Raw genomic sequence first — 288,358 nt, 5'->3', positions numbered from 1 at the left:
TATTTATGACTCCCAATTCGGAATAAATGACTCTGAAAGTGTTTTAACTGATTCCGAACAGATTTTTACTTCAATAGATGACTTGGAGAATTGTTTTCTTAATTAACATTGGCTCCGAAAATCGTATATCTTGTAATCAGTTCCTCCGAATTAATTTTTTTCCAATCGTACCTGACTCCAAGTGACGTATACATGATTCCGAAAGTCATTTACTCCAAAAACCGGACTTCAAAAATGATTAGCTCTTTAGAAAATTTCTCCGAAAATATTCAAATTAATTCTAAATGACGTTGAACAGAGTTTTTAATTCAGTCGATGTCTTCGAACACAATTCTCCTAATAGACCGTAATTCCGAAAATCTTTTCTCTTTAGTAACTGACTCCGAAAGAATTTTTTATAATTGCATCTGACTCCGAATGACGCATCAATCAGAATATATGATTCCAAAAGTCATTTGCTTCATAAGCCGAACTCCGAAAATCATTACCTTTTTAGAAAATGACTCCGAAAATAATTTTCTTTATTCCCAATGACTCCGAAAATCTTTTTATCTCTGAGCAGTGATTCCGAAATTAATTTTCTCAAAATATTATGACTCCGAAAGATTGCTAATTAATTTTAAATGACTCCGAATATTTTTTTACATTAGTAGATGACGGGGACTTTAGATTTCTTCATAAACAGTGACTCCGAAAATCATTTTTTCTGCAGTAACTGACTCCGAAAGTGGTTTGATCCATAAACCGGGCTCTCAAAATTATTGACTCCTTAGAAAAACACTCCGAAAAATATTATTTTCTTCTCCGAAATTTTAGAAAATTACTCCGAAAATTAATTTCTTTATTTCCAATGCCTCCAAAAGCCTTTTTCTCAAGAGATAATGACTCCGAAAATATCCTCTTTACTTCCAAATGACTTCGAATAGTTTTTTACTTCAGTAGATGACTGAGAATATAGTGTTCTTCATTTCGGTTACTCCGAAAATATTTTTTCTGTTGTAAATGGCTCCGAAAGTCTTTTTCACTGTGAACAGTGACTCCGAAAGTAATTTTCTCAGTAGATAATGACTCCGAAAGTATTCAAATTAATTCTAAATGACTCCGAACAGATTTTTTTATTTCAGAAGATGACTTCGAATAAAATTTTCCGAATAAACATTGACTCCGAAAGATTTTTTTCCAATTGTATATGACTCCGAATGACGTATAAACGACAATAAAAGATTTCGAATGTAGCTTGATTCAAAAATCGGATTCTGAAAAGCATTTCCTCTTTAGAAAATTACTCCGAAAATAATTTTCTTTATTCCCAATGGCTTCGAAAAACTTTTTCACTGTGAACAGTGACTCTAAAATTATTTTTCTCAAGATATAATGACTCCGAAAATTTGCTAATTTATTTTAAATGACTCCAAATATTTTTTACTTGGGTAAATGACATGGAATATAGAAAATATAAAAAATATTTTTTTTCTGCTTTAAATGACTCCGAAAGACGTCAAATCTAAATTAAATTATTCCTAAAGTCATTCATCCCTCAAAAAAGAACTCCGAAATTTACTGACGCTTTAGTAAGAGACTCCGAAAATATCTTCCTTTATATCAAATAACTCCAAAAATTTTCCCCACAAAAAATTAACTCCGAAGTTATATTTTTCTGTTCGAAGTGACTCCGAAAATAACTTTCCTCGTGAAAAATTAACTCCTAAATTATTTTTCTCCATACGAAGTGAATCCGAATGTGTTTTTTTCTATTGTTAGTGGCTCCGAAAATAATTTTTCTCCTGAAAATTTAATATTGAAATTATTTTTCTCTGCACGAAGGACTCCGAATGTATTTTCCCCATAGTCAATGACTCCGAAAATAATTTTCTTTATACCAAAGGTCTCTAGAAATATATTTCCCCATAAAAAATAATTCCGAAATTATTTTTCTCTGTACGAAGTGACTCTAAAAATAATTTGTTTTACACCAAATCACCGTAAAATAATTTTACTCACGAAAAATTAACTCCAATATTATTTTTCCCTGCGCGAAGTGGCTCCGAAAGTGTTTTTCTCTATAGTACAGTACTTTCAGCATTTTTGAAAATATTTTTATCAGCTGTAAAAGATTACCAAAGATTCTGTACCCCAAATATAACTCCAAAGAGTATTTTTAAGAAATTGTACTCCGAAAATTATACCCCATAAAATGAAGGGCTTTGAAAAGGTTTTCATACGTCTCAAATATTCCCAAAACATTTAAAACTACTTTGCTAAAGATCCCCCCTAAAATGGCAACTCTGTCAAATTTCCGCATTTTATTCAATTTTTCATTAAAAAAAGTTAATAAATAAATTTTGCTAAATTCGACCTATTTTTTATTTTCCGACCAATTTTTCTAATCACCAATATTTTTTCCAAAGTATGGCAACCCTGTCAATTTTGTGTGCCTAATTTCCTATGGGTATTCTCCCTCTGTGTGTGTGTGAGTGCGTGTGGCGTCATCATCACGGTTTAGCATTCTCGTTTTGAACACATCCTGATGTCACACAGACACTCGGCACACACACACTCCCTAAACCATTCATAGAATGAAGCTTGACAACAAAAACACAAATCTAGATATTATTCTCGTCCTTCTATCTACCACATTTCATACACATTTTTCTATAACAGGATTAAACCTCTGATGGGTTTTGTGAATCAATGACATCGATAACTCAACCCTCTTTCCAGCCAACGTAGATTTTCTCTCTCATTTTCTCTTTGCCATTTGCTCTTAAGCTCATTTCTGGTACAACTCTTGGGTTAAACCCCAGTTAGGATTGTGTGGGGGGAGGAGGGTAATCTATTTTTCAAAACTTAGTTTGCTGGAGATGTGACAGAGAGAAAAGAAGAACAATTTTTCTTAACTTCCCTTGCATTTCTTTTAGACCTTATCTTCCATCTCTTTCTGCCCTTAAGGCCAGTTTCAATGCCTGTTTTTTTTTTTTTTTTTTCAATATTGTTTTTCCATTTTCCAAACTATGACATCAGCTTGCTGTTGTGTTTGGCTTCCTTCCTACTCTTTCTCCTCCTCCTACTCTTTGGGAATAGTTTTCCCACAACAACGTCATTTCTCAAAACTCAATTTAAGTCTATTTTATGTCTTCCCTTCCCGTGGGGGGTTGGAGGGAGGTGGTGTTTCACCCACTCCCTTTTCCATGGATTCTTGGCTCATTTGGCCCCCATCTCCCCCGACGCCATGGCTGGTAACCCGACTTTATTCAAAGTCAATATTTAATTGACTGACAATTTTCGACTATTCGTCATCCAATTGCCTCTCCTGTGGCTTTCCATTTACTTGACATTGCTGCTTTGTTTTATTTTTGTTGTTGTTTGTAGGTATCCTGTCAATATGACAATATGTGTTGTTTTTGTTGTAGTTGTTATCTTGTCTGTCTGTCCATCCTATTGCGATTGTCCTTTTGTGCTTCAATTCGTATTTCAATTCGTGCTTACCGTTACAAATTCAATGAGAGTAGGTTTGGTAATATATGGGGGAGAGAGAAATAGAGATAGAGAGAGAATGTAAGTTGTGCTCTTATCTCAGGTGTGTTAGTTGAAAGCTTACGGTGATTGTTGTTTTTGCTGTTGTTGTGGTTTATTTAATTGCTATCGATTAGTTTAGGAAATTACCATTCACATGACATGGAGTCCAATGACAACTGTAGTTACAACAATAGCAGCAACAACTACAACACCTTGGGCTCCGTTATGTGACTGTGTGAGCGAAGGGGGTGTCATTTGGGAGAAATAAAACCCAGGTTAAGATGACCTTCTCAAATCGGCTCTCTCTCTCACATTAGGTGTGCATTTGAAAGGGGAAAAAGAGAAAATTAATTTAAATCAGAAAAAAATGGAGAAATTAGTGTGAAACAGAAAATTATTTCGTGAGTAATTCGAAATATATTTTTTTAATGAAATAATTAATTACGGAAAGATTTTTTCGAAGAGGAAATTGTTTTGAAACTCGATTTAAAATTATAACGAAAATTAGTTTTTCCATAGAAAATTACCCAGAAAGTCGTATGATAATTCAAGAATAATTCGAAATATAATTTTTTCAATGAAATAATTGACTTCGAAAAGAATTTTTCGAGCAGGAAACTATTTCGAAACTCGATTTAAAATGATAACGAAAATCATTTTTCCCATAGAAAATTACTCCGCAAGTCGTATGGTAGTAAAAAATCTACTCCGAATGAAAATTTTCCATTAGTAAATGACTCGGAATTCGAAATATTTCATTCGAAATATTTCATTCATAAATATTTCATTCAAATATTGGTACTCGAAGAAAATTGATTTCGAAAATAATCTTTTCAAAAGTAACGGACTACGAATGTAATTTTTAGCGACTCCGGAAAAAATGTTATTCATAAAAATTCAGAGTAAAATTTTCTCATAGGAAATTACTCCGAATTTCGATTATTTTCGATGTCAAAGATTCTGAGAGCAATTTACTTCGTAGAAAATTACTCCGAATATCAGGCACTCCAAGAATTCAATAGAAAATGACTCCGAATTTGATTTTTTGTGACTCCGAATGGTGTTTAACTCCTACAAATCTATGCAAATGAAGTGTACTTTTCAGAAATTTACCACGAAAACTAATTTTTCAATAGAAAAAGGCTCCGAATTTGATTTTTAGTGACTGCAAATTTTACTCCGAAATTATATAGTCTAAAAAATTTCATAGTTATGTACTCCGAATATCAAGTTCTCCAAGAAAATTTACTCCGAAAATTAATTTTTCAATAGTAAATGATTCCGAATTTCGCAGTTTACTCCGAAAGTGGGTTTTTCAATGGTAAATTACTCCGAAGCTAATTTTTAGTGACTACGAATGGTGTAAAATTTATAAAATCTTACTCCGAAACTCCAAATATCAAGTGCTTTAAGAAAATTGACTCCGAAAATGAATTTTTCAATTGAAAAATACTCCGAATTTGATTTTTTGTGTCTCCGAAATGAAGATCACATTTCAGAAATTTACTCCGAAGTAATTTTTTCATGAAAAAATGACACCGAATTTCCTTTTTTTGTGACTCCGATTGGTGTAAACTTTATCAAAAATTACTCCGAAAGTTGTGTAACCTAAGGAATTTCATAATTATGTACTCCGAATATCAAGCACTTCAAAAAAATTGACTCCGAAAATTAATGTTTCAATTCTAAATGGCTCCGAATTTTGCAGTTTTCTCCGAAAGTGGGATTTCCGATGGTGAATGACTCCGAAGATAATTTTTTGTGACTCAGAATGGTGTGAAATTCCTAAAAAATTACTCCGAAAATTATATAGTCCAAGGAATTTTATAATTATGTACTCCGAATATCAAGTGTCTCAAGAAAATTGACTCCGAAAATTAATTTTTCAATAGAAAATGACTCCGAATTTGATTTTTTGTGACTCCGAATGGAGTTTAACTCCTAAAAATCTATGCGAATGTAGTGCACTTCTGAGAAAGTTACTCCGAAGTAATTTTTCCATGAGAAAATGACTCCGAATTTCCTTTTTTTGTGACTCCGAAAGTTGTAAAATTCATAAAAATTTACTCCGAAAATTATATAGTCCCACGAAATTTCAAAATTTTGTGCTCCGAATATCAAGTACTTTAAAAAAATTGTCTCCGAAAATTAATTTTTCAATAGTTAATGATTCCGAATTTCCCAGTTTACTCCGAAAGTGGGTTTTTCAATGGTAAATTACTCCGAAGCTAATTTTTAGTGACTACGAATGGTGTAAAATTTATAAAATCTTACTCCGAAACTCCAAATATCAAGTGCTTTAAGAAAATTGACTCCGAAAATGAATTTTTCAATTGAAAAATGCTCCGAATTTGATTTTTTGTGTCTCCGAAATGAAGATCACATTTCAGAAATTTACTCCGAAGTAATTTTTTCATGAAAAAATGACACCGAATTTCCTTTTTTGTGACTCCGATTGGTGTAAACTTTATCAAAAATTACTCCGAAAGTTGTGTAACCTAAGGAATTTCATAATTATGTACTCCGAATATCAAGTACTCCAAGAAAATGAAGTCCGAAAATTAATTTTTCAATAGTAAATGATTCCGAATTTCGCAGTTTACTCCGAAAGCGGGGTTTCCAAGGGTGAGTGACTCCGAAGCTATTTTTGTATGACTCCGAATGTTCTAAAATTCATAGCACATTACTCCGAAAATTATATAGTCCAAGGAATTTCATAATTATTTACTCCGAATTTCAAGTGTTTCAAGAAAATTGACTTCGAAAATTAATTTTTCAATAGAAAAAGACTCCGAAACTAATTTTTCGGGATTCCGAATTGCATTTAATTCTTAAATCATGCACTCTTAGGAAATTGAAAAATATTTACTCCGAATATCATGTACTCCAAGAAAGCTGTATCCGAAAGTAGTTTTTTCAAGAGAAAATTACTCCGAAACTAATTTTTGTTACTCCGAATTTCATTTTAAATTATGTAATCTAAGGAAATTGAAAAATATTTACTCCGAATATTAAGTACTCCAAGAAAATTGACTCCAAAAGTAGCTTTTCCAAGAGAAAATTACTCTGAAACTAATTTTTCGAGATTCCGAATTGCATTTAATTCTTAAAAATATGCTCCGAACATCATGTACTCTAAGAAAATTGAAAAATATTTACTCCGAATATCAAGTACTCTAAGAAAATTGACTTCGAATGTAGTTTTTTCAAGAGAAAATTACTCCGAAACTAATTTTTGTTACTGCGAATTTCATTTTAAATTATGTAATCTAAGGAAATTAAATACTATTTACTCCGAATATCAAGTACTCTAAGAAAATTGACTCCGAAAGTAGTTTTTCGTTCAGAAAATTCCTCCGAAACTAAATTTTCGGGACTCCGAATTGTATTTAATTCTTAAAAATATACTCCGAACATCATGTTCTCTAAGGAAATTCAAAAATATATACTCCGAATATCATATACTCCGAGAAAATCGACTCCGAAAATTATTTTCCAAATACTAATTACTCCGAATGTCAGTTTTTGGTACGTCGCATGATTCAAAATTCATAAAAATGTACTGCGAACATCCTGTACTCCTGTAAGAGAATTCAAGAAATATATACTCCGAAAATCATACGCTTCAAACAAATCGACTCCGAAACTTATTTTCCAAAACAAAATGACTCCGAAACTTAGTCTTCGTGACTCCGAAAATAATTTTCCATCGTGAATCATTCCGAATCTTATTTTTATGTCTAAGTTGACTCCGAATACGTTTTTTTCATTTGGAAATTTACTCCGAATTTTATATATATATTAAAACTAATTACTCCGAATGTCTTGGAATGACTCCAAAAGCTACAATAAGCTTAAAAAATGACTCCGAATGTTTTATATTCCGTAGAAATTTACTCCGAATATAGATTTTCGAGTAGTGAATTACTCCGAAATTCATTTAATGCCATAGAAATTAACTCCGAAACTTATTTTTCATGTGGTAGATGACTCCGAATGTTATTTATTTCATAAATAATGACTCCGAAAATAATTTAATTCAGTAAATCTACTCCGAATGTAAATTTTCTCGTTGAAAATTACTCCGAACATTTTTACAGTTCATATAAATTGTTTCCGAAGCCAATTTTTATGTATAAGATGACTCCGAAAAAATATTTTTGTTTGGTAAATTACTCCGAATTTAATAAATATTCTAATTTATGACTCCGAATGTTTTTGAATGTCTCCGAGTGAGCGTTTTTTACTCCGAATTGTTTTTATTCCGTATAAATTTACTCCGAATATAAATTTTCGCTCAGTGAATTACTCCGAAATGCATTTAATCCCATAGAAATTTACTCCGAAAGTTATTTTTCATGTGGAAGATGACTCCGAATGTCACTTATTTCAAAATTTATGAGTTCGAATGATTTTGAAAGACCCCGAATGTAAATTTTGCCTCCGAAAAATGTGAAAAATATTCCGAAAATAATTTAACCCCATATAAATTGATTCTGAATCTCATTTTTTTTTGTACTAGATAACTTTGAATGCCATTTTTTCGTTAAGTAAATTACTCCGAATGCCATGAATTGCTAATTTTATGACTCCGAACACTTTGAAAATCATTCAAATCGCAATTAAAAAATTTCAAATCTCTTACTGGTGCTAATATATATAAAGAAAAATTACTCCGAATGGTATATTTTCGATAAAATTTCATTCCGAAAGAATCCGAAAATTTTTTTTTACGAAAAATTACTTTAATTTGTATTTTTCGCACTGAAAATGACTCCGAAAAGCATTCTCTTAACAATAAACTACTCCGAAAGTGGATTTCTTTATAGAAAATTACTCCGAAAGTGGAATTCTCCCTTGAAAATTACTCCGAAAGTTAGGTTTTGTACAGAAAGTGACTTTGAAACTCATTTTTTATGTTTTAGTTTATTCCGAATTTTATTTTATTTGTAAAATAATTACTCCGAATGATGTATATTCGGTAAAATCTTATTCCGAAAAACTCCGAAAATCATTTTTTATACCACAGATGACTACAATTTGTATTTTTCGCATTGAAAGTGACTCCGAAAAGCAATCACTGAATAACAACCTACTCCGAAAGTGGGTTTCTTCCTTGGAAATTACTCCGAAGGGGGGTTTCTTTGTAGAAAATTACTCCGAAAGTTGTTTTTTTTGTATAAAAAGTGACTTTGAAACTTGTTCTATTTGTGTTTAGGTCACTCCGAATTATATTTTATTCATATAAAAATTACTCCGAATAATATATTTTCGATAAGAAGTGATTCTGAAAGACTCCGAAAATCCTTTTTTATACCACAAATGACTACAATTTCTATTTTTCGCACTGAAAAAGGCTCCGAAAAGCATTCACTGAACAATAAACTACTCCGAAAGTGGGTTTCTTTATAGAAAATTACTCCGAAAGTGGAATTCTCCCTTGAAAATTACTCCGAAAGTTGTTTTTTGTAAAGAAAGTGACTCTGATATTTTTAAAAAAAATTACTCTGAATGATATATTTTCGATAAAAAGTGATTCCGAAAAACTCCGAAAATCCTTTTTTATACCACAAATGTCTACAATTTGTATTTTTCGTACAGAAAATGATTCCGAAAAATAATCTCTGAAAAACAACCTACTCCGAAAGTGGATTTCCTCCTTAAAAATTACTCCGAAAGTGGGCTTCTTTGAAGAAAATTACTCCGAAAGTTAGGTTTTGTATAGAAAGTGGCTTTGAAACTCATTTTTGTGTTTTAATTTACTCCGAATTTTATTTTATTAAAAAAAAAATACTCCGAATAATATATTTTCGATAAAAAGTGATTCTGAAAGACTCCGAAAATCCTTTTTTATACCACAAATGTCTACAATTTGCATTTTCCGCACTGAAAATGACTCCGAAAGTAGGTTTTTTTTTTTATAGAAAATTACTCCGAAATTGAGTTTTTTTATGGAAAATTACTCCGAAAGTGTTTTTTTTTTTGTATCTGCCTTCTAACCTTGTTTTATGTGTATTTAGATCACTCCGAATTATATTTTCCTCATTAAAAATTACTCCGAAAGCCGTTTGCTCTATAGAAAATTATTCCGAAAATAGATTTATTCCTGGAAAATTACTCCGAAATTGAGTTTCTTTATAGAAAATTACTCCGAAAGTTGTTTTTTGTATAGAACCTGACTTCTAAACTGGTTTTATATGTATTTAGGTCACTCCGAACTATATATTCTTTATTAAAAATTACTCCGAAAATCGTTTGCTTTATAGAAAATTACTCCGAAAATAGATTTCTTCCTGGAAAATTACTTCGAAAGTTGTTTTTTGTATAAAACCTGACTTCTAAACTGGTTTTATGTGTATTTACGTCACTCCGAACTATATTTTCTTTATTAAAAAATACTTTGAAAATGCATTTCTTCCTAAAAAATTACTCCGAAAAATGTTTTCTGTATAGAAGCAGATTCCAAAACTCATATTTTATGTTTTCAATTACTCCGAATTCTATTTTTTATAGAAAAATTACTCCGAATGACATTTATTCGTTGAAAACTTATTCCGAAAGACTCCGAAAATCGTGTGTTGTGCGAAAATCGGCCAGGATTTTCATTTTTTCCTATAGAAAACGACTCCGAATTACATTTTCTTAAAAAAAAGTTACTCCGAAAATGGTGTGTTTTTTTTTAAAAAATTACTCCGAAACTGGTTTCCTGTCTAGAATCTGTCTTCGAAACTCATTTTTTGCCCTTTAAGATCCCTTCAATCATCAACTTTGAGTGATGTTAAGCATTTCTAGTTCACTTTTGGGCCTGTTTTGAAGCTGCCATCACCCCTTCTTGTTTCTGAGACAAAAAAACAACATCCATTAACAGCCAGAGAGAGCCTCCAAACGGAAGTTGATAAATTTAGAATGAAATTTTATGAAAAAATAAATATTTACATTTAACTTCCGCACACCAACTTTAGGGGTGGGGTGAGGGGAGTTTAGAGTTTTCCCCTCCACAAAACCTAGACACTTGCCTAGCCGTCAAGTAATCATGGCTTCAAAGGCAATGCTGAACATAAAACAATTTCTCTGAATCATCAACACATTTAATTTCAAATTAATTTAGGGATGGCCGTAAAGAGGGAGGGGGGGGGGGGTGGGCAATCGCAACAGGGAACCCTGGCAACATGTGTTACAAAAGACGCAGGATTGAGTCGTTGCTGTTGGTTCACACACATATTGTTGTTGTAATTTTTTTTGTTTATTGAGGGGAAGTTCTGTTAGACGATCCATTAGTTTCCTCGCCAAGAAAATAATTCTGACGCGTGCTACTTGTTGTAATTTTCTTAAAAGCGTGTTGTGTTTACATTCAGATACTTGAGGAAAATTTCGAAAATACAGATCATTTCTACTATGCGCGCTCTGTGGAGGAAACCCAAATGCCAACGAACATGGCTCGGAGCTCTATAAACCCGAAGCTAATTATTATTGTTTACTTCATTATCACCTTCCTTACATTTTTGCTTTTTCATTTGTCTACAAGTTTTGTTTTCGTCTAATGGCGAACAAATTTTAAGGCCGTGGTGGGGGAGGGAGAGGAAAAGTGCTCTACTTGGCCGCCTCTTCTATGCCTGTCTTTATGCGATTTTAATTTTGTCTGCCTTAAAACAAGAGCATATCGAAAAGAATCTCTTCCTCTTCGGAGGCTATAAATTTTTTAAAAATAAACTTGGAATAAGACATTGGCGTACGTGTTTCTATGGCACATAAAATTGTGTGTTTGTCGGTGTGTATGTGTGTTTTCTAATGCCTAAGCAATGTTTACAAAGTAAGATACGTTCGGATTGCAGGTCAAAAATTATTCAGAATCTATTTTTATGCACAGAAAAGAGTATTAGAAATCGTGATCCAAGCATTCGGAGGCATTTTTCATAGTAAAAATGTCTTTCGGAGTCATTGCCAATGAGGTAAGTAGCATTCGGAGTCATATTTTATTAACAAAAATAGTTTTCGGAGTCATTTTTGATTTTCGGAGTAATTTTCCATACGAAAAAACAAGTTTCGGAGTCATTGACTACAAGAAAATCCATTTTCGGATTAATTTACTCCACGAAAAATTACTTTCGGAGTCATTTACTACAGGAAAAATATTTTTCGGAGTCATTTACAAAACAAAAAATTAGTTTCGGAGTCATCTTCTGCAAGAAAAATTACTTTCGAAACCACTTTCGGAGTCATTTGTTTGAAGAAATATTTCGTTCGGACTTATTTTCTGCAAGAAAAATTACTTTCGGAGTCATTGACTACAGGAAAAATAGCTTTCGGAGTAATTTACTGCAAGAAAACATAAATTCGGAGTAATTTACAGCACGGAAAATTTCGTTCGGAGTCATTTACTGTACGAAAAGTCATTTTCGGAGCATGTTTTCATACGAAAAATTATTTTCGGAGTATTTTTTCATACGAAAGATCATTTTCGGAGTAATTCAGTCGACGAAAAACTAATTCCGGAGCAATTTATTTTACAAAAAATACTTTCGAAGTAAATTTCTTAAAAGAAAAATCATTTTCGGAGTCAGTGACAACAAGAAAAGTTACTTTCGGAGCGCTGTAATATTTTCGGAGTAATTTTCTTTACGAAAAATTAATTTCGGAGTCATTTTCTATAGGAAATATTATTTTCGGAGTTATTATCTGCACGAAAAATCACTTTCGGAGTCATTTACTAAATAAAAACTTACTTTCGGAGTCATCTTCTGCAAGAAAAATTACTTTCGGAGTCTTTTCATGCTCTAAAAATAACTTTCGGAGTCATTTCCGGTACGAAAAACAACTTTCGGAGTCATTGACTACAGGAAAAATGACTTTCGGAGTATTTTACTGCAAGAAAACATAAATTCGGAGTAATTTACAGCACAGAAAATTTCATTCGGGGTCATTTGCTGTATAAAAATTCATTTTCGGAGTGATATACCACAAGCAAAATTATTTTCGGAGTATTTTTCTTTATGAAAAATAAATTTCGGAGTGATATACTACAAGAAAATCTTCTTTCGGAGTTATTTACTACGCGAAAAGCTAGTTTCGGAGTCATTTACTAAAGGAAAAATGACTTTCGGAGTCATGTACTACATAAAATAATAGTTTCGGAGTAATTTCCTGAAGGAAAAATTACTTTCGGAGTCATTTGCTGAAAGAAAAATAACTTTCGGTGTGATATAGTATAAGAAAAATTATTTTCGGAGCAATTTGCTCCGCCAAAAATTACTTTCGGAGTGACTGTTAAGACGAAAAATATCTTATGGAGTCATTTAACTACACGAAAAAATATTTTTTGGAAACTTTTATAACTTTCGGAGTCATTTCCAGAACGAAAACTAAGTTTCGAAGTCATTCGGAGTAATATGTCACAAGAAAATTTACTTTCGGGGTAATTTTCCATACGAAAAATAAGTTTCGGAGTCATTTACTACAAGAAAATCCAATTTCGTAGTAATTTACTCCACGAAAAATTACTTTCGGAGTCATTTACAACTCAAAAAATTACTTTCGGAGTCAAGAAAATCCACTTTCGGAGTAATTGACTACAAGAAAATTTACTTTCGGAGTAATTTACTCCACGAAAATTCACTTTCGGAGTAATTTACTCCACTTTCACTTTCGGAGTAATTTACTCCACGAAAATTTACGTTCGGAGTAATTGACTACAAGAAAATTTACTTTCGGAGTAATTTACTTCACGAAAATTTACTTTAGGAGTTACTTCCTGCACGAAAAATAACAATCGGAGAAAGTTCCGATGCAACTTACATTCGGAGTCATGTTTTATTAACAAAAATAATTTTCGGAGTCATTTTTGATTTTAGGAGTAATATGTCACAAGAAAAATTACTTTCGGAGTAATTTTCCATACGAAAAATAAGTTTCGGAGTCGTTGACTACAAGAAAATCCAATTTCGGAGTAATTTACTTTACGAAAATTTACTTTCGGAGTCATTGACAACAAGAAAATCAGTTTTCGGAGTAATTTACTCCGCCAAAAATTACGAAAATTCACTTTCGGAGTAATTCACTTCAAAAAATTTACTTTCGGAGTAAGTTCCGACTTGAATTTTACACAATTGATGCATTCGGAGTAGTTGACTATTGGTTAAATATCTTTCGGAGTCATATTTTATTAACAAAAAAAAATAGCTTTCGGAGTCATATGCAGTCAATATTAAAATTTGGAGTCATTATCTCAAGGAGTAAATTTTTTCGGAGTCTTCCGGAGTAAATTTTTTTAGCAATTAATTCCAGCAAAGGATAATTCAAATTCGTAATCATTTTCTAATTGAGTGTCCGAATATCGGAATCGGAAAATATGAGTTTCGAAGGCACTTTTACGATATCTCAGAGAGTAATTTTTCCGGAGTCATAATGGGGTAAATTTTATTCGCAGTCTTTCGGAGTAATTTTATTTTGCAATTAATTCCAGCAAAAGACCTTCGGAGTCCTTTGCCTCCTGGCACTTGGATTTTCGGAGTAATTCGTAGTATTTTTTCTGAGTTAATGATATTTGAAGTTCTTTTCCTCCAGGCACTTCCAATTTCGGAGTAATTGTTCTAAATTAAAAAAAAATTCTCTCATTTTTATGATCTCAACATTTGAAATCTTAAGTTTATGGCATACACATTGTTATTTTTGCTGGTTGGTGGTTTCATACTTCCGCATACCACGCTTTACGCCATGATCTTTTCTCTGATCTCTGTCGGTGGGACTGGTATGTGCTTTAAGCATCAATTTTTTTCTTTTTCTCTAAAGCGTTTAATTTCATTTCATTTTTCTAAATTTAGAAAAAAAAAACACATGCACACACACAGTTTTGGATTGTGTTTTGTTGACGGGATAGGGGTGGGAGGAGGAGTAGTTGAATGAGGAATACCAATTTCTAACTTGAAATGATGGGGCATTGGATGTGGCACAGCTTTGATTTGGGGCAGCTGTTTAGGAGACGTCATTTAATATTACCTGGTGGAGGCCTCATAAATTCTCTCTCTGTCTCTCTTCTATTCATTTTTTGGTAGTGTGTCGAATCATCCGTCTGTGGAAATCACTCTAGCTTCCGAACGAAATGAAGAAAGTTGATAAAAATTTATTTAAATTGAAAATGGGCCATGTAGGTCCACATATTGGTATAGCCCCCATATAACTGTACCTTCCGATATTCGGTATTTTGATGATTTTAGCGACATTATTAACCGGAATTGTTTCAAATTTGGTATTTGAAGATCGTTATGGATGCTACAGCCTATAACAGAAAATTGTCTGTGCACGTCCACGTCTTCGTATAGCCCCCATATAACGTTACCCCCCGATATTCGGTATTTTGATGATTTTAGCGACATTATTTACCGGAATTCTTTCAAATTTGGTATTTGAAGTTCGTAATGGACACTACAGCCTATGACAGAAAATTGTCTATGCCAGTCCACGTCTTAGTATAGCCCCCATATAACGGTACCTCCCGATTTTCGGTATTTTGATGATTTTAGCGACATTATTCAGCGATTTTTTTAAAGTTTCGCATTTGAATATTGTAATGCCTTATGCCAAAAGTTACTTATGTTACTTATGCAGGTCCATGTCGTGGTATAGACCCTAATATAACAGCTACATTCGGTATTTTTAAGATTTTAACAGAATTTTTAATGGATTTTTTTGTTTTTGAGAATTGCTAAATTCTTTCCAAATGGTAGAGGGTGTTCAAAGTTCGACCCGGCCGAAGTTACAGCTTTTTTTACTTGTTTTAATTTTTTTTTCGGGGAAAAATATATATTTTTTAAAAAATTCACGTTTTTTGGAAAATCCATTTTTAGAAAATATTTTTTACAAATCCAAGTTTTTGAACCAAATTTTTTTTTTAAATTTCATTAGATTTTTTTGTTTGAAATTTTTTTAATTCGCAAGGACGTGGGGTTTGTTTAAATTTTTATTTCCATTTTTTTTTTAAATATTTTATATTTTGTTGTTGCAAAATGGTCAGGCTTATCCCTTTATTGTTGTTTTTTATAAAAACAACGTTTGTTTATTAGTGGAGAACGATGGTAATGTTTACCAGGGGGTAAGGCAGGGAATACCTAGGTTTCGGAAAGAGCCACCAATCCTAGGTATTCCCTGCCTTACCCCCTGGTAAACATTACCATCGTTCTCCACTAATAAACAAACGTTGTTTTTATAAAAACAACAATAAAGGGATAAGCCTGACCATTTTGCAACAACTACTACGGTATCCCGAACAAACAAGCCACACTGTTCTATTTTATATTTTTTAAATAACACAGTTGTGATTTTTTTGATTCTTTTTTTTAATTCCATAGATATTTTTTGTTTTCAAATATTTTTTTTGTTTTGGTATCAAAATATTTTTAAATTTCATTGGCGTGGATTTTTCTTTTAAATATTTTTTTTTTCAGATTTCTTTCCAATTTTAAAAAAATATTTTGTTTTAAATAATATTTTTTTTTAAATGCCATAGTTTTGATTTTTCTAGTTCTTTCTTTTTTTCTTATTTCATTGATGCGGATTTTTTAAATATATATATATATTTTTGGTTTTAGAATAAAAATATTTTTTTTTCAAAATTTCATTGGCGTGATTTTTTAAACTTTTTTTCAAATTTTTAAAAAATATTTTGTTAAAAAAAAAACTTTTTTTAATATCACAGGTTTGGTTTTTTTTTTTAATTATTTTTTTCTAATTCCATATATGTGGGTTTTTTAAATATTTTTTTTCCAAATTTCACAGATGTGAATTTTTTTTTGGTTTTTCCAAATTCCACAGACCTTTTTTTATTTTTAATTTTTTTTAAATATATATTTTTATTTCCATAGACTTGCATATTTGTTTCTTATTTGTATTTTAAATATTTTTTTCTAATTTTTCATTTTTTTTTTATTTTTTATAATTTTTTTTTAATTTAAATATTTTTAATTTTTATAAAATTGTTTTTTTTTTTAATTTAAATATTTTTAAATTCCCAATTTTCTAATTTTTCCCCAACTCTTTCTAAATATTTTTCTAATTTTTTTCATTTTTAATTTTTTTTATTTTTTAAAAAAATATTTTTTTTGTTAATTTAAATATTTTAAAAAATATTCCCAATTTTCTAATTTTTTCCCAACGGATTATTTAAATATATATATTTTTTTGGTTTTTGAATCAAAATATATTTTTTTTTAAATTTCATCGGCGTAATTTTTTTTTGAATCAATTTTTTAAATTTTTTTCTTTTTTTGTTGTAAAAAATGTTTTTTTTTTTTTAAATACCACAGGTTTGATTTTTTTAAAATATTTTTTTCTAATTCCATAGATGTGGATTTTTTTAAATATTTTTCCCAAATTTCATAGATGTGATTTTTTTTATTAAAAATAGTTTTTCAAAACTGCTCTGACATTTTTTATTTTAATTTTTTTTAAATATATATTTTTATTTCCATAGGCATTAATATTTTTTCCTTTTTTTGTATTTTAAATTTGTTTTTCTAATTTTTCATTTTTTTTTATAAAAATGTTTTTTTTTTTGTTGTTGTTGTATATTGTTGACCTGTTATATTTATTTTACTTATTTTGTTAATTGCTTGGCTTGAGGTCATTTTTTTAAATATAAATACTTTAAAAAAATCTAAATTTTTTTTATTTTTTTAATAAAAATGTTTTTTTTTATTTAAATATTTAAAAAAAATCCCAATATTCTAATTCTTTCCCAACTCTTTCACCTGACTCACGGTTACCCAAACATTAATGCGGATTTTTTAAATATATATATATTTTTTTTTGGTTTTTGAATCAAAATATTTTTTTTTAAATTTCATCGGCGTAATTTTTTTTGAAACAATTTTTTAAACTTTTCTTTCAACATTTTAAAAAATACTTTGTTGTAAAAAAGGTTTTTTTTTTAAATACCACGGGTTGGATTTTTTTTAAATATATTTTTTTCTAATTATAATCATAGTTGTGATTTTTTTAAATATTTTTTCCAAATTTCACAGATTTTATTTTTTTTTTAAAAAGGGTTTACCAAATTCCAAAGTCCCTTTTTTATTTTTATTTTAATAGAAGTGGATTTTTTTAAATTAATATTTTTATATCCATAGACATGCATATTTTTTCCTTTTTTGTATTTTAAATATTTTTCTAATTTTTCATTTTTCTTTTTTTATTTTTTATAAGTTTTTTTTGTAATTTAAATATTTTTAAAAATTTCCCAATATTTAAATTTCACAGATGTGATTTTTTTGGCTTTTCCAAATTCCTCTGAAATTTTTTAATTTTTTTTAAATATATATTTTTATTTCCATAGACATGCATATTTTTTCCAAAGACCCTTTTTTATTTTTATTTTAATAGAAGTGGAGTTTTTTAAATTAATATTTTTATATCCATAGACATGCATATTTTTTCCTTTTTTGTATTTTAAATATTTTTCTAATTTTTTCATTTTTCTTTTTTTATTTTTTATAATTTTTTTTTTGAAATTTAAATATTTTTAAAAATTTCCCAATATTTAAATTTCACAGATGTAATTTTTTTGGCTTTTCCAAATTCCTCTGAAATTTTTTAATTTTTAATTTTTTTTAAATATATATTTTTATTTCCATAGACAGGCATATTTTTTTCCTTTTTTGTATTTTAAATATTTTTTTTAATTTTTTCATTTGCAATTTTTTTATTTTTTATAAAAAGGTTTTTTTTGATTTAAATATATCTTAAATATATATTTTTAAATTATTTTCTTATTTTTTCATTTTCATTTTATTTTTTTTATAAAAATATATATTTTTTTTAATTTAAATATTTTTTTAAAAAATTCCCAATTTTCTAATTCTTTTCCAACTCTTTCACCTGACTCCCTGTTACAACAACATTCATTTACTCTTTTTTTGGCAAACTTCTCTTCCACACATAACTGATTTGTGTTTCTCTCTCCCTCCACTGAAATAAAAGAGTATGCCCGTGCCAACAACTTCTCTGGCTCTTCGATTGATAAATAACCAAAAAAACGAAGTTCACTTACCTTTTTGGTCGTCGTTCAAAGGATTTTTGTGAACTTCGTGAACAAAGTGACGATTATAAAACGAAAGCATAGAAACACAACAACAACAACTACATTCCATAAAAATTACACCCGTGTGTGTGCGTGTGTGCATTCCAAAAAACAACAGATCCCAGATCCATGGCGCAAATCTATGAAGAAATAGTTGGGTGATTTTGGACATCTCTCCCCTCCCCCTCCAATTCTTCCCCATGTTTGCACGCCTGTCGGCGTGTTGGTGTTTGAGTGTTCATGTGCGTGTGTGTGTGTGTATTGTTTAGTGTTTGATATCACGTAAATCCACACGTACTAACACCCAATATCTGCTACATATTTACGTTTGTGCCTATTTTATTTACGAAATAGTTGTGTTTCGAAGATGTTGTTGTTGTTGCTCTTTTAATTTTTGATAAAAATAGAATCTGAACTCAATCTCAAGTCCATAGAATGGGTAAAACCAACTAAAATGCAAGAGACCGACCAAGAAGAACGAACGAACGAACGACCAAACAATCGACTGAGCAATCGAGCAAGAACGAACCGTGTGTGGAACTGTGTTTTTGTGTTGGCCATTTGAAAGCGAACATGAGGATCGTCTTCTAATGGATGATAAAATTTCATTTCAAAATCGCATTTTAAGGTGATGGGGAGAGGGTGGGGGGTTCAGCTCTCCCTTATAAAGAGAATTTTGTAAGCAGGATTTTGGGCGTAGTTTTCAAGTGAATTGCTTGAAATTTGGTAATTGGGGGTTTCAGAGGGTACACTATCTATGGGTAAGATTTGGTCCATATGGCTTTAGGTTTTGGCATAGGTCCCTTTGGAACATTTGCCTAATTTTGTGAATTCCGGGAGTATTTTTCAAGCGAATTGCTTGAAATTTGGTATTTAGGGATTTTAGATGGCACAGTTTCTTTTGGCAAAAAATAATTCCTTTCGGTCCAAATTTTGACCAGGGTCCCTTTGGAAAAATTTTATAATATTGCGAATTTCGGGGGTATTTTTGAAGGGAATTGGGTGAAAATTGGTATTCGAAGGTTTTAGGGGGTGAACCATCTCCCAGCAAAACAAGGTCCCCTCTGGGTCCATGTTTTGACACAGGTTCCTTTGGAGGTACTTCGCGATTTTGAGGATTTTTGTTGTATTTTTCATGCTAATTGTTTTAAATTTTGTATTTAGGGTTTTTAGGGGGTGAACTATCTCCCGACGAAAAATGGTCTCTATGGCTGCAGGTTTTGTCGTAGGTCCCTTCGGAAAAATTGTCAAAATTTGAGAATTTCTTGAGTATTTATTAAATGAATGCATTGAACTTTGGTATTCTGTGGTTTTAGAGGATGAACCATCTCCGGAAAAAGAAAGGGCCCTCTGGGTCCATGTTTTGACCCAGATCCCTTTGGAGGTACTACACGATTTTTAAGATTTCTGGTGTATTTTTCAAGCGAATTGTTTTAAATCCAGTATTTAGGGGTTTTAGAGGTTGAACTATCTCCCGACGAAAAAAGGCCTTTATGGGTACAGGTTTTGTTGTAGGTCCCTTTGGAAAAATTGTATAATACTGGGAATTTCAGGGGTATTTTTGAAGGAAATTGTATGAAAATGGATTTTAGGAGGTTTTAGAGGACGAAACATTTCCCAACAAAACAAGGTCCCCTCTGGGTCCATGTTTTGACATAGGTTCCTTTGGAGGTACTACACGATTTTGTGTATTTCTGGTGTATTCTCCAAATGAATCTGTTAAAATAGGGTACTGAGGGTTTTTAGAGGCTATAGTACCTTCTGGCAAAAAAAGTCCATGTGGGTCCATGCTTTGTCGGAGGTCCCTTTGGAATAATTGTTAAATTTTGAGAATTTCTGCCGTATTTATTAATCGATTAAACTAAAATTTGGTATTTGGTGGTTTTAAACAATTCAACATCTTCTTCCAAAAAATGGTCCCTCTGGGTCCATGTTTTGACATAGGTCCCTTCTGGATAAATTGCAAAATGTTGAGGATTTATGCCATATTTATCAAGCGAATGTATTGAAATGTGGTATTTGGGGTTCAAGGAGGGTGGACTATCTTCCAGCACAAAAATTCCCCCCCTGGGTCAATGTTTAGACATAGGTCCCTTTGGAGGTTCTGCACAATTTTGCGAGTTTCAGCCATATTTTCCTAGCGAATTGTTTGAAGTTAGGTATTTACAGGTTTTAGAGTATGTAGTACCTTCCGGCAAAATAAGGTCCCTATGGGTCCATATTTTGGCAAAGGCCCCTTTGGAAAAATTACTCTTTATTGAGAATTTCATACTTTTTTTTCAAAATAACTACTTGAAATCAACTGTGCGGAGGTTTCTAAGGGTAAAATGCATTCTGCCAAAAAATTGTCCCTCTGGGTCCAGGTTTTGACATGGGTCCCTTTGTGGAAAACACTCAATTTCGAGATTTTTTAGGATCTTCGGCCATAATTTTTAAGCGAATTGACTATACATTTGTATTTAAGTTTCTCAGGGAATACAAAACACCTCTTTAAAAATTTGTCACAATCGGTCCACATTTCGCCATGGGTCCCTTTGGAAAATGTTCTCAATTTCATGAATTTTTCGAAATTTTGGCTTCAGTTTCCCAGCGAATTGGCTGAAATTATTTACTTAGGGTTCTTAGTGAAGAAATATTAGTTCCACCAAAAATGGTCGAGATCCGTTCACATTTCGACTCGGGTCCCTTTGTAAAAATCAGCCGATTTTCAAAATTTTGGGGATTTTCAGAATTTTTCTTAGCATTTTCCGGTGAATTGCTCCGGTTTGGTACCGGGGATCACGTTTTCCTACAACATCTATCTGCGAAAAGTGTTTGCAATAGGTCCATATTTTGGTATAGGCCCCTTCGAGGGGTATCGCCCGATTTTGGAAATTTCGATAATATTTTCCTACAGAATCGGCTGTAATTCAATGCCTTGGATCACGGTATGGTAAAACATCTCCCTACGAGAAATGTTTGCTATGGGTCCATATTTTGGTATAGGCCCCTTCGAGAAGTACCACTAGATTTTGAGAATTTTGTGGATTTCGATTATATTTTCCTACCGAATCGGCTGGAATTTGATACCGTGGATCACGGTTTGGTAAAACACCTCCCTGCGAGAAAGGTTTGCTATAGGTCCATATTTTGATATAGGCCCCTTCGAGGGGTATCGCCCGATTTTTGGGAATTTTGAGAATTTCGATTATACTTTCCTACCGAATCGGCTGGAATTCTATACCGTGGATCACGGTTTTGTAAAAATATCTCCCTGCGAGAAGTTTTTGCAATAGGTCTATATTTTGATATAGGCCCCTTCGAGAAGTACCACTCGATTTTGAGAATTTTGTGGATTTCGATTATATTTTCCCACCAAATCGGCTGCAAGTCGATACCGTGGATCATATTTTCCTAGAACATCTATCTGTGAAAAGTGTTTGCAATAGGTCCATATTTTGGTATAGGCCCCTTGGAGGGGTATCGCCCGATTTTGGGAATTTTGAGAATTTCGATTATATTTTCCTATCGAATCGGTTGGAATTCGATACCGAATTGCATGGTTTGGTAAAAACATCTCCCTGCGAGAAGTGTTTGCTATAGGTCCATATTTTGGTATAGGCCCCTTCGAGAGGTACCACCCGATTTTGGGAAATTTGAGAATTTCGATTATATTTTCCTACCGAATCGGCTGGAATTCGATACCGTGGATCACGGTTTGGTAAAAACATCTCCCTGCGAGAAGTGTTTGCTATAGGTCCATATTTTTATATAGGCCCCTTCGGGAGGTACAACCCGATTTTGGTAATTTTGAGAATTTCGATTATATTTTCCTACCGAATCGCCGGAAATTCTATGCCTTGAATCAGGGTCTGGTAAAAACATCTCCCTGCGAGAAGTGTTTGCTATAGCTCCGCATTCTGATATACATAGGTCCCTTTGAGAGGTACCACTAGATTTTGGGAATTTTGTGAATTTCGATTATATTTTCCTACCGAATCGGGTGGAGTTCGATTCCTTGGATCATGGTTTGGTAAAAAACTTTTCTCTGCGAGAAATATTTGCTATGAGTCCATATTTTGGTATAGACCCCTTCGAGAGATATCGCCCGATTTTGAGAATTTGGCAGATATTGAGCACATTTTCTCAACGAATTGTCTGTTACTCGGAACGATTCTCGAGACGTAAAAATTTGTTTTGCAAAAAAAAAAATGCCATCAATTTTGGAAAATTTGCGAATTTTATCTCCATTTCTGATACTAAAGATGCTACAACTTGACATTTGTTGCCCAACGAGGGTAGAAAATCGAGTTCTGCAAAAATATTAGCCCAAGGAACACATTTTGGTGAGGAGCCCCTTGAAGATACACCGAAATGCCATCATAGCTCCAAGTTCAGATGAAGGCCCCACTGGAGGATACAAAGAAATTTTGGAAATTTTGCAAATTTTTTCTCCATTTCTGATACTAAAGATGCTACAACTTGACATTTGTTGCCCAACGAGGGTAGAAAATCGAGTTCTGCAAAAATATTAGCCCAAGGAACACATTTTGTGAGAGGCCCCTTGAAGGTATGCCGAAATTTTTGACAATTTTGCCGATTTTATCTTCATTTTCTTAACAAAATGGCTGTTGTTTGGTATTTAGGGTCCCTTGAGGGTCGAATGTAGCTCCCTTTATGTGTGCAGGACAATTTTTAAAATTTAGAAAATTTTGGATTTTTTTTTTTCAATTTTCCAACTGCACTTCCCCGCATTAGTTTAAGATTTTTTAGATTTTTCTCTGGCCAATACAAAACCTATCGACAGTAAATCCGGGAACATTGCTCCAGAATGTGTAATGGCGCCCAACGGAGATTTTTTTTAAAGATTTTTTAATTGAAATGGCGCCCAACATGAAAAGTTGTATTTTTTAACTGAAATCCGCATGACTTAAGGATGTTCTAGAGGGGGAGATGGTGGGGGTTTGCCGAGGAGAGAAAGAAAAATAAAATCCGGACTCATAATTCAAAATCTTGGTGCCGAAAAAATATCTACCCCGAGTCGAGGTATTTCCTTTTATATCCCTGTATAGTGAAAGGGAGGTTTAAAAGGGTGTGGAGAGGTTGGGGTAGGAAGGTAACCAACAAAAATAAAATATATTCGATACCAAAAAAATTTTTTTCTTCTTAATTCTCTATAACGAGGCTAAGATGAGCAATCAGATCAGCCAGCCAGCCAATTCAGCCTGCCTGCCAACAGACCAGAGATCGCTTTTTTTTGTTCTTGTAGTATTTTTATTTTTTCGTATTTGTTTTTCCCATTTCTTGTTGTTATTGTTGTTGCTTTATTTGTGGCTGTGGCCCCAAACAGACAGCCAGCCTCATAGCCAACTTGAAATGGTTTTCTTAAATCAGTATTCATTCCGTCTTCAATACAGTTGGACTCGAGTCAAAAAAAGCAACGCAGCTGCTCTCTCTGGCGTTCGAGTGCGACGAGGAAAACCAAAACCAAAACGAAAACAACAGCAACAAAATAGAGCAAACATTTTGTAAACACAACAGGCAAGCAAGAAAAGAAAAAATACTAAACAAAAAAAATATTGAAAATTTAAAAAAAAAATCAAAATCACCTACTCGTGAACGACGACGATTGAGAGCCTTGAGAGCTTAGTTCCGTATTGTTGTTGTTTTTTTTTTTTTTGAATTTTTTTTGAATTGAAAAAATAATTTGTTTTGAAATTGAATATATCTGCGAAGAAAATGAATTTTCTATTACGCCAAGTATTGAAATGTGAAAATTTTGTGTGTGTGTGTGTGTGTGTTTTCCCCCAAAAGACCAGCATCAAATGATTGGTGCTCCGACTGAGTTTTTCTCCTACCATAAACAATAACAACATACGAACAACAACAACAACAATGAGTATGGCAAGATCGACTGAGTATTGGTTGGTTGATTGGTTGGCTGCCTTGATTTCAAACTCTCCCAAGAAGATGAGCAAACGAATTTGCTTTTTAACCGATTTAAAAATAGCCCAAGTCTGCTTGGCACAAGCATGGCTATCTATTGGGGTGTGTGTGTGTGAGTGTGTGTGAGGCACCTTTTTTTGTATGCTAGTGGCCGACAAGCAAGTCAATGAGCCACAATGCCATTGGATTGTCCACAACTCAGCCGTCTTCAATGATCATTTCCCCCCTACCAAAGAGAAGTTTAAATTTAATGGTTTATAAATCACATAACATGATCCCGTATGTGTGTATGTGTGTTTGACCATCAACAACAACAAAAACATTTTATAAGACAACCCACCGCCAATAGTGGTGACCAACAAACCAATAACAAACTAGGGGCTACTCAAAGAGTAGTTGTACATCATTATATGTAAGAGCGAGAGCGAGAGAGAGAGAGAGCAACAATCATGAGTTTCACAAAAATCTATGGTTAAATGATTTGCATTTCTTTGGCCCATGCTTTGTCAACACACCAAGCAGCCCTCACAGAGACACACACACACATATCACCACTCATCGTTTGTGGGTGGTGGGGAAAGGCGAGACATTAGAACACAACTCATCTCATGTGTTACGTCGATATTAGCCGACAACGAAGTTAAGCCAGCCAGCCAGCCACACGAACAGCAACAGGCATTTCGTTTTGTTTATAACACAACATACCCCCACCCAACAGCCACCCACTCCCACACAGCCAGGCACACACACTCACATGGGACAAACAAACAACAAACCCCAGGTTAGGTGAAATGCACACACAGTTGCTCATGTGTTATGCTCTGCCACAAGGCGCACTCATGCCATTGGCTCTCTCTCTCTCTCTCTTTCCCAGTGTGTGTTTTTCTTATTTCTCTGTTATGATCTGTGCATTGGGGAGCTCATATCAATGCATTGTTGTGGTAGAGGATGCTCCCACAGAGAAATAAATGGCTGGGTGTGTGTGAATAAATCAACGAACCCCGCTAGGTAGATAAATGCGAATGAATAAAACAATTTAATTTTAGTCCAAGGTTTGGGCATTCGGCTGCACGAAATGAAATGTGAATTTTCATTGTTGTTGTTTAAATACAATGCTCGGCACAAAAACGAAGACAAATCCCCCCAAAAAATCTCTCTCTTAATTTTGATTTCTTCAATGACTGATTGGCTGGCTGCCTGAGTCATTTTGAAATTGGCGGCTATGGTTGGATGTGTAAGCAGCTCTTCATCTTCCTAACTGTGGGATATGGATTTTATTTTTCTTCAAGAATTTTCTTGAGATTTTCCAACACCAATTTGTGGCCAGCTTTTCTTTTGGGTTCAGTGTATTGGTGCGCCATGATTTTTGCTAGCTATTTTTAAAACGTAGATTATTTTTCGGAAAGGAAAATAAAAAATTAAAAGAAAATCCAATTGGAAGAAAGAGAGAGTGAGAGGGAGAGAGAGGTTGGGTGAAAGACAGAGGAGAGAGATGAGAATAGTAAATTTGCTTGAAATTAAAGAAAAATTGGATTTCTTTGAAAAAGAAAATTAAATTGAAAAACATTTTCTTAAAGGAAAAAAAATTAAAAAATAAAATCCAATTGGAAAAAGAGAATACAAGAGAGAAAGAGAGTTTGTTTTAATAAAAGAGATCAACAAATTTGCCTTGTAATGCGGAAAAATTGCAATTCTTAGAAGGAAAATGAAACAATAGTGAGGTTATGTTGGAAAAAAATTCGAATAAAGGAAAAGAAAATAAAATTGTAACTAAGCGAGGATGAGAGAGAAAAGTGTAATGAAAGAATTCACGAAATTTGGAAAGAAATAATCGAAGTGTTTTAGAGGAAAACTAAAAAAATGTGAGGTTAGCTTTGAAAAAATAATTCATGAAAATCCAATTTGAAAAAAAAATTTTTTAAGGAAATGAAAATCGTTTATTTAGGCTGGTTATCCAAAATATGCAAAAAAAAAACACAGAAAATCAGAACAAATTTACGAAGTAACCGGTTTTTATTTGTACCCGGTACCCGGTTCTATTTAGAAAAATTCATGGTTTTAACAAATTTAATGATCTGAATACTCAATAGAACCCAAAGTTATAACAATCTCTAGTTTTTGTTAAAAAATTTACAGCATTTTTTTGAGAGTAACCGGTTTGTGGAAACGGTTATTTTTAATTTTTTGGCTGTTTAATAGTGAACTACACCTTTTTCTATTCAAAATGATTGAAAATTTTAGGTTTTTGACACAAATAACTTGGATTTAAGCTGCGAATAACCGGTTTTTGGTAGTGGGTACTCGTTATTTTTTGTTATATTAATGGGTTTAATTTCATGCTGGACATATTTCGACACAAAAAGAGTAAAAATCAGCAATTTTTGATACCAAATAACCGGTTTTTACTTGTGGGTAACCGGTTCTATTTACGAAAATTCATTGTTTTCACATATTTAATGATCTGTAAATTTTTTGGTAGTTTAATTTTTCAACTACATCTTTTCGTCTTTAGATTAAATTTTTGGCATAACATTTTTGTATTTCTTCTGTGAATAACCAGTTTTTGGAAACGGTTACTCGTTGTCCTTTTTATATTTTTTTCATATTTTTATATTGTCTAGCACCTTTTCCCACCAAAAAGCAATGAAAATTGTCTTTTTTGCTAGAAGTAGTTGGATTTTTGAAACCGGTTACTCGTAATTTTTGCCATTTTAATTGACTAAATTTCATTCTAGATGGTTTTCCGTTTTAGAAATATTGAAAATTACAAGTTTTTAGTACAAAAATATTGCTTTTCTTCAGCAAATAACCGGTTCTTGGAAACGGTTACTCGTCGTTTTTTTTTCATTTTTTCATAATTTTTTATTACATAACATCTTCTTCGATCCACAAAATAAATAAAAAGTATAAATTTTTGATACGAATTGAATTTCTCCCATGGGTAATCGGTTTTTTTGAAACCGGTTACTCATAATTTTTAATATTTTAATTCGTTTAATATCATGCTGGACCTTTTCCAATTCAAAATTATTGAAAAATTTAAGATTTAGCTGGAAGAAATTGGATTTAGGTTACGAGTAACCGATTTTTAGAAACGGTTACTTGTCGTTTTTTTTTCATTTTTGCGTTTTTTATGTTATGTAAAGACCTATTTAGGCCCAAAAGTATGAACATTATGAGTACTTGTTGCCGAGTAATCGGTATTCGTTTATGGGTAACCGGTTATTTTTTTACCAAATTTTGTTAACTAAGCGATTTTTGTTTATTTTAGAAATATTGAAAATAGTTTTTGGTACAAATACATTGCGTTTCTTCAGCAAATAACCGGTTCTTGGAAACGGTTATTCGTCGTTTTTTTTTTTCATTTTTTCATACGCTTATATTATATAACATCTTCTTCGATCCCAAAAATAAATTAAAAGTATACATTTTTGATACGAATTGAATTTCTGCCATGGGTAATCGGTTTTTGGAAACCGGTTACTCATAAGTTTTAATATTCTAATTGGTTTAATATCATGCTGGACCTTTTCCAATTAAAAAATATTGAAAAATCAAAGTTTTAACATAAATAAATAGGTTTTAGGTTACGGGTAACCGGTTTTTTGAAACGGTTACTCGTCGTTTTTTGTAATTTTTACATATTTTATGTTATATTTTTAATTTTAATTGATTAAATTTCATTCTAGATTGTTTTCCGTTTTAGAAATATTGAAAATTACAAGTTTTTGGTACATAACCGGTTCTTGGAATCGGTTACTCGTCGTTTTTTTCATTTTTTCATAATTTTATATTGTATATCATCTTCTTTGATTCAAAAAATAAATGAAAAGTATAAATTTTTGATACGAATTAAATTTCTGCCATGGGTAATCGGTTTTTTTTGAAACCGATTACTCATAATGTTTAATATTTTAATTCGTTTAATATCATGCTGGACCTTTTCCAATTCAAAAATATTGAAAAATCCAAGATTTAGCTGGAAGAAATTGGATTTAGGTTACGAGTAACCGGTTTTTAAGAAACGGTTACTTGACGTATTTTTTCCTTTTTGCATTTTTTATGTTATAATTTTAATTTTAATTGATTAAATTTCATTCTAGATTGTTTTGCGTTTTAGAAATATTGAAAATTACAAGTTTTTTGTACATAACCGGTTCTTGGTTAACGGTTACTCGTCGTTTTTTTCATTTTTTCATAATTTTATTTTATATAACATCTTCTTCGATCTAAAAAATACATTTTTGATATGAATTGAATTTCTGCCATGGGTAATCGGTTTTTTTGAAACCGGATACTCGTAATTTTTAATATTTCAATTCGTTTAATATCATGCTGGACCTTTTCCAATTCAAAAATATTGAAAAATCAAAGTTTTGGCATGAAGAAATAGGATTTAGGTTACGAGTAACCGGTTATTAGAAACGGTTACTCGTTGTTTTTTTCATTTTCACATATTATATGTTATCTAGCGCCTAATTAAGGTCCAAAAGTGTGAAAATCATGAGTATTTGTAGACGAGTAATCGGTACTCGTTTATGGGTAACCGGTTATTTTTTGCCAAATTTTGTTAACAAAGCAATTTTTGTTCATTTTAACATTGGAAATTTTATAAATTATCCCAAATTTTTACCCTTGACCTAACAATGTGTTGGCAACCCTTTTTCCGATTTCATGAAAAAGCAGGGTATTGATGGATTTTTCTGGCCAAAAAAAAAATATATATTTTGTTTAATTAAACCAAATTTGTAGGAGCATTGATGACGTCAACTCTCACACAACTCTCGTTGGCCCAAGTTCTGCTTTGCTGCGACCGAACCATTCATATCAAACTAAAGCCCGTTCCATTAGTCAATAAACCTCTCGTATGGTTGTTATCTCTGTTGTTAAGTACCCTATTCTCAAGCATGCCAGAAATAACAAAAACAACAACGACAACAACAACAACAACAACAGCACAATTCCGCATTACTAATATTGTGGTGGTGGATATTACTTGGTAAGCTTTTCTTTGTGATGACGACTGTGTTGGGGGGCTGGGTATGAGAGGGGTAGATAGATAACCACCCCTACTCAAATAAAACTCAACCTCTCTTTTTCCATTCTCTGATAACCAACCACCATCCCCCGGGTCTCCACGCGCGAAGTATTAAGCCCCAAAGTAAACTTCTACTGGCCACAAATAGGGAGCGTGGCGAAGCAACGATTTCACAACCAGCCTCAAGTATTGGCCTGAAGTGCTTCAAGGTTTATTTGACTGCGCCACCGAGCCAGCCATTGTCGCATTGGTTTTACGTAAAACAAAATCAGGTGAATTTCCTACCAGTCATTGCAGTGTTGTTGTGTTATCTTCATTCGCTGATAAGCAAAGCTTTATTTTTTGTTGGTATCTCAGCCAGTGCTGTCTGTTTGGGGTTTACTGTGATTTTTCAAAAAAATCCATCCCCCCTCTCGGCCATTCCATCCGTATCTTTGGCAAATTATGACGGAGTTTTACAAAAACCAAATGTTTTTGTTGTTTTTTTTTATCGTATGGAGAAGAATTGATAATAAATGGTGATTAAAACCAAATCTGAAATGAAAACCAAAAAAAAAAAAAACTTTGGAATAAACCTAGATTTTCGGTACCAAAATTTTAAAAACACTTAAGGCTTGTCCAAAAATTCCGCAGTTTTCATCAATTATTAATTTTTGGGAAATTTTCAACAATTTTGAACCGAGTAACCGGTTTCGAATAACCATAACCGATTACAAATAACCACATTTGGGTAATCAATTGTATTAAATCTTGCTAATATTTCAATATTTTACAACAATTATTAATTTTTGGGGAATTTTTAGCTATTTTGAACCGAGTAACCGGTTTCGAATAACCATAACCGGTTACAAATAACCGGTTTTTATATGAAAACTTTCAATGGATAACGGTGCTTTACTCAAAACAATTTAAAAAAATATTTTTCTAACATTTTTACGCCACAATTACACGAGTAACCACATTTGAGTAATCATTTCAAACAATTTAATTGCCTTAGAACTTGCTAATATTGCAATATTTTGCATCTTCTTCCAATTTTTAAGGGATTTTCAACTATTTTGAACCGAGTAGCCGGTTTCAAAAAACCGTAACCGGTTACAAATAACCATAACCGGTTGCAAATAACCGGTTTTTATGAGCGAACTTTAAATGGTTTATGTGGCTTTTCACAAAACAAGGTCAAAAATTATTTTTCTAACATTTTTACGGCATTTTTGAACGAGTAACCACATTGGAGTAATCATTTCAAACAATTTAATCGCCTTAGAACTTGCTAATATTTCTATATTTTACATCAATTATTAATTTTTGGGGAATTTTCAACTATTTTGAACCGAGTAACCGGTTTCGAATAACCATAACCGGTTACAAATAACCGGTTTTTAAGAGCGAACCGTAAATGGTTTATGTGGCTTTACACAAAACAAGGCCCCAAATTATTTTTCTAACATTTTTAAGGCATTTTTCAACGAGTAACCACATTTGAGTAATCATTTCAAACAATTTAATTACCTTAGAACTAGCTAATATTTCAACATTTTACAACAATTACCAATTTTTGAGGAATTTTTCACTATTTTGAACCGAGTAACCGGTTTTGAATAACCATAACCGGTTACAAATAACCGGTTTTTATGAGCGAACTTTTAATGGTTTATGTGGCTTTACACAAAACAAGGCCCAAAATTATTTTTCTAACATTTTTACGCCATAATTGAACGAGTAACCACATTTGAGTAATCATTTCAAACAATTTAATTGCCTTAGAACTTGCTAATATTTCTATATTTTACATCAATTATTAATTTTTGGGGAATTTTCAACTATTTTGAACCGAGTAACCGGTTTCGAATAACCGCAACCGTTTTCTAATAACCGGTTTTTACATGAAAACTTTCAATAGATAATGGTGCTATACTCAAAACCATTTTTAAAAATATTTTTTTAACATTTTGACGGTATTTTTGAACGAGTAACCACATTCGGGTAATCATTTATAATAATTTAATTACCTTAGAACTTGCTAATATTTCAATATTTTACAACAATTATCAATTTTTGAGGAATTTCCAACTATTTTGAACCGAGTAACCGGTTTGGAATAACCGTAATCGGTTGAAAATAACCGGTTTTCATGAGCGAAATTGAAATGGTTTATGTGCCATTACACAAAACAAGGTAAAACATTATTTTTCTAACACTTTTACGCCACAAATAAACGAGTAACCGGTTTCGAATAACCATAACCGTTTACAAATAACCAGTTTTTACATGAAAACTTTCAACGGATGATGGGGCTATACTTAAAACCATTTTTAAAAATATTTTTCTAGCATTTCTAGACAATTTTTAAACGAGTAACCACATTAAAGTAACCTATTATTACAATTTAATCGCAAATTTTTATGACCGATTAACATGGAGTAGCTTTCTCCACATCCAAACATGCATATGGGAACATGTTTGTACAAAATTCTCAACTTTTCGGAACGAGTAACCGGTTTCAAGTAACCGATATTCAACAATTAGGAATAAAAAAACATTATAAATTTTATTGCTAATAGATATCAAGCGATTAAAAATTATATTTGCATAGTTTATAGATATATTGAAAAATTGCCGTCTTTAATCGAGTACCCGGTTTATGAGTAACATGAGTAACTATTTTGAACTATCCAAATCAAACACATATTACGACCAATCTAGTAAAACTATGTTTATCTTAAGTTTTGAAGAATTACCGTCTTTAGTCGAGTACCCGGTTCATAAGCAACCGGTTACCAACTTTTTTGAGCTACCCAAATCCAACAATATTTAAATTCTGTTTATTTTTGACGATGTTAGTACGGTACCCGAAATTTATTTTTTCTTTAATCGAGTACTCGTTGCGCGAGTAATCGGTTACCAACTACTCACATTAACACGAATCTAATAATACAACATTTGCCTTTAATTAAGAAAAACAAAAACTGCCTTTAAACCGAGTGCCTGGTGTTTTTAGTCGAGTATCCGGTTCTAGAGTAACCGGTTACCGGCTACCAACTATTTTGAACTATCCAAATCAATCACATATTAAGACCAATTTAGTAATACTATGTTTATCTTAATTTTTGAAGAATTACCGTCTTTAGTCGAGTACCCGGTTCATTAGCAACCGGTTACCAACTACTCACATTAACACGAATCTAATAATACAACATTTGCCTTTAATTAAGAAAAACAAAAACTGCTATTAAACCGAATGCCTGGTGTTTTTAATCGAGTATCCGGTTCTAGAGTAACCGGTTGTCGTCTATTCTAAACTACCCAAATCAAGCAATACTCGAAACAAACAATTATTTAAAAACTATTAAAAAAACTCGAAATTTGTGTTTTTATTTAACCGAGTACCCGTTACGGGGTAACCGGTTACCAGTTACCTACAACTTTACTAATCTAGTTATCGTTCCTAGTTTAGTTTTTCGAAATTTCCAGTTTTTCTAATCCGTTACCCGGTTCGTGATGAGTAACCGGTTGTTATTTTGGTAATCGGTTTTTCTTTTTCGAAATCCTAATTGTAATCTATTGGAAACGAGTTCCATCTTTATTCACTAATTTTCACTAGTCTAGGAATTGTTCCATTGTTTGTTTTTCGAAATTTCCAGTTTTTCCTATCGAGTACCCGGTTCATGAGTAACCGGGTTTTATTTTGGTAATCGGTTTTTTTCTCGATATCCTAATTGTATTCTATAGGAAACGAATTCCATCTTTATCTTATCTTATGATTTTATCATTTATTTCTCATTCCCTCTCTCTCGCTCTTTATTATATTCCAATTGAAAGATATGTCTCTCTCTCTCTTTCCTTTTCCGGGTTAGTGTAGTTATACAAATGTGGCAATCCTCTAAAGTATCAATATTAATAACTGCCATTCGATTGGTAAACAACTGACTAAAAACTACTTCCCACTCACACCCACGACCTCCTCACATACACACACATATATAATAACCATTAAGCCTTAGTTTCGGTTTTGGTTGTGGCTGCGGTCTGGCCTGGGGGAAAAACCATCCCTTGGCCAAAAATATAACGGCAATTGATTGCTTTTTGCTGGTGTTTGTACGTTTCCATCAATACAGTTAATTAATCTCTTAATTTCTTACTTCTGCTCTCTCTCTTTGAAACTTGGCTCTCTGTTACTCTTTAATATTACGGTAAATAAAAAAACCAAGGGAATGCAATTCGGAGTTGTGTTTTAAAACTCATTGAGAGCTGGGTTTATTTTTGTCACAGCCAACAATATTGCGCTCTTCTAATTTTTCTCTTTATATGGGGGGTTTCTCTCTCTCCCTCTCATGTAAAGCTTAGCTGTGCATTCTCTGTGTGTGTGTGTTTTTTTTTTCTTCTTCAAGGGATACTAAATTTAAACTTTGCTTTATTGCTTGGTGGGGTATTTATTTTCTTCTTGTATGAGTCAGGTTGATGACTTCAAACGGCTGGTGTGTTTGGACTGACTAACAAACTAGGCTACAACCCCATATTTTGTTGTTGTTGCTCTTGGTGTGTGTTGCTGCCTATGGCTTCAGTTGTATTTGTTGTAAGGCATTATTTTCGGTTTGTTTTTTTTTTTTTCTTTTCTTTTCTCAGTCGGCAAAGTCGTGGATTACAAAAGACTCTCAGTTGGGGTTTTTTCTCCCTTGCAAGAATATCGCGGGCGACTGCAGTTCGTTAGATAGCTTCTAAAGTACGTGTCTTTAGTGGTGTAGCCATAGCCCTGTGTAACGCTCTATAATTCCCCCTGGGCGTAAGTTGGTCTTATCTTTATTGTGGCTTTCGTTTATTTTTCTTTTTTTTTTTTGTTCTGGTCTTTATTTCTAAATCTATCTTTAACATAGTTTTCAGAATTCTATTTTCTTTTCGATTTCTACCTTATCTATATTTGCAATGCTTCTTCTTCTTCCACTTTTTTGTCCCGACTTCACTCAGCACTTGTCTACGAGAATTTACGTTAAACGTAAGTTAAACTTTGCTTTTGTGTGTGCGTGTGTGTGTGTGTGAGGGGGTATTCAATTATTCGCTGCTTTCAGTTTATCATCGGGGCCCATTATTTTTTTTTCCAGGTCTGAAGTCTTCTAATCTTTAGTTAAAGATTAGATATCAAAACTGTGACTGCGTTTGGTATTTTATGGCCCAAGTGCCTATTGCGTGTTGGAATGGGGTGGTTGAATTAAAGAAATAGGTGTTAGTTTTTTTTAAGGGCAGTAGCCAGGGAAAATGATTCGAAAAAAATTATAAAAATTTAGAAATTATTTTTTTTTTCAGGGCAGTAGCCAGGAAAAATGTTTCGAAAAAAATTATAAAAATTTAAATTTTTTTTAAAAGGAATTTTTTGAAATTTTAGGTTTTTTTGAAAAATTACGGATTTCATTCGAGTACCCGGTTCATCAAAAACCGGTTTCCAACTACTCCAACATCAATATCAATCTATTAATACTAGTTCTAGCTTTAATTTTTGAAACATTTCCATTTTTAATCGAATACCCGGTTCAAGAGTAACCGGTTATAGACTATTTTTTTAGCAACCCTAATTATACTGTAATTGTTTTACCTTTAAAATTTGAAAATTTTCCGTTTTTAAACGATCGGGTACCCGGTTCAAAAGTAACCGGTTACCTAGTATTTTTTAAGCTACCCGAATTAAACAATACTCACAGCAACCAGTCAATTCAGCTATTATTTTTGCCTCAATTTGTTAAAATTTGTAGTGTTTTAATCGAGTACCCAGTACATGAGTAACCGGTTACCAACTACTTCAACTACAGATATTTACAAAAATCTAATAATACCAGTTCTAGCTTTAATTTTTCAAAAAATTTCCCTTTTCAAACGATCGGGTACCCGGTTCAAAAGTAACCGGTTACAGGAGTATATTTTGAACTACCCAAATCAAACAATATTCGGAACAGCCACTCAAATCAGCTATTATTTCTGCCACAATTTGTTAGAATTTTATGTTTATACTTAATTTTTTTTTCGAATATTTTCCATTTTAAACGATCGAGTACCCGGTTAAAAAATAACCGGTTACCGAGTATATTTTAAAATACCGAAATTAAACAATACTCGAAGAAAACACTCATATCTGGTATTATTCCAGTTTGAAGTTGTTGTAATTCTCAATGGTTTAGTCGAGTATACAGTACATGAGTAACCGGTTACCAACTACTGCAACTGCAGACGTTAACATCAATCAGATAAAACAAGTTCTACAAGTGCAAGGGAGTTCTTGATTTAATTTTAGGACAATTTCCGTTTCTAAACGATCGAGTAACCGGTTCTAATGTAACCGGTTACCGAGTATATATTTCAAAATTCCCAAATCAATATTCATATTCTACTTATTTTCAAATATTTCAATATTTTTTCGAAAATTTTCCATTTTTATTCTATCGAGTACCCGGATAAAAAATAACTGGTTACCGAATATATTTTTAAAATACCGAAATTAAACAATACTCGAAGCAACCAGTCAAATTAGGTATTATTTCTGCCTCAAGTAATTGTAATTTTCAATTGTTTAATCGAGTGGCCAGTGAATGAGTAACCGGTTACCAATTACTCGAAGCATAGATATTAACATCAATCTAATAACACTTGTTCTTGCTTTAATTTTGGAAAATTCCCGTTTTTAATCGATCGAGAATTCGGTTCGAATGTAACCGGTTACCGAGTATATTTTTAAATTCCCAAATCAATATTCGTAATCTACTTACTTTCAAAGATTTCAATATTTTTTTCGAAAATTTTCCGTTTTTATTCGATTTAGTACCGGGTTCAAGTGTAACCGGTTATCTAGTTAATTTTTAAAAATACCAAAACTAAACAATTCTCGAAGCAACAACTCAAATTGGGTATTATTCCGGTCTGAAGTTGTTGTAATTTTCAATGGTTTAATCGAGTACCCATTACATGAGTAACCGGTTACCAACTACTGCAACTGCAAACGTTAACATCAATCAAATAAAACTAGTTCTAGAACTACTAGTTCAGTTCTAGATTTAATTTTAGGACAACTTCCGTTTCTAATCGATCGAATAACCGGTTCAAAGGTAACCGGTTACCGAGTATATTTTAAAATACTGAAATTAAACAATACTCAAAGAAACCACTCAAATTCGGTATCACTCCAGTCTGAAGTTGTTGTAATTTTCAATGGTTTAATCGAGTACCCAGTACATGAGTAACCGGTTACCCACTGCACCAACTTCAGATATTTACATCAAATGAATAATAATGTTTATACTTATTTTTTTCGAAAAATTTCCATTTTTAATCGTTCGAGTACCCGATTAAAAATAACCGGTTACCGAGTATGTTTAAAAAAAACCCAAAGCAAACACTCAAATTATGTATTATTTCAGCCTTAAGTTGTGGTAAGTTTTAATGGTTTAATCGAGTATCCAGTGCATCGAGTAACCGGTTCAAAAGTAACCGTTTACCGAGTATATTTTAAAAATTCTCAAATCAAAATTCATATTCTACTTATTTTTAAAGATTTCAATATTTTTTTTGAACATTTTCCATTTTTATTCGATCGAGCACCCGGTTAAAAAATAACCGGTTACCGATTATATTTTAAAATACGAAATTAAACATTACTCGAAGTAACAACTCAAATTAGTTAATATTCCGGTCTGAAGTTGTTATGATTTTCATTGTTTTAATCGAGTACCCATTACGTGAGCAACCGTAACCCATTACTTCAGCAACTACAGACGTTAACATCAATCAAATTAAACTAGTTCTAGAACTACTAGTTCAGTTCTAGATTTAATTTTAGGCCATTTTCCGTTTCTAAACGATCGAGTAACCGGTTCAAAACTATCCGCTTACGAAGTACATTTTAAAAATTCTCAATTCAATATTCATATTCTACTTATTTTCAATGATTTCAATATTTTTTTTGGAAATTTTCCATTTTTATACGGTTTGGTACCCGGTTCAAGAGTAACCGGTTATCGAGTATATTTTAAAATACCGAAATTAAACAATACTCGAAGCAACAACACAAATTGGGTATTGCTCCAGTCTGAAGTTGTTATAATTTTCAATGGTTTAATCGAGTAACCAGTGCATGAGTAATCGGTTACCAACTACTCCAATCATAGACATTAACATCAATCCAATAATACTATTTTCGCCTTTAATTTTTGAAAATTTTCCATTTTTATTAGAACGAGTACCCGGTTCAAAAGTATCCGGTTACCGAGTAAATTTTAAAATTTCTCAAATCAATATTCATATTCTACATATTTTCAAAGATACCAATTTTTTTTTTAAATTTTTCATTTTTATTCGATTGAGTACCCGGTCCAAAAATAACCGGTTACTGAGTATATTTTAAAATACCGAAATTAAACAATACTCGAAGCAACAACACAAATTGGTTATTATTCCAGTCTGAAATCATTATAATTTTCAAGGGTTTAATCGAGTAACCAGTAGGTAAGTAACCGGTACCCACTACTCCAACTGCAGACATTAACATCAATCGAATAATAACATATTTCCTTAAATTTTTTTGAATTTTTCCGTTTTTAGTCGTTCGGGTAACCGGTTCAAAAGTAACCGGTTACCGACTATATTTTAAACCAAATATATCCAACAATATTCATAATTTAATTATTTTCAAAAATTCCACTGTTTCAAAATTTCGCAAAAAAATTGTTTTTTTTTTTTGTATTTTTTTCTGTATTTTTTTTTTTTTTCTGTAACCGATTACCCGGTTTAATTTTCTTTTTACTTTTGGTGAGGTTAATATCTGAGTAATCGCCTGACAACTTCCTCGGCCTTAACGTAGTTATCTCTCCATACTGGGATATGTCAACATTTTTTGGCCAGTTCAAAAGGCCAATATCTAAGAACGGGCGGGCCATTGCCGTTATTTGAGATAACTGTTGATAAAAACGATTTTGCAAAAGCCCAATTAGTCATGTCATGTCTGTGTCTGCTTGTGTCTGTTGTTATTATCATTATCTTCCATTCAAGTCCAAAGAGAGTACTTTTGAACCGGGTACTAGACTTCCTCTTTGGCACTCTCTCCCCCCCCCTCTCCCTCTCTTTACCATTTCCATTTCCACCTCACCTGTCAGCCAGCCTGTCATCCATTCATTTTCATTGCTTATCAATCCCCGATTCCTAGCTATCATCATTCTAATCATATTTTGTTGCTGGTTTTGTTTACCTTTTACCATATTTACAACAACAACAATAACAAGCCAAACTATTTAGGGCTCCAAGAAAAAAAGAAAAAAGAAAAACAAACAGATATCGCCGTGTGACTGATTTAAACCAGAGCCAGAATAAAGCCAAAGAGAACGACCACCACCAACCAGCAACACCAACAACTCTATGGCAAGAGCAACACAAGAGGCCAGAGTTATGAAAAAAATGAAACAAAACCCCCCTCAAAACAACAACAACACCAACAAAAGCAAAGCGCGTTTTTTATCTAACCCCCACATAGATCCATAGGTAGTACACACACACGCACAGCCAGCCTGGCCAGCCATTCAATTACATGTGTTCTCCAACACCCCAACTTCTCAATGAGCCTGGACTGTCTCCCCCTTTTGTGTGTGTGCCTGCTCTTTTGTTTACATTCCTGGCCGCATTGTTTTTGTTGTTATTGTTATTTCTTTTTTATGGCACGTTCATAGGCTAAGGTGTAACACAAGCCATATGTTTTGTTTTGTTACTGGTTAAAGAGTATCACCGTTGATTGAGCTCTCTTTCTCTGTGTTGTTCTCTCTGTGTGTGTGTCACATACTCCCCCACTGCCATTCACTCACATACATTACTGCATTAAATTGGAGCACACAGCCGTTAAGAGCAAAGAGAGGGAAATGAAAGAACGAGTTAAGTTTCAAGTGCCGAGCACAACTTATTCGTGTTTACTGTTGTTGTTGGTGTTATTGCCACCTCTAAGACTGGGTGTGTGTGTGTGTGTGTAAAACACAGCCCCTTTTTGAACAAAAAAACACACAATGCTCAACCTCCCAACAAGAGCATGGGGTAAATGGGAGTTTAGTTCAATTTAGGCTTTGATGCGATCAGCTTGGATTTTTTTTTCGACGCTTCAAAGAAAAATTAAAAAAAATAGAAAAAATTAAAAATAATAAAAAAAATTAAATAATAGAAAAAAATTAAAAAAAAAAATAAAAAATTGTGAAAAAAATTTAAAAATTCGTGTTTCGTGTTTTTTTTTCTCCCCCTCGCCACAGCTTCAAAACGTCGTCGCCGTCGCCGCATCCCAGCCGAATGAAAATGGAAAAAACTCCCCGTTACACACAGCGGGAGCGTAACATGGTCTTGGGCTATGCCGCCCAGTACAAGGACATCATCGAAAACAAACGCACCGATGCCGAATCGAATCGCAAAAAGGACGAGGTATGGCGTCAAATCGCCAAGGAATTCAATGCTCGCGTCTATCATCAGCGTTCGTCGAAGCAATTGCGTCAGCTGTATAAAAACATGAAACTGCTGCTGAAAAAGGATCTGTGCGGCGAGGGTAAGGGTAATCGCACCTTTATGGATCTGCTCAACACCATATCGCAGCAGGAGTCGGTGGCCCAATACATATCGGAGCAAATGTCACCGAATGGCTATAGCAATGGTGGGGGCAGCAGTGGCCGACAAAAGTATGAGGATGATTTTGATGATTCAAAGGTAAGTGTTTTTTAATTTCGTTTTTTTTTTTTTGGTGAAAGAGAAAAGAAGAGCGAAAATGATAACAGGCCGGCCAGGGGATAGGGAACAGGGGTGTAGGCAGGGTGGGGGGGGGGCTACGGAATGGGTACTTTTTTGCCAGTTTTTTTTTTTATTTTTAAATTTTTTTACTTGGAAAAAATACTTTTTTGGTAACTCGCCCAAAATGGTTTCGAAATTCAGTTTTGGGGGGTTTAATTTGGTAAAGGGGGTTTAAAATGATTTGCGAAAAAATGATTTTTGAATATTTTACCAAAAAAAAAAAAAAAACATTTTTTTAAAATAAAACAACACATTGTGAAATTTTTCAAAAAGCCAGGGTTGGGAATTTTTATATTTTTTTTTTTGAGAAAATTAAAAAAAAAATTAAAGTATTTTGGAAAAAAAAGCGTAACTATGGTTAAATAAAAGTGTATGTGTAATCAATTCTCTTCTTCTTTTTTGGAAGTAAGATAACAACAAACTGGCTTTAAAATGGCCAACCCCTGCCCCCCTCAAAGCGTCAGCAAGCGTCAAGTGGATTTTTTTTTGATAACAGAAAAAAATGAGGTACTCATTCAACACTTCTTCACACAATTGCCTTTGGGGGAGGTCAATACAGGGTGATTTTAAGAAAAAACTGCAATAAAGTCCAACGCCATAATTTTTAATTTTTTTTTAAATTTTATTGAATGAAATCAAAAAAATTTCGGAAATAGCACCAATATTAAGAATATGTTTCGATTTGTTCGATTTGGTGGCCACCGTCACCTTTGGCACGAATTATGACCTTCAAACAGCCAATGCAGCCGTCACACGCTGCCCGAATGTTGCTGTGTAGTATTCCCGGTCCATTCCCGGTGAAGCGTTCTTGAAATTTTTGGAATTTCAATGGCTTTACTCTGAGCTCATTTTTCAATATTTGCCGAATGAATTTTTTAACTTTTTTTTACAAATTTCCAACCCTGGATTTTTTTTAGATATTAAAATACAATTTAACTTCAAAAAATCCTTACTACATCTTATTTTACGATTATTTTCCATTTTTTCGTTGGGTTTTTTATTTTTTACTATACAAACTTTCCAACCCTGGATAAATTTAAAGTTCCAATTTCTGCAAATTTTCGTATATTTCCATATTTATAGGTTTCTGTCTTAATTTTCCCATTTAACATTGTGAGTTTTGTTTTTAAAAAATTCAAAATTCCCAACCCTGGATTTTGTTGTCAGAGATTAAAAAGCTATTTAACTTAAAAATCTCTACCTTTTTTGTATTTTGCGATTTTTTTCACATTTTTCCCAATTTATTTGCTTTGCAAATGTTTCTTCTTATACAACATTTCCAACCCTGGAACTAAAAATTCCCATTCCTGTATATTTTTTGTATATTTGCCATATTTATAAGTTTCTACTCTGGTTGATTCCTTCATAAAATTGTATTATTTTTCATGAGAATTCACAGATCCCAACCCTGGATTTTTTGAGATTAGTTCCCAATCCTGGTTTTTTTTTTAGAAAAAATACCAGCTATTTTTAATTTAATGTTTTTTTAATTTATTTTTTTATTTTCTTTGAAATTTTTTTTTCTCGAAATTTCCAGCCCTGGATTTTTCCGGCACTCCAAAAAAATCCTGTATATTTTCACAAATTTTCCATATATTTATAGGTTTATAACAGTTTTCATTTATTCATTAAAAGTTAGTACTTTTTATAGAAAGTCGAAACTCCCAACCCTGGAGTTTTTTGTTAGTGATTAAATAGCAATTTAACCTCCAAAAAATTCCATAACTGCAAATTTTCGTTAATTTGCCATGTTTATAAGTTTCCAATCTGGTGATTTCTTAATTTAATATTATTAGTTTTTATACGAACTCACAATTTCCAACCCTGCATTTTTTGAGATTAACATTAGCATTTAATAAGTTCCTACAATTTTTGATTTTTTTTTTAAATATCTTTCCTTTTTATTTTCTTTGAAATTTTTTTTTAATTTCCAACCCTGGAAATTTTTTGGCATTCAAAAGTTCCATTCTGTAAGCGTTTAAAAATCAATACAGTTTTCAATTTTAGTTTTTTTCGATTTTATTTTCTTCAAAAATTTTTTTGTTATACCAAAATTCCAACCCTGGAAATGTTTGGATATTTCAAATTTTCAACCCTTATATTTTTTGATTTTACGATTTTTTTTTAATTTTTTCGATTTTATTTTCTTTGAAATTTTTTTTTGTTATACGAAATTTCCAACCCTGGAAATTTTTGCGTATTTCAAATTTCCAACCCTGGAAAATTATGTCCATATTTATAGTTTCTAAATTTTTTCATTTGCCTATTAGCCATTATGATTCTTTATTAAATTCCAAATTCCCAGCCCTGGAATTTTGCTCTCAAAGAAAACATCACATTAAGCTCTTCTCTCTTTCTCTCTGTAAATTACCGTGGCATATGGGCTTTTCTTCATTAAATATTATTAGTTTTTATGAGAATTAACAATTCCCAACCCTGGATTTTTTTGAGATTAACATTTAAAAATCCCCACTAGTTTGAATTTTACAATTTTTGTTAATTTTTTCGATTTTATGTTCTTCGAAAATGTTTCGTTATACCAAGTTTCCAACCCTGGAAATATTTGAGTATTTCAAATTTTCAACACTAAAATTTTTAGTATTACCATTTTTTTAATTTTTTTCGATATTATTTTGTTCGAAAATTTTGAGCATTTCAAATTTCCAACCCTGGTAAATTTTGTCCATATTTATACTTTCTAAACTTTTTAATTTGCCCATTAGCCATTATGATTTTTCATAGAAATTCCGAATTCCCAGCCCTGGAATTTTGCTATGAAAGAAAACATCACATTAAGCTCTTCGCTCTTTCTCTCTGTAAATTACCGTTGCATATGGGCTTTTCTTCATTAAATATTATTTGTTTTCATGAGAATTCATAATTTCCAGCCCTGGATTTTTTGAGATTAACATTTAAAAATCCCTTCTAGTTTGAATTTTACGATTTTTTAATTTTTTTCGATTTTATTTTCTTTCAAAATTTGTTATACCTAAATTCCAACCCTGGAAATATTTGAGTATGTCAAATTATCAACCCTAAAATTTTTAGTATTACCATTTTTTTACATTTTTTTCGATTTTAAATTGTTTGAAAGTTTTTGAGCATTTCAAATTTCCAACCCTGGAAATTTTTGCGAATTTCAAATTTCCAACCCTGGAAAATTTTGTCCATATTTAGAAGTTTCTAAACTTTTTAATTTGCCCATTAGCCATTATGATTTTTTATAGAAATTCCAAATTCCCAGCCCTGGAGTTTTGCTCTCAAAGAAAACATCACATTAAGCTCTTCGCTGTTTCTCTCTGAAAATTACCGTTGTTTATAGATATTTTGATTTTATAACACCCAAAAAAGCTCTCTCTCTCTTCTCCCATGTTCTCTCTCTCTCCAAAAAGGGGTGAGAATTTGGGGGAGCTCAATTTGAAAATAAAAATCCCTCTTGGGCTCTTCATCATTTTTCTCTTTTTCTCTCTCTCTCTCTCTCTCTCTCTCTCTCTCCTTTATCCTTCTCCATTACAAATCGATACTCATGCCTCTCAGTTTTTACCATTTCAGCATCCGGCTCTCAATTACGATGGCATGGATCACGATGTCATTGTAATTAAATCGGAAGATATCAGCGACAATGAGCACTCGAACAATGGCGAGGCCATGGACGAGGATGACGATGATGATTGCATTAGTCCCAAGGATATTCCCGAGGTGTGTCTGGAGGAGGAGGATGAGGAGTTGTTTGCCACCGATTTGAGGCAACAACAACAACAGCAGCAGCAACAACAACAACAGCAGCAGTCACAAAATCAACAAAACTCAAAACAGCAACAACAACAAATGTCACAGAATTCAAATTCCCCCCAGACAAATGGTGGCACCCCCTTGGCCCAGCAGCCGGAGATTACCATACAAAATATTGGCGGCATAAGGGTGGGCAGTATAGGCAGCATGGCCAATATGAAGGCCTTGGCCAATTCCCTGAATAACAATAACAACAACAACAATAATAGCAGTAGTGGGAACAACAACAACAACAGCACAACAAATGCCTCGCTCAGCATAACCCCGCACACAACAAATGGTGGCACAAATAATGCCGCCCAAACCTTGAATCTACGCCAAGCCGAACAACAGCTGCTGCTGAGTGGCCTGGGTTTGAATCCCGTCAATTCCATGGAAACCAACTCCCCACGCCTGCCCAATCTCACACGAGGAGGCATTGCCTCTGGAACGGCGACCAATGGCCCTGCCTCAACGGCAACAAATCACCTGCAAGCCCCCAACCTGCATAACCACCTTACGCACCATTCCTCCACGCAACAGCTGTTGCTGAACATCAATGGCCTGGCGGCGGCGGCAGCTGCAGCCGGGGGTTCACCCTTTACCCCACCTGGCAAGAATTATGGCCATCAGCAGCATCAGTCACATCATCACCAGCCCCGACAAACCTCCACCCCCACCAGTGGCAGTCAGAAAAATGCCCAAAACGATTACTTTATGCTGGGCATAGAGGAGCGGAAGCTAAAGATAGAGCTGCTCAATGCCCAGATAGACTACTGGAAGAAACTGACCAAGAAGTTGGATGAGAACCCAGGGCACTCGCCAAATCCAGCCTGTATGTGTCATTTTCCCGGCAAAGCCAATGGCGTACAGACTCCCTCATCCACCAGCTAGGAGGAGGTGGAGGAGGAGGAGGTGATGGAGGAGCAGGAGCAACAGGATTTGAATGAGCCAGAGGAGGAGGGTGGGCAAGCAGATGAACCCCACCATGGGGTAACACCCAATCTCTTGAGGCCTTTAAATTATGATGGAATACAAGTCATGGATCCCCCCAGGGCCTTGGGAACCTTGAGGGAAAATCTTCCCAACAACAGCAGTAGCAGCCGCAGCTCTAGCCAAAAGTTCAAAAGAAATAACAAAAATTTAGAAATTGTAGATGTAAGTCAGACCATACAATGGCATGAAATCATTGAGGATGAGGAGGACGAGGAGGACGAGGAGGATGAAGAGGGCAAAAATGAGACTCAGAATGGTTCTTCTCCACCAGGTCAAGGGGATTTGGTGCAGCAACAAGAGGAGGATGACGATTTTGAACAAGAGGTACGCAAAATATTACAAAGCAAACGGCGACGAAAAAGATCAAAAAGGAATTGAAAAATTTTAGGGTTTTTTTTTGAAAAAGACTGAAAGTGAATTAAACGCAAAAGGGAAAACAAAAATTAGGGAAACCAAAGAAATGGGAAATTTGAGAGCATGGAAGATAAGTACGAATAAGTAAGTATAAGTAAGAATAAGGAAAAAAATAAAAAAAATATTTTTTTTATTTTCTAAAAAAAACAAAAAAATTAAAAAAAACTTCATTTTTTTGTAACTTCCAAAAACAATATTTTTCTTGCATTTTTTTTTTTTATTTTGTCAAAACAAACAAAAAATTTGGAAAAAAAAAGAAAAAATAATTTTTTTTTATTTAAAAAAAAAATCAAAAAACCTTAAAAAACCAAAAAAAATAAGAAAGATAACCAACTAAATGGGAAATTTGAGAACATCAAGCAAAAATTTCTTGAATTCAGATACAAAAATTTGGAAAAAAATAAAAAATAAATTCATTAAAATAAGACAAAATATTTTTTGATGTTGAAAAAATTTAACAAAATATTTTTTTTTTTAAATTAAAAAGAAAATGTGAACTTAATTTTCTTTTTAATTTAAAAAAATATATTTTTTTAAATTTTTTCAACATAAAAAAATATTCTATCTTATTTTTTCAACCAATTAATTTAATTAATTATTATTATTTTTTTGAAAAATAAAAATAATTTTCAAAAAAAAAATCAACTTAACCAAAGAAATTTTCAAATTTGAGCAGAGAGAAAAAGTAGGAGGAATTCAGATACCAAATTAAGAATAACATTGACAAATAATATTTTTATTAAAATTTCTATTTTTTTTAATTCCAAAAAAAATCCCTTAATTTCCAAAAAAAGTCTTATAATTTCCAAAAACAATTTTTTAAATTTTTTTAAAATTATATTGTCTTTTTTTTTGTTTTTTTAAACCAATTATTTTTTTTAATTATTTTTTTTTTTTTGAAAAATAATAATTTTCAAAAGTAAATAAAAAATCAACTTAACCAAAGAAAATTTCAATTTTGAACATAGAGAAAAAGTAGCAGGAATTCAGATACCAAATTAAGAAAAACATTGACAAATAATATTTTTATTTAAATTTCAAAAAAAAATAATTTCAAAAAAAATCTTTTAATTTTCAAAAAAAAAAATGTTTTTTAAAATTTCAAAAAAAAAAAAAATTTCTTGTTATTCTCTAAATTTTCAACCAATTTTTTTTCCAATTTTTTTTTACCAATTTTTTTCCCAAAATAAAATATAAATTATTTTATAAGTTATTTTAATTTCCAAAAATGATTCTTATTATTTTTTTTTTTGGAAATGGAAAACTAAAAAAATAAAAAGTTTTTTTTATAATTTAAAAACAGGTAAAAAAATTAAATTTCCCATTTTTTTTTAATTTCTCATTATTTTTTTCCATGTTTTCAAAATTCCCATCACTTTAATCTTATTTTGTTTTTTTTTTATAGAACAATTCCAATAATTAAAAAAATTGGATATTTTTTTTGAAAAAAAAAAATTTTTTGAAGAAAATAATTTTTTTTTGAGAATTAAAAAGTCGGAAAACATAATTTTTTAAATAATTTTTTTTTTTTTGAAAAATAAAAGAATTTGTTTGAATTTATTTTGGGAATAAAATAATTTGTAAAAAGTTTAGTTTTTCCGAAAACAAATTTTGGCTATCAAATTGTTTTCCAAAAAAAAAATGAAAATAGAAATTATATTATAAGTTATTTTAATTTTATTTTACAATGTAAAAACAGGTAAAAAAATTAAATTTCCCAATTTATTTAACTTTCTTATTATTTTTATGTTCTCAAATTTCCCGTTTCCTTAATCTTATTTTGTTTTTACAGAACTATTCCAATAATTATTTAATTTTTTTGAAATTGGATATTTTTTGGAAAAAAAATTTGGATGAAAATTATTTTTATGTTTTTTGAAAATTAAAAAAGTCGGAAAACATATTGTTTTTTTTTTTGAAAAATAAAAAAAAATTTAATTTTTTTGGGAATAAAATAATTTGTAAGAAGTTTATTTCCATTTTTTTAGAAAAATAAAAAAAAACAAATTAATTCTTTTTGGAAAAAAATTGTCAATTTTTTTGGAAAAAATGTTGATTTTTTTTGGAAAAAAAATTTAAAAAATTACTTTTTTTGAAAAGTAAATAAATTCCCAATTATTTTACTTTTCTAATTTTCAAAAAAAAAAAATAGAAATAATTCTATAAAAAAAAACAATGGTTTTTTTGAAAAATAAAAGAATTTTTTGAATATATTTTGGGAATAAAATAATTTGTAAGAAGTTTATTTCCATTTTTTTAGAAAAATAAAAAACAAGTTTATTCTTTTTCGAAAAAATTTTAAATTTTTTTTTTTTGGAAAAAATGTTGATTTTTTTTGGAAAAAAAAATTAAAAAAAACTTTTTTTTGAAAAATAAATAAATTCCCAATTATTATTCTTTTTAATTTTTAAATAAATAAATAAAATATGACCAATGGAATGACAAATTTGAGAACCTGAAGGAAAAGTACAGGATGAGATAAAAACTGCAAATAATTTTTAAATTTTTTTTCTAAATTTTATTGAATGAAAACAACAAATGTCGGAAATAGCATCAAATTTTAGAATAAGTTTAGATTTGTTCGAATTGGTGGTCACCTTTGGCATGAAATATGGCCTTCAAAAGGCCAATGAAATCATCACACACTTGTGGTTTTCCAGCCAAATATAAAGAAATCACACAATTACACGCTTGAATTCCATCACGAAAAGCTGTTTTTCTGGAAAAATCTCAGCAAAATGCTTTTAAGTTCGCTTGTAAACAATATAAAGAGCTGTCACTGGAATAATTTTTATTTTTTTATAATTTTTTCGGACAAGTGGCTTAGAAATGACAGCAGTCTGAAGTTGGTTGCAGTTTTTTCATCCCACCCCGTTTTTTTCATTTTTTTATTTTTTGTTCCAAAATCTTGTTATCTTTTATTTGCCCCAAAATGTTGTTTATTTTTCCAAAAAAAATATTTTTTCAAAAAAAAAAAAAAACATTTATTTTTCTGAAAACAAATATCAAACAACATCACCCTCAAGCCCTCATCTTCCCCTCAAAATTTTGCCATCAATAAAAAATTTCAAAATTTAAAAATAAAATTCAAAACACCCATCCCAACTCATTACTTGCCTGCAGCATTGTAAACAAATGTATATATCTATGAAAACACATGTTTTTAGCTAAAATTATACCAAAACCAAACCAAAAACACCCAAACAAGTAAATATAATTTAAAAATTTATTACTTTAAAATAATTACAAATCAATTGAGACATAAAAAGTCTGTTATAAAAATAAGAATTTTATTATGTTTTAAAATAATTTTTATAAGAAATGAAAAAAAAATGTTGATGTAAAAAAATTTAAAGAAATTGAGTGTATCATTTTTTTTGCAAAAAAAATATTTTTTTTTATATAAAAATATTTTTTTATATATATAAAAATATTTTTTTATATATAAAAATATTTTTTTTCTGTAAGTTTTTCTATCTTCTACTATCTTATTTTATTAAGCCTAAATCTAAATGTATGTTGTACAAAAGAAAACAAATATGTATGTGGTTCCTAATCTAGTCCTTTATATTATATACAATATATACTATATATATAAAAAATATATATATATACATTAAAAAAACAATTAGTTATAAATTTATGCATGCCTTTGATGGCATGTGTAGCTGAATGTATACTTCGATGTATTATTTACTAACCAAAACTAACAAAAAAAAGAGAAACAACTACTTAAAACAGAAACCAAAAAAATAGTTAAAATTAAAAAAAAACAAATTTTATTAAATTTTAATTTAATATTAAAAAATTAATTTAAAAATGAAAACAGAACCAAATAAATACCAAAAATAAATTTTGTAAAACCTAAGCCCATTGTTCATTTGTGTAAGGCCGCCCTTGCCGCCACCCCCTCCCTTTTTGAATTCAATGCCAATTTTGTAACACCTGCTTGCCATATTAGTTTTAATTAAATAATTTAATTTTAAGTTATTTTCCTAATTTAATTTAAGCCATATTTTTTGTTTATTTAGTTTTAATTATTTATTATTTGATTGTTATTTTTTTCTATTTTTCGTTTTTCTGTATTCACATTTTATTATTTAGTTATTAGCATTATAATTAAAAAATTATCTTTTTTTTTGGCTAAAATTAACTTGTCCCCATGTGACCTACTACTAACTTCTAAATCCCCTTAAGTATTTCAATGTACTTAATTTTATTTCATCTCTAATTTTAATTTACCATTATATTAGGTTTTAGAAAAAATATTTACAAACACACACACAAATCCTAAATGTATTTTTTCTGTCTAGTCTTTGTATATACAGAGTATTTTAATAAAAAAGTAAAAAAAATTTTATTAAAAAAAAATATTTTGAAAAAAATGTGTTTTATTTGTCTGTAAGGGAGGTGAGATAAATATAATTCTCAAATTTTCCCCCAAAACTATTATAGCTACAGGTTTCTTTGACACCATGACCTTAGGTGAAATTTTCTGGAGAACATTTCTTCCATTGAGGCCAACAAGCTACAATATAGTGATCCTGCAGTTTTGGTCTTAATTCCAATGTAACCCTGCAAACAACAAGGAAATAAGTATGTTTATATATTTAAAACTTAAAATTAATTTTTCCTTCATATACATTGTAGTTGCGGATTTCATTTCTTTAGTGACCTATACTGAAATTTTATGGAGAATCATTCTTCCTTTGGGACCAACAAGTTACAATAATGTGATCCTGAAGTTTTGGACTTAATTCCGATATAACCTTTAAATAACAAGACAATAAATATTTTTAAGGTATTAAAAATTTAAAATAATTTTTTCATTACAAAATCTTTTTTGTACAGATTTCATTTGTTCAGTGACCTATAGTGAAATTTCATGGAGAACATTTCTTCCATTGGAAAAAACAACCTACAATATAGTGATCCTGCATTTTTGGACTTAATTCCGTTGTAACCCTAAAGCAACAAGATCATAATGATTTTTTCTGTATTTTGATAATATAAAATTGGTTTTTTCTTTATATAATCTTTTGTTTGCAGGTTGCATTTGTTCAGTGACCTATAGTGAAATTTTCTGGAGAACATTTCTTCCATTGGGACCAACAAGCTACAATGAAGTGGTCCAGTAGTTTTGGACTTAATTTCGATGTAACCCTTAAACAACAAAGAAATAAGTAATTAAATTAAAAATAAAATAATTAAAATTAATTTTTCCTTGATATACATTATAGTTGCGGATTTCATTTGTTCAGTGACCTATAGCGAAATTTAATGGAGAACCATTATTTCTTTGGGACCAACATGCTACAATGTAGTGATCTTGCCGTTTTAGACTTAATTCACATGTAACCCATAAACAGCAAGACAATGAGTATTTTTTCTGTATTTTGATAATTTAAAATTGATTTTTTCTTTACATAATCTTCTATTTGCGGATTTCATTTGTTCAGTGACCTATAGTGAAATTTAATTGAGAGTCATTCTTCCTTTGGAACAAACAACCTACAACAAAGTGATCCTGCAGTTTTGGACTTAATTCAGATGTAACCCCTAAACAACAAGACAATGAGTATTTTTCCTATATTTTGATAATTTTAAATTGATTTTTTCTTTACATAATCTTCTATTTGCAGATTTCATATGTTCAGTGACCCATAGTGAAATTTTATGGAGAATATTTCTTCCTTCAGAACCAAAAGCCTACAATCAAGTTATTCGGATGATTTGGACCTTTTTCAGTAATAACCTCAAAACATGGAAATAAAAATATATATCAAAATTTAAAAGTAATATTTGCTATGTATTTATTATAGCTACCGATTTTGTTTGTTCGGTGACCTTTAGTAAAATTTTCTGGAGAACATTTCTTCTATTGGGACCAACAAGCTACATGAAATGATTCTGAGGTTTGGACTTAATTCACATATAATCAATAAATTACAAGACAATGAGTATTTTTTCTGTATTTTGATAATTTAAAATAGATTTTTTCTATATATAATCTTCTATTTGTAGATTTCATTTGTTCAGTGACCCACACTGAAATTTAATGGAGAATTATTCTTCCTTTGGAACCAAAAGTCTACAATCAAGTTATCCAGATGATTTGGACGTTCCTTGGTTATAACCTCAAAACATGGGAATAAAAATATTTATCAAAATTTAAAAGTAATATTTGCTTTGTATTTATTATAGCTACCGATTTTATTTGTTTGGTGATTTATACTGAAATTTTGTGGAGAACATTTCTTCCATTGGGACCAATAACCTACAATGTTGTGATCCTGCAGTTTTGGACTTGATCCCTGCAAACAACAAGAAAATAAGTATTTTTATATATTTAAAATTTAAAATTAATTTTTTCTTCATATACATTATAGTTGCGGATTTCATTTCTTTAGTGACCTATACTGAAATTTTATGGAGAATATTTCTTCCTTTGGAACCAAAAGTCTACAATCAAGTTATCCGGATGATTTGGACGTTCTTCGGTTATAAACTCAAAACATGGGATTAAAAATATTTATCAAAATTTAAAAATAATATTTGCTATGTATTTATTATAGCTTCCGATTTTATTTGTTTGGTGATTTATACTGAAATTTCATGGAGAACATTTCTTACATTGGGACCAAGAACCTACAACTAAGTGATTCTGCAGTTTTGGACTTAATTCCGATGTAACCCCTAAACAACAAGACCATAAGTATTTTTTCTGTATCTTGATAATTTAAAATTGATTTTTTCATTACAAAATTTTTTGTTTGCAGATTTCGTTTGTTCAGTAACCCACACTGAAATTTAATGGAGAATTATTCTTCCTTTGGAACCAAAAGTCTACAATCAATTTATCCGGATGATTTGGACGTTCTTCGGTTATAACCGATTTTATTTGTTTGGTGATTTATACTGAAATTTCATGGAGAACATTTTTTGCATTGGGACCAACAAGCTACAATGTAGTGATCCTGCAGTTTTAGACTTATTTCACATGCATCCTATAAACAACCAGACCATAAATATCTTCTGTATTTTGATAATTTAAAATTGATTTTTTCTTTATATAATCTTCTATTTGCAGATTTAATTTGTTCAGTGACCCACACTGAAATTTAATGGAGAGTTATTCTTCCTTTGGAACCAAAAGTCTATAATCAAGTTATCCGTATGATTTGGACGTTCTTCGGTTATAACCTCAAAACATGGGAATAAGAATATTTATCAAAATTTAAAAGTAATATTTGCTATGTATTTATTATAGCTACCGTTTTTGTTTGTTCGGTGACCTATAGTGAAATTTTCTGGAGAACATTTCTTTCATTGGGACCAACAAGCTACAATGTAGTGATCCCGCTGTTTTGGACTTATTTCAGATGTAACCCTTAAACAACAAGACCATAAGTCTTTTTTCTGAATTTTCATAATTTAAAATAGATTTTTTCTTTATATAATCGTTTGTTTGCATATTTCATTTGTTCAGAGACCCATAGTGAAATTTTATGAAGAATCATTCTTCCTTTGGAACCAAAAGCCTACAATCAAGTTATCTGGATGATTTGGACGTTCTTCGGTTATAACCTCAAAACATGGGAATAAAAATATTTATCAAAATTTAAAAGTAATATTTGCTATGTATTTATTATAGCTACCGATTTTGTTTGTTCGGTGACCTATAGTGAAATTTTCTGGAGAACATTTCTTCCATTGGGACCAACAACCTACAATAAAGTGATCCTGCAGTTTTAGACTTATTTCACATGCATCCTATAAACAACCAGACCATAAATATCTTCTGTATTTTGATAATCTAAAATTAAGTTTTTCTTTATATAATCTTTTGTTTTCAGATTTCATTTGTTCAGTGACCCATAGTGAAATTTTATGGAGAATCATTCTTCTTTTGGAACCAGCAACCTACAATCAAGTCATTCGGATGATTTGGACGTTATTCGTTTATAACCTCAAAAAATGAGAATACAAATATTTATCAAAATTTAAAAGTAATATTTGCTATGTTTTTATTCTAGCTAGCAATGTTTTTTGTTCGGTGACCCATAGTGAAATTTTATGAAGAATATTTCTTCCATTGGGACCAACAAGTTACAATGTAGTGATCCCGCAGTTTTGAACTTAATTCCTATGTAACCCTGCAAACAAGGAAATAAGTATTTTTCATATTTGTTGAAAATTTAAATTTGATGAAAACATTATATAATATTTGGTTTGGAAATTTCATTTGATCAGTAAACCATACTGAAATTTAATGGAGAATTATTCTTCCTTTGAAACCAAAAGTCTACAATCAAGTTATCCGGGTGATTTGGACCTTATTCGGTTATAACCTCAAAAAATGGGAATAAAAATATTTATCAAAATTTAAAAGTAATATTTGATTGGCATTTATTAAAGCTATCGATTTTATTTGTTCGGCGATCCATAGTGAAATTTCATGAAGAACATTTCTTCCATTGGGACCAACAAGCTACAATGTAGTGATCCTGCAGTTTTGGACTTGATCCCAATATAACCCTTAAACAGCATGAAAAAAGTATTCTTTAAGATGAAATAAAATCATTCATTATATAATCTTTTATTTGCAGATTTCATTTTATTCAGTGACCTTGTAGTGAAATTTTCTGGAGAACATTTCTTCCATTGGAACCAACAATCTACAATGAAGTTATCTGGTTGATTTCAACGTTATTCGTTTATAACCTCAAAACATTACAAAATATGTATTTTTAAAATTTTTTTCTGTATTTTGATAATTTAAAATTGATTTTTTCTTTATATAATCTTCTATTTGCAGATTTCACATGTTCAGTGACCCCTTGTGAAATTTAATGGAGAATTATTCTTCCTTCAGAACCAAAAGTCTAAAATCATGTTATCCGGATGATTCGGACCTTACTCGGATATAAACTCAAAACATAAAAATATTTATCAAAATTGAAAAGTAATATTTACTACGTATTTATTATAGCTACCGATTTTGTTTGTTTGGTGACCTATAGTGAAATTTTATGTAGAATTATTCTTCCTTTGGAACAAACAACCTATAACAAAGTGATCCTGCAGTTTTGGACTTGATCCAGATGTAACCCCTAAACAACAAGATAATAAGTATTTTTTTTATTTGATAATTTAAAATTGATTTTTTCTTTATATACTCTTCTAATTGCAGATTTTATTTGTTCAGTGACCCATAGTGAAATTTTATGGAGAATCATTCTTCAATTGGGACCAACAACTTACAATGAAGCTAGTCGGATGATTTGAACATTATTCTCTTATAACCTCAAACATGGAAATAAAAATATTTATCAAAATTTAAAAGTAATATTTGCTATGTATTTATTATAGCTACCGATTTTGTTTGTTCGGTGACCTATAGTGAAATTTTCTGGAGAACATTTCTTCTATTGGGACCAACAACCTACAATGTAGTGATCCTGCAGTTTTGGACTTAATTCCGGTGTAACTCTTAAACAACATGGATATGAGTATTTTTCATATATGTTGAAAATTAAAATTTGATGAAAACATTATATAATCTTTTGTTTGCAGATTTCATTTGTTCAGTGACCTATAGTAAAATTTGATGAAGAATCATTCTTCCTTTGGAACCAACAATCTACAATGAAGTTATCTGGATGATTTGAACGTTATTCGTTTATAGCCTCAAAACATTACAAAATATGTATTTTTAAAAATGTTAAAAGTTATATTTGCTTTGTATTTACTATAGCTATAGCTTTTATTTGTTCGGTGATCTCTGATGAAATTTTATGGAGAATCATTCTTCCTTTGGAACAAAAAAAAAATTTTCAATAATGGTAATATTTGCTTTATATTTCCTATAGTTCCCGATTTTATACGGTGATATATACTGAAATTAATATAGCGCATTTTATCTTTGAGAAGATATCCGTTTGAATTCGACATTATTCGGATATAACATTTACAAAGCACAAAAAAATATTTTTTATATATTTAAAATTTAAAAGTGCTATTTTCTTAATATATGATATACATAAGGACCTACTTTGTTTAGTAACCTATAATGAAATTTTATGCAGAATGTTTCTTTCATTGGTACGAAAAACCTACAATAAATATATCAGGATGAAATCGGCCTTATTCGAATATAACCTCTTTAAAGGAGAAAATAAAAATGTTTCACAAATTAAATTGGAAATTTCTTTGTATATATTATATATTATAGTTGCAGATTTCGATTGTTCAACGACTTATGTTGAAATTTAGTGGAGAACATATTTTCCATTGGGACCCACATCCTACAACCAAGTGATTCTGGTGTTTTCGACCCAATTCGGATGTAACCTTTCCTACTGTGAAATTTGATGGAGAAGCAAGATTTCGGCCAAATTCGGATATAAATGAAAAAATTAGTATTTGTCATATATTTAAAATATAAAACTAATATTTGCTTCGTATACCTTGTATCTACTTATTGTTTTTGTTCAGTGAATCATAGTAAAATTTGCTAGGAAACATTTTATTCCATTGAGACCAATGACCTACAAGAATTTTTTTATCATTGAAGCTGTTAATTTTTTTGTATTCATTTTTTTATTAATTTTGTTTTGTATTAAGTAAACCATAATATTTTTAAATATTAGTTTTCTTTGAATTTATGGTTCCCATTTCCCGTTTTATTATGACAAAAAAACGCTTAATTGATATCACTGTCCATAAATGTCCGTTAAAAATAACATCACCCATCACAAAGTTAGTTGGCAACGCCATTCAAACACTTGGCTTTAAGTAGTACCAAGTCGAATTGGTGATCCCTATTTTTCAAGTTATGTGTTCAAAACTGCATTTAAAAAAAAAATAAAAAATTTAGTACCAAAATTTGGACTTTATTAATTTTCAGAAAAAGTAAGGATACTTTTTGCTCCTAAATGTTAATCAAAAAAAAAAAAAACTTCGGCTTTAGAACATCTTCTTTATTGAGACGTACTTTTTAGTGCCCTTCAAGGAAGAACAAGTATTTAAATGGAAAATTGCTACTGGAAAAGGTCTTGGTACAATTTCTCTAGGAAAATATGAAGTACTAACAACCTTAGGTCTGTTCCAGAACCTGCAAGAATCTACTAAATAAATAAATAAAAAAATTGGAAGTGGATAATAATATAGCAGAAAATACTTTCTTTAGTGCCTAAATTTGGATTTTATTGACTTTCAGAAAAAGTAAATGTTAGTTTTCTCAAAAAAAAAAAAAAGAAAAAACTTCGGTTTTAGAACTTCATCTCTGTTGAGACGTACTTTTTAGTGCCTTTTAAGAAAGAGCAAGTATTTTAGTCAAAATTTTCTAACGAAAATAGGAGGTACTAAAAACCTTTGGTCTGTTCCAGAACCTGCAAGAATCTACTAAATTTGCTATTTTCTCCGGTAAACTGAACTGCAAGGATGTAAAAATTTTTACTGCGATAACTGATTTTCCCTTGATGGTGTCGAGAAAAATTGCAATAATAGTAGATTCTTGCAGGATCTGGAATAGAGCTTTTGTTATGTTAGTAAAAACTTTTACATTATTGCATTTCTGGAACAGACCACTTGTCTCTAGATTCCTCAAAACTACATATCTGTAAACAAATTGTGCCTCTAATAACAATTAAAATAATAAAATGAACTTCTTAGTACCTTATCAAAATATGTTCTGTTCCAAAACTGCTAAAACTTTGTAGTATGATAACCGATTTTCCCATTATTATATCGAAAAAAATTGCAAAATTAGTAGCATTAAAGCAAAAAAACTATTATGATTGTCAATTCTATTGATTATGTGCCAAAAAAATATATTTTTATGGCATATTCCTTAAGAAAGTTTCGTTTTAGTACCTATTCCGCCATTTAAGGGCTCTCTAGACTCGAAAACGATCGATAAGGCAACACCAAATATATCGATTATTCGATGTTGCATTAACCACAATTGACTCAAAAGTGAGTCGATAGTCGACCTATGTATTCCTATTTTCGTGTCGTCGTCGTGAGTGATTAGAGAAAAGTTTCTTACAATAAAATTTGCAAATAATAAGAATTTACAAAAAGTCCTTGCAGAAAATTATTAAATTTATCGAGCCTTTTGTGCAAATATTGCTCTGGCCAACAATTGGCAATTGTTTTCCAATTGGGAAAAATATTTCGTGTGTCCGCGAGAGAGAAAAAAAAACGCAAAAGGGCCATAAAGATTTCAAGAAAGGAGGAAACAAAGTGAGAAAGAAATGTATTGTGAAGTTCAGATTGTCCTGTAAAAGCCGGAAAAAACAAGAAAAGTGTGTGCGTGATTTGTGTTTCGATTTTCTTTAAGAAATTTATTCGTTTTGGAATTATTTAAATCGTCTTGAAAAAGCGGTGGCGGCAGCGGTTCTAAATCTGTGACATCTAAAGGTGAGTTATGTTTGTGGGCTGCTGCGCAGTTACTGCGATGTCGGCAAAGACTTTAATTTGTGCTAAGGGTGTTAAGGGATACAAACAAGCCAAGAAAAAAAAAACCGGACTGGACTCCAAGGCGGCTTTTTGTGTGTGGGGAAATATGTTTGTTTGCCAATCCTTGGTGTGACGAGCCCCCTTTTGCCCCATACAGCAAGCCGATTTTCAAGGGAGTTGGGGGCCCTCCCTCTCTTTGGCTGGAATTTAAACAGCTTCAATGTGTTTGTTGTTGGCTCGTGAGTTCCCAAAGCCCACCAAATTTTTATCAAATCGTGTGGGTTTAAAGTTTCATTTTTGCTCCCATACATTTTGCTTTTGGCCCCCACCACCATCGACGGCGTATGGTCGTATGGTGTAAACAAATCAATGTGGGTGTTTTACATACAACAACAACAACAGCAATAAATGCTAGTTTAAATATTTTAAAAATTACCAAATTGCAGCTTTTTTTAGGCCTTGCTCTACCTTTTCTTTCATTCATTCATTCATCTGTCGTCTTCTTTGTTTGCTTAGACGGGAAGGGACCCGCACCCCCTCTCTGTTTTCATTCTCACACTATATTTATTGTCCATACGCTTAACATAAATATCCAATAAAGTTTTCTTATTCATTCATTTATTGTTTGCCTTTGTTGTTGTTGCCTCGATTTGTATTGGGCTATTATTGTCTACAATTTCCACATTTTTTTTCCTCCTGTGTGTCTCCTTTTCTTTTCCGGGTGGGTGTGTTTGTGCGGCCGTTTCCAGGCCTCATTGTCAGCCCTTTTTTGCCAGTCGTTCTGTCCTTGTGTTTGGATTTCCTTGTATTTCCTGCGCCTGCCTGTGTTTTGGGAATTTCGTTTTTGTTTCCTCTTTTTTTTTTTTGCTTCATTTTGATTTTCATTCCTAAACAAAAAAAAAAAAAAAAAAAAAAAACAAGTTTGCCCAAAACCGCTAAAATGTTCTTGCTTCTTGTTCTGGAGAAATATTTTTATACCCTCCACCTTGGAAAGGAGGGTATGTTAAATTTGTCATTCCGTTTGTAACCCCTCTAAATATTCATCATAGACCCCATTAAGTTTATATATTCATGATCAGTATAAAATTCTAAATCGATTTAATGAGGTCCACGATACCTATAAAGTCTATATCGGGTAAGTGGATCGGGTCTTGAACACGGACTTTCTGTCGTCCCGGGTTCAACGCCCAAGAAAAAGAAATATTTTTCCGGGATCAGGGTAAAAATAACTATCTCTGGACAAAATTTCGAAAAAATCGAGGTGTTTTTACTAAATTAGAGACGGGGCAAGTCTGTCTGTCGAAATCACGTTACAGCTCACATTATTTGCCGTTGAGCTTTAAAATTTGGCACAATAGTTTGAATTATGTCTAGGATGGTTGACATTGAAAATGAGATATATCGGTCCGAGTTTTTGGATAGCATCCATACAAGGGTACCTCTCTATTTTCGGTATTTTGATAGTTTTAGTCACATATTTCCACCAATTTGTCTAAAAATTAATATTTGTAGTTTGTTATGGGTTCTAGCTCCAGTTGCGGAACATTGTACATATAGCTCCACATTTTCGTATAGCCCCCATATAAGGGTACCTCTCGATATTCGGTATTTTGATGATTTTAGGGACATCGTTCACCCGAATCGTTTCAAAATTTATATTTGAAGTTTGTAATGGGTTCTAGCTCCATTGGCGGAACATTGTACATATAGGTTCACGTTTTCGTATACCTTCCGTATGAGGGTACTTCCCGATATTCAGTATTTTGATGATTTTAGAGACATCTTCCACCCGAATTATTTCAAAATTTGTATTCGAAGTATGTAATGGGTTCTACAGTCTATGCCTAAAAATTTTTTATGCCTGTTCACGTCTTCGTATAGCCCTCATATACCGGTATATCCCTTTATTCGATATTTTGATGATTTTAGCGATATGATTTGCCGGAATTGTTTCAAATTTCGTATTTGAAGATCTTAATGGCTACTACAGCCTATGAAAAAAAAAAAAAAAAAAAAAATAACCAATGCATGCCCCTTCGCATATCTTCGTATAGCCCCCCTATAAAGATTATCATTTAAACGGTATTTTTCGGAATTTTTTTGAATATACCCTTCCTTCCTTCCAAATGTTAGGTTCGGGGGCCTTTTCAAACTTAGCTAGTAATAAAGGACTTGAGTCAAGTTTATGGCCCCTCAAGGATCAGCCTAAAATTTTCACCCTACTCTGCTCGTGGGGCCATTGGGTCTACTTTTCAGAAATAGTTGGGGCCTCTATTTTGATTTCATTTAAAACAAATGAATATAATATCGCGTACACATTTGCAGGACTCCTAAGAAATTAGAAGTTAGTATCATAAAATCGGCCCCGCCCGACTTTTAGACTGTCTTTACTGGTTTTGAATATAAAAATTATATTTTACACTTTTTTGAGGTTACAACTGATTAAGGCCGATTTCGACAGGATAACTTCGTCATCGGTATGTGGTCCCAATGGAAGAAAGATTCTCCATCAAATTTCACTATTGGTCACCGAACAAACGAAATCTGTAGCTATAATGCATACAAAGAAAAAATTAATTTTAAATTTTGAATATGTGAACAAATACTTATTTACGTGTTGTTAAAAGGTTACATCCGAATTAGGTCGAAAACACCGGAATCCCCTCAATGTAGATTATTGGCCCCAATGGAAGAAAGATTCTCCATCAAATTTCACTGTAGGTCACTGAACAAACCAAACCTGTATGTATTATATATTGGTGATTAGCAGAAAATTCTAACCGTACGTCTTTCTATCCATTGGTCCCCATTGTCCGTCTGCTGAAATCAAGATACAGCCCATATTTTTTAACTTAGAGCTTTGAAATTTGCCATGATGGTTGCCATTATTTCTAGGATGATTGGTATTGGAAATGAGACGAATCTACAAAAGTTTTCCCCTAGCCATCATATAATGGTACTTTCCGATATTCGGAATTTGGGGTATTTTAACCACATTTTCCAATGTATTTGTTTAAAATTCGGTATTTGGGCTTCATAATGACCACTTTTCCCTCAGGCAGAAAAATATCTATATAGGTCCAGGTTTTCCTATAACTTCCATGTAACATTACTTCTTGATATTCAGTTTTTTGATAATTTAACATGTTTTTTTTACGGAGTGGTTTTAACTTTTGTATCTGGTCTGTTTAGTGGATTCCAATGTATCATATAATAAGTGATCTGTTAATGTATTCTTCAAGTCCCCCTAGAAAGGTACCTCCCGATATTCGATATTTTAATGAAGTAGCCATATTTTTTGAAATTTAGTATTCGGTTTTCCTAATGCCTTCTCTTTCCTCTGGCAGTAAAGTTTCTTTTTAAATCCATGTTTTCCTATAGAGCCCCCCCCATGAAACGGTACTTCTTGATACTCAGTATTTTGATGATTTAAGATAATTTTGGTTTTTTTTCGGAGTTGGCTTAAATTTCGTATTTAGAGTCTTTAATGGCCTATCAGGCAATAAGTGGTCCGTTAATGTATTCACATAGTCCCCATAGAAAGGTACCTCCCGATATTCCTTTATTTTAATGACTGTAGCCATATTTCTCAACGGAATTGTTTGAAATTTGGTATTTAGACTTCCTAGTGGCCTCTATTTCCTCTGGCAGTAAAGTTTCTATTTAAATCTACGTTTTCCTATAGAGGCCCCATGAAACGGTATTTCTTGATATTCAGTATTTTGACGATTTAAGATAATTTTGTTTATTTTTTTACGGAGTTGGCTTAAATTTCGTATTTAGAGTCTTTAATGGATTTCAACGTATCAGGCAATAAGTGGTCCGTTAATGTATTCTTATAGTCCCCATAGAAAGGTACCTCCCGATATTCGGTATTTAAATGACTGTAGCCATATTTTCCAAAGGAATTTTTTGAAATTTGGTATTTGGACTTCCTAATGGCCCCTAGCAGAAACGTTTTTGGTTTCTTTAGTGAATTCTAACCATTCAGGCAATAAGTGGTCGGTATAGGTTAAAAGGTACCTCCCGATATTTGGTATTTTAACGACTGTAGCAATATTTTTCATTGGAATTTTTTGAAATTGGGTATTCGGACTTCCTAATGGCCTCTATTTTCTCTGGCAGAAACGTATTTAGAGTCTTTAGTGAATTCTAACCATTCAGGCAATAAGTGGTCCATTAATGTATTCTTATAGCCCCCATAGACAGGTACCTCCCGATATTCGATATTTTAATGAATGTAGCCATATTTCTCAACGGAATTGTTTGAAATTTGGTATTCGGACTTCCTAATGGCCTCCAGCAGAAACGTATTTGGTGTCTTTAGTGAATTCTAACCATTCGGGCAATAAGTGGTCGGTATAGGTTAAAAGGTACCTCCCGATATTCGGTATTTTAATGACTGTAGACATATTTTCCAACGGAATTGTTTGACATTTAATATTCGGGTTTCCTAATGGCCTCTATTTTCTCTAGCAGAAACGTATTTAGAGTCCTTAGTGACTTCTAACCATTCAGGCAATAAGTGGTCCGTATAGGTTAATGTATTCCTATAGTCCCCATAGAAAGGTACCTCCCGATATTCGGTATTTTAATGACTGTAGGCATATTTTCCACCGGAAATTGTTTGACATTTGATATTCGGGTTTTCTAATGGCTTCTTTTTCCTCTGGCAGAAACTTTCACCACTTTCCTATAGGGCCTCCATGTAACGAAACTTCCCAATATTCAGTTTTTTGAAAATTTTAACCACATATTCTGCTGGAATTGTTTGGAATGTAATTATTGGGCCTCCTAATGGCAGCTATTTTCTTCTTGCAGAACATTTTCTTTGTATGTCCACTTTTTCTTTTATAGCCTCCATAGATTGATACCTCCCGATATTCGAGATTTTTTATGATTTTAACAACATTTTTCCACGGTACTGAAAGTTAGGTCCTGCTGAATGTAGCATTTTTTAATTTTACCTATTTTTAGGACAGTTTTTGGGGATTGATTAGGCATTTCAAGCGAAGAGTTAATTTTTTTTAATTTATTTCCTTTAAGAAGGGGGGATAGTACGTTTTCTTAGAGAATGGTACCTTTTCTCCCAGAAGCAAAAATTTCTAGTATCGTTTGCTATCCTATTTAGCTATTTTCTCGGGAAAATCAGGTTTCTATTTTGAAAAGCTTCTTGCTATGGGTCTTGAAAAATACACTTTCTCAGCTTAAAATTGGCTTTTTAATGCCGTTCTTAGAAAGAGCTGCCTTTTTGGAATTTTTTCTAGAGGGCGATTATCTGTTCCAAATAAAAAGAGGGTCTTTGAGTATCCTTTCTTTATGAAAAAGTTTTTTTTTTGTAACTTTTGCCACAAAATAATTGCCGAATAGTACCTTTTCTCTAAGAAAAAACTGTCTTTAGTGCCCAATTCCGAGTAAATTATGTTTTGTAGATTTCCTCCAGGGAAAGAGTTTTTTGTTTTTTTATTTTTAACAAATTTTCCCAATGCCATGCTTACCTACCGATCGATATGATATCACTTATCACTTACTTATTCTATCTTCTTGTGCTATTATTACAGTGTAATATCATCTCATCATCATCCACATCATCTTGTCACTAAGAGAATACTAACCTCTGTCATAGAGCCCATGGACCGCATATTCTGCTCACGCTTTAACCAATAACCCAGATATTAGCACTGATTTCATTATTAACAACATCAACAGCATCATCACAGACTTTCGGCTATAAGACAAAAGGCCTTAAAATGGGGCCGCCTTGAGTCAATTGGAGCAGAATTTTAAGAATTCCAAATAAGAAACCTATTTCGTTGGAGTCCACGAGAAGAGTAAAAACCAAAACTCCTTCCCCTCCCCTTCAAGTGCCATTGCAACGAAGCATATTTATTTACATTTTGGACAGTACTTGTCCAGATTTTTAACGAAGACGAAGGAGGAACCTTTTGAGAAGAAGCAAGAAAAAATAATGAAATGGAACACTGCCCTTAGGCATTTGAGCTGAACAGACCCTTGCCACATAGATAGCATCATTGTTCCACATACATGGCACTTGTCTGGAATGTTGCAAGTTGCCAGAGACTCTAATGTAAAGGTGCAAACTCAACTACCCAGAAAAGGATTAAAAAGAAAACGGAAACGAGGAGCGGGAAAAAATAAATCATTAGCATAAACAAAAGTCAAACTCAATTAAAGCCAAAGCGTGCCAACGAAAGAAGGCAACTTTAAAAACCCAGAAACGAATAACCTTAAATACTGCCATATTTATAAACAAAACAAAACAACAGCAGCAGCAGGAGAAAACCATTTCTCTGCTGATTTCGAAGAAATTTCAAGGAAGCGCTTCATCGTCCATTAATCACCTGCCGAAATCATCTGCATCGGCGAGCGTCATCATAACGAGAAGGAGCACAGCGTCTTGGACTGGTCATTTTTTTTACATACATTACATACGTGTGTCATATTTTACGCCTGCCTTTAAGCTAAGCAACAGAAGAGCATTCATACACAACCCATCACCCCCCCCCCCCCCCAACCCCAATAAATTGTCGCTTTTTTTGCTCCGTAATTTATTAATAAAAAAACATTCAAAATTCTACCCAATATCTTACCCTTGCCTCCCAAAATGGCAGATTTAATGCGCCTGGGCAACGTGGATGTTGTCATCCAAAAGGACAAACTTGGCTCACCGATTGGCGGCTCAGATGATGGTAATTTAGCGGCCTTTGGTGCTGGCATTAATAATTTTGGTGGAGGCAGTGGCGGCGGCGGCGGAGGTGGTGTCGGCTTTGACATGGGTGATTTACAACAGGAATTGGATCAGGATGAGTTCGATGGCATGAATTTGACAAATGGTAAGTTTGGAAATTTAATTAAATTTTTTTAAATTATTTAATTGATTTTTTTTTGCTTTTGAAGAGGGAAAGATATTGCAATGTTTTAAAAGAATATTTTTAAGGACCTATGGAATTATATAAGGATATAAAAGTCGGAAGCAAAGTCTGAATTTTTTTTTATAAAAATTTTTCCAAAGGACTTCATGGCCACATTCTCCACTCAAGATCACAAAACATGAATATTTTCATATTTCAAGGACCTATGGAATATTTCTAAGGATATTATTTTTTTGAAGTCGAAAACAAAAAATATTTTTCCAAAGGACTTTAAATCCACATTTTCCACTCAAGAACACAAAACATGAATATTTTCGAAGGAATCCCTTTTTAGAAGAGCTTTTTAACACAAACCTTGGAATATTTAAGAAACAATTTCAAAAGAACCAGAGGTGTAAATAACTTGGATTTTTAAGAATTTTTTTCCAAGGACCTGAGACCACAAAATCCAGAATTTTAAAGAACATTTTTGCAAGGACGTTTAGATCGTAAATGCTGAATTTTAAAGGACCTATGGAATATTTCTAAGGATATTATTTTTTTGTTGAAGACGAAAACAAAAGCCTGGATTTTCTTTATAAATATTTTTTCCAAAGGACTTCAAAACCACATTTTCCACTCAAGAACACAAAACATGAATATTTTCAAAGGATCTAAAAAATCAAAAAAAAAAAAATGAACTGGATCTTTAAAAGCCTTTTTCGAAGAGCTTTTTAACCCAAACCTTGGAATATTTAAGAAACAAATTCAAAAGAACCAGAGGTCTAAATAACTTGGATTTTTAAGAATTCTTTTTTTTTCCAAGGACCTCAAACCACAAAACTCAGAATTTTAAAGAACATTTTTGCAAGGACGTTTAGATCGTAAATGCTGAATTTTAAAGGACCTATGGAATATTTCTAAGGATATTTTTTTTTTTTTTTTTTGGAAGACGAAAACACATGCCTGGATTTTCTTTATAAATATTTTTTCCAAAGGACTTCAAAACCACACTCTCCATTTAAGAACACAAAACATGAATATTTTCGAAGGATCTAAAAAACCCCCCAAAATAATGAACTGGATCTTTAAAACCCTTTTTTACCCAAAACTTGGAATATTTAAGAAACAAATTCAAAAGAACCAGAGGTGTAAATAACTTGGATTTTTAAGAATTTTTTTTTTTTTTTTTTTTCGAAGGACCTGAGACCACAAAACTCTGAATTTTAAAGAATATATTTGCAAGGACGTTTAGATCGTATATGCTGAATTTTAAAGGACCTATGGAATATTTCTAAGGATATTATTTTTTTTGAAGACGAAAACAAAAGCCTGGATTTTCTTTATAAATATTTTTTCCAAAGGACTTCAAGACCACACTCTCCATTTAAGAACACAAAACATTAATATTTTCGCAGGATCTAAAAAACCCCAAAAAAATGAACTGGATCTTTAAAAGCCTTTTTCGAAGAGCTTTTTAACCCAAACCTTGGAATATTTAAGAAACAAATTCAAAAGAACTAGAGGTCTAAATAACTTGGATTTTTAAGAATTGTTTTTTTTTCCAAGGACCTGAGACCACAAAACTCAGAATTTTAAAGAACATTTTTGCAAGGACCTTTATATCGTAAATGCTGAATTTTAAAGGACCTATGGAATATTTATATAGGATATTTTTTTTTTGAAGTCGAAAACAAAGCCTGGATTTTTTATAAATATTTTTTCCAAAGGACTTCAAGGCCACACTCTCCATTTAAGAACACAAAACATGAATATTTTCGCAGGATCTAAAAAACCCAAAAAAAAAAAAAAAAAAATGAACTGGATCTTTAAAATCCTTTTTCGAAGAGCTTTTTTTATCCAAACCTTGGAATATTTAAGTAACAAAATTCAAAAGAACCAGAGGTCTAAATAACTTGGATTTTTAAGAATTGTTTTTTTTTTTCAAGGACCTGAGACCACAAAACTCAGAATTTTAAAGAACATTTTTGCAAGGACGTTTAAATCGTAAATGCTGAATTTTAAACGTATAAAAAGAAAGACCGACGATATTTTTTTAAGAATATTATTTTCGAGGACATTTCGAACACAAAACCTGGTTTTTAACCCAAGGACCTGAAACCACAAAACCGAGAATTTTAAAAAAACATTTTTGCAAGGACGTTTGGTTTGTAAATGCTGAATTTTAAACGTATAGAAAGAAAGACCGATGATATTTTTTAAGAATATTATTTTCGAGGACATTAGGAACACAAAACCTATATTTTAACCCAAGCACCTGAAACCACAAAATTCCGAATTTTAAAGAGCATTTTTGCAAGGACGTTTGGATTGTAAATGATAAATTTTAAACGTATAAAAAGAAAGACCGACGATATTTTTTTAAGAATATTATTTTTGAGGACATTTCGTACACAAAGACCTGGTTCTTCACAAATATTTTCTGAAAGTATTCAATCAAGATCACACAAGGCGGATTTTTAAGAAGGATTTTCAAGAATCTCAAGAACACAAAATGTGCATTTTTTAAGAGTGATTTTTAAAGGATTGAAAGACAAAAAATCGGGCTTTTTAAAGCATTTTTTCGAAGAGATTTTTAACCACGAATATTTTCTAAAAGGCTTCAATCAAGATCACACAAGGCGGATTTTTAAGAATCTCAAGAACACAAAATGTGAAATTTTTTAAGACTGATTTTTAAAGGATTGAAAGGACAAAAAAATCTGGCTTTTAAGGCATTTTTTCTAAGAGATTTTTTAACCTAAGCCTTGATTTTTTAAGGAGACGAATTCAAAACAATTTTGAAAAATCTCAAACAAGTTCGTAGAAGTGGGGCATTTTTTAAACAGATCTATCAAAGATTTTAAGAACATAAAATGTGAATGTTTTCAGAAATGATTTTTAAAGGATTGAAAGGACAAAAAAAATCTGGCTTTAAGGTATTTTTCTGAAGAGATTTTTTACCTAAACCTTGATTTTTTTTAAAGAGCCGAATTAAAAAAAAAATCTGAAAGACCTCAATGAAGATCGCAAAAGGTGGTCTTCTTTAAAGGATTGAAAGAACAAATAAACTGAATTTTGTGGCAATTTTTCGAAGAGATTTTTAACCTAAACCTTGAGTTTTTAAAGAGCTGAATTCAAGAGATCCAACATCCAAAAAATACGAGCATTTCTGATAGACCTCAATCAAGATAACAGAAGTTGGGCATTTTTTAAACAGATTTATCAAAGATTTCAAGAACACAAAACCTGAATGTTTCCAGAAATGATTTTTAGGGGATTGAGAGAACAAAAAAATCTGGCTTTGAATACCCTTTTTTGAATAGATTTTTGAATTTTTAAAAAGACGAATTCGAGAAACCTATATCCAAAAACCTTGGACTTTTTATAGATTTTTATACCCTCCACCTTGGAAAGGAGGGTATATTAACTTTGTCATTCCGTTTGTAACATCCTTTAATATTCGTCGTAGACCCCATAAAGTATATATATTCATAATCAGCATAAAATTCTAAATCGATTTAACGATGTTCGTCTGTTGAAATCACGATACAGCTCACATTATTTGACGTAGAGCGCCAAAATTTAGCAGAGCAATTGGTATTGTGTCTAGGATGGTTGGTATTGAAAATGAGATATATCGGTCCACGTTCGGTATTTTGATGATTTATGCCACATTTTTTCACGGATTTGTCTGAAAATTGGTATTTGTAGGTCATAACGGGCCCTGTACGTGTGGCAAAACATTGCATGTATAGGTCCACGTTTTGGTATAGGCCCCATATAAAGGTACCTCCCAATATTCGGTATTTTAATTATTTTTGCCACATTTTTTCACGGATTTGTCTAAAAATTGGTATTTGTTGGTCATAATGGTTTCCAGCTCCGGTGGCGAAACATTGCATGTATGGGTCCATGATTTGGTATAGCCCCCATAAACGGTATCTCCCGATATTCGGTATTTTTTCTAATGTTTCCTTTACCCTAAGGTGGGAGGTATTAAAAGTTTGGCCCGGCCGAACTTAATGTTCTTTTACTTGTTTTTTTATCAATGGGCCTCAAAACCACAAAACGTAGACTTTAAAAATCTTCTTGAGGTTCTATGGAGCACTAAAGTTGGATTTTTTCTGACATATTTTCGGGGAAACCTATGAACTTTTTAGAAGAATATCTTTTTCTTTTTCGAGTATTGAAGGAACAAAAAAATCTGGCTTTGAAGACCCTTTTTTGAATAGATTTTTGAATTTTTAAAGAGCCGAATTCGAGAAACCTTTATCCAAAAACATTGGACTTTTTATAGATTTTTTTTTATCAATGGACCTCAAAACCACGAATCGTAGACTTTAAAAATCTTCTTGAGGTTCTATGGACAACAAAGGCTGGATTTTTTTTGACATATTTTCTGGGGGACCTATGAACTTTTTAGAAGAATATCTTTTTTTTCGAGATTGAAGGAACAAAAAAATCTTTTTGTTGAAGAGATTTTTGAATTTTTAAAGAAGCCGAATTCAAAAGACCCAATGTCCAAAAAACGTGGACTTTTTTAAGATTTTTTTCAATAGAACTCCAAACCACAAATCGTAGACTTTAAAGATCTTCTTGAGGTTCTATGGACAACAAAAGCTGGATTTTTTTTTAATATTTTCAGGGAGACCTATGAACTTTTTAGAAGAATATCTTTTTCGAAGTCATTTCGAACGTAAAACTTGGGCTCTTTTTGAGCACATTTTGCTGAGGAGATTTCGAACACAAAACTTGAATTTTTAAAGAACAATTCGCCAGCAACTTAAAGATCACAAAACCAGATATTTTGGTGCCTAATGGGCCGCAAAAGCTAATTTTTGTAAACATATCTTCTAAAGAACCCACGATTTTTTTTAAGAATATTATTTTTAAGGACATTTCTGGCACAAAATCTGGATTTGTTAAAAATCCAAAAACGCTTCTTTTGAGAAATTTTACAAAAGAGGACCTTTAGAAAGGAAAAATTTACCACGATCTTTTTAGGAATATTAATTTCAAGGACATTTCTGGCACAAAACCTGGATTTGTTAAAAAGAAATTACCTCTGCCCAGGAAAACGCTTCTTTTGAGAAATTTTACAAAAGAAAGCTGATTTTGAGGAATTTTAGAGAATTTAAAGAATTTCGAGGACCTTTAGAAAGAAAAAATTTACCATGATTTTTACCACGATTTTTTAGGAATATTATTTTCAAGGACATTTCTGACACAAAACCTGGATTTGTTATAAAAAATTTCCTCTGCCAAGGAAAATGCTTCTTTTGAGAAATTTTACAAAAGAAAACTGATTTCTGAAAATGTTTAGAGAATTTAAAGGATTTCGAGCACCTTTAGAAAGGAAAAAATTCATTTGGGGATTGATTTAAAAGTGAAAATTAGCTTTTCGAGACCTCTGTGAAGGAAAAATCAAATTTGAAGAAGAAAACTTCTGCTTTTGAGCAGCGTTTTCACAAAGCAAAGGGATTTTTGAGGGTATGTTTTAATGGGATCAATTGAAATTTCGAATGAGACTGAAAAAGTTTTTTTAAGTAATATTTTCAAATGGGAGGAAACCTTTGAGGTCCTCTAAGAAGGGAGGTGCTCTTGAGGATATTCACAAAGGAAAAGGCGCTTCTTAGATCCCTTACAAAAAATATAACATTGAAAATTGAAGGCCACACTTTTCCAAGAGAATTGTTTGAAATTTGGTATACAGAGTTTTTAGTGGAAACGAACTTATTAGGCGGAAAGTAGTCTATATAGGTCAATGATTTTCTATAGATTCCATTAAAAGGTACCTCCTGATATTCGATATTTTCCCGATTGTAGCCAAATTTTCCAACGGAATTGTCTCAAATATAATATTTGGTTTTCCTACTGACCAATATTTCCTCTGGCAGAAAAGTTTCTACAGAGGTCAACATTTGCCTATTGCCCCCATAGAAAAATACCTCCCGATATTTGGTATTTTGTTTATTGCGGCCACATTTTCCAAGGGAATTGTTTGAAATTTGATATTTGAGTTTCCTTATGGCCACTATTTCCTGTGGCAGAAAAGTTTTTATATAAGTCCCCCCGTCTTCCTATAGTCCCCATATATCGGTACCTCCCGATATTCGGTATTTTGATGATTTGAAGCGACATTTTTCATCGGAATTGTTTCAAATTTGGTATTTGAAGTCCGTAATGGATACTAAAGCCTATGACAGAAAATTGTCTGTGCAGGTCCATGTCTTCGTATAGCCCCCATACAACGGTACCTCCCTATATTCCGTATTTTGATGATTTTAGCGACATTTTTTCAGCGGAATTGTTTCAAAATTGGTATTGGAAGTTCGAAATGGATACTACAGCCTATGACAGAAATTTGTTTGTGCAGGTCCATGTCTTCGTATAGCCCCCATATAACGGCACGTCCCGATATTCGGTATTTTGTTGATTTTAACAACATTTTTTCAGCGGAATTGTTTCAAATTTGGTATTTGAAGTTCGTAATGGATCCTAGAGCCTATGACAGAAAATTGCTTGTGCAGGTCCACGTCTTCGTATAACCCCCATATTATGGTACCTCCCTATATTTGGTATTTTGATGATTTTAGCAACATTTTTTTAGCGGAAATGTTTCCAATTTGGTATTTGAAGTTCGTAATGGATACTCCAGCCTATGACAGAAAATTGTCTGTGCAGGTCTACGTCTTCGTATAGCCCCCATAAAACGATACCTCCCGATATTTGGTATTTTGATGATTTTAGCAACATTTTTTCACCGGAATTGTTTCAAATTTGGTGTATGAAGTTCGTAATGGATACTAAAGCCTATGACAGAAAATTGTCTGTGCATGTCTACGTCTTCGTATAACCTCCCATGTAGTGGTACCTCCCTATATTCGGTATTTTGATGATTTTAGCGACATTACTCACCGGAATTGTTTGGAATTTTGTATTTTAAGTTCGTAATGGGAACTACAGCCTATGACAGAAAATTGTCTGTGCAGGTCCTCGTCTTTGTATAGCCCCCATATAGCGATACCTACCTATATTCAGTATTTTGATGATTTTAGCGACATTACTCACCGGAATTGCTTCAAATTTGGTATTTGAAGTTCGTAATGGATACTACAGCCTAAGACAGAAAATTGTCTGTGCAGATCCACGTCTTCGTATAGCCCCCCTATATAATGGTATCTCCCTATATTCGGTATTTTGATGATTTTAGCAACAATTTTTCACCGGAATTGTTTCAAATTTGGTAATTGAAGTTCGTAATGGATATTACAGGCTATGACAAAAAATTGTCTGTGCAGGTCCACGTCTTCGTATAACCTCCCATGTAATGGTACCTCCCTATATTCGGTATTTTGATGATTTTAGCAACATTACTCACCGGAATTGTTTCAAATTTGGTATTTGAAGTTCGTAATGGATACTACAGCCTATGACAGAAAATTGTCTGTGTAGTTCCTCGTCTTCGTATAGCCCTCCCTGTAATGGTACCTCCCTATATTCGATATTTTGATGATTTTAGCAACATTTTTTTAGCGGAATTGTTTCAAATTTGGTATTTGAAGTTCGTAATGGATCCTAGAGCCTATGACAGAAAATTATTCATGCAGAATTTTTAGCGGATTTTATTCTTTTTTTCTTTGAAAATTTCCAAATTCGTTCCAAAGTTCCGAATTTACTGCTTTTTTGTACTTGTATTTACCTCATTTTAAAGGAAAATTCAAAGTTCGTTTTTGTTTTTTTTTTTTTACTTCTAAGGTCATTATCCCACATGATGCCTGGATGTCCTTCAATCTGGATAATACTTCCATATATCAGTCATTGCTCTCAGAGATTAGTTTTTTTAAGGGGAAACCAAAACAACGACATTTAACTATGGAAATAAGCCACTAACCTTAGCTTTGGGATTATGACGATTACAATGGAGCCAAGGAAGACGGATGTAGGAAACGGAAAATATAACAGTTTCAACTATTTTCTGTTTTTTTTTTTTTTCCAAAGCATTTGGGAATAATACCTCACATGCGAATGCCATGAAAGATGGAAAACAATGGAATCTTGAGGGTAGACTAGCTTCCATGGAGGATTTAAATAATTATTATCACCTCAAAGGTTCTGTTGGGGTATGGCAAGGTGGAGAGAGGAGTGGAAAGAAGCTGAAAAGTGTTGAAACTGTGTTGACAAAAGAAGTTCTGCAAGACTTGCGAATAGTTGCCGGCAATTAAATTTCACTCAAAATTCAATGCAAGACCAACAAGAGCAACCCCCTAGCTTTCCCATCTCGTTAGTGGTGGTGGTGATGTGTTGTTGGCTTGGCCTGATGATGGAAACTATTTTTGTGAGCAGAACGACAGACAAACAGACGTTAGGCTGTCTGCGTTTTTGCATAATGTTCCAGTTTTTTAAAAAGGCCCAGGAATGAGACCATTCCGTCGCTTGGCTGTTTGTTGACGTTGTGTATTTTTATGCAAATAATGCCACATGAAAGAGAAATGTTGCCATCCCCCGCATTTTCCCCCTTCCCTGGCTCTGGGGAGCGGCAGGAGGACAACGAGCAGGGAGTTATGTTAGGTAAATTATTATGCATATGAGTGAGTGCATGTGTGCCTTCTTTGGATGAATCACTCGGAAATACGCCGTTTTTGCTGCCTCAATTTGTTGTATGCTAAAATACAACAACAAGCAATAGGCCTCAAGAAGACGAAGAAGGAAGGCAAAAAAAAACGAAGAACGCAAATCCCCGCAAAAGCACTTAACACACAAACCAAAGACCAGGCCGACAGACAGACATGGAGTAGTCGTTGTCTATCAGGCCAGTCCAACTGGCGATTGGTGGAATTATACCCAAGACAATGGCAGGGGGGGGACAAATGTTTATGGTGGTGGAGGCACAATCAAAACAAAGGCAACACAAACGTTCCGTAGACCTTCATTAGGAAGACATAACCAACCAACCAGCTAGCCAGCCATCCAGCTAGAGAGTCTATTTTGGAAAAGAAAACCCAAAATGCAAAATGAACACACGGTAGCCAAAAACTAATAGGATTTTGCAGGGGACAGACAGGTTTTATGGCGACTTAATAGCCGATTTGTAGCCTAAGTTAAAAGCTCTGCTATCTTATCGGTCATTAAGTTTTTAACACAGCAATCTTATCCCCTTCATCACTTCCAAGTGGATGAGTATTTTTCAAAAAAAAAAAAAAAAAAAAAAACAAAAAAAAAAAAATGAAAGATAAGCTACCGGCAAACTTATGATGACGGACATTCATTAGTGCCCTGCTGGTCCTGTGATTCATTTCGAAAATAGTTTGGAATTTTTATACCCCTCCACAGTATGGAGGGTATATTAAGTCATCGAAGTAATAATTTTAGACCGAACACAGTTTATATTTTTTTGATCACCCTAAAATTCTGAAGACGATTTAGCCCTGCCCCTACGTCTTTTCATCCGTCCGTTGTAATCACGCTAGAGTTAGAGCGCATAAAGATAGGAAGCTTAAATTTTGCACAGATCAATCTTTTGTCTGCAGACGGGTCAAGTTCGAAGATGGACTATATCGGTCCATCATATCGTATAGCCCCCATATAACGGTACCTCCCTATATTCCGAATTTTGATGATTGTAGCTACATTTTTAAATAGAATTGTTTCAAATTTCGTATTTGAAGTTCCTAATGGATACTACAGCCTGTGACAAAAAATTGCGTATGCAAACCTACGTCTTCGTATAGCCCCCATACAACGGTACCCCCCGATATTCGGTATTTTGACGATTTTAGCGGCATTATTCACCGGCATTGTTTCAAATTTCGTATTTGAAGTTCCTAATGGGTACTACAACCGGTGGCAGAAAATTGTCTACGCAGGTCCGGGTTTTCGTATAGCCCCCATACAACGGTACCCCACCGATATTCAGTATTTTGATGATTTTAGGGACATTATTCACCGGAATTGTTTCAAATTTCGTATTTTGAAGTTCCTAATGGGTACTACAGCCTGTGACAAAGAATTGCGTATGCAAGCCCACGTCTTCGTATAGCCTCCATACAACGGTACCCCACCGATATTCGGTATTTTGATGGTTTTAGGGACAATATTCATCGGAATTGTTTCAAATTTCATATTAAGTGTTCGTAATAGGTACTACGGCCTGTGACAAAAAATTGCATATGCAAGTCCACGTTTTCGTATAGCCGCCATACAAAGGTTCCCCCCGATATTCGGTATTTTGATGATATTAGGGTCTTTATTCATCGGAATTGTTTCATATTTCATAGTTAGAGTTCGTAATGGATATTACGGCCTGTGACAAAAAATTGCGTATGGAAGCCCAAGTCTTTGTATAGGCCCCATATAACGATACCACCCGATATTCGGTATTTTGAAGATTTTAACTATATTATTCACCGGAATTGTTTCAAATTTCGTATTCGAAGTTCCTAATGGGTACTACAGTCTATGACAGAAAATTGTCTATTCAGGTGCATGTTCTCGTATAGGCCCCATATATCGGTACCTCCCGATATTCGGTATTTTGACGATTTTAGGGACTTTATTCACCGAAGTTGTTTCATATTTTGTATTTGGATAATACAGCCTGTGATAGAAAATTGTTTAACAGGTTCACGATATCATCGTATAGCCCTCATATATCGGTACCTCCCCAGATTCCGAATTTTGTTGATTTTAGCGACATTATTAAGTGGATTTTTTTTTGGCATTTTTAAGATTTCAAAAGATTTTTTAACGGATTTTATTTTTTGGAAACTTCTAAATTCATTTCAAATGATGGATGACATTCGAAGTTCGACAAGCGCGCACTTCTGGTACCTCCTCCACAAAGGGGTCAAAATATGGAATAATCAAAATGTTCATAAAATGCGAAATAACTATCCGATCCTCTTTAAATTTCACATATACCAATATTTCTTCCAACGCAAGATCTGATGTGAAGATGGTAGATATCGGCCCACTCCTTCAAGTACCTCCCCCACAAAGGTGTCCAAATTTTGAATAACCAAAACGCTCAAAAAATGCAAGAAAAGCATACGATTCTTTCTAAAATTCGCACATCCCAATATTTCTACCAACACAAGATCTGGTATGAAGATGGAATATATCGGACCACTTCTTCCGGTACCTCCCCCACAAAAGAGTCAAAATTTGGAATAACCAAAATGCTCATAAAATGCGAAATAAGTATCCGATCCTCTTAAAATTTTACAAATTCCTATATTTGTAGATATTGGCCCACTCCCTCTGGTACCTCCCCCACAAAGAGAGTCAGAATTTGGAATAACCAAAACGCTTATAAAATGCCAAATAAGTATCCGACTGATTTCAAATTCCACACATCTCAATATTTCTATCAATACATGATCTGGTGTGAAGATGGTAGATATCGGTCCACTCCTTCAGGTACCTCCCCCACAAAAAAATCAAAATTTTGAATAATCAAAATGCTCATAAAATGCGAAATATGCATCCGATCATCTTTAAATTTTACACATCCCATTATTTTTACCAACACAAGATCTAGTGCGAAGATGGAATATATCGGCCCACTCCTTCTGGTACCTCCCCCACAAAGGGTTTATAATTTTGAATAACCTAAATGCTCATAAAATGCGAAAAAAGTATCAGATTCTCTTCAATTCTCGGGCATCTCAATATTTCTATCAACATAAGATCTGATGTAAAGTTGGTAGATATCGGTCCACTCCTTCTGGTACCTCCCCCACAAAGGTGTCAAAATTTGGAATAACCAAAATGCTCATAAAATGCGAAATAAGCTTCCGATCCTCTTCAAATTCCACACATCCCAATATTTCTACCAACACAAGATCTTGTATGAACTTGATAGATACCGGTCCACTCCTTCTGGTACCTCCCCCACAAAGGGGTTAAAATTTTGAATAACCTAAATGCTCATAAAATGTGAAAAAAACTTTCCATTATCTTAAAATTCCGCACATCTCAATATTTCTATTAACACAAGATCTGGTGTAAAGTTGGTAGATATCGGACCACTCCTTCAAGTACCTCCCCCATAAAGGCGTCAAAATTGTGAATAATCAATATGCTTATAAAATGGGAAATAACAATCCGATCCTCTTTAAATTGCTCACATCCCAATATTTCTACCCACACAAGATCTGTTGTAAATATGAAATATATCGGACCACTCCTTCTGGTACCTCCCTCACAAAGAGGCTCAAAATTTAGAAAAACCAAAATGCTCATAAAAAACGAAATAAGTATCCGACTGCCTTTAAATTCCACACATCCCAATATTTGTACCAACACAAGATCTGGTGTGAAGATGGTAGATATCGGCCCACTCCTTCTGATACCTCCCCCACAAAGGGGTTAAAATTTTGAATAACTCATGATGCTCATGAAAAGCGAAATAAGCTTTCGATTCTCTTCAAATTTTGCGCATCTCAATATTTATATCTACACAAGATCTGGTGTGAAGATGGTAGATATCGCGACACTCCTTCTACACATAAAATGCAAAGATAAACATCTGATTCTCTTCAAACTTCACACATCGCAAAATTTCCTCCAACGCAAGATCTGCTGTTAAGATGATAGATATCGGTCCATCCCCCCCACAAAGAGTCATAATTTCCAATATTTATATCTGATCAAAAAAAGTACTATTTTTGTTGTTGTATTTGAATATGCAAATAATACCCAAGTACTTCATTGATTTTTTTTTCGTGCCAATAGGTCAACAAAGGCAAACAATGAAGATACACTCTCTCCATCTCCCTGCCACCCAATGCTGATGATTTCTGAGTTCAGAGGAACCCAAAGAACTCCCCACATCTCCCGCTGAATGATATCTGAATGTTGTCAGTCAAACAGAGATCTCCAGTCCTGAATACATTTTTAATACAAAAATTAAAAAAAAAAAAAACAGAACTACAACAACAACGCCATCAAATGGTGATAATAACAATAAAAAATAATAACAATGAGCGGACTGTGACCAAATGTGAACACAAAAGAATGAAAGAAAAGAAGAAGATGGAAAAAAAAAATAAAAGAAAGAAAATATCAACACTGATTGTATTTAAACTGCAAAAAGGAGGATGGCGAAGGAGAGGATCCGACAGAAGTCAGAAGACTTCTAGACAAAGTGTAAAATGGATAGTGTATGGCAAGTTTGTGCCGTAACAGTTGGGGTGTGGTAGGGGTGGACAAACCGAGAGGTAGATGCACCCATAAAATGAGTGTGGCCACATAATGATTGGTGTCGCAGCAAGTGAGTCAGTCGAACATCGGCACACTGCTTGAAGTGTCAAAATATTTTTCCGGATGAGCAATAGCTCTTTGGATTTGAAAGAAAACTATTTTTTTCTATAAATTTTTAAAAATATTTTTAAAGAAACAATAACCGATAACTTCGATACATGGCTAAGCCACAAACCAATACACCACAAGTTACTATTTTGAAGAAATCTATTTCGAATTTTTCTTCTACTTCTTGGCCATGATGATGATGATGACCAATAGGAAATAGGTGCTAAAAATAAAAAAAAAAAATAGAATTAAACAACAATTTCATTATTCAACTTTTTGACCACTTTGTGAGGGAGGTACCAGAAGGAGCGGACCGAAATCTACCATCTTCATACCAGATCTTGTGTTGGTAGAAATATTTTGATGTGTGAAATTTAAAGAGGATCGGATACTTATTTCGCATTTCATGAGCATTTTTTCTATTCCAAATTTTGACCCCTTTGTGGGGGAGGTACCAGAAGGAGTGGACCGATATCTACCATCTTCACACCAGATCTTGTGTTGGTGCAAATATTGGGATATGTGGAATTTAAAGGCAGTCGGATACTTATTTCGTTTTTTTTTTATGAGCATTTTGGTTATTACAAATTTTGTCTCCTTTGTGGGGGAGGTACCAGAAGGAGTGGGAAGATATATACTATCTTCACACCAGAATCTGTGTTGGAAGGAATATTGGGATGTGTGAGATTTGAAGAGGATCCGATAGTTATTTCGAATTTTATGAACGTTTTGGCTATTTAAAATTTTGATCGATATATGGGGAAGGTACCAGAAGGAGTGGTCCGATGTATTCCATCTTCATTTCAGATCTTGTGTTGATAAAAATATTGAAATGAGCCGAGTTTGAAAGGAATCGGATGCTCATTTCCCATTTTGTGAGCTTCATATTTATTGAAAATTTTAACCTCCTTGAGGGGGAGGTACCAGAAGGAGTGGTCTGTTCTATCCGTTCTTCATACCAGATTTTGTGTTGTGGAGGTACCACTGGGAGTGGATCGATATTGCCCATCTCCGAACCTGATCTAAGTTTGATAATAATATTATGACGTACCAAGTTTGGACTAAGTCGGATACTCCCCTCGAGAGTTATTGTGCGCAGCAGCCAGCCAGATACGTGGAGGGACACCTCTAGATCGACTCAAAATGTCCTGAAATGAATTTTGTCCAAATCATATATACCCTCTGTATGTCATATAACTGAGGGTATAATGGAAAGGACATAAGTTAGTTATTAAAAGGGTCTAGAGACTTGAGAAGTTCTGTATCCCGCAATATCCCTGCCTAAACACCTGCTAATCTAAAGGTTTTCCTCCGTATCTTTGTACCCCTCTCGCTCTACTTCTGGAAAATCTTTCCGAAAGTGACTGGGAGATAGTGAGAACCTCCATTCCTCCTTAAATGGCGCCATGGCTTCTCCAAGCCTGAAAATCGTACAACCTTGCTCTCTCTCTGTACTTCATGAAAATATTTCCGGATGAGCCTGGGAGGAAGTGATATCCTTTACTTTATGAAAATCTTTCCGAATGTGTCTGGGGGATAGTGAGAACCTCGACTTCTCCTTAAATGGCGTCATGACTTCTCCAAACCTGATAATCGTACAACGCCTCTCTCTGTACTTCATGAAAATATTTCCTGATGTACTGGGAGGGGCTGGGAACCTCAGTTCCTTACTTAAAAGGCACCCTGGCTTTTGCAAACCTGACCACAATTCCAATTCCCATTCATGTCATACCTGAGATAGGTCTATACTGGACAGAAGGATCCCATGGGGTATTCTCATCTCCCAACTACACCACTCAATAACATTGAAGATAGCAGGTATTCACTTCCTTGCGATTTCCAAACAAACATAGCAAACCCCTCTTCCTCCGAGGTCGGTCTCAATTCCGCCTTCCTTATCTTATCAAAAAACTCCTTTCTCCTCCCACGCCCTTCAGGAGGGTATTAAATCCCGGCAATCGGTATATCTCAGCAAGGCCAAGTAATAGACATAACAAAACCCTCTTCCGAGGTCGGTTTCAATTCCGCCTTCCTTATCTCTTCAAAAATTCCTTCTCCCAGGCCCTTCAGGTGGGTATTCACTCCCGGCATTCGATCGGTTTCAGCGAGGCCAAGTGATGGAATACACGATTTCCAAAAAGAAAGCAAAACCTTCTTCCGGGATCGGTCTCAATCCCGCATTCCTAATCTTTTCAAAAATTCCTTCTCCCAGGCCTTTCAGGAGGGTATACACTCCAGGCAATGGGTCTATCTTAGTAAGGGCAAGTGATGGAAAATGCGATTTCCAAAAAGAAAGAAAACCACTCTTCTGGGGTCGGTTTCAGTTCCACCTTCACTATCTCTTTAAAATCTCCTTTTCCTCCCAGGCCGTTCGTTCGTTCTCCAAAGCCACTTAAATTTCTGACATCTTCACAAAGCAAAACCCTCTTCCGGGGATGGCCTCAATCCCTCCTTCCTTATCTTTTCAAAAACTTCTTTTTTCCACTCAGGCCCTTAGTATTAACTCCCGGCATTCTGTCTATCTTAGCAAAGCTAAGCGGTGGGACACACGATTTCCAAAAAACATAGCAAAACCCTCTTCCTCAGAGGTCGGTCTCAATCCCACCTTCCTTATTTTTCAAAAAACTCCTTTCTCCTCTCAGGCCCTTCGTTCGTTCTCCAAAACCACCAAAAATTTCTGCCATTTCACCCATGTTTCCCCCACCCCAGAATATTACCAAGGGGATTTCCTCATCCAATCACCCGCAAATTCGTACGACCAGCCAATGCATCGACATCGGCTGACTAACCAAAGAAACCATTTAATGGCCTGACAATGGCCAAAATGTTTCCTTTTTGACCAAAGTTGTGTGGCGACAATTGTTGGCCAAACAATGGACTTAAAGTTTCAGTTATTGTTTTATGGCTTAAAAGTTGTTGTTATTTTTTTTTTCGTTTGTAAACTTTTACCAAATAAAGCACGTGCTGTGCTGGGTCAAGAAAACATTTGAGGGGAATACAGTAGCCACCACCTAACCTATCCAGGGAAGGGCATAGTTTTTTCTATTAAAAAAAATTTTGTAAACACACCATCGATTGGCCATTGTAATAATGGCCCATATTATTATGTTGTCCATGGCTAAGACCAGCCACAGCAACAACAAAGAAAAAAAATCGGCCAACAAGTCATCCGCAAAGTATGACGCGTTTTTTTTTTTTTTCTCTTATTTTCCCTTCTCGTCTTCACTTTTGCCTACCTTTAAGTGCCACCATTTTTGGCCATTGCTTCCTTCTTATGATCATAACGATTGATTATGGAGCGTTCGAAAAACATGACCATTGTAACGTTTTATTATTATATGCGAGGTGTTGTTGTTGTTGTTCTTCTTCTTGTTTTTGGGAATTCTCTTCTTTGAGGTTTGTTATGAATTTTAATGGTGTTTTTATGAGGTTCGGTTTTAATAGCCACAACAATAAATATGTGTGTGTTGGCCATTAAAAATTTGTCTTATTGAAAAATCATCATGTTGTAAGGTACATAAAAATAATATATTTTTGTTGGATTATGACAATTTGACAGTTTTACAACAACAAAAAATACAAAAGAAAAATCTCGTCACGAATCTTTGAGGAGATATCTTGATTTTGATACCAAACAAAAATGTTCTTTAAAAAAATTTACGTGAAAAATTTCCCTGCCGCATTTCCTGGTTCTGAAAGCAGAAGAACTCCTCTTTAAGATGATATACACTTTGTGAATGTAGCTCTTTCAATGCCAGAGATATCAACAAAAAATCAAAGAATCTCGTCGATCTCTCGTCACGAATCTTTGAGGAGATATCTTTATTTTGATACCAAAAAATTGCCGAATTTCCTGGTTCTGAAAGCAGAAGAACTCCCCTTTAAGATGATATACACTCCGTGAATGTAGCTCTTTTAATGCCAGAGATATCGACAAAAAATCAAAGTATCTCGTCGATCTCTCGCCACGAATATTTGAGGAGATATTTTGATTACGATTAAAAAAATGTTCTTTAAAAAATGTTACGAGAAATTTTCCCTCCCGAATTTCCTGGTTCTGAAAGCAGAAGATCTGCCCTTTAAAATGATATACACTTTGTGAATGTAGCTCTTTTAATGCCAGAGGTATCGACAAAAATTCACAGGACCTAAATGTTCAATTTTTGGCATAGTTTTTGGGTGACACTCTTCTGGGGGTCATAACTTTGAAAGTTGCCTCTCGATCTTGAAAAAGTAACTTAAATTGGAAAGAAAAACCTCTCAGCTTTAAATTATTATCGAATTTTGGATATAACTCATCGAATACCGGAGATTTTGTCATCTTTTCACTTCACTCAAATTTCAAAAAATTCGAATATTTTTTGGGTAACTTTTTCAAATGGTCATAATTTTGGAAATTTGCCCTGCGATCTTGACAAAATCCTTTGATTCATTAAGACAAACGTCTCAGCTTTAAATTGATATGTAAATACGAAGTTGTAGCTCTACAAATACCAGAGATATCGGGAATTTGAGCTAATCTCAGAAAATCAGAATTTTTGACACATTTTGCGTAAGAGCTTCTTGGGGTCCGTAACTTTGGGAAACGGGTAAATTTTCTAAGATCTATTACTTGAATTCGAAAGTAGAACGAATAGCCTTCTCAATTGTGCAGATTACGTTGCTGTAGCTCAATAAATACCGGAAATATTGCCAAAAATTGGCATTGCAGAAGTTCTACATTTGTTTTGGGTATCATCTTCTAAGGGTCATAACTTGGGGATTTATCTTTTGATTTTTATAAAGTGTATTGATTTAGAAAGACGAACGCCTTAGCTTTAATTGGATACAAAACACGGAGATGTAATGCCAGAGATATCGACAAAACTTCCCAGGATCTAAATTTTCAATTTTTTTGACATAGTTTTTGGGTGACAATTTTCTTTGGATCATAACTTTGAAAGTTGTCTCTCGATCTTGAAAAAATTGCTTAAATTGGAAAGAAAAACCTCTCAGCTTTAAATTAGTATCGAATTTTGGATATAACTCATCAAATACCAGAGATTTTGCCATCTTTTCACTTTACTGAAATTTCAAAAAATTTTCATATTTTTCGGGTAACATATTCAAATGGTCATAATTTTGGAAATTTGCTTTGCGATCTTGCCAAAATCCTTTGATTCATTGAGGCAAACGTCTCAGTTTTAAATTGATGTATGAAGACGAAGTTGTAGCTCTACAAATACCAGAGATATCGGAAATCTAAGCTAATCTCATAAAACGCAAATTGTTCACATATTTTTGCGTAATCCCTTTTCGAGGTCCTTAACTTTGGGAACATGTAAATTTTCCAGGATCTCTTACTTGAATTCGAAAGTAGAACGAATAGCCTTCTCACTGATGCAAATTACGTTGCTGTAGCTCAACAAATACCGGAAATATGGCAAAAAATTCGTATTGCGGAAGTTTGAAAACTTTTACATGTGTTTCGGGTAACATCTTCTATGGGTCATAACTTGGGGATTTATTTTTTGATTTTCATAAAGTTTCTTGATTTAGAAAGACAAACGCCTTAGCTTTAATTGTATATAAAACACGGAGATGTAATGCCAGAGATATCGACAAAAATTCACAGTAGCTAAATTTTCAATGTTTGGCATAGTTTTTGGGTGACAATTTTCTTTGGATCATAACTTTGAAAGTTGCCTCTCCATCTTGATAAAATTGCGTAAATTGGAAAGAAGAACCTCTCAGCTTAAAATTAACATCGAATTTTGGACATAGCTCATCAAATACCGGAGATTTTGTCATCTTTTCACTTCACTCAAATTTCAAAAAATTCAAATGGTCATAATTTTGGAAATTTGCCCTGCGATCTTGACAAAATCCTTTGACTCATTAAGACAAACGTCTCAGCTTTAAATTGATATATGAACACGAAGTTGTAGCTCTACAAATACCAGAGATATCGGGAATTTGAGCTAATCTCACAAAATGAAAATTTCTCCAATTTTTTGCGCAATCGCTTTTCGAGGTCCTTAAATTTGGGAACATGTAAATTTTCCAGGATCTCTTACTTGAATTGGAAAATAGAACGTATAACCTTCTCAATTATGCAGATTACGTTGCTGTAGCTCAATAAATACCAGAAATATGGCCAAAAATTCGCATTGCGGAAGTTTGAAAAATTCTACATTTGTATTGGGTAACATCTTCTAAGGGTCATAACTTGGGGATTTCATAAAGTTTCTTGATTTAGAAAGACGAACGCCTTAGCTTTAATTGGATAAAAAAGCATGGAGATGTAACTCAGGAAGTGCCAGAGATATCGTGAAATAAACATGTTTCATAAGAACCAAATTTTGTGAGTATATTTTGCGTAGTCTCGTTTTAGGGCCCCTAACTTTAGGAGTAGACGAATTTTCCTGAATCATTTACTCGTTTTCGAAGGAAGAACCTCAAACCTGCTCAATGATGCAGATTATGTTGATGTAGCTCCACAAATACTGGAGATATAGCCAAACGTTTATATTACTCAAATTCCAAAAAATTTACAACTTTTTCTGTGACACTCTCTGATGGGCTATAATTTTGAGAATTGTATTTCGATCCAGACAATATGACCCCTTATGGAAAGACAAATATCTAAGCTTGAAATTGATACATATTAAGTGGCTCTAACTCTACAAATACCATAGATATCGGGAAACTTAAGAAGAGTCCAAAAAGTTAAAATTACTACCTATTACTTGTGTAAGCCTTTCTTAGGATCCAAAACTTTTGTAGTTGGGAATTTTTCTGAATGCAACACTTGATATTGAAAGAAGAACCTGTCACCTTTTAAGATATGTAAATTACTTTGATATAGCCCATAAAATACAAGAGTTATCGCCTAAATTTCACATTACGCAAATTTGACAAATTTTACATATTTTTTGGGTAACATTTTCTAAGGGTCGTAACTTTGGAATTTATCTTTTGATTTTCACAAATGCTTATGATTTGGAAAGTTGAACACCTAAGCTTTAAGTTGGTGCACATCACGGGGATATAACTTAGCAAATACCCGAGATATGGAGAAAATAAATATGTTTCTTAGAAACCAAATTTGTGGGCATATTTTGCGAGGTCACTTTCAATGGCCCTTAACTCTAGGACTATACGATTTTTACTCAATTATTTACTGGATTTTTAAAGAAGAACCTCTAGCCTTCTTATTGATGTAAATTAGTTTAATATAACTCTACAAACACCGGAGATATCGCCAAAAGTTCACTTTACCCAAATTTCAATAATTTAATAAATATCTTAGGCAACATTTTCTTGGGGTCATATTTTTGGATATTTCTTTTCGAGTTTTGTAAAATGACATTATTTGAAAAGATAAACGTCTAAGCTTTAAATCGATGTATATTTTGTAGATGTAACTCTGCAAATAACAGAGATATCGGAAAGCTAATCACATTACTTCAAAACCTAAATTGTGACCAGGTTTTACGTATTCACTTCCAGGAGTCCGTAACTTTAGGATATGGCGAAAATTGTTTAAAAATATTATTTGATTGCGAAGGAAGAACCTCTAGCCTTCTCATTCATGTAGATTACTTCGATGTAGCTCAAAAAATTCCAGAAATAATTTTCGGATATAACAGATCCAATACCAGAGATATGGGAAAATTACAAAAGTAAAATTATTTACTTTCCAGAAGCCACAACTTTTGAAACAGTTGCTCAATTTTAGTGAACCAAGTATATTCTGGAAGATTTTCTAAAATTCGAAAATAATTTTCGGATATAGCTGATCCAATACCAGAGATATGGGAAAATTGCCCTATTTACATTTTTTTAAATATGTCGTTATATTTTCGTATTTACCTTCCAGAAGCCATAACTTTTGAAACAGTTGCTCAGTTTTATTGAACCGGGTATATTTTGGAAGATGGACTGGAGTTCTAAAATTCGAAAATAATTTTTGGATTTAACTGATCCAATACCAGAGATATGGGAAAATTTTCAAAAGCAACATTTTTATAAATATGTCGTCATATTTTTGCATTTACTTTCCAGCAGCCATAACTGTTGAAACAATTGATCAATTTTATTGAAACAAGTTTATTCTGAAAGTTATGCAAGAGCTCTAAAATTCGAAAATAATTTTCGGATATAACTGATCCAATACTAGAGATATCGGAAAATTACCCAAGCAACATTTTTTTATAAATGTGTCGTTATATTTTCGTATTTACTTTTCAGAAGTCATAACTTTTGAAACAGCTGCTCAATTTTATTGAATCAATTATATTCTGGAAGATGGACAGGAGTTCTAAAATTCGAAAATTATTTTTGGATTTAACTGATCCAATACCAGAGATATGGGAAAATTACCTAAGCAACTTTTTTTTTATAAATATGTCGTCATATTTTTGTATTTACTTTCCAGAAGCCATAACTGTTAAAACAGTTGTTCAATATTATTGAAACAAGTATATTCTGGAAGATGAGTAGGACTTCTAAAATTCGAAAATAATTTTCGGATATAACTGATTTAATACCAGAGATATCGGAAAATTACCCAGCAACATTTTTTTAAAAATGTCGTCATATTTTCGCATTTACTTTCCAGAAGCCATAACTTTTGAAACAGTTGTTCAATTTTATTGAACCAAATATATTTTGGAAGATGGGCAGGAGTTCTAAAATTCGAAAATAATTTTTGTATATAGCTGATCCATTACCAGAGATATGGGAAATTTTCAAAAGTAACATTTTTTTATAAATGTGTCGTTATATTTTCGTATTTACTTTCCAGAAGCCATAACTTTTGAAACAGTTACTCAATTTTATTGAAACAAGTTAATTCTGAAAGTTGGGCAGGTGTCCGAAAATTCGAAAATAATTTTTGGATATAACTGATCCAATACCAGAGATATGGGAAAATTACCTAAACAACTTTTTTTTATAAATGTGTCGTCATATTTTTTATTTACTTTCATGAAGCCTTAACCTTTGAAACAGTTGCTCAATTTTATTGAACCAAGTATATTCTGGAAGATGGGCAGGAGTTCTAAAATTCGAAAATAATTTTTGGATTTAACTGATCCAATACCAGAGATATGGGAAAATTACCTAAGCAACTTTTTTTTATAAATATGTTTGTATTTATTTGTATTTGTATTTACTTTCCAGAAGCCATAACTGTTGAAACAGTTGCGCAATATTATTGAAACAAGTATATTCTGAAAGATGGGTAGGACTTCTAAAATTCGAAAATATTTTTTGGATGTAACTGATCCAATACCAGAGATATGGGAAAATTACACAACCTACATTTTTTTTTATAAATATGTCGTTATATTTTCGCATTTATTTTCCAGAAGCCATAACTTTTGAAACATTTGCTCAATTTTATTGAAACAAGTTTATTCTGAAAGATGGGTAGAAGTTTTAAAATTCGAAAATTATTTTTGGATTTAACTTATCCAATACCAGAGATATGGGAATATTTCAAAAGTAACAGTTTTTTAAATATGTCATCATATTTTCGTATTGAAGCCATAACTTTTGAAACAGTTGCTCAATTTAATTGAACCAAATATATTCTGGAAGATGGGCAGGAGTTCTAAAATTCGAAAATAATTTTCGGATGTAACTGATCTAACACCAGAGATATGGGAAAATTGCCCAAGTAACATTTTTTTTTTTAATATGTCGTTATATTTTCGTATTTAATTTCCAGAAGCCATAAAATTTGAAACATTTGCTCAATTTTATTGAAACGAGTTTATTCTGGAAGATGGGTAGGACTTCTAAAATTCGAAAATAATTTTTGGATTTAACTGATCCAATACCAGAGATATGGGAAAACTTCACAAGTAACATTTGTTTTAATTTGTCGTTATATTTTCGTATTTACATTCCAGAAGCTATAACTTTTGAAACATTTGCTCAATTTTATTGAACCAAGTATATTTTGGAAGATGGACAGGAGTTCTAAAATTCGAAAATAATTTTTGGATATAACTAATCCAATACCAGAGATATCGGAAAATTACCCAATCTACATTTTTTATAAATATGTCGTTATATTTTCGTATTTACCTTCTAGAAGCCATAACTTTTGAAACAGTTGTTCAATTTTATTGAACCAAGTATATTCTGGAAGATGTACAAGGGTTCTAAAATTCGAAAATATTTTTTGGATTTAACTGATCCAATAACAGAGATATGGGAAAATTACCCAAGCAACATTTTTTGTTTAATTTGTCGTTATATTTTTGTATTTACTTTCCAGAAGCCATAACTTTTGAAACAGTTGCTCAATTTTAATGAAACGAGTTTATTCTGAAATTTCGGCAGGAGTTCTAAAATTCGAAAATAATTTTTGGATTTAACGGAACAAACATCCGAGATATGGAAAAAAAGCAGAAGTTTATTTTTCTTTAGTTTTTTTCGCAGTCGAGTTTTTGGTGGCCCTATCATGAAAAGTGTAGGGTAAATGTTTTAAGGAATAAACTTGGGTGTGAAGGAAGACCTTAAAATTTACCCTCCTACCAGAGATATAAGAAAAAATTCCCCCATTTTTTAGTCGTCATATATTTTGGGCTAGGTCAGTTCCCCCATTTGCGCAATCTTCAAACAATAACCCAATAACTCTGATAACCACCACATGCCAATACGGAACCAGAAAAAAAAAATAAACAATTTCCGAAACCCTGACTAAACTCCTCTCCCCCCCGTACGGAATAACCTCAGAGAAATTCCTTTGGCTGTTATCTTTGATTGAAATATGAGCAAAGAAAATAAAAAATAAATGTTTTTCTTTTTCGATCATAAAACAATAGCAGCAGGCAACGCGATGTGTTTGCTCACATGAAAGTGATGATAATACAAAGCACCAACAACAACACCATAAGAAATAAACAAATTCCAGTAGCGAAATTACGCCTAGGCAGGCAGGCAGCCCGTCCAGCTATGAAGTGGTGGCCAATCAACCCGCAGCGCAGCGCAGAAAATGATGGTCGCTGGGTCACAGCCGTTATTTTTGTTCGCTTTGCTTTTTCCTCTATTTGTGCAAGCATAGCTGATAATGTCAACAATGAACGGCGCGACACACAGCGAAACCATCAAAAGGAAGATTAAAAAGGCTACTGGAAGCAAGGAAAAGCCTGGTTGGCTAGCCGGCCGGCCATATGTTTACAGCTGGAGAGATATGAAGGGAACGAAGGCGATAAAATTCAAACAAACAAGAAAAACTGTAGAGGCATGCGACCATGACACTTTCATGGGCTGGATAAGAAAGAGCATTGGGTCACTAGAGTCATATAAATATATTGATCCAGACAGAGACTTATGGGAGAGGGTGAGAAATTATATGGCAAAGGGATAGTTATTACTTTCACTGGGAAATTTAAATGAAAATTATAACTAAATAAGACTATGCCGAACTCCAAGGTCGGGACTTCTTCCTCCATTCTCAAACAATTTTTTCTGAAAAAAAAAATCCGAAAAATTCCACACGTTATGGCCTTTGGAAAGTAGTACGAAAATGATACCAAAAAATCGATAAATTTCGTTCTCATGTATTTTTCCGATATCTCTTGTATATGCTAAGAGAGGAAAGCATTACTTTTGCCTATAGCCTTTTGGATATTACTCTTCCGAACGGAATTTATTTAAGGAGGATATCTCAATTGGATCAAAAGTTATAGGCCTTAGAATATCCCTACGGAAAACAAAGGAAAAATTACAAAATTTGAGTACTTGTATATTTTTGCCCATAACTCGGGTATTTGATAAGCCACAACTAAATATGTCAAACATGATTTACACAAGAGCAGTTACTCTTTCGAAGACAGTTTAATTGACTAAAACATACCAAGTATTTTAAAAGTTATGACCTCTAGAAGAGTATAACAAAATATATTCGTAACATTGGGAAATTTATGCACCACAACCTTTTTTCCGTTATCTCTGGTATTTGATAAGCTATTACTAAATACTTAATAACAATTTCGAACTATGCAGTCCTCTTCTAAATTCGATTTACTTTATCAAAATATTTCTAATAGTTCAAAAGTTATGGCCCCTAGAAATGAGTGCTAAAATTCTCCCAAATATTGGAGCATTTTGGGTATTTTTGTATTTTTCCGATTTCTCAAACATTTGACAAAAGAAAATAATATTATCTGCCTCAGCTCCTTTTCGGACGTTTCTCGTCCAAATACATTTTACTCTAAGAGAATATCTCAATTGGATCAAAAGTTATAGGCCTTAGAATATCCGTACGGAAAACAAAGGAAAAATAACATATTTGATTACTTGTATATTTTTACCCATAACTCGGGTATTTGATAAGCTACAACTAAATATGTCAAACATGATTTAAACAAGAGCAGTTACTCTTTCGAATTCTGTTTAATTTACTAAAATATTCCGAGTATTTTAAAAGTTATGGCGCCTAGAAGATTATTACAAAATATATTCGTAACATTGGCAAATTTGTGCACCATATCCTTTTTTCCGATATCTCTGGTATTTGATAAGCTACTACTGCATACTTCATGCCAATTCAAGTCTATAAAGTATTCTTCTAAATTCGATTTACTTTACCAAAATATCCCTATTAGTTCAGAAGTTATGGCCCCTAGAAATGAGTGCGAAAAAATTCCGCAATATTGGAAAATTTTGCGTACTTTTGTACTTTTCCGATATCTCAAAAAATTGATAAGATACAACAATATTATATGCATCAGTTCTTGTTTGGAAGCTACCCTTCCCAATGCATTATATTTTAAGGGGATATCTCAATTGGATCAAAAGTTAGAGGCCTTAGAATGTCCCTACGGAAAACAGACGAAAAATGACAAAACTTGAGTACTTGTATATTTTTACCCATAACTCGGGTATGTGATAAGCTACAACTAAATATGTCAAAGACGGTTTAAACACCAGTTTGTACTCCTTCAAAGACAGTTCAATTGACGAAAATATTCCAAGTATTTTAAGATTTATGGCCTTTAGAAAAATATTACAAAAATATTAGTAACATTGGGAAATTTGTGCACCATAACCTTTTTTCCGATATCTCTGGTATTTAATAGGTTACTACTACATACTTCATACTAATTCAAGTCTAGATAGTCTTCTTCTATATTCAATTTACTTTACCAAAATATTACTAATAGTTCAAAAGTTATGGCCCATAGAAATGTGTGCGAAAATTCTCCCAAATATTGGAGCATTTTGCGTACTTTTGTATTTTTCCGATATCTCAAAAATTTGATAAGATACAACAATATTATCTGCCTCAGTTCTTGGTTGAATGTTTCTCGTCCAAACACATTTTACTCTAAGAGAATATCTGAATTGGATCCAAAGTTATACGTCTTAGAATATCCCTACCGAATATAAACGAAAAATTACAAAATTTAAGTACTTGTATATTTTTGCCCATAACTCGGGTATTTGATAAGCTACAAATAAATATATTAAAGACGATTTAAACACGAGCAGGTACTCCTTCGAATTTAGTTTAATTGACTAAAATATTCCGAGTATTTTAAAAGTTATGGCCCCTAGAAGAGCATTACAAAAAATATTCGTAACATTGGAAAATTTGTGCACCATAAGCTTTTATCAGATATATGTGGTATTTGATAGGCTACTACAACATACTTCATACCAATTCAAGTCTAGGGAGCCTTCTTCTAAATTCGATTTAATTTACCAAAATATTCCTAATAGTTCAGAAGTTATGGCCCCTAGAAATGAGTGCGAAAAATGTCCGCATTATTGGCAAAAATTGCGTACTTTTGTATATTTCCGATATCTCAAAAATTTGATAAGATAAAGCAATGTTATCTACATCAGTTCTTATTTGGATGTTTCTCTTCCAGACGCATTTTACTCTAAGAGGATATCTCAATTTGAAAAGAAACGAAAAGAAGGCAAAATTTGAGTAGTTGTATACTTTTGCCCATATCTTTGTTAGTTGATGAGCTACGTCCAAATACTTTATATCCACATATGGCTTAAATCATCAGCTTATAAAATAAAAGAAGTTTGGTAAAATTTAACCGCTTAGTTTAGGAGTTATGGGCTTTCAAATAGTATAACTTAACACATAGCCATTAATGGAAATTTTCAGTTATTGTGAACTATTTACAATATCTCTAGTATTTTATGAGCTACATTTAGATATTGTATATCAATGTAAAGATTAGCTCTTCCGCTTCCGCCTCGAAATGAGTTTGGTTGAATTCTAGCGTTTAGTTTATGAGTTATGGGCTTTGGAATGTGATTACGCAAAATAAAACCAAAACTGATTAATTTTAGTAATTTTGGATTATGCACGATATCTCTGGTATTTGATGAGCTACAACCAAATATTTTATATGTATATAAAGATTTAGTCTTCCGCTAAGATCGTAACATAATTCTGGAGAAATAAAACCATTTAGTTTAGGAGTTATGGGCTTTGGAAAGTGATTACGCAAAATGAAACCAAAATGGGTGAATTTGAGTAGTTGTGAACTATTTGCGATATCTCTGCTATTTGATGAGTTACAATCAAATATTTTATATTAATAGAAAGATTTGGTCTCCCTCTTACTTCAAATATGAATATGGTAAAAATATACTATTTAGTTTAGGAGTTATGGGCTTTGAAAAGTAATAACGCAAAATAAGACCAAAATGGTTAAATTTGAGTCATGGTAGACTATTTACGATATCTCTTTTATTTGATGAGCTACATTCAAATATTTTAAATCAATAAAAAGATTAAGTCACCCGCTTACTTCAAATATGAGTATGGTAAAAATATACCATTTAGTTTAGGAGTTATGGGCTCTGAAATGTGATTACGCAAAATTAAACCAAAATGGGTAAATTTGAGTAGTTGTGAACTATTTGCGATATCTCTGGTATTTGATGAGCTACATCCAAATATTTTATATTAATAGAAAGATTAGGTCTTCCGCTAACACAGTAAAAAATTTCTGGACAAATAAATTCATTTAGTTTAGGAGTTATAGGCTCTGGAAAGTGATTACGCAAAATAAGGTCAAAAATTATGAATTTGGGTAATTGTACACTATTTGCGATATCTTTGGGGTTTGATGAGCTACATCCAAATATTTTATATTTAAATAAATATTAGATCTCCGGCTTACTTAGTAAAATTGGTATGGTAAAAATATACCCTTTAGTTTGGGAGTTATGGGCTCTGGAAAGTATTTACGCAAAATAAGACAAAAAATGATGAATTTAAGTATTTGTGAAATATTCGCGATATCTTTGGTATTTGATGAGCTACATCCAAATATTTTATATTAAAATAAAGATTAGGTCTCCCGCTAACACAGTAAAAATAAAATAGTTGTGAACTATTTGCGATATCTTTGGTATTTGATGAGTTACAGCCAAATATTTTAAATCAATATAAAGATTAGGCCTTCCGCTAACACAGTAAAATAATTCTGGGTAAATAAAATCATTAAGTTTAGGAGTTATGGGCTTTGGAAAGTTATAACGCAAAATAATACCACAAATAATGAATTTGGGTAATTGTGAACAATTGGCGATATCTCTGACATTTGACCGGCTATATCTAAATATTTGAAATATATTTCAAGTTAAGACATTCAGCTAACAAAATATAGTCCCATTTGTGGGATTTTATCGCCTGCATCGAAAGTTATGGTCCCTAGAAAATCATTACCCAAAAAAAGTTCCCAAGTAAAATAATTGGGTGATTGTCTTATTTTGGTCATATCTTGGCTATTTTACTAGCTACAAGATAATATTTTGCATTTATTTAAAGATCAGATGCTTAGCTTACAAAATATAAACTTTTTGTGTAAAGGTATATGGGTTAGTTCCCAAGTTGTGGACCTTGGAAAATGATAAACCAATAAAGGGATATATTTGAAAAAAATGTGCATGTGTCAATTTTGGGCCATATCTCTGGTGTTTGACAAGTTATATTTCACCATTTTACATCATTGACAGACCATCACCAGTTTACACAATGATGAAAATTTGGTTCAAATATCTCGATTAGATTAGAAGTTATGGCCTCTTGAAAGTGATTGCCCACTTTCCCAGGGTTGGAAAGTTTAAATGGACAAACTTAATGAAAGTTAGGTTTTTTTAAAAAACAAAATAATTCTTCACTTATTCGGCCGAGTTCTTCTCTCAAATCACTGTCAGAAAAATTACTTCCACGTTTTCCCATCCCTGGCTGTTTTCTCCATTAACAACATTAACATTTCAATTTTCTCTCGACAATAATTGACCATGTCATGATTAATTGATTGTTGTTGCTTTTCTATAGGAACTTTGTAATGATGGAATTTTTATCCCAAACCCCTCCTCTCCGCAGCCCCACACCTTCTGTCAAGGCATCAACGTTCCAAGTGACACAATGATATGACACAGATGTCAATTAAGTTTCATTAGTTGCCACCTGATTACTAATTTTATTAACATCACCTTGCCTCTCTCCTCTTCTCTCCTCTCTCTCTCTACTCTTCTCAAACTGTACACGACTGAATTGTCAGCCATTATCAAATGTCAGCATCATCAAAATGTTGTTGTCGAATCATCTTTATTACCGCTAAGTCAAACGGACAGTGTTGCGAAATGGGAGAAAGTGTGGAAAAGGAGAGACTTTTTTGAGAGAAATGCAGCAAATTTTCTCAGTTTTAAATCACTGTGCCTTTTTGAAATGTAAGAGAGAGATTGGGAGGGGGAGTGGTATTCCGTGGAATTTTTTTTTTGCAATTTTGAAACACTGTTGTTCCTATTGTTGTAATGCAAAAACAAATTATGCATTCTGTAGACATGATGACTACAAAAAACAAAAGCTCTCGCTCTGTTGTGTGGATGTTTCATTTCCTCTTGGCAACCTGGTTGGGCGCCATTCCGCCAAAGCATCACATTTGAGACTGCGAGCCAACGTGACGACGACTTCCAGCTAAAACGATCGAAATAGACAAGGTCAAGTCTGCTAAAAATAGAAGATAAGTCTTCTGAGAATAAAAGACAGGTCTTCCGGGACAAGTCTCATAGTAGACTTGTCTTCAAGCCACAGAAGATTTATCTTCTAGCCATAGAACACTTGTCTTCTAGCCATAGAAGACTGGTCTTCTAGCCATAGAAGATTTGTCTTCTAGCCATAGAAGACTTGTCTTCTAGCCATAGAAGACTTGTTTTCTAACCATAGAAGACTTGTCTTCTAGCCATAGAAGACTTGTTTTCTAACCATAGAAGACTTGTCTTCTAGCCATAGAAGACTTGTCTTCCAACCATCGAAGAATTGCCTTCCAACCATAGAAGACTTGTCTTCTAGCCATAGAAGACTTGTCTTCTAGCCATAGAAGACTTGTCTTCTAGCCATAGATGACTTGTCTTCTAGCCATAGAAGACTTGTCTTCTAGCCATAGAAGACTTGTCTTCTAGCCATAGAAGACTTGTCTTCTAGCCATAGAAGACTTGTCTTCTAACCATAGAAGACTTGTTTTCCAACCATAGAAGACTTGTTTTCCAACCATAGAAGACTTGTCTTGCATCCATAGAAGACTTGTCTTCTAGCCATCGAAGACTAGTCTTCTAGCCATAGAAGACTTGTCTATCCATAGAAAACTTGTGTTCTTGTCTTGGCTTGTCTTATCCCTAGACGATTTGGTTCCGATCCCTAGAAGGTAGACTTGTCTTCTAGCCATAGAAGACTTGTCTTCTAGCCATAGAAGACTTGTCTTCAAGCCATAGAAGACTGGTCTTCTAGCCATAGAAGACCTGTCTTCTGGCCATAGATGACTTGTCTTCTAGTCATAGATGACTTGTCTTCTAGTCATAGATGACTTGTCTTCCAGCCACGGAAGACTTGTCTTCTAGTCATAGAAGATTTGTCTTCTAATCATAGAAGACATGTTTTCTCTGTAGACGATTTTGTTCCGAACCCTAGAAGGTAGATTTTTCTTATATTTATAGATGTCTTGTCTTTTATCTATGGAAGAATTCTCACGTATCTGCGGAAGACTTTTCCTCTCTTGTCCATAAAAGACTTATCTTTGATCAATTGAAGTCTGTTCTCTAATCCTTTAAAATTCTCGTTGGATGGTTTCATTATTAAATTCCATGTCAGCCATTAGATCTTTCTCTGGCTAGTAGTCATATCTCCTTTTTCTTTTTCCTTTTCCTCTTCTATTCCCCTCGCCTACTTCATTTTCCCCCTCTCCCTTGATCCTTTCTTCGTATGGTTTGTTTATTTTTAAATGGATTTATTTCGAGAGAACTAGAGCTCAGAGTTCATGTTTATTTTCATTAGCTCATATTTTAGTGTTTTGATGGGGTGACCTTTCTCTCGCGCTCTTTCTCGCTCTCTCTCTCCTACACACAATTATACGCCTTTGCATTACCAATTGATAATATCTCTGAGTTTTATGGTTAATTATGTGGGTTCCCTTGTACTTTCTCTGGCACGCACTCACTCACTCTCTTTCTCTCTCCCTACCAATCCAGTGTTTTGTTGCTCTACCACTCCGTGTGTTTTGTTATGAATACTCCACCTTAATGGTGGGGGCCCACATTTAACGGCCCGCCAACTGAGAATTGGAGAATTTTATTTTTTTTTCTGTTTATTGTTATGAAAAGTGAGTTTGGTTTTCGGTTCGTGTGCTCGTGCTACGATTATGACTCGTATGACGATGTTGATGATATGTTGACTACTACTGGGAGCTGGGTGGGTGTGTGTGTGTGCATGTGTTGTGTCGTGTTGTTGTTTTTGTTTGTAGTTTGCCTGCCCGGTCTCATTATGTACGGGAGAGAGTCATGTTGTGTTTTTGTTTTTTTTTTTTCTTTTATTTTCTTCATTATTTATTTTTTGTGAGATTATGCGAAGCATAACAAGAGAGTGTAACAACTTCCCCTTGTGTGTGTTGTGTGTGGCAATGAGAGGCCCGTTCTTTGTCGCTCTGTGAGTGACTGTGTGCTGTTGTTGTTGTTATTATTAGTTTTTGTGCTGTGTGATGATGATGTTATTTGTTGCATTTTAAACAATTTCTATTTTATTAATAATTTTGTTGTGATTGCGCGCACACATAAGAGCGGGCGCGAAGCATTACGTCGTGCGTTTGGGTTATTTGAAGAACATAATTTTTTTCGTTTTCTTTTTGGACAAAAAGGAATAAAACAAAAAAAATAATAATTGTACGTGAGTGTTGGGAGCTGAGTGCGTATGTCTTCGACTTGAAGTGTCATCCATCCGTCCGTGAGGTGTTGTTGTTTGAAAGGCCTGTCACATTTGTCATTTGTTTTGTTTTATTTGTTTTTGAGTGCTTCCTTTTGTGGATTGGATTGTGAAAATGAAAGGCCCTCGGCCGCCGCCTCTCTGTCATCAGCAAAATTCTATGGAATTCATAATTAAATTAAAAAATCATTAACCAAAAAAAAAATGAAGAAATGACAAAAAATGAAAATATTCTTTAAAAAAGAAAAGAAAACAACAACAAGAAATGTGTGCCTAAAAATAGTTAGAAAACAAAAATAAAAACAAAAAAAGTTTTGAAATCATAATTTTTACCAAAGAAAAACATGTGGCGGTTTTAATTGAAACTCGGCGAACTAGAAACAACAACAACAATACTGTGAAGGGGGGAGGAGAGCATAGAAGAGAGATTCATAATTCGGGCCCCCACAAAATAACCGTTAAAAAAATACCAATTGGAATTTCCTGTCTTCCGTAAATCCAAACCAAAGAAACAACAACAAAAATATTCAAAATTTGTTGCTTTTCCGTTACAACAACAAGAGGAACATGTCATTACATAGCTATAAGTCTTCATTATCCACGGAATCACGCTCCTCATCGCTATCATCGGCCAGATCATTGTTTATGGATGGCAACACAACGACCTCCTCCAGTCTTAGCGGCGGCAGCAGCAGCAGCAGCAGTGATACCAACAACGCCTCCACAATTGACCACCAATTGCTGCGCTATCATCACAACTACCATGGTGGCGGTGTGGTCAGTGTGGATCGCCAAAGTAAACGTGTTCTGGGCAACATCATCAACAGACAACTGCCTCCCACTCCAACTCCACCAGCTCATCCAGATGTGGATGCCGAAGATGATGAAGTTGTTGACAATCATTTGCTGGTCGATTTGGATAATGTGGATGACATTATCAATTATGTGATTAAAATGCAATACATTTGTTGTGAGTAAAAACAAAAACAACAAAAAATTACAAACATTTTATTACAACTTTCATCATTGTCGTTTTTGTTGTTGTTATTGTCTGTTTCCAATTCAATTCAATTAAAACATTTCCTGTTGCATGTTTGGCTAAATTTTCTTTTCACCACCAGGCCAGAGCCGCCGATCATCCAAGCTCTAGCATTCATTCATCATCTCCACTAGCAACAACAATTAAATTTTTCAAAACACAACAACAACAAATGTTAATTAACTTGGGATAATGTTTTTTTGCTGGTCTCAAAAAAAAAAGAAGACAAGTGAATTGAAATTTCATTTGAATTAAAAAAAAACAACAACAACAAACTAAATAACAACAACAACAATGATAAATTTTCAATGGACAATATTTTTTTTGTTTCTATCAGAAACTTAAAAAAAAAAAACAAATATATCCTGGAAAAAAATAGAATTTTTTTGAAAAAAAAAATTAAATTTTTTTTGAAAAAAAAAATTTTTTTTTGGATAATTTTTTTAAATTGAAAATTCAATAAAAAAGCAACAACCAAAAATTTAATTTATCCATGAAAAATATATTTTTTTGTTCAAAAAAATCATAGGAAATATTTTTTTATTGGAAAAATTTTAAAAATAAATAAAAAAAATTCCATTTTAAAAACCTATTTTTAAAAATTTTTCCAATAAAAAATATTTCCTATGATTTTTTTAAACAAATTAAATTTTTATCCATGGAAAAAAGACAAGTGAATTGAAATTTCATTTGAATTAAAAACAACTACATACTAAATAACAACAACAACAAACAATGATAAATTTTCAATGGAAATATTTTTTTTTGTTTCTATCAAAAACTTAAAAAACAAATATATCCTGGGAAAAATAGAATCGTTTTGAAAAAAAATATTAAAATTTTTTAAAATAAAAAATAAATTTTTTTTGGAAAAAAAAATTTTTTTTGATATTTTTTAACTGAAAATTCAAAAAAAAAAAAAAAAAAAAAAAAAAAAAAAACAACAACAAAAAATTAATTTATCCATGAAAAATACTTTTTTGTTTGTTAAAAAAAAAATCATAGGAAATATTTTTTTATTGTGAAAATTTTTAAAAATATATATCATTGGAAAAAAGACATGTGAAATGAAATTTCATTTGAATTAAAAACAACTACAAACTAAATAACAACAACAATAAACAATGATAAATTTTCCATGGAAAATATTTGTTTTTGTTTCTATCAGAAACTTTAACAACAAATATATCCTGCAAAAAATAGAATTTTTTTTTAAAAAAAATTTTTGAAATAAAAAATATAAAATTTTTTTGAAATAAAAAATATATATTTTTTTGATATATTTTTTTTAATAGAAAATTCAAAAAAAAAAAAAAACAATAACCAAAAATTTAATTTACCAATGAAAAATATTTTTTTTTTGTTTAAAAAAATGCATAGGAAATATTTTTTTATTGGGAAAATTTTTAAAAATATATATCCATGGAAAAAAGACAAGTGAATTAAAATTTCATTTGAATTAAAAACAACTACAAACTAAATAACAACAACAACAAACAATGATACATTTTCAATGGAAAATATTTTTTTTGTTTCTATCAGAAACTTAAAAAACAAATATACTCTGGGAAAAAATAGGATTTTTTTTTGAAAAAAAAAAAAAAATTTTTTTTTTGAAATAAAAAATATATATTTTTTTTAAAAAAAATATATTAGAATTTTTTTTGATATTTTTTTTTTTTTTTTTTTTTTTTTTTTAATTGAATATTCAATAAAAAACAATAACAAAAAAATTTAATTATCCATAAAAAATATTTTTTCTGTTTAAAAAAATTCATAGGAAATATTTTTTTATTGGAAAAATTTTTAAAAATATATATCCATGGAAAAAACACAAGTGGATTGAAATTTCATTTGAATTAAAAACAACTACAAACTAAATAACAAAAACAACAAACTATGGAAAATATTTTTTTTGTTTCTATCAGAAACTTAAATACAAATATATCCTGGAAAAAAATAGATTTTTTGGATAATTTGGATAATTTTCTTCTTTTTTTCATTGAAAATTCAATAAAAAACAACAACCAAAAATTTAATTTATCCATGAAAAAATATATTTTTTTTTGTTTTAAAAAAATCATATGATAATCTTTTAATCTTTAATCTTGTAATCTTTTTTAAAAAATATATATATTCATGAAAAAAATCAATTTTATTTTGAATAAATATATATATTTTTTTTAAAAATATATTAAAAAAAAAAAATATTTGTATTTTTGCAATTATTTTTTTTAATGAAAATTCTATTGATTATAAAAAAACAACAACAAAAAATGATAATTTATCAGTGAAACATATTTTTTGTTTAAAAAAATTCATAGGAAACATTTTTTTGTTGGGAAATTTTTTATAAGAAAAAATGTTTTTTTTTGATATTTTTTTAATTGAAAATTCGAGTGATTATAAAAAACTACAGAAAATGATAATTTGTCATTAATTTTCAATATATATCCACGGAAAAAATTCAAATTTTTTAGAAAAAAAATATGAAAAAATTTTGTTTGATAATATTTTCCTTATCTTTTTTTTTTTAATTGAAAATTCAAATTTTTATAAAAAAACAACAAAAAACATGTAAAAAAGCTGTAACTTTACACTCCACCATTTGGAAGGATTTTGGCAAATTTCAAAAAAGTAAAATCCGTTAAAAATTCTGTTAAAATATTAAAAATACCGAATGTAGCCGTTATATTAGGGTCTATACGACGACGTGGACATGCATAGGCAACTTTTGTCATAAACCATTGCAATATTCAAATGCGAAACTTGAATAAAAAAGTTCGGTGAATAATGTAGCTAAAATCATCAAAATACCTAATATCAGGAGGTACCGTTATATGGGGGCTATACCAAAACTTCGACCTACATGACCCATTTTCTATACCAAAAGTCCTGCAGACATAATATACATTTGAGTAAAATTTTATCACTCTACTTCATATCGTTTGGAATCTAGAGTGGTTTCTACGGACGGACGGACATCGCTAAATCGACATAGAATTTTATGCCGATCAAGAATACATATACTTTGTGGGGTCTAAAATGTATATTTCGAGGAATGACAAACTTCATATACCCTCCATGCTATGGTGGAGGGTATAAAAATTAAAATTTATGCATGAAAAAAATATTTTTTTTTTATTTAAAAATGTCATAAGAAATATTTTTTTTCTTGGAAAAAATTTTAATAAAAAATATATGGAAAAATCAATTTTTTGTTGAAAAAAAAAATTTTTTGGAATAATTTTTTTTCACTATTTGAATATTCAATTGCTTTTGAAAAACAAAAACAAAAATGATATGTTATGTATAAAAAATATATTTTTTTTGTTTAAACATTTTTTCTCGGGAAAATTTTATAAAAAATAAATATTTCTTCATATTTTTATATTAAATTGACAGAAGAAATTCTCATCATATTTTCCTTTAGAAAATTAGATATAGATATTTTTTTGATAATTCTCTTTACCCTTCTTTCTCTTCAAAAGTAATCCTCTCTCTGGAGAAAAATATTCTTTCAACTCTTAACGGCATCTTATAATACTCCCACAAAAATTGGAATGGAATATTAAAAGAGAAAAACATTCCCAATAAAATTTTGACATTTCACAATCTGGTTAAATCGACTCAAAAAGCCAAAAATTGCAACGGTTTCATTTTCAAATTTTAACTGGAATTTCTTGTGCAAAAAACCGATGATGTCTCAAATGAATCATTTTCAACGTTTTCTCGCCTCAAAATAAAAATAGACAATAACTTCATTTGAATTTATTTGAATAAATTTTTGGTTTATTGTTTGGCTTCTTTAAAACGTGAATATATTCCTAAAATGGGTTCACAATTTATGCGAATTTTGTTTGGTTTGGTTTCGATTTTGGCAAATTCCGGTTTTGGTCTAATTTATGACGTTTATTTTTTTTGCAAATCACAAAAATGCTTGTCGATTTAATCAGCAAAATTAAGTTATTTTTTGGAGGAGGGGGGGGGGGGGGGGGTGTCAGGCTAATAATTTTAGTATTAGAGAATGATATTATCGTTTGCTTAGATAAAAATATATTGTATTGTAGTCAAAATAACTGAAAGCCGCTTAAATTATGAAGGAAGTAATATCGATAACAACTTTTGTGTAGAGCAAAACTGTCGATAACAACTTCTTAGCTCAAAGAAGTTATCGATAACAATATTTTTTGGAGAGAAAAATTGTCGATAACAACTTTCCGAAAAGAAAAGTTATCGATAACAACTTTCCGAAAAGAAAAGTTATCGATAACAACTTTCCGCAGAGAGAAAATTATCGATAACAAGTTTTTTGCACTGAAAAGTTGCCGATAACTACTTTTCTGCACAGAAAATTTGTCGATAACAAATTTTTGACATAGAAAAGTTGTCGATAACAAGTTTTCTGCATAGAAAAGTTGTCGATAACAAGTTTTCTGCATAGAAAAGTTGTCGATAACAAGTTTTCTGCATAGAAAAGTTGTCGATAACATGTTTTCTGCATAGAAAAGTTGTCGATAACAAGTTTTCTGCATAGAAAAGTTGTCGATAACAACTTTTCCGCATAGAAAAGTTGTCGATAACAAGTTTTCTCCATAGAAAAGTTGTCGATAACAAGTTTTTTCCATAGAAAAGTTGTAGATAACAAGTTTTCTCCATAGAAAAGTTGTCGATAACACGTTTTCTCCATAGAAAAGTTGTCGATAACACGTTTTCTCCATAGAAAAGTTGTCGATAACACGTTTTCTCCATAGAAAAGTTGTCGATAACAAGTTTCCTCCATAGAAAAGTTGTCGATAACAACTTTTCTCCATAGAAAAGTTGTCGATAACAAGTTTTCTCCAGAGAAAAGTTGTCGATAACAAGTTTTCTCCAGAGAAAAGTTGTCGATAACAATTTTTCTCCATAGAAAAGTTGTCGATATCAAGTTTTCTCCATAGAAAAGTTGTCGATATCAAGTTTTCTCCATAGAAAAGTTGTCGATATCAAGTTTTCTCCATAGAAAAGTTGTCGATAACAACTTTTCCGCATAGAAAAGTTGTCGATAACAACTTTTCTCCATAGAAAAGTTGTCGATAACAACTTTTCCGCATAGAATAGTTGTCGATAACAACTTTTCAGCATAGAATAGTTGTCGATAACAACTTTTCGGCATAGAATAGTTGTCGATAACAACTTTTCGGCATAGAATAGTTGTCGATAACAACTTTTCGGCATAGAATAGTTGTCGATAACAACTTTTCCGCATAGAATAGTTGTCGATAACAACTTTTCCGCATAGAATAGTTGTCGATAACAACTTTTCCGCATAGAATAGTTGTCGATAACAACTTTTCCGCATAGAATAGTTGTCGATAACAAATTTTCGGCATAGAAAAGTTGTCGATAACAAATTTTCTGTATAGAAAAGTTGTCGATAACAAATTTTCGGCATAGAAAAGTTGTCGATAACAAATTTTCGGCATAGAAAAGTTGTCGATAACATTTTTTTTACAGAAAATATTTCGATAACACCCTTTCTATGCAGAAAAACTCGAACATATTGAGGGTTCTCTATGGTAAAGTGTTCGAAAACCAGCTTTCCATTGTTCTCTTCGTAGTTCGTTTTTTCATTCCCTCCCCCCCTTAGGCCAATTACTGGGCCCAATTTGTTATGCGTTTCCTCTCCGTCTGCTTTTTTTTGACATCTTTTTTGTAGATAGTTTACTTTTTTGAAATAAGAATAACGTAAAACACCTGCTTCCACTTTTGTTTTGTTTAGGTTAGCATAAATTATGGCCCGGTGGTGTTTTTGTTTTTTTTTTGCTCAACTAACTTGGCCATAAGTGTGAGTAAGTGGTGAAGCCACATTTTGCGGCAATAGCCGGTGGTTGGTTGGTTGGTGCCAAAATTTCTCATTTCATATGGCCGTTTTCGGACCACACGAAAAACAAAAGGGAGACCGCGATAGGTGGACAGACAACCCAGTTGTTGTTGTTGAGGGGGAAGAGTCTAGGCCAGACGTTATTCTTGCTAACCAACTTTGGCTACGCCATAAGTTTTATTGGCGTCTTTATTCATTGTTTTGGCCATTTTTGGATTAATTTTGGCAATTCTTTCTGGAATGGCCAAAATATTGACCACCTGTATCGCCACATGAATCATGGTCAGCAAAACCCCAACAAATTCTCTGGAATTTCACAAAATATTGCAATATCTTTTCAACTTCATTTCTACTATTTTCTTCACATTATTTATTTATTTATTTAATATTTATTTCATTCCTAATCCAAACTTTAATTTATAGTTTTTAATTCATTGTCATTTACCACGATAATAATTGCTTCCCTTCTCTCCCTTGTGCTGTTGTTATTATCTTGGATCTATCATCAACGTCGTCTTCGTCGTCGTCATCGTCATCGTCATTATCGACATTTGGAAACATTTTCACAAAAATTTCGTCACCACTTCGACTGGTGCCTTGTGCGTTTTCCTTCGCTCCGTTGGCTGTGTGTGAAAATTTCAATTTGGTTTCCCGGAATCGCTTGGCTACTGGTAGGCGAACGACCTGCCATTATAGCGCCACCAGAAAGTGAATGGTACCATGGACGTTTGGATCGCTATTCTGCTGAATCACGTTTACGTGGAAGCAAAGAGCAGGGCAGCTATTTGGGTAAGTGAGATGAGTTTCTTGAGAAACCAAAAAAAAAAAAAAAAAAAAAAATGAATGAAACTCACAACAAAACAGTTGAGAAGTTGTTGATGACAAGTTTTCCTCACAAAAACTGTCGGACAGAAGTCTTCTGCAAAGAAAAACTGTCAACAATAACTTTTGACCAACAGAAATATATCGTTAATAATTTTCTTCCATAGACAAGTTACCGATATCAATTTTTCTCTGCAGAAAAGTTATCGATAATTACTTTTCGACACAGAAACAACTTTTCTGCATAGGAAAGTTGTCGATAACAGCTTTTCCGTATAGAAAAGTTTTAGATAACAACTTATCCGTGTAGAATATTTGTCGATAACAACTTTTCGGCATAGAAAAGTTGTCGATAACTACTTTTCCGTATAGAAAACTTGTCGATAACTACTTTTCCGTATAGAAAACTTGTCGATAACAACTTATCCGTATTGAAAATTTGTCGATAACAACTTTTCCATATGGAAAACTTGTCGATAACAACTTTTCCACATAGAAAAGTTGTCGATAACAAGTTTTCGGTATAGAAATGTTTACGATAACAAGCTTTCGGTATGGAAAAGTTGTCGATAACAAGTTTTCCGTATAGAAAAGCTGTCGATAACAAGTTTTCCGTATAAAAAAGCTGTCGATAACAACTTTTCCATATAGAAAAATTGTCGATAACAACTTTTCCGTGTAGAAAAGTCGTCGATAACAACTTTTCCGAATAGAAAAGTCGTCGATAACAACTTTTCGGCATAGAAAAGTTGTCGATAACAACTTTTCGGCATAGAAAAGTTGTCGATAACAACTTTTCGGCATAGAAAAGTTGTCGATAACAACTTTTCGGCATAGAAAAGTTGTCGATAACAACTTTTCCGTCGATAACAACTTTTCAATATAGAAAAGTTGTCGATAACAACTTTTCAATATAGAAAATTTGTCGATAACAACTTTTCAATATAGAAAATTTGTCGATAATATGTCTTTCGTACGGAAAAGCTGTCGATAACAACTTTTCCGTATAGAAAAGTTGTCGATAACAACTTTTCGGCATAGAAAATTGTCGATAACAACTTTTCGGCATAGAAAAGTTGTCAATAAAAACTTTTCGGCATAGAAAAGTTGTCGATAACATCTTTTCGGCATAGAAAAGTTGTCGATAACATCTTTTCGGCATAGAAAAGTTGTCGATAACATCTTTTCGGCATAGAAAAGTTGTCGATAACAACTTTTCGGCATAGAAAAGTTGTCGATAACAACTTTTCGGCATAGAAAAGTTGTCGATAACAACTTTTCGGCATAGAAAAGTTGTCGATAACAACTTTTCGGCATAGAAAAGTTGTCGATAACAACTTTTCCATATAGAAAATTTGTCGATAACAACTTTTCCGTATAGAAAATTTGTCGATAACAACTTTTCCGTATAGAAAATTTGTCGATAACAACTTTTCCGTATAGAAAATTTGTCGATAACAACTTTTCCGTATAGAAAATTTGTCGATAACAACTTTTCCGTATCGAAAAGTTGTCGATAACAAGTTTTCCGTATCGAAAAGTTGTCGATAACAGCTTTTCCCTATCGAAAAGCTGTCGATAACAACTTTTCCGTATAGAACAGTTGTCGATAACAACTTTTCCGTATAGAACAGTTGTCGATAACAACTTTTCCGTATAGAAAAGTTGTCGATAACAACTTTTCCGTATAGAAAAGTTGTCGATAACAACTTTTCCGTATAGAAAAGTTGTCGATAACAACTTTTCCGTATAGAAAAGTTGTCGATAACAACTTTTCCGTATAGAAAAGTTGTCGATAACAACTTTTCCGTATAGAAAAGTTGTCGATAACAACTTTTCCGTATAGAAAAGTTGTCGATAACAACTTTTCCGTATAGAAAAGTTGTCGATAACAACTTTTCCGTATAGAAAATTTGTCGATATTTATTCTTTTGAATGAAAAGCTATCGATTATAGATTTTCTCTTCACAAACATTTTCGATAACAATTTTTTTTCTCCATAAAAAGCTTACGATAAGAAATTCGATAACTTTAAATTCTTCTTTTCTTTTGCCATAGTTCGTGAAAGTGATCGCAAGCCTGGCTCCTATGTTCTCAGCTATTTGGGCCGTACTGGCATCAATCATTTTCGGTAAGTCCCTCGTGTCATTTTCTAAATTTCATATTTATCGATTTTTATTATCGTTTTTCCTTTTTTCAATTTTTTAATTTTCCAGCATCACAGCCGTTTGTGGTGACTTCTACATTGGAGGACGTCAATTCAATTCACTTAGCGATTTAGTCGGTTACTATACCTCATGTAGTGATTTGCTGAAACGTGAACGTCTGCTTATCCCAGTACCGCCACCCGAACCGGTCAACGACAAGAAACGTGTGGTGGCCATTCTACCCTATACCAAAATGCCCGACACGGATGAGTTGAGTTTCCAGAAGGGCGACATCTTCTTTGTGCACAATGACATGGGTGATGGCTGGTTGTGGGTCACCGCGCATCGTACCGGGGAGCAGGGTATGATTTTCCGAGAGCTAGTGGAGGATTTAGATCCGGCCATAGATCCCAATACAGTATTTCCATGGTTTCATCCAAATTGCACCAAGAATGAAGCTGTTGATATGTTAGTCAAGGGTAAGTGGGGATGAGTGGGGGAAATGGAAGGAAGAACTAATTTGTGAATGATTTTTCTTCCAGCTGGTCCTGGTAGTTTCCTGGTGCGTCCCAGCGACAATTCCCCGGGCGACTATTCTCTGTTCTTCCATATCAACAATCAGATACAACGTTTTCGCATTGAAAAGAAGGGCGTCCGTTATCTGATGGGCGGCCGGACCTTCGAATGTCTGGATGCAGTGATCAATCGCTATCGCAAGGAACAAATTGTGGAGGGCCACTGCCTTAGCCACCCGGTGGTGAATGGCAGCCAACCCGAGTATAGTCAACAGTATGTGGTGGAAAAGGCGGCCGAGAAGATCTATGCCACCCTGCGCGAGTGCCGAGATCAAATTGGCCTCAAGAAAATCAAGGGCATCAAACACCACGGCCATCTGAACAAGAAGTCCGACAAGACAGCCAAATGGAAACAGCTGTATTTCGCCCTGATCAGCGAGTGTTCCGAAACGCATTTGTGCTTCTATGACAATCCCAAAAAGACTAAACCCAAGGGTCTTATCGATCTGTCCTGTGCTTATCTCTACCAGTGCCACGATTCGTTGTGGGAGCGTCCCTATTGCTTCCAAATTGTCGAGAGGGCCCTGCCCTGTTTGGCCACTGTCACCTACTTGTGTGCCCCTAGTCAAGAGAGCTACACAGAATGGATAAATGCGCTGAAGGCCCAGTGTGCCTCACAGCTGAGCAAGGCCCAGAAGAAGGTGCCACGTCTAAGGGAGTTGCGCTGCCTCAATTTACACATACTCGAAGCCCATAGACTGCCATTTAAACTAGTGCCACATCCGTATTGTAGTATTTCCCTGAATCAGGTGAAAGTGGGCAAGACAAAGGTCAAGATTGCCCCGGACCCAGTTTGGGAGGAGGAGTTTGTCTTGGAGTGAGTAGAATCGAAAATTTCCATGACAGCCTCATTTTAAAAATATATTCTTCTTTCTTCCCCCCTCCCGTCCCTAGTGATGTCCCACCAGATGTAGTCTCGCTAACCATCACCCTGGTCTCTCGCGGCAAGCGAGGCAAGGACAGCGAAGTAGCTGAACTCACCATCGACCTGGCCAGCCTCAAAAACGGCCAGGAAACCGAGGAGTGGTATCAACTAACCGGCATGACGCCCATGGGCGAATGGGGCTCTCTGCGGCTGCGCATGCGTTATCTGGATGATCTCATTATGCCCTGTGAAGAATACAGTCCCCTGCAGCAGCTGCTGCTGGAGCCCGAATTATATTCCGTCAAGGCCCTGGCCGAACTATGTCACAATGATCGTGTCCCCCTGGCCACCGCCTTGTTGCGCGTCTTCCGCCATGAGAAGCGAGAAACGGAACTCATACGGGTGCTCTGCCAAGCGGAAATTGCCCGTGAAAATGAGACCACGACCCTCTTTAGGGGTGCCAGTTTGGCCACCACCCTCATGGATCTATATATGCGCACAGAATGTACGGGATTCCTACAGTCGGCCGTCTCCGAGACCATACAACGCATCTTGGACAGCAAACAATCGGCCGAATTGAATCCCACCAAAATGGATGTCAACGACGACGCCTGCTCCAATGCTGAGTTCCTTTTGCAAATTCTGGATTTGGTAACCCATTCCATATTCACCTCGCCCGAGGCGTGTCCACGCTCCGTGAGATACATTTGCAATTGTCTGCAAAAGGCCGTCGTGGCGAAATGGCCAACGGAACGTTTGGTTAGGACTCGGGTCGTTTCGGGTTTTATATTTTTACGTTTGCTATGCCCATCCTTGCTGAATCCACGTCAATTTGGTTTGGTTAGTGAGACTCCGCCGACGGCAGCCACACGTTCGCTGGTGATGGTGGCTAAGTGTTTGCAGAATTTGGCGAATTTGATTGAATTTGGCGGGAAGGTAAGGACAGGCGAATTTTTTTGATACTAAACACATCTATGGAAGTTTCTACATGGAGAAATTGTCGATAAACAATTTACGATAACATATTTTCCGTTTTTTCCATATTGAAAAGTGGTCGATAACAACTTTTCCGTATGGAATTGTTGTCGATAACAACTTTTCCATATGGAAATGTTGTCGATAACAACTTTTCCTTATGGAATTGTTATCGATAGCATGTTTTCCGTATGTAAGTTTTGTCGATAACAACTTTTCCGTGTCGATAACAACTTTTTCTGTGTGGGAAAGTTGTCGATAACAACTTTTCCGTGTAGAAAAGTTGTCGATAACAACTTTTCCGTGTAGAAAAGTTGTCGATAACAATTTTTCCGTGTAGAGAAATTGTCGATAACAACTTTTCCGTGTAGAAATGTTGTCGATGACAACTTTTCCGTATGGAAAAGTTGTCGATAACAACTTTTCCGTATGGAAAAGTTGTCGATAACAACTTTTCCGTATGGAAAAGTTGTCTATAACAACTTTTCCGTGTAGAAATGTTGTCGATAACAACTTTTCCGTGTAGAAATGTTGTCGATAACAACTTTTCCGTATAGAAAAGTTGTCGATAACAACTTTTCCGTATAGAAAAGTTGTCGATAACAACTTTTCCGTATAGAAAAGTTGTCGATAACAACTTTTCCGTATAGAAAAGTTGTCGATAACAACTTTTCCGTATAGAAAAGTTGTCGATAACAACTTCTCCGTGTAGAAAAGTTGTCGATAACAACTTCTCCGTGTAGAAAAGTTGTCGATAACAACTTCTCCGTGTAGAAAAGTTGTCGATAACAACTTTTCCGTATAAAAAAGTTGTCGATAACAACTTTTCCGTGTAGAAAAGTTGTCGATAACAACTATTCCGTTTAGAAAAGTTGTCGATAACAACTATTCCGTTTAGAAAAGTTGTCGATAACAACTATTCCGTTTAGAAAAGTTGTCGATAACAACTTTTCCGTATGGAAATGTTGTCGATAACAACTTTTCCGTATGGAAATGTTGTCGATAACAACTTTTCCGTATCGAAAAGTTGTCGATAACAACTTTTCCGTATCGAAAAGTTGTCGATAATAACTTTTCCCTATCGAAAAGTTGTCGATAACAACTTTTCCCTATCGAAAAGTTGTCGATAACAACTTTTCCGTATCGAAAAGTTGTCGATAACAACTTTTCCGTATAGAAAATTTGTCGATAACAACTTTTTCGTATGGAAATGTTGTCGATAACAACTTTGCCGTATGGAAAAGTTTGTCGATAACTAATTTTCCGTATGGAAATATTGTCGATAACTAATTTTCCGTATAGAAAAGTTGTCGATATCAACTTTTCCGTATGGAATTGTTGTCGATATCAACTTTTCCGTGGAGAGAAGTTGTCGATAACAACTTTTCCGTGGAAAAAAGTTGTCGATAACTGCTTTTCCGTGGAGAAAAGTTGTCGATAACATCTTTTCCGTGGAGAAAGGTTGTCGATAACACCTTTGCCGTGGATAAAAGTTGTCGATAACATCTCTTCCGTGGAGAAAAATTGTCGATAACATATTTTCCGTGGAGAAAAGTTGTCGATAACAACTTTTCCGTGGAGAAAAGTTATCGATAACATCTTTTCCGTGTAGAAAAGTTGTCGATAACAACTTTTCCGTGTAGAAAAGATGTCGATAACAACTTTTCCGTGTAGAAAAGTTGTCGATAACAGCTTTTCAGTATCGAAAAGTTGTCGATAACAACTTTTCCGTATCGAAATATTGTCAATAACAACTTTTCCGTATCGAAAAGTTGTCGATAACTATTTTTCTGTCTAGGAATGTTGTCGATTACAAATCTCTTTTTTGTTTATTTTAATTATTGGTCGTTAATTTATTCCCTTTTCGCATTTCTAGGAACAATACATGGAGGTTGTCAATCCCTTTATACTCAAAAACAAAGAACGCATGATTGTGTTTCTCGATCAATTATCAATGGTGACAGATCCTAATCCACCGCCTGGCAGAAATTCAGAACAAAGCTCTAATCAATCGCCACAGGATACGGGTAAGAAAATATGTTTATTTTTTTGATTTCAGTTTTAAATTTTATTTCAATTCCAGGTCGTGAACTGGCCACCCTGCATCACATATGTGTTTCATATTTACCGGAATTGCAAGAATTATCGAATATACTTTCAATTAAGAAACTAGTTACCGTTACCGATATGCTAACGAAACATAAAATCAAATATCGTGAAATGATTAGCTAAGAAGTGAACAACATGAAAATCGATAACAATATCTTCGAACAACTCAACAACTCGAAAACGTAAAGACACTAAGCAAAGAAGAAGATGGTATGACAGTTAAGGAGACATCACAACAAGAAAATATTGAAAAAAGTATAGAAGAAAGACATTTTACCCCCCCCACTTTGATATTGAAGACATTAAAATGATGAGGTTGATAAATGATGGATGGATGGCTGGATGAATGGAGGGATGGTTGAGATGTGCAAGTAATCCTAAGCTGACTCTTTCTTATTTTCCTCGCTGTATTATCCTCTCTCACGCTCGAACCCTTTCTATATATCCTATCTGATTTTCCTTAAACAAGCAAAGCCAAGCAAACAAAATGGAAGAACATGGGAAAATAAAACGTAACAAAATCTCATTTCATTCAAAACACACATTACCAAATAATAAACTCTCTTTTTTATACAAATATAAACAGTAAATGAACAAACAAACAAATCATATTTATAATATCAGCAAATACTTCTAATATTAATAATAAAAAAAGACAACAGAAAACTAAATTGAAAAAAAAAAGAATAAAACTCAAAACAACCGCAAATACTTCTTTATAACGTACCACATTTATACATAGAGACGGAAACGGAAATGGAAACGGTCGCCAAAACAAATCTTAACACCAATTTACAACGATTTTTTATAGCAAAAAAGAAAAATCGTAAAATAATCGAGATTTTTATACTTTCCCCCGCCCCGAAATCCAGACCGACGATCAATTTATATACAAAAATTATAGAAAAACAAAACAAATTATTTAAAAAATGCTTATTTTTTAATTTTTCCATCTCCATCTATATATAGTATATGCAATAAATGCTAGAGGAACAACTGGAATGGGAACAATTTATTGAGAAATGGCATTAGCAAACAAAAATTGTTATCGATCAGTTCCTTACATACCACGGATAAATTTTCAATTTTTCTTGATGGAAAAGTTGTTATAGACTACTTTTCTATCGATAAAAGTAGTTATCGAAATCTTTTTTCTTTAGAAATGTTGTTATCGACAACTTTTTTCTTTAGTAATGTTGTTATCGACAACTTTTCTATGCCGAAAAGCTGTTATCGACAACTTTTCTATCGAGGAAAGTTGTTATCGACAACTTTTCTATCGAGGAAAGTTGTTATCGACAACATTTCCATACGGAAAAGTTGTTATCGACAACATTTCCATACGGAAAAGTTGTTATCGACAACATTTCCATACGGAAAAGTTGTTATCGACAACATTACCATACGGAAAAGTTGTTATCGACAACATTACCATACGGAAAAGTTGTTATCGACAACATTACCATACGGAAAAGTTGTTATCGACAACATTACCATACGGAAAAGTTGTTATCGACAACATTTCCATACGGAAAAGTTGTTATCGACAACATTTCCATACGGAAAAGTTGTTATCGACAACATTTCTATACGGAAAAGTTGTTATCGACAACTTTTCTATATGGAAAAGTTGTTATCGACAACTTTTCTATATGGAAAAGTTGTTATCGACAACTTTTCTATATGGAAAAGTTGTTATCGACAACTTTTCTATATGGAAAAGTTGTTATCGACAACTTTTCTGTATGGAAAAGTTGTTATCGACAACTTTTCTATACGGAAAAGTTGTTATCGACAACTTTTCTATACGGAAAAGTTGTTATCGACAACTTTTCTATACGGAAAAGTTGTTATCGACAACTTTTCTATACGGAAAAGTTGTTATCGACAACTTTTCTATACGGAAAAGTTGTTATCGACAACTTTTCTGTACGGAAAAGTTGTTATCGACAACTTTTCTGTACGGAAAAGTTGTTATCGACAACTTTTCTGTACGGAAAAGTTGTTATCGACAAATTTTCTGTACGGAAAAGTTGTTATCGACAACTTTTCTGTACGGAAAAGTTGTTATCGACAACTTTTCTATACCGAAAAGCTGTTATCAACAAATTTTCTGTGCTGAAAAGCTGTTATCGACAATTTTTCTGTGCCGAAAAGCTGTTAGCGACAATTTTTCTGTGCCGAAAAGCTGTTAGCGACAATTTTTCTGTGCCGAAAAGCTGTTAGCGACAATTTTTCTGTGCCGAAAAGCTGTTATCGACAATTTTTCTGTGCCGAAAAGCTGTTATCGATAACATTTCTATCGAGAAAATTTGTTATCGACAACTTTTCTATGGAGAAAAGTTGTTATGGACAACTTTTCTATACCGAAAAGTTGTTGTCGACAACTTTTCTATCGAGAAAAGTTGTTATCGATAACTTTTCTATCGAGAAAAGTTGTTATCGATAACTTTTCTATAGAGAAAAGTTGTTATCGATAACATTTCTGTTGAAAAAATCTGTTATCGGTAACTTTTTTGTTGAGCAAAGTTATTATTGACAGCCTTTCTACACGGAAAAGTTGTTATCGATAAGATTTCTACACGGAAAAGTTGTTATCGACAAATTGTCTATACGGAAAAGTTGTTATCGAAAAATTTTCTACACGGAAAAGATGTTATCGACAAAATTTCTGTTGAAAAAATTTGTTATCGGTAACTTTTATGTTGAGCAAAGTTATTATCGACAGCCTTTCTGTGCGAATAAGTTGTTATCGACAGCTTTTCTATACGAAAAAGTTGTTATCGACAACATTTCTATCGAGAAAAGTTGTTATCGACAATATTTCTATCGAGAAAAACTGTTATCGACAACTTTTCTATCTAGAAAATGTGTTATCGACAACTTTTCTATGCCGAAAAGCTGTCATCGACAACTTTTCTATACCGAAATGCTGCTATCGACTACATTTCTATGCCGAAAAGTTATTAGCGGCATCTTTTCTGTCGGGAAAAGCTGTTATCGACAATTTTTCCATGCCGAAAAGTTCTTATCGACAACTTCTCAATGCCGAAAAGTTGTTATCGACAACTTCTCAATGCCGAAAAGTTGTTATCGACAATTTTTCTATGCCAAGAAGCCAAAATAACATAACATTCTGGTCATTTAACATTTTAAGGGAAATTTTTACTGCTCGTTGAGATAACTCGTTTGGTTAGGCAATCTCTTACTGAAACATTTAGGTTATCAGCTTCTTATCCATAACATTGTTATGTGAACTCCTTCTTCAAATCAATAACTGTTCAACATGCAAGAACTGTGATACTGATCTGTAATGATAATCTTTTTGTTTTTGGAAATTTTTTTATCGATAACATTTTTCTAGCAAAAAAAAGTTATCGATAATTTTTTTTAATAGAAAACGATTTTGATGGGTTTTTGATAGTTATGCAAGGCTTGTTATCGATAAATCTTCTGCTCAAAAAAAACCTGTTATCGATATATTATGGATAAGGAATATTTTTATCGGTACATTTTCGATAACGATTTTTTTATTGATAACTTTTTGGTATGGATCTTTGTTTGTGTCGTTCGATATTAGTTGTCGATAAAATATTTGGTAAAATATTAGTTATCGGTAAACCTTTGTTATCGATAATATATTTGGTAAAATATTAGTTATCGATAACATATTTGGTAAAATATTTGTTATCGATAGCATTTTTCTACAAAAAACCTATTGTCGATAACTTTTTATGTTGGCATAATAATGATATACTTATTGTCAAACGATCTTGTTATTGGGATATTGGTTATCGGTACCTTTTTACTCAGAAAGCTTGTTATCGACAACTTTTTTTAAAGACATTTTTTTAAAACGACATTTGCGTCATTTGGAAACTTGTCGTCGATGGCATGTTTCTACATAAAATGCTTGTTATCGCCTGCTTTTCGACATCGATAACATGTTATCGATACATTTACTTCTAATACAACTATTGCTCTGTTCCAGAAGTCTGAGAATCTTTCCTTTACGATATTCAAAAAAAAAAATTGCAAAACTAGTTGATTTTTGCAGATTCTAGAACAGAGTATACATTGGCCATAAAATTTGTTAGTTTTGAAAAAAATATCATTTCTCAAAAAATTGTTTCATTGCCTAATTTGCATCCCTCTGTAATCATAACCTAACCGCCATAGACTACAAACAATAGTTAAAATGTTAATCACCAAATAAAAATAAATAGTTTTCTTTTAAAAACAAATAAACAATAACTACAACAAGTTTATAACAATAAAAAAAACTATATTAAGTTTTCTGGCATATCGAAAATGGGAACTATTTAAATGCCGAACAAAATTTCAAATAAAGCTATTAAAAATACAAATACCAAACCGAAATAAATCCTATTACCGAACAAAACAAAATAAATATTCAAAACCATATAGCTATTACACATGCAAGGATATGACACAAGGGTCTTGTTTGTTTTTTCAATTCAAATCAACTAAAAATCCTAGATTTTAAAAAAATATTTTTTAATTTAAAAAAAAAAATTTTTTAAAAATATTTTTTAATTTAAAACAAAAATTTTTTTTTAATTTAAGAAAAAATATTTTTTAATTTTAAAAAATCCTAAATTTTTTTTCTTAAATTATTTTCATATTAAATTCTTTGAAAAAATGTTTTTTTAATTTAAAAAAAAATATTCTTTAATGTAAAAATATATTTTTTAATTTAAACAAATATTCTTTTTAATTTAAAAAACATTTTTTTATTTTAAAAAATATTTTTTAATGTTAAAAAAATATTTGCTTATATTTTATATTTTAATTTTAAAAAATATTTTTTAATTTTTATTTTTTTAATTTCAAAAAATATTTTTTACTTTAAAAAATCCTACATTTTTTTCTTAAATTATTTTCGTATTAAATTCTTTGAAAAAAAAATATTTTTTTTTTAATTTTAAAAAAATATTTTTTAATTTTAAAAAATATATTTTAATGTTAAAAAATATTTTTTAATGTAAAAAAATATAAATATTTAAATATTTTTTAATTTTAACAAATATTTTTTAATATTAAAAAATATTTTTTAGTTTTAAAAAATATATTTTAATGTTAGAAAAATATTTTTTAATTTTAAGAATATATTTTAATGTTAAAAAAATATTTTTTTAATTTTAAAAAATCCTAGATTTTTTTCTTAATTTATTTTTTTATTAAATTCTTTGAAATTTTTTTTTAAATTTTAAAAAAATATTTTTTAATTTTAAGAAATATATTTTTACTTTTTAAAAAATATTTTTTTAATTTTAAAAAACTTTTTCTTATATTAAATAATATTTTTTAATGTTAAAAAAATATTTTTAATGTTAAAAAAATTTTAAAAAACATTTTCTTATTTTAAAAAATATTTTTTAATGTTAAAAAAATATTTTTTAATTTCTTAAATTTGTTTCATATTAAATTCTTTGAAAAAATGTTTTTTTAATTTTAAAAAAATATGTTTTAATTTTAAAAAATATATTTTAAAGTTAAAAAAGTATTTTTTAATTTTAATAAACATTTTTTTATTTTAAAAAATATTTTTTAATTTTAAAAAATATATTTTAATGTTAAAAAAATATTTTTAATTTTAAAAAATATTTTTTTTAATTTAAAAAAATATTTTTTAATTTTAAAAAATCCTAGATTTTTTTCTTAAATTATTTTCATATTAAATTCTTTGAAAAAATGTTTTTTTAATTTTAAAAAAATATTTTTTAATTTTAGAAAATATATTTTTAATTTTAGAAAATATATTTTTAATTTTAAAAAGATATTTTTTTAAAGTAAAAAAATACTTGTAATGTTAAAAAAATATTTTTTTAATTTTAAAAAATATATTTTAATGCTAAAAAAATATTTTTTAATTTTAAAAGTATTTTTTAATTTTAAAAAATCCTAGTTTTTTTTCTTAAATTTTTTTCATATTAAATTCTTTGAAAAAATGTTTTTTTAATTTTAAAAAAATTTAAAAAAATATATTTTAATGTTAAAAAATATTTTTTAATTTAAAAAAATATTTTTTTTAATTTTGCTTGAACTTTGCCATCCTATTTCTGGTTTAATATCGCACACATGACAACATACAGACAGACCGACACACAAATATAGGATTTTTGTTAAGCTATCTGCTAAGTTCAAGAACACACAGCCTCCTCCTACCCCTATAAAATATACTATTATATTCATGCATATATACATATATATTATATTTTTAAGCATTTCAACTATTATTCTTAAAAAAGAAGAAAAAAGAAAAAACAACAGAAAACAAAACTGGTTGCAAGGAAAAAATATTTCTCCTCTATTATTTTTTTTAATTTTATTTTGTAAAAAATATATTTTTTTTAAATTTCTCAAATATCCTTTTCTTGTAGTATTTTTTTCCTATTTTTTTATTTATTTTTTAATTCAATTTTTTTTATTTGAAAGATGAAAAATATACTCCTCCCCCCATATTTAAAACAGTAGTGTTGAAATAAATAAAAAAACAAAATATTACAAAAAAAGAAACAAATAAATAACAATTTTTTATATATACATATATGAAAAGAAATAAATACATTTTGCATCCTAGTCAAAACAATAAAAAAATTTAAAATCTGTGAGGGTTTTGTTTTTGGTTATGGAATCACATGGGTGGCAGGATCAAAGATTTTCCAATATTTTTTTATATAAAAAAATATTGAAAAAAAGATCAATTAATTAAATTAAAACTTAATTAAAAAAAGATAAAAATTAATTAATTTGTTTAGTTTTTTTTCCTAACCACCCATGGGATTCTAAAATCAACCCCCGCTGTGTTTTCATTTCATAGTTTGTTAAGGACATTTTAGAGAGGTAAGTACAAAAATAGACCTGAAAAAAAAATTAAAGAAAAATCTTAAAAAAAACCCTCAGCCATACAGGGTGAGATAAAAAAATGGCAAAAAAGTCAAACGCCATAATTTTTACATTTTTTTTAAAATTTTATTAAATGAAAGCAAAAAATGTCGGAATTAGCATCAAATTTTTGGAATAAGTTTAGATTTGTTCGAATTGGTGGTCACCTTTGGCACGAATTATGGCCTTTAAATGGCCAATGAAACCATCCCACGTTGCCCGAATGTTGCTCCCCAAAATTCTTTTGTACGCTTATAAACAATATAATGAGCTGTCACTGGAATAGTTTTAATAGCTGTCGGACGAGTGGCCTAGAAATGACAGCAGTCTGAAGTTGGTTGCAGTTTTTTCATCTCACCCTGCATTTCATTTGATACGGCCAAAACGTGCCTCATCGAAAGAATGGCTTAGAAATTAAGGTTTTTTTTTGGACGAAATCCATTTCAGGACACTTGTGGTCGATCTAGGGTTGCCCGTCCGCCCGCCTGTCTCGCTGGTGCTCACTATAACTTTCGATGGGACTATCTAATTTCATCCAAACTTGCTATAATATAATATTATCATCAAACTTAGATCGACTTAGGGGATGGGCAATATCGGTCCACTCCTTGTGGTACCTCACCCACAAAAGGTCGAAATTTTCTAAAAAAAAATATTTTACTGCACAGAAAGTGAAAGGATAATCTGAATTTGCTCCAACTTTGCAAATCCTAATATTTGCATCAGTTCTAGGTGAGATGCAAAAATGGACAATATCGGGCCACTCCATCAAGTACCTCCCACACAACGGGTCAAAATTTTTAAATAATTATAACGCTTATAAAATATGATGTGAGTGGCCAATTGCATTCAAATTACACAATGCACAATATTTTTATTAACCCAAGGTCTGGTGTGAAGATGGAATAAATCGGTCCATTCCTTCTGGTACCTTTAACACAAAGGGGTTAAAATTTTGAATAGCCAAAATGCTTATAAAACACGGAAAAAAGCATCCGATTCTCTTCAAATTCCATACATCCCAATATTTCTACTAGCACAAGATCTGGTGTGAAGATGGTAGATATCGGTCCATTCCTTCTGGTACCTCCCCCACAAAGGGGTTTAAAATTTATAATGATAAAAATGCTCATAAAATGCGATATAAACGCCCAACTCTCTTGAAATTGCACAGATCTCAATATTTCTACTGACACAAGATCTGCTGTGAAGATGGTTGATATCGGCCAACTCCTACTAGTACCTCCCCCACAAAGGGGTAAAATTTTTGAATAATCAAAACGCTCATAAAATTCCAAATATGCATTCTATTCTTTCTAAACTTCACACATCCCAATATTTCTACCAGCAAGAGATATGCTGTGAAGATGGTATATATCGACACACTCCTTCTGGTACCTCCCCCACAAAGGGGTTAAAATTTTAAATAACAAAAATGCTCATAATATGCGGTATAAGCATCCGATTCTTTTCAAATTTCGCACATCCCAATATTTCTACTGACACAAAATCTGGTGTGAAGATGGTAGATATCGGCCCATTCCTTCTGGTACCTCCCCCACAAAGGGGTGAAATTTTTAATAATAAAAATGCTCTTAAAATTTCGAAATAAACATCCGATTCTCTTCAAATTCCATACATCCCAATATTTCTACCAGCACAAGATCTGGTGTGAAGAAGGTAGAGATCGGCCCACTCCTTCTGGTACCTCCCCTACAAAGGGTTTAAAATTTTTAATAATAAAAATGCTCTTAAAATTTCGAAATAAACATCCGATTCTCTTCAAATTCCATACATCCCAATATTTTTACCAGCACAAGATCTGGTGTGAAGATGGTAGATATCGGCCCATTCCTCCTGGTACCTTCCCCACAAAGGGGTCAAAATTTTGAATAAGCAAAACGCTCATAGAAAGCGAAATAGATATCCGATTCTCTTCATATTCCATGCATCCCAATATTTTTACCAGCACAAGATCTGGTGTGAAGATGGTAGATATCGGCCCACTTCTTCTGGTACCTCCCCCACAAAGAGGTCAAATTTTTGAATAACCAAAACGCTCATAAAATTCCAAATATTCATTCAATTTCTTCCAAACTCCACACATCTCAATATTTCTACCAGCACAAGATCTGGTGTAATGATGGTAGATATTGGTCCACACCTTCTGGTACCTCTCCCACAAAGAGGTCAAAATTTTGAATAATTCGAACTCTTATAAAATGTTAAATAAGAGTTCGATTGTCTTAAAATTTCGCACATTCTAATATTTCTACCAGCACAAGATCTGGTGTGAAGATGGAATATCTCGGTCTATTCCTTCTGGCACCTCCCCTACAAAGGGGTCAAATTTTTGAATAATCAAAAACGCTCATAAAATGCGAAATAAGCATTCTATTCTCTTCAGTTTTCACTCATCCCAATATTTCTATCAGCACAAGATCTCCTGTGAAGATGGTAGATATCGGCCCATTCCTTCTGGTACCTCCCCCACAAAGGGGTCAAAATTTTAAATGAGCAAAACGCTCATAAAATTCAAAATATGCATTCTATTCCTTTAAAACTCAGCATATCCCAATATTTTTACCAACACAAGATCTGTTGTCAAAATGGTAGACATCGACCATCTCCTTCTGGTACCACCCCCACGTTTTTCGATACTTCCCTCTCTCATAACTTGTGAAGCAAGGCATCGTTGTTTTTTCAAATTTAAATATTTCAAACACACATCTGTTAAGAAAATCGTCTGATAATTTTTTAATTGCTATTAAAAAAATATTTAATAAAAAAAGAAATTTACCCTTCTAGTAAACACGGCTGCTGGAGATGCCGGGGTTTGAACCCGGGACTTCTCACATGCGAAGCGAGCGCTCTACCACTGAGCTACATCCCCTTACGGAGTAACGGCGTCAAAGGTGTGTTTTGTTGTTAGCTGGCTGTTGATTGGCAACAACAGTCATTCGCACACACACACACTACAGAACTTTTTGCCACAAGCACACGGTGTGCGTTGCCAACCATCTGTTGACAGGGGATGTTCTCAACAGCAATTGCAAAATTTGCTAACAGAGAGAGAAAATGTTTACAGCTTTGTTTAGGGATGCCAAATCATTGAAGAAATGGGGAAATTGGCAATTTGAGGGGCAGATGAAACAAAATAAAAGAAAATGGAATTTTTATTTTTAAATTTCAAGTTTCTTGTGTATTTTTTTTTAACATGGAGAAGGAAGCGAGCAAACAAATAGTTACTTTTAAGGATCTTCATAGAATCACTTTCTGAGTCGATTTATGCATGTCAGTGCGTCTCTCCGTCCGTCCATCTGTCTCTCTATGTATTTTTGCGAACAAAATGCAGGCCGCATTTTTTATCCGATTGAGATAACATTTTCCAAACAATATTTGATGAGCCCTGGACGAACCCAATTGAAATTGGCGAGAATCAGTTTAAATTTAGATATATCTCTCATTTATATCTTCAACCGATTTCGGGTTAATGGTGCACCAAATGGCCAATATCAGTCTAAATGACCTGAATTGGGCCATATCCGACCGTATTCAGTCTAGAAGCAAATACATTAAATTTGATGAAAATCGGTTTAGATACAGTCATAGCTCCCATATATATTTTCATCCGATTTGGGGTTTTAAGTCTCTTACATTCGCAATATACACTCCACGAGGATGATAGTTGGTACCTGATATCAGATACAGCTCAGAAATAAGTGCTTAAAATGTTGTCAAAATCGGTTCAGATTTGGATATAGCTCCCATATATATCTGTAACCTATTTTAGGTTTTTTTCCTGCACCAAATGGCCAATATTAGTCCAAATAGCCTGAATTTGGTCACATCCGATCGATTTCTTCTTAGATTTCTTCCTAGAAGCAAGTACATTAAATTTGGTGAAAATCGCTTCAGATATAGATATAGCTCCGACATAATATGTTTCATCCGATTTGGGGGGCTTAAGTCTTTCACATGTGTTATATGCACTCCATAATAAGGATATTTGATAGCGGACATCGGATACAGCTCGAAAATACCTCGCCAAATTTTAGCGAGATCGGTTCAGATTTTTATATACCTTCGATACACATCCTCATTCGATTTTGTGGTTATTAGCCCCAATTGGATAGAATTTTTTTCCATTTGGTGAAACTCGGTCCGGTATAGCTATTGCTCTAATATATTTTTTTAAATAATTCTCATCGAAGTCATATCATGTTCTACGAATATACAGCAAAGTTATTTGGTACTAGAGGTACAAAGGAAATTTTTTTGAAAATCGCTTCCGAGTTGGATGTGTATTTCGCAAATTGTGACCACTCTAAAGCCACGATACGCATTCAAATGATGTTCATTCATAGTTGGTATGATCTACTTGACATAAATTTCCAATATATTTTTTTTGTTTTGCTACGGGAGCTCTATTCCAGGATGAAGAATGATATGACCCATATTCTGTATCAATGATTCTGGATCTAATCCAAAGGATCAACAAATTGGGAAAAATTTGCGAAGATTTTCAGAAATAATGAATGTTTTTTTTTTTTTTTAACATAAATTAATGCAATTTTTCTATGGTACATATTGGGTATTCAAGTTTCTTTTGTTCAGAGACTCACCATTAAATTTTATCTAGAATAATACTTCTTTTAAGACTTTGCCCAAAAAATCAAATATAAATGGAGATTTTAACTCGCAGTGGATATGTGTTAAATTAACAGTAAAAAAACCAACGACATAATTTTTACTCTTAGTACATAAATTACAATTGTAATTTTCTTAAAAACTGTTGTACTTAGTCATATGACTTATTCTGAGATTTGTGGTGAAATCTTGTCTAGAGTTTTTCTTCTTTTGACATAATTCGCCTAAAATAAAAGCTTATGTCATTTTCAGGCATCAAATCGAAAAAAGTCCGAGGAAAAATAAAACAAAAATTGGAAATATTTTCGGGTGGATTTTTAGCAACATTGATGGACATATTTTTTTAATATGCAATGGAAATAGAGATTTCTTTTCTTTGGTGACTTATAGTGAAATTTGATCAGGAATATTTTTGTCTTTGGCAGTATCCTTCTAAAATTATGCTTTGTCGGAGATTTTTGCCCAAATTCACACAGTAAAAAAAGCAAAGACTGCTATTTTATATGGTACATATTAAGTATACAAATTTCTTTTGTTCAGATACTCACAATGAAATTTGATGTAGATCAATTCTTCTTTTAAGACTTTCTCCAAAAAATGAAGTATAAATGGAGATTTTGACTCGCAGTGGATATGTGTTAAATTATCAGTAAAAAAAGCAAGGACATAATCTTCACTTTTAGTGCATACTTTTCGATTGAAATTTTCTCAAAAACTGTTCTACCTAGACATATGATTTATTCTGAGATTTGTGGCGAAATTTTGTCTAGAATATTTCTTCTTCTGTCAGCATCCACGTAAAATGAAAATTTATGTCATTTTCAGGCATCAACTCGAAAAAGGTGTGAGGAAAAATTAATCAAAAATTGGGAATATTTTCGGGGTTGATTTTTGGCAACATTGATGGACATATTTTTTTAATAAACAATGGAAATACAAAATTCTTTTCTGTGGTGACTTATAGTGAAATTTGATGAAGAATATTTTTCTCTTTGATGTCATCTTTCTAAAATGATGACATGTTGGAGATTTTTGCACCGATTTATCGTATATTTATTTTTACAGTGAAAAAGCAAAGAAACAATTTTCACTTTTAGTTAATACTTTTCGAATGTAATTTTCTTAAAAACTGTTGTACCTAGATGTATGACTTATTCTGAGACTTATAGTGAAATTTTGTCTAGAATATTTCTTCTTTTGATAGCATCCACCTAAAATGAAAGTTTATGTAATTTTCAGGCATCAACTCAAAAAAGGGCGAAAATAAATTAATCAAAAATAGGGAATATTTTCGGGGTTATTATTTGGCAACATTGAAGGACATATTTTTTTAATATGGAATGGAAATAGAGATTTCTTTTCTTTGGTGACTTATAGTGAAATTTGATAAGGAATAGTTTTGTCTTTTAGGCCATCTTGCTAAAATGATGCTATGTTGGAGATTTTTGCACACATATTCACACACACTACTGTTTTATCGTTTATTTAACAGTAAAAAGCAAAGACACAATTTTCACTTTTTCCGAATGTAATTTTCTTAAAAACTGTTGTACCTAGACATATGACTTGTTCTGAGATTTATAGTGAAATTTTATGTAGAATATTTCTTTTTTTGTCAGCACCCGTCTAAAACGAAAGTTTATGTCATTTTCAGGCATCAACTCGAAAAAGGTGCGAGGAAAAATTAATCAAAAATAGGGAATATTTTCGGGGTTGCTTTTTTTGGCAACATTGATGGGAATATTTTTTTGTTATACAATTAAAATAGAAAATTCTTTTCTTTGGTGACTTATAGTCAAATTTGATGGAGAATATTTTTCTCTTTTAGGGCATCTTGCTAAAATGATGCTTTGTTGGAGATTTTTGCACAAATTCACACACGCTAAGGCTTTATCGCTTATTTAACAGTAAAGAAAGCAACGACATAATTTTCACTTTTTCCGAATGTAATTTTCTTAAAAACCATTGTACCTAGACATATGACTTGTTCTGAGATTTGTGGTGAAATTTTGTCTAGAATATTTCTTCTTTTATTAGCATCCGCCTAAAATGAAAGCTTATGTCATTTTCAGGCATCAAATCGAAAAAAAAACCGAGGAAAAATTAATCAAAAATAGGGAATTTATTCTGGGTGGTTTTTTGGGAAAATTGATGGACATATTTTTTTGATATACAATGGAAATAGAGAATTCTTTTCTGTGGTGACTTATAGTGAAATTGGATGAGGAATATTTTTCTCTTTTAGGTCATCTTGCTAAAATGGTGCTTTGTTGGAGATTTTTGCACAAATTCACACACACTGCCGCTTAATCGTTTTTTAACCGTAAAAAAAGCAAAGATACAATTTTCAATTTTTTTCGAATGCAATTTTCTTAAAAACTATTGTGCCTAGACATATGAATTATTCTGAGATTTGTGGTGAAATTTTGTCTAGAATATTTCTTCTTTTATAAACATCCGCCTAAAATGAAAGCTTATGTCATTTTCAGGCGTCAACTCGAAAAAGGTGCGAGGAAAAATTAATCAAAAATTGGGGGTTGATTTTTGGCAACATTGATGGACAGATTTTTTTAATATGGCATGGAAATAGAGATTTCTTTTCTTTGGTGACTTATAGTGAAATTTGATGAAGAATAATTTTCTCTTTTAGGTCATCTTGCTAAAATGATGCTTTGTTGGAGATTTTTTCACAAATTCACACACACTACCGCTTTATCGTTTATTTAACAGTACAAAAAGCAAAGACATAATTTTCGCTTTTTCCGAATGTAATTTTCTCAAAAAATGTTGTACCTAGATTTATAATTTATTCTGAGATTTGCAGTGAAATTTTGTGTAGAATATTTCTTCTTTTTTTAGCATCCGCCAAAAATGAAAATTTATGTAATTTTCAGGCATCAACTCGAAAAAAGTAAGAGGAAAAATTAATCAAAAATAGGGAATATTTCCGAGGTTGATTTTTTTTGGCAACATTGATGGACACATTTTTCTGATATACAATGGAAATAGAAAATTCTTTTCTGTGGCGACTTATAGTGAAATTTGATGAAGAATATTTTTCTCTTTCAGGTCATCCTTTTAAAATTATGCTTTGTTGGAAATTTTTTCACAAATTCACACCCACTACCGCTTTATCGTTTATTTAACAGTAAAAAAAGCAAAGACACAATTTTTACTTTTTTCGAATGTAATTTTCTTAATAACTGTTTTACCTAGACATACGCCTTATTCTGAGATTTGTAGTGAAATTTTGTCTAGAATATTTCTTCTTTTGTCAGCATCCACCCAAAATGAAAGTTTATGCCATATTCAGGCGTAAACTCGAAAAAGGTGCGAGGAAAATTTAATCAAAAAATTGGGAATATTTTCGCGGTTGATTTTTGGCAACATTGATGGACATATTTTTTTAATATACAATGGAAATAGAGATTTCTTTTCTTTGGTGACTTATAGTGAAATTTGATGAGGAATATTTGTCTCTTTAACGTCACGTTTCTAAAATGATGACATGTTGGAGATTTTTGCACCGATTTATCGTATATTTATTTTTACAGTGAAAAAGCAAAGAAACAATTTTCACTTTTAGTAAATACTTTTCGAATATAATTTTCTTAAAAACTGTTGTACCTAGATGTATAACTTATTCTGAGATTTATAGTGAAATTTTGTCTAGAATATTTCTTCTTTTATCAGCATCTGCCTAAAATGAAAATTTGTGTCGTTTTCAGGCGTCAGGTCGAAAAAAGTCCGAGGAAAAATTAATCAAAAATTGGAAATTTTTTCGGGTTTGATTTTTGGCAATATTGATGGACATATTTTTTTGATATACAATGGAAATAGAGAATTCTTTTCTGTGGTGACTTATAGTGAAATTTTATGGAGAACAGTTTTCTCTTTTAGGCCATCTTGCTAAAATGATGCTATGTTGGAGATTTTTGCACAAATTCACACAGACTACCGCTTTAACAGCAAACAAAGCAAAGACACAATTTTCACTTTTAGTACACACATTTCGAATGTAATTTTCTTAAAAACAGTTGTCACTAGACATACGCTTTATTCTGAGATTTGTGGTGAAATTTTTTCTAGAGTATTTCTTCTTTTGTCAGCATCCGCCTAAAATGAAAGCTTATGTCATTTTCAGGCATCAAATCGAAAAAGGTGCGAGGAAAAATTAATTAAAAATTGGGAATATTTTCGGGGTTGATTTTTGGCAACATTGATGGACATATTTTTTAATATGGAATAAAAAAAGAGATTTCTTTTCTTTGGTGACTTATAGTGAAATTTGATGAGGAACATTTTTCTTTTTGACGTCAGCTTACTAAAGTGATGCTTTGTTGGAGATTTTTGCACAAATTCACATAAAATACGGCTTTAAACCCAAAATGTCTCTTATATATATATGAATTCCTGTCTTTTCGGTAAGATTTAGACTCTTGAGGTCTTCTAGGACCCATAGTAGAATTTTATGAAAAATAATTTTCTAGAATATTTTGATTTGCTACAATGCCATTTAAAGGGAGTTTTTAACCATATTTACATAAAAGGACCAAAAAGACCCATTTTTTGACTCGCTTGAGGGTTAAAATCTCCTACAAAAAAAATCCTTGTATTTTTATCTGCAATATTGCCAAAGACATTGTATACCTTAAATGCACGGATTCCGAGGAATCTTAATCTGAACATTTTAGAAAACTGTGTGGAAGAGAGGGGAACTTTCCCCTCTGTTTAGGGTACTTTGCGATGCATACTTTGAAAACGTCGAAACATGTGACTTTTGTTTTTAGCTCTACTTTCATAATCTGCTGGACATTCTCCGTCATATTTGAAAAAAAATTAAAATTTTTTAAAAATTTAAAAACAAAATTTTTAATTTTTTAAAAATTAAAAATATTTTTTTTTTTTAAATTTCAAAGCTAAAATGGAAAGATTATGGATTTCTGGGGATTTTTTTTATGAACTTTACATGCGATACGAAAATGTACTTGTCATTCATTTTTTCGAAATTTGGGAAATGCTTTGCAACAACAATAACTACAACATAGCCCATTAAATGTAAATAAAAGCAATTCTAGCAGCAGCTTTTCAAATCCCAACCTCCCATTGAAATAAAACCATTTTCAGTTTTTTTTGCAAATATTTTCTTTTTTACCTTTATTTTCATAATTCAATTTGTTCTCATTTGTTTTCCTTGCTGCTTCATATATTTTCAATTTTTTTTGAATATTTCAATTTTTTTCTAGGTTTATTTTTTTCAATGGATTAACGCTGATTTTTTATGCTGAAGGATTGGATGTTTATTATTCTTTTTTATTTTTTAAAGTTTTGTAAGTTTTCGTTTACACTACAGACTACAGGATATTGAGGTTATGTTTTAGTTTTATTATTTTCAAATTTTTTTTTATAACTAAAAGGCTTAATTATGAATTGTGTATGTACATATGTCCTTGCTATATGTATGTAGCATATACTAAATATTTCTTTTGGGCTTATATATATATGATCGATATATGCATACTATTTCGATAGAGAATTCAAGCGAAACTTTGTTTACATAGTTAGAGAATTTTTTTTTTGGTGGATGACAAGCTTTTCTTTAGCATATTTTTAGGCGTATAAGATTTGAAAAGATTTCATTAAAAAAAAATAACAAAAGTTTTTTTTTGAATTTTTCAGGGTAGAAAAAAATGTTGAAATGAAATAAAAAATGAAGAAAAAAAAGTTAAAAAGTAACCGTCGGTGTGTTACCAGAAGGACTGGACCGATATCGACCATCTTCAGACCAGAACTCAATCTAAGTTTGAAAATAATATTAAGATGTACCACGTTTGGATGAAATCGAAAATTTCCTTCAAGAGTTAAGACGGACAAGCTGACGGACACCCCTAGGTCGACTCAAAGTATCCTACAACGGATTTGGACCTTAGGTTTAAAACCATTATTTTCATGCGGCATGTTTTGGCCGTATCAAATGATATATACCCTCTATAGCCATATGGTTGAAGGTATAAAAAATTAAAAAAAATATATTTTTTAAATCATAAAAAAATAATACTTTTCTTTGTTTATAAAATTATATTTTATAAATAAATATTAATTAAATATTTTTTTTTAAATATCTTTGATAGAGAAATAAAAATTGTTATTGTTAAAAATGAAAACAGTAAACATATTTTTTGTTACAAAAAATAAATCTATTTTTATAATACCAATAAATATATTTTAAAACTTAATAAAAAATATGTTTCTAAAAAAATATATTTGAGATTTTTCTAAATACAAAAAAATATATATATATATATATATAATAATATATTTTAAAAATAAATAAAAATTTTTTATATATTTTTTTTAAGAAAATTTTTACATTATTTATTTGTAAAAAAATAAATGAAGAAAGAAACAAAAATAGTTATATATAAATATAAATAATAAATAGTTATATATAAATATAATATAAATATATTTATAAAAATATTTATATATTTATAAAAAAAACTAAATAAAAAATATTAAAAATAAAAAAATATATATTTTCTATGAAAATATTAAAATAATTTTATATAAAATTTTATATAAAATAAAAAAAAAATAAATTAATTAAAAAAAATAAAAAAAAACAAGATATTTTTCCTAAAATATATATATTTTAAATGTAAAGTAATTAAAAAAATATTTTTAAAAATTTTATATTTTATAAAAATATTTTATTATATATATATATTTTATAAAAACAACAATAATGGGATTTTGCCTGACGGTTTTGCAACAACAAAATACTATGGTATCCCAAACAAGCAAGCCAAACACTGTTCAATTTTTTTTCACAAAAATATTTTTAAGGAAAATATTAATTATAATTGTATAAAATGAAAAGAAATTTAGAAAATATATTTTTACATATATATTTTGCAAACATAATTTTTAAAAACAAATTATTATATATGTTTAATAAAACTAAAAAAAAATTAAAAATAAAAAAATGTAAAAGAAATATAAATAATATTATATAAAAAAATATTAATATTAATTATTAACTAAATCCAAAAAAAAAAAAAAAATAACAAATCAAACAATTAAAGTTCATTTTTAATTATTTATATTCATAAAAAATAATTTTTTATAACAAAAAGGAATTTATTTAAGAAAAATATTGTCAATTGTTTTTTTTTTTATAAAATTGTAAAATAAAAATAAATGATAAAAAAAATATTTTTTTGTAGAAAATTATTTTAAAGAATTTTTTTTTAAATATTTTCAAATAATTTTATATATGTGAATATAAAAATAGATTTATAAAATTTATTTTTATGTATATACATAAATAGTTAAATAAATAATTACACATTTTTAATGAAAGTACTTTCTTTATATAAATAATTAAATGATAAAAAAACAAATAAAAATTTAACTTTTTATAAAAATTATTTTTAAAAAATTATGTTTTTATAAAATATAAGTTCAAAAACAAAAAATGAATATAAAATAAATAATACAAGCTAAAAATTAACAAAAAAAATATAAATTATTGCCTATAAAAAAATATTTTTTAAATATAAATAGTTTTTTTTAGTAAAGTTATATTTCTTTTATAAATGTTTATTTTCATCAAAAAAATAAATAAATAAAAATATAAAAAATTATTTATATAAAATGTTATTGCTCCTAAAAAATACTTTTTTATAAAAATACATAATAAAAATATATATATTTTTTAAAAATTTATTTTTACAAAAGACATATTCTTTATAAAAATATAAAATAAAGGAATAAAAAAATTATATGGATGAACAAAAAATAAATAATAAAAAATAATTTATATAAAATATTATTGGTCCTAAAAAAATTATGAAAATATATAATAATTTTTAAATAAAATTATAAATTTTCTGTAAATATTTATATTCATAAAAATATATTTTCTTAAAAAAATGTATAAAATAATTTTTAATAAAATGATATATCCAAAAAATAAAAATAATTTACATAAATTAACAATAAATAAATGAATAAAAAAATTATATTTTCCTTAAAAATATTTCTTATAAAGATTTAAAATAATTCTTTTAAATATCTATTTTCATATAAAAATTTTTTTTATTAGAATATAAAGCGTAATAAAATTAAAATATTTGAAGCTAAACTTATTTTTTTGTGAAAATAATTTTTTAATGAACAAAAAAATTGCTATATTTTGTAAAAACATAATTTTTATTAAAATATGAAATAATTCTTTTGTAATATTTTTTACTAAAAATATTATTTTTAATATTATTATTAAATTTAATAATAATAATAATAATAATGATAATAATAATAATAATAATAATAATAATAATAATAATAATAATAATAATAATAATAATAATAATAATAATAATAATAATAATAATAATAATAATAATAATAATAATAATAATAATAATAATAATAAGAATAATAATAATAAATAAATAAATAATAAGAATAATAATAATAAATAAATAAATAATAATAAATATTATTGTTCATTAAAAAATATTTTTTTAAGGAAAACATTTTTTACTTAAATATTTACTGCCATAAAAATGTTTTTATATAAAAATATTAAAATAACTGTTAGTATATACCAATATAAAATAATTTACAAATACCAAATAATTTATACAAATTAAAAAAAATAAATGAAAATATTATTGCTCCAAAAAATATTTTTTTATAAAAATAACTAATAATTTTCTAATAAAATAATAATTTTTTTTAAATATGTATTTTCATAAAAAATATTTTTTTTAAATGAAAAAAATCTTAATAAGACTATAAGACTATTAAGACTATATTTTTAGCTATAATATATTTTTAGATGAAAATATATTTTTTAATAAAAATGGAAATTATATGTATTTTGTAAGAACTTAATTTTTTTATAAAAAAAACTAATTTGTTTTGATAAAATATAATATTTTTTTACATAAATAATAATAAAAAATAAAATATAAAAAAAAATAATAAAAAAATAATAATAATATTTTTTGTAAGTTACAAAATTATATTTTTTTTATTGTTATATAATATTTTTATAAAAAACATAATGTTTTTAAAACAAAATAAATTAAAAAAAATATTAAAAAAATAATTAGATTGCTACATAAATTTTAATTAAAAATAAAAAACACAGATTTTAGGTAATTCAGTTTATTTTTATATGTTGTATGTATGATTTTTTGTAACACTGCAATAAATCGAAAATATTTTATTTATGCTAAGCTTAATGTAATTAAGTTTATTTTTACACAAAAAAATTATTTATAATAATAAACTAAAAAAAAATATTTATAAATTCATAGAAAAAATTCATTCGGAATTTGTTTTTGTTTTATAAAAAAAAAATAATTATCATTGAAAAAAATGAAACAAAAATAAATGAAATATATATCACAGGGTTGTATTTATTATTATTTTTTTTAATTAAAATCAAATAAGTTTAATAAACATATGCAACTATTTTATTTAATTGTATACAGAAATATTTTATTGGTTTCATTATTTTGTTATGGGTTCCGTTTTTCTTTTCTCTCTTTTGAAACATTTTCGCAAAGAAAAGGTTTAGAAAAAAAAAATGCTCGCTAACAAAAGCTCAAAATTCATTAAAAATTTACGAACATAAAAATATGGGGCTATAATAATTATTGATTATAAATTGTGGGTTGTTTATATACAAATAAGTTAATTTTAGGAGATATTTTTTTTAATTACACATAATTAATATATTTTCTTTATCTAAAAGCTTATTTTTTATGGAAATAAAAACTATGCCTTTCTACATTTTTTTTGGGGTTTGATTGGGGCGTTTGTTTTTTATTTTCTTTTTTTTTTTTGTAAATTTTTATTTAGTAAAAATTTCGAAAATTGCTCGTAAATTTTATTAAAACCTTTTTTTTTGTTAATGTCTGTTCAAGTTTTAGCCTCTTGCACGTGTTTGTAATTCGCAACGTACATTTGTGTAAATCCAAAAAATTTTTGTCTATTTTTTTTGTTTAAAAAATTTTCGTAATATTGCACCAAGTCCCAGCTTAACTTGTCAGAAAAAAATTTTTCTAGAAAAATTCTTTTGGTTGTTATTTTCTGTCGCTTAAAATTCTACATTTTCTTTTCGGTTTGTTTATTTCACTACAAAACATCTATTTTGAATGGTTTTCAAATACATCTATGGAATACATATTACCTCTGGCTTCATGCTTTTCATATTTCAAATCCTAAGACTTTTTTGCCAAACAACATTTTGTCGTTTCAAATTTGGCACTCAAATCTCTTTTTTTTAAATTAAAATAATAAAAAAATATATTTGAAATAAAAAAATTGAGAATAAAATGCTTTCGAAGTGGAAAAATACTAAAAGTGGAAATTAAAAAAAATTAAGTGAAATGGAATTTCAAAAAAAAAAAAAATAAAAAATAAAAATAAAAATTCGAACTAAAAATTAAAAAATAAAAATCTGCTTGAAATTCGATCGTATTGAAATTATTTTATATTTTATATCTACATTTTTTCAAATAGGCTTTTTGCAAATAACCCGAAAAAAAAAACTAAAAAAACTGAAAAAAAATATCCAAGTAACCGGTACAAAAACTCGAGTAATCGGTTCCAAAATCGTAGATGTGGAATTAAAAATCAAATAAGATTTCATTTTATTCCAACTGCTAAAATTTTCCGCCATTTAAATACAAAAATAATCGAGTAACCGGTTCAAAAATTTGAGTAATCGGTTCCAAAATCGTAGATATGGAATTAAAATACAAAGAAAAATACAATTTTATTGCAACTATTAACATTTTCGGCCATTAACCCGAAAAAAATTACGAGTAACCGGTTCGAAATCAGTGAAAATCGCTTTTAAAAATGCGGATTACCAAATATTAATACTAAAATCAATGTAACATTGTCAAAAACCGCACAGTTTTCCATAAAAAAGCGAAAAAAATATATGAGTAATCGGTTCTAAAATTCCAGTAATGGGTTCCAACTGCATGAATATGGAATTCAAAAGCAAAGAAAAATACATTTTTATTAAGATTTATAAATATTTTCGCCACTAAACCAAACAATAAACGAGTAACCGGTTCGAAATTTGTAAAAATCGCCTTTAAAAATACGGATTACCAAATATTAAGGCTAAAACCAATGAAATATTGTCAAAACCCGCACAATTTTCCACAAAAAGGCGACAAAATTCTTGAGTAACCGGTTCCAAAATTCCGGAAATGGGTTTCAACTGCATGAATATGGAATTCAAAAGCAACGAAGAACACAAATTTATAACGACTAACGAAATTTTCCGCCACTAAGCCAAAAAATGAACGAGTAACCGGTTCGAAATTTGTAAAAATCGCTTTTGAAAATACGAAATATAAAATATTAAGGCTAAAACCAATGAAATATTGTCAAAACCCGCACAATTTTCCCCAAAGAGGAGAGAAAATATTTGAGTAACCGGTTCCAAAATTCCAGTAATGGGTTCCAACTGCATGAAAATGGAATTCAAAAGCAAAGAAGAATACAATTTTATAACGGCTGTCAAACATTTCCGCATTAAAATAGAAAAATAACCGAGTAATCGGTTCGAAAAACGCTTTCAAAATATGGACTACAAAACATTAGGGCAAAAAACAATGAAATTTCGTCAGATCTCAAACCACTTTCCCATAAAAAAACCTGAAAACTATTTAGTAACCGGTTACAGAACTCGAGTAATCGATTCCCAAAAATTCAGATATAATTAAAATCAAATAAGTATATAGTTTTGTTATAAATTACAAACGTTTTCCCATTAATATTGAAAAGTACCCGAATAACCGGGTCCTTTAGAAATGGAAAAATTACCAAGTAACCGGCTCGAAAACTTAGGTAATCGTTACCAAGGTAATCAATATTTCATAAAATTTTCCATAAATTTAACAATAAGACCGAGTAACCGTTTATGAAATCGAGTAATCGGCTCGAGACAAACATTTGTTAATTTAAAGCGGAAAAATATTCATGTAACCGTTTCTAATACTCGAGTAATCGTTTTAAAATTTTTCGATATGGAATTTCAAAGCTAAGAAAATTATATCAAATTTAAAAAAGGACCAAGTAACCGGTTCGAGAATTTGAGTAATCGGTACCAAAACTCTGATTATGAAATAAAATAATTGCATTGTATACAAAACTAAAAAAAATTGACATGAAATGTTCAATAAATTCAGGAAAATAACCGAGTAACCGTTTCCAGAACACGAGTAATCGGTCCCACTATCGGCAATATGGAATTCCAAAGCAAAGTGAATAACAGAATTAGCAAAAAAAAGATCAGTTTCTTGTAGAATTTGACAAAAACGACTGAGTAACCGGTTCAAAAGTTAGAGTAATCGTTATAAAAACCGTGAATTTGGAATTGAAAATTCGCAATTTAAACAACATTAACAAAAATTTGTAGAAAATGATAGTTTGATAATTTGATTAAATAGCCTAGTAACCCTTTAAGAAACTGAGTAATCGGTTCCTTGTTTTTAAAAAATAAAATGTGGGCCAATGTTAAAAATTGAAAATAAAAAAAATAATAAAAAATTAAATATTCTAAGAACATAAAAAATTATTTTTAATTAATTTATCTAATTTCCATTTCACTGTATTTTTTAAGAAAAAATTGAATTTATATATTTAATTTTTTTTTTTAAATTTCCACTCCTCTAAAATGTACCCGTAGTTTTAAAAAAATTGAATTGTGAAACATTTGTTACTTAAATGTTTTATTCCTTTGGTATCGACATGTATTTGAAAGCATTTTTTTCTTAAAATATTTTTTAATAAAAAATATTAAGTAATAAAATATTTTCTTAATAAAAAATACATTTTTTACATATTTTTTTATTAAAAAATATTTTTTTAATAAAAAAAATTTTTTTAATAAAAAATTTTAAAAAAATTTGATAAAAAAATATTTTATTAAAAAATATATTTTTTTTATTAAAAACCAATTCTAATTAAAAAAATATTTTTTATTTAAATAAAAAAAATATTTTTTATTAAAAAAATATTTTTCAATCAGAAAATTATTTTTTTAAAAAAAAAGAATATTTTTTTTAATAAAAAAAATATTCAAAAAAAATATTTTTAATAAAAAAATATTAAAAAAATATATTTTTTTTAAAATAACAAAAATATTTTTTATTAAAAAAATATTTTATTATTTAATAAAAAATATTAAATAATAAACATTTTATTTATTCATTTGTTATTTATTTTTTAATAATTTTTTAATTGCAAATATTAAATAAAATATTTTCTCAATAATTTTTTTTTTGTTATTTTAATAAAAAATATTTTTTTATTGTTTTTTTTATTAATTTTTTTTTAATATTTTTTTCATTAAAAAAATGTTCTTTTTTAGTAAAAAAAAATTTCTAATTAAAAAATATTTTTTAATAAAAAAAATTTTGTTATTTTAATAAAAAATATTTTTTTTTATATAGAAAATTGTTTTTAATAAAAAAAAAAATATTTTTTTTAATAAAAAAATATTTTTTTTAATAAAAAATGTTTTTATAATTTTTTTTTTCATAAAAACAAAAAAATCTTTTTTTTTTGTTAAATAAAAATCCAACAAATTCACATTTGATTTTCAATATATATATTCTTTTTACGCGGGCCAGCAGAATTTTTTCTATCCTCTCAATGATGATAGCCGTAAAATGTTAAGTAATGGAATATTTTTTTTTTGTATAACAATAATATTTGTTTTATATAAAAAAAGCTTCTTATTATTATAAGATATAATAAATACAATTACATGATGATTCTCTTAGCATAATTAAATTTTCTTAATAATGACTTCTCCTTGGCTAAGCTTAATAATTTACTAGGAAAAAATAAAAGAAATTAACAGCATAATTTTTTAAGAGCGTTTTGTTTTGGGGGTGGGGCCACCAACTCAAAAACAAAACAAAAAAATTACAAAAAAAATAATTACAATAATATATACTAGGCAATTAATAATAAATTACAAAATACATTATTTTTAGGTTATATATAAATTCAGTCACTATCATCGGTATTCGGGGAACCAAACGATGAGCTACGGTCATGGATTAACATCGATAAGGTCTCTAAACTGCGGCGAACCTGCAAAGAGAAAAGAGAGATAAAAATTAGTTCAAAATACGATATCAAAAACTAAATGAGTCACATGTGGTATGACACCTGGGATACCCTAGGGTATGGCAGACACCACCACGAGCAAAAAAACAAAAAAAGAAATTCCAAAAAATGAGTCACTGGATTTTTTGAAAATTTGTCACTTTCTTTTGACTATTTAAAAAAGGGTATCATATGATTGCCCTTATCGCTCTTCATGTGGTAAAAAATTAATGCCTCCTATTGGCGATCGATCAAATTAATTGAGTTATAATTTGACACAGAAATAGAGTCCGAACAAAAATATAGGTTTATGGGAAATATATTCCAAGTGAAAACCTCAAGGCTGGTATTGAATAAGTTTTTTTTTTTTTATTTTTGGATTTTTTTATTTTCGATTTTTTTTTATTTTTGGATTTTTTTATTCTTAATTTTTTTTATTTTTAAATTTTTTTATATTATTTTTTTTTTTAATTTTGAGAATATTTGATATTGCAATAACACCATCAACGATTACCGAATATCAAATAGATAAAACAAAACAATAAACAATTTCTTTTAAATAGATAATTTTTTAAAATTTATTTTTTTCCAAACAATTTTTTTCAATTAAAAACACTCCTAAATCCCCCTCACCACCTCCTCAGCAACGACCTATGGCAATAGACGGCCAACACGCTTTGATAAGCAAATGCTGGTAGTCGTTTTGAATTTTTTTATAGCTTTTTTATCGATAGGCCAAATGTCAAGATATGAAGATTTGTTTTTATTGTTGTTGCAATAGCAATAACAAATAATAAATATTAAAAAGAAAAATATCAATAAGCCGAGAATAAATTTTCGGAAAGCCTTAAATAATCAAAGATAGTAACAGAAAATGACTGATAATTTTGTTATGACAGCTAAAAATCATTGATGGGAAGCTAGATATTTGTTAGGCTACAAGAAACAAAAGCAAAAAAAAATAAAAATAAATAAAATATCAAAAAAAAAAAATAATAATAATAATAATATATTTTTTTACTAAGAAAATAAATAAAAAAAATATTAAAAGTAAAAAAAATAAATAAATAATAAAAATAATTAATCAAAATATATTAAAAAATATATATATATAATTTTTAATAATAAAAATTAGTTTTGTAATTATTTATCTATTTTTAATTTTTTGAATTTAAATTTTTTTTTTGAATTTCAAGAATTACAAAATTAATTTTATAAAAAGTAAATATTAAAAAAATGAAATATAAATAAAAAATAATTTCGAAATATTATTAAAAAAATTAACAAAGTTATATTTATAATATTAATAATATTTTATATTAAGAAATTAAAAAAAGAATAAATAATAATTTTGGAAGTTATTAAAAAAAAATAATCAACAAATTAAAAAAAATAAAAAATTAATTAATTAAAAAATGTTGTATTCAAAAAATAATAAAAATAAAGAATCACAAAAAAAAATTAAATGAATAAAAAGCAAACAAATATATATATTTTAAAATTTACTTAGAAAATGAATAAAAAAATTTAATAATAAATTATTTAAAATATAAATACAAATAAAAAATATGAAAAAAAATAACCAACAAAGTAATAAAAATAAATAAAAATAACTAAAAAATGTTGTATTCAAAAATAATAAAAATAAAAAAACACAAGCACACAAAAATAAAAAATTAAAAAAAATAACTTAGAAAATAAATGAAAAAAAAATACAATAATAAATTATTTAAAATATAAACACAAATAAAAAATATGAAAAAATAATCAACAAATTAAAGAAATAAATAAAGTTAAAAATAATTTAAAAATTTTAAATTTCAAAAAAAAAAATAAAAATAAAGAAACATAAACAAAAAATATATAAAAATTAAAAAAAATCTTAGGAAATAAAAAATTTCATTAATAAATTATTGAAAATATAAATACAAATAAAGAAATATTATAGAGATAGTCAACAAATTAAAGAAAATATATAAACAATAAAAATAAATTAACAATGTTGTATTCAAAAAATAATAAAATAAAGAAACACAAGGAAAAAATAAATAAATAAAAATTAAAAACAATTTTTTTAACTTACTTAGAAAATAATTAAAAAAATATATTAAATAAAAAATAAGAAAAAATAATAAAAAAAAAAATAATTAAATAATAAAAATAATTTATTCAAAAGATAATAAAATAAAAAATATATAATTTTTTATGTATTAAAAATTCTATTTGTAATTATTTATCTATTTTTAATTTTTAAAAATAGTTTTCGAATTTTGAAAACTACAAAAGTAGTTTTAGAAAACATAAATAATAAAAAAGATAAATAATAAATAAAAAATAATTTTGAAATATTATAAAAAAATAATTTAAAAAATTAAAAATTTTGTATTCAAAAAATAATAAAGTAAAAAATATATAATTTTTCTTTTAAAATAAAATTATTAAATAAAAAGAAATTCTTGGAAAATATTATATTTAAAAATTTAAATTTTAGAAATGAAACAATTGTATTAAAAATTAAATTAAAAAAGTAATTTAAAAATATTTCTTAAGAATTTTTAAAAAATTGTTATTAAAAATTATGATAAAAATTAAAACAAAAATTATTAAAAAAATAAATAATAAAAATATGTACATTGAACAAAATATTATATTTTGAAATATATGTACAAAATTAAAAAAATAAACCAATTTTTAAAATATTATATTTAAAACATTCAATTTTTTATATAAAAAAATTTTACTATTTAAATGTAAAATTAATTTAGAAAATGGAAAATTTGCATAGAAAATTATTATTAATATAAAATAATATTAAAATTTTTAAAAAAATATATATATTTTTTATATTAAAAATTCTATTTGTATTCACAAAAGGTAAAAAAATGTATATTTAAAAAAATTCAAAAAAAAAAAATACTTTTTCTTTATTTTTGTAACAAAAATTTAATAATAATTTAAAAATATTATTTAATTTTTTTATTAATTTTTTTGTTATTATTTATATTTTATTCGTTAATTTTCATATTTTGAAAATGGTTTATTCATTTGAAAAATGTTTTTGTTATTTTGTTTTAATAGTTTTAATTTTTTAAATATTAAAAATATTTATTACATTTTAAATTAAAAAGTAATAATTTTTTTTCATAATAAAACTCATAAAATTTAATACAACACTGAAATTACAAATATTTTTTTTATTTATTTTTTATAAATCATTATTTTTTTTTTTGTTTTTTTGTAAAAAAATAATATGCTTATTTTAATGTAATATTTTTTTACTATGTTTTTAAATATTTTCAAAATTAATGTTGTTTGTATTAAAAAATAACCAAAACATTTTCGAAATGGAAACAAAAATTAAAAAAATATAAATATAAAAATATAAATAGATATACATTTATTTTTTAATATGGAAAAATTTATATAAAAACATAAGAAATTAAATTATTATTTTTTAAATTAAAAGTTTTAGGATTTTTAATTATAAATTGCTAAATTATTTTTTAAAGGTTTTTCCTTTTGATATTTTTTTTATATATTTTTAAATAAAAAATATTTAATTAAACTAAAAATATTTAATTGTTTTTATAATGAAATTATATTTTATTTTTATATATTTATTTAAAATTCCGAAAATGTTTTTGTAATTTTTTAATATTGTTTGTAATTTGTCAAATGTTTAAAAACATAATTTAAAAAATATTATATTTAAAATATTTTTTAATTATATTTAAAATATTTTTTAAATTATGTTTTCAAACATTTTACAAATTAAAAACAATATTAAAAATTACAAAAACATTTTCGGAATTTTTAAAAAAAATATATAAAAATAAAATATAAAATATAATTTCTTTATAAAAAGAATTAAATATATATTTCTTAATTTCATTTCAAAATTTATTTTGTTTAAGCATCATTTTAGAAGGATGACTTCAAAGACAAAAAAAAATCTACATCAAATTTCACCAGCAGTCACCAAAAAAAGAATTCTCTATTTCCATTGCATATCAAAAAAATTAAATATTCCCCGAAATTATTCCCTAATTTTTGCTCGATTTTTCCTCAGACTTTTTTTCGAGTTGACAGGTGTCAACCCTTGAAATAAATACTTTTAAGATTAAAAAAAAATTGATTTTTCTCCTCTTACCTTAGCGATTTGTTCTAAATTCGTTTTAAGTATATTCTGAGCTTCTTCAGTGCTTTTAACTTGCAATTGTTTTTGGAAACGTAGGGCCTCGGCAAAAATGTCATCATCGTTGCCGGAATGCTGGAAAAATAAAATAACAAAAAATTCAATTTTATTTGAATCTTAAACATTTTATTGCCTCCTCCCACTCACCCAATTAAATTCTATAGGAGATCGATAGACGCTCGTTTTCGCTTCTATATCTAATATCCGATACAATAGGAATATGGTGAATACAGCCAACAAAACGGTGAGCATGGCGCCCAAATAGACCACATGGACCTCAGTGGGAAATTTCAGATTGACCATCAGTTTGTTGCCCAACTGGCGGAACTTGTTCAGGACCTGATGGGCCTTTGAGTGTGGCATTGCCATGACGGTGGTGGGCGATGACGTCGAGGGTGTGGGTGTGGTCGACACCGATGTTGTTGTTGAGGTATTGCCAGCAATAAATGTGAGATTACTACCCTCCAGAGCCCCAGCACAGCCAATGGCCGTGGCCGGTCCATTGATGGAGGATACAATGACATGACCTATCGCCCCCACACCCCCACCGTTGGCATAGGCCGTCGTACCCGCCGGGGCTGAGGAGCGTGTCTGTAGGGAAGCTGTTGTATTTTTGGCATTTAACGGAATGTCAGAGTGCCGTTGTTTCTCGCAATCGGCCATACTAAGAGTCGAAGCACCCACATTGCGCCTCAGTAACGTCGTTTGACTAGCATCGTTGGGGTGCTGTTGCGCCTGCTGGTGGTTGGTTTCATTTGTGGAATTGGCATTGTCGTTCGCCTGAGCCGGACTCTCGTTGCCGCTTATCGAACAGCTGCTATCATCTTCGACTGAGTATTCTTCGGAAATTTCAATGCTAACCGGATCTTTGGGTAGGATTTCAATGGTACCACCCAGCGGCTGGCAGACGCTGCACATGAGGCGGAAGGCCGCCTCACGGCTAATGAAACTGCCAAAGACATGGCGTTCGTCGGCGGTGGCCACACCCACAGCATTGGGGATTATTTTGGCCGTTTTCTCTTTGGAAATTTTCGTCACCGAGCCTGTGGGTATAACAACCTGGGAAGAGGGAGAGAGATGGAAGAAAAAATATTAAATTTAAAACTTTGAGGATTAGAAAGCTTTTAAAACTTAAGAGTTGTATTTAGCTTGGAAAGCGTTCTATAAATTATAAAAAAATCTATAATGAAGCGATAGAGACTTGAAACACCCTTTCCTTTGCGAAAGCATAGAATGAAAGCTTTTTTATTAAAGAAATCCATTTTTAGAATAATTCATTTTAAAAGCTTTTCTGGTAATTGAGGTAATTTTATAGCCAAGGCCACAAAACTTTTGAGTTTTAGGATAATTTAAAAGCTTTATGAATTAAAAAAAGCCTTCTTGGCACGCGAAGAAGCTTAGTTGCTCAATATGTTTACAAAGCTTTTGAGTTTCGAAGTTAAGCACAAAATCTTTTAGATTAAAAAAATCTATTACATTTTGGTGGAAAGTTAAAAAAAAGCTTTTGTGATTGAAGGGCTTAATAAGCTTATGAAAGCATGTAGAATATTAAATAAAGCTTTTTGGACGAAAAGCTTGTGCTTAAAGGCTTTAGATAGCTGTTTTAAGGTTTTTGGTTTAAGTAAAAGCATTTGTGATATAGCTTTAAAATTTAAAGCTTTTAAGGCCAGAAAGCTTTCGTGCATTTTTATTTTTTTTTTCTATCACTACAACCTTCTTTTTGATCTATAAAACAATGTTTGGTCCCAAAAAGCTTCCGAAACTTTAAAAAGCTCATAATTATTCATAGCTCAGGATAAGAGCTTTTACATTTTGAGGCCAGAAAGCTTTTGTGAAGTACTATTTTTTAACTTTTTTAAAAAGCTTATGGTTATTAATTGTTTTGGATAAGAGCTTTTACATTTTGAGGCCATAAAGCTTTTGTGAATTTTAACTTTATTTTTAATTTTTTTGGCCCAAAAGGTTTCCTGGCTTTGAAAAATGATGATTATTACAATTTTGAATAAAAACTTTTATGATTATTTCATTAAATTAAAAGCTTTTGGGGTTGAACTTTGGGCCAGAATTTCCTTTTTTATTTTGTTTGTGCTTTTTAAACTCTTAAAGCTTTTTGAGACCAGAAAGCTTTTGTGAATTACTATTTTTCAACTTTATTTAATTTTTTTAAAAAGCTTATGATTATTCATAGTTCAGGATAAAAGCTTTTTAATTTTTTATATAAGATTATGCTTATTCATAGCTCGGGGCTTTGAAAAAATGATGATTATTGAAATTCTGAATAACAAATTTTCTGATTATTATTTCATTGAATTAAAAGCTTTGGGGTTGAAATTTTGGGCCAGAATTTTGTTTAACTTTTTTGGTGTTTTTTAGAGCTTTTTGAGTTTTGGAAGGATTTTTTAAGTCTACGTAAGTTTTTTTAAGTTTTTAAACTCTTAAAGCTTTTTGAAGACAGAAAGCTTATGTGAATTACTATTTTTTTAATTTTTATAATTTTTTTTAAAAGCTTATGATTATTCATTGTTCTAGATAAAAGCTTTTACATTTTGAGGCCAGAAAGCTTTTGATAATTACTATTTGTTAACTTGTTTTTATCTTTTGGGGCCCAAAAGCTTCCGGGGCTTTGAAAAAATGATGATTATAGAAATTCTGAATAACAACTTTTCTGGGTCGAACTTTGGGCCAGAATTTATTTTTTTTATTTTTAAAGCTTTATGAGCTTTGGAAGGATTTTTTTAGGCCTAAGGAAGTTTTTTAAAGCTTTTTGAGACCAGCAAGCTTTTGTGAATTATTATTTTTTAGTTTTTTTTACAGCTTTTACATTTTGAGCGCTTTAACTTTTAAGGACTAAAAGCTTTTTGTGTTTTAAAAGCTTTGTGAGTCTTGGAAGATTTTTTTAATTCTAAGGAAGTTTTTCTTGGAATCTAAGAGCTTTTTAAACTCTTAAAGCTTTTTGAGTTGTGAAAGCTTGCAATAAAAGCTTTATGTCTCAGTTTTCAATTTTGAGTTGCAAAATTTGTTTGATTTGACAGCTTTTTGCAGTTTTTTTGTTGCCCGAATTTTGAAATTGTTTTGTCCTTAAAACGTTAAAGTCCTTTCAGACTAGAAAGCTCTTGGGATTTATAAGCAGATTAAATTTCAGAAAATATTTCTGAAGTTTCTTTAACTATCAGTTGCCAAAGCTTTCGATTTTTTAAAGATTATAGGAAAAGCTTTTAAATATAGAACTTATTTTTAATTATTTAGAAGGAATACTTTTTTTTGAAAGCTTTTGTGCAAATATCGGCGTCTTTGGGTCACGACTCCGAAGTATTTAAGTTTTACTTTTAAGGACTAAAAGCTTTTTGTGTTTCAAGGGCTTTATGAGTCATAGAAGGTTATCTTTTGAAGTGTTTTTGGAATCTAAGAGCTTTTTTCTGACTTGTTGATATTATTGAAAGCTTCAAATGAAAGCTTTACCCTAAAAAAAAAATAAAATCTTAAGTTGCGAAATTTGAATGAATTTTGAAAGCTTTTAATGCATTTTCTTTTGAAAGCTTGCAATGAAAGCTACAGCATGAAAAAAATTTTAAATCTTGAAATTTGATTGAAATTTGACAGCTTTTCATGCACTTAAAGTCTTTTGATGTCCGAATTTCGAAATGGTTTTGTTCTTCAACTTTAAAGACTTTTCAGATTTTAGCTTTTAATCTTTTAAGTTTGAGAAAACGTTTTTAGGGTTTCTTTATATTTTAAGAGCTTTACGATTTTTGAGAGGTTTTTTTTAATCTTTGAATCGAAGAGCTTGCAATAAAAAATTTTAAATCTTAAGTTGCGAAATTTGACAGCTTTTTATGCACTTAAAGCCTTTTGCTGGCAGAATTTCAAAATTGTTTTGTTCTTTAACTTTAAAGACTTGAAAGCTTTTAAGTTTTACAAAACGTTTTTGGGATATCTTTATATTTTAAGAGGTTTATGATTTTTGGGGTTTTTTTAAATCTTTGAATCGAAAAGCTTCATCTGACTATTGGAAAAAATTGAAAGCTAGCAATGAAAGCTTTCGCATAAAAAATTAAATGTTGATAGCGAAATTTGTTCGATTTCAAAGCTTTTTTTTTGACTTTGAAAAGCTTATGATAAAAGCTTTTTTCTCACAAAATATTTTTTTCTTAGAAAAAAAATAAAAATTTAAATAATTTTTATTGTGTGTATGTGTGTGTGGAAAAAAAGCTCACCTTAGTAACATAACCAAAAACATTTGAGTAAAATGCAAAATGTTTATCTGTTATATAAAGATGTCCTTGCAGCAATATATCACTGACTAAAGCACAGGAAAAATCTAAAATGGAATTAAAAAAAAAGAAGTTGATACATTTTTGAATAGAGGATAAAAAAGCATTTTTTGGTTTTTTTCCAAAACTTACAGTTGATTAGCTTCTCATCTTCCGACACCTGAGAGAAATGCCTTTGGAACTTTTTTACCCTTGAACTGGAGACCTCCTTGCGTTTCTTCTCCTTTTCCGGTGGTGTAATATTCTGTTGGGATGCCAACCCACCGGCCGAGGTGCTGGCGGCAACAGTACCGGCCGGCGGCGCCGCCGGTGATTGCTCATGTTTGGCCGTGCTGCTGCTGTTGCTGCTTGCGCTGCGACGTGAAGGACTTATGCTGCGCAGGCTGGCCGACGATGGCACCGATTGCAGGGGGGCCAACGATGTGGAACTGTGTTTGAGAGATCTGAAAAAAGAAAAACAATTTAAAAAAACATTGCGTGTAATAATCGGTTTTTAATTTTCTAAAATTGTTGTTTATGCTGACATTTAATTGGCCTTTAATTACTCGACAATACAATCATCATCAGCCATTTGGATAACAACATGAAAACATCAAAGCCCCCAGAAATCCGACAGCCAAATAACCGTTTTTCAAAATTGACATAACAAGTTTTGTTTGGAGAACAATAATAATGGCGTGTTTTTCTGGTTTCGAAAATTTCCTAATCGAAATGTGAAAACTCATGGAAAATCGAACTGTTTTGCAATTTGTTGCTATTTGAACTGATAATCATACAGCCAGCCAACCAGCTAGTCAGTCAGCAAACTGCCCTGTAATTCAAATTGATTTTTGCTTTTTCAAATTGTAATCGTTTTAACCTTTGAGTTTGTTATGGCGGAGGAAATACAACACAAGATATAACAACAATAGAGGAAATTGATAAGTCATTTCCAGAGACCTCAGAAAATAAGCGGTGGGGGAGGGATTTTTTTTAATTTTAAAATATTTAGTGTTTAAAACATTTTGCAAACCATGAATCGATTCTCAGTCAGTCAGTTATTTTACTACTCTTTTATATATTTAGAGGATTGTAATATAATATTCTTATCTAATTTTATATATATATATATATATATATATTATATATATATATATATATATATATATATATATATTATATATATATATATATATATATATATTTATATATATATATATATATATATATATATATATATATATATATATATATATATATATATATATTTTTTTTTTTTTTTAATTTTGTTAGTTTCTTAAATATTTTTTCCTAAATCTTAAAAAATTATTATTATTTTATTTCCTTTTTTATTTCATAATCGTAAATATTTCTCCTTAAATTTTTAAAATTATTTTTGTTAAGTTTTTCATAATTTTATTTTTTTTTTAATTTTTTACTTTCTTAAATATTTTTTCCTAAATCTTTAAATTGTTATTGTTATTATTTTTTAATTTTATAATCTTAAATATTTCCACTTAAATCTGTAAAATTATTATTTTTTTATTTTTTTAAATTCTATGAATAATTAAAAAAGTCATAATTTATATATATTATAATTTTATTATTGTTAATATTTAATTTTTTTTTGATTTTTTTATTTGAAAAAAATAAAAATTTAAAAAAAAATTTTTGAAGATGAAAAAAATGTTTAAAAAAATATTTATTACAAAAATTTTAAAGATATAATGTTCTTAAATAATTTTTTAAATTTATATATTTTTTAGTTTTTTTCCTTTTTTATATATTTTTTCCTAAATCTTTAAAATTTTTTATTTGTAATTTAAATGTATTATAATTTTATAACTAGTATTATTATTATTATTATTATTATTATTATTATTATTATTATTATTATTATTATTATTATTATTATTATTTTAATTTCATTCTTTTGTTTTGAAAAAAAAACATTTTTTTTCTGAACCAAAAAAAAAAGTTTAAAAAAATATTTATAATAAGATTTTTAAGGATTTAATGCTCCTTAATAACTTTTTAATTTTTTTTTACTTTATTAAATATTTTTCTTTTAATCTGTAATATTATTACTAATTTGATTTTTATTTTAATTACTTTAATTGTTCATTTTTTTAATTATTTAAAAAAATATTAAAAAAAAAATCAAAATAAAATAAAATTAAAAAAGAATATTAATAATAATAATTTTATAGACTAAGGGGAAAAAGTAAAAAAATCGAAAAAAAAATATTTAAGAAAATTAAATCTTTAAAATAATTTTTATAAATATATATTTTTTTAAATATTTTTTTTTTGTTTTGAAAATTTTTTTTTTCAAAAAATTATTTTTTTTTTTGATTTAATAATAATAATAATTTAAAAGATTTAGGGAAAAATATTTAAATAAGTTAAAAAACATGAAAAAATTATTTAAGAATATTATACAGGGTGAGATGAAAACCAACTTCAGACTGCTGTCATTTCTAAGCCACTCGTCCGACAGCAAATGTGTACTATAATTGTACGAAATGTACTAAATGGTACTATAATTAGTATTAGGTGAATGGATAGAGCTGAAATCCTCAAATGTGATATTGTGCTTACTGTTGGTATCTGGAATTGAAATTTGCGGAGAGTTAGGAAATGCGTCCTATATTTGTACGAAAGGTACTAAATTTGGTGTTGAATGAAGGAAAAAAGCTGGAAACCTCAAATTTGATATTTAGAAAATAGTTTTCGAAATGTGTACTATAATTGTACGAAAAATTACTAATATTGGATCATCTGCCGAAAATTTAATCTTGAGGTCACTGTTGTTTTCCAGGGTTTACATATAAAGACGTCTGAAAAGTTTAGTACGATTTATGTAGTTTTGATAAAGAAATTTTGTCAAACTGAAGAAATCGTGCATTTTGAGTACCAAAACGGCCTAACATGTATTGTTGAATCGATTTTAAAATTTTAGGGTGGACTTTACGCTGACGAAGTAGCGGTCACTTTTTTGTATCCGATATAAGGGTACCTTTCCATATTCGGTGTTTTGATGATTTGACTTTTCACCGGAATTTTCTCAAACTTGGAATTTGTAGAGGGTACTAACCTCCTATAACAGAAAATTACCCCTATATGACCACATCTTTGTATATCCCCCATATAAGAGTATCTTCCCATATTCGGTGTTTTGCCCATTTAAGGCACATTTTTTAACGGAATTATCTAAAATTTTATATTTCAAGTTCGTAATAGACACCACCCTGGCCTTGGAAGGTAATTGGCTATTTTTCAAAGAAAAAAAAAAAAAAAACAAAACAAAAAATTAAAAAAAAGATTTTTTTTTAAATGTTTAATTCAAACAAATTATAAAAAAAAATTTAATTTAAAAAAAAAATTAATTTTTTAAATTTTTTTTTAATTTTTTTTAAATAAAAAAAAAACAAAACAAATTCGTTTTTTTTGAACAGAAATGGTGTATTTTTTAAGGAAATAAATAATTTTTTTCTAGAATATATTTTTTAAATTTTTATTCGAAGACATTTATGGTTTGAGGTGGTAAAATAATTGCCATTTTATGATGCAGGACACGTGATAAAGCACTTTTATTGGGCCCGAAAGCTCTCTTCTGAGATAAAAAACACTTTCTCCCGTATTCGAGCAAAAGTACCTCTTGTGACGCCAAAAGTTAAATGACATTTGGCCAAATGTTTGTAAATATTATATATTTTTTTTTATATCAAAAAAAAAAAAAAGCAAAACACAACAAAACATGTTTGTTTATTGATAAACAAGGAAACAGCAGCGTATTCCCATTGGCTGAGCAGCTCTGGAAGTAGCTACGCGGCGTGTGTTTATCATTTATTATCTTTTTTGCCGGTTGTCTAGTCGCAACGCGGCGAGTGGGTCGATGTGTGCAGTCTTATGTCTGTCCCAAGACAATCCCCCTTTCAGTGAAAACACTTGGCAAATTTTTTTTATTTAATTTTTTTTTAATATTATATTTTTAATTGGAATTTCAAGAGGGGGAGCAATTGATTACGTCATAGTTAAGAATCCGTTGAAAAAATTATTTTTATATTTTTTTATATTTATTTTTTATATAAAAAATATATATTATTTACTTTGTTATCTATCACCGCCCATACGACACATACGTTGTTGAAAATATTTGGCAATTAATTTTTAGAAGAAAATAAATTCCCTCTTTGCCCTACTTCCCTGCCTTTTTCACTGACCTGCCAGACAAACATTTTCCGACTGCATTGGAGATTTGAAAAATTGAACCTCATCAGCGTATCCGTTAATACCTTCACCAGATCAATCAAAACAAACAATAATTTGCGTCATTATCATTATTTAGATATTTCGGAAGTTTATTTTCCAGGGAATATTGAAAGAAAACGATTTTTAAACAATCCAAAAAAAAAAAAAAACAAAACAATAATATTTTTTGATGTTTTGATTAGATTTCACAGCGATACGGGAGAATAATTAAAACTTGAATTGAAAAACGGTAATCAAAAATATCAGTAATAATGACATCACCTGTGATGACATACTTTAATTTTAAGAATCAAAAAAAAAAAAAAAAAAAAAGACAATAAATCAAATTTATTGTTTTAAGCAATTTTGGTATTTTTAAAATAAAATATTTAATTTTTCAGGGAAAGAAATAATATTTTTTAATTTTTTCACATTAGAAAAATTAAAATTTTTAAGAAAAGAGAAAAAAGTCATTTACTAATTTTTATGCAATTTTAGTTTTAAAAAATAAATTTATTAAAAAACAAAAAACTTAAATTTTTTAACATTAAAAGAAAAAATAAAATTTTTAAGAAAAACCTATACCAAAAACTTATGTTTTCAGATATTTTAATAATTTAAAAAAAATTCTCAAATAAAAAACCAATAAATTTGTTCACATAAAAAAAATTAAATTTTTATATTTTAAAAAAATAAATATTTTTTTTAAATAAATATACTTTTTTTTTAAAAAATAAATATATTTTTTTCAAAAAAAATTAAAATTCATTCATTTAAAATTTTCAATTAAAAATTTTAAGAAAAAAAAAATTAAAAAAAAGATTTTTTTTACATTAGAAACATTAAAATTATTTAAAAATCATTAACTTATGTTTTAATCATTTGTAATGTTTTTAAAATAAATAAATTTAATAAAATAAAAATAAATTTAATATTTTCAGAATTTTAGAAATTTATTTGAAAAAATAGAGTTTTAATATTTTAAAAAATAAATATTTTTTTTTAAAAAAATAAATATTTTTTTTTAAATAAATATATATTTTCAAAAAAATCAATTAAAAATTTTAAGGAAAAAAACTTCAAAATTTAAAAAAAGATTCTTTTTGTTTTTAAATTAGAAACATTATTATTTTTTTTAAATAACTTATGTTTTAATCATTTGTAATATTTTTAAAAATATATAATCCTTTCAGATGTTTTTGAAATTTCTTTACGTTAAAAATTAATTTTTTTCACATTAAAAAATATTTTTGTTTAGAAAAAAAATTATTTAATTAATTTATTTAATTAAAAAATTAATAAGAAAAAATATATATAATATTTTGAAAAACAAAAAAAAAAAAAAAAAAAACAGCAAAAACAGAACAACAAATGTGTAAATTAGTCCCCATTAAAATTTTAAATAAAATAATATTTAAAAAACGCATTTTTTAAGAAAAAATTGAATAAACTTTATATGTGTATTTTTTCAAAAAAAAAAAAAAAAAAAAAAAAAACAGATATGTATACAAATAAAAAAATTAAAATTTTAATATTTTAAAAAATAAATTGGTTTTTTTCAAAAATAATAAAATTAATTTTAATTATAACTATAATTATATTTATAATTATAATAATAATAATAATAATAATAATAATAATAATAATAATAATAATAATAATAATAGTAATAATAATAATAATAATAATAATAATAATAATAATAATAATAATAATAATAATAATAATAATAATAATAATAATAATAATAATAATAACAGTAATAATAATAATAATAATAATAATAATAATAATAATAATAATAATAATAATAATAATAATAATAATAATAATAATAATAATAATAATAATAAAATAATTTTTCAATCAAAAAAAAAAAAAAAATTAAGAAGAAAAAGTAGTATTTTATGTTTTAAATTTAATATTTTTTAAAAATAAAACTAATTTTTTTAAGAAAATATTTTTAAAATGTTCACATTAAAAAATTAAATTTGAAAAAATCATTAGCTTAACATAAGCATATGCAATTTATAATAAATATTATTATACAAATAAATATTTTTTCAAGAAAAATTTTAAAAATAACTACATTTTTTATATATTTAAGAAAAAAAAAACTTCATTAACTTATTTTTTATGGAGTATTTCAAAAATCATTACAAGTTTTCCTTTCAGAACTTTTCCATAAAATTTACTTGATTTCCTTTGTTTACTGAAAAAACTGGGGCAATTTCCCTCACCATATTCAGCGGGGCTGAAACATGGCAAGAAAAAGGTTAAACGCAAACTTTTTAAAGTAAATAAAACTTGTTTAATAAACAATATTTTCCAGAAGGTCTATAAAACACATTAGGAATGTATACTTAAAACAAACACAACCATTCTAAAGCCAAGCAAGGATATTTACTATATTTTCCCACATGGACATGGGTCTTCAAAATCCAAAAACAAAGACTTTTTACAAAATTGCTCGCCCTAACAAAGATCGGCCCTCTCATATGTGCCAAAAGTAACGTAGACTCTAGACATTTATCTTATCTTAATCAAAACATTTTTTATCTGCCTTTCTTGGTGAAGGAAGGAAGCGAGAAGAAAAAAACCCCGCATTTTACAACATTTGTAAATTATTCAGTTGTTTTCGTTGTGTTTTCATTAGACAAAGAGGAGACCTTCAGCGAAAATAAAATATGAAATATAACTTTCATGTGATTTAAGAACTCATCACCTGGGAAAATAACAGCAGGTGTTGAATCAAAGACAACTGCCAAAAAAAAAATCGCATGGGAAAAATTCCCATGGGAATACATATATATAGCATGCTATATTAATTTTGAAAGAGCGACATGTGATCTTTAAAGAGTACAAGTTATGGTAATGCAACTCACCAAATATCTGAGTTATAGCGAAAACTTCATTAGTGTCCAAATGTTGAAAGTGTAAACATTTTTTCGGCAACTAAGTTCTAGGGGTCATAAATTCAAAATTTGTCGGCGTAACTCTATGGTTTGGTTCCCATTTTTAAAGAAAAACATCTGTTCCACAATTTCACAGAACAATATTTTATTTCATCTCCACAAATACCAAAGTTATCGCTTAAAACACATGAGTGATAAATTTCTGAAGTGGATGAAATTTTTTTGGTTACAATATTCCAGAGGACATAACTTTAAAATTTGTTACCGTATATTTACAGTATCTTTCCCATTATTAAAGAAAAGAATCTGTTCCACAATTTCATGGCACAATATTTTATTGTGTTTCGCAAAATACCAAAGTTATCGCTTAAAATACATAAATGATAAATTTGTGAAGTGGATGACATTTTTTCCGTTACAATATTCCAGAGGCCATAACTTCAAAATTTGTCGCCGAATCTTTATGGTTTATTCCGCATTTTTAAAGAGAAGCATCTGTTCCACAATTTCACGGAACAATATTTTATTGTATCTCCACGAATACCAAAGTTATCGCTTAAAATACATAAGTGATAAATTTCTGAAGTGGATGAAATTTTTTTGGTTACAATATTCCAGATGCCATAACTTCAAAACTGGTCGCCATATCTTTGTGGTTTATTCCCCATTTCTAAATAGCGTCTGTTCCTCAATTCTATACCATAACATATTCTTGTATCTTCTCAAATACTAAAGTTATTAGGGAAAATTCAAATCTAATCAATTTCTTTAGTGGATGACATTTATTTCGTTACGACATTCTAGAGGCCATAACTTCAAAATTTGTGACTATATCTTAATGGCTTATATCTTATTTTTAAAGCGAAGCATCTGTTCCACATTTTCGTGGCGCAATATTTTGTTGTATGTCCTCAAATATTCAAGTTATCGCTCAAAATATGCAAGTAATCAATTTCTTAAATCGATGTAATTTTTTGCGTTACTTTATTCAGGAGGCCATAACTTCTCAAGTTTAAGCAATATCTTAACAAAATATACTTTTATTGAGAGAGAAACAGTTGCCGCATAAGTCATTAGAATATTGTTCTGATGTATGTCATCCACTAACTGAGTTATTCGAAAGAGTGAGCAAGTACTCGATATTTTTCATTTTATTAATTTTTCGAGTAATCACATTCTAAGGGCCATATATTTAATAGTTGTTAAACTATGGTCATAAAGTAAGTTAAATTTTGAAAGAAAATCATCTGCTCCACAATTCAATAGAATACTGTCACACTGTAGCTCAAAAAGTGAGCGAGTTATGGGAGAGAGTAAACAAGTACTCGAAATTTGCCGTTTTAGTCATTTGTCAAGCAATGACATTATAAGGGGCATATCAAAAGAAATAGTTGACTTACAGTCACGAAGTAATCCTGATTTTGGAAGGGAAACATCTGCTTCACACTTCAATAGAACAATGCCTAACTGTGGCTCAAAAAATGAGCGAGTTAGGGGAAAGAGTAAACAACTACTTAAAATGTCTCGTTTTAGTAGTTTTTCAAGTAATCTCATTCTAAGGGTCATATCTTCAAAAATAAGTGAGTTATATGCATTAAATACGTTATATTTTGAAAGACAACCATCTGCACTACATTTTAATAGAATAGTGTTTTGTTGTAACTCAACAAATTAGCGAGTTATGGGTAAAAGTAAACATGCACTCTAAATTTCCCATTTCAATAACTTTTTAAATAGGCACACTATTAGGGTTATATCTTTAAAAGTAGTTAAGTTATTGTCACAAAATATACTCCATTCTGAAAGAGCATTAGATGCTCTGTAATTGAATGGAGTCATGTCTCGCTATAACTCAAAAAACAAGCGAGTTAGGGAAACGGGTAAACAAGTACTCGAAGTTTCTCATTTTAATAATTTTCCAAGTAATCACATTCTAAGGCTCATATCTTCACAAATAGTGAGGATACGAATGAGGAATAACCACTTTTCGGAAAGATAAGTATATGTTCTACAATGCAATAGCATATTTTTAACATATAGCTCAACAAGTAACTGAGTTATGGTAAAGAAAAAACAACTTTACGAAATTAACTTTTTTCCAAAATTCTTAAGTTATCACATTGTAGGGCTCATAACTTTTAATATGTAGCCTGCATTTTTACAAAACGAATCTTTTTCTGAAATAACAATGTTTACTCTACAATTCAGTAGAATATTAGGTTACGATAGTTCAGTAAATACACGAGTTATGTAAAAAACGTAACAAGTAAACAAAGTTCTTCTGCTTAGAATTTTTTCAAGTTATCACATTCTAGGAGCCATAACTTGTAATATTTGTTCTGTATCTTCATAAAATAGGCTTTATTTTGAAAGCTCAACATATTCCCTATAATTCACTAGTATATTGTTTTGATGTAGCTCAATAAATCAGAGAGTTATGGGAAAAATTAAACAAGTATTTGAAAATTTTTCTTTTGCTAATTTTTTCCGTAACCCTCATCTTGGGCCTTAAATTCTTAAGTAAAGGATTTTAAAAACGAAAATACTTTTAATTTATAAAGGCAAGTGCTTGATCTTTGTATCGGTATAAATTACTTTAATGTAGCTCACCAAATACCCAAGATATGAGAAAAATTATGCAAATACCTAATTTTTTAGTTTATTTGAATTTTTTTGGGTAACTCAAGTCTATGGGACATAACTTTTGATTAAATTGGCCTATTTGGGAAATTTAAAATAATTTGGGGGGAGAAAGTAATGTCATTTGAAAATATGGAAATAATATTTAATGTGTTCCCTAAAGTAACAGAGATATCGGCCAAAATATACAAGTTATGGAATTTTCTATATAATATTATTTTTCAAGCAATCATGTTGAAGAGCCCATAACTCTCTAGGTTCGCAGCGTATCAGTCTCAAATAAATTTTCTTTTAGAGAGAGACATCTTGTCTTTTCATGGCTGTAGTTTGGTTGAGGTATCTCATTAAATTCGGGAGATATCCCACAAATTATACAAGTGCGCAAATTGTTTGGTTATTTGTATTATTTGAGCGCTTCGCTTTCAGGAGCCATAACTTTTGAAATAACTGACCTATTTGAGAAAAGTAAACGGATTTTGAAACAAGAGGCCTATAGCTTTCTAAAAATCAGCATATCTTTTTTTATTTGGTAGGACTACGGAAATGAAAATTTTAAAAATAAATCACTCATATTTTTTTATTTTTTTTAAATAATTAAATTTTATTACCCTGATTCGAAAGCAATTCCTTGTTTTTGCACACATTTATGGATTTTGGCTACCCGTTCACATGTTCTGTCACACGTTTTTTTATGACAGCTAATTGTTGCCGCCATATGTCGCTTTGTCATTTATCAGACAACATCGTAAAAACTTTGTTGCTTATCGTTCGCCGAAGAGTAACGTAAAAATGGCCGCGTTACTTTATGGCCACCGAAACACTTTCTTGGAATAGAATTTGACCAATTTATAGTCCACATGATTTGTAATCTTAAATGTGAGTCACTTGATTAGGGCAGGTGTTTTGGAAGATATCGTTTTATTGTTGTTTTTTTAGCACCTGTCAAGTGGCTCTGAGAGTGAGCCTAATCAAAAAAAAATTCCGATAATCTTTTTTTTTGCAATTTATAGGTCTGAGTTTTGTTTTTTTTTTTTTTTCAAAATTTTATAAACAAATGATTGTTGTCAGGTAGGTCAATGAGATGCGGATTTTATGTCAGAAATGACAAAAATATGGGTTCTAATTGCAGTATATATTAAAGTTGCTGCTAAATCCCCAATGAAAGTCCTCCTCTGTTTTCCCTTAAACCAATCCCACCCGAATTTCATTAGGCGATAATGCGAGAAAGATAATTGTTCAGGCAAACGGCTGAATTGCCTGGTAAAGCTTTGGAAGCAGCTACCGTGAGTGTGATGGTGGACAAACTTGCTCTCTGGAGCCCAAACAATATCCAAGACCAGTTTTTATCTAGATCGTTGTAACTGGCAGAAACGTAGAAAACGGTTGGAACCCAAATCCAGAGTAATGAAAAAAGCTTTTATACTTAGTTCTTTTAGAATTCTTTTTATTAGGATTGAACTGGATTTGGACTGTAAGGTTCAAGAGTCGAATTAGAATAGAATCCAAGATAATGCGGAAATTAGACTCCCAATATGGCCATTAGAGAAGGCCGATAAAAGAAAGTATGGAAATGGGAAAAGGAAAAACATAGCATATTTATCTTAACTTCGATAACAGTTCGAATGGATAGTACACTAACAATGGTGCTATTCATATTTAAGATACAATTTAAGAAAGTGAAAATGGTTTACGTTTTGACGTAAACATTCCGCCCCCCATGGCAAGGGGACATGACAATTATATAATCAATTCATTTAGGACTAAATTCATATGACTAAATGACTTAATGCATAACTTATTATATCATAATACAATATGTCTTTTCAAGTGATTTCAATTGGCATATTAGTATTTAAAAAAAAGGTATCGTAAATTCAGAATAAAAGTGGTGGAAGAGAGTACAATTATTTGTATTAATTTGAAAATGTTCCATATAGCACTAATCCGAAAAGGGTATTTTGAGCTGTAGGAAGTCCATGGCGAATAAAGATGCCGTCGACTATAATTTTGGAATATATGTCAACCCCAATGACGATATCAACAGAAGCTGCCTTGTAGAATTTGCTATCTGCTAGGACGAAGTTTTTGAAACTGAGTTTTGAAGACTCGGGCAGCGATTGCTTAGGAGTTGTAATTCCAATCCTGTTCCTCATTCGCAATATAGCCTCTATTTTTGTCTTGGAATCGACGCAGGATGTCAAGGTGACGGGGCACATAACTTCATCTTCCAACTCGAGCGTAGACAACCCCAGCTTATCTACGAAGCGTTTTGAAATGCAGCTCATGGGGGCCGCGGAATCCAATAAACACCTTGCCAACTGTGTGCCATTTGCTCCGTTGATTTTGACGACTGCAGTAGGAAGAAGAGGGGTGGCATTCTGCCTAAGAAGTGCCGACAAAGAGGTAATACTGGATGTCGATGTTGACCTCGGTATTGAGCCGGTAGTGGCTGAAGAGTCCTTGGGGGTGGTGATATCAAGAGGGGTAACCGTCTTATTGGTCTTTTTTGTCGAGGATGATTTTGCCTTTTGTAACCTTGGGTGTTGATGTAACAAGGAGTGGTGCTTTTTGTGGCAATATCCACATCCTGTGGTGGTAAAACAGGTGCCCTGTGAATGGGTATGCGCCAGGCAGTTCATACAGTACCCATATTTCTTGACCGCATTTAACCTTTCGGCGGAGTTCATGGCACGAAATTTCCAGCACGATTTCAGAGGATGTTTTTTGCGGCACAACCTGCAGGCAAATTCCGAATAACGAGAAGACGAAGGACCCTTCATAGTAATATTGTAAATAGAGAACTGAAATAAAGGAACGAATTACAAAAAGAAAATGGAATGGAAGTGAAATAGAAAATGGAAAAAATGATTTGTCTTAGGCTTTGTATGAGGATAAAGTCTAAGACTGGTTATCTGGTAAGATGACCAATTTTGTAATTGGCCGGGTGATTCTTCCCTTCTGAGTGAGAATGTCAGCAACGCGCACTTTCTGATCATTGCCATGATAGACACGAACCACTCTGCCCAAACGCCAACAGGTCGGAGGGAGATTTTCTTCCTGAATAACCACCAGCATATTTTCTTCGACATCGCGTTCTGGACTTTTCCATTTAGTCCTTTTATGAAGTTCCTTCAGATATTCAGTCTTCCACCTGCTACAAAAATGTTGATACATTGATCGGATTCGTTGCCAGCGATTTTGAATAGAAATGGATGACTGGGAAATTTCTGGTTCTAAGAGAGATAGTATAGGAGAACCGATTAAAAAGTGTCCAGGAGTCAATGCGGTGAAATCTGATGGGCTTTGAGAAGATGGGGATATTGGTCTAGAGTTTAGACACGCCTCAATTTTAGTCAGCAAGGTTTGAAATTCTTCGTATGTGTATTTTGTATTGCCAGCAATTTTGCGGAAATGTTGTTTGAAACTTTTTACGCCGGCTTCCCAGAGTCCACCCATATGAGGAGCTCCGGGAGGTATGAAATGCCATGTCAAATTTTGGTGGGCGTAATTGGACATTAGAGCTTGATTCGAGGTATCGATAAAATCCTTTGCGATCCTCTTGGAAGCTCCGACAAACGTAGTTCCGTTATCAGAGTGCAAATGGAGTGGACACCCACGACGGGAAACAAAACGGTTAAAAGCTGCCAGAAAATTGGATGTGGATAAGTCGGATGTTGCTTCAAGGTGAATTGCCTTTGTGGAAAAACAGACAAACACACACACATATCCTTTGGTAATCCGACAATATCTTCCAGTATAGCTCTTGATATCAAAAGGTCCTGCAAAATCCAAACCGGTATGTGTGAATGGTCGGGATATTTCACATCTTTCTGGAGGCAATGCAGCCATCAACTGCTTTTGGCATCTTTTCTTATATATGACACAGATCTTGCAATTTCGTATAATGGATTTTATAAGATTTTGAACCTTTGGTATCCAGTATTGTGTACGGACCAATCGGAGGACAAGTTGATTGCCCCCGTGTAGACTTATCAAATGGATATATTGGACTAATAGTTTGGAATATTGACAGTTGTATGGAACAATTATAGGATGTCTCTCGTTGTAGGATAACTCTGGACATACTTCAAGTCGACCGCAAATTCGCATTAGACCTTCGGAATCTAAGAAGGGATTCAAACTCAATAGTTTACTAGAAGAAGGAATCGGTCTTTGGATACTCAGCGCCATGTACTCATTTGGGTAAAATAGCCTTTGGTATATGGATATCAGCTTTGAGCGAACATGGATGATTTCTTGAGCTTCTATGACGTTACCATAACGTCTATTATTGGTCTTATATCGTGGATGAGTACCATTTATAAAACGATATACATACGCCATAATCCTTAGAGCTCTTGGGTAGGAAGAAAAATTCGTTAAGTAATCGTGGAAGTTTTCGAAATATGCAAAATGTGTCTTTACCGACTTCTTCTCTAATTCAGTTGGTTGGACATCTTGATTAGAGTAATTTTCCCAAGGAGTGTCAAATTCAGATAACCATGCAGGACCTCTCCACCAAAGATCATTTTGGATTAGATCCTGTGGATAGACACCTCTACTCGCGAGATCGGCGGGGTTGTCCTCTGAACTGACGTGGTGCCATTTTGGTGGATCGACAGTTTGGATGATTTTAGAAATTCGATTTGCTACAAAAGTATTCCAATGACATGGTTGTTTTGCTAACCATGAAATCACAATGGTGGAGTCCGTCCAGCAATGTAATGAGTGACGGTGAACGTCGAATTGAGGCACTAAATTGTCAATTAGCTCAGCAAGGAGAGTAGCTGCACATAATTCCAGTCTAGGAATAGATAGGGACTTAATCGGTGCTACTTTCGTTTTGGAAGCCACTAAGTGGGTGTACACAGTAGTTGGAGAAACAATTCGAATGTATAGTACTGCGGCATAAGCCCTTTCTGATGCATCCGAAAACCCGTGGAATTCAATTTCATGGTCTGGGACAAAGTTAAACCAACGTGGAACACGAATCTCATTGATGGAAGAAAATGAAGACTGAAATGCTTTCCATAAGTCAATTGATTCTGGTGATATCTCTTCATCCCAACCCACTTTATCTAGCCATATTTTTTGCATAATTATCTTGGCTAATACAATGACCGGCGAAATCCAGCCAGCAGGATCAAATAGTTTTGATATTTGGGAAAGAACCTCTCGTTTGGTATAAGTATGGGGAGAAAATGCAATGGAGGAGAAATAAAACTGATCAGAATACGCATTCCAACGAATGCCTAACATTTTAGCTGCACAATGTGCGTTAAAGTCTAAAAAGCCATCATTAAGAAGATCATCGGGTGACAAGTCCGAGAGAATTGTTGTTGAATTGGAGGTCCATTTTCGCATGTTGAATCCTGCGGACTTCAGAGATAGGATTAATTCACGTACGGTTGAAATTGCTGTGTGTATGTCATGTGCCCCTGCAAGGGCATCATCCACATACATGCAATTCTTCAAAACATGACTAGCTAATGGATATGAATCATGGACGTCATTGGCTAGTTGAATCATCGTACGTATCGCAAGATACGGTGCACAGTTAACACCAAAGGTTACAGTTTTCAACTCGTAATCCTTTATTGGTTCAGTTGGATTCTGGCGGAACAGGATTCTCTGAAAGTGGGTGTGAGAAGGAGACACAAGGATTTGGCGATACATTTTCTCTATATCACCACTGAAAACATAGCGATAAAAACGCCACTTAAGGATGAGAATAGTCAAGTCGTTCTGTAAGGCTGGACCAGTGTACAAAACGTCATTTAGACTTGTACCATTCGATGTTGCGTAAGAAGCATTGAAAACCACACGGACTTTAGTGGTAGAACTATCTGGCTTCACAACAGCATGATGCGGCAAATAGTAATGATCGGGAAATTCTGAGATTGTAGGAGGTAGAACAGGAATCATATGTCCTAGTTTGACGTACTCTTCAATATTAAGATCATATTCTCTTTTCAATTCTGGATTTTTTAGCAGACGACTTTCATTCCGAATATATTGGGCCATCGCACCTTTTCTCGACTGACCTAAGGTTAGTGAATCGGAATATTCGTCTTTAAACGGAAGCGAAACAGTATACCTTCCATTCCCATCTCTAGTTGTCGTTCTCTGATAAATTTCTTCACATTGTCTATCTGCTTTGGACATTACACGCTGTTGTGGAATATTCTCCACCTCCCAAAATTTCAGAAGACTTTTTTCTAAAGCAATTTCGCAGAAGTACGATACACATGTAGAGAAGGACTTTGGAGCTTTGGTTGGAATGGGGCCAGTGAGGATCCATCCGAATACGGTCTCCTGGGCGAATAAGGATCCGCAAATCGCTCGCTGGCACCCAGATAACATGACAGAAGGAAGTAAATCTGCGCCAATTAGGATATCAATCTTGGAGCTTCGGTAAAAATACGGGTCAGCTAAGTCTAACTTTGGTAGCGAATAGAGAATATCAGACCCTATTGTGCAGGTTGGAAGGTTATTAGAAAGATGAGGCACAATTAAGGCTGAAACATCGATCTCGAAAGCTTTATCCGCATAGGAGCCCAGGATAAAGCGACATTCTTTTTGAACAGCAGCTGAAACCGTGTTATTAAGGCCTGATATGATAGCGGATGTAGGTTTGGAAGGTAACCTGAGGGCATTGGCAAGGTTTTGAGATATAAAGGTACCTTCTGAACCTGAATCTATGAGGGCCCTCGCTATATAACCAACACCTGCATGAATAACTTTTACTACAGCGGTACCAAGCAAAACGCCGTTTGAATTAACCGCGAAACAATTTTGAATAACATCGGTTGAAGAGTTAGTGGACTGTATGGAGGAATTTGGAGAAGCTTGGAATGCAAATGTCCTAGGCGTTTGAAGTGGTGTATTGGAAGCTGAAGGAGAAGTACTAATGGGTATATTTTGTTGCTCAGCATCCTTATGGAGGAGAGTATTATGTCGTTTTTGACATTTGAAGCAAGAATTTTTGCTTTTACAATTTTTGACAGCATGGGAGCTGGAAAAAACAATTTAGACAGAGATTGCTGGCCTTTATTTCCGCCAATCTCTGTGCGTAATTAAATGCTAGGAACCGAGGACATTTCCTTATTATGTGGAATTCATTGGAACACAATCGACATTTAGTTTTGTTGACGTTGGTTTGGTATGTCTGAAGCCTGTCCTTCTGATTCTTTGTATTTAAAGGTCTGGACTTATCCCCTTTGGACTTGGAATCAGAAGAACTTCTCGTTTCAGAGACAGCCTCCAATGTTCTATACCGGTTGGTAAGAAATATATCCAATTCAGACCATTTTGGAATGCTGGTTTTATCCGAGAGTGTTTGTTCCCATAAAGTTAAAGTAGAATCTGGAAGACAGTTGGAACAAATGAACACGAAAATCGGATTCCAGCTTTCAACGTCAACATCATAAAGCTTTAGAGTGGATATACAAGAATTGATATCTCTTTGAAGCTTCTTGATGGATATTGCAGTTTCTGTATGAATATTGACAAGTGAAAATAAATTCTTTAGTTGGCCATTAACCAGCACTCGTTTGTTCTCAAACCTGGAACATAGATTGTTCCACGCTAAGGTGAATCCGGAATTCGTCAAAGGACTTTTCCTAACAATGTCGTGTGCTTCACCTTTGGTCTTCTGACTTAGGTAGAACAATTTTTCTACTGGGCTTAATTTGGAATTGCGTATGCAAATGGCCGTAAACATGTCACGAAAGCTTGGCCAGGATTTGTAGTCCCCATGGAATGTGGATAACTCAATTGGAGGCAAGTTAAAAGAGTTACTGGACCGTAAACTTGGACTAGAAGAGGAAGGAGAGAGAGGTTCCAGAGCTTCATTGAGCTTTGAGATACAACGACAGTAAGTGGAGTAGGATTTTTTATATTTATCCTTTACTGTCGCTACCTCATTGGTTTCTCGATCATCAGACACCTCTTCATCTTCTTCTTCATTTTCCAAATCCGCCAGACATTGCTCATAAGCTTGTTTAAGATGTGACCATGTGGATTTCACCTCTTCAGTGTGGGTTTCCAGCAAACAACGAGTTGTTAGAGGAAACTCATTGGCAATAAGTGCCGCTTCAAATTCTACCAAGCTGTCAGCTAGGCGAATGAATTTGTCGAGTGACATGACTACAAGCAAGAAGTTTGGTGGATCAAAGGCAAGAAAATGAATGAATAAAGATTATTCAGATAAGTGGTTATATCGGAGTAGGCAACTAGGACTGGTGAAAGAAACAACAAGCTGAGTTCACCGTATGTTCCAAATTTGAAAATGATGCGCAAATTTGAAAATGATGCAAAAATAGCATAAAATGTCCTGGTATAAAGTACGGATACCAATTGAATGCTATTTTAGGAAAAACCAACTTGAAACGAACAGGAGATTGTTTTATGTATTATTATTAATTTCAAATTCCACTGGTGGAATATTTTGTAATTTTATTGTATTTATTTTTTTTAATTACTTAATTATTTCCTTTAATTTGAGTTAAAGTTTTAATTATTACTATTTTTAATTCAAGTAGAAGTTTTTCTTTATTTTAGTATCAGTAGAATAGTATATTTCATTTCAATTAATTTTTTCCCAATAATTAACTAGTCTCTTGAGTTTAAAATTTCAATTAAATAATGTACTTGATTTTTTACTAATTATTAACTTTTTCTCAAATATCGATTAATTATTATTATTTTTTTTAACTTCAATTAAATAATTCTGAATTATTACAATTAATTTATTTAATTTTCAATATAAAGTGGAAATAACGACAAGTGTATAATTTTTTAATTATTGTGGAAAAGTGATATTTGGTACCACTGTGCGATGGTATCCAGATATAAATATTTTTATCTAATTGCTTCGAAATGTGCTTCAGATACATCACAAGCAAAAACACGACTTTGCCAAAGTAGAAAAGCAGCTGATCGTTCAAGAGTTCATTGAACTCAATGTAAGTGGAAAGAATTTGGAAGAATTGGAATAAATGGAATAATTTGGAATGATATGCTCCGCTCTGAGCAATCAATCCTCCGTTGGTATGTGTCGGACTCTCAAACAGCGAGAATGACACGTAAAAAATAAATAGAGAAAAGAACACAAATGTAACAACTGATTGAGTGGAGAACTCAAACTCTGCAGTAGTAGTTACACGGCAATGATACAACAACACGATTGAGTTGTAATCTCACCCACAATTGACTAGCGCATTCTCATTGGACATGCGCACTCAAAGCAGAGAATGTAAACATTGGTAGCAATTGGATGTATGTGGCTGAGGAAGAGAACGATGAGTTGAGCTTTAGTTTCAGCATGCACGAGAGAAGCGCATTCTCAGTGGACATGCGCATTCGAACAATAGAAAAGAAGAGAGTGATGCTGAAACTGAGTTAAGAGACGTGTGCAAGCTCTGATCACCACATACATGCACAAGAGTAGCATATGCTCACTCGGACCACAGAAGGCGAAGGTAAGCTGAAAAATAACTTAAGAGAACAAGGCAAGCTTGGATCTCAACATCCATACATAAGAGCATGTACTCAGTGGACATGCGCGCTGGGAAAGAGAATGGAATGGACAATGCAAGACGAGTGAACAACAGTATGGAAGAGATCGTGCATAGAGGTTGCTCACTTCACATGTGTATTATGAGTGTCTGAATGATAAATAAAGTCGTGTTCTCCGAGAACTGAGACACATCTTCCAATAGATTTACCATGTAAACATAAACTGCATTTGATACAACAGAAAGACGTTCTGATAACAAATAGCTAACAGTGCTGCTGTTGTAGATAAATGTTATGCCTCTGTTATTAACATAGTTCTACAGAACACGTTTTTTTATTTCAACAGCCTTATATATGTTACATTAAAGTGCAAAATTTTCTGTGTTCAAACAAATTTCCTCACTTATTTTGAATCTTTTTTCACACTATTTTTTCCTTGAACTTTCACGTGAGATTTCCTTTTTACAGATTCATTGAGTTAGAAAATTTTTTAAAAGGATCTTTTTAAGAAATTATTATTTTTTTAACTCACGCACAATCCTCTGCTTGGCTTAAGACAGGTAGCATATGCTGGAATCCGAAATCCTCTTATAATTCCTCTTGGTAATTCCACAATTGCCAATTGTATTCCTCCTTATTGATATTACCTTCTGAGCTAAGATAGTTGGGAAGATAGCCAGGTCTCCAAATATAGTTTTATATTCAAATTGTAGTATTTGTTTTAATTATGTATATTTTGATGATGTGAAAAAAACCGAACTTTGTAATTTGTGCGAGATTAAATGCGATCTTCGACTTCTTTTTTTGTACTGATGATACGAAATAAACTAACAAGAAACATACCTCTAGGTATCAAAAGCTTCTGCAGCTGAAATCTCCGGAGAGCAGCTTGTCGATCCGGTTCGACGTGGACCAAAATGTTCAGGCAAACGGCTGAATTGCCTGGTAAAGCTTTGGAAGCAGCTACCGTGAGTGTGATGGTGGACAAACTTGCTCTCTGGAGCCCAAACAATATCCAAGACCAGTTTTTATCTAGATCGTTGTAACTGGCAGAAACGTAGAAAACGGTTGGAACCCAAATCCAGAGTAATGAAAAAAGCTTTTATACTTAGTTCTTTTAGAATTCTTTTTATTAGGATTGAACTGGATTTGGACTGTAAGGTTCAAGAGTCGAATTAGAATAGAATCCAAGATAATGCGGAAATTAGACTCCCAATATGGCCATTAGAGAAGGCCGATAAAAGAAAGTATGGAAATGGGAAAAGGAAAAACATAGCATATTTATCTTAACTTCGATAACAGTTCGAATGGATAGTACACTAACAATGGTGCTATTCATATTTAAGATACAATTTAAGAAAGTGAAAATGGTTTACGTTTTGACGTAAACAATAATAATCTCCCCCAATTTTTTCCCGACATTTCGATTAATAATGACGCAATTCTCCTGACATAGCTACTGAACTCTGCCATTCGATTATGAATGACGCAATAGCTGTTTGGGGCCAAAAACTCATTCATTCATTCATTCATTAAACTCAGGTGTGTCAATCATCAATTAATTGTCTATGAAGTATCCCAACCATATTTCCCACATGACATGGATACTCCATTTGGAGTATAAACAACTCAAACTGTTTACCAGGTATTCGACATTTGTCCCATATTATTTTTTTCTTTCTAGCCACTTGAAAAACGTGATAGAACTTACAATGAAATCGGTGATAGGAAAATGCCAAGAGACAAACTCTATTTCTTTCGAACTTAGATAAGTGTTACTAAGAAAGTGTAAATTATAAGGGGGCATAGTTCTATCTGCTAATGACATTTATAAATACTAAATTTCGAACAATAGCGATCAATTTATTTAATGTCGGATTACAAACAGAAATTATATGGCAACACAAATTATGGGGGGCTTAAGCAAAGTTAATCAGTTTCTTACATAAACAATTATATGCCAATAAAAAATTAAATAAATCCATAAAAATAGATAGTTTGAGATATCAACGAAAATAATAAATGCATGGAAGAATAACAGAATTTAAACACAAAACCCCCTTGACGCTCAAAACCTCATGGAATAGTCTTAACTTAAAAAAATTTTTTTCAAGAATATATAGTTCTTTTTTGCCGCAAAATTGAAGATAATTATATTCAAATTCCCCTTAAATTCCACCAATATGTAAAGCTTAGGAGCCCCACTTTCAAAAAATATCGAATTCATTGAACTCCCTCCACAATTTCCAAAGTTATCGGCCCTTAAAAGTGATTACCGAAAAAGACCAAATTTTTTTTCAATTTTGGGCATTCATTATTTTTGTTCGATATCATTGATATTTGTTAAGCAATGTTAACATATATTCACAAAAATTTAAAGATTAGGAGCCGTACTTCCAAAATCAATCAAAATCCCCTACCCATTTCCAGAGTTATCGGCTCTAGAAAGTGATTACCGAAAAATACCAATTACTTGTCATTTTTGCGCAATTAAGATTTTTGAGCAGTATTTCCGATATTCGTTAAGGTATGTTAATACTTTAGCCCATAATATTAATGCCCAAGAGCCCCCACTTTCAAAACCAGTTTGGTTTTTAAAAATGCCTCACAAATTTCCAGAGTTATCGGCTTTAGAAAGTGATTACCGAAAAATACCAAATACATGTCAATTTTGCGCAATCAAGATTTTTGAGCAGTATCTCCGATATTCGTTAAGGTATGTTAATACTTTATCCTATTATTTTAAAGGCCAAGAGTTCCACTTGCAAAAGCAATTCAGTTTATGAAAATATCTCACCAATATCCAGAGTTATCGGCTCTAGAAAGTGATTACCGAAAAATACCAAATACTTGGTAATTTTGCGCAACCAATATTTTCGGGCGATATCTTTGATATTTTTTTAGCTATGTCGGCATTTATTCCTATATTTGGAATGTCTAGGAGTTCATCTTGCAAAATCAATTAAATTCATAAAAATCCTCCACCCATTTCCAGAGTTATCGGCTATAGAAAGTTATTACCGAAAAATACCAAATTCATGGCAATTTTGCGCAATGAAGATTTTCGGGCGATATCTTTGATAATCGTTGGGGTACGTTAATATTTTTCCCCATAATTTTAATGCCCAAGAGCCCCCACTTTCAAAACCAGTTCGGGTTTTGTAAATACTTTACAAATTTTTAGAGTTATTGGCTCTAGAAAGTGATTACCGAAAAATACCAAACAAATGGCAATTTTGCGCAATCAAAATTTTCGGGCGATATCTCTGATATTCATTAAAGTATGTCAGAATTTTTCCCATAATGTTAAGTCTCAAGAGCCCTACTTTCAAAACCAATTCAGTTTACGAAAATGCCTCACCAATTTCCAGAGTTATCGGCTTTAGAAAGTAATTACCGAAAAATACCAAATTTATAGCAATTTTGCGCAATCAAGATTTTCGGGCGATATCTCTGATATTTTTTGAAGTGTATCAGTATTTATTCCTATAATTTGGATGCCTTAGAGTTCGTCTTTCAAAATCTATCAAATTCATAAAAATCCTCCACCCCTTTCCAGAGTTATCGGCTTTAGAAAGTAATTACCGAAAAATACCAAATTCATGGCAATTTTGCGCAATTAAGATTTTCGGGCGATATCTCTGATATTTGTTGAGGTATGTCATTATATTTTCCCATAATTTTAATGCCCAAGAGCCTCCACTTTCAAAAACCAATTCAGTTTTTGAAAATGTCTCAATAATTTCCAGAGTTTTCGGCTCTAGAAAGTGATAACCGAAAAATACCAAATACTTGGCAATTTTGCGCACTCGAGTTTTTTCGGCGATATCTCTGACATTTGTTGAGCTTTGTCAATATTTTTTACAACTATTTTAAAGCTTAAGGCCTTTTATTCAAAATAAGTCCTATTCGGAAAAATCCTTAACCAAATACAAGAGTTATCAGCTCTGCAATATGTTTACCAAAAAAATGGCAAATGATTGGTAATTTTAAGTTCGCGTGATTTTTGGGTGATATCTTTGTCATTTAATGAACTACATCAAAATAACTTATACAAAATAAAAAGAGAGGAATCCTCTTTCAGAATTGCCTTTAAGTATTCTGATGCGGTCAATACCTCGGGAGTTATGAGCTCTTCAAGGTTTACACTTAAATAGTGACCTGGATTGAAGAAATGTTGGTATCAATATATTTTTCCCATAACTTTGGCATTTGATGGGCTACATGCATATAATTTATAGCATTAGAGGAGAACATTATCGCCTTTCATAATTGCCTTTAATTCATAAAATGCGTAGAATATCTCAGAAATTATGACCTCTGAAAGCTGGGTACGCAAATAGTGCCATGCATTTAATCAAGTTCCGGTGAATATATTTGTTTCCCATAACTTTGGCATTTGATGACCTACAGCCAAATAATTTATGCCCTTGAATAAAAGCGAGATGCTCTCTGAAATTCCTCTAAAAATTTTGACATACTTAGTACCCAACAGAAGTTCTGGCTTACAGAAGGTCCATACGCAAATAATGCTGTAAGTTTCAAAAAGTTTATGCATACACATTTTCTCCGATATCTTGGACACTTAAGGAGATATATGTAGGCTTTCTTTAAAATTTTTTAAGGAGCTCACGTTTCTCTTTAGGAAACCAATTTACTTCATTGGAATACATTGAAGTTATCCAAAGTTATGGTCTGTGGAAGGTAGTTACTCAAAAAATGTTGGCAATTTTCACTTTTCTGACACTTGGGTATTTTTCCCATAACTTTGTGATTTGTAGAGCTAAATCGTTGTAACTTCTATCTTTGAAAAGGGGAGGTATTCCATTTTCAAAATCTGGCCAATTTAGGAAGATATTTCTGGGTGTTTTAGAACTTGTGACCCCTATAAAACGCTGGCGCTAGAAAAATCAAAATTGTCCATTGTGGGAGGCCTTGTCTAGATTTGGCCTAATCGCTGTTGTTATTGGGTAAGAGCACCTAAATTTTTTGTGGATATAAAGGAGTATAAAAAGATTCTGGATCTCAGAAGATTTGGTCGAAAATATGGGATCTTGAGAAGGCCAATAGGGATTTAAGGAAGAGTTAGGCTAAAAAATTAACTTTTAATTTTTTTTTTTTAGATTATCCTTCCCTCCCAAATTTTTTTTTCATTTTTTTTTTTAAATAGAAAATTTCTAATTTTTCCTGTGGACATAAAGGAGAGTAAAAAGATTTTGGATCTCAGAAGATTTGATTGAAAATATGGGATCTTGAGAAGGCCAATAGGGGTTTAAAGAAGAGTTAGGCTAAAAAAGTTATTTTTTTTAGATTATCCTTCCCTCCCAAAGTTATTTTTTTGCATTTTTTTAATAGAAAATTTCTAATTTTTCCTGTGGACATAAAGGAGAGTAAAAAGATTTTGGATCTCAGAAGATATGGTCGAGAATATTGGATCTTGAGAAGGCCAAAAGGGGTTTAAAGAAGAGTTAGGCTAACAAAGTTAATTTTTTTGAGATTATCCTCCTCTTCCATTTTTTTTTTCAATATTTTTTTTTTAAATAAAAATTTTCTAATTTTTCCTGAGTCAGTTTCCTTTCCCTTTTTCCAAAAATAAATGCTTATTTTTGCCCCTTTACTTACTGCATAGATCTAAAACGTTGCATCTTTGGTTTATCCTCATCCGAGGGGGTGGCACTTTTGGTCGACAGCTCTATCATTGAAATTCTTTTAAATTTCTTTTCAGAACTATTGCTGCTGGCATTGCTGGGACGCGGCTTGATGGGTGTGCTGGTGTACTTGTCATATTCCTCCAAGCTACCCTTACGCGATTCGCCATCTGGCGGTGTGACAATTTTATTATTATGTTTCGCATTTTTCACATTCACATGTTTCGAACGACGTTTCTCATTCACTTGACCGGGAAAATCATCATCTTGTTCACCGGCCGTCTCCTCCAATTCCATTTCACTCAGATAATTATTGAATATGTAATTTTCAAAGGAATCGACGTCCTGGTCGTTGCGTGGCTGAAAAACACTTTTGGCACTTTCCACGAGACTTGTCAGGGTGTCATAGACCATTGTCGTGTCGGTGGGTGAGAGAGAGAGAGGAGGACACAAGGGGAGAGGCAACGCGGCTACGAAATTCGCAAGCAAAACAAAAATAAAAGACAGTCAACTTTTGAGTGACGTTGCGGAGTTGTATTCAAAACTTCACATACACCGAGAGAATTTTGGTAGATTTTTTTTCAGGCCATTTTTTTTAAATATTTTTTTTTCGTTTCAATATTTATTTAATTATTTTTCTAATTTGCATTTTCTATGAATTTCATGTGCATTGGCTTCTGCGGTTTTATTTTATTTTTTTTTTTTTGGTCTTTGCTACGAATTTTGCCTAACGGATTTAAAGGTGAACCGTATTTTCTGATTGTTATTCGTCAACTGAAATTTCATTATTGGGATTTGACTCTCGTTGGCTTTTATTTGATATTCATATTGTTAAAGTTGTTGTTGTTGTTGTTGTAGTCTAGTTAATGTTATTGTATTTGGTCGACGTTGTTGTTTGCCGTCCATCAGTTATTATTCTCACCGCTTCATTTCTCGTTGCTCCACCAGCCCCCTCGCCTCTTGAAAAGGTAAATAAGGCACAGTGTTCGGAAATCGTAATTTTTAAAAATAGATTATCAATATTTACACAATCTAGAGGCATAATAACTGTATGTCCAGGCTATGCAGGTGTCAATCACACCAGCCTACCCCCAAAAACCTCCATACACCCACCACCAAAGGTCATTGCTAAACATTTCCATTTTCGGCCCATTAGGTCACACTGTGTTCGGGGCCCCACACTTCCATACAAATAATACAGTATTCTATTATTGTTGTTGTTTTATGGTTTCGTGAGCACAATTTTTGGTCTTATCTGGGGCGCGTTATCAGACAATACACACGACAATTCAAAAAAAGAGCGTATATATATGAAATAATCAACGCAACGCTATTTACCTTTTTTTCTTCTAGAGTGGGAGAGAGAGTCAGAGAGTGAAGAAGAGAGAGAATCAAAACACTTTGTAAAGGGTACACCTTGGGGACTTGTTGCAAATCCCAAATTAAACAAAATATATTTTTATAAATATCGAAAATTAAATGCGTAGGACGTAGGAGCTCCCACGGGGGTAGCGGAGGTACATTGAAAGGATATTATTTCTCTAGAACAAAAAATAAATCTAGTTTCTTCAAATTAGAAAATATATTAATGTTAAATTTCTGGACATATCTCGGACATTTGAGCAGTTACATCAATGAAACCCGAAAGGAAAATGAAGAGGAGACATCCCTCTCTCATAATCAATTTATTTTGTGGACACACCTCCCCTACTTCACAAGTTATGGCCCCTAGAAATCAAGATTCTTCAAATCAGAAAATATATTAATTTTAAATTTCTAGTCATATCTCGGATATTTGAGGAGCTACATCAATGAAACCTGAAGGGATAATGAAGAGGAGACACTCCTCTCTCATAATCAATTTATTTTTTGGACATACACCCCCTACTTCGCAAGTTATGGCCCCTAGAAATCTAGTTTCTTCAAATCAAAAAAATATATCAATGTTAATATTTTGGTTATATCTCGGATATTTGAGCAGTTACATCAATAAAACCTGAAAGGAAAATGAAGAGGAGATATTCCTCTCTCAATCAAATCATTTTTTTTGGACATACACCCCTTACCTCAAGAGTTATGGCCCTTAGAAATCTACTTTCTTCAAATTAGAAAATATATTAATATTACATTTTTGGCAATATCTTGGATATTTGAGTAGTTACATCAATGAAAACTGAAAGGAAAATAACGCGGAGATGTTCCTCTCAGATAATCAAGTTATTTTTGTGGACATTCAATAGTTCTGGCCCCTAGAAATCAAGATTCTTCAAATCAGAAAATATATTAATATTAAATTTTTGTTCATATCTTGGATATTTGAGCAGTTACATCAATGAAACCTGAAAGGAAAATGAAGAGGAGACATTCCTCTCTCATAATAAAGTTATTTTTGTGGACATACATCAACTACCTCAAAAGATATGGCCGCTAGAAATCTAGTTTCTTCAAATCTGCAAAATATATTAATATTAAATTTTTGGACATATCTCGGATACTTGAGAAGTTACATGAATGAATCTGAAAAGAAAAATAGCGAGGAGACATTCCTCTCTCATATTCAAATTTATTTTGGTGGACATGCACCCACTACCTCAAAAGTGCTGGCCCCTAGAAATCTAGTTTCTTCAAATAAGAAAATATATTAATATTAAATTTCTGGCTATAACTCGGATATTTGAGCAGTTACATCAATGAAACCGGAAAGGAAAATTAAGAGGAGACATTCCTCTCTCATAATCAAGCTATTTTTGTGGACATACACCCCTTACCTCCAGAGTTATGCACCCTAGAAATCTAGTTTCTTCAAATCTGCAAAATATATTAATATTAAATTTTTGGACATATCTCGGATACTTGAGAAGTTACATGAATAAAACTGAAAAGAAAAATAACGAGGAGACATTCCTCTCTCATATTCAAATTTATTTTGTGGACATACACCCCCTACCTCAAAAGTTATGGCCCCTAGAAATCTAGGTTCTTTAAATTAGAAAATATATTAATTTTAACTTTCTGGTCATATCTCGGATATTTGAGAAGTTACATGAATGAAACCCAGAAGAAAAATAACGAGGAGGTGTTCCTCTCTGATAATCAATTAATTTTGTGGACATACATCCCCTAACTCAAAAGTTATGGCTCCTAGAAATCTAGTTTCTTCAAATTAGAAAATATATTAATATTAAATTTTTGGTCATATCTTGGGTATTTGAGCAGTTACATGAATGGAACCTGAAAGGAAAAATAACGACGAGATGTTCCTCTCTCATAATCAATTTATTTTATGGACATATACCCCCTACTTCACAAGTTATGGCTCCTAGAAATTTAGTTTCTTTAAATCAGAAAATATATCAATGTTAATATTTTGGTTATATCTCGAATATTTGAGAAGTTACATCAATAAAACCTGAAAGGAAAATGGAGAGGAGACATCCCTCTCTCATAATCAAGCTATTTTTGTTGACATACACTCCTTATCTCAAGAGTTATAGCCCCTAGAAATCTAGGTTCTTTGAATCAGAAAATATATTAATATTAAATTTATGGTCATATCTCGGATATTTGGGGAGCTCCATCTATGAAACCTGAAGGAGAAATGAAGAGCAAATGCTTCCCTCTCATAATTAATTTATTTTTTGGACATACACTCACTACCTCAAAAGTTATGGGTATTGTGGGTCCCTAAAAATGTCTCGAATATCCTGGGAAAAATATATTTTAAAATTCCTAATTATGAAGGTTGTAGGTCCTTTGTAGGTCCTTACAAAATACCAAATTTTGGTCACTTGAAAAAATATCCTTAAAAATTCAAAATTTTGACATATTTTGGGTCCTTGAAAAATTTCTTCAGCGGTGATATTTTTTCAAATGCATGAAAAATTTTATATTTTCCAAAATTTCCCAGGATATTGGAGCTTTTTCCTTAAAAAATCTCTCCAATATCCTTTGAGGGAAAATTTCCTTTAAAATTCCACATTAATAAGGCTTAAGGTCCTTTGATAACATATCCTTATAAAATACCAAAATTCGATCACTTGAAAAAAATATCCTTAAAAATTCCAGATTTTCGAATACTTGGGTCCTTGAAAAAATTGTATCACCGGTGATATTTTTCCGAGTGCGTGGAAAGTCTTATAGTTTTCCATTTTTTCCCACAATCACCACCAATCGATTTGAATGCGTCTGAACATGACTAATTGCTCGCTGACTCATGATTTGAATCAATTATTTATGATCTTTTGATTAGTTGTTAATGCAAAGCCAAATAAACGCAATCAAGGGCTTGAAAATAGGAGGGTACTTGTTGTATGTCAATATTAGATATCGTCCCCATGGGGAATAGATAAACACATAATAAAATCCTCAATGAATGTTTAGTTTTTTGGGGGGTTTCAAATGGACAACAAATGGTTCGGGTGAGTCATGGCCCACCACCCCCAAAAAAACAAGATTTTTTTTGCGGCAGTGGTTTGATGACTCAAAAAAAAAAAAAAAAAAAACAAGGAATATTTGTGAGGTCGATGGGGGGTCTTTAGGTAAAATTTTGCAAGTTGGAGATTTATGCAAAAACATTTTTTTTTTCGAGGATTTGAATTTTCCCTCCAAGAGACTCCCATCAAATTTGTCACGAAATTCGAGTGACAGCTTTTTGGCTTTTGAAACTTAATTTTTAATACCCTCCAACATAGTATGGAGGGTATATTAAGTTTATCATTCCGTTTAGACCCGTTTAGATATTTCAGACCCTACAAAGTATATTCTTGATCAGCATAAAATTCTATGTCGATTTAGCGATTTCCGTCCGTCTGTGGAAATCACTCAAGCTTCCGAACGAAATGAAGTAGGTTGATAACATTGTACTCAAATGTGTATTATGACTGCAGTACTTTTGGTATTGAAAATTGGCCAAGTAGGTCCACGTCTTCATATAGCCCCCATATAACGGTATCTCCCCATATTCGGTATTTTGTTGATTTAAGCGACATTATTCACCGGAATTGTTTCAAATTTCGTATTTGAAGTTCGTAACGGATGCTAGAGCCTATGACAGAAAATTGTCCGTGCAGGTCCACGTCCTCATATAACCCCCATATAACGTTACCTCCCGATATTCGGAATTTTGATGATTTTAGCGATATTATTCACCGGAATTGTTTCGAATTTGGTATTTGAAGTTCGTAACTGATGCTACAGCCCATGACAGAAAATTTTCTTTGCAGGTTCACATCTTCGTATAGCCCCCATATAACGGTACCTCCTGATATTCAGTACTTTGATGATTTTAGCGACATTATTCAGCGCAATTGTTTCAAATTTGGTATTTGAAGTTCATAACGGATGCTACAGCCTATGACAGAAAATTGTCTATACTGATCCCCGTCTTCGTATAGCCCCCATATAACGGTACCTCCCGATATTCGGTATTTTGATGATTTTAGCGACATTATTCACCGGAATTTTCTAAAATTTGGTATTTGAAGTTCCAAAGGGATTCTACAGCCTTAGGCAGAAAATTGTCTTTGCAGGTCCACGTCTTCGTAAAGGCCCCATATATCAGTACCTTCCGATATTCGGTACTTTGATGATTTTAGCGACATTATTCACCGGAATTATTTCAAATTTGGTATTTGAAGTTCGTAATGGGTACTACAGCCTATGGCAGAAAATTGTTTGTGCAGGTCCACGTCTTCGTATAGCCCCCATTCAAGGGTACCTCCCGATATTCGGTATTTTGATGATATTAGCGACATTATTGACCGGAATTTTCTAAAATTTGGTATTTGAAGTTCGTAATGGATACTAAAGCCTAAGACAAAAAATTGTCTTTGTCTTTGTCTTTATATTAATATTAAATTTTTGGACATATCTCGGATACTTGAGAAGTTACATGAATAAAACTGAAAAGAAAAATAACGAGGAGACATTCCTCTCTCATATTCAAATTTATTTTGTGGACATACACCCCCTACCTCAAAAGTTATGGCCCCTAGAAATCTAGGTTCTTTAAATTAGAAAATATATTAATTTTAACTTTCTGGTCATATCTCGGATATTTGAGAAGTTACATGAATGAAACCCAGAAGAAAAATAACGAGGAGGTGTTCCTCTCTGATAATCAATTAATTTTGTGGACATACATCCCCTAACTCAAAAGTTATGGCTCCTAGAAATCTAGTTTCTTCAAATTAGAAAATATATTAATATTAAATTTTTGGTCATATCTTGGGTATTTGAGCAGTTACATGAATGGAACCTGAAAGGAAAAATAACGACGAGATGTTCCTCTCTCATAATCAATTTATTTTATGGACATATACCCCCTACTTCACAAGTTATGGCTCCTAGAAATTTAGTTTCTTTAAATCAGAAAATATATCAATGTTAATATTTTGGTTATATCTCGAATATTTGAGAAGTTACATCAATAAAACCTGAAAGGAAAATGGAGAGGAGACATCCCTCTCTCATAATCAAGCTATTTTTGTTGACATACACTCCTTATCTCAAGAGTTATAGCCCCTAGAAATCTAGGTTCTTTGAATCAGAAAATATATTAATATTAAATTTATGGTCATATCTCGGATATTTGGGGAGCTCCATCTATGAAACCTGAAGGAGAAATGAAGAGCAAATGCTTCCCTCTCATAATTAATTTATTTTTTGGACATACACTCACTACCTCAAAAGTTATGGGTATTGTGGGTCCCTAAAAATGTCTCGAATATCCTGGGAAAAATATATTTTAAAATTCCTAATTATGAAGGTTGTAGGTCCTTTGTAGGTCCTTACAAAATACCAAATTTTGGTCACTTGAAAAAATATCCTTAAAAATTCAAAATTTTGACATATTTTGGGTCCTTGAAAAATTTCTTCAGCGGTGATATTTTTTCAAATGCATGAAAAATTTTATATTTTCCAAAATTTCCCAGGATATTGGAGCTTTTTCCTTAAAAAATCTCTCCAATATCCTTTGAGGGAAAATTTCCTTTAAAATTCCACATTAATAAGGCTTAAGGTCCTTTGATAACATATCCTTATAAAATACCAAAATTCGATCACTTGAAAAAAATATCCTTAAAAATTCCAGATTTTCGAATACTTGGGTCCTTGAAAAAATTGTATCACCGGTGATATTTTTCCGAGTGCGTGGAAAGTCTTATAGTTTTCCATTTTTTCCCACAATCACCACCAATCGATTTGAATGCGTCTGAACATGACTAATTGCTCGCTGACTCATGATTTGAATCAATTATTTATGATCTTTTGATTAGTTGTTAATGCAAAGCCAAATAAACGCAATCAAGGGCTTGAAAATAGGAGGGTACTTGTTGTATGTCAATATTAGATATCGTCCCCATGGGGAATAGATAAACACATAATAAAATCCTCAATGAATGTTTAGTTTTTTGGGGGGTTTCAAATGGACAACAAATGGTTCGGGTGAGTCATGGCCCACCACCCCCAAAAAAACAAGATTTTTTTTGCGGCAGTGGTTTGATGACTCAAAAAAAAAAAAAAAAAAAAACAAGGAATATTTGTGAGGTCGATGGGGGGTCTTTAGGTAAAATTTTGCAAGTTGGAGATTTATGCAAAAACATTTTTTTTTTCGAGGATTTGAATTTTCCCTCCAAGAGACTCCCATCAAATTTGTCACGAAATTCGAGTGACAGCTTTTTGGCTTTTGAAACTTAATTTTTAATACCCTCCAACATAGTATGGAGGGTATATTAAGTTTATCATTCCGTTTAGACGTTTAGATATTTCAGACCCTACAAAGTATATTCTTGATCAGCATAAAATTCTATGTCGATTTAGCGATTTCCGTCCGTCTGTGGAAATCACTCAAGCTTCCGAACGAAATGAAGTAGGTTGATAACATTGTACTCAAATGTGTATTATGACTGCAGTACTTTTGGTATTGAAAATTGGCCAAGTAGGTCCACGTCTTCATATAGCCCCCATATAACGGTATCTCCCCATATTCGGTATTTTGTTGATTTAAGCGACATTATTCACCGGAATTGTTTCAAATTTCGTATTTGAAGTTCGTAACGGATGCTAGAGCCTGTGACAGAAAATTGTCCGTGCAGGTCCACGTCCTCATATAACCCCCATATAACGTTACCTCCCGATATTCGGAATTTTGATGATTTTAGCGATATTATTCACCGGAATTGTTTCGAATTTGGTATTTGAAGTTCGTAACTGATGCTACAGCCCATGACAGAAAATTTTCTTTGCAGGTTCACATCTTCGTATAGCCCCCATATAACGGTACCTCCTGATATTCAGTACTTTGATGATTTTAGCGACATTATTCAGCGCAATTGTTTCAAATTTGGTATTTGAAGTTCATAACGGATGCTACAGCCTATGACAGAAAATTGTCTATACTGATCCCCGTCTTCGTATAGCCCCCATATAACGGTACCTCCCGATATTCGGTATTTTGATGATTTTAGCGACATTATTCACCGGAATTTTCTAAAATTTGGTATTTGAAGTTCCAAAGGGATTCTACAGCCTTAGGCAGAAAATTGTCTTTGCAGGTCCACGTCTTCGTAAAGGCCCCATATATCAGTACCTTCCGATATTCGGTACTTTGATGATTTTAGCGACATTATTCACCGGAATTATTTCAAATTTGGTATTTGAAGTTCGTAATGGGTACTACAGCCTATGGCAGAAAATTGTTTGTGCAGGTCCACGTCTTCGTATAGCCCCCATTCAAGGGTACCTCCCGATATTCGGTATTTTGATGATATTAGCGACATTATTGACCGGAATTTTCTAAAATTTGGTATTTGAAGTTCGTAATGGATACTAAAGCCTAAGACAAAAAATTGTCTTTGCAGGTCCACGTCTTCGTATAGCCCCCATATAACGGTACCCTCCGATATTCGGTATTTTGATGATTTTAGCGACATTATTCACCGATTTTTTTATTAAACATTCGCATTTCAATATTGTAATGGCTTGAATATTGTAATTGCCACGTCGTCGTATAGACCCTAATATACCGGCTACATTTGGTATTTTTAAGATTTTAACAGAATTTTTAACGGTTTTAATTGTTTTTGAAAATTCCAAAATTCGTTACAAATGATGGAGCGTATTCAAAGTTCATCACGGGGTCTTCTATTTTCTATTTTTTCTTAATATTTTTTTTTTTTATTTTTAAAATTTTTCAATTTTTTTTTATTTTTTTTTTAAATTTTTTAATTTTTTTTAAATTTTTTTAATTTTTTTTTATTTTTTTTTTTTCATTTTTTGTTAATTTTTAATGTTTATTTCGTTGCAGTATTTCTTTCTTTCTACGAATTATTATATTTTCTATTTTTTTATTAATTTTTATTTGGTTTTAATTTTTTGCTTATTTTCTAGGTCTCATAGGGCCTATTTTGTTTATATCCTACACCACAAGGTGGTCAGGGTATTATGTCATTGTGCATTTGTTTGTAACAGGCAAAAGGAAACGAGATAGACCCATAGTTCCTTATGATGTTCTGCATAGAATCACATTCTGAGTCGATTTACGCATGTCCGTCCGTCCATGTATTTTTGTGAACAAAATGCAGGTCGCATTTATTATCCGATTGAGATGAAATTTTCCAAACAACATTTGTTTGGCCCAAGGACGAACTCTATTGAAATTGGAGATAATCGGTCAAAATTTAAATATAGCTCCCATATATATCTGCGTCCGATTTACCTTTTATCGTGCACCAAACGTGTAATATCAGTCCGAATAGTATGAAATTTTCCATATACAACCAAATTAGGCCTTAAAATACGTATGCCAAATTTGATCGAAATCGGTTCAGATATAGCTATAGCTCCCATATATATTGCTCATCCGATTTGCTATTTTGGTTCGCCGCAGCCGTAATATGCACTCTGTAACAACGATATTCAGGGAAATATATCAAATGCAGCTCAGAAATATCTTTGACAAATTTCATCGAAATCGGTTCGGATTTGGACATATCTCCCATATATAACTTCGTCCGATTTACCTCTGATTGTGCACCAAACGTCTAATATTTGGCCAAATTGGATGAAATTTGGCACATACGACCAAATTGAGTCTAGAAGCTAGTATGGCAAATTTGCTGAAGATCGGTTCAGATATACTAGCTATAGCTCCCATATATATTGTTCATCCGATTTGTTATTTTTGTCCTCCGCAGCCGTAATATGCACTCCGTAACAACAATATTTGGGGAAATATATCAAATTCAGCTCAGAAATATCTTAGCCAAATTTTATCGAAATCGGTTCGGATTTGGATATAGCTCCCATATATGGGCAATATAAGTCCGAATTTAAAAGATACAAATGTCTCGGCATATGTAGTCCTTAAATTATAATCATAATCATAGCGTGTATGATTGAATTCTCTCATAAAAACTTTTAATTGTTATGTGGAGCTCAACTAAATTAGCAAAGTGGTGTAGGGTATCATAAAATCGGCCCGCCCGACTTTAGGACTTTCTGGTTTTTTCTATTTTTTTTAATTTTTTTTAAATTTTTGTTTTAATTTTTTTTTAATTTTTTAATTTTTTTTTTATTTTTTTTTTTTTTTTTTTTGTTAATTTTTTAATGTTTATTTTGTTGCAGTATTTCTTTCCTTCTACGACTTATTATATTAATATAAGGGCTACATTCGGTATTTTTACGATTTTAACAGACATTCTAAGAGATTATATTTTTTTGAAAATTGCCAGAATCGTTCCAAATGGTGGAGTGTATTCAAAGATCGGTCCGGCCGAACTTACTGCTTTTTTGCTTGTTTTTTTTTACATTTTTTTACGTCTCAGTCCTACGGATCTCAAGGCGTCTTCTATTTTCTATCTTTTTTTTTTTAATTTTTTTTTATTTTTATCAACTAAATTAGCAAAGTGGTGTAGGGTATCATAAAATCGGCCCGCCCGACTTTAGGACTTTCTTTACTGTTTTTTTTAATTTTTTTTTATTTTTTTTTTAATTTTTTTTTTTAATTTTTTTCTATTTTTTTTTCTATCATTTTTAATTTTCTAAATTTTTTTTTTATTTTTTTTAGTTTTTTTTTTAAATGTTTATTTTGTTGCAGTATTTCTTTTTTTCTACGACTTATTATATTTTCTATTTTTTATTTATTTCTATTTGGTTTTAATTTTTTAGCTTTTTTCTGATTTTTTTGCTACTTTTCTAGGTCTCATAGGGTCTACATTTTTTTAAAATATTTTTTTTTTGTATTTTTTGTTGTTTTTATTTATTTTTGCTGTTTATTTTGTTTTCCTCTCTTTCGATTTATTATGTTTTTTTTTGCTATTTATATTTATGGCTTATCTCCAATAAATCTTTTATTGGTCTAATCAAATAAATTTGTATTGATTGTGGAATGGCACGTACGTGTGTAAAAGAATACAAGTAAAAAAGCCGTAAGTTCGGCCGGGCCGAACTTTGAAAACCCTCCACCATTTGGAACGAATTTGGTAATTTTCAAAAAAAAAAAAAAAAAATCTGTTAAAATCTTAAAAATACCGAATATAGCTGTTATATCCACGTCTAGCTATACGAAGACGTGGACCTGCACGGATAATTTTCTGTCTTGGGCTGTAGTAACCATTTCGAATTTCAAGTACCAAATTTGAGACAATTCTGGTGAATAGTGTCGCTAAAATCATCAAAATACCGAATATCCGGAGCTAGCGTTATATGGGGGCTGTACGAAGACGTGGACCTGCACAGACAATTTTCTGTCTTTGGCGGTAGTATCCATTTCGAACTTCAAATACCAAATTTGAAACAATTCCGTCAAATAATGCCGTTGAAATCATCAAAATACCGAGTATCGGGAGGTACCGTTATATGGGGGCTATATGAAGACGTTGACCTGCACAGACAATTTTCTGTCATAGGCTGTAGTACCCATTTCGAACTTCAAATACCAAATTTGAAACAATTCCGGTGAATAATGTCGTTAAAATCATCAAAATACCGAATATCGGGAGGTACCGTTATATGGGGGCTATACGAAGACGTGGACCTGCACAGACAATTTTCTGTCTTAGGCTGTAGTATCCATTTCGAACTTCAAGTACCAAATTTGAGACAATTCCGGTGAATAATGTCGCTAAAATCAACAAAGTACCGAATATCGAGAGGTAGCGTTATATGGGAGCTATACGAAGACGTGAACCTGCACAGACAATTTTCTATCTTAGGCTGTAGTATCCATTTCGAACTTTAAATACCAAATTTGAGACAATTCCGGTGAATAATGTCGCTAAAATCATCAAAATACCGAATATCGGGAGTTAGCGTTATATGGGGGCTATACGAAGACGTTGACCTGCACAGACAATTTTCTGTCATAGGCTGTAGCATCCATTATGAACTTCAAATGCGAAATTTGAAACAATCCCGGTAAATAATGTCGCTAAAATCGTCAAAATAGCGAATATCGGGAGGTACCGTTATATGGGGGCTATACGAAGACGTGGACCAGTATAGACAATTTTCTGTCATAGGCTGTAGCATCCGTTACGAACTTCAAATACCAAATTTGAAACAATTCCGGTGAAAAATGTCGCTAAAATCATCAAAATACCGAATATCGGGAGGTACCGGTGTATGGAGGCTATACGAAGACGTAGACCTACATGGCGCATTTTTAATGTCGAAAGTCCTGCAGGCATAATATACCTTTGGAGTAAAATTTTATCAATCTACTTCAATTCGTTCGGAAGCTAGAGTGATTTCCACAGACGTATAGACGGTCGGATATCTCTTAATCGACATAGAATTTCATGCTGATCAAGAATAAATATTTTTTGTGGGGTCTAAAATGAATAACAAACTTAATATACCCTCCATACTATGGTAGAGGGTATAAAAATAAAAAAAAAAATATTTGGGATTAGTGGCACGACAGTTACGCTATCAAGTGGGCCACATGCTATTTTTCTACTCAAGTACCACTTCTAGCAGTCATGATGTTTCAAGACAAAGGCGGAACACCTGAATTTTATCGCAATTTAGTTTGTTTTTGGTTTTGATAAAAATCAAAATTACAGAATTTATTTTTAAAAAAAATTTTAGTTTTTTTTAAAAAAAAAAACAAAAAAATGAGAAAAATTCTCAAAAGGTATTTAGGAACATATCGAGATTAGAAATTTAAGAGTTCCCATTTTAAGAATCCTACATCTCCTCCCTTGCCCTCTTCTGTAGGGTACTTTTTTTCGCAACACGTATTTAAAATAAAAGCAGCAACAACAAATAAAGATAAGAACCTATCGTCTTTCCTGGAAACATGAACAGGTGTTCAAAAAAACAGGGCACAACTTAACTAACAACCTTGCCAATAGGCCATCTGGCCAATAATTAAAAAAAAAAATCGGCAAACAACAACAACACCAAGAAAATTACGGAAAATACCAGAAACACGGAGGGTTCACAACAAATAAAGTCAGCTGGCATGATAATGCAAGCTTTTGTTTTTTGCCGGGGGGTTCTTAGAGAAGCAATTGATTTTTGAGGGTGTTTTCAAAGAAAGAAGGAGAATCATAAATATCCGGTTATATAAATGACATAAAAATATAATTCGAGAAAAAAATTTGGTGATGCCAAAGTGAAGTGGGAGATTCATGGCAAAATAGTTATTTTTTTATTGAAAAAATATAAATTTCTCTCATGACATATTTTTCAGGAAAAAATTCTACCATGATATATTTTCATGGGAAAAATATATCTAGAGATATATCTACAAATAGAGATATTTAAAAGAAAAAAATATTTTTACAAAAAAAAAATCGTTCAATATGTATATTTTTCAGGAAAAATTTCTCCCATGATATATTATTAAGAAAAAAATTCTACCATGATATATTTTCAGGGAAAAATATGTTTAGCGATATATCTAGAAATAGAGATATTTAAAAGATAAAAATATTTTTTTTTTTCAAAAACAAAATCGTTCATGATATATATTTTTCAGGAAAAATTTCTCCCATGATATATTATTAAGAAAAAATATTCTACCATGACATATTTTCATGGGAAAAATATATCTAGAGATATATCTAGAGATGGAGATATTTTTATGAAAAAAAAAAATATTTTTTAAAAAAAAAAAATCGTTAATGATATATATTTTTCAGGAAAAATTTCTCCCATGATATATTACTAAGAAAAAAATATATCTAGAGATATTTTGTCAAAGTTTTAAGGAAAAAAACATTTGTACCATACAAAAATGTAATTTCTTATTAAAGGAAAAAAAAGAAAAAACATTTGTTCAACAAAAAAAAAGAGAAATTTCTCCCATGATATATTTCTAAGAAAAAAATTTCCCATGATATATATTTATATATATTTTTAAAGAAAAACAAATTACGAAAAATTAAAAATAATGACAAACTCATATAACACTTTTTCCTGCAGTATAACAGTTTGGCAAAACTATTTTTACGCAAATTGCAATTGAAACTTGAGTTTTAGAATGAAAACTGTTGTATAACAGTTAAATTTGGTTGTATAACAGTTTTCACAAACTGTTATACAATGCAAAAAATCAAGTGCAAATCATTTTAAAGTTATTTCGAGCAGTATGGCACTTTTTTGTGCAGTATAACAGTTCGGCAAAACTGTTATACTATTGAAAAAAATACGAAAAATTTGAAAATAAGGAAAATACAACTCATTTCACAGATTTTTTGACCTGTATAGCACTTTTTTGTGCAGAATAACAGTTTGGCAAAACTGTTATACTGCTGAAAAAATTATGAAAAATTAAAAATAATGACAATACAACTTATTCCACTGATTTTTGAGCGGTTTAGCACAAAATACAACTAATTTTAATGATTCTTTGAGCAGCATAGCACTTTTTTGTGCAGTATAACAGTTTGGAAAAACTGTTATACTATCGAAAAAATTTTAAATATTTAAAAATTACAACTTATTTTACTGATTTTTGAGTAGTATAGTACTTTTTGTGCAGTATAATAGTTTGGCAAAACTGTTATACTGCTGAAAAATTACAAAAAATATTAAAAATAAAGAAAATGCAACTGATTTCATTGATTTTTTGAGAAGTATAGCAATTTTTTGTACAGTATAACAGATTGGCAGAACTGTTATACTGCTGAAAAAATTACGAAAAATGTTAAAAAATAAGGAAAATAACACTTATTTAATGATTTTTTTCACTTTACTTTACTTCAATTGTTTTGGTATATCAATTTCCTCCAGCTCTTCGATTTTTCCGAATTATTTTCGACAAGAAATATATTTTTGTTTACAATTTTGGAATTTTGTGTATGTTTAGTTTATGTTATATTTATTTAGTTTGGCTGTAAACAAATCGGATATTTCAAAATCCTCTTAAAAATTTACTACAAAAACTATAAATATTTTTTCCGAAACTAAAGTGCGTATCAAACATTTCAAACGAATATTGAAATTTTTATTTGACATCTTTGATGGCAAAAATTGATTTCAAGTCTTGTCGTACATGCCACTTATCACATATCTCTAGAGGGTTATTTTTTGTTTTATTAAATCATGAAGTTTATTTGATTAGACTCAAGGAGAAATCTTCTAAGTTTTTTTTAGGAAGATTTATGAGATCATGCACAGCAAGTGACTAAAGTGGTGGTAAACAAAGACAACAACTCAAAATGATGCTGCTGGGGGATGTCCATAATTTTGTTAATCATTGCAAATGACTAATGAGGGTATGCCTTTGTAATGAGGTGTAAGATGATTTTTTTTTTCAGAATAATTTTTCTTCCACGAATTTAAAACATTTTTCCGAAAAAAAAAATATTTTTCCCCTCCCCCTTACATTTCCCACGATTTGTTTATATTTCAAAATGCTTTTTATCTTTGATGCCAAAAAATAAAATGTTCTCTAGCTTGTCTGTTCTGGGAAATATGTATATTTTCAAAATGTGTAACACAAGCTGCCCCACATATGTGTGTGTATCAAATTGCGCAATCCACACAAACATTTCACATAAAAGTTTTACGATTTGTTTTTCATTATTTTTTAATTATTTGATTCCATACAAACAGCATGGATGTGATTTCGGCATGAGGAAACCCATCTCTAGCTGGTGGAAATTTTTTAATGGGATTTCCTGCAAAATTTGTTTACCGCCAACTAAATTAAAGGTGAATAAATTTTCCAAATTGAACATAAACAAAATATCAATAAAGAATATGTTTTTTTTTTTGTGTTTAGAATCGTATTATGAAATTTAACAGGTGGAAGGCATTGACAAACAAAAACAATTGAAATTGAGATAATAAATAAGTTTTTCAACATAAAACCGTAAAATCACCTTGAAACTCGTTATAATTTCATTAAATTTTTCATTTTCCATCATTTTTCAGCAGTATAACAGTTTTGGCTAACTGTTATACCGCAACCAAAAGTGTTATTTTTTCTCAGTATAACATCATGTTGTTTAGAATTCGATTAATTGAAGTTTTATAGTGAATTTTCAGCAGTATAACAGTTAGCGCTAACTGTTATACTGCAACCAAGAGTGTTATTTTTCTTCGTATAACTTCATATTGTTTAGAATTCAAACAATTGAAGTTTTATAGTGAATTTTCAGTAGTATAACAGTTATGGCTAACTGTTATACTACAAGAAAAAGTGTTATACGGTCCAAAAATAATGTATATTTGATTACAATCATTTTTTTTCGCTGTATAGCAGTTTGCGGAAACTGTTATACACGAAAATAAACTGTTATACTGTTGCATTAATCCCCTGACTGGAAGTAAAATAATTCATGAATGACAGCTCGACATTGGTGGCCATATAGAGCTATTTTCCAGTATAAACTATATGTTATACAGATTGAAACTTACGGTTAAAGTTCAAATTTTTCATCAAAAAAATGGAAGTTATCATTGATAATTTTGGAATTTATCTAAAATTGAATACAAAAGCTATAATTTTGGTTAATTTTTGAAATTTTCCCCCGTTTTTTTTATAAGTATAACTGTTTTGGCAAACTGTTATACTGCAATAAAGAGCGTTATCATACCAATTGAACTATAAAGGACTCAAAATTAATATATTTTGGCATTTTTAGTAACTTTTATACCGTATAACAGTTTTGGTTAACTGTTATACTGCAACACAAATATGTTTTGTCACTCATAAATGTTGGTCTATCGTCTACAGTCAATTTTTGATGCAGTATAACAGTTTGGCAAAACTGTTATACAACACAAAAAACTGTTATACAGCAAAATTAAAGTATTAAAAGGGATAATGAACACATTACCGAACAAGAAACACAAATTTGTGGCCCTTTACACATATTTGTGGCCATTTAACTGCATAATAGTTATTTGAACTGTTATACAGCAAAAAAATCTTTGAAAATGCAGGAAAAGCTATAAAAAAGTCTTTTGGGCCATTATTCTACATCCTGTGCTCAAAATATTTTAATAAAAGTGTATAAGAGATTATTCGAACTGTTATACTGACACCCTTTTTTTACATTTATATGTATTTATAATTGAATTTGAAAAATAATCCTGGATTAATTACAACGCAAAATCCACAAAAATCATGTGTATAACAGTTGAGGCTCCAATATAACAGTTATTTTTTGAACTGTTATACCACAAAAAATAATTTTTTCCAGTGCTGTATAAAGTTTCTGTATGACCTTTTTGACTTTTGACGAATGTATAACAGTTTTGAAAAACTGTTATACTGAACAAAAAACTGTTATACTTGAATTTTGTTTGTAAATTTGGTTGATTTGTACCTTTTTTAATAATTGTTATGCAATTATAATAGAATTTCAAAAACAACGGAATTCTGCATTAATTACAACGAAAATCATGTGTATAACAGTTGAGACTCCAGTATAACAGTTATTTTTTGAACTGTTATACAACATACAATAGTTTTCCAGTGCTATATAATGTTTCTATATGACTTTTTCGACTTTTGGCGACTGTATAACAGTTTTGCAAAACTGTTATACTTGAATTTTTTGGTAAAATTTGGTTGACTTGAACCTTTTTTAATCATTTTATAATGGAATTTGAAAAAATCACTGAATTCTGCATCAATTACAACGAAAATCATGTGTATAACAGTTGAGACTCCAGTATAACTGTTATTTTTTTTTAATGTTATACAACAAATAATAGTTTTCCAGTGCTATATAATGTTTCTATATGACTATTTTGACTTTTGTCGACTGTATAATAGTTTGTCAAAACTGTTATACTGAACAAAAAACTGTTATATTTAAATTTTATGTGTAAATTTGGTTGATTTGAACCCTTTTTTATCATTTTATAATGGAATTTGAAAAAATAACAGAATTCTGCATTAATTACAACGAAATTCATGCATATAACAGTTGTGGCTCCAGTATAACACTTATTTTCTGAGCTGTTATACAACAAATAATAGTTTTCCAGTGCAATATAATTTTTCTATATGACTTTTTTGACTTTTGACGAATGTATAACAGTTTGAAAAAACTGTTATACTGAACAGAAAACTGTTATACTTGAATTTTTTGCTAAATTTATTTGTTTAGAACATTATTTAATAAATTTATATGACTATCCTTTACTTCTGGCGAAAGTATATCAGTTTTGCAAAACTGTTATACTGAAAAAAAAAAACTGTTATACTTGATTTTTTCTGGTAAATTTGTTTGCTTCGAACAATTTTTAATAAATTTATATGACCATCTATGTCTTCTGGCGAGTGTATAACAGTTTTGCAAAACTGTTATACTGAACAAAAATCAGTTATACTTAAATTTTTTGGTAAATTTATTTGTTTTAAATAATTTTTAATGAATTTATATGACCATCTATGACTTCTGGCGAGTGTATAACAGTTTTGCAAAACTGTTATACGGAGCCAAAAATAGTTATCCTTGAAATTTTCGAAGATTTCTTTAATTTTAAAATGTTTATCATAGGTTATCAGAGGTTTTATGTAATTTTTGTAACTGTTATACTGGTTATATTTATGCTCTTAATTATAATTTGTTTTTGTCTTACCTTGCACTTGCGTATTCACTTGACGATGCACAACCTATCGACGTGCCTTCCGATGAATCTGTGACCGATAACTGTTGTTGCAGGACCCGCCTGGAACCGCTATGATTTGCCGTTGATTGTGTGGACGATGTTGCTGAGAGATGGCCAATATCCTTGTCGTATGAACTATGCGCTGCGTTTAGACACTGAATACTTTGAGCTTCAGTGTGTGTTTGCAAAGGGGCCATGAGCGAATCTGTGGGCAACTGAGCAAGTGTACTAACGCTGCTGGTCGATCTGCAAATGTGAAAGAGAGAGGGAGAGAAAAAAGGTGGGAGATTAATGTAAAGTCTTTGATACGAGTTTTCAATATTTAAATTATGGAATGAGATTATTCTGAAAATTTTTGTAATGAGGTCTTGACATAAAATGTCATTCCCAAATTTGTGAAAATTTTTCTTTGATCTCATTTTCCCAAAAATAATTTTTCGTTCATGTAAAAACGAATAGTCAAATTTTTTATGGCGGAAAATCCCATAACACATTCTGTGAAAACTACGTCAATACAAAACTGCAAACATGCTGTTGAAAGACCCAAATAAAATCTAGGTTAACCATCAAAAATGTATTTGAAAATTTATTTTGAAACAATAAACTGTTGATTTTGTTCAAGATTTTGCGTGTTGACCTCTTTTGCCAAAAACATTTGTTCGAGTCTCAGATTTCTCTGCCGTTAGTGGTTGTCTGTCTTTATAGTTTATTTTTTTTATTTTTTTGTTTCCATTGTTTTCGGGTCCATAAAAGTCAAAAATTCGCATTTGAATTTCGTTAAGATATTTATCTTGCGATATATAGAACACAATGTCTTGTTTGGATTACTTGACATTTTGATAAATAGCTTTTTGTTCGTGTTGTTGTTGTTCTCACAGTCACGTACTCTGCTAGTTGTTGGTGTTTCCCTCAAAACAAAAAAAAAAAAAAAATTAACATTAAAATTTGTTTTGAAAATAATTTTCTCATATGACAGGTTTGTTTATTGATTTGCCACTAAAAAAATAAATACGTTTTGAAATATTGTCTGACACATTTCAAAAATAAAAATGTTTTCTAGGTATTTAGAATTTCCAAATCCATTTTCTTTAAAAGTCTAAAAAATCAATTCTATTTGGAAAAGTAAAATAATTTTTAATTTACATTGCCTAACTTAAGGGGTAAAGTTGATAATTTTATTTTTTTTTTGGTAATTCCTTATCAGTTTATTTACCCCATTATCGGAGATAACAAACCCTTCCTTAGAGAAAAAGGTAACAGAGAAAAAAATTAAAAACCTATGAATAAAAGCTAGAAGAGAGCATACTTTAGGGCTGCAACGATTAGCAATGTAATACAAAAAAAAAATAAATAAAACAAAAATTTTCCATAAATTTTTGGTGATTTATAAGAGTATAACAGTTTAAAATTTGAATTTCACACACCCAAACCTATGAATATATATAATAAAATGGCAAAATGCTGATAGACAAATTTTCTGCACTCTTTTTTACCACTTTTTATGTGTATAACAGTTATAAACATAACTGTTATACTCTTTAAAATGGCTGTAAAATTCCACAAATTATCTTGTAATATTATTAATTATTTAAACCAAAATTTTCGGAGTCATTTTTAGTGATTTTTAGGTGTATAACAGTTTAAAAAATAACATTTATACACCAAAAAATGTAATTGTATATACAAAAAATTTGCCGATTATTGATAGACAAACTGTCTGCATAGTTTTTGCTAATTTTTGAGTGTATAACAGTTATAAACTTAACTGTTATACTCTTTAAAATGGCTGTAATCTTCGACAAATGAACTTTTAATATTATTTACCGTTGAAACCAACATATTTATTTTCTTTTTTGGCAATTTTTAGGTGTATAACAGTTTAAAAATTGACATTTATACACCAAAATATGTAATTGCATATACAAAAAATTTGCAGATTATAAATAGATAAACTTTCCGCAAATTTTTTGCTGATTTTTTGAGTGTATAACAGTTATAAACATAACTGTTATACTCTTTAAAATTGCTGTAAAATTCGACAAATTGCCTTTTAATATTATAAATCATTTAAACCAAAATTTTTGCACTCATTTTTACTAATTTTTAGGCGTATAACAGTTTAAAAGTTGACATTTATAACTGTTATACTCTTTAAAATGGTTGCAATATTCGACAAATTACCTTGTAATATTATTAATCATTTAAACCAAAAATTTTGGGAGTCATTTTTAGTAACTTTTTGGTGTATAACAGTTTAAAATTTGACTTTCGTGCACCAAAACAATTAATTGTATATACAAAAAACTTGCAGAATATTGATAGACAAACTTTCCACACAATTTTTGCTAATTTTTGAGTGTATAACAGTTATAAACATAACTGTTATACTCTTTAAAATCGCTGTAAAATTCGACAAATTGCCTTTAAATATTATTAATCATTTAAAACAAAATTTTTTCACTCAATTTTAGTAATTTTTAGGTGTATAACAGTTTAAAAATTGACATTTATACACCAAAATATGTAGTTGTATATACAAAAAATTTGCAGATTATCAATAGACAAACTTTCCGCATAATTTTTTGGTAATTTTTTAGTGTATAACAGTTATAAACTTAACTGTTATACTCTTTGAAAAGGCTGTAATATTCGACAAATTGCCTTTTAATATTATAAAAGTAATAAAACCAACAAACAAATTTATTTATTTATTTATTTATTTTTTTTTTTTTTGGTAATTTTTAGGTGTATAACAGTTAAAAATTTCACTTTCATAAACCAAAATATGTAAATTGGTATAAAAGAATTACAGGTTATTCATAGACGAACTTTCCTCACAGTTTCTACTGATTTTTGAGTGTATAACAGTTTCAAACATAACTGTTATACTCTACAAAAATGCTATACAAATTAGGAAACTAGCATATTAATGTTATGAAACATTAAAACCGACATATTTATATCACTTTTTGGTGATTTTTAGGTGTATAACAGTTAAAAAATTTGACTTTTATGTTTTAAATAAATATGTGTTAAAATATATTAAAAATTACGGTTTAAAAAAAATTCGGATTATAAACTCTAGGCACAATTTTTGCTAATTTTTGAGTGTATAACAGTTATAAACATAACTGTTATACTCTGTAAAATTGCTACAAAATTCGATAAATTGCCTCTCAATATTATAAAACATTTAAAACAAAATTGTTGCACTCATTTTTGGTAAAGTCAGAGTGTATAACAGTTAAAAAATTTGAGTTTTATTCACCGAAATGTGTGATTTAATATGATTAAATGAGTGTAAATTAAAAGATAAGCTTTCCGCATTCTTTTTTGTCAATTTTAAAATGTATAACAATTCTAATATTAACTGTTATACTCTTAAAAATGTTCATAATTACTGGCAACCGGACTTATAATTGCACATAACTTTTTAAAACACAATTTTTGGAATAGTTTTCGCTAATTTATAGTGTATAACAGTTATAAATTTTGACTTTCATGTGCCAAAATGTGATATTATACATAAAAAATGTTAGAGCATTTATACAAAAATATTTCACATTATATTTCAAACTATTTTTGGAGTGTATAACAGTTATCAATATAACTGTTATACTCTAAAAAATTCCTATAACTTCAACCAATTAGCCAACTAATACTAAAAAGCTTTTAAAAACAATGTTTTAAATTTATTTTGGTCACTTTGGAATGTATAACAGTTATAAAGTAGCTCTTATACAGCGAAAAATGTAATTATACATACGAAAATCCCAGGAACATAAATATTTGTTACATGCTAAGTGTATAACAGTTATAATGTTAACGGACAAATTATGCTAGAAAAATTTAATTTAATTGGAATGTAGCAACATTTTGAGTTATTGCTAGAGTATAACAGTTTAAATTAACTATTATACAGTGACAAATAAATGTTACAAATGACCAGAAAATTGAAAAGTTAATAAATATGAAAACGTATGACATTTTTGCGAAACTTTGATTTTGTTTTTGGCTGTATAACAATTAGAATTAACTGTTATACACCATATAATAAGAGTTATACGCCACCAAATAATGTGCTTTTCCTTTAAGTTAATATTTTATGCTTCAAAAACTCATTTGGAATGTTTTTTTGCAGTATAACAGTTTTTCTATAACTGTTATACAAATCGAAAATTAGCATTTTTGTTATTTTTTAATGAAGAATGCAAAAGGCAGGCATTTTGTAAGTATGTATTGCAGTATAACAGTTTAGCAAAACTGTTATACAAGCGAAAAACGATCAATTTTCTTATTTTTTTGGGGATTTTTTGTTAACTTATTATTTTTCAACCTACCTTGATGGGGTTTTACAAAATAAATAGCTGACTTTTCAAAAATCCAAGAGCTTAAATATTTATTTAAAAACAAAAATCTTTAAAAAAAATTCAATATGTGCATCCATGAAAATATTATTGTTTATTTATTACACAAAGATATTTAACGGCTTAATCACATATTAAGCAATTATTTCCTCATTTAACTGGACATTAATTTTTTCGGATAAAATTTCCGTATATTTCCATTTTAAATTGGAAAATATGTATGTCATTGTTTAAAAAATCCCAATATTTAAATGTTTTTCTTTTTTTTTGTTTTTCATTGTTGTTGGAGCAACAATTGTCTGTGGCGTTTTCATAAGTAAATGACCCCAAAATAATGTTGTTTTTTTTTTGTTTATTTGCCTCTGATGTGTGAAATTAAATATTTTCAGTAAACATCACTCACTCTCCCCAATATATTGAAACAACGGAATAAAAACAATATTTGTATAATTGTAATAAATGAGGCCTGTTTCCCATATAACACATAATATGTCAAATCGGGATAAAAGGGAAGCTGTTCCTTACTTTGGAATGATAAAAATTGAGACTTCCGTTAAAATACATAAAATGTGCTCCAATGACGTATGTCAGCTGAAGAAATGTTAGTTTTTGACTAATAGCAATTTTTTACAAAAAATTTGGTTGTATAACAGTTTTCTAAAACTGTTATACTCGAAAAAAAAACTATTGTAAACTGGTGAAATATGGTTTTTCGGATCAATTACGATATTTAGCGATATTTTTGGTTGTATAACAGTTTTGTATAACTGTTATACTGCTCGAAAACTGTTATACTCGAAGAAAACCGATTATATACTGGAGAAACATTGTTTGCTGGATTAATTAAGTGATTTCAGCAAGATTTTTGGTTGTATAACAGTTTTGTATAACTGTTATACTGCTCGAAAAACTGTTATACTCGAAGAAAAACTATTGTACTCTGGGAAAATATTGTTTGTTGGATTAATTATGTGATTTCAGCTATATTTTTGGTTGTATAACAGTTTTGTATAACTGTTATACTGCTCGAAAACTGTTATGTACGAAGAAAAACTATTGTACTTCGGGGAAATATTGTCTGTTGGATTAATTATGTGATTTCAGCAATATTTTTGGTTGTATAACAGTTTTGTATAACTGTTATACTGCTCGAAAAACTGTTATACGAAATAGCAACCAAATTAAATCGATTTAAATATATTTCGGAGCATGTATAACACTATTGTACAACTGTTATACACCCAACAAAACTGTTATACCCCAAAAATGAAGGTTTCTTAATTTATTTTTTCTTCATTTTTTTTTATATTTTGCCAGCATTTCCGCAGTTTTCGTCTTTAATCTTCAATATCCACCACTCCCCTCACCTCTACCCTTTAAAACAACAATATACCAAATTAATTGATGAATCCATTTAAAACAATTAAGTTCATTCAGCGGTTGCTTTTGAAATCGGATTGTTTAACAAACAATGTACAACAAAGAGAGAAAGAACTGCAACAACAACAAATGAAGAATTTAATACATAGCAATAAATCTCAAATTTCATGACAACGAATTGGAGAAAATTTATTGAATGGCTAAATGTGCGGAGGTGGTGGGGGGTTAATCCCACGCTTGGTATCAAATAAAAATGTGATCATCAAGGGAAATTAATAGGACATAGTAAAACTTTTCTTAATTGAAAAATATTCGTTACTACTTTGGTAAAATTTTTAGAAATTAAACTTGTCCCACAAACTGTTATACAGACCCAAAATTATAAAGCGATAATTTTATTGAAATTTTTCTTTTAAATTTATGTACTATGATCTATTTTTGAGAAATTTTTAGTTAGTATAACAGTTTGTGAAAACTGTTATACTGAATTTTAAACTGTTATACAGGCCTTTTTATTCAAGTAGGAGTAAAATATTGCTGCTCTTTATTTTTATATGACATTTGACATATTTTAGAGATCACATAACCCCAATAAAAACTGTTATACTGTACTGTAAAAACTGTTATACATTTTTTGGTCAGGAAATTATTAATTTGTATTGAATTGATTTTAAAATATGACATCCTATTAAAAATTCGACACTTTTATTGAGTAATTATGTCTGTATAACAGTTTGCGCTAACTGTTATACTGTGCGATAATCGGTTACAATGGACAAATTGAGTCCATTAATATCCGCTTGTAATAGTTTTATTACTTTTTTTTAATTATTTCGCATAATTTTATCTTTTTTATCATATCAAAACTGTTATACTGCATTCTTTGAGAGTAAAAAGTACAATTTTTTTGTATTCTTTGCTTTTGTTTTAATTTTATTCAAATTATATTACATTTCTACACCAATTCTGAACGTATAACAGTTTGTGCTAACTGTTATACTCACGAAAATTACTAAAAATTAACTACACTTTAAGTTTTATTCGTTTAACGATGTTTAATTAAAGTTAGCTCACTCAAATATGGCCACAATAACTGTTATACAATGGACAAAAAATTTAAAAAATTGTCTTTTCAGTTTGAAATCGGTCCCCTTTTTATTCGTGAATGTGAGTTTATTGATTTTTGAATTTATTTCAATAATGCCACCATTTTGTGTGTGTGTTGCTTGTAACTGTTATACCGTTTGTTGTGGAGGGGGGAATAAAAAGTAGTAGTGGATTTTTATCAGGTTATTATAAATTTGAACGAATGTTGTTTAGCACATTAATTACATGATTTTTTTGCATTGTTGCTGTATAACACTTTATGTTAACTGTTATACAAACCGTAATACTCCAGAAAATCGTTGTTATACTCTTGAAATGGATTTAAAATATGGTTTAATTTAATTTGCGTAAATTGTTTTACTGATATATGCTAATTTAAACTGTTATACTTCGTGGAAACTGTTATATGAACTGTTATACTCCCAAAATGTTGCTGAAAATGTTTTCCATTTTAATTTCCTTTCGATTTTCACGCATATTATTAGTTAGATTTGACAATTTTAACTGTTATACAAACTGTTATACTCCACAAATTCGCTGTTATGCTCTTCAAATTGACTGAAAAGTTGGTTTAAATTAGTCTCCGTTCGATTTGCGTAAATAGTTTTACTGATATATGGTCATTTAAAGTGTTATACTTAGAAGAAACTGTTATACAAACTGTTATACTCTCGAAATTGGTTAAAAATTAAGTCGATTTCAATTTGTTCGATTTTCACATCTATTATTAGTAGTAATATGGTAATTTTAACTGTTATACAAACTGTTATACTCCAGAAATTCGCTGTTATGCCCTTGAAATTGACTGAAAAGTTGGTTTAAAGTAGTCTCCGTTCAATTTGCGTAAATAATTTTAATGATATATGGTCATGTAAACTGTTATACTTTGTGGAAACTGTTATACAAACTGTTATACTCCCGAAATTGGTTGAAAATTTGGTTGAATTTGTTTTTTTCGATTTCCATACGTATTATTGGTAGTAATATAGCAATTTGAACTGTTATACAAACTGTTATAATCCAAAAATTACCAGTTATACTCTTCAAGTTGACTGAAAAGTTGTTTTCTTTCAATTTGCGTAAGTGGTTTAGCTGATATATGGTAATTTAAACTGTTATACTTTGTGGAAACTGTTATACAAACTGTTATACTCCCGAAATTGGTTGAATATTTTGTCGAATTTAATTTTCTTTCGATTTTTATACGTGTTATTGTAAAAATATGGTAATTTTAACTGTTATACAAACTGTTATACTAAAGAAGTTCGCTGAAATTAACTGCAAAGTTGGTTAAATATAATTTCCGTTCGATTTGCGTAAAAAGTTTTGCTATGTCATTTAAACTGTTATACTTTGTGGAAAGTGTTATACAAACCGTTATACTCCCGAAATTAGTTGAAAATTTTGTCGGTTTCAATTTTCTTTCGATTTTCACACGAATTATTGGAAAAATATGGTTATTTTAACTGTTATACAAACTGTTATACTCCAGAAATCCGCATTTATACTCTTGAAATTGGCTGAAAAGTTGGTTTAAATTAGTCTCCGTTCGATTTGCGTAAATATTTTTACAGATGTATGGTAATTTAAACTGCTATACTTAGAGGAAACTGTTATACAAACTGTTATAAACGTGAAGTTGGTGGAAAATTTTGTCGAATTTACATTCCTTTCGGATTTAACACATGTTATTGGCAAAATATGGTTAATTTAACTGTTATACAAACTGTTATACTCTCGAAATTAGTTGAAAAACTTGTTGAATTTGGTTTTCTTTCGATTTTCATACGTATTATTAGTAGTAATACGATAATTTAAACTGTTATACAAACTGTTATACTCCCGAAATTGCTTGAAAATTTTGTGAAATCTCATTTCTATATCCATTTAAACTGTTATACTCCAGAAAATGCTTAACAATTTTGTTCAAATCAATTTTTTTCGACGCTCCATACATATTACTGGTAGAATAGGGTCATTTTAACTGTTATACTATGTGCACTAACTTCAAATTTCGATATATTTTTTAAATATTTTTTGGTAATTTTCCACTTTCTATTCACGGATATTGTGTTTTTTATGAAACATTTTTAATAATCCGCTGTAAAAACTTAACCGGTCCACACAACCGAAACTTAACAACGACAACCATCACTGATTCATAGTAATTTTGCAAATAAATAATGATCCCCCCAGCAAAATAAGCTATCTATCCAAAACACAAAAAAAAAAACAAACTTGAATAAAACACAGAAAAAAACTTCATAAAACAAAGAAGGGAGAGAAGTAGAATACCAAAAAAAAAAAAAAAGGTTTTAACAAAGTCAGTGCCTCCAAGCATGATTAAAAAAATACAAAACAAAAAATAGTGGCCAAACCTTTGCCAATTTAAAAAAAAAACCGTAATGAAAAGAAGACAAAAGAGGCCAGCCAGAGCTAGTCAGTCCAGCAACTACAATGTGCTGGCCAGAACCGACAAAAAAAAACTATTTTGTAAAGAGACAGAGAGAAAGCTAGAAAGACAGAGAGAGGCACACTCATTAATCCGCACATGAAGCACAGAGAACGGCAACAACAAAAACCAATGAAATCTTGTTTTGACAAAATTTCCACCAAAAATGGTCAGAAATAATTTCAAGTGGCTTAAATAAAACCGAAATCACTAAAAACGGCTAAGCGATTTTTTTTTTGCTGCATGGTTTGGGTTTGGGAATGTGCAAGAGTTTAGTCATTTAGCCCAACACCGGTTAAGTGTTTTGGAACTAATATTCATGATTTAAAACCATTTGATGTTGAAAGTCACAAAATTTTACTGCAGGCCGTTGTGAAGGTTATGGTTGCGTTTAGCTTTGGTTAAATGGGTCGGAACATTTAAACGAGTTGAAATAAAACCACGAAATATGAAAAAAAAAACAAATTTAATGGACCACAAAATACCTTGGAATTATGAAATATTATTATTATTATTTTTAATAACTTTATTTGTTTCAAGTAATAATTGAATTTAAAATAATTATTAAATAATTTTCATTTTCAATTCAGATAAATTCGAAAATCCAAAAAAAAATATTTCAAAAAACAAAAAAAAAAAAAATAAATTAAAAGTATTTCTAATAGAAATTTTTTTATAAAAAATTTCGAAATTCGGCCAAAAATTATTAAGTTCGAATTTTCGAACATGAGTTTAAAAATACGAGATAATGAAATTTAGTCAAGAATCATGTAAATTTAAACGGAAAAACAATTTTTAAGCAAAAAAATCCATGTTCGAAATTTTCGAAATTGAGTTCGAAAATTCGAACATTAATTTTTTGGCGAAGAAAATCATTAAAAGATATTGCAACTTCAATAAAAGTTGTTGTTCAACAAAATTCGAGCAAAAATTGTCATGTTCGAATTTTCGAACATAACTTTATTATGCTGAATATTGAAAATTTTGTGAAATATATGGGAATTTCAACACACTATGGTTAGAAAACATTGTTATTTGCAATCAGAAATCAATTTCTGACAAAAAAAATTATGTTCAAAATTAATATCGAAAATTCGAACATTCATTTTTTGGCGAAGAAAATCTTTAGAAGCTTTTAGAACATCAACAAAAGTTATTGATCAACGAAATTTGAGCAAAAAATGCCATGTTCGAATTTTCGAACATAACTTTACTATGCTGAATATTGAAAATTTTGTGAAAAATATATGGAAATTCCAACACTTTATGGAAACATTGTTAACTGAAATCAGAAATCAATATTTGACCAAAAAATCCATGTTCGAAATTTTCGAAATTTAGTTTTAAAAGTTCGAACATTAATTTTTTGCCGAAGAAAATCATTAGAAGCTATTAGAACATCAATAAAAGTTTTTAATCAACGAAATTTGAGCAAAAATGTCAAGTTCGAATTTTCGAACATAACTTTTTAATGCTGAATATTGAACATTTTGTGAAATATATGGTTTTTTTCCACACAATATGGTCTGTGACATTATTATTTGCAATGATAAATCAATATTTGACCAAAAAAAACATGTTCGAATTTTTCGAGGTTATGTTCGAATTCCCAAACATAGCTATTTTTGGTAAGACATTCACTTAAAACCATCCAAACTTGTATACAAATCCATAAACGCATAATTTGGCCCAAAAATTGCATGTTCGAATTTTCGAACATAACTATAAATCGTCAAACATGGCATATTTTGTGAATTATATAAAACATTTCAACACAATATGACCAGAAGCATCGTAATTCCAACCGAAAATCAATTCTTGACCATAAAATTAAATTTTCGAATTTTACGAAATTAAATTCGAAGTTTCGAACATAGATTTTTTTAAGAAAAGTTCACTTAAACTATCAAAATCTCAAAAATACTTGTCAAAATAACAATATTTGAGAAAAAATGTTCATGTTCGAATTTTCGAACATAACTTTATAGTTCCATATTTAAAAAAATTTGAAATATATGAAATTTTTAACACAATATGATCAGAAACATTCAAATCTCTTTAAAAAAAATAAATTTTGACCGAAAGATCCAGTTCGAATTTTTCGAAATTATGTTCGAAATCTCAAACATAGCTATTCTAGGCTAAACTTGCATTAAATCTATTCAAACTTGTTTACCAATTTTTAAATGCTAAATTATAGCTGAAAAATGGCATGTTCGAATTTTCGAACATAACTTTAAATTGTCATACATGGCATATTTTGAGAATCATATAAAACATGTCAGCACAATATGACCAGAAGCACAGTAATTCCAAGCAAAAATCAATTTTTGGCCATAAAATTTCATTTTCGAATTTTTCGAAATTAAGTTCCAAGTTTCGAATATAGATTTTTTTAAGAGAAATGTACCAGAAACTATTAAAATCTCCAGAAAACTTGCCGGAAAATTGATTCTCATAACATTTGAGCAAAAAATTTTTAGTTCGAATTTTCGAACATACTTTTTTTAAAATTTTGTGAAATATATGGGGATTCTAGCACAATATGGTCAAGGCATTGAATTTCATTGAAAATTTTCTTTTTCAAGAAAAAAATTTCATGTTCGAATTTTCGAACACAGATTTAAATTGTCATATATTGCATATTTTGTGAGTTAAATATATAATATCCAAGTACTTTTGGTCATAGCAGTATATTCCAAGCAAAATCAATTTTTAGTCATAAAAATTCATTTTCGAATTTTTCGAAATTAAGTTCGAAGTTTCGAATATAGATTTTTGACTGAAAAATTTACCTAAATTCTTAAATATCTCAAGAAAACTTGCCAAAACAACAATATTTGAGCAAAACTGTTCATCTTCGAATTTTCGAACATTCATTTTTAGTGTTTCATATTTTAAAATTTTGTGAAATATATGAAAACTCTAACACAATATGCTCAGAAACATAAAAATTTCATTTAAAACAATCAATTTTTGATGAAAAACTCATGTTTTAATTTTTCGAACTTATGTTCGAAATTTCTAACATGGCTATTTTTGGCCAAAATTTCATTTAAAACCATTAGATTTTAATTAAAAGTAAAATAAGACAAATTTTGAGCAAAACAACTCATGTTCGAATTTTCGAACATAGACCAAAAAGGCAAAATAATGCAAATTTAATCCGATTTATGGAAATTTCAAACCATATTTTATTGTTTTACACTAAATTGCCATGATCAATGTCAAATTCCGTCCTAGAAAATCAATTTCGAATTTTCGAAAATAATTTCGAATTTTTCGAACATGCAATTTTAAGTGAATTGAAAGATTCTTAGGTTATTTAAATCAAAAATCAGGCAAATTTTGAGCAAAACAACTTATGTTCGAATTTTCGAACATAACTAAAAACGGCAAAATAATGAAAATTGCATCCAATCTATGAGAATTTCAGACCATAATGTGTTCTTTTACAATAAATTGGCATCCTCAAAGTCGAATTCCGGCCTAGAAACTCAATTTCGAATTTTCGAAAATAATTTCGAATTTTCGAAAATAATTTCGAATTTTTCGAAAATGCAATTTTAAGTGAATTAAAAGATTTTTTAGGTTATTTACCAAAAATATTTTATCTTTCTAACAAAATTACAACTACAAATGTCCATTTCTTACTGGGAGAGGGAGAGAGGGGTGCGAGAGAGACAGTTCCATTAAAGCTATTTCTAACTTTCTTTCTATGCTTATTTTTGTTTCCCTTAAAAAAAAAACTTTCTACCATTTTAGAAACCACACGAATGAAACGTTTTTATACCCTCATTACGTTTTGAAATCACACAATTAAAACCTGACTCATAATGGCCATTTGCTGAACTTGATTTGACATTTCGTTGGTCATCTTCAGACAACGGCCAAACAATTGCCCAGGTAAAAGTTTCGTTATTTCTGCTGAAATTGGATTTTTTTCAATTGCAATTTTTTTTCGTAACTGGGTCAAGAGCTTGGTGTTGGTGTGCGGGTGGATGACAATGATGATGGAGATGATTTGGGAAGAGGAGTTCAAAAAACCATGAATCATTAATCAAAACTCGATGTGACAACGAACAATGACAAAGAGGAAAATACCATTTAAGCCAAACTCAAAACCGTGAATTCAAAACAGTTTTCAAGGTCCGTTTAATTGCCATGTGTGGTGGCGGTGTTAGCTATGTTTCTAAATAAATCATTGAAAATTTCATTGACAAAAAAATTAAAATAAAAAAAAAATTGGAGCACACCTCCAACTCCAGCACCAAACAGTGCAGAGAAGAGAAAAAACAAAATACCAACCCCCCCAAACCAATTTGAAACACTCCCCAATTGATGAAAACTTTGAGCTCAGTACTTGAACTGGCCAGTCAATAAATTTCAATGAACCATAGAGCGGGGAGATCCACACAAACAATTTGCCCTCCCCCCTCCTTCCCCCCACTTCAACAAAAAACAGCTGTTTCCAGGCAAATATACACACAAATAAGTACGAAACCTTCAAATCAATTTTATAAACAGTCTGTTTTTTTCCAAACAGTTCTGTTCATGGCAATACAGAGATGAAGGGAAACCCAAAAAAAAAAAAAAAAACAGAAATTGTCAATAGCAAACAAAAACACTTTAACTATGGCAATAGAATTAACAGCACAAAAGAGAGGGAGTGTTAACAACAAAGTAAACGTAGCTGTCAACCAAAAAAAAAAAAAAAAAAAAACAAGGCTAGAACTCTAAGCCATAAGCTGCAGATTGATGGCGTAAGCAATCAATAATTTTGTAAAAACAAAAATAATAATTTCTTGCTACCCACAAATTATTTTATTTTGAAAAATTTCAAAAATTTTCCACAAAATTTTAGTTTTGAAAAAAATCAAAGTCAAATCTTTGGTATGAAATGTGACATTTTAATCAGATATCACTTTATTATTAAAAAAGAGGTTGATTTATTATTAAAAAGAAATAAATATTTAAAAACTCAATTTCGAAAATATTCAAAATTACATTTTTCAAAAAAAATCCATTTTCGAAAAATTCGAAATTTATATTCATTGGATTTTTTGGACAAATTTAATAATTTATGTTGCAAATAATAAACAATACATTAAAATTTCATAAAAATTTTGTGTTCGAAAAATTCGAAGTTATGTTCGAACATGAAATTTGTGACATTTTTGATACTCGTCTGCCTTATTTTCGATATATAAACAATAATTTTGAAGAGAAATTCAATTTTGCACTCATTTTAAATTTTCGAAATTAATTTCGAAAAATTTGAAATTTATTTTCATTGGATTTTTTCGACCAATTCAATGATTTATGGTGCAATTATTGGAAAAATATTTAAATTCCATAAAAATTTTATGTTCGAAAAATTCGAAGTTATGTTCGAAAATGAAAATTGTGACATTTTTAATGCTCTACTGTATTATTGCCTGTATATAAACAATAATATTAAAAAAAAATCAATTTTATGCATATTTCAAATTTTCGAAATTAATTTAGAAAAATTCGAAATTGATTTTTATTGGATTTTTTCGACAAATTTAATGATTTGTAATTAAGACATTTTTGATAATCTATTGCATTATTTTCAATATATAAATATTAATTTTGATAAGAAAATCAGTTTTTAACTCATTTTAAATTTTCGAAATTAATTTCGAAAAATTCGAAATTGATTTTTATTGGATTTTTTCGACAAATTTAATTATTTATGATGTATATGATGGAAAAATATTAAATTTCTGATAAAAATCGATGTTCGAAAAAATCGAAGTTATGTTCGAACATGAAATTTTTGACACTTTTGATACTCAGCTTAATTATTGCCTGCTTTTAAACAATAATTTTAAGGAGAAATTCACTTTTACACTCATTTTCAATTTTCGAAATTAATGTCGAAAAATTCGAAATTGATTTTTATTATATTTCTTCCACAAATTTAATGATTTTTAATGTAAATAATGGGAAAATAATAAATTTTAGTAAAAATTCGATGTTCGAAAAATTCGAAATTGATTTTTATTAGATTTTTTCCACAAATTTAATGATTTTTAATGTAAATAATGGGAAAATAATAAATTTGAGTAAAAATTCGATGTTCGAAAAATTCGATTTGATGTTCGAACATGAATTTTGTGACATTTTTAAGACTCGATTGCATAATTTTCAGCATATAAAGAATAATTTTGAAGAGAAATTAAATTTTGCACTCAATTTCAATTTTCGAAATTAATTTCGGAAAATTCGAAATTGATTTTTATTGGCTTTTTTGAACGTTTCAAATGATTTATGGTCTAAATAATGAGAAAAATATTAAATTTTCATAAAAATTTAATATTCGAAAAATTCGAAGTTATGTTCGAATGTGCAAATTATGAAAATTTTGATACTGATTGCATTATTTTCAATTTATAAATATTAATTTTGATAAGAAAAGCAGTTTTATACTCATTTTCAATTTTCGAAACTAATTTCGAAAAATTGGAAGTTGATTTTTATTTGATTTTTTGGACAGATTTTATGATTTGTAATGTAAATAATAAATTTCAGTTAATATTTAATGTTCAAAATAGTCGAAGTTATGTTCGAAAAATTCAAACTTATTTTCGAATGTAAAATTTTTTACTTTTTTCACAGCTAAATGCAATTTTTTTTGTAAATAAACATTTTTTTGTTAAATTCGAAGCATGTTCGAATGTGCAATTTGCGACATTTTTAATACATGGAAGCATTGTTGTATGTCTATCGATAATTATTTTGCAAATAAATGCAGTTTTAGGCACATTTTCAATTTTCGAAATTAATTTCGAAAAATTCGATATTGATTTTAATGACATATTTCCACAATTTTTGCGATCTGGGTTCAGAAAAGTGAAAAAGTTTTAAAATTTAAATTATATTTTCATGTTCAAAAAATTCAAAGTTATGTTCGAATGTTAACATTTTGACTTTGGTTTTTGTAAATAAATGATTATTTTGAGAAGAAATGCAGTTTTATGCATATTTCTAATTTTCGAAATTAATTTCGAAAAATTCGAAATTGATTTTGATGACATTTTTCCACAATTTTAGCGATGTGGGTTCAGAAAAATGAAAAAATATTAAAAATTTTAATTAATTTCGATGTTCGAAAATTCGAAGTTTGAATGTACAGATGTTGACTTTTTTGATACTCGGAAGCATTGGTTTTTGTAAATAAACATTTACTTTGAAAAGAAATGAAGATTTACACACATTTTTAATTTTCGAAATTAATTTCGAAAAATTCGAACATTTTTATTAAAATTTTTAACAATTTTTGTGATCTGGGTTCAGAAAAATGACAAAATGTCAAAATTCTAATTAATTTTCAATGTTCGAAAAATTCGAAGTTATGTTCGAATGTGCAATTTTTAAAATTTATGATGCCCGTAAGCATTGTTTTATGTATATCAATAATTATTTTGAAAAGAAAGAATTTTCGAGATCTGGGTTCAGAAAAATTAAAAATATTAAAATTTTTAATTAAATTTCGATGTTTAATGTGTTAACATTAATTTTTTCTTATTTAAATTAAAACAAAAATAATTTTCCAAATTTCGCTTTTATTTTTATTTATTTTATTTATTTATTTCTCATTCAAAAGTTTTCCCTAAAATTATTTATGGTTTCAAAAGAACCTGTTGCTGTTCCACATTTCACTTCCCATGACCATTTAATTTTATTTTTCTTTGAAGAATTTCTTCCCATCCAAGTTCTTTGAACTTTCTGCCAAATATGGCCACAAAGCAAAATTTCGTTATGCATCCATGAAATTCTAAGCGTTTGGGGGGGGGGGCTATTTTCTTGAAAATATGACAGCCATGCAGATATACCCACCAACTTTTCTGGCCAACCAATAAGCCATACCTGTCGGTCTAACTGTGTGTTTGGGTCTTAGGGCTATGCTTCATGTTGTCTCGCTAGAGAGCTTTATAAATATTTATTTAATTTTCACATTAACTATAAGTGTTATATACCGGGCTGCCGGCAATTAAAAAAAAATTGTAGAAAGACAGAAACAAAAACTGGCCCGCCAAGTCATTGTTGCCACAATCGTAGATGGAAGATAACAAAGACGACGACGGCTGTTCGTTCGGCTCGATTCGTTCTGCTGCATGAGTTTCATTCATGCGGAAGTTATCTTGCAGGGGAGTACACTGAGGAAATTTTCGGCGAAATCCAAAAGAGGCGGATTTTTTTTTAAATTTTAAAAATATTTTTTTTTTAAACTTTTAAATTAAAAAAAAAAATTAAATTTAAAATTTCCAAAAAAAAATATTTTTTTTTTATTTTTTTATATTTTTATTTCTCCCAGTGTATCTTGAGGTAGCAATCATGTATTTTTTTCATTATGCTAGACTTGTATTACTACCTTCTTCAGTCCCAAATAAAACATATGGTTGGGTTGCGACTTGAGATGTTACGCCTGCAAACAGGTTAATAATGCTCATTAGTCATCAAAAAGAGATACAGAGAGCAAAACTAGAGAGAGAGAGAGAGACTATGTGCCCATTCTCAAGCACCTGATGATGCGTGTTTAGAACACATATTTTTCTTTGGTTGGCTCTTCTTCCTTCCTGCCATCCATAGTTGGTAGTTGGATGGAGTACTAATTAAAAAGCTTCGCACTTGCACTTGAGTTGGATGATGTGAACCTGTCACATACCTGAGTTTTGTATGGAGTCGTGGTTTGCTCATCCGTTCACTGAAAATTTCCACAATTTTTCAAGAACTTGTTTGAAATGAGAAAGTTTCCGACAACAGTGGCATAAAGAAGTTTGATTAATTGCTTTGGTTTGATCATCATTACGAGCTGGCCATTAGATTTAAAATTATCTTTGAAATCATCTTAAATGCCGTCATAAAAACTGATGAAGTGTTCAATTAACGCTTACGCCAATTGGAAAACAGGATTATAGGCAGCTTTTATGCCAATTGGAATTCAAAACCAAAGAAATATGGTTTTACCTGATTTATAGCCGAAAATAATCAAAAATTTCATTTTCGAATATAACTTCGAATATTTCGAACATCTAATTTTAATTTAAATTAAAAAAATAAAATAAAATTTTAATTAAAAAAAAAATAAAAACAAAATAAACCACTTTTCATAAAAACGCCAAAAATAAAAGAAATACCCAAAAATAGTGAAAAAATTGAAAAAAATTTCGAAATTATTTTCGAAGATGAAAAATCGCAAAATATAGCAGTTATATATACATCAAATTGATATAAGTGAAATAAATTTAATTAAATTAAAATAAATAAAATAAATTTAATTAAATTAAAAAAATGAAAAAAAAAAATAAAATCACCTTTTTTTGTTGGGAAAAGCCAGAAATAAATAAATTAATTAAATAAAAGCCAAGGGAAATTTTGAAAAAATAAACAAAAGTATTTTTTTAATTTTAATTAAAAAAATAAAATTAAATTTTAATTTAAAAAAATAAAACACTTTTCATAAAAACACCCAAAATAAAAGAAATACCCAAAATAGTGAAAAAATTGAAAATTTTTCAATTTCGAATTTTTCGAAATTATTTTCGGAGATAAAAAATCACAAAAAATTGTAGTTATATATACATTAAATTGATATAAGTGAAATAAATTTAATTAAATTTAAATAAATAAAATAAATTTAATTAAATTTATAAAAATTAAAAAAAAATAAAATTACCTTTTTTTGTGAGGAAAAGCCAGAAATAAATAAATTAATTAAATAAAAGCCAAGGGAAATTTTGATAAAATAAACAAAAGTATTTTTTTTTAATTTAAATTAAAAAAATAAAATTAAATTTTAATTTAAAAAAATAAAACACTTTTCATAAAAACACCCAAAATAAAAGAAATACCCAAAATAGTGAAAAAATTGAAAATTTTTCAATTTCGAATTTTTCGAAATTATTTTCGGAGATAAAAAATCACAAAAAATTGTAGTTATATATACATTAAATTGATATAAGTGAAATAAATTTAATTAAATTTAAATAAATAAAATAAATTTAATTAAATTTATAAAAATTAAAAAAAAAATAAAATTACCTTTTTTTTGTGAGGAAAAGCCAGAAATAAATAAATTAATTAAATAAAAGCCAAGGGAAATTTTGAAAAAATAAACAAAAGTATTTTTTTTAATTTAAATTAAAAATATAAAATTAAATTTTAATTTAAAAAAATAAAAAAAAATAAATCACTTTTCATAAAAACACCCAAAATAAAAGAAATACCCAAAATAGTGAAAAAATTGAAAATTTTTCAATTTCGAATTTTTCGAAATTATTTTCGAAGATAAAAAATCACAAAAAATTGTAGTTATATATACATAATATTGATATAAGGGAAATAAAATAAATAAATTACCCCATAGTAATGCTAAAATCTAAAAAAAAATTATTTTGAATTTTTCGAAATTATTTTCGAAGATGAAAAATTACTAAAAACTGCACTTCTATGTATGTAAACCTGATATAGATGAAATAATTAACAAAAGATTAGAAAAAAAATGCGATTTATTAATTAAAAAGTGACAGTTTGGATGTTCGAAAAATTTCGAAGATTGAAAAAATAATATATATAAATTAATTAGTTGTGATTGACAAGATTTTTACATTTTATTTATTAAAAAGTGACATTTTGGTATTTCGAAAATTTTCGAAGATTGAAAAATCACACAAAATTGCAGATTTTACTTCAGAAAAGTAATACAAATAATTTAATTAATTGCTAGAAACGAAATTATTACATTTTATTAATTAAAAATTGCCATTTTGAAATTTCGAAAATTTTCGAAGATTGAAAAAATACCACAGAATGGCAAATTTATCCTCAAAAAAGTAATATAAATAAATTGATTACATTTTATAGGCGAAATTGTTGAGTTTTACTAATTAAAACACTTAAATTTGGAACTTCGAAATTTTTCGAACATGGATTTTTTGTTTTTAAATGTTCTCTGCTGGCAAATTTCTATTAATTTTTTAGTGAATCTCTAAATAAACAGCTATTTCTGCAGGATTTTTTTTTCAAATTTACAAATTTTCGAACTTTGAAAATTTTCGAAATTAAGTTTTTACAGATTTCTTTTAAAAATTGACTAGAATTTTACTTAATCAATCAATCGATAGCTGTTTTATAATTAATTCCATCGAAAATCGCTCAATTGTCGAATTTCGAAATTTTTCGAACATGAATTTTGTTGTCCTAAATATATATTGGTGGCAATAATTACAATTTTTTAGTGAATCCCTCAACAACCTTGTTGTTTCCACATTTATTTTATTCAAAATTTACTTTTTCATTTTACATTTTCGAACTCCGAAAATTTTTGAAAAATTTCGAACTTAACTTTTTTTGATTTTTTCTAATAAAAATGTTTATGCAATGAATTGCATGAATAACAATTTTAAGCAATTAACATTATTACCTACAATTTGATGAAAAATAACTTAATTTTTTGGTCTTCGAAATTTTTCGAACATGATTTTTTTGCTCGAAATTACACAAAGTAGTTAGTTTTTTGTTATTTCTTTATTAATATTAACTGTTTGAATATTTTACCTATAATTTAATCTACTAATATTAGAATTTTCAATCTTCGAAATTTTTCGAACATAAAAATTTTGCTCCAAACGACGCAAAAGAGTTAGTTTTTTGTTATGCTTTTATTAATATTAACTGTTTTAATAGTTAACCTATAATTTAATCAACTAATATTAGAATTTTCGATCTTCGAAAATTTTCGAACATTCATTTTGTGCTCGAAATTACACAAAATAGTTAGTTTTTTGTTATGCCTTTATTAATATTAACTGTTTGAATATTTTACATATAATTTAATCAACTAATATTAGAATATTCAATCTTCGAAATTTTTCGAACATAAAAATTTGCCCGTAATTTCACAAGATAAGAAGTTTTTTGTTATGCCTTTAACTGTTTGAATATTTTACATATAATTTAATCAACAAAAATTATAATTTTTGATCTTCGAAATTTTTCGAACATGGATTTTTTGTTCGAAATTACACAAAATAGTTAGTTTTTTGTTATGATTTTATTAATATTAACTGTTTAAACGGATTACCTATAAATTAATTAACTAAAATGAGAATTTTCGATCTTCGAAATTTTTCGAACATGAATTTTTTACCCGAAATTTCACAAAATATTTAGTTTTTTATTATGATTTTATTAATATTAACTGTTTAGAAAGATTACCTATAATTTAATTAACTAATATGAGAATTTTCGATCTTCGAAATTTTTCGAACATGCATTTTTTGCCCGAAATTATGCAACATAGCAAATTTTATCATTTGAATTGAATTTTTATTATATATCTTAGAATTTTATACAAACTTTTATCTCTAAATCCCTAATTATGGATGTTCGAAAATTTTCGAACATCGTTTTTCGTGCGATTTCTTTCAAAAAATTTACCAAAATCAATCTCTTGGAGCATGCTTAAACGTTTTTAAGTCTTAAATCACCATGAAAATCAACTTCGAAAAATTCGAACATAAGTTCGAAAATTCGAAATTAGGATTTTTGTGAACCCAAAGCTTTATAACTGTTAAAAATATGCATTTTTTTTAATTTTATGGCCCCTCCAAATGCAACCAATACATAAATTAACAACGATTGTCACTCAAATCCGACCGTTTGAAAACCCGTTTATTTATATTTTGCATGTCAAGCCTACTTGAAACTAAAAAAAAAAAAAAAAAAAACGATCAAACAATTTTCAATCGCCTTTGAATTTAAATATTTGCACAACAAATATAAATCAAAACCTTACAAAACTTCTAATCCCACATCAGACTCGAGCTTGGTTAACGAACTAGAATTCTAATTAGAAGTCATACAAACAAATCACATTGCTGGTTATCATTCATCACAACACGGCCACAGTAACAAAGTCCATAATGCAATTGCACGGCATGGTTGAACGGGAGGGGGTGGAGATCGGCCGTCGGGAGGAAATAGTCTTTAGAACGCAACATAAATACCACAGCACCAAAGTTTAATGACTTTTGCGACGAGACTACGAACGACTCGCCTCCAATAAAGTAATGCAAAGTCGTAAAAGTTTTGAGTCATACCAACAACAACAACAAAATATGTATGGCCACAATTGAGTAGAGCACTACTCCAGTCCTACTCAACAAAGAATATGAACACAGCACAAGCTGGTACCCAACACCCGGGCCTGACATGGCAGACAATAATCGGCAGCATATTGCACTTGGTTGGCTAGCTGGCTGGCGGATGTGTGCAGCTCTGAAGTGGCATGGCAAGTAACAGAAGACATAAAAAGAAACCTAAACAGGCCCACAAAGAAGAATACCCCAGCAAAAGAGGGGGACAGATAATAAAAATTAAATTTATCAGTCCAAACAAAAATTAAGCATGCAACATGTTCTCTTCAGACAAAGAAAATGGCTGGAGGAGACACATTGGGGGCACTAAGGAAGTGTAAGAAAATTTTTTTATGGCCACAAAGTTTTTAAAATATTGGTTTTTATTGTGAAATAAAAAATTAAGGAGGGAAATTAAAGGAAATTGGAAAATTTTAATTTTCCAGCAAAAAGTTTTTTCCCACAATTTTTTGGTTTAAATTTTAATTACCCAAATTTTAAGTGCCATTTAATAGATATATATTATAGTTAGAGAATTTTCTTGTTCGGCAACCTATAGTGAAATTTGATGGGGAATATTTTTCTCTTTAATAACTTTTCTCTAGAACTACAAATTAATGGTCAATTTGGCACGGGATCGGAAAAAGTCAAAATAAAACAAAAATATGTAGATAAATAAATTACATTACATTTGCCTTCCCTCCTTTATCGATATCCGTCATAGCTAGAGATTTTATTTGTTTGGTGACCCATAGTCAAATTTGATGGGGAATATTTTTCTCTTTGGTAATATAGCCGAAAAATGCAATATTGAGGGTAGATTTGGCATCAGATCAAAAAGGGGTCGAAAAAATGAAGCCAATTATTACAACATATCTTTTGAATATACCCAAAATCTCATCGATATTTTAAAGATATCCATTAGAGCTACAGATTTCTTTTTTACGGCGACTTATAGTGAAATTTGATAAAGTATATTGTTCCCTTTGGTAACATTCTCAGAAAATAACATTTTAAGGGTGTTTTAGGCCTCAGATCGAAAATATTATTAAAAATTAAATATAAAATATTAAAAAAATGTATTAAATATTACCCAATATCTAAACGATATTTTAAGGATATCCACTAAAGCTACATGTTCGGTGTTTTTGGAGACCCATAGTGAAATTTGATGGGTAATATTTTTTTCTTTAACGCTCCTCCTCTAAAACTAAAACTTTGGGGTCAATTCGGCACCAGATCGAAAAAAGGCAGAATAAATCTAACATAAAGAATTAAATAAAATAGTTGAAATTTGCAACGCAAATTTTAGCCATATCCCCTAAAGCTAGAAGTTTCGCTTCTTTGGTGACCTAAAGTGAAATCTGAAGAAGAATATTTTCTCCTTTGGGAAAATTCCTGGAAAATAAAAAATTCAGTGTCATTTAGGCATCAGATCAAAAAGAGTCGAAAAAAATTGAGCCTAATATTACAACATATCTTTTGAATATACCCAATATATCATCGATATTTTTAATATCCAAGAGAGCTAGAGATTTCTTTCTTTCAGTAACTTATAGTAGAATTTGATGAAGAATATTTTTCTCTTTGGAAACTATCCCAAAATATCGAGTACTGAGGGTAAGTTAGTCATCAGATCGAAATGGTTACAATTATGAAATATAAAAAATTAAAAAAACATATATATTATATATACCCTATATCTAAACGATTTTTTAACGATATCCACTAAACCTACATGTTCGGTGTCTTTGGTGACCCATAGTGAAATTCGATGGGTAATATTTTTTTCTTTAATGCCTATGCTCTAAACTTAAAAATAGGATGTCATTTTGGCACCAGATCGAAAAAAGGCAAAATAAATCTAACATAAAAAATTAAATAAAATAGTTGAAATTTGCAACGCAAATTTTAGCCATATCCCCTAAAGCTAGAAGTTTCGCTTCTTTGGTGACCTAAAGTGAAATCTGAAGAAGAATATTTTCTCCTTTGGGAAAATTCCTGGAAAATAAAAAATTCAGTGTCATTTAGGCATCAGATCAAAAAGAGTCGAAAAAAATGGAGCCTAATATTACAACATATCTTTTGAATATACCCAATATATCATCGATATTTTTAATATCCAAGAGAGCTAGAGATTTCTTTCTTTCAGTAACTTATAGTAGAATTTGATGAAGAATATTTTTCTCTTTGGAAACTATCCCAAAATATCGAGTACTGAGGGTAAGTTAGTCATCAGATCGAAATGGTTACAATTATGAAATATAAAAAATTAAAAAAACATATATATTATATATACCCTATATCTAAACGATTTTTTAACGATATCCACTAAAGCTACATGTTCGGTGTCTTTGGTGACCCATAGTGAAATTCGATGGGTAATATTTTTTCCTTTAACGCTCCTCCTCTAAAGCTAAAACTTTGGGGTCAATTCGACACCAGATCGAAAAAAGTCAAAATAAATCAAAAATATCAAGATAAATAAAATACTTGAAACTTGCAATGCTCATTTTAGCGATATCCCCTAAAGCTAGAAGTTTCGCTTATTTGGTGACCTAAAGTGAAATCTAAAGAAGAATATTTTTTCCTTTGGGGACATTCCCGAGAAATCAAAAATTGAGGGTCATTTAGGCATCAGATCAAAAAGAGTAGAGAAAAATGGAACCAAATATTACAACATATTTTCTAAATATTCCCAAAATTTCATCGATATTTGAGCAATATCTATGAGAGCTAGAGATTTTCTTTTTTGCGGCGACTTATAGTAAAATTTGATGAAGAATATTTTTTACTTTGGTAACATTCTCCAGAAATTTAATCTTAAGGGTGTTTTAGGCCTCAGATTGAAAATATTATAAAAATTAAATATAAAATATTAAAAAGGATATTTTGATATTAACCCAATATCTAAACGAATTTCTAGCACAATTTTATCGATTTATGTTATAGCTACAGATTTCATTTGTTCGGTGACCTGTAGTAAAATTTTATGGAGAACTTTTCTTTCATTGACATTCTTTCCCTGGAATTAAACTTTGCGGGAGAAATGGACACCAATTTAAAAATACCCGTAAAATGAAAAAATTCCTTATATCAAATTTTTTATTCAAATGTCTAACCAGATTTTAACGATAGGTATTATAGCTACCAATTTGACTTATTCGGAGACCCCTAGTAAAATATTGTGGAAAATACTTTTTCCTTTGACATATTTCCCCTAAAGAGACTATTTGGGTGAGAAATTGTCGCCAATTTAAAAATATATGTAAAACAAAAAAGGTTATTTTATTAGAATTTGTATACGAATGTCTACCTCTATTTTACCGATATTTGTTATAGCTACAGATTTTATTTGTTCGGTGACTCATAGTGAAATTTTGTGGAGAATATTTCCTTGATTGGCATTCTTTCCCTAAAATTAATTTTTGTAGGAGAAATGGACACCAATTGAAAAATAGCCGTAAAATGAAAACATCTCTTATATTCGATTTTTTATCCAAATGTCTAACCATATTTTAGCGATATGTATTATAGCTACCAATTTGGCTTATTGGGAGACCCCTAGTAAAATCTTGTGGAAAATACTTTTTCCTTTGACATCTTTACCCTAAAGTGACTATTTGGGTGAGAAATTGTCGCCAATTAAAAAATGGTCGTAAAACGAAAAAAGGTCTTTTATTAGAATTTTTATACGAATGTCGACCCCTATTTTAACGATATCTGTTACAGCCACAGATTTGATTTGTTCAGTGACCCATAATAAAATTTTATGGAGATTATTTCTTTCATTAACCTCCTTTCCCTAAAATGAATTTTTGTAGGAGAAATTGACACAGATTTAAAAATAGCAGTAAAATGAAAAAATGTCTTATATGCGATTTTTTATCCAAATGTCTAACCAGATTTTAACGATAGATATTATAGCTACCAATTTCGCTTATTCGGAGACCCCTAGTAAAATCTTGTGGAAAACACATTTTCCTTTGACATCTTTCCCCTAAAGTGACAATTTGGGTGAGAAATTGTCGCCATTTGGAAAATGGTCACAAAATGAAAAATATCTAGTATTCGATTTTTTATCCAAATGTCTACCCATATTTTAACAATATACGTTATAGCTACCGATTTTCTTTGTTCAGAGACCCTTAGTGAAATTCGATGGAGAATATTTTTTCCTTTAACACCATCTCCCAAAAATGAGGTCTTGTGGGCCAAATTGGCACCACTTCCCTGAAACCACATAAAAAATCTTGGCAATATTTTTCTTACATAATTTCCCTTTGTCTATTCTGCGCCGGGCATGGTAACAAAATGTAATGCAAAAAAAAGAAAAATCTCAGAAATTACAATATGTAGTTATCTGCTGTTGTTGTTTTTGTTATCATTGTTTCGAATGCAGCTCTATATTTACTTTATCAGTTTGTATATTTATTTTGTATCTCTATCTCTATGTGTGCATATATTTACCGTGCTTTAATAAGTATCTTTCTTTGTTTGCTGCCATTATTATTGCTCATCTCCAAGGCATAGGAATTCGTTGAATTCGAACGATTGTAGACAGCAGCAGCAGCTGTTGCCACCGACCTGCTTGCCACAATAGAATCACTGAATTTTCTTTGTGGCAACAGGCGAGGATGTGGCTGACGATATGACGACACTTGTGTAAAAATATCTTCTCCTTGTTGTTGCTTTTGGGACTCCATTTTCTGTCCGGTTTGTTGTAATTCTTGTTCTTGTGCCAATGACAAATCCGAGCTGGTTGTTATGCCCTGGGTCAGGCACATCATGGCCGGGCTGCTGGTATACATGGTGGTGGTCATAGCGGATGCTGGATTTAAATGAAAGTTAAGTGACCGAGACCCCACGCCACGTTCGAGGGAAAAAAAAGGTGTAGGCGTTTGTTCGTTGTTGATTAAGTTATGGATAATAATAAAATTAAGCACGTCAAATGATTTGAAAACACACACACATGGAATTCTTCAAAAATTCAATTCGTTACTTTGTCTTAAATTTCGACGTAATTTATCTCTGCCTTAGTTTTTGTTTTTTCTTCTCAAAACTTAACCAAGTGACTCACTCATATGAAGATTAATATCATTTAAAAGATATATTTATTCATTTTATTTCACGAGCACAAAATCTAGATGCGGAACGACAATTGAATTGAGAGAAAAAGAGTTAATAAATTTTTTTTTTTTATGGGATTTTTATGAATAAGTAGAAAAAAAAGTACTTGTGGTTGGGTTTGAAAAGATGAAAAGAGAAGAAGAAGAAGAAGAAACAATTGCAAAAAATCGTGCGTTTTTAAGAACATGAAAATGTCACGTAGATGTTTTGAAACTAGCAAGCTATTTTTTTGTTAATTAAGAAAAATAATTTTAAAAAATTAGTTTTTTTATTGAAAAAAAAAATTGTGAAAAAAAAAATTATTTTATGGGGAAAAAATATTTTTTTATTAAAAAAATAAATTAATAATAATTTACGTTTAAAAAAAATAAAAAATTTAACATAAAAAATATGTTGTTTTTATTTTAAAGAAAGATAAATTTTAAATTTGAGTTTTTTTATTAAAGCCAAATTATATACACATTGATTTGTAATATAATTATAGCTTGTTATCGTAAATTTATGTTTAAAAAAAAAAATAAAAACTTTAAAATAAAAAATATGTTTTTTTTATTTTAAAAAAGGTTATTTTTTATAAAAAAAATTAATTTTTTATTTAAAAAACTATTTTAAAAAATTAAATTTTATTGAAAAAAATTTATTTTTTTATTGAAAAAAAAATTAAATTTTTTATTAAAAAAAATATTTATTAAAAAAATAAATTTTTTTATTAAAGCACAATTATATATATATATATATATATATATATATATATATATATATATATATATATATATATATGTGGTTGGGTTTGAATATATATATATATATATATTGATTTGTAAAAAAAATCAATCTTCAATTTATGTTAAAAAAAATAAAAAATAAAAAAAAAATTTAAATAAAAAAATATATTTTTAAATTTTTTTTTTTTAAATATTTTTTTTATTTAAAAAAATTAAATTTTGTTTATTAAAGCAAAATTATATATATTGATTTGTAAAAAAAATATGGCTTCTTATCTTTAATTTATATTAAAAAATTGGGTTTTTACAATTTAACAAAAATATGTAATTTTTGCCAATTAAAAAACAATATTTTTTAACCCCTTAAATAATTTTAATTTTTTTTTTTTGATTTATTTTTTTTTATTTTATTTATTTATTACTATTAATTTATTATTATTTATTTATTTATTTTTTTTTTTTTTTTTTTGAAACAAAAACTTTATCATCAATTTTCTCAAAATATTTTAACTGGTTGTCTTCAATTTATATTAAAAAAACTGGATTTTTGTCACAAATGGACGAAAATGTTTAAATGTTTTTTTGAAAAAAAAAAAATAATTATTTTCCCCTAAAAATAATTTTCAATTGTTTTATTATTATTATAAATTCTGAATGAGAATATTCTAACAATCATTTGTATACACAAAACTTTAATTGAGTGCCTTATATTTATATGGAAAAACAAGAGTTTATCACGAAAACCAATTCTCACAAATTAGCCAAAACTATATCCAAATGTAAACGATATTTTTATAGATTTCCGTTATAGCTACAGATTTTATTTGTTCTGAGACCCATAGTGAAGTTTAATGGAGAATATTTTTTTCTTTGGATGCAATATCCTAAAGTGGAAAATAGTTGGCCAATTTGACCTCACATCGTTAAAGGAACAAGAAAAAATCAGGAAAAAATAAATTAGAATATTTGGCAACATACCGCCTATATTTTAAGGATTTCTACTTCAGCCATGGATTTTATTTGTTCGGTGACCTATACTGAAATTTGATGGAGAATATTTTTTTCTTTAATAGCAAACCCCTAAAATGCATGATAGTGGGTCAATTTGGCCTCAGATGGATAAAGGGTAAAAAAATCACGAAAAAGTAAATTACAATATTTTGCAAAGCTATAGCATAATATAAAAGATATTATGTCGATTTCCGTTATAGCTACAGATTACATTTGTTCTGGAACCTATAGTGAAATTTGATGGAGAATGTTTTTTTCTTTAACAGCAACACGTTAAAATGAAAAATAACGGGTCAATTTGTCCTCAGATTGGAAAAATCAAAAAATTTCGGACAAAGAACTCAATTAAAATATTTGGCAAAATATCACCTATTTTTCAGGTATTTCTAATTCAGCCATGGATTTCATTTGCTGGGTGACCTACAGTAAAATTTTATCAGGAATATTATTTCCTTTAGTAAGTTACTTCTAAAATATAAAAATACGGGTCAAATTGGTACCAGATCAAAATAAGTAAAACAAATAAATTTTTTGGAGAAATGCTTATTTTTAACAAAATGTCACTCATATTTCATGAGATTCTACTGCAGCTACAGATAAACTTTGTTCGACGACCCAACTGCGGAATACAAAATTTTCAAAAATATGTATTAATTTGCCAAATTGTAAGCGATATTTCGTATAGCGTATTTGAATATCTCAATGGATACTACAGCCTATGCCTGAAAATTTATTATGTAGGTGGACGTCTTCGTATAGCCCCCCTATATAACGGTATCTATCGATATTCGGTATTTTGATCACTTTTAGCGACATTATTACCCGATTTTTTTATGTTTCGCATTTGAATATTGTAGTGGCTTATGACAAAAGTTACCTATGCAGATCCATGTTGTCGTATAGACCCTAATAAAACCGCTACATTCGGTATTTTTAAGATTTTAACGGAATTTTTAACGGATTTTATTGTTTTTAAGAATTGCCGAATTCGTTCCAAATGGTGGAGGGTATTCCAAGTTCGGCCCGGCCGACCTTACAGCTTTATTATATGTTTTATTTGTTATTATTAACTATTTCTTCACTTTTTTTATTTATAACTATTTATTTGTATTTATTTATTTTCAAAAATATTTCCGAAATATATTTGATTTATTTTATTTTTTTCCAAAATTAAAAAAAAAAATAATGTCTATCCAAGTTCTATGTAGCTACCACCATCTCCATAAGATAGTTTTTGATATTTTCTTATTAGACTTATTGGATTGGTTATCTCTACTTGCAGTTTTGCCAATGGCTAGAAATCTTGAGTGGTTTAATAAAAAAATATTTTTTTCCATAACAATTTCCCATAATTTTTTTTTTCATAAAAAATATTTTTTTTTTCATAATTTTATTTATTTTGTATTTTTTGTAATTTTATTTTTTTTAACTCCGTGGAAATGATTGGTGGTTTTCATAAAAAAAATATTTTTTTCCATAAAAAAATTTTTTTCCATAAAAAAATATTTTTGTTTCATAAAAATATTTTTTTTTCATAAAAATACTTTTTTTTCATAAAAAAATATTTTTTTTCCATAAAAAAATTTTTATATGTATAAAAATAATATAACAGCTATAGTCGGTATTTTTAAGACTAACAGAATTTTTAACGGATTTTATTGTCTTTGAGAATTGCCAAATTAGTTCCTAATGGTGGAGGGTGTTCAAAGTTCAGCTTTTTTACTTTATTACATTACTTTATTTATATCTATTTTTATTTCGAAAATATTTCCGATTTAATTCATCATTCATCTATTCAAATCATCAATTCAATTTATTTTTCAAAAATTTTCAAAAAAAAAAAGAAAAAAAATTCCATCCATGTTCTATTTAGCTGCCTCCATATATTTAAGACTGTTTTTTATATTTTCTTATAAGACTTATTGGATTTTTTATTATTTGTGGTTATGCCAATGGCTAGAAATCTTGAAGTGGTTTCATAAAAAATATTTTTTTTTTCATAAAAAATATTTTTTTTTTTCATAAAAAATATATTTTTTTTTTCATAAAAAATATTGTTTTCCATAAAAAAAAAATTTTTTTCATAAATAAAAAAAAAATATTTTTTTTCCATAAAAAAATATTTTTCCCATAAAAAATATTGTTTTCCATAAAAAAAAATATTTTTTTTCCATAAAAATTTTTTTCCCATAAAAAAATATTTTTTTTTCCATAAAAAGTATTTTTTCCATAAAAAAAATATTTTATTTTTTATATATATTTATTTAAATTCTTTTCCATAAAAAATATTTTTTTCCTTAAATATATAAATAAATATATATTTTTTCCATAAAAAATATTTTTTTTCCATAAAAAATATTGTTTTCCATATAAAAATATTTTTTTCCATAAAAAATTTTTTTTCATAAAAATAAAATTATTTTTTTTCCAAAGAAAAATATTTTTTTCCATAAAAAAATATTTCATCATCATAATTTTTTTTCCATAAAAAAATATACTTTTTCCATAAAAAAAATATTTTTTTTTCCATAAAAATTTTTTTCCCATAAAAAAATATTTTTTTTTTCCATAAAAAGTATTTTTTCCATAAAAAAAATATTTTATTTTTTATATATATTTATTTAAATTCTTTTCCATAAAAAATATTTTTTTCCTTAAATATATAAATAAATATATATTTTTTCCATAAAAAATATTTTTTTCCATAAAAAATATTGTTTTCCATATAAAAGTATTTTTTTCCATAAAAAAATATTTTTTTTTCATAAAAATATATGTTTTTCCATAAAAATATATTTTTTTTTTTTTCATAAAAAAATATGTTTTTCCATAAATATTTTTTTCCATAAAAAATATTTTTTTTCCCTAAAAAATATATTTTTTTTAATATTCTTCTTCCAATAAAAATTCCACTTTCTTTTAAGATCCCTTAATTTCTCTTTCTGAATCCAAAAGATATCGTTTTTATTTATTTTTTTTTTCTTGTAAGACAACCAGTTAGATCTTGTGTTCTCTCTCAAAATGAAGGGATGCTCTTGCTCTCCAAACTCTCGCTCTCATTTCCCGTTTCGTTGGCACATCATAATTTTTGTTTGCCATTTTAATTAAACAGCTGTTATCTTGTTTTTTTTACATTCATGAGATTGATTGAGAGAGGGAGACAGAAAGAGAGAGGGATTGAGAGAATTTATCATTTTTTTCATGTGCAATTTTATGTATCTGAGGTTTTGTTATTTTTTCTTTCTCTTCTTCTTCATTTTCTTCTAACCAAACAAGTTTTATTTTTTATTTTTCATAAATTTTTATTTTTACTTCTTTTTTTTGGAAATAAAATATATTTTTTTAATTTTTTTTTCAAATTCCACTCTTTACAAAAAATCCCATTTTGGAACACTTTTCGTTTGCCATAGTTCGTTTTTTTTTTTTGTAATTTTATTATTTTTCTTTTAACTCCGTGGAATCGTTTGGTGTTTCGGTCGTTACACATCAACGGCTCGATTTGGACTGTTGGGTTGCACACGCAACGTGTCTTAAAAACTCACACCAAACAATGCGAACGTAAGTGAAACAGAAAAAATAAAAAATATCCAATCACCACCATAATGAGCAGCAAAACCAAGCAGCCATCTAACCAGCCAGCCAGTCATCCATTCTTTACCCTATCTTCACCTCACCTTGGTTTTGTTTTGGTTCAGACCGACAACATCCATCCATAAGATACTTAGATACTCATGAACCGCAACGTCAAACCATGGGCCAAACAATTGGAGCGCTAGATAGAGACACCGACAACGACGATGATGGTGGTGGTGGTGGTGGTGGTGGTAGGCACACACACACAAATGTTTATTACAACAGCAATAACAACAGTGATTACAACAGCCAACAAGGTGCAACGTATTGCATTTTTCCCCATTGCGACTGCTGCAATGGGGGAGCCCCTGGGCATTTCTTTGGTGCTCTCTCTGCCTCTCACTTCCACTCTCTCTCTCTCTCCGAAAAAGAAAATAAACAAATTTCATACAAAACAGCAATTAAATGCGCTTGGGGGCCTTCCAACTCTAATGCTGACCTAACTCTATAAACAAGAGATAACGTGAACCCCCTTCCCTCACCATCGGAAAATAAACATTTTTTCCAAACAATTTCAAACCCATTTCAAAATCGTCGAAACAAAAAAATTAGAAATAAATTTAATTAAATTAAATTTATTTCCCCACCATCGACAACAACTAACCCGCATAGGGACCCTATCAAAAACTTGCAACGTTTACACATTTTCTGCTGCTCCCAAATTTTTTGGGGGAAGGGGGAGAGGTGCTAAGCCCAGCAAAAAAACAGAAAAGTTAAAATGAAATAAAAAGAAAAAAAAAATACCCCACCGCAAACTAAGAAATAAATAACAACATGGAACTGCAGACATTGCAAAAATAGCAAATGTTGGGAGGGGTGGTATGGAAATTAGGGGAAATCTTAAAAAAAAAGAAATAAAAATTTTCGTTTTTTTTTTGAGAGGCCAACTTCAAATTTCATATTTGAAATAAATCTGAAAAAAAGCTATATGGGGGCTATACGTGGTATGGTGGTATGAAAATTATGGGAAATCTTTGAAAAAAAAAATAAAAATCCCCGCTTACAGTTTTTAAGGCGAACTTCAAATTTCTAATTTGAAATAAATCTGATGAAAGTTGTGGCAAAAAATCATCCAAGTACCAAATGTTTGGAGGCATCTACGTGGGGGCTCTACGTAGAATTACAACTCCAAATATAAAATTTGAAACAAATCCGGTGAAAAGTGTGCCACAAATCCAAAAAAATATCGAATATCCGGAGGTGTAGTTATATGGGGCCCATAACAAAACCTGGACCTATATAACCCATTTTTAATACCAAAAAACCTGCGACCCTATCAAAGTCATCGATTTTTTTGGACCTGGATTTTTTTCAGAAAAAATCATAAATAAATGCCAAATTATAGTGGCCAACCCATTTTTAATGCCAAAAATTCTGCTGACCTATTAAAATCATAGATTTTTTGGACCTGGATATGTTTTTAAAAAATCACCCAAAAGTTGAAAAATTCCCATTTCAGGAGTCCAGGAAATAAATGTAAAATTATAGTAGATAGCCCATTTTTAATACCAAAAAACCTGCGAACCTATCAAAGTCATACATTTTTTGGACCTGAAATTTTTCAAAAAAAAAAAAAAAAAAAATCACACAAAAGTTGAAAGAGACCCATTTCGGGAGACCAGTAAATAAATGCCAAATAATAGTTGACAGCCCATTTTTAGCGCATTATTAATACCAAAAAAACCCTGCGAACCTATCAAAGTCATAGATTTTTTTGAATTTGGTTTTTTTTCAAAAAAAAAAAAAAAAATCACACAAAAGTTGAAAAAGCCCTATTTTGGGAGACCAGTAAATAAATGCGAATTTAGTTTTTACCAAAAAACCTGCGAACCTATTAAAGTCATAGATTTTTGGGCCTGGATTTTTCAAAAAAAAAAAAAAAAAAACGCCCAAAAGTTGAAAAAAGCCCCATTTTGGGAGACCGGGAAATAAATGCCAAATTATAGTTGACAGCCCATTTTTAGCCTGCGAACCTATCAAAGTCATAGATTTCTTGGACCTGGATTTAAAAAAAAAATCACCCAAAAGTTGAAAAAGCCCTATTTTGGGAGGCCAGTAAATAAATGCCAAATTATAGTTGACAGCCCATTTTTAATACCAAAAAACCCCTGCGAACTTATCAAAATCATAAATTTTTTGGACCAGGACCTGGATTTTTTGGAAAAAAAATTACTCAAAAGTTGAAAAAGTCCCATTTCGGGAGTCCAGGAAATAAATGCCAAATTATAGTTGACAGCCATTTTTAGCCCATTTTTAATACCAAAAGTTCTGCAAACCTATCAAAGTCATCGATTTTTTGGATATGGTTTTTTTTTTTTTTGCAAAAAAAAATCACCCAAAATTTAAAAAAGCCCCATTTCGGGAGCCCTGGAAATAAATGCGAATTTAGTTTTTACCAAAAAACCTGCAAACCTATCAAAGTCATAGATTTTTGGACCTGGATTTTTTCAAAAAAAAATCATTCAAAAGTTGAAAAAGCTCGGGAGACCAGTAAATAAATGCCAAATATAGTTGACAGCCATTTTTAATACCAAAAGTTCTGAAAACCTATCAAAGTCATAGATTTTTGGACCTGGATTTTCTCAAAAAAAAAAAATCTCCCAAAAGTAGAAAAAGCCCTATTTTGGGAGACCAGTAAATAAATGCGAAATTATAGTTGACAGCCATTTTTAGCCCATTTTTAATACCAAAAGCTCTGCAAACCTATCAAAGTCATCGATTTTTTGGATCTGTTTTTTTTTTTTTCAAAAAAAAAAATCACCCAAAATTTAAAAAAGCCCCATTCGGGAGCCCTGGAAATAAATGCGAATTTAGTTTTTACCAAAAAACCTGCAAACCTATCAAAGTCATAGATTTTTGGACCTGGATTTTTTCAAAAAAAAATCATTCAAAAGTTGAAAAAGCTCGGGAGACCAGTAAATAAATGCCAAATATAGTTGACAGCCATTTTTAATACCAAAAGTTCTGAAAACCTATCAAAGTCATAGATTTTTTGGACCTGGATTTTTTCAAAAAAAAATCACCCAAAAGTTGAAAAAGCCCCATTTTGGGAGACCAGTTAATAAATTCCAAATTATAGTTGACAGCATATTTTTAATACCAAAAAAACCCTGCGAACCTATCAAAGTCATAGATTTCTTGGACCTGGATTTTTTCAAAAAAAAAAAAAAAAAATCAACCAAAAGTTAAAAAAGCCCCATTTCGGGAGACCAGTAAATAAATGACAAATTATAGTTGACAGCCCATTTTTAGCCTGCGAACCTATCAAAGTCATAGATTTTTTGGACCCGGGTGCTTTTATCTTTTCTGGACCCAGAGATATCGGCTTCAATTCTGTTCTGTACATCGAACCAAGGGTTTTTTTTTAATTTGATGTCGGACTTCGGCCGGGACTTGAAATATTTTTCGCTGGGTATGTCTAACACCGGCTACGAAAATTTCCGGGGCTTTTTTCCGGCTACGCGAACTAAGGACTTTCTAAATTTGACAATTTATTTAAGTAACAACCCTTCCGCCGGGGCTTGAGATTTTGTCCTTTGATTATGGCCAACACCGGCTATGCGAACCTTTTTTTTTTCTAAATTTGATACCATTCTAAAAAGACGGCTTGGCGAGTCAAATATTTTCTAAATTCTATACTTTTTTTAAGTAGTCGGACTTCGGTCGGGACATGAGATGTTTTTCTCTTGGTATGTCTAACACCGGCTACGAGAAATATACCCTCCACCATAGTATGGAGGGTAAATTAAGTTTGTCATTCTGTTTGTAACACCTCCAAATATACATTTTAGACCCCACAAAGTATTAGCATAAAATTCTATGTCGATTTAGCGATTTCCGATCCTCTTTCAGTCTGTGGAAACCACTCTAGCTTCCGAACGAATTGAAGTAGATTGTTAAAATTTTACATAAATGTATATTATGTCTGCAGGACTTTTGGTATTGAAAATGGGTGATGTAGGTTCACGTCTTCGTATAGCCCCCATATAACGGTACCCTCCGATATTCGTAATTTTAATGATTTTAGCGACAATATTCAACGGAATTGATTCAAATTTGGTATTTAAAGTTCGAAATGGACACTACAGCCTAAGACAGAAAATTGTCTGTGCAGCTCCACGTCTTCGTATAGCCCCCATATAACGGTACCTCCCGATATTCGGTATTTTGATGATTTTAGCGACATTATTCACCGGAATTGTTTCAAATTTGGTATTTGAAGTTCGTAATGGATACTACAGCCTATGACAGAAAATTGTCTCTGCAGCTCAACGTCTTCGTATAGCCCCCATATAATGGTACCCCCCGATATTCGGTATTTTGGTGATTTTAGCGACATTATTCACCGGAATTATTTCAAATTTGGTATTTGAAGTTCGTAATGGACACCACAGCCTATGACAGAAAATTGTCAATGCCGCTCAACGTCTTCGTATAGCCCCCATATAACAGTACCTACCGATATTCGGTATTTTGATGATTTTAGCTACATTATTTACCGGCATTTTTTCAAATTTGGTATTTGAAGTTCGTAATGAATGCTATAGCCTATGATAGAAAATTATCTGTGCAGGTCCACGTTTTGGTATAGCCGCCATATAACGGTACCCTCCGATATTCGTAATTTTGATGATTTTAGCGACATTATTCAACGGAATTGTTTCAAATTTGGTATTTGAAGTTCGTAATGGATACTACAACCTAGGACAGAAAATTGTCTGTGCCGGTCCATGTCTTCGTTTAGCCCCCATATAACGGTACCTCCCGATATTCGGTACTTTAATGATTTTAGCGACAATATTCATCGGAATTGTTTCAAATTTGGTATTTGAAGTTCGTAATGGATACTACAGCCTAAGACCGAAAATTGTCTATGCAGGTCTACGTCTTCGTATAGCCCCCATATAATGGTACCCCACGATTTTCGGTATTTTGATGATTTTAGCGACATTATTCACCGGAATTGTTTCAAATTTGGTATTTGAAGTTCGAAATGGACACTTCAGCTTAAGGCAGAAAATTGTCTGTGCAGCTCCACGTCTTCATATAGCCCCCATATAACGGTACCTCCCGATATTCGGTATTTTGATGATTTTAGCAACAATATTAAACGGAATTTTTTCAAATTTGGTATTTGAAGTTCGTAATAGATACTACAGCCTATGCCAGAAAATTGTCTATGCAGCTCCACGTCTTCGTATAGCCCCCATGTAACGGTACCTCCCAATATTCGGTATTTTGATGATTTTACCGACAATATTCATCGGAATTGTTTCAAATTTGGTATTTGAATATTGTAATGGTTGTCGAATACATACGGCAATATTCGGTATTTTCAAGATTTAAAAAGAATTTTTAACGGATTTTTTTTGTTTTGAAAATCGCCGAATTTATACCAAATGGTGGGGGTATAAGTTCTGCTTGGCCGAAATTACAGGTTTTTTACTTGTTTTTTTTTTTTTTTTTTGCATTGTCAATATAATAATTATCGGTAATATTTATATATACCACAATTCTTCCTTTTTTACCAGGTCTTTTGAAAATATGGAATTAAATCCATCTATATTTTAAAATTAATTCTCCTCATCTGTTACATGGGCGCCACAAAAAAAACACGATCAGCTTTAATTTATTCTGAAATATTAGTTAATAATGTCAATTTTTTTTTAGAGTTTTTATGTTCCTCCCATGGTTGAAGAATACAGGTAGATGTATTACCTCTTGTGATATGTCTAAAATATCAAATTTTTTTCCAAAGGAATATTGATTTTTAAATATTTTCTTATCCAATGCCGTTCAGAGGTTGTTAAGATATAAGTTTTTCAACAATTTTACCCAATTTAAGTACTTTTTCATGCCATCCCTTATTTCTTTGAATCACTTCCGTAATTTCCATAATACCCTCGTCAATGCAAAGCAACAGCATTCACCTAAAACCAATAAAAAACTGAAAATAATTCATGTTTCAGCTGTTCAGCAGTTTCTGTTTGCGTTTGCGATTGCTCTGCTTTAAATAAAATCACCAACAATGGCTGGGGTGATTTTAATGTTGTCTAGGTTTTTTTTATTTTCAGACATTTTTTTCGCCTTCGTTGTTGGACTACTCTTCCATATTTGATGGCAGTGTATTTTGCACGTACTTATTTTTGTATAGAAGTGGGCACACACCATCCATCCACCCACCTCCCCCCTGAATCATTACTGAAACGTTTACTTGTTTAAATGTGTGTTCAACACATTAAAGAAGTAGTTTGCTACAACAGTAACAACAACACCAATAACATGAACATCGTTTAAAATGACGACAAACAACGATTCGATTGTCACATGAAGCCACACACGCATACACACACATAAACACCAGTTTAAAAATGAATGAACACACGAACAAAAAAAAAGTAAGTGCCCACTCTCCTTGCCCCTGCCCTCATTCACAATTAATTGTTTTTTGTTAGTATGAGGTGAGTTCTGATGAAACAGAAAAACACCAGCAATTCACCACCGTAATGTTTCAGTGTCTCTCTCTCTCCCTCTATGCTCTCTTCTCTAACACATTAACGTAGCGTGCTCAAATATAAACAAACTTTTGTTATTTTTCCCTTGGCTCTCAATTCCAGTTTGTAATCTAATTGGAGGGAGGGAAAGAAAGAGAGAGAGCATACATAGATTTGTTGGCAATAATATTGCTGTTATAACAGTGTTATCTACCTGAATAGTGTGTGAGAGAGAGAGTCATTTGCAAATTATCTGCTAGATATTTACTCTGTTAGGTTTCACATAATCGACTAATTCTTTGTTGTGAAACATATGATTACAGTGGGTTTTTGATAATGCCCAAAGGGTGAAATGCAAAAGTGATTAAGTGGGATTTAATTGCATGAAATGTTCATAAATTGAACTGGAATAATTTTTTGAAGAAAATTTAAAATAAATTACACAATTATATTGAAATAAATAAATAAAAAATAATACAAATAAAAAAAAATTAACTGCAATGTTAGAAATTATAGAGAAAATTATATAGAAAATCACTGAATACTAATTTTTAAAATAATTTTAAAATTTCCCGGAATATTAAAAAAATTCAATGGAAAAACTGTATTGTGGGAAACATATTTTGTGTAATACACTGTCTGTTTAAACCAAGGCTAGGGAAAGAGAGTTCCATGGGATATCTATAAAAACTTGAAAAAAATAAATTGTTTTGAATTTTCTGTCAAAATAGCTCTGATAGTATATTTAGTTTTATTCGAGCAGTCGTTGAGGACTGAATTGCTGCCAGATATGTTTATGAACACACCGTCAGTAATATTGGTGTAAATAAATATAACTTCCTTCTTATTTTGCAGAGAACTTTTTAGATTTATCGGTGGAATGTTTGGCTCATATCGAATACACACCTCAACACTTTTGAATTTTTATACCCTCCACCATACATGGTATGGAGGGTATATCTAGTTCGTCATTCCGTTTGTACCTCATCGAAATAATAATTTTAGACCCAACAAAGTGTATATTTTTTTGATCAGCGTAAAATTCTAAGATGATATTCGGTATTTTAACGCTTTTAGCCACACTTTTCAAATGGAATAGTCTGAAAATCCACACAAGGAGTTCTCCGTAAAGCATTATCTCAATACCTTAAACATTTTTACGCCATTCGTGTTATATACTCTTTTTCATAATAACAGCTATGTTTTCTGATCAAATTATGAATTTCTAGGAAAAAATTTCAAAGGCTCTTCAAAAAATTCACGTCCGCGTTACGGAGGCTTTTAAAAAAATTTTCTTTAAAAAATCCATGTCTCCAAGGCTTTTCAAAAATAATTTTTTAAAAAAACCATGCCTCGAAGGCTTTTTAAAAAATATTCTTCAAAAACATTTCTCAAAGGTTCTTCAAAAAATGTATTTTTTAAAAATTCCACGTCTCGAAGACTCTTAAAAAAAATATAAAAAAAAACATGTCTCGAAGCCTCTTCAAAAAATATTCTTTGAAAAATCCACGTCTCGAAAATTCTTGAAAAAATACATTTTTTGAAAAATAAATGCCTTGAAGACTCTACAAAAAATTATTTTTAAGAAAATCCATATCTCGAAGGCTCTTCAAAAAAAATGTTTTAAAAAATCCATGTCTCGAAGGTTCCATGTCTTAAGATTCATCAAAAAATATTCTTTAAAATTCCACGTCTTGATAATTCTTCAAAAAATATATATTTTTTAAAAAATCCACGTATCGAAGGCCATTCAAAAAATATTCTTTAAAAATCCTTGTCTCAAAGACTTTCAAAAAAATATTCTTTAAAAAATCCAGGTCTCGAAGGCTCTTCAAAAAATATTCTTTAAAAAATCCACGTCTCGAAGGCTCTTCAAAAAATATTTTTTTAAAAAATCCTTTTCTCGAAGGCTCTTCAAAAAATATTTTTTTTTCTAAAAATCCATGCCTCGAAGGCTCTTCAAAAAATATTCTTTAAACAAACCACTTCTCAAATGTTTTTCAAGTAATATTCTCTAAGAAATCGGCGTCTCGAAAGGCTCTTCAAAAAATATTTTTTTAAAAAATCCATGTTTCGAAAATTCTTAAAAAAATATTTTTTAAAATCCAGGTCTCGAAGCCATTTCCAAAAATATTTTTTTTTAAAAATCCATGTCTCGAAGGATCTTCAAAAAATATTCTTTAGAAAATCCATGCCTGGAAGGCTCTTCAAAAAATATATTTTTTTAAAAAATCCACGTCTCGAAGGATCTTCAAAAAAAATATATTTTTTTAAAAATCCACTTCTCAAAAATATTTTTTAAAAAATCCATATCTCGAAGGCACTTCAAAAATATTCTTTAAAAAATCCTTGTCTCAAAGGTCCTTAAAAAATATTATTTAAAAAATCCATGCCTCGAAGGCTTTTCAAAAAATATTTTTCAAAAAATCCACATTTCCAAGGCGCTTCAAAAAAAAATTTTTTTAAAAAATCCAGGGCTCGAAAGCTCTTCAAAAAATATTTTTTGTTTAAAAATCCAGGGCTCAAAAGCTCTTAAAAAAAATATTTTTTTAAAAATTCTCGTCTCAAAGGCTCTTCAAAAAATATTAAAAAAAAATACGTCTCGAAAGTTCTTGAAAAAATATTTTTTTAAATCTTCATGTCTCGAAGATCTTAAAAAAATATTCTTTAAAAATCCAAGATTGAAAATATAGGGAGAAGTTCTCCATGACTTCTGAGGCCGCATTGGAGTGAATATCATTCAGTCGTGCTTCGTGCTTCATCTAAAGGTTCTCTCTTATACCTCTGTACCGTTCTCTTTCGTCCTAGATCATGAAGGTCTTTCCTGACATACCTGGGCGGAGTTTGCCCACCCACCAGTTGGTGATTGGGATGGTACCGCATTGAGAGAATTTTTAAGACGCCTTCGCCTTCTCATGTAGATGGTCGAAAAGTGGGTGTCATGAGGAGATACCCTGTTGCGGTTTTGAGGAGCGGCATTCTGGCAGGATGGAAAAATGTTCCATTGCGTAGCTTATATCACAACGAGGACCCATAAAAACCTAAAGATATTTTATTTAATTTTCGAAATTAAAAAAAAACTCTCAAATATTTACAAAAGGAAGAATTCCGACCTCCCCACCTCCCCTTCCTTTAATTAAATTTCCATAATAAATTCATAAATTTGTTGCAACCTCCATTTCCCTCTCCCCCATTTAAGACCACAATTTCCCAGTAGACATCAGTTTTTTCATGGCAGGCGTCGCAGTGGTTTCAATGGCCCGCTGATGTCTCCTACTCTTACGTGGCCACATTATGCCGCCACATAGGGTAATGTCTTCTTGCATGTGGCATGCAACATGCAATTTTTGCTTCGTCTTATTATTGTTGTTGTTGTTATTTTTGTATTTTTATGTAGTCGTCTCCTTCCAAGTAGAGGTTGTTTGCCATGAAAATGGTTTCTATGTTTCCCCTCCCAGCCACATTTCAGGGTAAAGAAAGGTAGGGAAGGGGGCTGCAACACAATCATGACAGGAAGAAGAACAACAACAACTGCAAACACACATTTTTTAAATAGTTTTTCTTGGCATTTCCTTAAAAATAGCCGTCTGTAGAAGGAGGAAAAACAACTGCAACCATAGACGGACGACCAACTTTAAGGGCATATTTTTAGCAAAGAACGGATGATTATGGACGGATTCTTTTTTTTTGGACTTTGGTTGGTGCCGTTTTTAGAATGGAGAGAGGTTTTTATGTTTTTCCCAAGGGAAGAAAAAACATATTCTGAGATTTGTTTGAATGTCAAGCAAGGCAAAATGACAGAGATTTACATTTCCGGTGAGGATTTCGGGAGGGGGCAAATAAAGGTCTTGCATAGATAGAAGCGCTTCAAAAGGTCATAGGAGAGGTATTTCATTCACATTTTCGAAACGGTTACTCGCAGGCATTTCTATTTGGATAACGAAATTTTGTTCAGTTTTATTCATAATTCATGGTCTTGGAACCGATTACCCGAATCGCCCGAATCGGTTACTTAATTTTTTTTTCTAAATATATATGAAAAAATTTTTTGGTTTTATTATTTTTGGAATATATATTGCAGTCTTCAGTATTTGGTAATCGATTCTTCGAACTTTTGAACCGGTTACTCGGTTACATTTTTATTTGGATAACGAAATGTTGATAAATTTTCATAAAATTAAAACTTTCTTCGATTTATTATTCATAGTTCATGATTTGGGAACCGATTACTCAAGTTGTGGAACCGATTACTCAAACCCGCTGAACCGGTTACTTGATACTTTTGACAAGTAAATCTGAAAAATGTGTGTGATTTCATTGAATTTGGTATCAATACTCTTTTTACAGTATTTGGTAATCGACTTTTCGGTATTTTCGAACCGGTTACTCGGTTACATTTGTAATTGGATAGTGAAATTTTGATGAATTTTTATAAAATAATGTTCTTCTTTGTTTTATTACTCAAAGTTTATGGTTTTGGAACCGGTTACTCGAGTTTTAGAACTGATTACTCGAGTTGTGGAATCGGTTACTTGATACTTTTAACATGTTATTATGGAAAATATGTGTGATTTCATTGATTTTGGCATAAATATTTTTCATTTTCAGCACTTGGCAACTGACTTTCCGACATTTCGAACCGGTTACTCGGTTCAATTTCCATTTTGATACCGAACTTTTGTTAAGTTTTAATAAAATTGTATTCTTCTTTGCTTTATTATTCAAATTTTATGGTTTTGGAACCGATTGCTCAAGTTGTGGAACCGATTACTCGAGTTGTGAAAACGGTTACTTGATACTTTTGACAAGTAAATATGAAAAATATGTGTGGTTTCATTGTTTTTGTTATAAATACTCTTTATTCAGCATTTGGTAATCGACTTTCCGAGTTTTCGAACCGGTTACTCGGTTACATTTCTATTTAGATACCAAAGTTTTGTTCAGTTGCAATACAATTGTATTCTGCTTTGCTTTATTATTTATAATTCATGGTTTTGGAACCGATTACTCGAGTTGTGGAACCGGTTACTTGATTGTTTTTTCAAGTATGTATAGAAAATGTGTGTTGTATTTGACAATACTTCATTGTTTGTGATATAACCACTCCTTTATTAATATTTGGAAATTGAATTTCCGATCTTTTGAACCGGTTACTCGGTTACATTTCTATTTAGATGAAGAAATATTGATCAGTTACAAGAAAATTGTGTTCATCTTCACTTTATTCTGCATAATTCATGATTTGGAAACCGATTACTCAAGTTGTGGAACCGATTACTCGAGTTGTGGAATCGGTTACTTGATACTTTTGACAAGTAAATATGAAAAATGTGTGTGATTTCATTGATTTTGGCATAAATACTTTTCATTTTCAGCACTTGGCAATCGAATTTCCGAACTTTTGAACCGGTTACTCGGTTACATTTCTATTTGGATAACGAAATGTTGATAAATTTCCATAAAATTGAACTATTCTTTGATTATTATTCACAGTTTATAATTTGGGAACCGATTACTCAAGTTGTGTAACCGATTACTCGAGTTGTGGAACCGGTTACGTGATTGTTTTGCCAAGCATATATGAAAATGTGTGTGATCCCATTGATTTTGGCATAAATACTTTTTATTTTCAGCACTTGGTAATCGACTTTTTGAGTTCTCGAACCGGTTACTCGTCCACATTTCAATTTGGATAACGAAATTATGGTCAGTTGCTATAGAATTGTGCTCTTATTTGCTTTTTTATACATAACTCAAAGTTTGGGAACCAATTACTCAAGTTTTGGAACCGGTTACTCGGCCACATCTTCAATTGGATAACGAAATTTTAATGAGTTATTATTAAATACCACTCTTCTTTTCATTATTATTAATAGTTTATAGTTTTGGGATCGATTACTCTATTTTTGAGTATTTAGGAAACGTCTTTCCGAGCTTTTGAACCGGTTATTCGGTTGCATTTCTGATTGGATAGCGAAATTTTAATCACTTGTGATGAAATTATATTCTGCTCTGCTCTATCAATCATAGTTTATGATTTTGGTACCGATTACTCGAGTTGTGGAACCGGTTACTTGATTGATTTACCAGGAATATATGACAAATATGTGTTGCATTTGATATTTCATTGTTTTGGTATAAATACAGCTTTTTTAGTATTTGGGGATCAACTGTTCAAGCATTAGAACCGGTTATTCGGTTACTTTTCTATTTCATTGCCGAAATTTCGATAAATTGTACTAAAATTGTGCTCTGCTTGGCTTTACTATTCAAAATGTATAGTTTTGGAAGCGATTACTCAAGTTGTGGAACCGAATACTCGAGTTGTGAAACCGGTTAATTGATGTTTTTGCTAAATATATATGAAAAATATGTGTTGTTTCATTATTTTGTCATAAATCATTTTATTTTCGGTATTTGGAAATTAGCTTTCCGAGTTTTCGAACCGGTTATTCGGTTACATTTCTATTTTGTTACCGAATTTTTAATCAATTTAAAAAAATTCTATTCTGCATTGCTTTATTATTCACAATTCTTAGTTTTGGAACCGATTACTCGAGTTGTGGAACCGGTTACTTAACTATTTTGCCAAGTATATATGAATAATTTGTGCTGATTTTGACAATACTTCATTGTTTTTGGTATAAATACTCCTTCTTTAGAATTTAGTTATCAACTTTTCGAGTTTTCAAACCGGTTACTCGGTTACATTTCTATTTCATTATCGAAATTTTGATCAATTGTAATAAAATTGTACTCTGCTTAGATTTACTATTCAAAATGTATAGTTTTGGGACCGATTACTTAAGTTGTGGAACCGATTACTCGAAGCGGCTGAACCGGTTCTTGATGTTTTTGCTAAATATATATGAAAAATACGAGTAATCTCAATATTTTGGTATAAATACTGCTTTGTTAGTATTTGGTTATCAACTTTCCGAGTTTTCGAACCGGTTACTCGGTTACATTTCTATTTTGTTTCTGAAATTTTGATGAGTTATCAAAAAATTGTTTCCTTATTTGATTTATTATTCATATTTTATGGTTTTGGAACCGATTACCGGAGCTCTGGAACCGGTTACGTGATTTGTGGAACCGGTTATTTGATTGTTTCGCCAAGCATATATAAAATAATGTGTGTTATTTATCCATATGTTATTCGTTTTGTTATAAATACTCCTTTTTTAATATTTGGTAATCACCCTTCCGCACTTTCGAACCGGTTACTCGGTTACATTTCTATTTGGATACCTAAATTTTGATCAGTTGCAATAAAATTGAATTCTTCTCTGTTTTATTATTCATATTTTATGATTTTGGAACCGGTTACTCGAGTTGTGGAACCGGTTACTCGAGTCTTGGAACCGGTTACTCAAGTTTTTTACGTTTTTTTTTTGCAATTTGTTTAATATTTGACAAAAAGACAATCCTTGTAGCATTAATATTCAGTATTCCGAATTTTTGAACCGATCTTCCGAACCGGTTACTCGGTCATGTTTTGCAAAAATACTTTTACCACCTTTTTAGAGCTGATTGGCAACATTGCATCAATCGTTGACAATAAATCATTTTTATTGCCTTAGAAGTTTTTCTTCTCCTGACCGGGGAGTGGGGGGGAGTATTGGTTGCCAAAGACAGGATATCCAAGGAAACTCCCTTTTATTTGCAGTAACTTTCCAAACCCCTACCCCAATTCGTTATTGTGGGCGGTAATTTAATACTTTAATGGCTCAAAACACTGACTAAGGTTGGGGACCCTTCGCTTAAGGTTTTCAAATAGTTAAACGACTCCAAAGGACATTGCGTGTGGCAAATCCTGAAAAACAAATTTTATTTCTAAATACACTTTTTTTAATCTATTTGATACCTTGTCTTGGGTTATAGGGCCCCCCATTCGATGGCGTTGTTTTTTTTTTTTTTGTCGAAATCAAAAAATAGTTTTCCTAATGGTTTTTGTGGTGCATTTTGTTGTTGTTGTTTTTGTATTATAAATAATTTTTTCCCATTACTTGACATTGTCACCGCTACTATGGCTTGTGGCTGGCATTGTTTACCTGCACATTTAACCCCCATATTGGAGAAGGGGTGAGATATCGGGGGGAGGGGGGGGGGTTGCTTAAATCCAATTAACCCATCAGTTGAATGGATTTAATTCCGAATGCCTGAACATTTCCAAATATGTTAAGTCAGATATTGAATATTCCACTTTGCTGCCTGCCTGACATGCAAAGGTATTACCTCAGCGACTTATTCCGTCATACTTTGATGTAATCCTTTGCCATGAGTATGGCCTGACATTTACAAATGTTATTTGTATTGAGGCAATGGCATGTGGTCCGGGGTGGGGTTCTAGATGGGGAACGTTTAGATACTATGGCTTCTGATTTCAGATAGACAAGAGGAAAATAAATCCGAAAATATTTTGTGGAATTTTTTTCGAAAAAATTTTCAAGGATTTTTTTAAAGGACTTTTTTGGGATATTTTTTTTAAGGACCAACATCTCTCAGAAATTGGATATTTTCAACTCAAAATAAATTTTTCCATTTTTTTTGCAAAGGGTCAAATGTTTGGAAACCTCGATTTCAAAGAACCAAAATATCCTGGAGTAGATTTTTGTCAAAAAAAAAAAAAAAATCGAGGAGATTGCCAAGAGTAAAAAAAATCCGAACACCTTTAGAGGAATTTTTACGAAAATTTTTTTAAAGATTTTTTAAAGATTTTTTGGAAAATTTTTTAGGGACCAACATCTCCCAGAAATTGCAAATTTTCCACCCAAAATAAATTTTTTAATTTTTTTCAAAGGGTCACACGTTTGGAAACCCTGATTTTCAAAGGGCCAAAATATCGCGGAATCAATTTTTGTCAAGAAAAAAAAAAAAAAAAAAATCGAGGACCATCTTCCACCCAAAATGAATTATTCAATTTTTTTCAAGGGGTCACACGTTTTGAAGCCCTAATTTTCAATAGACCAAAATAACCTATTTTTTCAAAAAAAAAAAAAAATCCAGTCCCATTTTCAGGCATGGATTTTGTTTTTAATCCGCACATCAGAATTTTGTTTGTATTTCGCCAACTTTTAAATTGTTTTGTTTATTTATTTTTGTATTAGCGGCAGTAACAACTAATTCTTGTTTTTGTTGTTTTCTGGCTTTTATAACACTTTCGACCTTATCTTTGCAAAGGGTAAACAGCAATGCAAACAAAACAATTTTTTTTGTTTTTTTTTGAAAACAAAGCGAATGTGTCTGTGGTCACAGAAATTATTATCGCAATCACAAAACGATTAGAAGGTGTACTTTAGCTTTGACATTTATTTGTTGTGTGGACAAAAAAAAATAATATATTAGGAGTACTCACTTCAAAAAAAAAAAAAAAAAAAACGCTATTTAAACCTAACTCAAAAAATAACAAAACTTCCCAAAACCAAGATAAACAATGCAAGTAACCGGTTCCAAAACTGCAAATATTGAATAAGGAGACGAAGAGCTATACTTTTTCATTACATTTGACAAACATTTTTCTATTGAAAATAAAAAATAATCGAGTAACCGGTTCAAAAAATCAGGTAACCGGTTACAAAACTCGTGTAATCGGTTCCAAAATTTCGAAAATGAAATATCAAATGGAAAGTGTATGCAAATATACAAAAACTGACGAACATTTTCCCATCAAATTTGAAAAATAACCGAGTAACCGGTTCAAAAGTTTGGAAATTTCGTCACAAAGTACTGGCTATTATAAAAAAATTGTCAAAACGAATAAAATAGAACAATAAAACACACATTTTTTCCATTAAAATCGAAAAAATAAACAGGTAACCGGTTTGAAAAACTCGAGTAATCGGTTTCAAAATTGTGAAAATTTAATTTTAAATGGAAGGTGTGTTCATATGTACCAGAACTGAGAAAAATTTCCCCACAAATTTGAAAAAATAACCGAGTAACCGGTTCAAAATTTCGAATATTCCATCACAAAGTACCGGAAATTCCATCAAAAAGTACCGGCTATTATATAAAATTGTCAAAACGCATAAAATAGAATAATAAAATACAAATATATTCAATGAAAAACGTAAAAACAATCAGGTAACCGGTTACAAAAACTCGAGTAATCGGTTTCAAAATTATAAAAATGTTATTTTAGGTGGAAGGTGTAAACAAATGTAGAACAACTAATAACATTTACCCACCAAATCAGAAAATAACCGAGTAACCGGTTCAAAAGTTCGGAAAATCTGTTACAAACTACCGGTTATAACATAAAATTGTCAAAACGAGTAAAATAGAATAATAAAACACACATAAATTCCATGAGAAACGTAAAAACAATCAGGTAACCGGTTACAAAAATTCGAGTAATCGGTTTCAAAATTATAAAAATGAAATTTTTAATGGAAGGAGTATGCAAATATACAACAACTGATAAACATTTCCCCACAAATTTCGAAAAATAACCGAGTAACCGGTTCAAAAGTTCAGAAATTCCATCACAAAGTACCGGATACTAATAATATGAAACTGAAAGGCAACGAGAAATACAATTTTCTGACAGCTGATCCACATTTGGGCCATTTATTTAGAAAAATGGCCGAGTAACCGGTTCAAAATCTAGAGTAATCGGTTTGAAAATCATCGATATGGTTTTATAATGCCAAAAAATTAAATTTTTAACAATAAGAAAGAGTGGTTTCTCATAAAATTGAAAAAGTTAACAAGTAACCGGTTAAAAAGCTCGAGTAATCGGTTTGAAAATCATAGATTTGGAGTTATAATGCATTTATACATTTTTAACAATAATATATGACAGTTTCCCATAAAATTATAAAAAAAATTAGCGAGTAACCGGTTCAAAATCTCGAGTAATCGGTTTGAAAACTATCAATATAGATCTATAATGCATAATAATTATAGTTTTAATAATAATAAAAGGCAGTTTCCTGTAAAATTGAAAGAAAAATTAATAAGTAACCGGTTTCAAAACTCGAATAATCGATTTGAAAATGCCAAAAAATTAAATTTTTAACAATAAGAAAAAGCGGTTCACCATTAAGTTAAAAAACAACTACCGAGTAACCATTGAAAAATTCAAGTAACCGGTTCTGAAATCATTGATATGGATTTATAATGCATAAAGATTGTACTTATACCAATAATGGATGGCAGTTTCTCATAAAATTAGAACAAAATTATCGAGTAACCGGTTCAAAAACTCAAGTAATCGGTTTGAAAACCATGGATACGGATTTATAATGGATAAAAATTACGTTTTTAACAATAATAAAGTACGGTTCCCCTTTAAGTTAAAAAACAATTACCGAGTAACCATTGAAAAACTCGAGTAACCGGTTCAAAAATAATCGATATGGATTGAAAATGCAAAAAGATTGTATTTTTACCAATAATAGATGGCAGTTTCCTATAAAATTAGTAACGAGTAACCGGTTCAAAAACATGAGTAATCGTTTTGAAAACTGTCGATATGGTTTTAAAATGCATAAAGCTTGAATTTTTACCAATAATTAAGAGCAGTGTAACATAAACTCCATAAAATTAAAAAAAAAATAACGAGTAACCGGTTCAAAATTTCGAGTAATCGTTGTGAAACCCATCTATATGCTGTAACAATGAATAAAAATTACATTTTTAACACTAACAAGAACAGTTTCCCATTAAATAAAAAAATAAAAAACGAGTAACCGGTTCAAAAACTCGAGTACTCGTTTTGAAAACCATCGATATGGATTTAAAATGCATAAAGATTGAATTTTTTCCAATAACAGATGGCAGTTTCCCATAAAATTAGAAGAAAATTAACGAGTAACCGGTTCAAAAACTCGAGTAATCGGATTGAAAGCCATCGATATGGATTTAAAATGCATAAAGATTGAATTTTTACCAACAATAAAGAACAGTTTCCCTTTTAATTAAAAAAAGTTAACGAGTAACCGGTTCCAAAAACTCAAGTAATCGGTTTGAAAACCATCGATATGGAGTTATAATGCATAAACATTACATTTTTAACAATAATAGATGGCAGTTTCTCATAAAATTAGAACAAATTTAACGAGTAACCGGTTAAAAACCGCGAGTAATCGTTTTGAAAACCATGGATACGGAGTTATAATGCATAAAAATTGAATTTTTAAGAAAAATAAAGAGCAGTTTTCTATTAAATTAAAAAAATACCGAGTAACCGGTTCAAAATCTCGAGTAATCGGTTTGAAATCATTTGATATTGAGTTCTAATGTAAAAAAATTACAGTTTAACACTAATAAGAAGCGATTTCCCATAAATTAAGTAGCAACTATCGAGTATCCGGTTCAAAATTGCAAGTAATCGGTTTGAAAAACAGTCGATATGGAGTTATAATCCATAACAATTACATTTTTAACAATAATAAAGGGCAGTCCTCATAAATTTAAAAAAAATAACGAGTAACCGGTTCAAAATCATGAGTAATCGGTTTGAAAATCATCGATATGGCGTTATAATGCATAAAGATTGAATTTTTACCAACAACAAAGATCATTTTCCCTTTTAATTAAAAAAGTTAACGAGTAACCGGTTCAAAATTTCGAGTAATCGTTGTGGGAACCATCGAAATGAATTTAAAATGCATAAAGACTGAAATTTTTACCAAAAATAAAGAAGAGTTTCCCATAAAATTAGAACAAAATTAACGAGTAACCGGTTCAAAAACTCGAGTAATCGGTTTGAAAACCATCGATATGGTTTTAAAATGCATAAAGATTGAATTTTTACCAACAATAAAGAGCATTTTCCCATTAAATTCAAAAAACAATAACGAGTAACCATTGAGAAACTCGAGTAACCGGTTCTAAAATTACTGAAATGGAGTTATAAAGCATAAAAATTACATTTTTAGCACCGATAAAGAGCAGTTTCTCATAAAGTTGAAAAAAAAATTAACAAGTAACCTCTTCAAAAATTCGAGTAATCGGTTGCCAAAAGAAAAAAAAATCGTAATTTTTGAAAAATCTCCTCCTTTCCAGTTCTTTTGTACTTTGATTGCCTCGAACTTTCGCCAGATACAAGTCGATTTATTTGCATTGTTTTGAAATTTTACAATTAGCATTTGTTTTATCTGGAACTGTTTATTTACGGTATTTTATTGTTGTTGCTGCTGCGGCTGCTGCTGCTGTTGTTATTGTTATTATTTTTATTGTTTGGTTTAATGACAACAATGGTCAAAGTCATATAGACTAAGCTATAATTGCCATTCGAATTATAGATAACTTGAGAGAGAGTTATGAGAGCGAATGGTCTTTTGGGCCAGCGGGCCAATGCAGTGGGTCATAAAAATCGATGGAAATTTCGGATTTTTTGAAAATTGAAATTTTTTTCTTTGGTCCGAAGGTCAAGAGGCAACACTACTGACTTATTGGGATCTTGGGGATATAAATGGGGTTATCTTCCTCTCCCTTCTTTATTCAATCTTAACCTTCTAATAAATGTCCGCCCCTTTAACCCGTCGATAAACAACTTTCACCCCTTCCCCCCTTAATTGCCAACTTAATTATTTCGTTTTAATTATTTTTTAATTAAAAATAAAATCCAGCTTAATGCCGTGTTATAAAAATATCACAATAATCCCCCCGTATTGAGTGCAATTTATTACCTTTACTTTCAAAGTTCAAAACACAGAACGAATTCCGGCACTGATGCCCGGACAGACATCAAAGTCGTACAAAGTTTCAAAATCGAACTCACTGACTGACAAACATACCTGCAATGAGACAAGAAAAAAAAACACGCAATGTTAGTAATGGAAAAAAAAGCAAATTATAAAAAATAAAAATTAGCAAAATGTGATTTGTTGTTGTTGTTGTAAATTAAATTAATTAACATGACGTTAAACAATTTATTTGACAGATAATAAAATCGAGACAAGAAAAGAGGTACAATATGAGATGAGAGGAAACACATTTTTAAAAATAATAATAAATAGCAGTTTTTCATAAAGTTGAAAAGCAATTAACGAGTAACCGGTTCTAAATCTCGGGTAATCGTTTTGGAAACCATCGATATGGATTTATAATGCATAAAAATTACATTTTTTTGCAATAATAAAGAGCAAATCCCCATAATATAGAAAAAAATTAACGAGTAACCGGTTAAAAAACTCGAGTAACCGTCTTGAAAACCATCGATATCGAGTTATAATGCAGAATAAATACTTTTTTAGCAATAATAAAAACCACTTTCTCATAAAATTTGAAAAAAAACTAACGAGTAACCGGTCGTAAAATTCGAGTAATCGGTTTGAAAATTATCGATATATGTTTATAATACATAAGAATTAAATTTTTAACAATAATAAAAGGCAGTTTCTCATAAAACTGAAAAAAATGTAACGAGTAACCGGTTCAAACACTCGAGTAATCGGTTTGAAAATCATCATTATGGGTTTATAATGCATAAAAATTACATTTTTAACAATGATAAAGGGCAGTTTCTCATGAAATCGAAAAAAAAACTAACGAGTAACCGATTAAAAAAACTCGAGTAACCGTTTCGAAAAACCATCGATATGGAGTTATAATGCATAAAAATGACATTTTTCTCATGAAATCGAAAAAAAAAACTAACGAGTAACCGGTTCAAAAACTCGAGTAATCGCTTTGAAAACCATCATTATGGGTTTATAATACATAAGAATCACATTTTTAACGATGATAAAGGGCAATTTCTCAGAAAATTAAAAAAAAAACTAACGAGTAACCGGTAGTAAAACTCGAGTAACTGTTTTGAAAATCATCGATATGGAGTTATTATGCATAAAATTACATTTTTAGCAGTAATAAAGAAGATTGTCCCATAAATTTTGAAATAATAGTTAAGTAACCGGTTCAAAAACTCGAATAATCGTTTTTAAAATCATCGTTATGGGTTTATAATGCATAAAAATTAAATTTTAAACAATAATAAAAAACAGTTTCTCATAAAACTGAAAAAAATCTAACGAGTAACCGGTTCAAAATCTCGGGTAATCGTTTTGAAAACAATCGATAAGGATTTATAATGCATAAAAATTACATTTTTAGCAATAATAAAAAAAAAGCAGTTTCTCATAAAATTAAAAAAAAACTAACGAGTAATCGGTTAAAAAACTCGAGTAATCGTTTCAAAAACCATCGATATGGAGTTGTAATGCATATAAATTACATTTTTAGCAATAATAAAGAGCAATCCCCTATTAAATTAAAAAAAAATGACGAGTAACCGGTTCAAAAACTCGAGTAACTGTCTTAAAAAACCATCGATATGGATTTATAATGCATAAAAATTACATTTGTTTGCAATAACAAAGTGAAATTCCCTATTAAATAAAAAAAACTAACGAGTAACCGGTTGAAAATCTCGGGTAATCGTTTTGAAAATCATCGATATGAATTTATAATGCATGAAATTTAAATTTTTAACAATAATAAAGATGAGTGCCCCATAAATTTTGGCATAATAGTTAAGTAATCGGTTGGAAAATTCGAGTAATCGGTTTGAGAATCATCGAGAAATATGAGAAATAATACATTTTGTATTAGAGATCCGAATTTGCAATGTTTCCAAAGAGTCCTTTAGAAACAATTTTAAGAATTCCAAGGTTAAGGTTCTTGAAAAAAATCCTAGAAATGTTTGGGAGTTATAGTTCCATATGTATTTGTTTAAAAATTTGGGAAACAATAATTGCAAAAAAACCACAACTTCAAAAAAATAAATAAATTTAAATCCTCAAAATATTTTTTCAAACAATTGGCATTGAATAAATAAAAAATCGTCCTTAGATCCTCTGACAAAAAATTTTATTTTTTTCTAAACCAATTTCATTGGTTCTTGTGCACCCAAAAAAATATTGTTAAGGAGGCCCTTGTTTCTTATTTGAATATCTCTTAAAAAATACCAAAAACCCAACATTTTTATTTATAGGTCCTTGGGAAATTTTATTTAAAAAAATCTATTAAAAACATAAATTGAGAGTTTAAAAACTGAAAAAATTATTCTTTTTAGTCTATAAATCCTGGAAAAAAATATCCATATCCATGAAACTATTGCTAAAATAGCCAAATTTTGTTATCTAAAAATTATTCAAGGTTTTTGTTTCAGATATCCCAAAAGTAGATTGTAAAAATCCCACCTCTATGTCGATACTTAAAAAAAATTGTTTTGAGTCCTTGAGAGGAATACAAAAAACTAAGACCTTAAAAATGTCTTGCTCCCTAAAAAAATCTCTGGAAAACCCCATGTTCCGAGTTCATAAGGTGTATTGTAAAATTTCAAAAAATATGAAAATCATTTGAAAAAACATAGAAAATCAGTTTTGAGTAGTTGAAAAACTGTAAAAACTCACAATTTTACTTCATAACAAATTTTTGATATTTTTGGTTTTGGAAAAATATCGCTAAGGAGATCATTGTTTCTTAAAGGTCCTTGCGAAATTTTGTTTAAAAAATCCATTAAAAATCGAGCCCAAACATCCGAAGGTACTTTTTTGTATGAAGTAAAATAAGTTGTTTTTCGGTGAATCTTTTACTATGAGCATAACTTTGGAAATAATTTACACTACATCTTACGTAGGTTTCTAGAATCTGAAAAGCTCCCAATACTGAGATTCCCTTAAATCAGAAAATTCTTAATTATGATCTAATCGATTGAAATATAATCATAATCGGAAATTTCTTTTTAATAAAAAACCAATTTAAGTAAGTTGTTTTTCGGCGAAATCTTTTCTTATGGGCATCAATTTTCTGAGGGTCTGTTGAAAATCTCGCGAAGGTTTCTTAGATCTGAAAAGCAATACTTGAATTCCCCTGAATTCGACAATTTTAATTTATAATCTAGTCGAATAAAATGAGTTGTTTTCCGGTGAAACCTTTTCTTAACTGACTTTTTTAAACAATTTTTTATAGGCCCCACTTTGGAAAAAATATATATTTTTAAACATTTTTACAGACCTAAAATCCGAAGGTTACCAATATTTGAGAAGGTCTCCAATTAATTTAAAATATCTTTCGATGGTTTCTGGGCTCCGTAAATCTTCTAAATTATATTTTCAAAATCATTGTGCTTATAAATAAATATAACAGTACTTAATCCTAGATTTTGTTTTCGTGATCTATTCACAATTTTTAAAACGGCAGGCTTGGAGAAGGCCTTTTGCCCATAGAGGATTTAGAAAACATCTGGAAGGTCTTCTACAAATTTAAAAGGCCTAGGGAACATCTTTCGAGCACTGTAAATCTTCAAAATTATATTTTCAAAATCATCGTCCTTATCAATAAACATAACGGTACTTAATCCTAGATTTTGTTTTCGTGACCTATTAACAATCCTTAGGTTTTGAGAAGGCCTTTTCTCCATAGAAGAACTAAAATTTAAAAAGGCTTTGGAAACATCTTCCAGAGGTTTCTGGGCTCCGCAAATCTTCTAAATTACATTTTCAAAATCATCGTGCTTATAAATAAATATAACGGTACTTAATCCAAGATTTTGTTTTCATGATCTTTTACCAATTTTTAAAACGGCAGGATTGGAGAAGGCCTTCTGCCCAATAAGGTTTTAGAAAATTTGTGTAAGGTGACCTACAAATTTAAAAGGCCTAGGGAACATCTTTCGGGCCCTGTAAATCTTCAACATCATATTTTCAAAATCATCGTCCTTATAAATAAAAATAACGGTATTTAATCCTAGATTTTGTTTTCGTGACCTATTAACAATTCTTAAAACGTGAGAAGACCTTTCTGGCCAGAGAAAATTTTCAAATACTAAGGAAGCTCTCCAAATAAAATAAAAAGGCTAGGGAACATATTCCGAGGCCTTTAAATCTTCTAAATTATATTTTCAAAATCATCGTCCTTATAAATAAACATAACGGTACTTAGTCCTAGATTTTGTCTTCATGATCTATTAATAATCCTTAGATTTTGAGAAGGCCTTCTCTCCATAGAAGAACGAAAATTTAAAAAGGCTTAGGGAACATCTTCCAGAGATTTCTGGGCTCCGTAAATCTTCAAAATTATATTTTCAAAATCATCGTGCTTATAAATAAATATAACGGTACTTAATCCAAGATTTTGTTTTCATGGTCTATTCAAAATTCTTAAAACGGGAGGTTTTGAGAAGGCCTTCTAGGAACTGTAGGGAACATCTTTCGAGCTCTGTAAATCTTCTAAATCATATTTTCAAAGTCATCGTCCTTATCAATAAACATAACGGTACTTAATCCTAGATTTTGTTTTCGTGATCTATTAACAATCCTTAAAACTAAGCAGCTGATAATCGGGTGATCATTTTTTTTTCACTTCCATATTCAAAACTTACTTTTTCGAACTTTGATGAAATTCAATTTCTTGAATAAACTATTGTCAAAAAATTTATTTGACTTTTGCAAACACAAAAAAAACGTGAATAAAATATCAAATTAATTTACCAGCCAAAATTTGGTCAACATTTTCAGCTTTCTAACACTTTCAAAAATTTTTGTTGTTTCGTGGTTTTTTGGCAATAAAAAATATTTGATGTTTTTATTTATTTTTTGCAAACAAGATTTATTATCAACAATTTTGTTTGCTATTTCGAAATATTGTTTATGCCAATATTTCAAAGTTTTGGACATTGAAAATTAATGGTTCCCGCTTGGTAATATTTTTTTTTTGTGGCGGAACCCTTATTTGCAGCACCTCCAGCAATTCGCCATTTTTGGTAATCTTGTCTATGTGGATTTGTGATTTTTTCTTCTTCTATATATAATTAACCTTTTTTTTCTTGTTATTGTATTTTTTTTATTTTTTTTTTAACACATCACGCAAACTTTTAAAAAGAAACGACAAATATCAAAACACGAAAAACAAATTTTAGTTTTTTTTTTTCGAAAGATATTTGTTTTTATTATTTTTTTGTCAACTCTTTTCACCTTCTTCGTCGGGCTCTTGCTCTCCCCCAAGAAGCAAAAAAAATTATTAAAAATTCTATGCGCGTCGCCTGAGTACTTTTTGTACAAAATTTGTCGATTGAACGCCCAGCGAACGTAAACTGATTTGAATGAAAACGGCCGACCGGCAAACTATGAACGACACACACCAAAGAAAAAAATCAGAGACTTCTTGCTGTGCGCTCGCAAATAAAGAAAGGCGTTAGGGGGAGCGGGCCTGGGCTGATTAGTTACAGTATTGGACAGTATTATGGCAAGAGATGAGAAAAAAAAAACTCAAAAGAATTTATAATTTTTTTCTGTCAAGCGGCAGGGTGGTGGAGGTGGCAGAAATTTTGGGAGGGAAGAGGCAAACAGAAAACCTTAATTCTTAGAGATTAAGAAATAAGGCCATGCCGGGAAAATATTTCAGTATACCAAGCTCCACTATGAGATCCAGTAAAAATAGCCCAAGGGGGAAAAACAAAAAAAAAGCCAATGGGGAAAATAATTTAAATCCGAAGCCGTTGAGAAGATCTGTCTGACCATAGAAAATTTCGAAATTCTGGGGAAGCTCTCCAAATAAATTTAAGAGGCCCATAGAACAACTTTAGGACTCCGTAAATCTTCTAAATCATATTTTCCGAATTATCGTTCTTAGAAATAAACATAACGGTACTTAATCCTTGATTTTGTTTTCATTATCCCTTTACAATTCTTAAAACGAGAGGCTTTTTCAGAAACTTCTGTGGAAGGTGACCCACAAATTTAAAAGACCTATGGAACATCTTTGGGGCTCTGTAAATTATCTAAATTTCATTTTGAAAATCATCGTCCTTACAAATAATCATAAGGGTACTTAATCCTAGATTTTGTTTTCACAATCCATTAACAACGCCATAGAAAACTCAGAAAATTTTGGGGAGGAACTTTCTGACCATAGAAAATTTAGAAATTCTGCGGAAGCTCTCCAAATAAATTAAAAGGCCAATAGAACATCTTTCAGGCTCTTTAAATCATCTAAATCATATTCAATCAAAATGATCGTCCTCACCAATAAACGTAACGGTACTTAATCCTAGATTTTGTTTTCACAATCCATTAACAATGCCATAGAAAACTTAGAAAATTTTGGCGAAGCTCTCCAAAAAAATTAAAAGGCCTATGGAACATCTTTCGGGCTCTGCAATCTTCTAACTCATATTTTCACAATCATCGTCCTTATACATAAACATAACGGTACTTAATGCTAGATTTTGTTTTTATTATCCCTTAAAAATTCTTAAAACGAGATGCCTTTTCAGTACCTTTTGTGGAAGGCGAACTACAAATTTAAAATTTAAATTATCTAAATTTCATTTTCATAATCATCGTCTTTATACATAAACATAACGGTACTTAATCCAAGATTTTGTTTCCATGATCTATTAAAAATATTTAAAATGGAAGGCTTGAAAAAGTCCTTCTGATCATAAGAAATTACGAAAATCTAAGGAAGATCTCCTACAAAATTAAAAGGCCTATGGAACATCTTTCCGGCTCAGTAAATCTTCTGAATTATATTTTCATAATGATCGTCCTTATACATAAACATAACGGTACTTAATCGAAGATTTTCTTTTCACTATCCATTAACAATGCCATAGAAATCTTAAAATATTTTGGGAAAGCTCTTCAAAAAAATTAAGAGCCCTATGGCACATCGTTCGGGTTCTGTAAATCTTCTAAATCACCCAATTATCGTCCTTATATACAAACATAACGGTACTTAATCCAAGATTTTGTTTTCATTATCTAAAAAATTAGTTAAATCGGAAACCGCTGAGAAAGCCCTCATTTCCATAGAAGATCTAGAAATCCTGGGCAAGGTCTGACATTAAATAAAATGCCTAGTAAATATCTTCAAAATGCTTCCAGACTTTGTAAATCTTCTAAATCATATTTTCGGTACCTAATCGTAAAATGGGAGGCTTGAAAAAGGTCTTCCCGATCATAGAAGAATGTAAATGATACAAAACTAGGACTTGAAGATTTGGTGCAGTCCTAGCTCTATAAATTGGAAGCAGACCTATTGGCCATGAGAGAAAAGATTCTGAAAAGTAACGGCGTGACCTGGAAAAACAAGTCCAAAATCTGGAAGTGCCTTTTGAAGAAAGAATATTTTTCGATACCAACTAAAATATATTTTCAAAGTAGTTACCTGCATCACTCAAATCGGAAATTTCCTTCATAATATTCTAGTCGATCGTATTCATGTATTTTGGCCTTGTAGATATTATGTAGACATGGCAAAAATAGAGCCCTATTCTCCAGGTTCCTTCTGTGAAAGATTTTTCATATCTTCACGTCTAACTGTTTTGAAGCTCGAATGCTCCGAGCATGATTTTCTTTACAAAACTTAATTTCTTATGAATATTTCGACAAAGGAACATGAGCTGGGAAAACGGATTTTTTTTAGAAGTAACCAGAGAAGTAGTAGAATTTTGTTTGACCATCAAGTTTTCCTTACCGGAATTTGATTTTTTAAAAATATTTAGGCCAAGTAACATAAGCTGGGAAAATTGACTTTTTTAAAACTAGCCACAGGCGCAGTAAGAGGTTCCTTATATGGAATTGCAAAAAAAAAAGAATTTAAACAATTTACCTAGTGAATCAAAAAACTATTACCTTAGGTTTGGAAATGATTTTTGCGAATAATTTGCCAAAGGAGCGTCAGCCAAGAAATGGAATTTTTAGAAAGTATCAACAGAAATAGGGGACCCGTAGCTATATAAAATCCAGAAAATGAAAACAATTTGCCTAGTGAAAGGAAAAAAATATATATCTGACATTTTTAAAATCTAACTACAGAAGATCTACACTCCACTCTCATCTGGAGGAGATATCCTGAAATAATTAAGAAATGAAAACAATTACCTATAATAATTAATAAGAAAACAATTTACCTAGTGAAACTAAATACTATTACCTTAGATCTTAAATATGATTCTCACGATTATTTTGCCAAAGGAGCGTCGACTGAGAAAGTGAAATTTTTCGGAAGTACCCAAAGAAATAGCAGACCCCTATTTTAAGAAAAAGCAGAAAATTAAAGCAATTTACCTAGTGAATCGAAAAAAATGTGTCTAACATTTTCAAAAACTAAACACTGGAGATCTGCAAATTCAGGACACCCTGGAATAATCTATAAATTAAAACAATTTACCTAGTGAAACATTAAAGTATTACCTTGGATCTTGAAATGAAAACAATTTAACTAGTGAATCGAAAAAAGTCTTAATTTTCAAAATCTAAATACTGGAGACCTGAAAATAATGCACTCGTATATGGTGGAGATAACCTGAAAAAACCAGAAAATGAAAACAATTTACCTAGTGAGTCGAAAAAAATATCTTCAACTTCAAAATCTCGATACCGAAGACGCGTGATACCGTCAACCATGAAAATTGAATTTTTGGCAGGTACTCACAGATATAGAAGACTCGTAGTTAAAAAAGATATCCAAAAATTAAAAAAAAAACAAGTGAATTAAAAAAAACTATCTTATTGTTAAAATTTAAGTACTGGAGACCTGAAACTTCTGCACTCTTGTCTGGTGGAGATACCTTGAAATAATTAGTAAATGAAAAAAAAAATACCTAGTGAATCGATAGAAGATCTTCTAGATTTTCAAAGATCGAAGAACTTAAGTACTTGGTTTTCAGAATCTAAATACCGAAGACCTGAAAATATTCCAATCTTTATGTGGTGGAGACACCCTGAAATAATCAAGAAATGAGAACAATTTGCCTAGTGAATCAGGAAAGTTTTCTTAATTTTGAAAATCCAAATAGTGAAGATTTGAAAACACTCCACTGTTATCTGGTGGAGATAATCTGAAATAATGTAGAAATGAAAATAATCTCTTTTCTAAAAATCCAAATACTGGAGACCTGAATTTTCTCCACTCTTATCTGATGGAGATACCCTGAAATAATTAATAAATAAAACCAATTTACCTAGTGATTGGATAGAAATTTTTCTATATTTTCAAAATCTAAATACCAAAGACCTAAAAATACACCGCTATTATCTGGTGAAGGCTGGAGACCTGAAACTACTCCACTCATATCTGGTGGAGATACATTTACATAATATATAAATAAAAACAATTTACCTGGTGAATCGAAAAAATGACCTGATTCTCCAAATCCAAATACTAGAGACCAGAAAGCTCTACTGATTTTTAAAATCCAAATCACTCCACTGTTATCTGCTGGTGATACCCTGAAGTAATCTAGAAATGAAAACAATTTGCCTAGTGAATGGTCGAAAAAATGGCCCGATTCTTCAAGTCCAAATACTAGAGAACTGAAAATACTCCACTATTATCTGGCGGGATGCCTTGAAACAATAAATGAAAACAATTTACCTAGTGAATCGAAAAAACAATCGTTATTTTCAAAACCCAAGTACCGAAGACCTGAAAATACTCCAATCTTTTGTGGTGGAGATACCCTGAAATAATCAAGAAATGAAAACAATTTACCTAGTGAACTTGAAAAGATTTCTTGCTAAATTTCTGCCTTCCCTGGATAAGATTTTGAGAAGAGGACATACAATAGTACCAAGCTTAAAAAATGCCTTGAAACAATAAATGAAAATAATTTACCTAGTGAATCAGAACCCAAGTACCGAAGACCTGAAATATCCCAATCTTCTGTGGTGAAGATACCCTGAAACAATCCAGAAATGAAAACCATTTACCTAGTAAACTTGAAACGATTTCTTGCTGAATTTCTGCCCTCCCTGGTGAAGTTACCTTGAAAAAATCCAGGAAATGAAAACAATTTACCTAGTGAATCGAAAAAATGACCTGATTTTCAAAATCCAAATACTGGAGACTTGAAAATATTTCACTTTTATCTGACGGGTACGCCTTGAAAAAAAAGAAAACGATTTACCCAGTGAATCGATAAAAATTCTAGATTTTCCTAATCTAAATAGCGAAGAATTGAAAAAAACTTGATTTGCAGAATCTAAATACCGAAGACCTGAAAACACTACCCATTTTTGTGGTAGAGACTCCCTGAAATAATACAGAAATGAAAAGAATTTACCTAGTGAACATAAAACGATTTCTTGCAGAATTATTCCCTTCCCTGGATTAGACGCCCTGAAATAAACTTTAAATGAAGACAATTTACCTAGCGAATCGGAAAAAATGTCCTGATTTTATGAAAAGTAAATACTCCAGGCCTGCATAAAACTCCACTTTTATCCGGTGGAGTTGGGATGTGTTCAATCCGGAAATGAAAACAATTTACCTAGTGAATTTGAAAGGAATTCTTGCAGAATATTTCCCTTCCCTGGATTAGATACCTGGAAATAATCTTTAAATGAAGACAATTTACCTAGCGAAGCGAAAAAAATGTCCTGATTTTCAAAATCCAAATACTGGAGACCTAAAAAAAAATCCTCTCTTATCTGGTGCAGTCCGGGTGTCTCCAATCTAGAAAACAATTTATCTAGTGAATTAAAAACGATTTCTTGCAGAATTTTTCCCTTCCCTGGATTAGACACCCTGAAAAAAATCTAGAGACCTGAAAATACTCCTCACATATCCGGTGGAGTTGGGATGTCTCAAATCTAAAAATGAAAACAATTTACCTAGTGAACTTAAAAAGATCTCTTGCTGAATTTCAGCCTTCCCTGGACTAGACACCCTAAAGTAATCTTTAAATGAAGACAATTTACCTAGCGAATCGAAAAAATGTCCTGATTTTATAAAATCCAAATACTGGAGACCTGAAAATACTCCTCACTTATCTGGCGGAGTTGGGATGTCTCCCATCTAGAAATAAAAACAATTTACCTAGTGAACTTAAAAAGATCTCTCGCTGAATGTTTCCCTTCCCTGGATTAGACACCCTAAGAAAACTAAAAAATTAAAACAATTGACCTAGCGAATCGAAAAAATGTCCTGATTTTTCCAAATTAAATTAAAGGAGACCGGAAAATACTCCTCACTTATCTGGTGGAGTTAGGATGTCTCCAATCCGGAAATGAAAACAATTTACCTAGTGAAGTTAAAACGATTTCTTGCAGAATTTTTCGCCTTCCCTAGATTAGACACCCTGAAATAATCTTTAAATGAAGACAATTTACCTAGCGAATCGAAAAAAATGTCCTGATTTTATAAAAAGTAAATACTCCCTTCCCTGAATTAGACACCCAAAGAAACCCAAAAAATTAAAACATTTGACCTAGCGAATCGAAAAAATGTCCTGATTTTCCAAATTCAATTACTGGAGACCTGAAAATACTCCTCACTTATCTGGTGCAGTCCGGATGTCTCCAATCTGGAAATGAAAACAATTTACCTAGTGAATTAAAACCGATTTCTTGCAGAATTTTTCCCTTCCCTGCTGAAGATACCCTGGAAAAATCTGGTGACCTGAAAATACTCCTTATACTTATCTGGGGAAGTCTGGATATCTCAAATCTAAAAATGAAAACAATTTACCTAGTGAACCTTAAACAATTTCTTAACGAATTTCTCCCTCTCTCTCTCTCTATGGCATGGGCAGGACGCCTCTGCTTGCCAAGAATATTGATTTTGCTGGCTATGTACTCTTTTCCATTTTCGCTTGCTTTTTTGCATACGACGTTTGTATTTCAAATTGGTGATAATGTAAAGTGCATACATTTAAGAAAAACGACGACGAAATGCAAAAAAAAGAAGCTCATGCATGTCCGGGCATAAGAGAATGCTTGGAGTAGATGGATGGATGGCTGGTTGGCTGGATGATTGAATTGATGCAGGCCATATTTGAGACAGAGTACAGTATGTCACAATGAAATTGAAGCTTTGGACATTTTAATCACCAACTGTGGTCATCATCGCCCATCACTTAGCTGTCAGAATTGACCGCAAGTGGAGGAGAAAGAAAAAAAAACGACTACTACTGAACAGATCTATTTAAAATAACTGCCAGGCCGGCCGAAGCACTCAGTCCAAATGGCCATCCATCACTGCCGGGCAGTCTGACATTGCTTTGTTCTCCTGCAATTTTTTCCATTTCGGAAAAACGGGAGGAAAAACACAATCTCTTAAATAATGCCATCGAAAAGTGACACCAAATTGTGTGACCTCCACCTGACGATGTCATCGGCTCATTTATTTAGTCAAGTTTGTTTTCTGGGTGGAATGTTGGGCGCCAGCTGCTGTTGCGACTGCTGGGCTGTGGGGTAGGGAGCAGGTTACAATTGAATGCATCGTCATTTAAATTGAACCTATGCCAATAATTTTGTTTTCCCAAAAGCCAAATGTGGAAATAATGCCGTTGATGATGGTGGTGTGCCTGACTGACTGCCTGCCGGCACTTTCAGTTTCCGCCCAAGGGTCCACAGTTGAATAACATTTTAATGGAAACCACCATAAGTGTTTCAAAATTAAATGTAAACAAAAAATTACGATTTGTTTATTTCGACGGAATGAAAAACAATTTTGAAAATTATGTTCTGTAAATTTGGGAAAATTTCAAAACAAAAACATAATTTTTCAATTTTTTTGATTGAAAAATGTTACTTTTTGAAATTTTCAAAAACAACCTGCTGGGTGGGAAAACATCAAACCAACTTATAGACATCGGAACATTACCTAATATTTAAAATTGAAATCTCTTCATGAGACCACATTATTATTCTGTAATTGCCATTAATATTTCACGGGATTCTCCTATGGCTACCGATTTCTTTTGTTCTGAGACCCATAATGAAATTTGATGGAGAATATTTTTCTCTCTAACAATACTCGCCTAAAATGAAAATTTGAGGTACAATTTGGGACAATATCAAAAAGGGTAACATTTTTCGAAAATTCTTGCAATACTATCATAATTGGCTATTTCTCATCGATATTTCAATGGTTTCTTTTATAGCTATCGATTTCGTATATTCAGAGACCTATAATGAAATTTGATGGAGAATATTTTTCTCTCTAACAATACTCACCTAAAATGGAAAATTTAGGAACAATTTGGGACAATATCAAAAAGGGTAACATTTTTCGAAAATTCTTGCAATACTATCCTAATTGACTATTCCTCACCGATATTTCAATGGTTTCTATTATAGCTATCGATTTCGTATATTCAGAGACCTATAATGAAATTTGATGGAGAATATTTTTCTCTCCAACAATACTCACCTAAAATTAAAATTTGAAGGACAATTTGGGACAATATCAAAAAGGGTAACATTTTTCGAAAATTCTTGCAATACTATCATAATTGGCTATTTCTATCCGATATTTCAATAGTTTCTATTATAGCTATCGATTTCGTATATTCAGAGACCTATAATGAAATTTGATGGAGAATATTTTTCTCTCTAACAATACTTGCCTAAAATGAAAATTTGAGGTACAATTCGGGACCATATCAAAATGGGTAACATTTTTCGAAAATTCTTGCAATATTATCGTAATTGACTATTTCTCACCGATATTTCGATGGTTTCTATTATAGCTATCGATTTCGTATATTCAGAGACCTACAATGAAATTTGATGGAGAATATTTTTTCTTTTGGAAGTACTCCTCTCAAATGGAAATTTAAAGGTCAAATCGTCGCCAAATGGAAAGAAGTCAGAAATAAAAAAAATACTTGGGGATATTACCATATTTGATTAATTATGAGCGATATTTGATCGGTTTCTGTTATAGCTGCCGATTCCAATTTTTCAGTGACCTATAGTAGAATTTTTGGGGGAGTAATTTTTCTTTTGAAAGCAATACTCTAAAATAAAAAATACCGGGTCAAATCGTTACGATATCCAAAACAGTAAAAAATTAAAAAATAAATTGAGAATGCATTACTACTGGCTACTTGGCACCGATATTTAATCGGTTTCTGTTATAGCTACCGATTTCATTTTTTCGGTGACCCACAGTAGAATTTGATAGGGAAGATTTTTTCTTTTGAAAGTAATGCTCTAAAATAAAAAATTCTGGGTCAAATCGGTACCATATCTAGAAAAGTAAAAAATTAAATAAATTTAGAATGCATTATTATTGGCTATTTGTCAGCTATATTTGATCGGTTTCTGCTATACCTACCGATTTCATTTGTTCGGTGACCCATAGTGGAATTTGATGGGGAAGATTTTTTCTTTTGAAAGTAATGCTCTAAAATAAAAAATACCGGGTCAAATCGGTACCATATCTAAAAATGGAAAAAATTAAAAAATGCATTTGGAATGCATTATTATTGGCTAATTGTCGCCGATATTTGATCGGTTTCTGTTATAGCTACCGATTCCAATTTTTCGGTGACCCCTAGTGAAATTTGATGGGGAAGATTTTTTTCTTTGAAGGTATCACACTAAAATAAAAATTACCGGGTCAAATCGGTACGATATCTAAAACAGCAACAAATTAAAAAATAAATTTAGAATGCACTATTATTGGCTACTTGTCAGCGATATTTCATGGGTTCACCTTAAAGCTACCGATTTGATTTCTTCTGAGACCTATAGTGAAATTGGATAAGGAATAATTTTCTCCTTGATAATACTAACCTAAAATGAAAACTAAATGTCCTAATTTGCTCTGGTGCAAAATAAAGAAAAAAAATTAATTTCTTAAAATATTATTAGCATTATGGCCACCCTGCAGCGGACTTTTTATCGAAATCTGTTATAGCTACAGATTCCGTTTGTTTGAAGGCCCATAGTAAAATTTGACGTAGAATATTTTCCTCCTTAACGTTGACCCGATAAAATCATGTCTTGTACGTCAATTTGGTATAAAATCGAAATGAGATGGAAACACTTTTAATTTTACAAATTTTTCTATATGATATGGCGACGGACCCTGATAACCGTATATTTGACCCAAAAATCTGGGTCCAAAACCTGGATCTACGAAACCGATATGAATATACAGGCTTACAGCTTTTTTACTTGTTTTTTTTTTAATAAATTAATGCGGATTTCTTTTCCATCTCAAAGACCTTCGTCGCAAAAAGAAAACTACTTTCGATTTCTAAATATTGACACCCTGAAAAATATTTGTTGCAAAACACTTTCCCTCAGTCAAAAAAAATAAAAAATAAAAAAAATAATAAAAAAAAAAATAAAAAAATTCTAAAAATAAATCTCTTGGAAAAACAACATTGACAGCAAATAACGTGTCGGAAAAATTGGCACATTTTCTATTTTCTTTTTCTTTTGTTTTTTTTTTTTTTTTTGTTTTTGTTAGAAAAAATCTCAAATTCCAAGGAAACCAAATTTGCTGCCCCACATGGAAAAATATTAAAAAATACGTATTTTTATCTAGAATCTTACACAAGTTTTATAAGCCAATAATTTTCCAATTCATTTGACTTGGAATACAATTTTTTTTATTTTTTTCATTTTTTTTTATTCGAAACAATATCTGAGAGAAAAAAATGTAACGCCATATTTCATTCATATCAAAACCTAAAAAAAAAAAAAAAAATAATCTGAAAATAAACCCCCTTCCCCACCAGCTAGTAATGGATTAATCTAGGGGAGGAGAGGAGAGAGAGAGAAAATGCTAAGGTCTTTAATTGGATTTTTTTAAATATTCTAAATGGCAGCAGGAAGACAAATGGATTAATAACAAGCCCACAGAGCAACAATTATTTTTTCCTTGTTGTTTTTGTTGCCCGCCATAGTCTACCATTTGCATCAACAACAACAAACTGTTGCCCATATTGAATAAACAAATTTTTATTAAATTAAAAATTAATAAAAATGTCAAATTAAAAATGTTTAACTTGAACCTCCACAAAACAAAGACAAATCGTCGACCGGCAGTTGCAGTTGAAAATCAATCTCTGAAAAATAAATTTCTCTCTCTCTCTCCCTCTCTCTCTCTCCCAGCCCCACTCACTGCCCACAGTACTTTTGCCGATAATTGACCCAGTTTTCAATAACAATTTAAATGCAATTTAAAATATTGCATATAAATCCGACAACAGCATCAATAACAGGCAATTTAGTTGGGAATGGGCGGAGGGGTTGGGAATATGGGGAGATTTTCAATGTTCTAGAAGAAAAAAAAAAGCTAATTGGGTTTCCCGGAAAATATTTGTTTTTTTTTTTTTAATTGTGAAAGCTGAAAAAAATATTTCTTCAGAATGGCGCCCGACGTGGGGTCAAAATATGATTTATCAAAATATAACATATTTTTCGGCTAGCCTCCATTCCTCTTCCCAACCCAGCATAACACCGGTTGTTTTCAACCATGCCATGCTGTGGCATAGTAACGGTAACTGCCACCAAGCACCACACATCATAGCCACCACCAGTTAACCATAACCCTGATCATCATTTACCGCTTTGCGTGTCAAGGGATTATGCGGCCGGCGGATATTGCAATTATTTTCATTATTTGGTTTTCTGCGGATAATTACTCTTCAATGACTCTCATTAATTATGAATTTGGGTGGGATTTCTTTTGGGCGAAGCATGGCAAAGCAAGGAGAAGAAGAAGAAATACATAAAAAATTTTAAAGAAAAAAAATATTCAGAAGATGGATCAATGGGAATATTCGAAAAGATAAGAGAAACGAAAAAGAGACACATTTTATTTGAAAAGAAAATATTCAAAAAAAAAAAAAAATAAATAAATAAATAAAAAATAAATAAATAAAAAAAATAAATAAATAAAAAAAATTTTAAATTATATTTTGAACCCATGTCGGGCGCCACTTTCTTTATTGCTATATTTTTGGATAAGGTCAAGAATATATGACCCAAAATATACCGATTCCAGAGATTTGGGTCTAGTGTAGTTCAAAATGTCAACAATTCACCTAGTGATTACAAAAAAACAAAAACAAAAATTGAAGAGACAGCATTTCAAGCCGAAAAACTTGAATGAAATTCGTAATCACAAAATTGATGGTTAAAATAAGTTGTCAAAAAATCTCATTTTTGGACAAGTCAATTTTCCAAAAAAAAACCAAAAGATTTCGCCGAAAAACAACTTATATCAATTAATATTAAAACTGCCCCCTTAATCTTCTTTTCTAATCTTTCCTCTGTCTCAAAACCCGCAAAGTTTTCATGTAAATCAAAGTCAATGCAGGAATTTGGCCAAATGTTGGGTAATCATAGTCTAGAGATCACAATTGCGAAAGGAATATATAGGGCTTCCAAAAAGTAGAGATTTTTCAAAGTATAGGACATTTTCACTACAATAATGTAAAATATTGCCATATTTCTTATTTGAAAATTCCTAAAAAAAATATAAAACCAATTACCCACTACCCACCAATTACTCACTATTGTTTTATCAAGACATAAGGTTCACATATCTATTTTATTACGACTAAACTTCTGTCTGCTTATCCTATCAAAATGAATTATATATAAAAGAAGAGAGTCTCACCTTTACTATGGTGCAAATTTTGTAGATATAGCCCACAAAATTCCCAAGATATAGCCAATTAAAGACAAGTAATGAAAAGTGGCAAATTTTTGGCCTTTTTGGGTAATGAGATTCTGGAGGTCATAACATGCAAAGTTCTCCATGGATCTTAATGAAACCAAATGATTTTGAAAGTGAAAAAGATCCTGTTTTCAGAAATGTGAAATGCTTGCCAATGTTTCATTGAAAGTTTCCAAAAAAAATAATGAAAATTCCAAAATCATTTCGAAATTATTATTTTTGTTTTTTTTATAATATATTTTTGTAGTTTGATTTATAACCTCAATAAGAAGGCACAAGTCCTTGTTTATTATAAAGTATGTTTGGAAGATAGTTACCTCACCTTCACATCGATGTAACTTTCTACCAGATATCTCTCAAAATTGCAGAGTTATGTGCAAATGAAGACAGTGACCGAAAACGGGTAAAATTTTTGTTATTTTAAGTAATCGCCGTCTGGAGGTCATAACTTCGGCAATAATCGGAGAATCTTTATGATATATCAAAATTTTGAAAGTGTGAGAGTTTTTCTATGAAATATTCAATAATGTTGCCACATATTTGTTTAATATTTTATTTAAAAAAATTAAATAATATTTTCCAAAAATATTATTTTTTTTTTGTGAATTAAAAATATTATTTGGATTTAGTTCTTCCACATTTTAAAAGACCTATTTTGGTCCTTGATATTAAATGGATTTCTGAAAGAGGTGTCTTGCCTTTGTAACCATGTACATTTTGTTGATGTAGCTCCCAAAATACCAGAGATATGGCCAAATAAATACAACAACCGAAAAGTTCCAAAATTTTTGTCATTTTAAGTAATCACAGTCTAGAGGTCAGAACTTGAGAAATAATTGACGAATCTTTATGATATAAACTGATTTTGAAAGTTTAGGAGTTTATATATAAAATAATCTACAAGGTTGCCATATATTTAATTAAAATTTTTGTTTGAAAAAATTAAAGAATATTTTCACAAAAATATATATATTTTTTTGTGAATTAACATTTTTATTTAGATTTAGTCCTTCAGTTATAAACATTTTCTTTTTTGTTCCTTGATATTGAATGGGGGAGAAGAGGAACGTGTCCCCTTTACGGAGATGAAACTTTCATTGATTTGGCTGGAATAATACCAGAGATAAATCCAATTGAAAATAGATGCTGAAAAGTACTAATTTTCCGACCTTTTTGAGTCATCAACTTCTAGATGCCATAACTTCGCTAATCAGTGGTATATCTTCATAAAATGACACGATTTTAAATGTGCAGAATACCTGCCGCTAAATAATGTACAATATTATAAGAGTTCTACTTGAAATTTCTAAAAAAAAAAATAATACCAAAAATTGTCCAAAATAATTTTTTTATTTCGGGTTTACACATTTTGTGATTTAAAATGATTTTGTCCATAATGACGGAAGTTGAGATGTGGTACACTGTTTTTTATGGAAAATGAATTGTCTCCCCTTTACCGAAATGCAATTTTTATTGATATAGCTGTTTTAGTTCCGGAGATATACCAAAATTTATGTATGTGCTTAAAACTACCAAATTTTGGGCCTTTTTAAGTAATCACCTTCTAGAGGCCATAACTTTGGAAATCATTAGTGATCTTTATAAGTTATCAATGTGAGGAATACCTGCCGCTAAATAATGTACAATATTGTCAGAGTTCTACTTGAAATTTCTATAAAAAAAAAATAATACCAAAAAATGTCCAAAATTTCATTTTAATTTGGGATTTACATATTTTGTAATTTTAACCGATTTTGCCTCTAATGAAGAAAGTTTGGTCGTGGTATTCTAGCTTTTTTTTGAAAGAGGGATGTCTCCCCTTTATTGATATGTAATTTTAATAGTTATAGCTATTTTAGTACCGGAGATATACCCAAATTAATGTAAGTGCTGAAAACTACCAAATTTTGGGCCTTTTTGAGTTATCAGCTTCTAGAGGCCATAACTTTGGAAATCATTGGTGTATCTTTATAAGGTAACATGATTGTGAATGCGCAGAATACCTGCCATTACAAAATGTACAATATTGTCAGAGTTCTAGTTGAAATTTCTAAAAAAAATAATACCAAAAAATTGTCCAAAATTTATTTTTAATATTTGGTTCACACATTTTGTGATTTAAAATGATTTTATCGCTAATGAACGGAAGTTGGGATGTGCAATTTAATTTTTTTTTTACTTTTTTATGAAAAGGGATTGTCTCCACTTTGCAGATATGTAATTTTAATATATATAGCTATTTTAGTACCGTAGAAATTCCCAAATTAATGTAGGTGCTGAAAACTACCAAATTTTGGGCCTTTTTGAGTAATCACCTTCTAGAGGCCATAACTTTGGAAATCGTTAGTGTATCTTTATAAACTTTTATGATTTTGAATGTAAGGAATATCTGCCGCTAAATAATGCACAATATTATCAGAGTTCTATTGGAAATTTCTAAAAAAAAATAATACCAAAAAATGCCCAAAATTAATTTTTTATTTCGGGTTTACACATTTTGTGATTTAAACTGATTTTGTCCTTAATAACGAAAGTTGACATGGTGTATTTCAATATTTTTTAGAAAAAATAATGTCTCCTCTTTACAGAGAGGAAATTTCTATTTATGTAATCGATTTAGTACCGGAGATACACCCAAATTAGGGTAATTGCTGAAAACTACCAAATTTTGGGCCTTTTTGAGTAATCACCTTCTAGAGGCCATAACTAGGGAATTAATCGCTGTAACTTTATAAAATTTTTTTAAGATATAAAGTATAGCCTCTTATCTTTCCTGTAATGTAGAATTATGCCATATTTCAATCTACAACCCCTTCAAAATGTTAAAAATATGTATAGCAAGTTATAACATTTTGCACAATTTCAATGCTACTGTGAATACCTTAGTCATTTAGTCATAGCTCCGGCCCCCGATTGTGTATCGCCACAAAATGGCCAGCAAATGAAAGAGGAGACTTTCAACTCTCCAAAAATATAATATCAGAGACCAAAAAAAAGGTCTTGCTAAAGAATAATTTCTTCCACTCAACGTCTTGGATTATGAAATATACAATTCTATTTTTTCTTTATGAAATTTGAAATAGTTTTTGATTAGAGACCATTTCTTTTCCTTCATGTTCTAGATATCCCACAGCATATTTTTGCAAAATGCCTCAAACGGATATCCGTTTTACATTTGTTTTGCCAGCCAAAGAAAGCCAGCTCATTTTCAAATAATATTTAATCGTTTCCCTTGGCGGCGATATGACTTCTAGTTCTTTGCTTCAGCTTGGAAAGCCATTATAAAAAGCCACACGAACAAATATTTAAATACCGATGCCATTAAAACAAAGTGCATATTTAATTGCTGGCTTCGTTTCTTTAAGAAACAAGTACGAAAATCTCCCCCCAAAAAAGCACATAACATGCAAGGGCCTCTCACCGACATGTGTAGCTTTCTTTTGAAACACTTGTATTTTTGTTGCGTTTTCCCCCCATCAAGAAATATGATAAATGTTTGGCAAACACGTAAAATAGATTTTCACATGACGATACATATATTATTGAATGTCTTCCAAAAGGTTATGTGCCAAGCAATGGAGGTTAGGTGGCATTACAATTTCTTTAAGGCAGCCAACATTTTGAAGGGTTGAAAAAATGGCAAAATTTTAGTTTCTAAAAAAAATTATTTTTGCAGACTGGATTCAGAGGAAATTACCAAATCGACGATTAAAATTTTTAAGAAAATAAATTCGTTATCAGATTTTATGGCCTTAGAGAAACTAAACTATTAAAAACGAAAAACCTGCAAACTTTCAAATTTTCAAAATTAAAATTTTGAAGAAACATAAAAGATTCGCCGAAAAACAACTTACATCCATTGATTTTACAAAAAAAAAAAAGTATATTCATAAAATATCCTTGAAGATTTTTCCAAAAAAAAAAATTTTATTTCCAAATACAAAAAGGTTTCACCCGAACACAACTTATGCAGATTGAATTTATTTTAAAAAAATATTATAAAAATATATTTGAAAACATTTCGACTTTTTTTAACACCTCTATGAATTTAAAATTTTGCAGAGACAAAAAAAGATTCGCCGAAAAACAACTTACTTAAAAAAATGATAACTACAAAATTCCTTGAAAACTTTTGCAAAAAAAAAAAAAAAAATAGAAGCACAGTATCCAAATTTCCAGACACACCGGAAAGCAACTTATATCCCCAGAATTAATTTAAAGAATATTTTAAAATTATTTTTTGAAAAATCTTCTTGAAAAGTTCCTATGTTATTTTGCAGATACTAAAAAAGGTTCGCCGAAAAACAACTTACGCCCACTGATTTTACGTAAAAACTAAAAATATTTTCGGGAAAACTTTGGACAATGTTCCAGAAGAAATATTGAATTTTGAAAGACATTCAGAGAGTCCGTGAGAAAAAATATATTAAAAACTTTTAAGGTTTATAATTCCAAAGGTCCATCAGGAAAATAATTTAAAAAATCCACTCTTCATCCATAGGGGCTGCTTCAAGAAATATTCGTAAAACATCCTCGAGGCCTATATGGCGTTCAACATATATTCTCATGAAAATCCATGACTTTTGGTCCAATTGGTCCTTTAAGAATTATTTCCAAAAACTCCACGTTTTCTGGCCAATGTGTCCTTCTAGAAATACTCCTTCAAGTAATGTTCTTAAACCATCCAAGTTTCGTGGTCAATAGGTTCCTACAAGTAATATTCTTAAAAAATCCAAGTTTGGTAGTCAAGAAGTCCTTTAAGAAATATTCTTAAAATATCCAATTTTCGTGATCAACAGGTCCTTCAAGAAATATTCTTAGAAAATCCAATTTTCGTGGTCATTAGATTCTTCAATAAATATTTTTAAACCATGCAAGATTCGTGATCTACTCTTCATAAATCCACCTTTTATGCTCCTATGGTAGTTGGAAAAAATCTTCAAAAATGCACGTTCGTCCTGGAGAAAACCTTCCCAAAGAATCCAAATTTTGTGACCAACTTGTCCTTCAAAATATTCGTAAAAAATTTACGTATGTTCTTTGAGGAAGTAATCTTAGAAATATTCTTAGAAAATCCAAATTTTTTGGCCAATGTGCCCTTCTAGAAATATTCTTAAAAACATCCGCGTTTTGTGGTCATTAGGTTATTAAAGAAATATTCTTAGAAAATCCACATTTTGTGGTCAATATGTTATTAAGGAAATATTCTAAAAATATCAAAGCTCCTTGTCAATTTTTCAAAAATCCGACTATTGTGCTGCATACATTGTTGAAAAAAAAATCTTAAAAAATCCAGGACAATGGACCAAGTCCTAGAAAAAATTTCACATTTTTTGGTCAATTTGTCCTTCAAAAAATATTCGTAAAAACTTTACGTATTATCCTCGTTAGTTTCATTTCAGAAACATTCTTAAAAATCCACGATTTGTAATACCCTTTTGTTCATCTATAGGAAGTTTAGATAAAATCCCAATTTGGAGGTCTATAGATCCTTGAGAAAAATATCCTTAAAATAATCCTATTGGCAGCAAGAGGATGAAAAGGTATTCTTAAGAACTCCATGTTTTGTGGCCGATATATATTGGCCAAACCAAACTATTGTCCTCCAAAAAAAATGATCGTAGAAACTTTATGTATTGTCCTTGTTAGTTCCTTCAAGAAAATTCTAAAAAACACGTTTCGTGATCGTCTTCTGTCCGTCTATAGGGTTTTCAGAAAAAAATCCCCATTTTGAGGTCTATAGATCCTTGAGAAAAATATCCTTAGAAATTAATGTTTTGTAGCCAGCATGACAAGACTTATGACTTGAAATGCATGTTTTGTGACCTAAATATATCCTCGAAAATCATTTGGAAAATGTTTTAAAAATTCAACTTTTAGTGGTTTAAAGGAGCCTCGTGCCTCTTTAGGACAAAGGAAAAACAACATTTTCTGGTCTTAAAAATCTAAGTTTGTGACTTCGAAAGCCTTTCAAAAAAGATTCGCCGAAAAACAACTTATAAATATCTTAAAAAATGTTTTTGTTAAAAATTAAAATTTTTAATGGAGTCCTTCGAAACTACATCCTTAACATTTCAAATCGTCTTAAATATCTTCGAAAAAAATATTATTTAATAATTTACAATTTTTTGTAACAATGTTTCTGAAAACTATTGAATTTTTCCTATCTATAAGTCCTGAAAAAATGTCCATAAAATTCAGCCTGGCAAAAAGATTTCCCCTGAAAAATACCCATAATAAGCCATTACATTCGAATTTTAAAAAATCCTTTTGAAAACCTTTTCCCAATATTTTAACCCGGAAAAATCTTCTCAAAATTCTACATTTGTTTCTATAACACTTTGAGAAACATATTGTCAAAAAGCTCATGTGCTGTGGTCTTTAGGACAAAGGATAAAGGTATTTTTTCTGACCTATAAGTCCTTTTTAAAAAAGATTCGCCGGAAAACAACTTATAAATATATTTGGGATACTCCCTAAAAGATTTAACGGGAAAAAACTTCTAAACCTCTTTAAGGCTCGTAATAAATTCTATTTTTTCTAATCCAGAAGTTATTCAGAAAATATCCTTTAATGTCAACGTTCTTGTCACTGGAAATCCTTCAAAAAAGCTTTACCGAAAAAAATATTTGCGAAATCTTTTTCTATAAGTCTTCTGAAAGCATTGCAAAAAGATTTGTTTCTTCTTTAAAAAAAATATTTTTAAAAAGGGAATTTTTCTGATCTATGAGACCTTTGGAAAAATATCCCTCCAAACGGATGGTCACTTCTCCAAAAGTGTTTAAAAAAAATTTGCCGAAAAAAACTTACAATTTTTTTTTTCTTCTTAAAAAAAAATATTTTTAAAATCAAATTTTGTCCTTCAAAACCGACATTAGTGACTCCAACAATGTTGCAAAAAAGATTCGCCGAAAAAACAACTTATAAAAATCTTTAAAATTTTTCACTGGAAAGCAGGTCATAAGTATCTTAAAGGTCAACATTCTTGACTCTGAAAGTCTTTCCAAAAATATTACCGAAAAACGAGTTTAAATTACTTTGGGACCTTGAAAAAATATTGGTAAGAAATCAAATTTTTTTCTAAAAGTCTTTTAAAAAATTCCCTTTCGTTCGAATTTTCAAAAGTTTTGCAAAAAGATTCGCCGAAAAACAACTTACAAATGCTTCAAATCTTCGTCCTCTATAAAAAAAAAATATTCTAAAAAATCAACATTTTGTTATTTATAAGTCCTTTAGGAAAATATCCTTAAAACCCAACTTTAGAGTCTCCCCAAGTTTTTCAAAAAAGATTCGCCGAAAAAAAAAAACCTTTTAACATGTTTTTGCTCTCTTGAAAAAAATATTCTTAAAATCAAATTTCATCCTTCAAAACCGACGATAATTCAACGAAAGTGTTTCAAAAACAGTCGCCAAAAAACACTTATAAAAAATCTTTAAAATTTTTCACCGGAAAACAACACTTAAGTATCTTTGAGGCTTTCGAAAATATTCGTAATAAATTCCATTTTTCTGGAGTATCACCGAAGAACGTGTTTAAATAACTTTGGGACCTTGAAAAAATATTGGTAAACAATCAATGTTTTTTCTAAAAGGCTTTTAAGAAATGTCCTTTCGTTCGAATGACCGAAAGTTTTGCAAAAAGATTCGCCGAAAAACAACTTATTTCTCCTTTAAAAAATAATCAAAAAATCTAAAGATCTTATAGCCTTTGGAAAAATATTCTTTGAAATAGACGTATGTTCAAAACTGTTTCAAAAAAGATTCGCCGAAAAACAACTTATAAAAATCGTTGGTTCAAGAATTTAAGAAAAGTCCTTTAAGAAAATATTCCCCATAATATCTTCACCGATAGTCCTTCATTCATAATTTCGCACCAACAACAATGCCTGTCTCCAAAAGTGTTTCAAAAAAGAGTCGCCGAAAAACAACTTATTTCTCCTTTAAAAAAAATATTCTTAAAATCCAATTTTTCTGATTTTTAAGTCCTTTGGAAAAATATCCTTGAAAATATACTTCTATTCAAAACTGTTTCAAAAAAGATTCGCCGAAAAACAACTTAGAAAAAATCGTTAATATACTAATTTAAAAAAATTATTTAAAAATATATTCCTTAAAAATTTCATAGCCGATAGTCCTCCATTCATAATTTTTCCCCCAAAGGATTTTTCCAACAATGCTGTGAAAAAAACCAACAACCCATTGAAAAGAAATCTTCATTTTGAAATCCTTGCAGCTACGATTGTAGAAAAATCTATGACCTTGAACTTTTCCCTTAGCACATCTCTGGCCGCAGTAGTAGTAGTAGCAGTAGTACGCATCTGAGTGTGCGACTATGCTGTGTGGTTGAGTGGCCTGTGTGCTTCTCTGTGATTTTCTTTCTCTAAGGATATTTGCTAAAATCCTCTAAAAGCATGGCAGGCACAACAAACAACCCCAAACCAAATGTAGGAAAAAAAGCACAAGCTTTACGTGGGCGCTGGATTTGTTTCTCAGAGATTTAGAATGGCAAATGAGAGAGGAAAAGAGAGAGAGAGAGACACACACTACTTAAGGATACTTACCTTTCTTGTAAATCCTTTTCATCCTCTTCTTGTAGCACAGCCAAACCGGCTGCATTGGATGCTGAGGCGGCCAGGGTGAGAGGGTTATTTGTCGTACAGCTGGCTGGTGGTTGCGTAACTTCGATGGAAATGAGATTTTCCACTAAATTGGTTTCCTCACAGCCACTGTCCATATCCTTGACGACAACATTTTCCGGAAGCTTTTGCTTTTCCTTAGTTTTAGATTTTGGTTTTTTAAAACTATTTGGGCCATTCTCTGGGCCCGAGGAACCCGAGGAGGTGGTGGACGACGCCGACGAACAGGCAGCCGAAGAAGACGACGATGATGAGGATATGGGATATTTTTTCGATGAGGAAAAGCTCCGGCGTATGGATTGTAGGCTATAGCGTATAAAGGACTCGCGTTTCATTTGTGGTGAGGTCTCTATGTCCTCAGTGGTCTTGGATTTCACCACCGGTTTGTGGGGATTATCCACACTAATGGTCAGGGGTCGCTTGCGTGAACTGGTACACGGTTGGGCCTCATATTCCAAAATCAATTTGGGATTTCTCAAAATATGCTGGTACTCCTTCAAATCCTCTGGATCCACCAGTTTATCCTTCTTGGCTGCTGCCTTATTTTTCTTTGACGCCGAGGATTTTTCCATTTTCTCTTTTTTCTTGGGCTTCTCTTTCTCCTTGACCGGTGAAGCCTCCTCCAGCAACAGGGTGTGATAGTTTTCAAACTCCTGCAGCTTTTGTGGTATATTTAAGCTCGTCGGCCGGCGCGAATTGGTTTTGTCAATAAACGAATAGGATTTAATCAAATACAAATTGGATTTATTTTTCTGCAAGCCTGTCTTGGTTTTGACATCGAAAACTTCACTGTCGCTGGCATGGAAGAGTTGGCGCTCATCTAAACTACTCCGCTGTGGTCTTTCGGGAGGAGCTAGGCCCACCAATACCGCATCGGCGGAGCAGGCACCCGGTTCCTCTTCAACATCATGGGGTGTTTTCTTTTTGCGAGCCATTCTATCGGAAAACTTTGAAAGCTTTAAAAATTCATATAATTTGAAATCCTTAATTGTGGAGCTTTGGAGCTTTTTTTCTTCAAAGGGGAGTAGTGGAGTTTTCAGGGTTCTAGTTTCTCAGAAACTGCTAAAAATGTATTTTATGCGATTTTCTTTTATATTGCCTTGAAAGCTTTAGGATCCAAGGTGAAAGCTTTTTTCCCATAAAGTAGAGCTTTTTTCCAAATTTCTCTTTTTCAGTATTTTTATTAATTTTGGACTTCTCCCGGCATTAAAACTTTGAAAAATCGACAGAAGCCTTGTTTTTTCAAAAGCTCTTAAAGGAGACTTGAAAGCTTTTTCCATAAAAAAGAGCTTTCTTCCGAATTTCTCTTTTTCAGTATTTTTACTAATTTTAGACTTCCTTCGGCATTAAAACTTCAAAATCTGATATCAACCATGATTTTTTTCAAAAGCTCTTAGAGGTGACTTGAAAGCTTTTCGTCGAAATTGTTTTTTTTTTTTCAAAATTCAGTTAGGTTAAATTTCCTTTGGAGATATTATTTTTAAAATCCCATTCGAAGTCATAGAATTTTATAAAAGCTCTGTGATCCAAGCCGAAAGCTTTTGCTTCAAAAGTAAGTTTTTATAGCCTTTTATAATATTTCGGCTAAGTTTGTGCCCTTTTTAATAATTCCTTATAATTTTGTTTTTGATCCAACGGCTTGCGGATTTTTTCAAAAGCTTTTCTTAACAAAACTTAAAAGCTTTGCCCTTAAATGATATTTTCTTACAGATTCTGCTTAAATTCGCATACTTTGGGGCATTTGCTTTAAAGAATTACCCAATAGACTTGGTTTTTCGCAAAAGCTTTTTGCTGTAACTTGAAAGCTTTGGGCTTAGTCTGCGTGTGTTCTCCAAAATCTGCTAAATTGTGATTATTTTTGGGCATAAGAAGCCCTCTCGTGCATCTTTTTCTAAAATTCCAGTACCATTTATAGATATTTCCGAAAGCTTTAAGCTCCGACTTGAAAGCTTTTTTTGCAAAATTGATATTTTTAAAATCCAAATGTCATTTATCGCCCTATAATCCAAAATCCTTTGGGTAGACTTATTATTTTGTGGAAAAGCTTTGTGGATCGAACAGAAACTTGATATTTTGTGGTAAAGCTTTGTGGCTCGAAGTGAAAGCTTTCTTGAGATGAGGTTGTTTTTTCCAAATTTGAGAAATTTAGGAGGTTTTTTTATGTTTCCGTTTTCAAAAATCACCAATAATCTTTGATATCTTCAAAAGCTTTAACAATTGGCTTGAAAGCTTTCGCTTAAAAAGTTACTTTTTATTGAAAAAATGTCAGTTTTTGGTCTGCTGTTGATCGATTTCTTGCCATTTAATGATATTTAAGGCTCAAAAGGCTTTAAGCTTTGGTCGTAGCTTTTTTCTAGTAACTCAAGCTTTTTCGGTCATTTGAAAGTAGTGTTGCTATTTTTAAGGATTTGCTGTTGTTTTAGTTTTTTTTTATTTCCAAAATTTGGTTGCTGTTTTGAATAAGCTTTTTAGGTTACAGACTTAAAAGCTTTTTTCATAAAATTATTTTTTTTTTAGTCGTAGCTTTTTTCCAGTAACTCAAGCATTTTTCGGCGATTTGAAAGTAGTGTTGATATTTTTAAGAATTAATTGTTGTTTTACATTTTTTTTTTGTTTATTTCCGGAATTTAGTTGCTCTTTTCGCTCGCTTTTAAGGTTACAGGCTTGAGAGCTTTTTCAAAAAATTATTATTATTTTTTTTTTTCAAAAGCTTCATATATTTTATTTAGCTCTTGTAAGCAGATGTTTACTCAGTATTTGCTTTAGCATAGAAATCGGATTGTGATGATTTGAGGAAAAAGCTTTTTAGACGTTTAGAGCTTTTGTTGAGTAGATGAGTTATATATTTAATTTAATTATTTTTTTATTTCACTAGCACATGAGTATCACTTGCAATTTTCGTTTTGACTTTTGTTGGCTGGAAAGCTTTTTTATGATTTTGATTTTTTTCTTATTGGTATTCTGCTGAGTAAAGCTTTGGTGTGGTCTTATGTTTATTTAACTATTTTTGGTTTTGATTTTATTATTTTTTTTTAATTATTTTTTTCACTTTGTGAATTAGTAATTATCTTTTGGTTTAGGTCTTGTTACACATTAGTAAGCTTTAAGCTTTAATTGGTGGGACTTGAACGGCAATCTAAAGGGGAAAATATATATAAGCTTTTATTTTATTTGGAACATTTTTTATTGCAAAAATGGTTCGATTCGGTTCAAACTTCGCACAACGTAATATTATCATAAAACTTAGATCGAGTTCGAAGATGGGTAATATCGGACCATTCCTTTTGATAGCTTCCTCACAAAGGCCACATTTTTTCACAGAAAATAATTTACCTAATAGCACAAGAAAAGGTCTTCCAATTTTGTGCAAATTTTGCAAATTCTAATATTTTTATCAGGGCTAGGTCAGGTGCAAAAATGAACAATATTGGCCCATTATTTCTGGTACCTCCCCCACAAAGGGATCAAAATTTCAAAAAATCCATGCGCTTATAAAATGTGATAGAGGGGTCCGATTGTCTTCAAATTTCGCATATCTCAATATTTCTAGCAGCTCTAGGTCTGAAATGAAGAACGGACACAATGGGCCACTCCTTTCGGTACCTCCCCCACAAAGAGGTCCAAATTTTGAATAACCAAAATGCCTATAAAATAAGACATAAGAATCCGATTCTCTTTAAATCTCAGACATTCCAATATTTCTAGGAATGCAAGATCTGGTGTAAAGATGGGATATATCGGACCACACCTTTTCATACCTCACCCACAAAGGGGTTAAAATTTGGAATAATCAAAATGCCCATAAAATGCGAAATAAGAATCCGATTCACTTCAAATCTCATACATCCTAATATTTTCAGTAACAGGATATCTGGTGTGAAAATGGGGAAAATCGGATCACCCCTTCTGATAACTCTCCCACAAAGGGGGTCAACATTTTTGAAAAACTGAAATTTCCATAAAATGCAAAATAAGTATCCGATTCTTTCCGAACTTCACACATCCCAATATTTCTACCAACACAAGACCTGCTGCGAATATGGGATATATTGGCCCTCACCTTCTGATACCTCCCTCACAAAGGGGTAGAAATTTTGAATAACCAAAATACTCATAAAATGAAAGATAAGTATCCGATTCTCTTCAAATCTCACAGATCCCAATATTTCCACAAAAACAAGATCTGGTGTGAAAATGATAGATATCAGCCCACCCATTCTGGTACCTCCCCCACAAAAGTGTCAACATTTTGAATATTCAATACGCTCATAAAATACGAAATAAATATCCGATTCTTTTCAAATCTCACACACACTATTATTTTTATTAACACAAGATCTGGTGGAAAGATGGAGAATGTCGACTCACCCCTTCTGATACCTCCCCCACAAAGGGGTCACAATTTTGAATAACCAAAACCCTCATAAAATACGAAATAAGTATCCGATACCTTCTTAACTTCACACATGTCATTATTTCCACCAACACAAGATCTGTTGTGAAAACGGAATATGTCGGACCACCCCTTCTGATAAAAAATCCCTCCAACTCCAGTTTATTAAAAACTCTTGGATTTTGCTTAAACTTTGTTCCAGAGGTACGCATTTTTACACTGAATCCGGGAATATTGAATATTTGGCCCAAGACCCGGGTTAAGCCCGCATATAAAGTACCTCATGTCGTATAGCATGGTAGCATATTGGTAAATTTTGTTGTTCCGTTTGGGAGTTACATCAAAAGGACTTTTGGTATTGAAAATGGGCTCCATGTTCTGGTAAACCCCCCATATAATGGTACCTCCCTTTTTTCGGTATTTTTGTGATTTAACATTATTCACCGGAATTGTATCAAATTTCGTATTTGAAGTTCGTAATGGATACTACAGCCTATCGCAATGGATACTTCAGCCTATGAAAGAAAATTGTCCTTGCAGGTCCACGTCTTCGCATAGCCCCCATAAATATAACGGTACCTCCCGATAGTTGGTATTTTGACGATTTTAGCAACATTATTCACCGGAATCGTTTCAAATTTCGTATTGAAAGATCTTAAGTTTTTCATTTAAGTGGTAGTTTTCGAAATATCCTTCAAAATGGTGGAGGGTATTAAAAGTTCGGCCGTGCCGAACTTAGATGTTTATTACTTGTTTTTTTTTTTTTTTTTTTTGCAATAAAAAATTTTACAAATATTGTTTATTAGATTATTAAATTTTTGTCATTATTTTTTTATCACATTAGTTGTTGTTTTTTTAAGTTTTTATAATTGTTTTTGTTGTCATTACTTTTGTTGTTGTTGTTGTTGTTGTTATTGTTTTTATTTAATTATTTATTATTTTTTGCAATAAAAATGTTTTCTAATATTATTTATTAGTTATTTAGTTATATTTTTTAGTATTTATTTTTTTTATTTTTCAGTTTATATTTGTTAATAGTTCATTTTTTTTATAAAATTTAGAAATATATATTTTTTAAAAATTTTGTAAATTTTCCTATTTTTTATTATTTATTTTTTTTCTTCAAAAAACATTTTTCCAAATATTATTTATTAATTTTTTTTATTATTTTTTAGTTTGTATATTTTTATTTAATTTATTTTATATAATTTAGAAATATATTTTTTAATTTATTCCGGGTCTGATTCCATATTATTTTAAGACAATCTAAGATATTTTGTATAATTTCTGTCGCTGTCATTTGGTTTTTTTATCGCGTTAGTTTTTGCTGTTTTTTTTTTTTGTCATTGAAAATTTTCCAAATAATAATTTTTACTAAATTATTTTATTTTTAAAAATTTTTATTAGGTTTTTATATATAATTATGTGACATATAATTATATTTTTTAATATAAAAAATATATTTTATTTATAATTTTTTGTTCAATTTTTTTATATAACTTAGAAATATATTTTTTATTTATAATATAAAAAACATTTTCAAATATTATTTTTTAGTTATTTAATTTTCATATTTTTATATTTTGTTTAGTATTTTTATATAATTTAAAAATATATTTTGTTGTTGTCTATTTTATTTTTTGCAATAACAATTTTTCCAAATATTTTTTATTAATTATTTAATTTTATTTTTTTTGTTTGTTATTTTTCAGTTTATATTTTTATTTTTGTTCAATTTTTTTATATAATTTACAAATATATCCTTTTTCAAAATTTTGGAATTTCTTCGTATTTTTTCATTTTTTATTTATTTTTTTCAAATAAAATGTTTTCCAAATATTATTTATTAGTTATTTAATTTTATTTTTTTATTATTTTTCAGTTTATATTTTTTATTTTTGTTCAATATTTTATATCATTTAGAAATATATATATATTTTTTAAATATTTTGAAATTTTTTCGTATTTCTTATTTTTTTATTTTTTTTTTTTGCTATAAAAAATGTTCCAAATATTATTTATAAGTTATTTAATTCTATTTATTTATTATTTTTTTATTTTTCAGTTAATATTTTTATTTTTTGTTTAATTTTTTATATAATTTTAAAATATATTTTTAAAAATATTTCCAATTTTTTCCGTCTGTGATTCCAAAATTTGTTTTGGACAATGTTAGGTATTTTTAAAATTTCTGTTGTTGTCATTACTTTTTTTCATCATCACATTAGTAGTTGTTTTTTTTTTTTTTTTTTTTTTTTTTGCAATAAAAATTTTTCAAAATAATAATTTTTATTTAATTTTTTTATAATTTTCCAGTTTTTATTATTTTCTTTTTTCGTTTAATTTTTTTATATAATTTTAAAATATATTTTTAAATTTTTTCCGTGTCTGATTCCAAATTATTTTAAGACAATGTTAGGTATTTTTTTATTATTTTTCAGTTTTTATTATTTTATTTTTTCGTTTAATTTTTTTATATAATTTTAAAATATATTTTTAAAAATATATTTTTAAAAATATATTTTTAAATTTATTCCATGTCTGATTCCAAATTATTTTGAGACAATATTAGGTATTTTTATAATTTTGTGTTTGTTGTCATTTGGTTTTTTTTTATCACATTAGTTGTTGTTGTTTTTTTTATTTTTTTTTTTTTATTTTTGGTTAATAATCCCATTAAGGTTATCATTCATTGCACATTTTTTCAAACACACACAGCCAACACATAATATATCCATATCCATATAAACATACCGATATGGATACATACACACACACACGCTCGTGGCTATTATCATCACAATGTTTGAGCGAGCGAGCGAAAAAAAAATTATTAACAACTTTGTTGTTTATTTATTGATTATATTTTATTTTAGTTGTACAACAAACTAATCTTTTGAAGGTTGTGATTTTGCAAAATATTTTTTCTTCGATTTTATTTTATTTTTTTTTTTTTCTAATTAAAATATTTTCCACATTTTCTCAGCCTCAAGAATTTCCACAGCAAAACGAATTTTCTTACATTTTCTTGGCCGAAACGTAAATCTTGTTAAGAAAACGCCCTCTGCCAAAGAAAGTGAGGGGACATTTTGGGGGTTGACACTCACACTTAAACACGGGCGGTTTATTATTTTTTTTTTTTTTTCTTTCGTTGCCGTTTTTAACTTGACAGACAATTGTCAGCGATTATCGGACACGACGACGACCACCAAAAAAAAATATTTTCAAAAAAATTTTAAAAATTTTTCCTTTGATTTTTGGATCTTCTTCACTCTCGAAACCGCAAAAGCAAAGCTAAAAACACAAATAAAATTGGTTCACACATTTGATTGTTGGTGTGGCGGCGTGTGGTGCTCTTGGTTTGGCGGTGGCGTTGAGTTGCGCGTTGTCCGTCACTCTCGCATGTTTATTTTGCACTGAAATATTTCAGTTGGTGTGTGGAAAAAAAGCTTTGCGTCGAATTGAATTTTTTTTTCATTCCGATTTTCTCGGTGATAGAGACGTCAACGACGGCGTCAGCAACGTCACATAGACGGCGATTTTACATTTGCTTGGTTATTTGGTTTGTTTTGGGGGGTGTGGTTGATGGTTGGATAGAGGGGTGAGAGGGGAGAGAGCGATTGAGATTGGGGCTGCTTAGAGTGTTGTTAATATTTTCTTGTTGTGCTTGGGGGGTTTGTTGTTATTGTTTGCAATAATGCCGGTTGTTGCTTGCTCTCTCTCTCTCTCTTTCTCGGTTTTGGGGAGACTTTTCACTCACATCTCCATCACCACAGTAGTTGTTATATTTTTTTGCAAACTTGTCTGTTTTGGCAAATTTACTACAACATTTGTGGGAGTTTGTTGTTGCAAAAAAAAATTCAATTTGGCTCTCATGAAACCCCCAACTAATTTTTGGGGGCTTGAAACTAAAGCTCTCTCGCTCCCACTCTCTCTATCTCTGTTATGAGAAAGTATGTAAGAAAATAACTTGCCACCAGAGTAGTCAGCTGATGCTATGGCACAGTGTCAACGACACACTACAGTGGCTCCATGAGAGAAAATTGGTAAAAAAAAAATATTTTTGTCCAAATTATCCACAGATCCCAAAACGAGGATATTTTTTTCAAAGAAGAAGAGACCTGGATTCTAAGGATATTTTTTTAAAAAGATTTTAATATGAACAAAAAATTTGGATATTTTTTCAAAGGACCCAGAAAAAGTGGAGTTTTTAGTTTTTTTTTCACAGGAACTATGAATGCCATGCCATTGTGTCAACGACACAATACAGTGGCTCCATGAGAGAAAATCGATAAAATTTTTTTTTTCCAAATTATCCAGATATTTTTAAGGATATTTTTTCAAAGGACCCCAGGATGAAGAGACCTGGATTCTAAGGATATTTTTTAAAAGATTTTAATAATTCGAAAATTTAGATATTTTTCAAAGGACCCAGGTTTTTTTTTCGCAGAAATAATGGACGTGGATTTGAAGGATATTTATAAAAGGATTCTAAATCAACAATGACTATTTTTAGGATTTTTTAAGAGAACCAGAATAAGTGTCTTTGGAAATGGAAATATAACCACTTGGTAATCTATGAAAAAATATTGAAAAAATATTCTCAAAAAATGTTATAATTTTTTTTTTATTTTAAAAATACCTTTAAAATCCACGTCCCTTCTTCCTTTGAAAACAGGGCTCTAATTTCAAAGGAAGAAGGGACGTGGATTTTAAGGACATTTTTTAAAAGGCAAAAAATCGATAAAAAATATTTTTTCCAAATTATCCCCAAAACGAGGATTTTTAAGGATATTTTTTCAAAGAACCCCAGGAAGAAGAGACCTGGATTCTAAGGATATTTTTTCCAAAAAATTTCGATATTTTTTCTAAGGACCCAGAAAAAGTGGATTTTTTAGTTTTTTTTCACAGGAATAATGGACGTGGATTTGAAGGATATTTTTAAAAGGATTCTAAAGCAACAATGATTTTAATTTTAGGATTTTTTAGGAGAACCAGAATAAGTGTCTTTGGAAATGGAAATATAGCCACTTGGAACCTTTGAAAAAATATTCTCAACATTTTGTATAATTTTTTTTTTATTTTAAAAATACCTTTAAAATCCATGCCCCTTCTTCCTTTGAAAACAGGGCTCTAATTTCAAAGGAAGAAGGGACGTGAATTTTAAGGACATTTTTTAAAAGGCGAAAAATCGATAAAAAATATATATTTTTTCCAAATTATCCAGAGATCCCAAAACGAGGATTTTTAAGGATATTTTTTCAAAGAAGAAGAGACATGGATTCTAAGGATATTTTTTAAAAGACTTTAATATGAACAAAAAATTTGGATAATTTTTCAAAGGACCCAGAATACAGTGGATTTTTAGTTTTTTTTTTACAGGAATAATGGACGTGGATTTGAAGGATGTTTTTTAAAAGGATTCTAAAGCAACAATGATTTTAATTCTAGGATTTTTAAGAGAACCAGAATAAGTGTCTTTGGAAATGGAAATATAACCACTTGGTAATCTATGAAAAAATATTCTCAAAATTTTTTATTTTAAAAATATCTTTAAAATCCTCGTCCCTTCTTCCTTTGAAAAAAAAACTCTAATTTCAAAGGAAGAAGGGCCGTGGATTTTAAGGACATTTTTTAAAAGGCGAAAAATCGATAAAAAAATATTTTTTCCAAATTATCCAGAGATCCCAAAACGAGGATTTTAAAGGATTTTTTAAGAACCCCAGGAAGAAGAGGCCTGGATTCTAAGGATATTTTTTAAAAGAATTCTAAGGATATTTTTTCCAAAAAATTTCGATATTTTTTCAAAGGACCCAGAAAAAGTGGATGTTTTAGGTTTTTTTTTCACATGGTATAATGAACGTGGATTTGAAGGATATTTTTAAAAGGATTCTAAAGCAACAATGATTTTAATTTTCGGATTTTTTAACAGAACCAGAATAAGTGTCTCTGGAAATGGAAATATTTAGCCACTTGGTAATCTATGAAAAAATATTCTTAAAATTATTTATTTTAAAAATATATTTAAAATCCACGTCCCTTCTTCCTTTGAAAAAAGGGCTCTAATTTTAAAGGAAGAAGGGATGTGGATTTTAAGGATATTTATATTTAAAAAATATTTTTTCCAAATTATCTAGAGATCCCAAAACGAGTATTTTTAAGGAATTTTTTTAAGAACCCCAGGATTCTAAGGATATTTTTTTTTAAAAAATTTAAATATTAACAAAAAAATTTAGATATTTTTTCAAAGGATCCAGAAAAAGAATTTTTTTGGTTTTTTTTTTCACAGGAATAATGGACGCGGATTTGAAGGATATTTTTAAAAGGATTCTAAAGCAACAATGATTTTAATTTAGGATATTTTAAGAGAATCAGAATAAGTGTCTTTGGAAATGGAAATATAGCCACTCGGTAATCTATGAAAAAATATTGAAAAAATATTCTCAAATTTTTTTATTTTAAAAATATCTTTAAAATCCATGTCCCTTCTTCCTTTAAAAAAAAACGACTCTAATTTCAAAGGAAGAAGGGACGTGGATTTTAAGGACATTTTTTAAAAGGCAAAAAATTGATAAAAAATATTTTTTCCAAATTATCCAGAGATCCCAAAACGAGAATTTTTAATGAAATTTTTTCAAATAAGAAGAGACCTGGATTCTAAGGATATTTTTTTAAAAGATTTTAATATGAACAAAAAATTTGGATATTTTTTCAAAGGACCCAGAAAAGTGGATTTTTTAGGTTTTTTTTTCAAAGGAATAATGGACGTGGATTTAAAGGATATTTTTTAAAAGGATTCTAAAGCAACAATGATTTTAATTTTAGGATTTTTTAAGAGAACGAGAATAAGTGTCTTTGGAAATGGAAATATAGCCAATTGGTAATCTATGAAAAAATATTGAAAAAATATTCTCAAAATTTTGTTTATTTTAAAAATATCATTAAAATCCACGTCCCTTCTTCCTTTGAAAAAAAGGCTCTAATTTCAAAGGAAGAAGGGATGTGGATTTTAAGGACATTTTATAAAAGGTTTCAAAATCAACAAAAAATGATGGAAATATTTTTTCAAATTTTCTGAGATTGCCAAGTGGTTATATTTCCATAGACATAAAGACCTCAAAGAGTAGATTTGTTAAGAAGAATTTTACGAAGGACCAAAAGTTAAAACATGGATTTTAAGGTCATTTTTCCAAAGGACCTATTGTCTACAATTTTTATTTATTTTATTTAATTATTAATTTTTTACTTATTTAATTATTTATTTTTTATTTATTTATTTATTTATTTATTTTTAAGATCCAGGAGTCTAAAAATTAAATTTTCAGAGAATCAATTTTATTTTTTTTTTATTTAATTATTTATTTTTTATTTATTTTTTATTTTATCATTATTTTTAAGATCCAGGAGTCTAAAAATTAAATTTTCAGAGAAGGATTTACAGACCAAAAAACGCTGATTTTAACGAAGTTCCAAAATAAAAAATGAGTTTTTTTTAGAAATTTCTTCTTAAGGACTTTGCAATTACGGGGCGTGGATTTTTAGGGATATATTTTCAAATGCCTAAATACCACTTTTAAGAAGGGTCTAAGGTTAAAATGTGTACTTTTATGGATATTTACCAAAGGACCTTTAGCCCTCAAAAATTTTTTTTTAATTTTTTTTTTTCAAAAGGATTTTTTTCGGGGATACTCTTTCAAAGGACCGATGGACCAAACAACGTGGATTTTAAGGATGTATTTAAAAGTTTCCAAAATCAACAAAGGATCTAACGATTTCGAAACGTAGACTTTTGAGGATATATTTCCAAGGACCTAAAGACCACTAAGGGTAAATTTTTTTACAAAAAAATTTATGAAGGACCTAATCTTAAAAAGGTGGAATTTTTAAAAGGAAATATTTCTCAATGGTCCGAAAAAAATTGGATTTTTAGACATTTTCTTAAAAGACTAAAAAAAGTAGATTTTTAGATTTTTTTCAAAGGATCGACGAATTTAGAAATTGGATCAGATGGGCAGACTGACCAAAAGTTAAATTTTTTAAAAGTTCCCAAATCAATAAAAAAATGGGATTTTTTAAAGGGCTCAAGACTACGAAACGGCTATATTTCCAAAGACCACCAAAGGTGATTTTCTTAAGAAAAGTTTTACGAAGGACTCATGGTTAATAACTTGAACTTTTACAAAAACAAAGAAACAAAAAAAGTGGATTTTAAAAATATTTTTCAAAGGATTCAGAAATCTAAAAAGGTAAATTTTCAACGTGGATTTTAAGCATATTTTCAAAAGATTCCAAAATCAACCAAAATTTTACTTTTTTAGAATATGATTCCAAAGAATACAGAGATTACGAAACGTTGATTTTTAAGGATATATTTCCAAGGACCTAGAGGCCACCAAGAATGATTTTTTTTTCAAGAAATATCTTAAGAAGGACTTATGAATAAAATTGTGATTTTTTAGGGACTTTTTGCAAAGGACCTTAAGTCCATAAAAGGTGTTTTTTTAATTTTTTTTTCAAATGATTTGAAAAGTGTATTTCAACATGGATTTAAAGGATATTTTTAAAAGGTTCCAAAATCAATGAAAATTGGACTTTTTAGAAATTTTATTTCAAAGGATCCTGAGATTACGAAACGTAGACTTTCAAGGATATATTTCTAAGGGCTACAAAGGGTACACTTTTTTAAAGAAAAATTTAACGAAGGACTTAAAGTTAAAAACCTGGACTTTCAAGTTCATTTTTTCAAAGAACCAACGAATGAATTCAGGAATCCAGAATGTGTAATTTCAGCGATACATTCTTTTCTACTTTCTTTCAATTTCTTTTTTTCAAAGGACGAAAGAAAAAAAATCCAGGAATCTAAAAAGTGAATTTTCAAGGATACTTTTCTAAAGGACCGACGGACAAAACAACGTGGATTTTAAGCACATTTTTACCGGTTTTCAAATTAAAAATGTGGTATTTTTCAGGAATATTTTCAAAGGATCAAGACACTCCGAAATGTTATTTTCTAAGGATATATTTCCACAAACCTAAAGACCACTTTACGAAGGTCCTAAGAACCTAAAGTCCACAAAAAGTGATTTCTTCTATATATATTTTTTAAAGGATCCATGAATCTGAAAGCTCATTTTCAGGAATAATTTTCCAAAATGACCTTAAGAAGTGAATTATCAAAAATACTTTTCTTAAGGACCCAGAGACCAGAAAATTATTCTCGGGATAACCTAGGGAACAAAAAACGTGCATTCTTAGTTGTTTTCCAGTGAGACTTTTAGGATAATTTTACGAAAGACAAATCCGGAGATTTTTAATCCAGTTTTAAAGAACCTGTATGCCACAAATTTGACAGTTGAAAAGGATATTTTTACCCCGAGAAATTTAATTTTTAAAAACACTTTTTCCAATAACCTACAGACCAGAAAATGTGGATTTTTAGGGATTTATGGGGATAACTTTTTAAAGGACATAGATAATTTAAGGATATATTATATAAGATGTATTTCACTAAGTTCCTTAGGTCCACAAAACTAACATTTCTTTAAAATATTTTTTCTAAGGACATCACAAAGCATTGGATTTTACACAGTTTATATTTTTTAAGGATATGGCCCAGAAATCACAAAACCTAATTTTTTAAGGATATTTTTTCGAATAACCTTTAGATCACCAAATTTTATTTTTTAAGGATATTTTTCTAAAGGACATAAGATCGTAAAACCAGATATATTTTTTGAAAATTATTCCAGATGAAAAAAATAACAAAGGACTTTAGGACATATTCTATCTCTATGGGGATATTCTATCGAAGGACCTCGAAGTCACAAAACATTGATTTTTAAAGGCAATTTTCCCTAAGGATCACAAGATTTGGAAAAATATATTTTTTTTTTAATTATTTTTCAAAGGACATACAGATCGAAATACCTTCGTCTTAAAGACTACAAACAAAAAAAGGAAAAATTCAAAAGGTCCTTAGAATCAAAAAAATTAATTTTTTACAAATATTTTTGAAAGATGAAACGCGGACTTTTTGATGTTTCTTTTAATAAGGACCTTTGGAGGAAGAAACAGGGATCGTAAGGGAAGGTTTCAAAAAGGACTTAGGAAGCTTGGAATTTTAAGACATGCTAGAATGTTGGAATTTTCTTAGCAAGGACCTTCGAAGGAATAAACATTGATTTCTTGAGATTATAACAAGAACCTTTGAACAAAAAAGTGATTTTTTAAGTTGTATTTTTTTAATTTTTATTTTTTTTATTTATTTTTATTTTTTTTATTTTTTTAATTTTTATTTTTTTATTTTTTTTTATTTTTTAATTTATTATTTTTTTTTAATTATTTTTTTTTAATTCTTATGAGACCCTTAAAATCATCCTTTCAAAAATCTTTCAATTTTTTATCGAAAAAAATTCCATTTTTTTTTTTAATTTTTTCTCACATGGACCCACTGTGTTAGAAACCACAATATAACAACCCATTGAGAGAAAATTGTGTGCTAAAGAGCACACTCTGAGAGAGGGAGTAGCCAGTAAAGCTAAAGCTCACAAAATTTAGTATATCCAGTCATCCATCCATCAATCCAACAGCAACAACAAACCAACCAACCAAACAATCCATTCATTCATCCAACCATCCCACAAACATTTCTCCACACAAACACTTGGACTTACCCGCCGACAAACCAGGCGGCAACCAGATACACTTCGCATAGATATAATTTATATAAATTATATAATTTTATTTTGTTGTCGCAACAACAACAGCAACAAACCCATTAAAGAACCCAAACAAGTCAGTTAAGCTGTCAATGACCAGAATAATATGCAAACGAGAAGACAACGGCAAAATAACAACAACAATAGAAATCCAACATAAGTTAGATGGCCCCAATCGGCGGGGAACTCAAGATGAGGGGGCGGGGAGGCAAAAAAAAATGGGAGAATGTACCGTAAGCCTTTGAGAAAATCAGCTGATTTTCAGTGAAGGTCATAGGGAAAATGGAGCGTTAGGATTTTTATTTTTAAACATTTAAGTTAAGGGCAAGGCTAATTTCAGGATTTTTTCAAGGACCAACCTCTTAGGAATTTTTTTACGAACCAACAGGATTTCTAGAGGAGCTTGTTTTTTTCAAGACCGATGATTTTTAGAAAGTTTCTTACTGAGAATTTGGAGAGCTGAGAATTTTGGAGAATATCTATTTTTTTAGGATTTATTTTAGACAATTATTTTGATCTTGTAATATTTTTACGGGATCCTATCTACGGAACTATTAGCTGAATTTCCTAAAAATATCATCTTGGGGCAGACCAATCCACATTTTACAATTGTTGGAATTTGCGATGACATAGCTCAACAAATACCAGAGATATCGGACATTTTAAACACCTAACCAATTTGGCACTGCTTGTACAACTTAAACGGGATCCTATGTGCGGAACTATTGGTTGCATTTTTACGAAAAATTATTTTGAGACAGACAAATCCACCTTTTACAATTGTCGGAAATTTCGATGACATAGCTCAACAAATACCAGAGATATCGGACATTTTAAACACCTACCCAATTTAACACGGTTTTGGTATTCTTTCCGCACTCGTATTCCAAGGGCCATAACTTGCGATCCATTAGCTTTATCTCAATGAAATAAACATAATTTGGAAAGAGAAGAGCTGGAGGTCAAAATTGTCTCATAACATTTAGTTCTAGCTGCCCAAATGCCCGAGTTATGGGTAAAAATACACAACAACAAAAAATACCGTAAATTGGAGATGTTTTCCGTAACCAGTTTCTGGAGGCCATAACTTTGGAAATAAGCAAGATGACTTCAAAAAATTAACAGATTTTTGGAGAGAGAAATCTGTGCTTTGGTTTTGGTTGAAATTACAGTAGCATAGCTCTAAAAATACCGAAGATATGGGCAGATTTACACAATTACTTAAAAATTCCATTTTTGGGAATTTACTTTGTAAGCTTCTTCACGGGGCCGTAACTTTCCTTCTAATCACTAAATTTTAGTCAAATAAAATGATTTTGAAAAGAGACACATCTGACGATCATATCTGCAATAAATTCTACTCATGTAACTAGTCAAATAACAGAGATATAGGCAAAATTACATACATGCTGCAAAACAGCATATTATTATACTACTTTTAGTACTCATACTCTAAAGGGCACAACTTTTGAACTACTGCATGCATTTATATAACTACTAGATTCTGAAAGAGAACCATGTCCTCTTAAAATTTCATTGAAGTTGGGATGTTGTAGCTCTTCAAATACCAGAGATATTGGTATATTTATACTGTAACCATTATTTTTAAGTTTTTGCCCCTAATTCCGTAACTGTACTCCGGGTCGTGTAACTTTTAAAAAAGTAGCTGGCATTTAATGAAATAAAAAATATTTGGATAGAGTAATATGTTATATTAAAATGTGTTGTAAATTATGGTAACATTGCGTAATACCAGAGATATCGGCGAAATTAGACAGTTACTGAAAACTTACATATTTTATCGTTTAGTTTGTTACCATCTTCCAGGGGTCATAACTTTCTTGTTAGTTACTATAATTTTATAAAGTAAATTTATTTGAACTGATAATTATCTGGTTAATAAAATCGTAGTTTGTCATATTCCTGTAACTCAACAAATTCCAGAGATATCCGGCAATTTACATAATTACTTAATATTTATATATTTTGTACCCTATTTTGTAATCGTATTCCAGAGGTCATAACTTTTGTGTTAATACTCAGATTTTAATGAAATAAAAAGATTTACCAAGAAAATGATCTGATAACAAAAGTCATCGTTTGTCATATTCCTGTAACTCAACAAATTCCGGAGATATCCGCCAATTTACGACCTAACCTTATATTTATATATTTTGCACTGTTTTTCGGTAATCATCTTCTGGAGACCAGAACTTTGGTGTTAGTGGTCATATTTTAATGAAATAAATTGATTTAGAAAGACAATTATATGATTGATAAAAACCTTGTTTGTCATATTCCTGTAACTCAACAAGTTCCGGAGATATCCGGCAATTTACATCGTTACTTAATATTTATGTATCTTGCACCGGTTTTTCTAATCGTATTTTGGAGGCCATAACTTTTTTGTTAATGATTAGATTTTAATGAAATAAATTGATTTCGAAAGAGTATTATATGATAAATAAAGTCATTATTCGTCATATTCCTGTAACTCAACAAATTCAAGAGATATCTGCTAATTTACGTCGCTACTTAACATTAATACATTTTGCACTGTGTTTATGTAATCGTCATCTGGAGACCAGAACTTTGGTGTTAATGCTCGGATTTTAATAAAATAAGATGGCCTTGATTGGAAATGATCTAGGATTCAACATTGCCGTTAGTCATATCCATATAACTGAAGCAATTCTAGAGATATGGGAAGATATACGCAGTGAATTGTTTTCTATGTAATTTTATAATATTTTCCTGTCCAATTTCTAAAGGGCATAACTTTTTTGTTAGTAACTGAATTTTAATGAAATAAAATTATTCTAAAAGAGAATTAACTAGGACTCAAAATCTTGTTTTGTCATATTCATGTATCTGGCGTAACTTTAGAGATATGGGAATATTTACGCAATTACTTGAATTTAATATGAGTATGCCTTTATTTTGTAGTCATAATGTGGAGGCCATAACTTTTGTTTTAGTTTGTCGATTTTAGTCGAATAAAAATATTTTGAAAGTTTATTTCCTGTTATTGAACATCATAGTAAGTCGTCGTCATGTAACTGATCAAACTCCAGAGATATCGGAAAACTTATGCAGTTACTTAATTTTTATATTTTTTGGTATTTATTTTGCGATCATCTTCCAGGAGCCATAACTTTTTTGTTAGTAATTTAATTTGATTGAAACAAAATGATTTTGAAAGAGAACAACCTAAAATTAAAAATCATAGTTTATAATACTCCTGTAACTGGCCAAATTCCAGAGGTATCAGAAAATGTATGCAATTACTTAAATTCTATATATTTGGGTATTTATTTCGTAATCATCTTCCAGGGGCCATAACTTTCTCGATAATTATTCTAATTTAATAATGTAAATTGAATTGGAAATAGAGATATCTACTAAATAATGTCGTAGTTTGTCATATTCATGTATTTGATCAAATTCCAGAGATATCGGAAAATTTGCGCAGCTACTCAATTTACATATAATTTGGCATATATTTTGTAACCATATTCCAGGGGCCATAACTTTTTTGTTAGTAGTTGAATTTTAGTGAAATAAATAGATTTTGAAAGAGAATTGTTTAGTATTAAAAATTGTCATTGATCATGTCCCTGTAACTTGTCAAATTTAAGAGATATGGGAAAAGTTATGAATTTACTTAATTTTTATATATTTTGGAATTTATTTTGTAGCCATCTTCCAGGGGCCATAACTTTTTGTTAATCATTGGATTTTTTTGAAA

At 30.6% G+C, this 288,358-nt stretch overlaps 6 protein-coding genes and 1 non-coding gene across 13 annotated transcripts in view; 3 read left to right on the top strand and 4 right to left on the bottom strand.

Moving 5' to 3' along the window:
* Positions 1 to 45,531, top strand: part of LOC101887339 (putative uncharacterized protein DDB_G0277255) — a 47,770-nt gene extending 2,239 nt beyond the window's left edge. The window contains exons 1-3 of one of the 3 annotated variants that reach the window (XM_059122487.1): positions 23,970 to 24,103; positions 39,809 to 40,253; positions 43,872 to 45,531. In XM_059122487.1, coding sequence (XP_058978470.1) covers positions 39,846 to 40,253; positions 43,872 to 44,999 — 1,536 coding nt within the window. In that variant the 5' untranslated portion in view covers positions 23,970 to 24,103; positions 39,809 to 39,845 and the 3' untranslated portion in view covers positions 45,000 to 45,531. Of the gene's footprint in view, positions 1 to 23,969; positions 24,104 to 39,731; positions 40,254 to 43,871 lie in introns of those variants that run through there. The other 2 variants (XM_059122489.1, XM_059122490.1) reach the window with 2 other exon arrangements.
* LOC131802359 (nucleoplasmin-like protein ANO39) lies at positions 45,024 to 45,479 on the top strand. The gene has a single exon (XM_059122543.1). It carries the CDS (start codon positions 45,024 to 45,026, stop codon positions 45,477 to 45,479), a length of 456 nt encoding a protein of 151 aa, XP_058978526.1.
* Positions 45,532 to 57,516: 11,985 nt separating the features above from the next.
* Positions 57,517 to 112,501, top strand: LOC101901421 (ras GTPase-activating protein 1). Of its 3 annotated transcripts, none has more exons than XM_011294278.3 (9): positions 57,517 to 57,941; positions 63,542 to 64,834; positions 104,975 to 105,088; positions 107,180 to 107,252; positions 107,338 to 107,747; positions 107,811 to 108,660; positions 108,738 to 109,644; positions 111,560 to 111,710; positions 111,767 to 112,501. In XM_011294278.3, the coding sequence occupies exons 2-9, from the start codon at positions 64,606 to 64,608 to the stop codon at positions 111,913 to 111,915; spliced, it is 2,883 nt and encodes a 960-aa protein (XP_011292580.1). In that variant the 5' UTR covers positions 57,517 to 57,941; positions 63,542 to 64,605; the 3' UTR covers positions 111,916 to 112,501. The 3 variants fall into 3 exon arrangements, with proteins under 3 accessions (XP_011292580.1, XP_005183679.1, XP_005183677.1); XM_005183622.4 differs by having other exon boundaries at positions 57,518 to 57,941; positions 64,613 to 64,834; XM_005183620.3 differs by lacking the exons at positions 57,517 to 57,941; positions 63,542 to 64,834 and adding an exon at positions 97,171 to 98,367.
* A 9,021-nt stretch (positions 112,502 to 121,522) lies between these two features.
* TRNAA-CGC (transfer RNA alanine (anticodon CGC)) lies at positions 121,523 to 121,594 on the bottom strand. The gene has a single exon. It is a non-coding gene; the product is annotated as a tRNA-Ala (tRNA).
* A 15,740-nt stretch (positions 121,595 to 137,334) lies between these two features.
* Positions 137,335 to 270,830, bottom strand: LOC101901800 (serine-rich adhesin for platelets). The gene is made up of 7 exons (XM_005183623.4): positions 269,425 to 270,830; positions 189,980 to 190,255; positions 146,107 to 146,417; positions 145,918 to 146,021; positions 141,851 to 142,762; positions 141,659 to 141,778; positions 137,335 to 137,493 (listed from the first exon to the last, which is right to left on the bottom strand). Exons 1-7 carry the CDS (start codon positions 270,432 to 270,434, stop codon positions 137,407 to 137,409), a joined length of 2,820 nt encoding a protein of 939 aa, XP_005183680.2. The 5' UTR covers positions 270,435 to 270,830; the 3' UTR covers positions 137,335 to 137,406.
* LOC131802340 (uncharacterized) lies at positions 157,186 to 166,256 on the bottom strand. 3 transcript variants are annotated; one of them, XR_009342164.1, is made up of 3 exons: positions 166,125 to 166,256; positions 165,814 to 165,936; positions 157,186 to 158,563 (listed from the first exon to the last, which is right to left on the bottom strand). XR_009342164.1 is itself a non-coding variant. In XM_059122492.1 (2 exons), exon 2 carries the CDS (start codon positions 158,540 to 158,542, stop codon positions 157,676 to 157,678), a length of 867 nt encoding a protein of 288 aa, XP_058978475.1. In that variant the 5' UTR covers positions 158,543 to 158,563; positions 166,125 to 166,249; the 3' UTR covers positions 157,186 to 157,675. The 3 variants fall into 3 exon arrangements, 2 of the variants coding, with proteins under 2 accessions (XP_058978475.1, XP_058978474.1); XM_059122492.1 differs by lacking the exon at positions 165,814 to 165,936 and having other exon boundaries at positions 166,125 to 166,249; XM_059122491.1 differs by lacking the exon at positions 166,125 to 166,256 and having other exon boundaries at positions 165,814 to 166,001.
* Positions 158,599 to 162,770, bottom strand: LOC131802339 (uncharacterized). Its single transcript, XM_059122485.1, has 2 exons — positions 160,188 to 162,770; positions 158,599 to 160,119 (listed from the first exon to the last, which is right to left on the bottom strand). The coding sequence occupies exons 1-2, from the start codon at positions 162,123 to 162,125 to the stop codon at positions 160,060 to 160,062; spliced, it is 1,998 nt and encodes a 665-aa protein (XP_058978468.1). The 5' UTR covers positions 162,126 to 162,770; the 3' UTR covers positions 158,599 to 160,059.
* Positions 270,831 to 288,358: the final 17,528 nt, after the last annotated feature.

This window comes from Musca domestica, unplaced genomic scaffold (assembly GCF_030504385.1).
Source record: "Musca domestica strain aabys unplaced genomic scaffold, Musca_domestica.polishedcontigs.V.1.1 20, whole genome shotgun sequence".
In the NCBI taxonomy this organism is placed as follows: Eukaryota; Metazoa; Arthropoda; class Insecta; order Diptera; family Muscidae; genus Musca; species Musca domestica.
Note: the sequence above shows the minus strand (reverse complement) of the source record. Positions and strands in the feature narration are given on the sequence as shown.

What these genes read in the sequence shown, in the direction of transcription:
- LOC131802340 (XM_059122492.1), bottom strand. Translation starts at nt 158,542, where the DNA reads ATGAAGGGTCCTTCGTCTTCTCGTTATTCGGAATTTGCCTGCAGGTTG.
- LOC131802359 (XM_059122543.1), top strand. Translation starts at nt 45,024, where the DNA reads ATGGAGGAGCAGGAGCAACAGGATTTGAATGAGCCAGAGGAGGAGGGT.
- LOC101901421 (XM_005183620.3), top strand. Translation starts at nt 97,965, where the DNA reads ATGTCATTACATAGCTATAAGTCTTCATTATCCACGGAATCACGCTCC. An exon ending in ACTGGCATCAATCATTTTCG is followed by an intron (nt 107,253 to 107,337) that starts GTAAGTCCCTCG and finishes TTAATTTTCCAG; the next exon opens with CATCACAGCCGTTTGTGGTG. An exon ending in TGATTGAATTTGGCGGGAAG is followed by an intron (nt 109,645 to 111,559) that starts GTAAGGACAGGC and finishes TCGCATTTCTAG; the next exon opens with GAACAATACATGGAGGTTGT.
- LOC131802339 (XM_059122485.1), bottom strand. Translation starts at nt 162,125, where the DNA reads ATGTTATCTGGGTGCCAGCGAGCGATTTGCGGATCCTTATTCGCCCAG. An exon ending in CTGAATTAGAGAAGAAGTCG is followed by an intron (nt 160,120 to 160,187) that starts GTAAAGACACAT and finishes TTCCTACCCAAG; the next exon opens with AGCTCTAAGGATTATGGCGT.
- LOC101901800 (XM_005183623.4), bottom strand. Translation starts at nt 270,434, where the DNA reads ATGGCTCGCAAAAAGAAAACACCCCATGATGTTGAAGAGGAACCGGGT. An exon ending in AGATGAGAAGCTAATCAACT is followed by an intron (nt 146,022 to 146,106) that starts GTAAGTTTTGGA and finishes ATTCCATTTTAG; the next exon opens with ATTTTTCCTGTGCTTTAGTC. An exon ending in ATTTAGAACAAATCGCTAAG is followed by an intron (nt 137,494 to 141,658) that starts GTAAGAGGAGAA and finishes TTCTCTTTGCAG; the next exon opens with GTTCGCCGCAGTTTAGAGAC.